The sequence below is a fragment of the Canis lupus genome, chromosome 10, assembly GCF_048164855.1.
Source record: "Canis lupus baileyi chromosome 10, mCanLup2.hap1, whole genome shotgun sequence".
NCBI classification, from domain to species: Eukaryota; Metazoa; Chordata; class Mammalia; order Carnivora; family Canidae; genus Canis; species Canis lupus.
In genome coordinates this window covers 69,569,187-69,850,770 of record NC_132847.1, presented here as the reverse complement: position 1 = coordinate 69,850,770, position 281,584 = coordinate 69,569,187, and the positions used below count along the sequence as shown (strand labels likewise).

At 52.3% G+C, this 281,584-nt stretch overlaps 6 protein-coding genes, 2 long non-coding RNA genes and 1 pseudogene across 37 annotated transcripts in view; 5 read left to right on the top strand and 4 right to left on the bottom strand.

Moving 5' to 3' along the window:
• Positions 1–67,035: 67,035 nt before the first annotated feature.
• LOC140641915 (uncharacterized) lies at positions 67,036–74,490 on the bottom strand. 2 transcript variants are annotated; one of them, XR_012038500.1, is made up of 3 exons: positions 74,309–74,490; positions 72,379–73,156; positions 67,036–71,875 (listed from the first exon to the last, which is right to left on the bottom strand). It is a non-coding gene; the product is annotated as an uncharacterized lncRNA (long non-coding RNA). The 2 variants fall into 2 exon arrangements; XR_012038499.1 differs by lacking the exon at positions 74,309–74,490 and adding an exon at positions 73,494–74,297.
• Positions 74,491–75,170: 680 nt separating this feature from the next.
• LOC140641917 (uncharacterized) lies at positions 75,171–76,647 on the top strand. The gene is made up of 2 exons (XR_012038501.1): positions 75,171–75,224; positions 75,777–76,647. It is a non-coding gene; the product is annotated as an uncharacterized lncRNA (long non-coding RNA).
• On the bottom strand, positions 76,265–214,128 carry RGS3 (regulator of G protein signaling 3). 13 transcript variants are annotated; one of them, XM_072842444.1, is made up of 25 exons: positions 213,929–214,118; positions 197,659–197,822; positions 181,884–181,934; positions 179,907–179,965; positions 178,777–178,871; positions 177,742–177,810; positions 168,410–168,470; positions 167,408–167,498; positions 166,718–166,773; positions 158,940–159,021; positions 158,445–158,550; positions 157,230–157,581; positions 156,327–156,366; positions 151,986–152,182; positions 149,549–149,632; positions 143,711–143,822; positions 137,695–137,738; positions 130,809–130,931; positions 112,857–113,015; positions 91,072–92,013; positions 82,912–82,976; positions 79,281–79,382; positions 78,930–78,991; positions 78,193–78,359; positions 76,265–77,241 (listed from the first exon to the last, which is right to left on the bottom strand). In XM_072842444.1, exons 2-25 carry the CDS (start codon positions 197,759–197,761, stop codon positions 77,056–77,058), a joined length of 3,408 nt encoding a protein of 1,135 aa, XP_072698545.1. In that variant the 5' UTR covers positions 197,762–197,822; positions 213,929–214,118; the 3' UTR covers positions 76,265–77,055. The 13 variants fall into 13 exon arrangements, 12 of the variants coding, with proteins under 12 accessions (XP_072698545.1, XP_072698547.1, XP_072698546.1 ...); XR_012038498.1 differs by lacking the exon at positions 82,912–82,976 and having other exon boundaries at positions 213,929–214,128; XM_072842446.1 differs by lacking the exon at positions 112,857–113,015 and having other exon boundaries at positions 213,929–214,127.
• Positions 211,984–212,446, top strand: LOC140641004 (cyclin-dependent kinases regulatory subunit 2 pseudogene; annotated as a pseudogene).
• A 3,152-nt stretch (positions 214,129–217,280) lies between the features above and the next one.
• On the bottom strand, positions 217,281–235,912 carry C10H9orf43 (chromosome 10 C9orf43 homolog). Of its 13 annotated transcripts, none has more exons than XR_012038496.1 (18): positions 235,807–235,912; positions 234,780–235,031; positions 233,278–233,385; positions 231,492–231,691; positions 231,239–231,389; positions 227,495–227,573; positions 226,140–226,240; positions 224,378–224,444; positions 223,461–223,624; positions 222,633–222,783; positions 221,972–222,032; positions 221,613–221,680; positions 221,472–221,498; positions 221,300–221,387; positions 221,097–221,200; positions 218,945–219,024; positions 217,974–218,040; positions 217,281–217,763 (listed from the first exon to the last, which is right to left on the bottom strand). XR_012038496.1 is itself a non-coding variant. In XM_072842431.1 (18 exons), the coding sequence occupies exons 4-18, from the start codon at positions 231,640–231,642 to the stop codon at positions 217,620–217,622; spliced, it is 1,527 nt and encodes a 508-aa protein (XP_072698532.1). In that variant the 5' UTR covers positions 231,643–231,691; positions 233,278–233,385; positions 234,780–235,031; positions 235,807–235,911; the 3' UTR covers positions 217,281–217,619. The 13 variants fall into 13 exon arrangements, 11 of the variants coding, with proteins under 11 accessions (XP_072698532.1, XP_072698534.1, XP_072698538.1 ...); XM_072842431.1 differs by lacking the exon at positions 221,097–221,200 and adding an exon at positions 218,541–218,668 and having other exon boundaries at positions 235,807–235,911; XM_072842433.1 differs by lacking the exon at positions 221,097–221,200 and adding an exon at positions 218,541–218,668 and having other exon boundaries at positions 234,804–235,031; positions 235,807–235,911.
• POLE3 (DNA polymerase epsilon 3, accessory subunit) lies at positions 235,259–238,195 on the top strand. The gene is made up of 4 exons (XM_072842443.1): positions 235,259–235,703; positions 235,824–235,909; positions 236,226–236,344; positions 236,628–238,195. The coding sequence occupies exons 1-4, from the start codon at positions 235,638–235,640 to the stop codon at positions 236,798–236,800; spliced, it is 444 nt and encodes a 147-aa protein (XP_072698544.1). The 5' UTR covers positions 235,259–235,637; the 3' UTR covers positions 236,801–238,195.
• Positions 238,196–243,578: 5,383 nt separating this feature from the next.
• On the top strand, positions 243,579–254,478 carry ALAD (aminolevulinate dehydratase). The gene is made up of 12 exons (XM_072842430.1): positions 243,579–243,705; positions 249,506–249,690; positions 250,589–250,639; positions 251,103–251,199; positions 251,535–251,670; positions 251,790–251,873; positions 251,957–252,045; positions 252,283–252,338; positions 252,428–252,515; positions 252,609–252,695; positions 253,562–253,691; positions 254,322–254,478. Exons 2-12 carry the CDS (start codon positions 249,578–249,580, stop codon positions 254,381–254,383), a joined length of 993 nt encoding a protein of 330 aa, XP_072698531.1. The 5' UTR covers positions 243,579–243,705; positions 249,506–249,577; the 3' UTR covers positions 254,384–254,478.
• A 9,351-nt stretch (positions 254,479–263,829) lies between these two features.
• Positions 263,830–266,489, top strand: HDHD3 (haloacid dehalogenase like hydrolase domain containing 3). Of its 4 annotated transcripts, none has more exons than XM_072842426.1 (2): positions 263,830–264,134; positions 265,463–266,489. In XM_072842426.1, exon 2 carries the CDS (start codon positions 265,592–265,594, stop codon positions 266,345–266,347), a length of 756 nt encoding a protein of 251 aa, XP_072698527.1. In that variant the 5' UTR covers positions 263,830–264,134; positions 265,463–265,591; the 3' UTR covers positions 266,348–266,489. The 4 variants fall into 4 exon arrangements, with proteins under 4 accessions (XP_072698527.1, XP_072698530.1, XP_072698529.1 ...); XM_072842429.1 differs by lacking the exon at positions 263,830–264,134 and adding an exon at positions 264,846–265,106; XM_072842428.1 differs by lacking the exon at positions 263,830–264,134 and adding an exon at positions 265,201–265,371.
• Positions 266,490–268,811: 2,322 nt separating this feature from the next.
• Positions 268,812–281,584, bottom strand: part of BSPRY (B-box and SPRY domain containing) — a 17,293-nt gene continuing 4,520 nt past the window's right edge. Inside the window, exons 3-6 of one of the 2 annotated variants that reach the window (XM_072842424.1) lie at positions 276,052–276,282; positions 274,887–274,912; positions 271,207–271,331; positions 268,812–269,996 (exon numbers count right to left, since the gene is read on the bottom strand). In XM_072842424.1, coding sequence (XP_072698525.1) covers positions 269,470–269,996; positions 271,207–271,331; positions 274,887–274,912; positions 276,052–276,282 — 909 coding nt within the window. In that variant the 3' untranslated portion in view covers positions 268,812–269,469. The remainder of the gene's footprint in view (positions 269,997–271,206; positions 271,332–274,886; positions 274,913–276,051; positions 276,283–281,584) is intronic. The other variant, XM_072842425.1, reaches the window with a different exon arrangement.

Genomic DNA, 281,584 nt, shown 5'->3' with positions numbered 1-281,584 from the left:
TGGGGTCCCGGGATCGAATCCCACGTCGGGCTCTCCACAGGGAGCCTGCATCTCCCTCTGCCTGTGTCTGTCTCTCTCTGTCTCTCTCATGAATAAATAAATACAATCTTTAAAAAAAATCTAGCTCCTACATGTCCCCAAAGAGCTGGAGAGGAGGAGAGGTGATGTTGGGCAGATGAATGAACGTCCCTGAGCCTCGGCATTTCCATCTGTAAAATGGGGATAGTGATACCCCCTCCCTCCCCGATGGTTGAGGGTTCTGAAAGAGAGACATCCATGAAGTGTTTCAGCCAGTGGGCTCCCTCCACAGCCCCCCCTCCTCAGGGTCAGAGAGAGGACGTGCTCCCCCATATCCCCCCAACCTCCTGTGACTCTCTTCTTGGGGAGAAATGGTGCATTGCTTTTCCCTCCCCTACTCGGAAAAACCAGGCTGGCTTTGCCAAGGTTGGTTCAAAAAAAAGAAAAAAAAAGTCTTTAATCTGGTCGTGGCAGACCCAGAGTTTTGCAAAAGGGGTGGTGGGAGTGCAGCATCTTCCTGAAAGCTCCCAGGTGCACAACCAGCTGTACAGCTTACAGCAGCCTGTGCGGGTCTCTGCTCACCCCCAAACACTCACACACTCACGTGCAGGCAAAGAGAACCACAAAGGCCCCCAGCAGTGGAAATGGCTGGGAGGATGAGATTCGAGAGGCTCCAATAACAAGGGGGAGAGAAAGAGGCTCCCGTCCAATGCAAGCTCCTGGGGGGGAGGGGGGGGCGGGACGCTCCCAGTTTTGCAGCCCGACGGCCCCGGGGCGCCCCCTCGCGGGCACCCGCGGTAGCAGCGGCCCAGCAGGGCTTCCTCTCCTTGCTAAAACTGGCTCTACTTCGACTTTGCTCCCCCCAACCCAACACTTTGCTGTTTTCCAGAGCACTGAACAGTGAAGATCCAATCTCGTTATTGATCCTACCTTTAAAAGAGATAAACATTTATTTTGCTTTTTAAAAATCCTCATAGGGGGACACCTGGGTGGCTCAGTCCTGTGAAGCCTCGGCCTTCGGCTCAGGTCGTGACCTCCAGGTTCTGGGATGGAGCCAGTGGGGGGGGGAGGGGTCCCTGCGCAGCTCCCTTCCCCCATGTGTGTGCACATATAATAATAATGATACAATCTTTATAGATAATAATATACAATCTTTATAGATAATAATAATAATAGATACAATCTTTATAGAAATAAAAAAAGAAGGGCAGCCCCAGGTGGCTCAGCTGTTTAGCGCTGCCTTCAGCCCAGGGTGTGATCCTGGAGACCCAGGATCGAGTCCCACGTCAGGCCCCCTGCATGGAGCCTGCTTCTCCCTCTGCCTGTGTCTCTGCCTCTCTCTCTCTCACCTCTGTGTATCTCTCTCTATGTGTATCTCTCATAAATAAATAAAATCTTAAAAAAAAAGAAAAGGGGGACACCTGGGTGGCTCTGTCAGTTAAGCATCTGCCTTTGGCTCAGGTCATGATCTCAGGGTCCTGGGATCCCCCCATGTCAGGCTCCATGCTCAGCGGGAGCCTGCTTTTCCCTCTCCCTCTGCCCTCTACCCCCACCCCTGCTTGTGCTCTTTCTCTTGTGTGCTCTCTGATAAATAAAATAAAAATCTTTATATAAAATTTTCAACATACAGAAAAGCACAAAAAAAAGAAAAGAAAAAGAAAAGCACAAAGAAAAAGGCAAAATTCAAAAGTAAGCTTTTCTGGGACGCCTGGGTGGCTCTGTGGTTGACCATCTGCTTCGGCTCAGGTCGTGATCCCAGGGTCCTAGGGATCCCACATCCAGCTCCTTGCAGGGAGCCTGCTTCTCCTTCCTCTGCCTATGTCTCTGGCTCTCTCTGGCTCTCATGAATAAATAAATAAAATCTTAAAAAAAAAAAAAAAAGAGTAAGCTTTTCTCACTACAACATAGTCAGCAGGAGCAAGGACTGAGGGTCCTGTCCTGGTTCAGCGGGGTTTCACCGAGAGCATTTTGATGAAACATTTTGCACCTTTGAGCTCAGTTCCCAGCTCTTGAAGGAGGGTGGGTGGGGAGGCGACTCAGTTCAAGCTGTTGATCCCATAACTGAAGTCTCTTTCTGAGTCCCTCTCCCAGACCCACTCTCTTGCTTCCCCCAGAGATCCCTGTGCAGTTAGCTCCCCGGAGAAATGCGCTCTGGAGTATTGGGCTGGTTCACTCATTCCATGCTGTTTACTGACCTTGTATTTAGGGCAACACTGTTTATGGACCATCTATTTTGGGCCAGACCCTTTGTTGGCTCCTACAGATATAGAGAACATGGTCCCTGACACTCAGAACTCATGGTCTAGACTGGACACAAATAATCCCGCCATCACAAAGGCACACTTGGGGGCAGCCCAGGTGGCTCAGTGGTTTAGCGCCGCCTGCATCAGGGTGTGATCCTGGAGACCCGAGATCGAGTCCCACATCAGGGTCCCTGCAGGCTCTCTGCATGGGGCCTGCTTCTCCCTCTGCCTGTGTCTCTGCCTCTCTCTCTCCTCTTTGTGTCTCTTCTCTCTCTCTCTCTCTCATAAATAAATAAATAAAAAATCTTAAAAAAAAAAAAAGCAAAGGTGCACTTGGATGGGGGGGGGCAGTGAGGAGCAAGGTACCACAAGGAAACTGGGGGCTAATCCTGGTTCCACCAGCCCCAGTGGTGTGACCCCATCCCCTCTCTGAACCTCAGTTGCCACATCTGTAAAATGGGGATGACAATAGCACCTACCTCATTAAATCATGGTGCAGACTGAACAAACATTAAGTACATGACACCCTTGCTAATTGCTACTTCTCTTCGTCTATAGGGTTGTCATTCTTTACAGGGGGGAGTGGGAGGGTGGGGGGGAGGTGGAGGCAACTTGACCACACTTCCTGGATGCCTGCTGGACTTTTGGGAGCATCACAACATTTTATCTGTGGTTGGTGTTGGAAAGGATTCTAGTCATCCTTAAGTTAAGCCCCCCTATTTCCGAGAAGAGGACCAGAGAGGGAGGGACTAGACCAAGGTGACACAGCAGATCTGGAGGTGTACTGTGCATGGTCCTCAAGATCCCAGACCTTGGGAGGGGAGGAACCTGTGCCTGAATCCAGGGCACCACTGCTTGCTGGCTTGGGCAATCAGGTCCACTCTCCGTGCCTCCATACCTTTGTCTGTAAAATGGGCATAACAACAACCTCCATCCCAGGGCCTGTGGGAGAACTACATTAATTGACACACACACACCCCCGCCCCCATCTAGTGCTCTGTCTCCTATTCCTAGAATGTACGTAGCTCAGAATTTTAAGAAAGCAAATTTTTAGCCTGACTTTGCACATCTTGCATCCAGAATTCATGGACCAGGGTCAGGACTTGGCTCAAAATCTTCCCTAAACGTAAAGGCCTCCGGGTGGGAGCCTTGGGAGAGGGGAAATAAGCTGCTATTCCAGGCAGCCTAGGGGGGAATTCTGATCAGAGCTCAGATCAAAGCAGCACCACCTCCCCACCCCCACCCCAGTTGACCTCACTCCATCAACCTCAGGGGCCTGGGTCATCATTTAAGAAAATAGGCAGCACCTTGGTCACTGATGGGCCATTGGCTTTCTCAGCATGCCCTGAATAAATCATACTGGTTTAAGGTCAAAAGCAAAATGCCAACAATTGCATCAAAACGTCAGATTAAGTAAAAATAAACGCAAGCAAACATTAGAATAAGTTAGCATCTGGGGGAACTATTGTTAATGGTGGTCAGCCCTCAGCCTTACCTCTTTTCTTTCAAAAATAGCTACGTGCCCAGAAGCCTTTCAGGGGTCACCCAAATAGAAAAGAAATCCCCGGAGATTGGTTGCAAATTCCAGTTTATCCATTTCTCCTTCTATATCACAATGGAAAATCACTGAGGCCGCATGGAGATCTGTAATGATTTTCCGTACATTCGTGTAAACAAAAGAACATACAATTTTCCTTTTCTTCCCAGTAGAGTGTTTTATTTCTTATTTTTCTAGTTCAGGTAAAATGTTAAGATCATTGAGGGGGGCTGTTGAAATGTCTTGAAAGCAAACACACAATATTAAAGAAATATTTGTTGAAGAAAGAAGTAAGTTGAAGGGGCTGTTATTTGTCATGAGGCCAGTTGTTTTATTTCATTATGAGCTTTTAGTGTTTTTGCCAAGCGAGGGCAAGAGAGGAGGGAAAGGTGGAAAATACTAGAAAGGGAAGGATACTAGGCTCTGGTGGATGGCTGGTGTGGTGAAGTTTTGGAACACAGGTGAGGTTTGGTGGGGTGAGGTCTGGAGCCAACGACCAGGAAGGAATTCTCGAGGTGTCTTGAGTGCAAATTGGTGGTTTTATTAAAGCCCGGGCCAGGACCCGTGGGCAGGGAGAGCTGCTGCCCCGGGCCTGTGACGGGAGGCTGATGACGTGCCTGGGAGTCGGGAGGGGTTTGGGGATAGCTGCTCTCTAAGGGATTCTGGAAGCAAGGTTTCCAGAACCTTCCAGAAGGTTTCCCCCCTGTAGGGGGCTGGCTATTGTTGGGAAAAGGTCACTTCCTACCTTCTAATAAAGCCTGAGTCATGAGCCCCTCAGATGTGTATCCGTGGGCCACGTGCTTGGGGGATGATCGCCCGCACGTGTCTTGGGGGGTTACAGATAGAGGAAATTTCTAAAGGAATTTTTTTATGTTAAAGTAGACTCACAGGGTCCTGGGGGTCGGGCTAAGATTGCCTTTTGTCCTGAGCAAAGTATGACCCTTGAGGCAGCTGAGTCTGTGGAGGAAGGTCCCTCTGCCTGTTTCAAGGGCTTGTCAACATGTCCCCCCAGGCTCCGGCTTTGTCCTCAGCCAGCCCTCATCAGGTGCACCCACTTTAGGTTGGTAAGGTGGTTTATATTCTTTTTTTTTTTTTAAGATTTTTATTTATTTATTCATGAGAGACACAGAGAGAGAGAGATTGAGAGAGAGAGAGGCAGAGACACAGGGAGAGGGAGAAGCAGGCTTCCTGCAGGGAACCTGAGGTGGGCCTCGATCCCAGGACCCTGGGATCACACCCTGAGCTGAAAGCAGGTGCTCAACCACTGAGCCACCCACCCAGGGGCCCCCAATGCCGTGTATATTCTTAAACGGTTAGCTGATAGACTTTTCTAGAACAGGGATTGCCCACACCCCAATCACTCTGTGCGGCGTGGCAGGTCACAGGTGGAAAGACTCAGCCTCTCAGCTCAAGCTGAGGTCTCACTCCGGCTCTGCCATTACTGACAGAGGACCCCGTGCCAGTGCTCTTAACCCCACGAGCCTCGGTTCCCTTGCCAGCCAAGTGTGATGTTTATAGGTTTATTATCATAATAATGTTTGAGAAGCCCCTAAAACCAGGCCTGAGACAAGCTACCACTGCACCTCCTCACTTGATTGCTGTCAACACCCTCTTACTCGCTCCTCCTAACCATCAAGGCCCTCTGGGCTGGAATCCTCGTTCCTACCTTCGATCCCCGATCCCCGGAAGACAGTGAGCTTCTTAAAGAGGGTAGGTGGGTGTTTTGAGGGACGCTGGGGTGGCTCAGTTGGTTGTGCGTCCTGCTCTTGATTTCAGCTCGGGTCATGATCTCAGTGTCGTGGGATCGACCCTGCTGAGCACGTCGCTGAGCACGTCGTTGGGCTCTGTGCTCAGCGAAGTCTGCTTGAGGATTCTCCTTCTCTCCCTCTCCCTCTGCTCCTCCCCGCCAGTCATGAGCTCTAAATAAAGAAATTAAATTTAAAAAACAACAACAACAAGAGCATGGGTGTCTTGAAAGGCAGGGAGACCTGGGTTCTAGTCCCAAGTCCACCAAGGGTATCCCTCACTTGCTGACATCCTGTGTGTGATTTTATGTCTGTGCACCTCAGTTTCCCCCGCTGTGCTCACCCAACTCCCGTGGTCACTGCATGAGCAACATCCTGGACACTGAAAGAACTGACCAGATTCTCCACACTAAGCATGGTCCCCGTCCTTCAAGGACCAGATTGGGGGCCGTAAGGGCAGCCAAGGATGTCCACAGAGGGCCTTCTGCCCAGGGAAGCAGGTAGCTTCCCCAAGGCCCAAGCAGTGGGCCATACGTTTGTAAGGTGGCTTTCCCCCTCATCCTCCTCATAGTCTCATTTATCTTCCCAGGGCCCAGTTTGCCTCTTTCCCCAGGGGACAGATCCAGCTGCTCACACCAGCAGGGCTGAGCTCAGGGAGAGGTCACACAACTTGACTGATGTGGCCGGAGGTGTGACGTCTGTGTGCGACTGGGGCAAGGAGGCCCCGTGGAGAGCATGGGAGCGCCCTGCTCCCTCCATCTCAGGCATCTGAGTTCGACTCAGCCTCCCAGATCTTGGGCTCAGCAGCCAGGGGTGCAAGAAAGAAAGAGAAGGAAGGAGGGAGGGACAGAGGGGCAAGGGAGGAGGGAAGGAGGGAGGGAAGAAGGGAAGGAAGGAGGGAGGGAAGGAAGGAGGGAGGGAAGGAAGGAGCAAGCAAGAGAGGAAGGAAGGAGGAAGGGAGAGAAGAAAGGGAAGGAAGGAAGGAAGGAAGGAAGGAAGGAAGGAAGGAAGGAAGGAAGGAGGGAGGGAAGGAAGGAGGGAAGGAAGGAAGGAGAGAGGGAGGCAAGAAATTGAAGATTGGGACCGGCTAGAGGCTGTGCCCTGAGCAAGGTGACCGTGGCTCGGTGCCCGCTCTGGCTGGGCGACCCTGACTGTGGCCTCGACGTCCCCATCTGTACAACAGGAGGTTGAGCCAAGTTGGCGTTTCTCAAAGTCTAGTCCAAAGACCATCAGTTCTTCTGCCCCTCCGCCTCCTCCGGAAACACTGCAAACCTTACCCCCTCGGGTGACGCCTATTAGCGTATTAAAGGCTCTGAGAAATCCTGCAGAACAGAAAACTCTCCGCCCTCCTTGCTGGACTGGACGCCCCAAGCAGGGTTTCTGTCTGTTTGGGGGTTGGCTTTGGATGGGCCCCGGGCTCTGGAGCACTGACTGGCCCACGAGACGTGCACTTCCCTAACCTATTTGCTCACGGCATCTTATTTGCTTTCTCAGCAAGCCCCTGCACCCCTGGAAGGTGGCCCTCCGAGGACCACGTGACTGGAGTCTCAGCCCGTGACTGTGCCCAGAACTTCCCGAGCCGCCCCGAGATTCACGAGCGGATGCGTGGTTGCTACTTTCAGTTGTTGCATGTTGGGGTGATTTGCCACAGGGCGAGAGGTAACAGGGGGATACAACCAGAACTCTGCTGTGGGCCTGCTTCCTTCCTCCCTCCCTTGCCCCTTCCCTCCTCCTTCCTTCCTTCCTTCCCTCCTCCCTCCCTCCACTTTCCTCCCTTGCCCCTTCTTCCTTCCTTCCTTCCTTCCTTCCCATTTCTGGTTTATCACCCCCTGTGGGTGCGACTGGGGGTCTCCAGCCACCTCGCAGCCCCAAGGCAGCGCCCAGGGATGGGGGGCCCAGTGGGAGGCGGCGCTGACGCTCTCCCTGGCCTGTCCACCTCCCAACATTCCATGTGACAAATGACACCCTTTCCTTATTCCAGCCTGAGACAGAGTTCCTAGTCTTTGTCAGCCACATACATTCCCGAGACTTCAGATCAATAAATTACCTTGCCTGCTGAAGCGAGGTCGAGTTGGATTTCTGATCTTAACCAAAACAACCCCCTTCTGGGTTCCTGTTCATTGATTCCTTTTTTGGTTTTGTAGCTTTATAAACATAGTTCTTATAAAATGGCAGGTTTATAAAAGGCATTTTTTTAAAAAAATATTTTATTTATTCATTTAAGAGAGCAGGAGCAAGAAGAGGGGCAGAGGGAGAAGCAGGTTCCCTTCGGGGAGCCAGATGTGGGGCCTGATCCCAGGACCCCGGGATCAGGACCTGAGCCGAAGGCAGACGCTTAACGCCCCCAGCCACCCAGGTGCACCTGAAATGCAATCTCTCATGGCTGCTCCTGGTCACCGCTCAGGCCACAGACATAAAGGGCCCCGCCGGTTTGGGCCATGGGGAGACAAGGCTGTGGTGTTTGCTATCCGGTAGCTGCACACTGTGGAATATTCTCAGGGAGGAGAAGGAACACATCGTCACAGAGACCGTGGAAGTGTCAGGAGGCAAGTCTAGGTCCCCTACTTCTCGAGTCTAAGGCGGGCCTCCTTGGGACCAGGCAGTGGAGCAGCCCTGCCCCGCAGAACAGGGCACTTCCCGCAAAGCCTGGGCTCTGCGAATCCCCTACCGTTGCTTCCAAAAGGCCAGGTTTTATTTTAAATTTCTGCTCTTTAGTTTAACTCTGGGAAATTTTCGCTGTATGCCCCTGAGTAGGGGCCGAGAGAATGAGAGAACATCTGTCGGGTGAAGGAAGGAACAGAAGAGACAGAAAAGCCCAGAAGGACTGTCCTCTCCTCTCCCCCTCCCCTCCCCTCCCTCCCCTTCCCTCCCACTCCCTCCCCATCCCCTCTCCTTCCCCCCCTTCTCCCTCCACCCCTCCTCCCCATCCCTCTCTCCCCTCACTATTTTGGACCCCGACACCTGACACCGCTCTCCTTACCATTCCCATCCTCCTCTCCCTCTCAGGAACACTGAGAAACAGGATGAGCCCCAGCCCGGGCTAGGTGATTGCCCCCTGCCTCCGAGAGCTAAATCTGACTCACCACAGACTCATCAGACCCCACCCTGTGCTGGGGTGAGTGAAGCCTGGGGGAGGGGACGTGGATTGGAGCAGGACGGCAGGAACGGAGTGTGGACAGCCCATGACAGCCCAGAGGTGAGGTCTTCAGTGAGCACACAGGACCGTGGCAGCCCGAGAGAGCAGCGCCAGACCCCGTCCCCAGCGGGGAGCCAGGAGGGCCCCCCAGAATAGATCATGAGTACCTGGTTCTTTTGGGGTAAGAAGGACTTGGTGAGAAAGAAGCCCTTCCCGGAGGAAGAGACCACCTGCAGGGGTGCATGTCCAGCTTGCAGCCCAGGGATGCGGAGAGCTACCTGTGGAGAGCCTGGAGAGCGTGGGGGAGAGGAGGAGCCAGGGAGGGTGGCTAGGGGCGCAGAGCAGACAGGCTGGCACCGTGCTAACGCCTTTGAAGAGAGACCTTCTTATATCTACAGTGCAATCCCAGGAAGGGATGCTGATCGGCCCACTTTGGTCCATCTGCCCACCCCAGGTCAGGGGAGGAAGCAGTGGTTTTCAAACTTGGATGCCTTCTAGAACCACCTGGAGCATTCTTCAAAATCCTGATGCTCAAGCCATACCCCAGACCCATTAAACCCTGGGGATGCCCCATCTGAGCCAGGAAGAGACAGCTCCCTGAGGACAAGGACCGCAGGCACCAGGCGAGGAAAGCGGGGTGGACCGGATGGCCCCTGTCACAAGGCCGGCCTGAGACACAGCAGTAGGACTGGGGCTGCGCAGCCCAGCGGGACTGGCCGCTCCTGGGCAGAGAGGGAACTGGCCTCTTTCCCATCCTGCCCGGAGGGCGTCTGCCCTTCTCCTCCCGCCCCCGGGGATGGCTGCGATGCAGTGTGGAGCCCTGGAGGCGCAGGGAGTAACCACAGGCCCAGACCTGGCTCTACCCCAAGGCAGTGCCATGCTGCCACTCCCTTGGCCTCAGTTTCCCTGAGGCCCCTGCAGGTTGGACCTGCTGCCCAGGGTCTGGAAGAAGGACATGCACACATCTCCCTGCAGTCCCCAGCCCCCAGCCCCCAGCCCAGACAGAGACCCAGCTGAAATCGCAGACGATGGATAGAGACAATGGGTAAGGACAGGAGGAAAATAATCTAGCAAATGCTTTGGGGGAGAAACTCAAATTCAGCATCATTGGAAAGTAATCCTTACGCCAATCACGATCTGAACAGCAGTGATAGGTCAGGGCACACACGTTTCCTTTAGCAGGGGTGCCAGGGGGATGAAACCAGTAAACTGGCGGACCTGGGGGGTCGGGGGTTGGCACTGAGGGCCCGTGTTAGATGCTGAGGCGCTGAGACGGTTAATCCGAAGGCCTACCGCGCTGGCATTTTGGGGAGTCCTGGTGGTGGGGCTGGGGGGTTGTTCTTGGCCCGGCCTTTTATAACCTTACTAGGCTGAGGGAACAGATCCCTTTGCTGAGGGGTTGGATTGCAGCTGGGATTGCAGCTGGCCCAGCTGCCACTATTTGTTATTCCAATGAACCGTCAGGCCTCTGGGTTCACTCCACCCGCAGGGGCACCTGGCTCACCCCTTAATTACCCACAGGGAACCCACAGAGCACCCGGGCGCCCGAAGCCCGAGCTGTTGGAGCCTTCGTCCTGTTTCTACCTAACAGGACCTAACAAGGTCATCTTCGTGTGGAAATCAAGAAACACAAATGGGCGCTTCAAGGGAAATTGCAGAGAAAACAATTGCCATGGAGATGAGTTTGTGTGTATGAAAAGGGCCACGGCTTTGCAGATTCACTCCGGAAAGCCACAGACCTTGTGCCATCACCCAGTGCATCAGAAGACAACTCTGTCATTCCTTTGAGAGACGTTCCTTCCAAGAAATACCCAAGTCTCCCCAGAATGATGCATTTGCAACAGTGCAACAGCATGTTGCACCTCCAACAGTGCAAGCCCATTGGCTCCCCTCATGATTTGTTCATCGATCGTTTGATGCATCTGCTCCACATCTGTGCAGGAGGACTGCCAGTGAGGCAGGGACAGGGTTGGGCCCTGTGGGGATCCCGCAAGAAGCCAGACAGGCTGGGTCCTTCGGCTGGGATGCCGACGTTCAGGTGGGGAGACTCAGCATGAGCAAGGAATCACACCAGGATTAGAAGGCGGCTGTGAACGAAAAGCAAGCACATGGATAGAGAGAAGGGGGTGGTCGGGATGCCCAGAACCCCAAGGGAAAGTGGTGTCTGCCAAGACACCCCTGCTGAGAAGGAAGGGATGGAAGGGGATGCTGGCCCAGCAAGCAGTGTGCCTAAAGGCTCTGAGTTTGGGGCGCTCCCTGAAACGTGAGGAGAATAAACCAGGGCCAGTTCTTGTAGGGCCTTGTAGGCATGAGCTCTCTGGCTTCTTCCTGAAAGCAACAGGGGATGATGAAAGCCTTTTTGAGGAAGAGACACCCGCAGTCTTGCTCTTTCTGAGCCATCCCTTTGGTTCTAGCTTACGTGGATTGTAGGCAGGAGATGCAGGGAGGACTCTGAATCTTTTGGGATACTCAACTGCTATTTCAGCTCTATTTAGCTACTTTTGAGTAGGATAAAGGAGTCAGATCACAAAACATCAACTGGAAAAATGGAGAAGTATTTTTCCACAAATTAAGGAATTCTCTGGTGACATCTGTCTTGAGTCAAAAGGAAATGGATCAGTCAGGAGGACGTGTGGTATAACAAATAGCCCCAATGTGTCAATGGCAAAAACACAATAAAAGCTTAATTTGGGGCATCTGGGTGGCTCAATTGGTTAAGTGTCTGCCTTCGGCTCAGGTCATGATCCTGAGGTCCTGAGATCAAGCTCTACGTCAGGCTCCCTGCTCAGTGGGGAGTCTGCTTCTCCCTCTCCCTCTGTTCTTCCCCCTGCTTGTCCTTGCTCTCTCTCTCTCTCTCATGCTTTCTGGGTCTCTCTCAAATAAATAAAATATTTTTTAAAAATTATTTTAAAATGCTTAATTTTGCTCATTCAACTGTCCAACAGGGGTTGGTTCTGGTTATAAAACTTTCCTGGGTGCCTCTCCACCTAGAGGTGACCTGGGGGACCCGATCTCCTCAACTGGGCTCTGTGAGATGTCCCGCAACCTGCCAGCAGATAGTGTAAAAACATGGGAAATCGCACAGGGAGGTCTTCATGGACCAGGCCTGGGAGTGAAAGATACCGCTTCCATCCACATTCTATTGGCCAGGACTCAATAGCTTGGCACCACTCACCTTTAAGGAAATGTGAGCAAACAGTGAGCCAGCAGGAAAAGGAAATCGTTTGAGGGAAATCCATCCCACATCTACTACTTAGGAGCCACCCTTGGGTAACCGAGACCCCAAAAGGAAAACGCATCTGCATATGGTCAGCCATCAGGTTGGTGATGGGAAGGAGACCAGAATTCAAAAATTCTGAGGTCACACCACCGGCCCCCTCGTGGCAGTTAACACATTTATCAGTGTAGGGTGGTGTCTTGCCACTCTGAAGTGCAAGGTAATAGGAAATCAATCCAGCAGCTTTTCTTGGGGCCTGCTGTTTGCGATCGGTAGAAAGATAGATGACAAATCAGTGATTTTCCACCTTCCAGCCAAGTGGAGCGTGTGCCAGGAGCGCTCGGAGGAGACAAGAAAAGGTGCCCAGTTCCTTGAAGGAGACAAGCGTGCGCTCAGCCGCAGAGGACAGGGAGGGTTTTCCTTCTGCTTCTGTTTTCTTGTCTTTTCACATTTACCAGCCTTGGGTGCGGCAGCAGGTACAGGCACCCACCTCCTCAGCTCCGGCGCGTTCTGGCCACAGACGACTCACTTGCCATGGGTTTGTGTTGGGTTTTTTAAATTTTTTTTTCTTCCTCATCCCTGCTTTCCCACCCCCCACCTTTCGCCTTCTCCCATACGCATCCTCGCTGATGTAGCTGATACATGTTCTTAAATGTTCCCGAGTCCTTAAAAACATGTCGTGCTGTTCTGTGTTTGTATACGCTTTTAATTAACATGACTAAAAAATAATAATAATAATTAACATGACTAATTCTGTGTTATAGCTCTCATCTGGTTCTTTTATTTCCCCCCCTGCCCCCTGCCCTGCCCAGCTCAGCACCAAGGTGCATTTAGTGATGTGTAACTGTTGCCCCAGCTGCACACAACATTCCACGGTGAGAACACACCACATTTTTCTCCTCTGTTTCCCCAAGGATGGACACCTGGGTGGCCTCCAAGCCCCTGGCCCTCCAAACTCTGCTGCGGTGGCAGCTTCATGAGGGTTCCCTTTGTCCTCTGAGTTGTCTCTGAGACAGACAGCCGGGAGTGGTCTTAGGGGTCATGGGGAATTACCGAATTGCGTTGACTCAGGTCAAAAGGCTTCTCAAAGGCCAGGGCTCCAGAGCCCAAATGGGGCCTCCGTGTGAACTAGCAAAGGCGCCCCTCCAGGTGCATGCAGCTCCACGCACCCCTGGCCAGTGGGCAGGTGGGGAGGTGTGTGAATGTGGGGGTTGGGGGGCTCCCCTTCTTTCTGGCCTAATCAGCCCTAGGCCAGAGGCTTGACGTTGGGGAGAGCCTGGCTTTCAGGATTCCCTCGGCCCCTCCACTCAGAGCCACTGTGCTTCATGCTCAGCGTTCCTGGGAACGGCCCCCAACTTCAGGGCACCAGCCAGCCTTCCTCGCTCTTGTCTGCCCAAGTGCCACCATTCTTAGGTGGAGGAGGGGGCTCCCGTGTGAAGTTTCCACCCACATATCTTGGATTTTAGCGCCTGTGTGCATCTCCTCATGAGCTGTTGGCCATTTGACTCTCTCCCTCTGGGAGCCCCCTGGTCTTAGCCTTCAGCATCCACCTGCCCCCTTTATCTCTGCCCCCCGCCCCGCCATGCTGGACAGAAATCCCTCATTTGATGGAGTCCAAACTAGCTGTGTTTTGCCCCATGACTTGTGAGTTTTGGGTCTTGGTTAGGAAGGCTCTTCCCACACTGCCTCCCAACCAGAAACCTAGGCTCCCCGATTTTCTCCCATTCCCTGTAGGATATTAACTTTCCATTCCAATACCTTGTAGGGCATTAACTTGATGTCTTTAACCCGTTTATGGAGTGGGAATGGCAGATGAGCTTTAGTCACCTCTCGCCTCTCCAGAGGAGGCTTTCTGACTGCTAAGGACCTGCCCCTCCCCACCGTCCCGTCCCGTGCACCTCCTTACTGTCAACTCCTATCGAGTCCGTGCCACTGTCTAGAGACTTTCCTATATCCTTCATCATCGTGGCCCTAAAGTTTGCCTCAACAGCTAACAGCAACAGGGAAGGGGATGACCCCGTGGAGTGTGGCACGCAAGCTATACCCACGAGGCCCGGAACATTCTCCCCCCCCCCCCCCCGCTCTTGACTTCACCAGCTCCTTCTCACCCTTCACCTCTTGAGCAAAATGTCACCTCCTCAGAAAAGTAGCCCGGCCGCCCTCACCAAAGAAGCCCCATCGCTCTGTATCCAATACCGTACTCACGTCCATATGTAACCCCCCAGTTTGTACCTTGGAGGGAGCTGGCTTATTTAGAGTGTTTCCCTCACCAGTCAGCCAACTCTTTCAGGGACAGAAGCTTGGTCCTGCTTCCGTGGTGCCCAGCACACCAGACCCACAGCTAGAGTTCTCATTTAGTGAGTGCTTAGGCGCTATGCTGAGTACTTCATCCGTATTGGCTTGTTCACCCCCTCCCCATCCATACCAACCCTATTGATAGGTACTGTTATTACCTCCATTTTATAGATAGGAAAACTGGGACACAGAGAGGTTAAGTGATTTGCCTAAGACCACACAGCTCCAAAGTAGATGAGTTTGACTTTGAACTCAATCTGGCCCTAGAGTTCACATTCGCTTCTCCCTATAGCCACCTCTCCAAACACCAGAGAGACAGTGAATGCATGGAAGACTTAATAAATGCAGAGGAGAGAGGGGAGGGGTGGGCCAAATGATTACAACAGCATTAGCAAACACACTTGGGTACAGCTTCTTTTTTCCAAGTTATTATGCTCCTAATGAGAGTTATTTTTCCTCTAAGATGATGATTTTCATAAATTATGGAAAATTCTTTGGCCATTGCTTTTTATGTTATGGCCTGGGGTGGAGCACAGGGGGGGGTGATGAATGACTTTTTCAATTCCTTCACATTGAATCTCTAAGACAAGACCGCATGTAGAATCTATAATTAATTATTATTCACACTTAATATAGTTAGATAATGTGAACACATACTTTCCATTAATTTATGGGGCTGATTCCTCATCATTCTCCCATAGGTATAGTTCCCTGATTTCTCAAGTTATTAAAAATTAAAATTTATATTAGGGGATTAGAGGAGCCTGGTGTCCCTATACCTATTTTTAGTCTAAAATCACAAGCTGGGTGGGGGGTTTATAGCAACTTCTTCCTTTGGACAATTTTACACTAAAATGGGTAGATGCATTTCTTCTTTGACTTGTTAATTCCTTAAATGTTAATTTTCCACTACTTTGGCAGTCCTGGGATGTGTACCTGGGCGGGGGTGGGGGGGCTTGTGTCTCTGTCCCCAGTAACCATGACAAGAATCCAACTCATAAGCGCTATCAAGAGAGCTGGGCATTGAGGGTGAGGGTGCCTGGGCTTGCCTGGGGTTGGAGGCAGGAGTAGGTAACATCTAAGCTGGCCTGGGAGAGGAGAGGAATTAGACAGAAGAGAGAGAAAAGGTGGCCGGGGCACAGAAACAGCAGGTGCAAAATATGGAAAGCAAGAAAAGGCAGGCAGACACCCTCCTGGTCGGGGGATGACAAACAAGCGGTGGTGGGAGTGAGTGCTGGAGAGGGGTAGAGGCCAGGGTCATCATAAGCAGAGTATTGGAGAAAAAAAGAGGATGGTATGTTCCAGATGCCTGAATATCGGATTCTGAAGACTCAGGTCATCAGAGGGCCTTAAGCTCATTCACCTATTTTTTTAATTTAAATTTAAAATCAATTTATTTTATTATTTTTTATAATATTTTGTTTATTTATTTGACAGAGTGTGGTAGCGAGCACAAGCAGGGAGAAGGGGCAGAGGCACACAGAGAAGCAGGCTCCCCACTGAGCAGGGAGCAGACTTGGGGCTCAATCCCAGGACCCCAGGATCATGACCTGAGCTGAAGGCAGACACTTAACTGCCTGAGCCACCCAGGCACCCCTATTTTATTATTATTTTTTAAGGAAGCTCTACGCCCAATGTGGGGCTCAAACTCACAACCCCAAGATCAAGAGTCATATGCTTGACTGAGCCCTCATTCGCCCATTTCGAAGATGAGAAAATGAAGCCCACCTATTTAAAAACAAACACAAAAGCTTTTCAAAGCAACCAAATTCATCTCCGCCCAGATACCTGGCACTCAGACTGTCCTATGGCGGGTGCGTTTACATTGCTTCCTGGACATACTTGGAGGGCACTTGCAAGCATGACTTGACTTTGTGCAAAGCCGCCCAGTACCCTTCCCACTGCCCACACCACCAGGAAGCTCTGCAGGTAGAACTCTTCAGATCAGAGAAACACAGGTGCTGTACTGGCCCAACCAGAGCCACCCCTGATTTGCATATTCTGTATAACTTTGCGTAAAGCATTGACAAGTCTCTGAGCCTATAAAATAAAACTAATTAGAGCGACATCTTGCCCTGGTATCCAGACTTCACATCTGGGGGAGGGGCGGGGGCATCTTTTTTCCCCAGCTGCTCACTCATGCATAGCTCTGGGGGCTGGTTTAGGATACTAGAGCGAGAAGCTGGGTTCAAATTCTAACTCTGCTACTTACTATCTGGATAGCCTTGGGCAAATCATCTCACCCTCTGAAACTCAGTAATTGGTGGCCACCAATCCTAAATACACAAAGAAGTGGGCAGAGTCATAAGCGTGTGTCCAACATGCCTGCCACAATGTCCAACACATATTCAACACTCAACAGATAGTTACAAACGTGGGTCTGACCCGGCTGCCACAAAATTTTCCACTAACATTCATTGCCAAAAATAATCTGATCTCACTTCTGAACTGATTCCTTTATACCTCCCAGCACCCAAAAACCTATCCCTAAAAGAGAAGGGAAACCCCAGGTCTCCAAGACATGACCTTCCACTGATGAGGTCGTGGTATCAGAACCTTTGCACTGAAAATCAAATCCAACCTGGTGAGAAAACGGAAGCCCAGAAGAGGGAAGTGAAAATCAGGGGCTAGAACCCCAATTTCCCAATTTCCGGCTGGAGTTCCCACAACTGCCCCACGTGCACATGGATTTAGGACATTTTTTTTTCCCTCGTCTGTCTGTCCTCAGGATTCCAGCCCCGTAGGGATAAATCTGGCTGGAGTTTCCAAAGATCAATGCTGCTTCCGATACTCTCCCTGCGGCAAGCTCACGACATATTTTTTCACAAGTAATAATTAGCGACAGAAATATCTGACCTACTTACAACTCCACAAATACACACATTTGGCGGCTTCCACATCAGCTCCGAGGCCGTCAGAAGGAGCCTGTTTGGGAATAGCTTTTTTTAACCTGGTTAAATGACAATTCCACAGCGGGCAGTTCAGGATGCTAATTTCTGCCCACCTTCACTCGTGAGGCTGGCACTGCCCCCTGCACCCCACCTCCTCCCCGTCAAGGCGACATTCAGACCCTAAAGCTGGTGATTATTTTTACATTCTGTTCCCAAGAGCAAAAGAGGATTGAGTTTCTGTCTTTGGAAAGACAGATTATGCGTAAGTCTTTTCAGATTCCTAAAGCAATTTAGGCAACGTGGTGGTTTTCTTTTTTTAAATGCTAAACAAAAAAGGATAGTTTAGTAAATGTCCGGTTATATGATGTTGGTTTTGCCCTTGTATTTTCTAAACACAGACTTTGAGGCTTCAGGCAGAGCCTTCTACTTGTTACCACTGTTTGCATGTGGTTCAGCCAAGAAGTCCCCTCTTTTTCCTTTGCCCTCACATGCTTTCCTGGATTCTAAAATATTCTTAATAAAATTAGACTACACAGGATGTGTGGTCCTGGGGCAGGCCAAGGGCTCAGCTGAAGGATTTTGTTCAGAAGACTGGGATATTCTAGAGCTGCTCTGCTGGAGGCAGTGGGCCCTTCTGACCGTGCTGCCCCGGAGCCTGGCACGTCCAGCCGTCAGGACCGGGGCTCAAGGGGACACGTGTATGGTGCTACCCTCTAGCAGAAGCTCGGCTCAGGTAGTGTGCAGCCCATCGTTCAGTTATGCCAGCGTTAACCGAATGACCTGCTACTGGGCCCTGGAGACGGTGCATAAGACCTGCCTCTCGGAGTCCGGGGCAAGAAGGGAAGCCAGAGTGTCTGAAATGAAACTGGATCCAGGAGACACGTAGGGAATGAACGGATGAATGAATGCAACACGGGGTTGGGGTGGAGGACCTCATCAGTCAGGGACATCAGAGATGGTTCCTGGAAGAGATGCACCTAGGCCTCCGCCACCTTCGTCCCCTCCAGATTAGAGATGGGGTGGGAAGGGCAAGGCCATTGAGCCCAAGGGAGCAGCTTGTGTGAAGGCACAGAGGTCTGCGGAGAGCGTGGCACATTCAGGAAGGCACACCAAGGCCAAGGGCAGCATGAGAAACTGAGTCTCAGAGGAGGCATGATGGGGTCAGAGAGAACTTTGGGAAGCATATGCAGGGACTCAGACCCGAACTTGAGGGCAATGGGGAGGGCATAAGTTGCTTTGAGAAGAGAGTCCCATGAATCAGCTTGGGTTTTTTGTTTTTTTTTAAAGACTATTTTTAAGTAATCTTGACACTCAACATGTGGCTCAGACTTACAACCCCAAGATCAAGTGTTGCTGTCCTACGGGCTGAGGGCTTTTTTCTTAGATTTTATTTATTTATTCATGAGAACACACGGAGAGAGGCAGAGACACAGGCAGAGGGAGAAGCAGGCTTCCTGCGGGAAGGCTGATGCGGGACTCGATCCCAGGACCCGGGGTCAGGCCCTGAGCCGAAGGCAGATGCTCAACTGCTGAGCCCCCCGTTGTCCCACAGCTTGAGTTTTTAAAAGAACACTTCATAGGTTCCCAATACAAAGAACCATCTGGAAGAGAGAAAAAAAAAAACAGGAAGATGCTTCACACTCGGCCTCCCTCACCATTTTCCCTGACCAGGACCTGTGCCACCAAGGACATGAGGAGCTGTCCTCTCTAACCTTAGCTGCAAGGAAGCAGCTCTTCTGAGACATTGAGTCCCATGTGGGGCGACAGGGGGAGGCATGAGAAAGTGTCCATGGCAGTGCCCTTAAAGGGGCCCTTATGCCATCCACCATCACCCAAGCGACAGAGAAGCAGATGATGGAGGTGACAGGCAAGTCACAAACAAACTACACGAAAATCTGCGAGAAACAGGAAATTGGACTGCCATGTGCAAACATCAACTTGCCTTCCTGCTGGAGGACCAGAGGTGCCGGTCACCAGCCCGGCAAAGAGAGAGCAGATCTGCGATCCCGCCACACTCAAGGATGAGGAAGGATGGAAAAGCCAACATGGAAGTTATGAAAAAGTTATGAAGACTGGGGCGCCTCGGTGGTGCAGCGGGTTAAGCATCGGACTCCTGGTTTCAGCTCAGGTGATGATCTCAGTGTCTGGGATTAAGCCCCGAGCTGGGCTCCGCACTCAGCGGAGAGTCTGCTTAAGATTCTCTCTCTCTCTCTGCCCACCCCCTTGCTCATGCTCTTTCTCTCTCTCTAAAATAAATAAATCTTTAAAAAAGAAAAAAAAAGCAACTATACTTTCTCTTGTGAGAAACAGAGTCATGTCCAGGAGGTGAGCAAACCTTGTCACCAGGAGATGAGCAAAAAAATGGCCCGCCAAAGGTCCTGTCGGGCATCGTCATGGAGCCCCAGAAGGCAGGGAGGCCCTGAAAAGTGACAAGATGAGATGCAAAAACAGGGGGTGCATGGGAAGTGGGTGGTCAAGGAAGCCGGGAGCACGATGGCAGGACCCAGGCCACACTGGTGGCAGGAAACAGCAGCACTGATGCTGCAGATTATGAATTGGTGGTTTGGAGGAAGAATGCAGAAGAAAAAGATAAATAAATAAAAATCGCATTTGAGGGGATCTCTGGGTGGCTCAGCAGCTTAGTGCTGCCTTCGGCCCAGGCCGTGATCCTGGGGTCCCGGGATCAAGTCCCACGTCGGGCTCCCTGGGTGCAGCCTGCTTCTTTCTCCACCTGTGTCTCTGTCTCTCTCTCTGTGTCTCTAATGAAAAAATAAATAAAATCTTTTTTAAAAGTCGCAATTGATAACATGATCGGTTCAGGAAAACGGGGATGGAGAGACAAGCAATGAATAAAAAAAATGATGTTCGTGTACGAGAACCCACAAACGAAACAAACTCTATAATTAAAGAGGCAACGTAAAGAACCTCGTGAGCTGCAAAGGCCACTGTGCGTACAGAGCCAAAGGCCCGGGACGTTCTAGGCGATGTCGTGGCAACATTTTCTAAGCAGAAAGAAAAGAGCAAATCCTAAGGAGGACCCGGGGAGCAAGGCAGCTGCACCCCGCGGGAGGGGCGCGGAGCCCAAACGGAATGGTCTATGCAGTTCCAAATGCCCACCACAGGAGCTGACGCTGGCGCAGGTGGTGCTGCGGTATAGACTTAACCCCGCTCTCAAGATCGGTTCCGAGGTGCCATCGGTACGTGCCGGGGAGCTGCTATTTACAAGTGGCGTCCCTCGTGGATGTGTCCTCCTGTCCTCCTCTGGGCTCACTGAGTCATCCCCCTGGTGGACACGCCTGGGGCGCCTCCCATTTCCCGTTCACCCCAAACACTCCTCCTCTAGGTGGGAATCTCTCCAGGTTGTCAGTGAAGGAGTGGGTTTGCTGGTTCTAGGTTGTTCTCCAGAATGGCCATACTGTTTGTGTGGGTATCTATAGCTGCCCCCACCCCACCCCCACCACGGGGCGGTGCGTAATGGCTGTTTCCCACAGTCGCTCCCACATTATACCATCCAACTTGCTACTTTGTTAATCTGCTGGGTGTTTTTTTGTTTTTGTTTTTAGGATTTTATTTATTTATTTGAGAGAGAGAGAGAGAGAGAGAGAGCGCCCAAACAGGAGGGGCAGAGGGAGAAGGAGGATCTCAAGCAGACTGCGCTAAGCACGGAGCCCGACGTGGGGCTCGATCTCACGACCCTGAGAGCATAACCTGAGCCAAAACCGAAAGTCAGATGCTCAACCAACCAAGTCACCCAGGTGCCCCTGGAGGGTGTTGTTTTAATGTTTTAATGCACTTCCTGAACATCACTTGAGCCCAAACACTGTCACGTATCTGCAAGGGACCCAGTTCCCATATCGGGAAACCGCCGGGTCATCTCTGGGTGATGATTCAAGCAGCCTCAACGCAGCCACCGCTTACATTTGGCGGGAATACAGGCCCATGGCCTGTGCCTGCTGCGGCCCTTACGCCCACTTCTAGTGGAGAGGCCTGCACCCTCCCGGGGTAGCAAACTGGGCATCCCAAGCTGCCAGGCAACATGACGGTGGGCGACAGGGCCCCCCAGGGTATGGTAGTCCCTGGGTTCAAAGACGACAATCATATGGTAGTTCCAGAGTATGTTTCCCACAGTTGGTGGGGGGGGGGGCCTCAGTCTTCAATCAGGTCACGTGTGAACACACCACGAGGAGCCCGCCCTCCATCCGGACCCTGTGGGCACCTGCACAAGAGGGATTGTGGGCACCTTTTTTTGTTTACTTGTACTTTCAAAATTGTCCACACTAACCCTACATTACTTGGGTGATTTTTAAGGATTAGACCAATGGGGACACCTGGGTGGCTCCAGTGGCTGAGCATCTGCCTCTGGCTCAGGGCGTGATCCCGGGGTCCTGGGATCGAGTCTCACATCGGGCTCCCCACAGGGAGCCTGCTTCTCCCTCTGCCTGTGTCTCTGCCTCTCTGTGTGTCTCTCATGAATAAATAAATAAAATCTTAATAAATAAATAGATAGATAGATAGATAGATAGATAGATAAATAAATAAATGTTTCAGCTGCAGAGATGGCCCCACCCCTGCTACAGGTTAGGCAGCCCCGAAGGGGGGAGGGATGCGCTCAGCCCTGGCCCGGCTCCACTACACATCCTGAGGAATAGGGGGACCTGTCCCCTCTTATACGGAGGTGACAACACACCCGCTCATAACTTTTGCCTTTCGGGAGCATTAGAGAGGAGGACTCCCTCTGTCTCCTAATAAAAATATTAGCAAGCAAGCAATAATTTAGAGCCAGATTAAAAGATTGTGAAAAAATCTCATGCTTTTGTTCTCTCTCTTCTGGTTAAACCTTTGATCTCTGGGGATGCAGGCAGGGCCCATGGCCCCCTGGTGACAGCTTACCAAGCCATCTTCCCCTCCTGCGGCCTGCCTTCTCCCCCTCCTCTCCCCTCTCCCCTTCCCCTTCTCCTCCTTCTCTCTCCTCCTCCCTTCCTCTCCCTCACTCCTCTACTCACTGAAGGCCAGTCTGTGCCAGAAGCCACATGGGGTTCCCGGATCCTGAGCTGAGCACAGTGAAGTTTCCCCCAAAGGGCTCATAGAGAAGGGGTTGGCAGGTGCTCCAAGCGGAAGAAAGAGCACATGAAAGCCCAGAGGTGAGAGGGGATAAGGAGTCAGGAGGTACTGGGGAGACTGGGGCCCTCCCCTGCTCCAGGCCCCACTAATCACCCACCCAGCATTTGGCAAAACCCAGCACTTGGGAGCGGGCAAGGCTCCCAAGGCTTTCCCAGAACCGAAACCAGGGAAAGACCTGGCCCCTACATGCTGCCATCTGGGAAGTGGCCACAAGGTGGCAGCAGAGGCTCAGTGGGGTCACCGACCAGGCCGGGGTCCCCAGATACCCAAGGAGCCTGGTGATGAGGCAGTGGCTGCACCTGTGCCAGCCCCCCTCACCCCAGCAACGCAGTCCCTGCCCCAGCAGGGGGTAGGGGCAGAGTCGAGGTGTCAGAAGTGCATGTGCGAGCGCGTATGTGCGGACACTGTGGTGTGCGCGTGTGTGGCGTCCGAATTTGTTTTTTTTTTTTAATTTTTAATTTTTATTTATTTATGATAGTCACAGAGAGAGAGAGAGAGGCAGAGACACAGGCAGAGGGAGAAGCAGGCTCCATGCACCAGGAGCCCGACGTGGGATTCGATCCGGGGTCTCCAGGATCGCGCCCTGGGCCAAAGGCCGTATTTGTATCGTATGCACAAGGACACATCCAGGTCCGTGCATGTACACGTGTGCACGGGGGCGTGGGGGGTGTGCATATGTAGGCGTGTGTGCACGCATGTACTCCTGCACCCATAGCTGGTCATGCACACGTGCATATGTTTTATTTTTTATTTTATTTTATTCTTTTTTTTTTTATTTTATTCTTAAACGATTTTGTATATTTATTTATGAGAGACACAGAGAGAGGAAGAGACACAGGCAGAGGGACAAGCAGGCTTCCTGCGGGGATCCCTATGTGGGACTCGATTCCCGGACCCCGGGGTCACGCCCTGAGCCAGAGGCAGATGCTCAACCGCTGAGCCCCCCAGGTGCCCCTGTGCCTACGTTTTAGCAAAGAACAGTGCTCAGCCCAGCAAGCTCCCCCCCCCCCACCGCCTGATATACTAGGGCGTCCGGCCTCGCAGGAATCCTGTCAGCGAGCACTCCCTGCCCTTCCTCCTCCGCCTCGCTTCCCATCCGCTCCTCCGATAAATCCCCCGCTGTCTTCGCTGTATTCAGAGTTAAGCTCAGCCTCTCTCCTCCGTTGCTCTAGTCTTAAATAAACTCTTTACTATTCTAGCAAGTGTCAGAAAAATTTGTTTAAAAAAGCAAGAGCAGAGAGGAGGGACTGAGGGGAAACTGGAGGAAAGGATGGGGTGAGGCGGGGGAGGCAGACACACGATTCCAAAATTCGCCTTTGGCTTCAGCCTCTGAGCCTTCATCCCTGGCCCCTGGCTGTCCCCGCCCCTCTCACCCTGTCGCCTGCAACAGCCCCAGACTCGTCACCCCCTCGCCCCCCTCCACTCTGCAGCCCGGGCCCCTTCCAAATCCCCGACCTGACCTGGTCCTACCCCAGCAAGGCCCCAGCCCACAGGCAGCGCAGCTCCTCAGCCTGTGGGGCAAGCCCTGAACCTCGGAGCCCGCGATGAGCTTTACTCCCCCAGCCTGCAGCAGCCGCGCACCCCGTCCCTCTGCTTCTGCCCCCCACCCACCCACGATTGCGCATCCGAGTCCTACTCATTCCTCTCGGCCTGCCCAGCCCTCACCTCCTCCGAGAAGCCTTCTCGGCATCCTCAGCCCCTCCCCGGCCTCCCTAGCAGGGTTGGCGCTCTCCGTCTCCTCCCCTGTCTCTCCCTCCCGGGCCTGGATGCTGCTCTTCGAACTCGGAAGGTTTGGAGGCGGGGGACTGGCCAGGGTGGGCTCCTCTGCTCCTTCTTGGCTGGGGAGGGAGCGGGGAGGTGGCCCTGGGTTTGCGGCCACCGTCACTGACGCCGAGGCTCTCCAAACTTCTAGTCTGTGTAGCTCCGTGCTAAGGAGGTTCTAGAGCTGAACCATCTTGGGTTTGAGTCCTGGTTCCACCATTTGGCAGCTAAAGGGGCTCGGGGCGAGTTTCCTAGCCCGTCTGCATCCCGTTTCCCCCTCTGCAATGTGGGATGACACTAGGGTTGGGGTCAGGACAAAACAAGTGGACACACGCGTAAGAAACACTGGGTTTGGTGCTTCTATCGCTCTCAGCTGGGATCATGACAGCAGGACTCAAATCTAGCGGCATCCTGGTGACCTTGGCCAGGTGGGTTAACATCTGGCCCATCCAGGTGCTGGCCACACGTGCACACACGTGTTCATGGCATTTACTGGCTCCCCACTTCCTGGAAGACCTGAATGTCGCAGGCTCCACGGGCCGAAAGTCCTCTAGGGAAGCCCCAGCTCCCAGCAAAGTGCTTGGCAATTAATAGATACGCGATGAATATTTTCCAGAAAGATGAACGGATGTGGGCTTTCTTCGTCGAGAGAATGGGTGATAACAGCCCCCATGTGGCGGGGGGGGGGGGGGGGGGCTGCTGTCTGGGGCAAGCCCGGCAGCTCCGGAGGCGCCCAGGGTGTCCTCCACGGAGCGCGGCCCCGGGCTGTTGTCTTCGGCGTGGGCAGCAGGGGGCAGCACAGGACCAGGTCACTTAGGCCCCCGGGAGCCCTGGCCCGGGAAGCTGGAAGACCAGAGGGGTGGGGGCAGCCGGGCACCTCTCAACTCCGCCCCCGACACCCAGGCTGTCAGGGAGCCTCTCCCGGGTCGGTTCACCCACATCCTCCTTCCTTCACCCAGCCTGGGTTGGGTCGCAGAAAGGTGCACAGACGGTCACTTCCAAGCTGCTCACAGCCTAAGAGGAGACGCTCCCTGAACAAGGAGTCCTTTAAGCAATGGCTTTAATTAAAGTGATGAAAGCAAACAAACGTCTGCTCTGAAGGCGGCAAGTGGGGGGCGCTTTGAACACAATGACCCTGTGCTTCCGGCTGAGATGTGCAGGCTGAGCGAGAGTTAAGCAGCCAAGGAGGGAAGATGGCGAGCAAGCGCTGGTGGGCAGGGATAGCCTGTGCAAAGGCCCTGGGGCAGGAAAAACAGAGCTCTTGAATCTTCGGTGGCAGAGAAAGGAAGAGACTCCCTGAGGTCACACAGTGAGAGGCAGAGCCAGGCCCCGAGCCCAGGCTTCCCGGCTCCCAGTCCAGGGCTCCTTCCCTCGCCCCTGGCTTCCCCTCCAACAAGCTTCATCTCTGATGCAGCAGCAGCTGTGCTGACGGCAGAGGAATTTTGGCCTTGATACGGCCCAACCCGACTTCCCTAGTATATGAGCTGATAAGAGATTTTCATTCTGATGTCTAGACTCAGACAAGGACCAAACGTCCTGCAGCAGATCGGCTGATAAGAGCCTGGCTTTGGGGAAAGGGGCGGCCCTCTCTGTGATCACGGTCAGGGGCCCTTGGGCCAGGGCCAGGGGACCGCTGGGGGCTGGGGACTGGGGGCGCAATGCTCAGAGGCTCCTAACAGGGCTCAGGGCATCGGCTCGGGGTCAGAGGCGCTTGGGAGGTGCCCGTGAAGCTGACCCTCCTGGAGATGAGCATTCCAGGGAGTCTCGGCCGGGGACAGGGCCCCCCTGGATAGGGAAGGTTGTGCTGGAAACAAAACGATTCCTAAAGCCAAGAGCTTACGGCCACAACGAAGTGTTTCTCACTCACACAGAGCCCAGCTCCGGGGGCGGCAGGATGCTGGGAGGCCCAGGTGGGGCCGGGCCCGGGCGCCCACCTGCCGTGGGCAGGCACCTGCTTTATCGAGCACCTACTGCAGCGCAGCGCCCCACGGGCATCGCGACGTGTCCTCCCCACAGCCACTGATACCGTTCAAATGGGGAAACTGAGGTGCTGAGCGCCGTAAGCACCGCTGAGGGCAGGGGTGCAAGCACGAAACGCTGCCCCCAGACATCGGGCTGCAAAGGGGCTTCTAGAAGGTTCGGTTTCCATCATCAATGAGACTCTGAGGGGAAGAGGGGTGGAGGGCATATTTAAATTCTTGTCTGTCTCTCTCAGATTTCGGTCAGGATTTACGGCTCCGCAGCACCAACACATGGAGGGGTTGAGGCAATGGCCTGCACCGAGGGCACCAACTGCCCACAGCCGCTCCCGCCCTGGGCGTGCTCTTGCATCTGTCTGTCTGTCTCTCCCTCTCCTCTCGCCAAACCACCCAACAGGAAGGTGGGCCGTCATGGGGATATCATGACACTCCATCCCCAAACGCCTCAGGGTGCGTGTCCCCCCCGGAAGGAGGGCATCCCCTTCCGCGACCCCAGAGCAGCGCCACCCCAGCGATAAGCGGCATGAACCAGGCAACGTCACTCAATGCAACGTCCACGCTCACGTTTCCCCGGTGGCCTCCCAGACGTGCTTGGTGGCTGGCTACGTTTCCTGGCCCAGGGCCCCATCAAGCACGGCGTACGGCGCTGGGCAGTTAGGCGTCCTCGACTCTGTTCCTCATGACACCAGGTCCTTGGAAGAACCCAGGCCAGGCGGCCTGCACAATGTCCCACGGGATCCCCACGCTACCCTGGGCCAAAGGTCTCCAGCAAGGGTGGCATCTCAGCAGGGCCAAGGGCCGGCCCGACGGCCCGTGTAGGTGGTCACTGCCAGGCCTCCGGGCACCAAAGTAACCTTTGGGGTGACACTTCAAGACTGGCGGTATCCCGTCACCCAACACCCCCACCCTGGGGCCTAGCGCGCACTGATGATCCTTGCCTGAGTCACTCATCGAGCCAGAGGTTACAATATGTTAATCTTCTAATTCCTCAGATGGATGGAGAAGCCCTGGTTTCTTGGGGACACAGCACCCCCGAGCCTGGTCTCAGGCTCTCAGTGCCTTCCAGGTCACAATGACGGCAGGTGCACGGAAGGTACGCAGGCTGCGGCAGCAGCCCCAGGTCCGTCATTAGATGGCTGTGGGGCCCAAGGGTGACCTCGAACCAGCAGCATCGGCTCCCCTGGGAGATGACTGGAAATGCTGGAACTGGTGTCCAGCAAGGTCCCCCCGGGAACCCGCGTGCCCGGGACTGTCTGAGCAGCGGCCGCAGGAACCCCCGAGCCTCTCTGAGCCCCAGCCCTCCCAGGTGAGACCATGGGTCTGGCTTTGTCAGAAAAGCAGTTCCTAACCCCGGCCCGTGGGAGATAAGGTGGTGACGGTGGCGAGGGCTACCGCTTCTAGGGATGCGAGGTGAGCTCAGACACTTCACCAAGGTTTCTGTGGGTGGCGTGTTTGTAATAAATAAGAGTGGAGTTTGCCGAAGGAAGGGTCTGGGGGCGGGGCGCCTTAATCAGAAATTTGATTTTATTGGGTGGACCTGTGCAGTCAAGGGGGCCGCGCCGGACAGGGCGAAGGCTGCCCTCGGCCTGGGGTCTCTCCAGCCTGGTGTTTTACCTTCCGTGTGTTTGCCACACTGTCCTTCTGTTCCAGAACACATCCACGTTCACTCCAATATGTTCAAAAATGTTTTGAGTTGCCATCAGAGGACAATAAGCTTCCTACCCTATCGGCCCCGTGTCCCTTGTCCCACGGCGCCGGCCCAGGACCCAGTGGTTCGTGGAGCGTCTGTGAAGCAGGTGCCCTGGGATCACCTGCACACCTTCCTGAGGACCCGCCCACAGTCCCGGGGGTGGGTGGGGCAGCTCAGATGCATCCGGAGTCACACCTGGAGGTGACTCCTCTCTGCACAATCCTCACCTGTGTCCAGTGCTTGACTTTGCAAAGGTCTCACTTCCAGCCGCCCCTCCCAGCAGGTTTTATACAAGCCACACGGGCCCTGCAGGGGTTATGAACATCCCCATCCTGCAGATGAGAAAACTAAAGCCAGGAGAAGCAAAACAACTCACCCAAGTTTCCGTAGCACGTCACCGGCAGACCCGAAGTGGCTCGGACTCAGGTGTTCTCATTCCCAGACCAACAAGTCTTCTGCTGGCCTGTCCCAGGACTCTCGTCCCTTCCCTCCTGCCAGGTCCAGGCAAAGGGCTCCAGGCTCCTCTCATGCCTCCAGGGGCCAGAGAGGCTGGTTCCCTGCTGCCTGCTGAGGGGCAGTCCCAGCCTCAGGGGCGGAGGCTCTGCGGCAGGGGGGCCCGGTGAGGGGGCCCTGGGACACCTGTCAGCTCTCAGAGCAGATGGGCCCATTGTCAGGAGGGATCTGGATAAGGAGTCGGGGACGAAGTTACCTTCTCATAGTCCGAGCTAACCTGCCCCAGGAGGTAGTGAGCTTCCTATCCGGGGGTGATCCAAGCAGAGGCTGGCTCACCTCCCTTTCCAGCAGGGATGCTGAAAAGGGTCTAGGGCCAAGCACTGTGTCGAACCCCTGAAGCCTCTTCTGTCAGGAAGACAAAGCAAGCCTCATGCTTTGTCCTTGCCGTCATTCTCAGCTCCCCCAAGAGGGGTGCTGGAGGACCTCGGAGCTGAAGGCCGTACCTGTTGTCCCCACACGGTCGGGCTCAGAAAGCAGTGGTCTCCTGGGGAGGAGGTGCTCACAGAGCTAGAAATCAAGAAACCTCCATCCAACCCCACAGCTCTGTGGATGCTGTGTGTCGTCGAGCAGGTCACTGCACCTCTCTGTGCTGCTAATCCCTCCCCGGTTGTGATAATACTGCTCTTCCTGTCTCAGGGGCCTGGCTTTGGAAGCTCTCAAGAAATGGACAAGGGACCAGGTCTTCAAAATACACTCTCTGCTGTCCAGAAGACCTTAGCATGCTATTACCCCATGTTTCAGATGGAAAAACTAAGGCCCAGAGAAAAGAAGCAGCTTGCCAAGCTCACACGGCACGTCAGAGACAGACTCAGGACTCGAACCCAGGGTTCCCAGTTGTAGTGCAGAGCTTTTCTGTGTCCAAAGACCAAGAGCAGGGTCAGTGAAGAAAGGCAAGCTCTCGTCTCCCCTGGGGACGTGTCCCTCTGCCAGCGAATGGTTTAGGAGCCCCCTGTGGCCTCGGAGCAGGAGGTGACCTCACTGAACAGGTGGGCACTGGCTATCTTTCCCCTTCCTAGAATGGCGGGGGTCTCTTCTGCACAACCTCGTGGCTCTGAGGCCCACACGCAGGCCAGACGAGAAAGGTGTCCCCAAGTACGTAGGCAGAGGAAGGCTGGGGACGCCAGTCCTCACCCTGATTTGTGTAGCGTGTCGTGGTTCACAGAGCGCCGGGTGACCCTGGGCCAGTCCCTGCCCCCGTAGGTTCTCCCCGTCTGTAAGTTGAACCAGACGCTGGGGTCCGTCTCTAACTACCTCTGGCTCAGAACCAGCTGTGGTGTATACAACAAAAATGAAGACTTGATTCCTCTCTTAAACCGGACAGATTAAAATATTTGGCTCTGAGGCGGCTTTGTTCCGGGTTCGGCCCCCTCTTGGCTCTAAGAGCCGAGCATCCTCCCAGGCCCGAGGGCTCCTCTGGCTCTCCCGGCACCCGGCCAGATACGGCCCCGGGCACATCTGCTTCCACTCAGCTCCTCCGCCGCCGCTCTGCCAAGGACTTGGCCCACAGCCGCCTCGGGTCTCAGGGGCCTGGAGAGACGGCTGGGTCCCAATTATGGGAGAGACAAAGGCCCCTGACAGGGCCGCACTTGCAGCTCTCCACGGCTCTCCACACCCTGAACAGCAGCCAGGCCTGCCCTCGGCTCAGGCCCAGGCCGTCGCTGGGGGCTGGGGGGCAGCTGGTGGGGACAAGGAGAGGCTAAGATAGGCCTTGAGGGGTTTCCTCAGACCCTGACCCCCCGGGGCCAAAGGGTCAGGGAAGGAGGGCAGGACCCGGAGTCTGCTCCAGGCCCTGGGCGCCGTGGGGAGGACCGAGGGGCACCCGGGCCTGCGGTGGATGAAGCTGTCGGCGTCAGCGTTACACAGACCTGAGTTCAAATCTCTGAAACCTCAGGTCTCAAATCTGAGATCTCAGGCACACTCTTCACCCTGCCTGGCTCCTCATCTGTAACCTGGGGATGGTGATGTCACCAAGTCACGCAGCCACTGTGAGCCATGAATAGGCCAAGATACACAAAATACATGGTCCGTGCCAAGTACATGGCAGTTGCCGTCGTTACTGCCAGTGCTAGTATCGACATTAATGTTGTAGAGGATGAAGAAGGTCCCGGTTCAACATCTCACTTCTGGGGGGCTCAGTGGTTGAATGTCTGCCTTTGGCCCAGGTTGTGATCCCGGGGTCCTGGGATCGTGTCCCGCATTGGGCTTCCTGCATGGAGCCTGCTTCTCCCTCTCCCTGTGTCTCTACCTCTCTCTGTGTGTCTCTCATGAATCAATAAATTAAAAAATCTTTAGAAAAATAGAAACAAAAACCATCTTGCTTCTAATATGCCGCCCCACATGGTGAGCTGGGCAGGCTGGGCCTGTGGGCCGCAACACAGGACTCGGTGGGGAGAATCCGCCTATTCCCCTGATGCCCCCCCAAGCGGCCTCCACCCACTTTAACCCCACAGGGATTCAGGACCCGCAGGCTCTGATCTTTCAGTTCTGAAACTCCAGAGGTCCAACCTCACACGGTGGCCTTAAATCTATTTTAAGAGTGGAGGACAGTGGAGCAAGGCCTGTGAGTCCCCTGGGGCCCAATGGCCTGACCCTCTGTGCCGGGGCGGTGTGACTCCCAGTGGGGGCGTGGCCACTGGGGCCGCAGGGGTCCAGCCTGTCCCCGGAACCTCATTCCTAAGGGCAAGGGCAGCTCTGGGGCTGCAGCTACGTGGGGGAGCTGCCTCCTGTAAGGCCCCCCGTCTTCTGCGGTGGGACAGCTCAGGGAAGTGGCCCGACCTCCCAGGGGCACAGCGTAAGGTGTTCTCCTTTCTCCAAGAACGCAGCCCTGGTGGGTCGTCAGTCGATGCACAAATACTTCTTGAGCAGTTCCCATGTGCCAAGCCCTGGGCTGAGCCTAGAGGCACGCAGGACGCACAGAAGTGGTCCCTGCCTCCCGCCCAGCCACGGGACCACACACACAAATAGGAGGATTTCAGGTTGCACCGGGGGCTGTGAAGAAAGCAGCCCAGGGTGTCCCCGAAAAGGACTGGGGGAGGACCGTTGCCCCCAGGATGGTCAGGGGAAGGTGTCTAAGAGCGTAGGAAAGTATGAGGCAGAAAGAAGGAGTAGGGATGAAGATGGACCCATTTTTTTCTCCTGTCCCGTGTCTAGACTTTGCCCTGAGACCTTACAGCTCTTCTCACCACAGAGACCGAGTCTATTTCCCCACCCTTGAATCTGGGCTCGGCCATGGACTTGCTTTAGCAATAGGCCATTAGGAGTCTTGACCGGAGCAGAGCCTTGAAAACACGCTCGCAGGAGTCTACCTTCCTTTGGGCTTCTGCCTTCACCCCCAGCAAGCCTGCTGGAGAGGTGGGAGAGGCACGTGGAAGAGAGCCGAGGTGTCTCAGCCACCCCCCCCCACCTCCGCCAGCGCCAGCCTAGACCAGCCCACAGCCCTTGGGTCACCAGTGTGAGGGAGCCCGACCAAGATCAGCAGAGCCACCTGCTGACCCACAGCTCCCCAGACGGCCTGCTCACCCAGGGTGCATGAGTGAGCCCAACCAGGATCAGCCAAATCCCGCCCAGGTCAGCAGAACCGTCTGGCTGGCCCACCGACTCCTAAGAGATCGTGAATGGTGGTTGTTTTCAGACACTGGGTTTGGCGGTGGTTTGTTACCCGGCAATAGTTCACTGATATGGGGGAGAGCGTTCTTGGCAGTGGCGAGAGAGAGCTTTACGGGTTGAGAGGAGCAGAAAGGGTCCGCGAGGCTGGAATGCACGGAGAAACCAGGAGGGAGAGAGAAAATGAGACCCAGGAGGTGGACAGGGCAGGGCTTTAAGGCGATGGTAGGTGCTTGCATGGTTTCTAAGCCCGGTGGGAGCCAGGGAAAGGTTTTCAGAACATGGGGGAGCAACAGCCAGGCAGACATCTGAGGCATTTACTAGAAAAACTCCCTCTGGCCATCCTGGGGAAATGAATTGGAAGGAGCATTTGAGGAAGTAGAGGGGCCATTTACATATACCTGTGTTGGGGATCCCTGGGTGGCTCAGCGGTTTAGCGCCTGCCTTTGGCCCAGGGTGAGATCCTGGAGTCCTGGGATCGAGTCCCGCATCGGGCTCCCGGCATGGAGCCTGCTTCTCCCTCCTCCTGTGTCTCTGCCTCTCTCTCTCTCTCTCTCTCTATCTATATATATATATATATATATATCATGAATAAATAAGTAAATAAATCTATACATGTGTCAAGACACACATTTAAGTGGATACTGTTTTATTGCAATGAAAGCTATATTTCAATACATTTGCCTTTGAAAAGCATTATTTTTTAAGATGTTATTTTATTTATTCATGAGAGACACAAAGAGAGAGGCAGAGACACAGGCAGAGGGAGAAGCAGGCTCCCTGCGGGGAGGACTGGATCCCTGAGCCAAAGGCAGACGCTCCACTGCTGAGCCACCCAGATACCCCAAAATGCATTCTTTAGATAAAATATTTGTGGAAGCTGGTAAAACAGAAGAATCAACAGCATTTACTAGTCATAACTCCAGCATTTACTGAGGACCCTCAATGTGCCAAAGTCCTGTGGGAAGAACTTTGGGGGGAAGGCGCTCTCAAGGTACTTGCAAAACTGTTACCAGGGAGGTTGGAAAACACTGGGTATCGTCAAAATGTGCCTTCAAAACCCATTACAGAGGTGCCAGGTTGGAGAACGGTATTCTAGAATCTCTCAGTATATCCAACACAGCCAGCTTCTCTCCAGTGTGGATCTGACTGCAGTTTCATGGGTTGAATGGGGAATTTCATGGGGAATGCAAGATGAGATAACTGGCAGGGGCTGTCTTGCACACATGTCTTTAAACACTAGATTCACACGCAGCCTGGAAAGATGCTCAAGCTTGTGCGAACTGATGCCTTCAGGGAGCACCAGGGACCAGGGCTGGGGAAGGGCGGGGGCATGGGCAGACACATAAACATCAATAATCCAGTGCTAAGTGCCTGTGAAGGATGAGTGCAGAACTTCAGGGGTGTGTGTGTGTGTGTGTGTGTGCGCGCGCGTGTGTTAGCAGAACTTGGAAGGTTGATTCTAAAATGCGTATGGAAATTCAAAGGGACAAGATTTTTTTTTAAAGATTTTATTTATTGGGATCCCTGGGTGGCGCAGTGGTTTAGCGCCTGCCTTTGGCCCAGGGTGTGATCCTGGAGACCCGGGATCAAATCCCACATCGGGCTCCTGGTGCATGGAGCCTGCTTCTCCCTCTGCCTGTGTCTCTGCCTCTCTCTCTCTGTGTATGACTATCATAAATAAATAAAAAATTTAAAAAAAAAAGATTTTATTTATTTTTACGTAATCTCTACACCCAACACAGGGCTTAAACTCACGATCCCAATGTCAAGGGACACATGCTCTTCCGACTGGTGCCCCAAGACATTCTCAGAGAAGAGTAACAAGATGGAAGACTTGCTCTACCAGTTGTCAAGACTTTGTCTAAGACTATAGCATAGGGACACCTGGGTGGTACAGTTGGCTAAGCATCTGACTCTTGGTTTCAGCCCAGGTAGTGATCTCAGGGTCATGAGATCAGGCCTCCCCATAGGACTCCCCTTTCAGTGCAGTGTCTGCTTGAGACTCTCTGCCCCTCCCCTGAGTGCTCTCCCTTTCTCTCTCTCTAAAATAAATAAATAAATCTTTTAAAAAGAAAAAAAAAGCTACAGCACAGTAAAGTAAAGCTATAGGAAGGCGTGATATTGGTACAAGAATGGAGACACAGTCCAACGAAACAGAATCTAAAAACAGACACAGGCCCAGGTGGACTCCTGATTTATGATAAAGCTGATGTAGTCGAGAAAGAACATTGTTTTCAACAAGTGATGCTGAGTCGACTGGATGTGTGGAAGGAAAAAAAAAATGAACCTTGATCTCTACCTCACACCATGCCGAAAAAATGCAAAAGGCAAAAAAACTCAAACCTGTGTAGATTGCAGATCTGAACATGAAAAGCAACTACAGAATTGTTTTTTTTTTAAGATGTCACGAACCCAAGGTAGGGAAGGATTTCTTAAAAGGCACTAAACATAAAGGAAAAGTTTGATACATCTTATTACGTTAAGATTTCCAATGTCCGGTCACCAAAACGTGCAGTTAAGGGAGTGAAAGGACAAAACTCAGGGTAGGAGAGGATATTCACAACACATATCTGACAAAGAACTTGTATCCAGAATAAATTCTGATAATCAATAAGAAAAAGAAACAACAAAAGTCTTGGAAAGACACTTCCCGAAAAGGAAATCCAAATGGCTAATAGCAATACGAAATGCTGGTAAAGCTTACTGGTCAGGAGGGAAATGCAAATTAAGATCGTGAGATGCAATAACATATCCACCAGATGGGCCAAAATTTTAAATCTGGCAATAGCAAGTGTTGGCAAGGCTGTGGAACAATGGAACTCGCATTCACAGCTAAGGGAGTGTAAATTGCTACAAACACTTTAGAAAATGGTTTGGCATTACTTAATAAAATCGGGGCTGTGTATATCCTCTGACTTAATGGTTCTACTCCTAGGTACGTCCCCTAAAATGTTGAAGGCCTTGTGCTTCAGGAGACATAAGAGAATGTTTATAGCAGCACAGTTGAACTCTAATGAATAAATATATGGTGCACACAATAGAATATTCCTTCTATAGCAAAGAAAACGCTATAGAATGAACTACAGTTATATGCCCCACACGCACGAGCCTCACAAACATAATGTTGAGCCAAAGAAGCCAAACACATATAAAAAAAATATGGGCCATATGATTCTGTGCACATAAATCTCCAAAAATGGGGAACATTAAACTCTGTGGTTTAGGAATGCCTATGCAGATAACAAGAACAATAAAATAAAGCAAGAAAATGATCAATAAAAGCAAGATCATAGCTAACTCTCGTGGGTAGAAAAAGGCACACTGGGGGTTCTAGTGGCAGAAACGTTCTTTATCTTGACCTGGGTGGTAGATAAGTGGATGTTTGCTTGAAAATTATTTTTTAGGGACGCCTGGGTGGCTCATTGGTTGAAGTGCTCAGGGTGTGATCCGGGGTCCTGGGATCGAGGTCCTCATCAGGCTCCCCACAGGGAGCCTGTTTCTCCCTCTGCCTGTGTCTCTGCCCCTCTCTGTGTCTCTCATGAGTAAATAAATAAAATCTTAAAAAAAAAAGGAAAACTATTTTTTAAACTGTACACATACTTTATGCACTTTTCTATATCCATAAAATATTCCAGAATAAAAATTCATAAACAAAATCAGATACGAAAGAAAGCAGTAAGAGATGTGCAGACAAGAGAGAAACTGTGCCTGAGGAAATCAGAGGAGACTTCGTGGAAGAGGGGGTTCATCCATTTTTTTCCTTACTAGACCCTGCAATGACAAAAGTGATCAACCACACAGGCCCTCCGTCCTTTGTAGAGTTTACCCTCCAGAGAGGGGGGCGGGTAGGAATCATACAAACCTCTATAAATGCTTAACTTACACACTCTGGTAATGACCTTGAGGTGAAGCCCTCACTCTGTGTGAGGTGCCATCTGAGCTGAGGCCTGAAGGGTGAGTATGGGTTGTTCAGGGACGGCGAGTGGGAGAATTTGCAGGGAATCCGTTCCACGGAAGGTCCTCAAGAGGCACGTTGGCCCCGAAGAGCTCCTGAAAAGCTCATGTGGCCACAATGCAGAGAACCAGTGAGGAAGAGGCATGAGATGAGTAGCCTGGAGAGGATCCTTGAGCCGGGCTGGGAAGGCTGAATAGGAGTTCATTGGGCAGAAACGAAAATCCTCGAGGGCTGGGATCCTATGTCTGGCTTACCTATGCCTGGCCCACCGTTGCACCCGGTAAATGCAGGATTTCTCTCGGAGAGCCAAAAGCCAGAGGACAGAAGAATTTATTTTTTTTTTAAGATTTTATTTATTTATTCATGAGAGACCCAGAGCGAGAGAGAGGCAGAGACACAGGCAGGCTCCATGCAGGGAGCCCGACGTGGGACTCGATCCCGGGTCTCCGGGGTCACACCCTGGGCCTAAGGCAGGCGCTGAACTGTTGAGCCACCCCGGCTGCCCAGGAGAAAAATTTAGAGGGGCTGACGCTGAGGCCATGGCGAAATGGGGGTGCGGCCCACTGGGGGGGCCGGGGGAGGGGGTTGCCTTAGCATCCCGGCTCCATCTCACGCTGCAGCAGCAGCCTTCCCGGGCCAGCGACGGAGGGAGGACGGAGCCGGAAAGTAAAACTGCAAGAGAAAAGCCATCTGGTCCTGGAGGCGGCCCACGCCCCGCCCGCCCCAAACCCCAGGGTCTCCGGAGAGCGACAGCAGCGGCCCGGGACCCTGGAGCCAGACGCTCGGGTGAGGGCCCGGCTGCGGCGGGGCGGCCGGGAATCTGGTTGTTAGCGGGCAGCTGAGGGAGCCGGGCTGTCTCCCCCGTGTTTACTTGGCTTCGCTGAGGGCCTGGAAATCCGATCTCCGAGGGCTCAGCCTGGTCGGCCCCTGCCCCGCGCCTCCCGCCAGAGCCCTGGCCTCACGGGGAGGACACGTCCCGGCGGCCTGTCCTGTCCTCTGCACACAGGGAGACCCGAGACCCAAGACCCGAGACCCGAGAGCGAGCAGAGGCAGGACTCGCCCGCCACGAACGGCGACAGCAGCCCCCCTTCGGTGGGCGCTGGGGCCCAGCACCGGGCCCGATGCTCTCCGGGCAGCACCCCTGCACAGAAGTGTGCCTGTGGGAGAAATGGCCCACTTGGGGGGCCGGGGGAGGGAGTTGCCTTAGCATCCCGGCTCCATCTCATCCTGCAGCAGCAGCCTTCCCGGGAGGGAAGCCTCCCGAGAGGGCGAGTAGCCTGTCCGAGGTCACACAGGGCTGGAGCTGGGTTCAAGTCCAGACACGCCCCATTCCAAAGCCTGTGCTCCTGCCCTGCCTACCCCCTGCTTCCAAGGGGCGGTCACTACACCCCTGGGACGGGGTCGCAGAAACAGGCACTCCGGCGAGGGGCCTCCGAGAACGTCTCCGTCCCCTGCCACCCTCCCCCTGTGACTGATCCTGGAGCTAGGGGCCATCTGTCCTCACCGAGCCTGCCCACTGTCCCACCTGGGGGGGCCCTCCCTCCTCCCTCCTCCCACCCTTCTCAAGCACCTGCATCCCTAGCAAGGCTGCCGGCTGCCCTGAATGCCTCTGGGATGGGCCTGTAGGCTCCACCTCTGGACCGGCCGCAGAGGGCACACCCGCGAGGACGGGGTCTGGCCTGCTGTCCCTGGAACCCCCGCTGTCCCTGGAACCCCCGCCGTGTGGCTCAGGGACTGGCAGAGGAGGGATGAGAAAGGCCGCAGTCTGGGCACCCGGAGCGGGTACCCTGGCGCGCTGGGGGAAAGCCGGGTGCACCCCTGACGGCTGGGCGGCCCGGCACGTGGGAAGCAGGCCCTCTGAGCCCCCCGCCTCTCCACGGATCAGGGACCCCGACACTGTTTCCTCCGCGTATTCCCTGATCTCTCGCATACCAAGTGCCTAAGCGCCCAGCGAACATCGTGTCCTGGGTTTGCACTTCGATTTTACTGGTTTCCAGGCCCCTTCCCGCGACGTGCTACAGGTTGCTGAGAAACAGACCGTGTACCTGTTGCCCAGACACCAGCAGGGTCCCAGGAGCGTGGCCCAGCCCAGGAACCCCACTGTCGGTTGGGAAGCTGCTCTTCCCCGTCCTTCCCCGTCCCTGCCCCTGCTCGGTTCCTGTGGGTTTCTGTAAGCCGCGCTGCACCTGTTTACAGCCTCCGCTGGATCCCCAGTGGGGTGAGATTCCAGCAAACGCCCTATTCTGTGGAAACGAGAGACTAACCTGAATCCCTCTTGCTGTAACCCCAGGCCATATTCTCACCCTCAGCCTCGAGGTGATGGGAACAGCTGTTCTTTTTCCTCTGTGAGGTCACCGCCCTCAGCAGGAAGACAGCACCCCCCACCCCCAGCCCACCTCAAGAATGTCCCCGGCTACCTTTCCTACCGGAAATTTCTGCACCACACTGCTTTCCTTTTCTTTGATGCAATACAGTTTCTTCGGGTCAGTCATTGACCCACCAGGCCTTTTAGGGGAATACTCCTGCGCTTTCCCAGCTTGGGGATTTCCGAGGAATTCCAGTCAGGCGTCCAGGACCCTGCCCACCCCCCAGGAGCCGAGCCCAGGCCACTTCCAGATGGAAAGGAAAGAAAAGATGACAGAGGAGAAGGTCACTCAATGAGGGAGTGGCATGGCAGGTTCCTGACTCACTGTGTCCTCCTCCCAGGCCACTGGACCCACCTGCGGGGCCCTCAGTGCCCCTGTCTCCGGAGGCCGGGTACCCCCCACCCCCTGGCAGCCCCAGGGAGCAGAAGTCAGGCTTGCCGCATAAAGAATGGCAGGGACACAGTGGTCACCAAGCCTCCGGCCCTCCCCTGGCAACTTCCTTCTGGAATTTCGTGCCTGTATCCGGTGTCAGCACCTGTGACCTTGAGTGCAGACTATTCCTTGTAAGGTGACCTCACCAGTAAGGCTGCGGCCCTCGGTGAGGGGAGTAAAGCAATGTTGATTCAGCCCACGGATGTGCACTTGCGTGAGCATACACCTGTGTGTGTGTTAAGGGCCGCGTGGCCCCCTGGGTCTGCAGACTCTCTCTCGGAGCACCCCCGTGGCCCTCAGACCTCACGACCCAGGCCTGGAACCTCACCACACTCCTGCCCCACTTCCCAAGGCCTGAAACTCCTCACAGAAAGGGATCCCAGAGCTGGGACCCATCGGCCCCCTGCCCAGCGCAGCAATCCCCTACCAGCCAGCCTAGGGATGGGGAGCTAGCTCATGACCTGCCCACGGCCACACAGCCCTGGAGGGCTGCCTGGAGGAGCAGCGGGAGCTGGGCTATGGGATCAGAGAGACCCGAGTCCGAACCCTGGCTCCAGGGCTTGCTGGCTGTGCGGCCTCCGGTGGGGTAGCTTTACCTCTCTGTGCTGCCCTTTCTCATCCGTACAGCAGGGAACTGGCGTGAGGATGAAATGAGAGAACATACGGGAGCCCAAATGTCAGCTGCAGTCTCCCGTCCCCGAGGGTGGTGACCGTCATCATGACAACCAGGGATACCTACTGAGAAATGTTTGCTGTGAACTGCGCTCGGTGCCTTATGTGGACCGTCCGGTTTAACCTTCCCTCCGAGCAGTTAGGGGAGCACTGACATTGCTCCCATTTTACAGATGCACAAACCAGCACTTAGGGAAGGGTTTGTGACCTGCCAGGGCCACACAGGGAGAGGGGCCAGGGCTGGGATCCCCACCCAGCTCACCCGATCCCGTCTGATGACCGGCTTGGTTGACCCCTGTTACATCCGACTCCCCAAACCCGCCCTGGGTAAGCGGTCAGGAAATGCTAGTCATCCTTGAGATTAGGATTACTGGATTGCCATGAGCCCCTCGCCCCTAGTCCGAAGCCCTCTCCAAGATTTCGACGTGAGGGGATTTCTTTCTCATGGTTCTCGTCTCCAACCTGCTCGGAGTCAAGTCAGGGGGGATGACTCAGCAGCCCCGGGGAGCACTGTCTCAGTTCCTTGGTGCATCTGCTGAGAGCAACACCCAGCCCCTTCCTCCATTACCAGGAAAAACCCATTCCCCCAGGGCATCTGTGGGTGTGCTCTAGATTTAGCAGAAGAAGGAATGTGGAAAAATGTTTACGCTGCACAATTCTGTATCGAATATTTGACATCCCTGTTTTAAAGCATCCTTTTCTCCCCAGCTCCACACTCTAAGAATTTTTTCTTGCTCAATTTGCCTCTTGGGGTCCCCCACCTCCCAAGGACCCAGCATCCTGCCCCCTGAGGGTCTCCACTCCCCTCCTCCCCATCCTACCTCTCCTCCAATGCCCTCCCCCACTCCCCTCTCTAGCCCGTTAGGGACCAGAATCCTGCTGCTTCCAGCCCTTAATCCCCAAATTTCCCACAGCAACACCCACCAAGGGACCTTCCAATTAACGAGAGCCACCCTCCTAGAGGGCAGTGCGGCCTTTGAGGGCCTCTTCATCACCTGGCACGGTGCCTGACGCCCGGTGAGCTCAGTGATGATAGCTACAATAGCACGAGAAAATTCTCCCTCAGATTAAGCAGCAACCCAGTTGGTTTTTTCCCTTTAATGATCCTAAAATATCAAAAGTCTCAAACCTTGAAAAGTTATCCAGAATTCCTCGATGAGACGTGACGGGCCAGCCCTCACTGTGGGGGACTGTCCTGTGCGTTGCAGGGCATCCAGAATGCCTGGCTGTCCCCCACTGCACCCCCACAGGACGCCGCCTCCATCTCTGCGACAACCTCAAATGCAACCCCACTTCCCAAGCTCCCATCTCTCCCTCACACACACCTGTACATACAAGCACGTGTGCACACACACACACACGCACACACACAGGGTGGAGAACTGCCCCTCTCATTTCATGTGAAGGGTAGCAGAAAGGCCACCCCACCATAGGCCGCTTTGGTCTATCGATTATTTTGGACTGTAGGCACTTGAAAAGCTGCAGATGCAGGAAACAGGATTTCTCTGAACTTCCCTCTTAGCCTAAAGACAGGTCCTCCTAAAGGAACTCAACTGTCGTAGGTGGGGGGTGTGGGGGGTGTTGACTCTGGACTCAGGAGAGGATCCTAGAAAGCGGATGCCACACGCAGACACACAGAAAGAGCCTGTTCATCTTTCCTAAGAACCACTGCCTCCCCCCAGAGGCCTCCATCCCCCTCTTTCCCTATTAAAATGGTGCTCAAGCCTTAATTCTAAGATGGGGGGTTACTCTTTCTGGAAATCTCCCCCATATCCACGAGGTATACGTGTTAATGAACTGCTGCTTGGTTTTCTCTTGTTACTCTTTCATCGCGGGGTCTCAGCTAAGAGCTCAGAAGGGAAGAGGGAAAATTCTTTGTCCTCCCTGCCCCACAGGGGCTCGGGAGGTCCAGAGGGACGGCGGCTATGTCTGAGGTCACAGGGAAACTGAGGCAGGGACGCAGGGGTCGGGGGTGGGGGGGCGGCCCAGGAGAACGGCCCCCATCACTCAGGCCTCATTTCCTCGTGCTCTGGTCTCTGGGCACCCAATCCCTTGGCCCTCCCTGCCAGGGCTGGGGGGTGGGGGCGGGGGTGCCAGGCGGACAGCAGCAGAAAAAAAACCTCAGCATCTCATATTTTGAGGACTCACGGGTTCTGCCCGGATCCCAGTAAACCAGAAACAACTACGTCAAGTGAGGTTAGCATGGAGCTCTGCCTGAAAAAGGCTGAGCCAGCCAGACCTCACCCTGGCAGCTCTCCGGAGAGGCAGCGCCTTCCCAGACCCTGGGCCCCTCCACCCGGCAGCGGGGTCCCGTCTGTCCGCTGCTCCGGGACGGACGGTGGGGGACAGAAGGGGGGATTTCCAGAATCTAAAAGTAGAACGTGCCAGCAAGCTGTGGTTTCCAGGCGCGAGGACCCACAGGCCAAGCACATAGCTCCAGGCCCGGCCAGAGACAGTGTTGGCGGGGGGGTGGCGAGGGCAGGCCCAAGGAGAACCACCAGACCTTGATGCACCCCTCACTGTGCACAGAGCACCTCTACGCACACTCTGAGTGCTCCGAATGAATCCTGATGGCGACCCTGCCAGGTAACCCCCCACATCCCCATTCCCCAGATGGGGGGATGGAGACTCGAAGGCAGGCCTGTCCCTCTCAGAGGCCCACAGATCTGCCACTTGCTGTCTGTGTGACCCACGACGACATGCACCCGAATGGCTCTGGGCTTCAGTTTCTCCTTCTGGATCATCGGGAGGACGATGCCTGCCTCCAGGAGCTCCGTGAGGCCAACTGAGGCACACGTTGGTTGCAGTAGGCCAAGGCCTGGCTCACGGCGGCTGCTGGGAAAAGAAAACCTAAAGCTATTGGAACCAGCAGGCTGAACGGGCTGGGCGGTGATGGAATCAAAAACACAACTCGAATTTTTGCGCCTCCCTCCCTCTTTAAGATGCCGTCCACGCGGGCGACGCCGGATCCGAACAGCTTCTCCGCTGGGCCCGAGGCAAGGGCCGCCCTTCCGAGATAATCACGAGAAATGAGAATGCCCAGACCAAAGGAGAATTTTCTGGGCCAGGAAGAGGGGCAGTAGTTAGCTTCTTCTCTCCCAACCGCCACATCCCAGGTCCAGGCTGCAGTTTCAACCCAGCCAGGGTCTGAGCCGCTGGGAAGGAAGAGTCAGAGGAAGGGACGGGCACTTGTCACCGGGCCGCCTCTGTGGGACGCTGTCCCTGGCCGCAGCTGCCCTTCTGGGAATCTCACCTGTTCTTCTGAGGCTCCCACTCGGGCCAGCATTCTCCCTCTGCCTTCCCACCCCCACCCCATGAAGGCTCCTCCCCATAAACTCTCCCCCATCCCCAAGACCCCTCCCCTTTCCAGAAGATTCTCTGGGGCAGGGAGTGGAAGGGCTGCAGGTGGGCTCTCCGGGCCCACAGAGGCTTCAGGAAACACCTTCTGGGAGGAGGGTCACTCATCCCTGACTCAGTGCCCCCCTTCTCTGACAGAGGCTCCTTTCTCCAGTTCCTGTGACCCCCAGCTTCAGGGACTGCATGCCAAGCCCTGTTCAGCCGGTTCACTAAGGTACAGGAGGTGGAGGCCCCCCGCTTATACCCCAGACCCCATAACGACAAAACCTTTCTTCAAAGATGTTTCTCACAAATCTTCTCTCCCTTTCTCTTTTCTCAATGTTTAATATTTAAGGGTCAGGGTGTTCTCTGCTAGTTTCTTTCTTTCTTTCTTTCTTTCTTTCTTTCTTTCTTTCTTTCTTTCTTTCTTTCTTCTCTTTCTTTCTTTCTTTCTTTCTTCTTTCTTTCTTTCTTCTTTCTTTTTTTAACATTTTATTTATTTATTTGAGAGAAAGAGAGAGTGAGAGGGCACGAGCAGGGGGGAGGGACAGAGGAAGAGAGAGAAGCAGACTCCCCACTGAGCAGGGAGGCTGATGCGATGCGGGACTCGAACCCAGGACCCCAGGATCATGACCTGAGCCCAAGGCAGACACTTAACCGACTGAGCCACCCGGGCACCCCTCTCTGCCAGTTTCGTGCAAATTCCATATTGAGGGACCTCACGCAGTCCTCCTGGGCTCCGATAGCTATTGTGGAAAGAGGCACGAGCAGTGCCACTCGAGCACCATTCGCTTCCACTCCGAGTAGAACTGGCCAGGGAAGGCGCAGGACTGAAGGGAACCCAGCACTGCGGGGAGGGAAAGTGTATCTCTCTTTTTTTTTTTTTTTTTTTTTTTTGTAGTAGCAGGTGGTAAGATTTTTAAATTCTATTTTATATGGATAAAGGAATATAATGTATGTTCATAGCAGAAAATTCAAACAAACTTAAAGAAAGATAATGAGAACCACCTACAAGTCCAGCCACAGGGACAAAGGCTATAAAAATATCAAGTCTTGTGCTAAAGGTCCCAGAGGGATAGGGGGAGAGGGCTGGGGCTGTAGGACCAGAGAGAAAGGAAGACAGGGAGGGGTGAGGAGGGGAAGGGAGGCTGAACCCCAAACACACTCCACTCCCTTATCACCTCCACCCCTCAGGGAAGCATCAGAGAGGCCACACTGAAGAGAACCTGAAAGGCCCACCTCCCCCGCCGGTGTGGACAGAGAGGAGAGGAGGGAGCCCCAGAATGACTGTTCCTGAATTTCCCACCGGTCCCAGTGGACCAGGGTCTGAGTCAGACCTAAGGTCATTGTAAACACTGAGACAGACGTGACATTACTTACACGTCTGAGTTTGTGGTTGCCTAGCTGTACCTCCGACTCTCTCTCTCTCTCTCTAATAATTTTTGGAAATTGTGGTCTGTGTGGATTATAGCACATACGGCAGCTAGACCATGTTCCTGGTGTTATCCCAGTAATGGATCATGAGCATGCTCTTCTGTCGCTGAAGACGCAATTAATTAATTTTCTGAGATATAATTTACATAACAAAAAGATCACCGTTTAACATAACATAAAATTCAAGGGGTGCCTGGCTGGCTCAGCAGGTAGGGCTTGTGACTCTTGATGCCGGGGTTGTGAGTTCGAGTCCCACATCAGGGGTAGAATTTACTTTAAAACATTTTTTCTTTAAATAATAAAGGGTACAGGGATGCCTGGGTGGCTCAGCGGTTGAGCATCTGCCTTTGGCCCAGGGCGTGATCCTGGAGACCCGGGATCGAGTCCCGCATCGGGGTCCCTCCATGGAGCCTGCTTCTCCCTCTGCCTGTGTCTCTGCCTCTCTCTCTCCTTGTGTCTCTCATAAATAAATAAATAAATAAATAAATAAATAAATAAATAAATAAACAAACAAATAAATAAATAAATAAATAAAATCTTTAATAATAATAATCATAATAATAAAGGGTACAATTCAGTGGCTTTTGGTATATTCACTAAGTTGGACAGCCAGCACTACCATCTAATTCTAAAACATGGCCATCTTTCCCCCCAAAAAAACCAGAAACTATAGCAGTCAGCCCCAATTCTTCGCTCTCCCTCCGTCCTGACCACCACCCATCTACTTTCCATCTGTGGATTGGCCATTCCGCTTAGGTCACATCAGTGGAGTCCTGCCTGGCTTCTTTCCCTTAGCATGTTTGCAAGGCTCGGCCACGTCACCGCATGTCTGTTGGCGGAGTATCGTTCCACTGTGTGGATTTACCATGTTCTGCTTTTTTTTTTTAAGATTTTATTTATTTATCTATTCATGAGAGACACAGAGAGAGAGAGAGAGGGAGAGACACAGGCAGAGGGAGAAGCAGGCTCCATGCAGGGAGCTTGACATGGGACTCGATCCTGGGTCTCCAGGATCATGCCCTGGGCCAAGGCGGCACTAAACCGCTGAGCCCCCCAGGCCTCCCACCATGTGCTGCTTATGGCCTCGTTAGCTGATCAACATTTGGGCTGGTCCCCCTTTCGCGATACTGTGAAGGATGCTGCTACGAACGTTCGCATGTGAGTGTTGGTGTGGACAAATGTTTTCGTTTCTCTTCGCCATATACCTAGGGTTGAACTGCTGGGTCATATGGTTATTCTATGTTTAGCTCTTTGAGAAGCTGCCACACTGGTTTCCACAAGCGGCCACACCAGGTTACGTTCCCATCAGCAATGTTTGAGAATTCCAATTTCTCCACATCCTCACCAACACTGCTTATTTCCCCTCACCCCCCCCCTTTTTTTAAAATTATAGCCATTCTAGTTGAGTGCGAAGTAGTATCTCATTATGGTTTTGATTTGTATTTCCCTAATGACTAACGATGTTGGGAACGAATATGCTTTAAAACAGTGATTTCAAAAATAAAAAAATAAAATAAAATAAAATAAAATAAAATAAAAAAATAAAAATAAAACAGTGATTTCAGTGACCATGTCGATGCCGTGGAAGATTCCTAAATGTATTTTTCACTGACTGTGCTTGAATATTCACGTTGTGAATATTCATTTTCCTAATTCACTCATACATATAAGCCTTCGTATACTGTAATGATCTCTGCTTCAACTTCATTCATTCATCATTCATTCCTTCATTCATTCAGCAGCTGTTACTAGGCCAGGTCTACTGCAGGTGCTCCTGCAGGGCGCCCGAACACAACAGGACCGATCCCTGCCTTCCTGGAGCTTAGGTCTAGTGATTTAGTAAACAGCCCTGCAGGAAGTCTATCATTAGGAAGCCTGAGGAGTATGATTAAGGAAAAAAACAGGGGGGCACATGCAAGAGGAGAGACAGGCCAGGCCAGGCCTGAGGAGGAGGATTTAGCCAGTGGCAGGGTGCAGGCAGAGAAGAGCATTCCACTTTTTAAAAGATTTATATATGTATTGGGGGGGGGGAGAGAGGGAGAGAGAGAGAGAGAGAGAGAGAGAGAGAGAGAGAGCATGCACAGCAGGGGGAGGGGCAGAGAGAGGGGGAAGCAGGCTCCCCGCTGCTGGGATCGTGACCCCAGCTGAAGGCAGATGGCCAAACAACTGAGCCACCAGGTGCCCCAGGGTTTTATTTTTTTAGAGATTTTATTCCTAAGTAATCTCCACGCCCAACACGGGACTCGAACTCATGACCCTGAGATCAAGATTCGGGCGCCCCACCAACTGAGCCAGCCGGGTGCCCCAAGAAGAGCATCTAGATAGAAAAGGCTCTGCTCATTTCAGGAACTAACAGAAGACCCGAGTGACCGGGTGGGCGTGAGGAGAGGGGGCTGGGGGGGCAGGTGGAGCCTGGAAGTGGAGGGAGAATGGGCCTCTGATGCACGGGCAGCTGCAGGATCGCTAGATCTGCAGACGATTGTTTCCTTTTGAATGGGTCATTTAAAAGAGCAAAGGCGAGGGGCACCTAGCTGGCTTGGTCAGGAGAGCATGCGGCTCTTGATCTCGGGATTGTGAGGCTGAACCCCATGTGGGGTGTGGGGATCACTTTAAAATAAAACCTTTAAATCTTTTTTTGAAAATAAAACACTGGGGGGCGCCTGGGTGGCTCAGTCAGTTAAGCATCTGACTCTTGATTTGGGCTCAGGTCGTGATCTCAGGGTCATGAGATCGAGCCCCGTGTCAGGCTCTCCTCTGGGCGAGGAGCTTGCTTAAAATTCTCTCTCTGCCTCTGCTCCGTCCATTCATGCACACGCTCTCTCTCTCTCTCAAAAAAAAAAAAAAAAAAAAAAAAAAGGAGAGGTGACAAGAAGGAAGGAGTAGGGGAGAAAGGATGATTTCGGAAGACCGCAGGGATTCTTGCGTGTGCGTGAGCAGCCACCAGGTACGCAGCCCCTTCCATCACCTGCCGGGTCCCATCTGAGGCCCTACACGGTTTGATCCTCCCACAGTGGCCAGAGCGGCCCGGACAAAGTGGGTGCTTGAAGTTGGCTGGTGGCCTGAGAAGTGGCCTGTATGATTTAATAAGAAATTAACATTTGCTCTTTGTTCCTGGTTCCTGGCAGGGAGGTCTGAATCCCTCGGAGTTTATTGTCTTTTGTATGCTAATGAGGTGACTTGGAGGGGCGGGGGCCCTGGGTAGGTTCAGGATGGGGCTGGCTGTTCCCACGGCCACTCCAACCCCCTGGGAGGGGACAGAGGCTGGAGGTGGAATTCAATCACCCATGGCCAGGGATTAAATCTGTTATGCCTACATAACGAAACTCCTATAACCGCCCCTAGCAGGGTTTGGAGATGTCTGGGTGGGTGAGTGTGAGCTCGCTGGGAGAGTGGCGGGCCTGGAGAGGGCAGGAAACTGTGCCACCCCCCCACCCCCATATTCCATCCTATGCATCTCTTCCCACTGCCCTGTGAGTTGCATCCTGTCTCATAAACCCCAATAATAAGTAGAGCATATTCCTGAGTTTTGTGAGTCATTTCGGCAAACAATGGAAACTGAAGGGGGGATAGTGGGAACCCCCGAATTCATAGCCAGTTGGTCAGGAGTACAGGTGGCTCGTGGGACTGGGGACTGTGGGGTCTGCACTATCTCCTGGGGTTAGCGTCACAACTGACTGAGGTGTCGGACACCCCGATGGTGACCCCAATGGTGTCAAAGATTCAGAGCCCATGGACAGGAGTTCATTCAGTCCATCCAATCCTGTCCTGGTCGGGGCCTTCCAAGCCTACCAAGCCCTCTCTTTGGGGAGCACTGAGTGTAAGTTGGGAGTGACTGCGGAGCTGAGAGATCTGGGAAGGGAGGCAGAGGGCTTGAGCTCACAGGAGCCCTGGGCTGCAGAAACCAGGGGGCCGGGGGTGCAGAGGCCACAAAGGAAGAGAAGCCCTGAGACAGACAGGCCAGACCAGGGGGCTGGGGCGACAGTGGCAGGTGGAGGACGCCGTAGAGGGACTGAGCAGCCTTCACGGTCTGATGCTACAGAAGGACCCTGGAGAAGACCAGTGCTCGGCTCTCCAGTTCTCCACGGCCCCAGCTGCAGGGGAGCGTCTGTTTTCCTGATTTCCCCACGCATCCCACTTGCTGGAAGTGACCTGGCTGTGTCGCTGCTCCTCACACGCATCTCGTGTTCCAGGCACAGGGGCCTGGGCCCGGCTCAAGAATCCAAGGCCCCATTTTGCAGAGGAGGAGCTTGGAAGTGGGAGAGAGCTCTGTAGAAAGGCACTGGAAATCCTCAGCCTGAATGATGGGGCAGCTATTGAGAACAGGGGTGCTGGGGGTGGGGGGGGAGGGGGGATGCATGGGGAAGGTAATGGGAGCCGCTCAGATCCAGCCAGAAAGCCCAGATCTGACTCTGAATCCCCGTAGGACCCTGAACAGATCCTGTGCCCTCTCCGTACAGTTTTCCACCTGTGAAAGTTGCTGACTTCTACATCCCGTCCCAGCGAGAATATATGGCGAATCCAGAACATGAGAGGTGAAAATCATTTTTAAAATAAAAACAACCCTGAGGGCACCTGGTGGCTCAGTCGGTTGAACATCCTCCTTCAGCTCAGATCATGATCCCAGGGTTCTGGGATCAAGCCCCACATGTAGCCCCCAGCTCAGAGGGGAGCCTGCTTCTCCCTCTCTCTGCCTGCCACTCCCACTCCCTTTGCTTGTGCTCTGTCAAATAAATAAATAAAATCTTTAAAACAAAAACAAAAACAAAAAAGCTCTGGAATCTTAAAAATCCAATAAGCCAACAAATATTGTCATGAATTATTTAAGGAACACAGCATCAAAAAATGTAAGACGATCACTACAATTTTATTTTTACAGCCTGAAAAAATTCTGCAACGAAAACCTGTGCAAGATCGGGGTATTTGAAAGACGGGCTCCAAGCGCTGGTGGGAGGGAGAGGCCATGTGTGCTGGTGAATGTCCGTGTCTACACCGAGAGGGCAATTCCACCCTAAGATGGCAAGAGCCCTCGGTTTAAATCCCTCAACGGGCCTCAACCCAGGATGTCAGAAGGCTCCAAGATCCTAAAAGCGCTCCAGATTTCAACATTCCAAAGATTAGAACGGTTCCAAGATTTCAAGATTTCTGAAGATCCTGAAAGCTCTAAGTTTTCCAAGATGCTCAAAGTTCCAAAGTCTTAACTTCCCAAATTCTAAAAGCTCCCCCCGAACGCACTTTGGGCCCACGTGGGATCTGGCCTGAGGACCTGGAGAGGAGTAGGGCCACCACCTTCACCTCCTGCTCCTTCTGCAGCCAGTGGCTGTGGCCACACCGCCTGGGCATGGGTATCCCTGAGGGTCAGAGGAGGGGCCGCGTTTTCCGAGCTCAGCGTGGTCTCCATCGTAAGTTGGACCTTGGTCCTTCTCCATGTCCCTCTGAGCCCTTGCTGGTCTTCATGCCTCTCGGGGTCTCTGATCCTTCCCTAGGAAAGGACAGCGTTGGCTGGGGCCCCGGGCCCCCAAGTCCCCTGCCCTCAGCTGCTCAAGCAGTAGGAACCCAAAACAAGGATTTTAGCAGGGCAGCGGCATGGCCTGGCCTGACTCCCTTTGGGGGTCTGAGGTCCCAGCCTAGCACTTACCGTCTCCCACCCTGCCAGCTGCACCCAGGTCACACCCCCAAGGATGTCAGTGCTTGGCTCCTGCCCTAGAGGGAAGATGCTTGGAGGGTCTCGTTGGCGGCAGGCTGGTGGGCACCCCAAGATTGTCACCCATCAGGTTTCCTGGTGGCTCGGACCTGCTGCTCTGCCTCTGCCTCGTGCCCTATTGGGGTGTCTCTGACCCAACTTCACCTCTGGTTCTGCTGCTCCCTGAACTGGACCCTCATTTCTGTCCCTGATCCTCAGGACATGCCCACACGTGTGGGTCTCAGGGAGAGAAGAAAAGCTCAGGCCAGCCTCTGGCTCCAGCCAGGACCCCTCCCCAGGGGGCTGTCGCTTGGCCACAGCAGGTGAAGGGAAGAGCTTGGGGAGAGGACACAGATCCAGAGCCCTGAGCTGATGATATCCCCCCTTACCTCCTCACCCCTCTCCCCCTCCCTCACCACCGCCCACCCTGTGATCTCTGGAAACTTAGATTTTCTCCACATAAAAGGGGGTTTTCAATCTTGCCTCACCTCATGAAGGGGTAGGGGAATTGGGCTCTGGGCCTGTTAAAGGACCCCTCCACGCACTCCACCCCTCCCCTCCGGCACCCAATCCACCACCACCCCCCCCCCCCCGGGGTGAGTCTCCCCTGAAGCAGCAGCACAGAAGGGCGGGCGCTGAGGCCCAGGGGTGCAGAGCCAGCGGCTCGGGTTTAACACAAACACTAATTGTGAGTCCTGAATGGCCCTCCCTGGCTCCATTCATGAAAGTGATTATTTTTAGCTCCGGACTGGCCTCCTGCTGTCCCAGTGGGGGCGGCCAGGCCGTGTGTCATGTCTGAGTGATCACGGACTCACTCTGCCCAGGAAACGGGCCCACGGGCCCAGCTGCGGGTGTCAGGGCAGCCACGGCATGGGCCGGCGGGACTGGGCGCGGGGGTGCAGGAGGGAAGCCCAGTGGGGATTTGCTAGCGTCAGGCCCGTTCTGACCGCACGTGCATCAGCTTATTGAATCCCCCCGACAAGAGAAGACGGCGTCATTATTTGTCCCCATTTTATAGGTGAGGAAATGAAGGCAGGAGCCGTTAGTGTAACAGACTTGAGCCCACGCGGTGCAGCAGGTGGAGCAGGGGGACCGAGCAGGTGGAGCAGGGGGACCGAAGCCGGGGAGTCAGCTCCGGAGTCCCTGCTCTGTCTGCTCACTGAGACTCTGGACCCCGGCGGGGGGTGGGGGGACAGTCAGCTGGGCCCTCCCCTTCTGGCTCCAGAACCCGGGCCCACTGTCGGCCCACAGAGTTCTCTGGGATCCGGGCCAAGCTTCCTTTGGACGTGAGGAAGTGGAGTCCAAGGTCATGGAGCCAGGTGGCCAGGATCCTCAGGCCGGGACTCTTCCCTCTGGATGATTCCGTGGGACCTGTTCATCTTGCAGCTGCAGCCTCCTCGGCCTCTCCCTGGCTCCAGAACTCAGCACTCACCGCTCCTGAGAGCAAGGAGCCTGGGTTCTGGAAGCAGATCCGAAGCCCTGCTCCTGCCTTGCTGTGTGACCTTGGGCAAGTCACCTCACCCCGTGAGCCTGTTTCCTCCCGTAAAATGGGAGTGACTGGGTTACCTCTGTAAGACTTCGTGGAGGGTATAAATTGCCTGGGGAGTCAATAAAGGTGGATTTCCTGATCTTGGGCTTTTCAAACCATTATTTAATCTTCTCTGTGAATGAGATGCAGAGTGTTCCCCTGCCCAGGGCTACTTCTGGAAATGGAAGACGGTGGAATTGTAGACACCGTGACCAGCTTCTGGGGGGACATTTGGAGCCAATTACGCCGTGCTCTGCTGGCGTCTGCTCTGTCCTCAGATTCCCAGCTGATGAGAATGTGTCCGAAGAGAGAGGAAGCCCGGCCTGCCAGGCTCTCAGCAGAAGAAGCCCCCAGAGCTCAGGTGCAGCTTAGCCACGTCCCCTCCGGGTGACCTTGGGTCAGCCTCGCCACCTCCGGGGGTCTCAGTCTGCCAAACGTAGAGAGAGGCCAGGGGCTCTTCCAGGGCTTTCATTGCCCTGATTTTCTGTGACTTGACTAGGGTAAGCCCCTTCCTCCGGGGCTTGGGACACTTGTGTCGCCACCACCCCCATCACCATCAGCACCACACACCCTGCCCTGCATCTCTGCTCAGGAGGCTCCCCGGCCTAGTTTCCGGGCTCGCTCTGGGCTTGCCCATGACCCCCTGAGGGCAGCAACTCATGGCAGTCTCAGCCTTTGAGTCACACGGCCTGCAAGTTAGCTCCCCACGGGTGACTTTTTCCAGTTTGGAGTCCCAGTTGCAAATTTCCTGGCCAGAAAAATCCAATTGGCCCACGTGAGATCTGGAGGCCAATGAGCTGGGTCCTGTGTCAGGGGCTGGAGGTGGAGCGGTTTCTGCAAGAACAGGGTGGGGAGGGGGAGGAAATGAGAGCATCTTAATTCAGGAGCAAAACGAATCCACCTGGGATGTAAATTAGTTATGTGGAAAATTGTATCTGCAAGAATTTCTCACTTATCCAGAAAATTATCAGGGGCCTTGGGGACTGGGCTTCAAATGAGACCAAAGCTACCCTCTATTCCTGGCTGCCAAGAGAAAAGCCAGAAGTCTATGCCCTTAACTCACGGGAGGATCTTCTCCTCTGTTGCTTATTAACTCCCAAGAGACAAATAATTCTAACACGCCTGGGTGACCGGTTTTCCACGAGAGGGCGTCATCGTGAGAGTGGTAAGAAGTCATTGCCCGTGTGCTGTGAGGCAGAAATAGTTCAAAACAAAATCATTAAAGCAAAACAAACCTTTTAAAAGCAAACACAGGGATGGAGCATCTTGGAGGGCATTCAGTGCCCGGGCACGGTGACCACGCAGCGTACTTGTCCCTGAAAGCATTGTGCCTACAAGAGGCGAAGCTCCCAGGGAGTAAAATTATGTTCCCTGACCCCCGTTTCGGGTGGTATAAATAGGTAGCACATAGTGAAAGACTTCCATTTCATATAAAAAGACTTTTTTTTTTTTTTTTTTTTTTTTTTTAGTTTTTCACAGAAGGAATCGACCTCATCTGGAAAATGCATTCTTGCGGAATAAAGCAGTTATAAATGATGTATGACTATACAAGGGTTTACAAGCCAATCCAACAAAAATAATAAATGGCACAATTTTGAAACCAAACTCTATAACTAGCAGCTAGAGTTTCATCGCTGTAGGACTCAAGTGCTTTACCAGTGACTTCAGCGGGATTGAGGACCATGGGGACCCTGCCAGGAGCTTGAAAGCAGATAATTGTCAGGAGCCGTGCCCAGTCCTGACCCACCGCCTAATCGGACCCCTCCCCTCCGCTGAGACCCTCACGCTTGCGGGTGGGGGTGGGTAGGGAGACCCCGCAGAACCCTAATGTGTTCAAACTTGAGACCAGGAGGGGAAATGTGGGCTTCCGAAGGCAGGGGGTCCCCAAGGCTAAGTACACTGAAATCACTGGGAAGCTCACTCAGGAGTCGGGGACATGCGTTTCAAGCGCTTTCCTGCAGGGATCCTGATCGTGCGGTCCGTGGGCCACGAGTGCAGACACGCTGCTCCTCCCGCTTCGCGGAGGGGAAATCGAGGCTCAGAAAGGCCGAGGGCCGTGGCTCCAAGTCACACAGCAAGTCAGGAGCTGAGCTGGCCTCTGGCCTGTCCAGGGCTTCTTGCCACCAAATTCCGCCTGCCCACGGACTGCCTCCCGGGGCCGCTGACATTCCAAGAAACCTTGTAACAGGAAAGGAAATGTCAGCCGAGCCTGTTCCGATGTTCGGGCTCCCATCGTGACTCCAGGTTCCGCCAGACACAGCCCTCGAGCCCGGGCCGCCAAGCTCTGTGAGCCTGGTTTTTCCAGATGGGCTCGGGATGGGATTACAAAAACCAGCATTTATTTTTATTTCCCCAAGAAAATAAAACAGCAGTTTTGCTCCAAGAAAAGTGGTCAGAGGAAGCAGTGTTCCCAGCCAGGAGGAGGTCCTGGCCCCCGGCCAGCCCCTCGCAGCCCCTCCAGGGTAGGGGGGGCTGACACGGAGTCGGGTCTCAGACCAAGCACCGTTGGGCGTTGGGTTCAGGAACCTTCTGCTGCCCACCGCGGTGGCTCCAGGGCTCGGGGGTTGGGGGGATACTTTCTTCCTGGGGACCTGAGGCCTAATTACCAGCCTCTTCTATGCACCCCCCCAAAAAAAAGTCTAAAAATTATGGAGGGTGGTGGGTAAAGCAAGTGCTGCCGGGGTCCAACCATGGCACTGGTTCTGCAGGGAGGGGGTTTTGCTCTCTCCTGGGGCAGGAAGGGACATCTGGCAATAGCTGGGCATGTTGTTTTTTTTTTGTTGTTGTTGTTGTTGGTTTTTTTTTCGAGCTGGGTATGTTTTTTGGTTGTCACAAATCAAGGGAAGTGCTGCTGTCACCTAGTGAGTAGACGCCACGGCCCTGCTGAACATTCCCCATGGCGCAGGACAGCCCCACAACAAAGCCCCCTCACCCCAAATGTCAATAGCGCTGAGGTTGGGAGACCCTGAACTATGGGCTGTGGGCCCGGGATGTTAGCAGTCGGGGTGTCGAGTCCAGCGTTTTTCCTCTAAATCCTGTACAAGCCTGGGTCAGGCCCTGCGCTCTCTGGGCCTCAGACTCCCATCCACCCCAAGAGGAGGAGGGGCTCCTCTCTGGGGCCCCCTCTGCACCTTAGATATGTCTGTCAGAGGGTTTGGGGGGCGGTGCCTACCCAGTCCCCCACGTCTAAGGAGGGATGGTCAGCTCTCGAGAACCCCTCCCCCACAGCGCAATATCTGGGACTCCTGCTCCACCAGGAACGGAAAAACCATTATCTGCAGATGACATCACTTTGCAAAAATGCAAGCGGGTGGTTGCTGAGCAGAACTCAGGGAAGGGGCGGGAAGGAAGGGCTCAGGGCGCACCAGGCGGGTCGGCGGCGTCCAGCACCTGTGGGCGCCTCAGGACAGCCCAGGACAAGCCACCCCGCTTCTCTGCGCTGCAGTGAGAGCCCAAGGCCACGGGACTCTTCCGGGTCACGTCTCAGAGGGCCCGGGCTGCAGGTGCACATGGGGAGGCCCTCCAGGCACAGGGGGTGCGGGGGTGGGGGCTGGAAGGAGGGGGGGGCCATTCCGCCCAACTGAGCCACACTGAGACCACTGGTGCCACCAAAGAGCCTGAAGACAGAGTCTCCATCCAGAGGGCTGGTCCCATGTCTCAGCCACCAACCCAGGGTTTTTTTTGGTCTGGAGTCTGGAGGAGCATCCTGAACCCGCAGAGACCGGGCGCCTGCTGTAATGGGTGCGTGAGAATGATCCCCGCCCCAGCATCTTTGGGCCTGTGCGCTCCCGGGAGGCGGGGGCCCGGTGAGTGACGGCGCAGGCTCGGCGACTGCGGGGTCCCCAGCAACCTGGGAGACGGGCCTCCATTTCTCCTTCTGAACAGTGAGAAGCTTGGGTCACAGGGCCTGCGGGGTCCCTCTCAGCTCTAGGGTCTGGTGGCCCCAGGAGCAGGTGACAATCAGCCAAGGAAGGTTGGAGCCTCAGGTAGGGGCAGAGCTCAGCAGAGCCTAGGGCTGGTTCCCTCCCCTGCCCCAAACCCCACCAAGAACAAAATCACCAGCGAACCTGGTTGCTTCCTCAGCGCAACAGGAAGGGGGAGAAGGAGGCAGATCAGCCTGGCCAAGTTCAAGGGAGGGCCTGGCATGGTGGCTGCAGGACCCCCTCCTGCGCTGCTCGAACACTGCCCGCCGCCAGGAGACGGTGCGGCCCGTGGTTAGAATATTCGGGCTGGCATCACCTAGGCCAGGGTTCAGATCGCAGTCCGGTGATCTTCAAGCTGTGTGGAATTTGACTCAGTTTCCTCAACTACAATATGGAGTTGGGGACAGACATCTCTCTTGCGGGATCTGTTTGCCCTGCACCTTCCCCCCCACAACCTGCCGATTCACCTCTCCCTGCCCCGCTGCCCAGGAGGCTGACCCCACCCAGGCTGGAGGTCCGAGGGTACCAGGAGGAGAGAGAGGTGAGGAGGCTCCCACATGCCCTCAGCCTGGCCATAGGTCTGGGGGTGGCGGGGTCACCACCCCTGTCAGGCAGCCCCTAGGCCACAGCTCCTGCTCCGGCGGGTTCTGGTAGCACGGTGCCCACCTTTCGCCCCCTTCCAGCTGACAAGTGCTTACAGCTGCCTGCTGTCACTCGCAGCAGAGTCATCACCCCCTATTGGGTCCTTAACCCCTCACCACGCTGGAGTGAAAAGTCCTCTCCACAATCTGCCAAGATGATACAGAGACGCCCAGCAAGAGCACAAAAAGGTGTTTCACGTCACTTCTCGTGAGAGAATGTGCATCGAAGCCACAGTCAGGTGCAGCTCATACCCGTTAGGAAGGCCAGGATCCAAAAAACAAAAAAAAAAACCCAAAAACAACAAAAAGCCCAGGAAATACCAAGTGCCGGCGAGGATGCAGAGAAACTGGAAGCCTTGTGCCCCGTCAGTGGGAGTGCAAGCTGGTGCAGCCCTTATGGAAAACAGTTTGGAGGGTCCTCAGAAAATTAAAAATAGAGCTACCCTGTGATCCAGCAGTCCCACCCCTGGGTACTGAAGGCAGGGTATCCGGGGGATATTCGTGCACCCCCGTTCACAGCAGCATTATTTGCAAAAGCCAGGACCACGTGGGAGCAGCCCGAGCATCCGTAAATGGAGGAACCAATAGGCACGACGCGGTGTCCGCATACAGTGGCATATTATCCAGTCTTAAAAAGGAAGGATGTTCCGACGCCTGCTATGTGAATCTCGAAATAAGCCAATCACAAGAAGACAGACAGGGTCTGGGCTCCACTTACCCGAGGCACCTAGGGTGGGCAAAGTCCTAGAGACGGAGCGACGGCTGCTGGGGAGGGAGGAGGGGGGACGGGGACTCTTTGCTTAATGGGCACACAGTTTCAATTTTGCAAGGTAGAAAGTTCTGGGTATCCATTGCACAACAGTGTGAATACACTTAACACTATTGAGCCATACACTTAAAAACTGATTACCGGGATGAGAAAAAAAGCCTCATCGAATTTAAGTAATTTAAGCCTCATCAAGTTTAAGTAAATGCAGTTGACTGTATGTTAACAATACCTCAAAAGAGCTATTTTTAAAAATCTCTTTATTACACTTTTCACAAAACCCTGTGGTGCCCAAACTTGTCAATACGCTAGGATCTTCTGGGATCTTTTAAAAATGTCAAAGCCCGGGACACCTGGGTGGCTCAGTGGGTCAAGCGTCTGCCTTCGGCTCAGGTTATGATCCCGGGGCCTTGGGATCGAGCCCTGCATCGGGCTCTCTGCTCGGCGGGGAACCTGCTCCTCCCTCTCCCTCTGCTGCTCCCCCTCCTTGCACTCTCTCTCAAATAAATTAAATCTTTAAATCAAAATTAAAAATTTCAGACGTTCAAGCCAACATCCCAGACCAATGAAATCACAAACACCAGAGCTGGGTGCCCCCAGGCACTCCTCGTGCCTGACACCCTCTGAATCCTTTGATTAAGCCCTGTGCTCGTCAGGAATCGGCATCATTAACTATTTCCCAGGTTTTTCGTGAAGACAGAAAGTGAGAATGAACGCAGAGCATTTAGCACAGCTACCAGTCCTTACTGCTTGATAAAGTGCACCGAAAGCATCACATCATCGGCTTTATTATTATTAGATTATTCTTTACATCATCATCATTACTCCTCTGATTGCCATGGATCTCCAAGAAGCTCCAGAGGAGGTGAGAGGGGTATCAGGACGAAATCTAAACACAGGAAGGCTCTCGACAGGTAGGAGGGGTCCAGGCAGAGGCAGAGAAAAGTGGGGATTTCGGGGTGGCTGGGAGGTTTGGGAACAAGACTATGTGGACCCCAGAGTCAAGAAGAGGGTATTGCCACAATGCCAGGAGGCACCTGCCTCTAGGGGCTGCTGCCGCCAGCAGCTGGCATCACTCAGGGGCTCCAAAAAATACTAGGGACATCTAGGGCCAATGGGAGAGTTGGCCCAGGAAGCAGCATCGCCTGTAGCGTGCGCACGCACACACACACACCCCATAAGGACTTTCAGCTCGTCTGCCACCGTGGGGCCCCTTCTAATTTTTCAGGGGTCCCAAACCACTCTTGGCAACCCCAACAGCCATAAGGTATCTCCTGACCATCACCTCATTGAGCTCCAGGAGTCCGCCCTGGTGTCCAATCACCTTGCTGGGCTGGGCAGGGGATGGGGAGCAGCCTGCGGGCGGCCAGGCCTCCCTTGGTGGCTGCATGGACCTGGAGAGGGTCGGCGGGCCACGGTGCTGGCATGGCCTGAAGAGGAGGCATCTCTCCAGGACAGGGAAGGACTTGGGCTGGGGAGGCTCTGGCCCATCCTGGATTTTTCTCCCCCCCGTCAGCCAGCCAGCCCACGGACACTTCCTGGCCCCCCACTGTGTGGCCCGAAGGACCTCAGATCCCATGATGGTTGGAGGGAGCAGGGGGTGACAGGAGGGAGAGGATCCTGTGGCACAGCGGCCCCAGGCAGGCAGACAGGGCTCAGACCCCAGCTCTCCCCTGTACCTGCCGTAGGTGTTGGGGAAAGTCGACTCCCCCCTCGGGCCTCGGTTTTGTCTTCTGTGAACGGGTGACAAACCCATCCTCACGGGTTCCTCGGGGGAATGAGACAGGACGACATGAGGGTCCCCATTAGCCATCCTGAAGACCCTTCCCCAGGAGGGAGGAACAGGCCTCACCTGCTTCTCACCTGCATCAGGGCTGAGGGCGGTGGCAGCTTGCTGGGGACAGAGCTGTGTCCGGAGGCCAGCCCCAGCGGGCTCTCCAAACCACAAATCCTCACCAGGAAGCCCTCCTCCAGAGCCTGGGTGCCCACCTGACTGGCTGTTGGCGGGCTGGGTGACAGAGGGTGGTCCCTTCCCCATCTGTCATCGGGGCCTCACGAGTCAGCCAGAACTGGACTAACAGAGAAAGGGAAAAACCTCATGGCTCCATTTTGCAGGTGGGAAAGTAGAGGCCTGGGAAGGCCAGTGATCCATTCGAGGACCCAGGGTTCCAGAGCAGGATCAGAACCAGAAGCCAGATCTTTGGACTCCAAATCCCTTCCTCTTCTCCACTGCCCTCCAGAGGGGCCTGTGCCAGGGTGAGGTCAGGATGCCAGAAGTCCAGTTAGAAGACGAGCCTCCTCTTTAAGGGCCTCCCTCATAAAAACCTAAGCTCCACCCAGACAACTAGACTTCCCTCCAAATACCCTCCAAGCAGCCCGCCTCTAGGCAAGTGGCCCCTCTGCTCAAGCCCCTCCCACGGCTCCCTGTCACGCAGAACATCACACCCGGCCTCCGGGGTCCCAGTCTACCTCCCCAAGCTGCTCTCTCTGCGTCCCCACACCTTGGCCTTGCATCCTGGTCATCACAGCAACCACTGTCCCCATCCCCAGGCCTCTGCTGCAGCTGGTCCCTCCTCCTGGATAGAACACCCCTCCGCGTCTCCTTCCTTTAAAGCAATCCAAAGGTCACCTGCTCCGGGAAGCCCTTCCGCTCCCCACATCGGACGGATGTGGCCTGTCCCTCCTCTGGGCCACCAGAGGACTCCCTTCTTTTGGCTCTGGGTACCTCGGGTGCCCGTCTGTGTCCCCCAGGGGGTGAGGAGCACCTGGGGGCAGGATCCAAGTCACAGACGACACCCGCCTCTGGTCACCTTGTCATTGTCACACCAAGGATTGAACAGGGGGCTAAGTGGCGCCCAGCCCGAGCCCACGCGGGGGGCGAATGGACCGGGGACTCCTCGGCACCCATCTGGGACACGGCCCCAGGGCGGAGGCGGCGGGAGGCTGGGCCCCGCGCCCGGACACAGGGCTCACCGCCTCCCGCGGCTGTTGCTGTTTTCCTTCTCTCCGGGCGCACGCTGCGGGGGCCTTCGGAGCCACAGCTGGTTTTTATTGCATCAAGGCTCAAAAAAGGTCCAGGCATATTTTTAGAGAGAAGGGGGAAAAAGAATATTTTCTTCCCTGACCCAACACGAGGGCTCGCTCCAATTTTCCATCTGCTCTGCCTTCTGGGTGGGGCTGACCGGGAAGTTTCTCTGCGGGGGGATCCTCGGGCCGTGGGCTCGGAGATAGGGCAGGGCCGAGGCTGCCCGGCCCGACGCCCGCGTCCCCCGACACGCGCCCCAACACAATTCCACACGCGCACGCACGCACCCTCGGGCCTGGGGAGTGGAGACGGGGGAGCCCACCCAGGCCCCCGGAGCTCTGGCGCGGGCAGCGTGCCCACTGGGGTGCCCGCATCCACGCGACCCGGCCGCTCTCTGGGACCGGAATAAAGAAGGTGGTGGGTGGTCTTCGATTATCCCAAGACACCGTGGGGCTGAATGAGAGGCCAAACCATTTCTGAGCATCACTGAACCCAGAGAGCTTTTGTTGAAATGTATTTTCTCAAACAAAAGATGCTACATGGGAGCACCTGGGTGGCTCAGGTCGTGATCTCAGCGTCCTGGGATCGAGTCCCGCATCGGGCTCCCTGCTCAGCAAGGAGTCTGCATCTCCTTCTCCCTCTGCCCTCCCCCCATCACGCTCGCTGGTTCACTCTCAAATAAATAATTTCTAAATATATGCTAAATATACTAGAGTTCTGCAGGTATGTGTATAAATCTGTGATATGTACGACTACGGCCTGTGCGCGTGACGGGCGCGGTGCGGTATGTGTATATATACTGTGTATGTGCACTGTGTGTGCTCGTGGGATGTGTTGTGGTGCGTCCGTGTGATATGCTTGATGCGTGCTCTGAATAGGGTGCGGGGGTGTGTGCGTTGTGTGTTTGATACACGTGTGTGTGTAGTGTGGGTATTTGACGTGTGCTGCGTGTGGATGCTGTAATCAGGCCAGAAGCATATCTGCAAGGGGACCTACGTTGGGGAGAGGGTCCCTGTTTCTCCCCCACCCGGCACACGATCCAAAACGACACCTCTAGAGACATTTCCAGGGCAGTTTGTTGGGGGGAAAACACAACAGGGGAGAGAGCCAGCTGCAGGGAAGGAGACCACTCGACAGAGCAGCACCCCGCCAGACCCTGCCCTGAGCGTCAGAACTGGGCTTTGCCTCTGGTGACCCCCAGTCTTAAAATCCCCCACCCAAAGGGTCACAGGCAGCGAAGCTGAAGTTCAGAGAAGCGTGTGGCCCAGTGTTACCCGCAGAGCAGGAGCCAGAGCCTAGCCCCGGCCCCTCCCCACAGTGGACGGGCCTTCAGTGCCGTGGAGCCAGCAAGCAAATCCCAGGGATGGCTCCCGGAGCTGGCACCCAGGGGCCTGCGCTCTCCACAAGTGTGGCCTCGCTCCTCTCTCACACCCACCCAGCGCTGGGGCATCACTGCCCCCCATTTTATCAGAGGAGAAACAGGTTCAGAGGGGAGATGGAGGTGAAGGCAGGCGCCTGGCAGCCACAAGGAGAGAAGTCTCTGGAGCCAGGAGGACAGCCCCTTGGCTTTGGGGATCAGGCCGGGAAGTGAGGGGGGCAGTTGCAGGCCTGCAGGGTTTAGCTCCATGACGGGCGCTGGCTCCTCTTCTCCATTAGAGACACAGGCCCAGAGGCAGCCAGCGGGGCAGGCGTGGAGGGAGTTGACCTAGCGCGTGGGCCTTCCTCCTGCCCAGCTCTCCATCCGTCCCCACGTCCCCACCCGGAGCCTCCGCCAGGCCGGGCGCCCTCTCACCCATGTTCCCCTCTATCCTCAGGCACAGAGGTGCTAGAGGCTCATCCCTACTTGCCCTACCCGGCGAGGGCTGGGCCGCAGGGATCTTCTTGGGAGCCGGGCTCTTGAGATAGAAGGACCCGGAGTCAAGGCCTTTCTAGTCCAGGGGCCTCGGGCAAGTCCTCCTCCCTCCCTGAGCCCCGGTTTCCTCGTGCGGTAAATGGGGTGCTTGGGGGACCACGGGTGGGTGTGGAGGCACCTGACCCAGGCAGGCGCGGGGCAGGCGCGGATGGCCGCGTGTCCTGGTCACATCCCCGGCTGCACTGGTCAGCGTGGGCTACCGGCAGGGCCGGACTGGCTCACAGGGCCCTCGTGGCCCAGCGGAAGCTGCAGGGGAGAAGAAACAGCAGCTCGTGGAAAGCCACCGTCAAGCCCTCCTTGGAGTACCCCGGCCATCCATCAAGATGCCAGCCCGGAACCACACCGACCGTCGAGGCTGGAGTGGCCCTGGGGGCGGTCCCCGCGACCTCTCGGCTGCCTCTCGCTGGTCCTGTTCACCACTCCACGTCCACCCCTCTCCAGGCCCCGGGGCCTCGTCAAAGGCCATCGGGCCCGTCCCTCCCTGGGGTCGTGTCACTTGACCACCGCCGCTCCAAGCCTCTCCTGTCTCCCTGCCGCCGTGACGTCTGTAGTCACGCCTTGGGCAGGCCAGCACCCCCTCTGCTCTCTCCTGCACCTTTTCGCCTGTCACACCAGCCAGTCCCACGTGGCCACCTATGGGAAGAACTTAGCTGGGGGCCTGGCAGCTGGGAGACAGCTCAGCAAGGGGGGTTCAGAGTCTGCAGCCCCCAGACGTAGGTCCTTGCAGGCTCCTTTACCTGGAAGGCCTTTGCCCCCCGCTGGCATCTCCGATGCACACCTAAAAGACGCGCCTTAGTCCTGGGGCGCCTGGGTGGCACGGTCGGTTAAGCGTCCAACTTTTGGTTTTGGCTGGAGCCGTGATCTCTCTCAGGGTTGTGAGATCAAGCCCCGTGCCGAGCTCCGCACTCAGCACAGAGTCTGCTTGGGATTCTCTGTCCCCGCTTTCGCTGCCCCCTCACTGTGCTTGCGCGCTCACGCTCTCTCCAATAAATAAATAAATCTTTAAAAAAAAGACCCACCTTAGTTTTCACTTCCTCCAGGAAGCCTTCCCTGATGCCCGCCCTGAGAGGCCAGCGCACGTGCCTCCTTCCCGAGGACAGCGGTCTGGCGTCCCCACAGCCTCCTGTTATTTCTGTCCTGTGTGATAAGATAGGACAGCCTGGCACGTCCTCCCCGTCCTCCCCGAGCGCAGGTGCACTTGGGCAGAGCTTCCGTCCTCAGGGGTCCTCCTTGCTCTCGGCCCTCACAGCCGCCCTCCTCCCCCGCTGCCCACCGGGCTCCAGCCCTGAAACACCCCGCCCCACCGCCCCCTTATCCCAAAGGCCTGGCGCTGCGGGGTTCTTTGAAGACGGGGTTTACTAGCGTCACGGAGATGGCCCGTGCGCCGAGGCCAGTGCACAGGACAAGTGGCCATTCGGAGGCAGCGCAACTCCTGCGACTTTGTCAACCATCCCTGACCCCAGAGCATCCCTAACCCGCTGGGGTAGGGGAGGGCCCTGACCGCTGAGAGCCTTCTGGAAACTCCTCCCTCTCTGAGCCCCTCCCCCTTCTCCTGCTCCTTGGAGACGTCAGTCTGGCCATCTGTCTGGCCGCTCCTTGGAGACTCCTGGAGGGGCCTCACCTGAGCCAGATTCACTCCGTGCTGTTACACGCAAAGCAGCTGCTGTCAGTTGTTTTAAAGAGCCATTGTTCTGGGCTGAATTGTGTCCCCCCCCCCGATGCTTTTCTTTTTTCTTTTCTTTTCTTTTCTTTTCTTTTCTTTTCTTTCTTTTCTTTTCTTTTTTTAAGATTTTATTTATTTATTTATTTTTAGATTTTATTTATTTATTTTAGAGAACGAGAGAAAGCGTGCACAAGCATGCAAGCATGCGGCGGGGAGTGAGGAGGGAGGAGCAGGCTCCCTGCCCTGCAGGACGGGGATCCCAGGACCCCAGGACCACAACCCAAGCTGAAGGCAGATGCTTACCCGGCTGAGCCACCCAGGTGTCCCCCACACCCCCAAATTCTTATATTGAAATCCTAACCCACAGGTCCCAGAATGGGAGTGTATGTGAGACAGGGCCTCTGAGGGGGCGTTTAAGTTAAAATGAAGTCATTAGGGTCATCCTAATCCAATGGGACCGGTGTCCCTATAGGAAGGGGAGACACGCACAGGAGGACGATGACGCGGGCCCCCAGGAGAAGGTGGCGCCTGCAACAGAGAGAGGGGGCTCAGGAGAAACCACGGAGCCTCATCTCGGACTTGCGGTCTCGGGACCAGCGCAGACAAGGTTTCCGGGTCTGCGGTGCTCAGGTCCTGCGGCCCGGGGAGGCGGCCCCGCTGCTGTCCTGCATGTCCCTCATTGCGCTGCCATCGCCCATTCATGGGCCTGCAGCTCCTTTCACACTGAACTCCCTGGAGGCGCTGGGCACCCTTCAGAGCTGCAAACCCACCCACCCCGAGAAGTTCGGAGAGCATTTCCTGGGTGAACAGCTTGCGGGGTGAACAGAACTTGGGTTCATGGCTCTCTAAATCATCCAAGGCTAGAAAGGAGGGAGGCCCGACCACGCATGACCCCTCTCCATCTGCGGAGCACCACCCCGCTTGGCCTCTGGTCCTACCCGGAGAGAAAGGCCGTCCCCATTGTACAGATGAGTAAACCGAGGCCCAGAGAAGGCAAGTGATGTGCCCGAGGTGGTTCACGGAGTCAGAGACATCAGGAAGCAGAGCGCAAAGCCCACGAGTCCCAGGGAGGACCTGCGAGGGGCTGGCGGGAGACCCGAAAGCTCTGCAGGGTCCTGCCCACTGGACGGAGACAGAGAGGACCTGGGTCCAAGTCCTGACTGCGCCTCTTGCTTGCCGTGTGAGCCGGGGCCTCAGTTTCCACATCTGTACAATGAGGCTGATAAATATGAGGCAGCACCTGTGGTGCTTAGCCCGGGGTCTGGCCCTGCAGAAGGGCCTGAGACGTGTTGAGCTGTGGCCGCTGAGAACAGTCTTCTGGAGCAGCTCAGCTGGCCCAGCACCTGGCCCCACAGGAAGTCTGACAAAGACCTCTCAATAGAATCCCTTCCTGCCTGGGGATCGTCAGCATGGGGGACTGGGGGTGGGGGGGCAGGCAACTTCTGTTCTCCCGGTCTGGAGCACTGCTCTGGTCCCCAACACACACACACACACACACACACACACACACACACACACAGGCTGTCACTTGCCCTCCACGGGGCCTCACAGGGCTCAGGGCTGGATAAGGCTCAATGGCCCATTGTTCTCCCTCCAGGCCCAAAGCAGGCCTGGCCTGCCGGGAACCAGCGGCTGAAAATAGTCCCACCGGAGTGTTGGGGTCCAGCTGCTTATCTCAGCCCAGGGCTCAGGAGCTGCCCCCCTCTTCCTGGCCACTACTCTGGGCCAAGTCCAGCTTGGCCAGCTCCCAGATACCCTCAAGGGAGAGTCCAAACTCACACCCGCAAACTATTTAGTGGAAAATTCGAGGCCAGTTATAATCCCCTGAGGGCAGGCCCTCGGTGCAGACTTTCAGACTTAGCCTGTGGCTGGTCCAGAGGAAAAATCCTGGAAGAACAGGCCATGACTCGCAAAGCAAGAAGAGACAGGGAAACGTAGTCCAGGTAGCAGGAACCACAAGAAGCAGAGGGATGAGGGATGAGGGATGAGGGATGAAGCTGAGCAAAACAATGAGAGGCTGGAGGAAGGGAACCTTCAAGGGAAGCAGGGTCGGGAATGCCAGGGCAGCTTTCCTGACCTTCAAGGCCACTGTTGCCTGGGGCAGGTCCACGGTTGCCCTCACTTCCAGGGCTTCCTCTGAGATCCCCTGAAGGAGTTGGAGCAGTCCTGAAGGAGGAGCTGGGGGCGCTTGGCACTCCCCTCCAGACCTGAGAAGGGGGCTGCTCATCGGAGACCCGAGGCAGACCCCAGGGGCTCTGGCCCCAGGGGCTCTGGCCGTGGGCTGTGTTGGCCACAGGCAGCCTACAGATATTCAGCTGTTGGCCTTCAAGTTGCTCCTCTGCATTGGACCCTGGGCCGGATGCTGGGGACCCAGACAGCTGCTCGGTTCCAGCCTTTGAGGGTCTCACAGTCCAGAAAAGACAAAGGGCAACTCTAGGACTGAGTCGCCTGAGCAGTGTGTGGGGACAGCTCAGGGGAGGGTTCTCCTCCCAGCTTGGGACATCAGCAAAGGGTGCCTGGAGGACGTACCCTCCCTCTGAGCTGAGTCTTGAAGGTTAAGGAGCCGGCCAGGTGAAGAGGTAGCAGGAAAGCCGTGAGAACAACCTGTACAAAGGCTCTGGGGTGCACCTGGGTGGGGGCGGGGGGCACAGGGCAGAGGCGGGTGGTGGGGACCAGAGTTCATCCTTCTCTGAATTCCCCGTGACACAGACGCAGTTCACACCAACAGAAAAGCTGGCGAAGGAAACATTTGGAAAAACGGGAATAAACCAAATTGAGTAGATTAAGTCCCATTTTTGGAGCTCACTTCTACAGTCTGGGAGTTTGATCACTGATTATTCTGTAAGGAAGGTCTTCTATCATTTCCACATTGAGGGTTTGATTTATAAGTTGTGCTTAAGGTGAGTGTACCCATATCACACGGACAGCATCCGAAAGCACCTGCTGGGAGGGTCCAGTCAGGCAGACGTAGGGTCCAGTCAGGCAGACGTGGATTCCAGAAAGGCCCCACCTGCCCGGGCCTGTGGGTGCTGACAGCCCAGAGTGAAGAACTTAGTTGGGTGAAATAGACCCCAAAGGTGAGCTCCCAAGGCCTCTGTGATAGCCCCACCGGTCCCCATTCTTCACCTCTCCCAGCACCCACTCCCTTTGCCATCTGAGTTTGCAGCTCTGCCTGCTGGAGGTAGACCATCCTTCCACGTGGGGCGCAGCCATGTGACTTATCTTGGCCAATGCGCTGCCATCACTTGTCCCTCGGTTCAAACGGAGGCTTAAAATACACTTACATCTAAAAGAAAAACACCTGGGTGAATCAGGTCATGATCCTGGGGTCCTGGGATGGAGCCCTGCTCTACTGGGAGCCTGCTTCTCCCTCCCCCTCTGTCTGCTGCTCTCCATGCTTGTGCTTGCATGCTCATGTGCATGTTCTCTCTCTCTCTGTCAAATAAATAAAATCCTTTAAAAAATAAAGGAAAAAAATAAAAGAAAAACACCAATTCTGGGGCACCTGGGTAGCTCAGGGGTTGAGCGTCTGCCTTTGACTCAGGTCATGATCCCGGGGTCCTGAGATCAAGTCCACGTGGGGCTCCCTGCAAGGAGCCTGCCTCTCCCTCTGCCTGTGTCTGCCTCTCTCTGTGTGTTTCTCATGAATAAATAAATAAAATCTGTAAAAAAAAAAAAAAAAAAAAGAAAGAAAAGAAAAACACCAATTCTATACAATCTGTCCCAGAAAATAGAAGAGGAGGGGGCACTTCCCAATTCATTTTAGCAAACCAGTATGACCTTGATAACAAAACCAAAGACAGTAGAAGAAAGAAAAACCACAGATAGTACTCATGTATATGAAACACAAATCCTTAACAGAATATTAGCAAAGAGAATTCAGCAACATATTAAAAAATTATATACCATTTTCAGATAAAGTTTATTTCAGGGATGCAAGATGGGTTTGATACTTGAAAATCAGTCCGTGTAATCCACCATATTCACAGGCTAATCAAGAAAAGTTGTATGGTCATACCCATTGAAGCAAACAAGTTTTTCTTTTTAATATTTTTAATTTTTTCATTCATGAGAGACACAGAGACATAGGCAGAGGAAGAAGCAGGGAGGCTCCTTCCTCATAGAGAGCCTGATGCAGACTCGATCCCAGGACCCCGGGATCACACCCTGACCAAAGGCAGATGCTCAACCACTGAGCCACCCAGGCATCACTGAAGCGAAAAAAAAGTTTTTAACAAAATTCAACACCCACCCATGGGAAAAACTTTCAGAAGATTAGGAATAGAGAGCAATTTGCGTGTAAATAAGCAAACTTCCTCTATAAACGTATGTAAATATATATATATATATTATGTAAATAAAATAGCTTAGTAAATAGCATTTACAAAACACTGACAGCTAATATCATTCTTTGTTTTTTTAAGATTTTATTTATTTATTCATGAGAGACACTGAGAGAGAGGGGCAGAGACACAGGCAGAGGGAGAAGCAGGCTCCATGCAGGAAGCCCGATGTGGGACTCGATCCTGGGACTCCAGGATCATGCCCCAGGCCGAAGGCAGCGCTAGACCGCTGAGCCACCCGGGCTGCCCTCATTCTTTAGTTTTTAGTGAAAGTCTTGCCCAGGAGCAAGACAAGAATGGTAAATAAATGACATTACAGATGAGAAAAAAAAAAAAAAAAAACCTGTACCTATTTGCGGATGACATGATTGTGCAGAAAATCCAAGGCATCTACAAAAAACCTCTCCAAACTATTGACTTCATCAAGGTCATAAGCTACAAGATCAACGTACAAGAATCCACTACATTCCAATGTGCATGCAATGAACATGGAAACTGAAACTTTTATTATTTAAAATCACTAAAAGAAGAATGAAATACTTGGGTTTAAATCTAATGAAATGGGTTTTATATGCTGGAAACTACAATATGCTAATGAAAGAAATCAAAGCAGATCTAAATAAATGGAGAGACATGGCAGGCTTGTGAATGGGAATAGTCCATGTTGTAAAGATCCCAGTTCCCCACAAATTGAAATATAAGCTTAATGCAATTACTATCAAGATCTCAGGAAGACTTTTTGTAGTCAAGGCAAGATTATCCTAAAATGTATATAGAAAGGCAAAGGAACTCGAAGAGGTATAACAATTTTGAATAAATAAATAAATAAAATGAGAAAATTGCTCCACTTATTTCAAGACTTGTTATATAGCTACAGTAATCAAGACCGTGTGGCATTGGTGGAGGGACAGGGACACAGATGAATGGAACAGAATAGAGAATCGAGAAATGGACCCATAGGGACGCCTGGGAGGCTCAGCGGTTGAGTGTCTGCCTTTGGCTCAGGGTATGATCCCAGAGTCCCGGAACCAAGTCCTGTGTCAGGCTCCTGGCATGGAGCCTGCTTCTCCCTCTGCCTGTGTCTCTGCCTCTCTCTGTGGGTCTCTAATGAATTAAGTAAATAAACTCTTTAAAAGAAAAAAAAAAAAAAAGGACGTATAGCCAACCTATTTTTTTTTAAGATTTTATTTATTTATTCATGAGAGACACACACACAGAGAGAGAGAGAGAGAGGCAGAGACACAGGCAGAGGGAGAAGCAGGCTCCATGCAGGGAGCCCGACGTGGGACTCGATCCCAGGTCTCCAGGATCATGCCCTTGGCCGAAGGCAGTGCTAAACCGCTAAGCCACCTGGGCTGCCCTAGCCAACCTATTTTTGCAAAAGCATGAAAGCAATTCAATGATAACACTTTACACCCATGGCTGAAATAAAAAAAGGCATTATAACAAGCGTTCAGTAAAAATGTGCAGAGATTAGAGCCCTCACTGCTGGTGGGAAAGTCAACGGTGCAGCTTGAAACGCAGTTCCTCGAAAGGTTAAGCATATAGGGTTTGTTTATGACTTGGCAATTTGTTTGCAACTCTACACCTAGGTGTACACCCAGGAGGACTGAAAACATATGTCCACACAAAAACTTGCACGTGGATGTTCATAGCAGCCCTATTCATAATCACCAAAAAGCAGAAACGACTCAAAGGCCCATCAACTGCTGAATGGATAAAGACCATGTGGTCTATTACGCGGTACACGGGATGGATACGATGGACTACTAGCAGGCAGTACAAAGAAAGGAAGGACCGAGGCTTCGCTATCACATGATGAACCTTGAAAATGTTATGCTAAGTGAAAGAAGCCACTTTTCTGTCTTTTCCAGACAGAAAAGATCACATGTTGTATGATTTCATTTACATGAAATGTCCAGAATACGCAAATTGTAGAGACAGAAAGTAGATTAGTGGTTGCCCAAAGCTGGGAAGGTAGGGATAGAGAGGGGGGCGGGTGACCACTAATAGGTAGGGAGACTTTTGAGGGGGTGATGAAAACGTTCTAAAATTGATTGTGGTGATGGTTGTACAGCTCCATGAAAATACTAAAAAAAACCATTGAGTTGTGCACTTTAAATAGGTAGATTAAACCATGTGTGGTTACATGTCAATAAAGCTGGGGTTTTTCAAAAACAATTCAGTAGATGAAGGATCGTCTTTTCGACAAATGGTGCTAAAGCAATGGACATCCTTGTGCCCAAACAAAAACAAAGACAAAAAAAACAAGCAAACAAACAAAAAGAAAACCCAAGAATCTCAATTTCAACCTCACATCTTCCACAAGAATTTAATGGGGGGATTAAGATATAAGACACTATAAAATGTGTAGGAGAAAATCTTTAGACCTAGGGATTGGTGAGAAGTTCTGAGACCTAACACCCAAAGCACCATCTAGAAGCAAAAAGAGGGAAACCACCACCCAAACAACAAAACGAAATAAAGAAAATGGGAAAAGGGGGTACTCGGAGGAGCAGGCAATGCTTGATCTCGGGGTTGTGAATTCAAGCCCCACAACAGGTGTAGAGATTATTTAAAAATTAAAAAACTCTAGGGCAACCTGGGTGGCTCAGCGGTTGAGCACCTCTTGCAGCCCAGGGCCTGATCCTGGAGACCCGGGATCGAGTCCCATGTCGGGCTCCCTGCATGGAGCCTGCTTCTCCCTCTGCCTGTGTCTCTGCCTCTCTCTCTCTGTGTCTCTCATAAATAAACAAATAAAATCTTTAAAAATAAAAATAGAACTTAAAAAAAATTTTTAAAAGTGATACATTGATCTTGATCAACATTTTTAAAAAAAAAAAGCCTTTGCTTTGCAAAAGATGCATTAGGAGCATGAAATGACAAGTTGCAGCCGCAGAGAAATGATCTGCAAACCACCTACGTGACCAAGGATGTCTTCATAGAGTGCATCAAGTGCTCTTGAACTCAAAACAGTAAAAAAGCAAATGCTCTAAGGAGAAAGTGAGCCAAAGGCAGGAAGCCACATTTCACCAGAGGGGGTATGCAGACGGAGGACGAGGACACGAGAGGATGCCCACTATCCCTACTCATTAGGGAGGCAGCACATGAAAACCTGGCGAGATCTCACCGCGCACCTATTGGAACAGCCACAGTGAAAAACGTGGGGGCGGCATTCAATGCTCCCAAGAGGCAGAGAAACTGGATCTCTCACCGGGTGGCAGTTTCTTACAAACGACACCTGCATTTACCGTACAACCCAGCACTTGCACTCCTGAACGCTTATCCCGGAGAAGTGAAAACCTGTGTCCACGCAAAACTCTCTACACGACGCCTGTAGCAGCTCTACACGGAACTGGAAACAACCGAAACGCCCGTCAACAAGTGAATGGGTAAACCAGCCGCGGCACGTCTATACCGCGGAACACCACTCCGCAAGAAACACGATCGAACTCTTGGCACACGCAGCAACTTGGATGGATCTCAAGGGCATTACGATGAGCAAAGAAAGACAATCTCGAAAGGTCACATAGTGCATGCTTCCATTTATACGACATTCTTAAAATGACAAAATTATAGAGCCGGAGAGCAGATTAGTGGTTGCTGGGGGTGAGGGTTGGGGGGGCGGGGGGGATGGGCGTGACGGTAGAAGAGGATCCGGGGAGATCTTTGTGGTGACACAGTTCTTTTGCCAGTTCCATAGCGGTTCCGTCATCTACACACGCGACAAAATAGCGCAGGAACACACAGTGTCCCAGTGTCACGTCCTGGCTTTGAGGCTGTACTCTCGACTGGGGAAGGTACAGCCACTGGGGGAAGTCCATGAAGGCTACGTGGGGGGCACCTCTTGGCTGTTTCCTGTGAACACCTAAATGTTGCAAAATGAAAAATTATTAAAAAGAAAACCCAAACCACTTGCATCTCAGTGAGACGCCTGCCCCAGAGGTGCTGACCCTTCCGGCCGGCGGATGTGGGCCCAGGCAGGGAGCTCGGGCAGGGAGGGCCTGGGCAGCTCGCAGCCTGCGCTCCTTCTCCCATGACCCCGGTCGCGGGCCCCGTTATGACCCCTTCTTTCTGGCTGAGGACCCGGTGGCTCCGAGACACGGACTCGTCCACCGTTGCACAGCAAGTCAGCATCGGAGCCAGAGCCCGGGCCTGCCAGCGTCTGGAGCCCGTGCTCCTCGTCACCATCCTCTGTGGCCTTGCGGTACAGATTCTGGGGATTGAGCCAGTTCCTGTGGCAGGAGCACTTCGGAGGGAGCAGCGAATACAACCTAAGGTGCGGGGCCCCTGGGGGCTCAGCGGTCCAGCGTCTGCCTTCGGCTCAGGGCGTGACCCCAGGGTCCTGGGATCAAGTCCCCCATCGGGCTCCTTGCATGGGGCCTGCTTCTCCCTCTGCCTGTGTCTCTGCTTCTCTCTGTGTCTCTCATGAATAAATAATTAAAATCTTAAAAAAAAAAAAAAAAGGTATCAGAGTCAGATGGCTCCTCTGACTTGGAATACCCTCCACCCATTTTTCAGATGGGCCAAGTGAGGCCCAGTGAGGGAAGGGTCTTGCCACAAAGTAGCAGCAGAAGCAGATCCTGGGGTTGAGTTTCCTTTCCCGCAAGTGCGGGGACCCTCAGCTCCGCCTTTGACCCGGAGCTCGGTGCCTAGAGGGGCTGCTCTGGCCTGTGTGTGTGTGTGTGTGTGTGTGTGTGTGTGTGTGTGTGTGGGAGGGGTGCGGACCTCAGGGGAACGAGTATGTGAATAACCAGCGCATCCTTCTGCACTTGGGCCTGGCAGGGGGACACGAAGAGCAGTGTCTGAGGGTCATGAACCCACGGGGACCCCGAGGCAGGTGGCAAGTAGACGGCTCCCTCCAGGCGGCCCCTCCAGGCATCTGGAGGAGTTGCTAAACCCTTTTTTTAGTCCTAACAACACACACACTCACACCCTATGCAGACACACCTGGCCTGGATCCAGCCTCTCACATCACACCAAGCACCATGCGCCCCTTCGGAAGGTCCTCAGACAGAAAGCAAGCTCGGTTCTCCTTGTTTTCCAGAAGAAACCAGCAAGAGAGCGGAGGGCCTCGTACCAAGTCACACGCAGGTTTGGGACCATCTGAGGGAAGGCAGCTGCCTGACAGCGTGGGTGCTATTCAGTTGCCCCGAAACAGCAAGCGGGCCTCTGCGGAGCCCACTCAGGCCCGGGGCCCAATCCCACCCTCTTGGGGTCCCGCCCCCCACCCTTGTCCTTGGGGCACTGGTGGCCTTGTCCTAGAGACTGGCCATGGGGCCGATGCGGGGGCGGCTTCCTCCTGCGCAGCTGCTTGCTTGGCCTGACCTCACCTCTTGGATGCTCAGTGGTAGCCCCGGGCCTCCCTCCGCCTGCGCCTCCGTGGGGCGCCCCCTCCATGGCTGGTCCTGTGCTGAGGGTTACACAGATTCGTTATCTCACCGAGTCCCCGTGAGACCCGGCAGGTGGGATTGTTATACCCATTGTATAGACAACACCACCGAGGTAAGGCAATTTATCGACAGCTCCACGGAGAACTGAGATTCAGCCCAGGGCCAGGTATCTCCACACGTGAGGCCCACGATCTTCGTGAGAAAAGCCCTATCTTGGGGCACCTGGGTGGCTCAGGTCGTCGTGGTCCCGGGTCCGGGTGAAGGAGCCTGCTTCTCCCTCTGCCTGTGTCTCTGCCTCTCTCTCTCTGTGTCTCTCATGGATCAATAAATAAAATCTTAAAAAAAAAAAAGAAAAGAAAAGCTGTGTCCTGGAGACAAGGAGAACCTGTGCTCCCCACTAACTCCCTCCAACCGGCTGGAGGTGATGCTGCCCGGACGTTAGGGATTCGGGACCCGGTCTGGGCTCGGCCACAACATACTCTCCCACTTTCCCTGACCGTGAACTTTCTCACTTATAAAAGGAAAACAGCACTGAGCACTGCCCAGGCCGGCGCGGGGACGTGGAGCTAAGGCACGGATGCCCCTGGCGCCGGCCCCCCAAGCCGTGGGCCCCCCAAGCCGCACTCTCCTCATGCTGAGCGGGCCTAGACCCGCCCTGAAGCTCTTCCTCACCCCCACTCTCTCCTGCGGCCCAAGGATCCCAAGGACGGGGCTACCCTGGCCGCAGGGGGCCCAGGTACCCCCTTCCCTCCTGCCTGGCCCTGCCGGGGAGAGGCGAGGCAGAGCCAGATGTTTCACAGATGTCAGCAACACAACAGCACGAGAGCACTTGTCGGAGGCCCAGGGTGTGTTGCCTGAGGGCGGGGAGCTGAGGGAGCGGCTGGGGCAGGGGGGTGAACCAGGGAGCCTGTCTAGAGTAGGATGGCAGTGAGAGGGACCTGGGCGGGGACAGGAGGGTAAGGACCAGAGGAGCAAAGCAGAGACATGGGGGTGGGGAGTGCCCAGGAGTTTGGGGAGGGTGGGGGGAGCAGAGAGGAGTGAAACCGGAGAACCAGGGAGCCTGTAGGGGGCCTATCTGGGCAGGGGGCCTGCTGACCTGCCCCCTTCATGCCACCCCACCCCGGGATCCTGACTACACAGGGCTCAAGAACTCTAGAACCCTCCGAGACTCCAAGGCCCTGCTCGGCTGCCATGGGAGATCTCGAGCTGCAAGAGATCTTGCAAGAGATGCAAGCAGGAACCCAAGCACGCAAGTCAGCAGCTTAGACCCCGTGGTCTCTTCCAGGCTGGAGGGTCCGGGGGGCCGTGTCCGCCCCAGGCCGGGCCAAGAGGCCGAGAGCGTGAGGGACCCACCCGACTGGCCCACAAGGAGGCGGATGAAGCTCTGCCGGGCGGGCCAAGGCCCAGCGCCCTCCCACTGGCATCCACCCGGGAGCCGCGGCCGTGCCCTCTCCCCTTCCCACCCTTCACTCTGTCTGCAGGCTGACCCCAGCTGCTCCGAGCCAGGCTGACCGGCAGCCGTGCGGCGCGGGCTGTGGCTGACGCTCCCTGGAACAGGCCGCCTTGCCCTCCAGCTCAACGTTCCTGGAAGGACAGTGATCCGGGGTCTGAGCCTGAAGGCTCCCTGGCCGCCCTGATCAGGGCAGGGCCCGGGCCTGACAAGCCGGAGGAGCTCTCACCTCCCTGTGACCCTCAATAACGATGTCACCAGCAGCAGCTTGCGACGAAGGAGCACATCCCTGCGCCAGGCACTGGGCTGACCTCACTTGGTCCCCCAAGCTCTTGGATAGGTGTCAATGAGCACGACTTACAGATGGTAAAACTGAGGCAAAGAGGATTTTTTTTTCAAAGACTGAGAGCTGGTAGTTAGCCATGGAGCCGGGGCCCGGGCCTTTCACCTCCCCGAAGGGCTGCTTGCCTCCCTACGCCTCAGTCTTCCCATCTGTAGGCTGGGAAGGGGCCTGGACACGACGACCTCGCAGCCCTCACATCCCACACTGACCAGCCTGGGACTGCCAGACTGACGGCAAGGGGTCTGCTCCCTCCTCGCATGTTAAACAACAACAAAATAAAGTCGGGAGCAGCCCAGACGCCGTATAGGTGACAGTAGTGAGGCCTGAGCGGGGAGGGCGCTACGCAAGGTCCCCGGGGAGCCCAGGCAGGGCCCAGGGCGAGGAGGATGCCGGCACCTTTCCAGTCTGCTCTCCAGCTGCTCGGCGTCGCCAAAGCCGCTCCGGGCCAAGGGACCCAGTGTGAGTAATGGAAACCAGGCAGTGGGGCCTTCCGAAATGGGAATTCCATCTGCCTGACTTTGCTCTGCGGGACTTTGGTTTCCGTGGCAACCGGGGGTGGGAAGGCCGAGGGCTTGGCCCCAGGCTATGTCCCTGGAACCTGAAGGGGAAGGTGAGCCTCTGGGGCCGGTGTCTCCTCCAAGTGGAAGACACCTCAGGGAGGCTGGGCCTCCAGTCCTGACCTCCGTCCGGCCCTGCCACTAGCCCTGTTTTGGGAGGAACAGGAGGGCTATTGTGCTCCCCTCAGGGTCTGTTTTCCCAGCTGTCAGGTTCCCAATCGCAGGCCTGGATGACACCCTTGCTCTGAATGGATGACCCCACTCCAGGCCATGCTCGAGCCCCAGCCCCCAGGCCGTGGCAGGCTGCAGGAGGGGGCACCGGGGGCCCCCACTCCAGGCCGTGCCAGAGCCTCAGCCCCCAGCAGGCTGTAGGGGGGGCACTGGGGGCCAGCCTTGGCATCAGCTTGGCTTGGGTTCCAGGCTCTTCTCTCATCGCCTCCGAGCAAGTGGTGCAAGGCCTCCAGTGAAATGCGGCTTTGGGACACACCTTGCCTAAATTTGCACCTCTTGTTAGGTGCAGAGTGGGAAGCCTTCCAGGGAGACGGAGGGATTCTCTGTAAGCCCCACGCCTTGCCACCTGCCCACATCTCCCTTCTGTCCTAAAGGTGTCCACGGACCTGTCCATCTGCATCTGTTGCCCTGCCTGAGACGCTGGCCTCCTCCACCTCGGCCAACCAGCCTTAGTTCCGCTAGAATCCCAGGGTATGGTGGCCAAGCTAGGCCTCCATCCTGTGGCAAGCAGAGGACAGCAATCCGGAGTACAGGCGCTATGGCTGGGCTTTGGCAGAACCCGGTCTCTGCCACTCGCCAGCCGTATGACATTGGACAAGTCACCTTACCTGCCCATGCTTCACTGTCCCCATCTGTGAACTGGGCCTAACCCCCACCTCCCAAGCTGTGGAGAAGGTGAGAAGGTAGTCGGACAAGGATGCCTAGCCCGGGGAAGCGGTCAGTGAGCCGTAAGCCCCAGGGCACCGTGTCTGTGGCTCTGGGGTGGGAGGCGGGTGATGCCGAGAGAGGAGAAGCCAGACTGACCCCAGCCCCCCGAGCCCCAGTCACCCTGGGAAAGCTCAAGACCCAGGAACACACGAACGAGAAATAACACAGGCCTTTTATTTGCTCCAGAACTTGGCTGCTGTGTGGTCCAAGGGTGCCATGCTTTCCCAGAGCCCCTGAGGGGCACTTCCCTCGGTGGGCGGGGGAGGGGGGTGCTGGATCTCTGTGCGAGCTCCCACGGAAGCACCCACCCCCACCAGGCCGCATGAGTCCAGAAGGCCCAGCTGCCCACCGCTGGTGCCTGGGACCAGCAACTCCCCTGAAACTGGAAAGTGGTGTCCACCTTCTCGGCGAGGTGGCTTTTCACAAGGCGTTGGTTAAAATATTGCACTTGTAAATTAGGAAAACCGATGAGGCAAAAATTTCCTATAACAGGACGACGTGCCAAGCATCCGACTACTATTTAAATAAATAAAACTCAAGGCGGGGTCGGAGTGGCGAGCCCCAGTGGCCTCCCCCGGGAGATCCCTGGAGCCCACAGCCAGGCCCCCTGCCCCATCAGCCAGTTCTTTAAGGAACTTGGTCAATGCTGAGTCTACGCAGCACAGAGCAGCAGCTCCAGGTCTGGCTCAGCCAGGGCCCCTGACCTGCCGGGGCCCTCGGGCCCCCTCGTACCGGGGCAGTGGGGACCCAACAGGGCCAGTCCTTCTGCTCCTCCGGTGGCCTGGGCCTCTCTCGGTCCAGGCCTCTCATCCGAATGTCCGTCTGTCCATCCGGAGACACAGCCTCCGGGGGCTTGCTTGCCCCCTCCGTCGCAGAGGGAGAGAGGCAGGTGGGAAGGGGGCCCAGCCCGCCTGGTATGAACACGGGGCTCGACCCTGGCAGCCCCTAAAGTGGGGGACTCATCTTCTTCTGGTTAATGAGGTCCAGGTAGAGGTCAGAGCGGAGGAAGCGTGGATACGAGTCTTTTTCCATGAGCCCGAAGATGCGCTTCTGCGCCAGATCGAAGCAGCCCCGGGTGACACTCTGCAGGTTGTCCTTGGTGTGCTCTCGGGTGTAGGAGTCCAGGTTTACCTGTGGGGGGGAGGGCAGCACAGTCAGGTCCACCTGCAGGGGGCCGACCCCGGGGCGGGGGCCCAGGTACGGGCCGTCCCCAGCCTGTCACCTCCGAGCCCCTCTGCTCCACGTCTTAAGTCTCAGAGTGGAGGCCCTCGGGTCAGTGACCCAAGTCCTGGCCGGGTCGCTCACTGTAGGGCTGGTAGCTTATAGGGCCTGAAAACACCTCTAAGGTCAGACTGCCTGGTTGGAATCCTGGCGGCGCCGTGCCTAGGCCCGGGACCCTGAGCACATCGCGCGAGTGCTCCGAGGCCCGCCTGTCCTGTCCGCGGGCTAGGAGGAGTGGTGTACCCCTCAGAGTGGCAGAGACGAAGCAAGGCCATCCACGGGAAACACAGACCGAGCAGATCAACAGATCACCCGCTGCGACTTTGCCCACAGTACCCGACACTCAGTAAGCACTCAATAGATGTTAGCTCCTCTGACTTCAGCAGACACTGTCGCCTCATTTTTTTTTAAAGATTTTATTTATTTATGCATGAGAGACACGGGGGGAGAGAGAGAGAGAGAGGCAGAGACACAGGCAGAGGGAGAAGCAGGCTCCATGCACCGGGAGCCCGACGTGGGACTCGATCCCGGGTCTCCAGGATCACGCCCTGGGCCGAAGGCGGGTGCTAAACCGCTGAGCCCCCCAGGGATCCTCCTGTCGCCTCGTTTTTAAAGTGAAGATAATATTGAACCCATTTTACAGGTCGTCATGAGGATCAAATAAAAGAGTTCACACATAAAGGGCTCAGCACGTGCCTGGCACAGAGCGCCCGCCAGCCGCCTTTCTGATTTGTTACCAATGGAGACGTGTCCTTCCCAGGGCCCCAGGCTTGCTCCTCTCCACCCTGGCCGCACCACGGTCCCCGAGCGTCCCTCTCGCCTCTCCCCTTCCTGAGCCCCTCGCGGCCACTGAGGCCTCACCTCCTTGCACGCCTGGATGGCGATGTACTCGGCGAAGATCTTCTTGGCCTTGGCCGCCATCTTGGACTGTGACTTGACCTTCTTGAAGTCCTCACACGCCAGCCAGAACTCCAGGTTCTCCTCACTAAACTCGGTGCGAAGGAAGGCCTGGAACACGGCTAACCCATCTGTGACGAGAAGCCCGGGCCCCGGGGTGAGGAGAAGCAGCCCCTCCTGCCCTCTGGGACCCCCCAGCCTCCCCTCGGGGGTCTCTTAGGGTGCGACGTCGGGAGCTCGGGAGGGTAACCAGGAGCCCCGGCCCTGCCGCTGCCCCTCCGTGGGCCTTGGCCACGTCTCTCCCGGTCTGGGCCTCAGTTCCCCCATCTGTAAAATGGGGCTCACGAGCCAGTTCCTGGAGCCCTGCGAGGATCGGAGGGGCCGTGCCCGTGAGCTGCGGGCACCCTCGGCCGTGGAAGCCGCGTCCCTGGAAAGGTTTATCGCTCTTCTGGGAACCGGGCGAGCGCGCAGGTCACAGGTCGCGGCGGCCTCCTGCGGGCCGGGCCAGCTCCCTGGACGGGGAGGGGCTGGCAGGACCGGCTCCGAGGCCAGCCCAAGGGCCCCGCGTCTCCCCACAGCGGGGGGCCCGGCCTGGCACCCAGGAGAGAGGGAAGGCCACTGTCCGCAGAGGCGGAAGGGGGAGCGGGAGGGGGATGACACCCGGAGGGGCGCGGGGAGCAGGCCGGCTGGGCCCCACTTACATTTGTGAAGCAGCAGCTTCTCCAAGGACTCGCCCCACTTGAGGGCTTCCTCTGAGGTGGGCCTGGGGGACGAGGGAAGGGGCGCAGTGAGGCACGGGGCTGGGGGGCCTGTTAGCTGCCCCTGGCCCTGGGCGGTGGCCGGGCCCAGCTGGGGAGCCCACCCCCCTTCCCTGGGCCCCCCCTGCCCCTGCCCGGCCGGCCTCCCCCCTGCCTGCCGCGTACCAGGCTCCCTCAGAGACAGCCTCCAGCCCACGGGAGCTGGATCCAGCCCAACGCCCCCCTCCACTTAGCCCCCACCAGCCCCGCTCCCCTGGGGACCCCTGGGGACCCCGGGGTGCAGACCCGACCTACTTGAATGACTTGACCATTTTGTCTGCCTTGCCCGCGGGCTGGGCCCCGGGAGACTCGTTCCTCCGCCTGAAGATGCCCAGCTTGTTCTTCATGTCCTTGGCCCTGGGGGCGGAAGCAGAGAAGGGGGTCAGCGGGCGGCCGGGCGCGGACCAGGGTGGCACCTACTGGGTGCCCGGGCGGGGCGCCGGGCGGGAGGCACCTACTCCTTCATCGTGTGCCGCCGCTGCAGGTTCCCGTTGCGGGTGAGGTACATGCCTCGGAGCATCTCCGCGGGGCCCGCCTCGGCCCCCAAGGCTCGGGCTCCCCACCCGCAGGCACGACGGTGCAGCGCTCGCTCGCGGGGATCCCAGCCGCCGACTGGGCTCCGGGCCGGGCTGGGACTCAGACAGGAGGAGCCAGGAAATGGGAGGGCCCAGGACGGGAGCGGAAAAAAAAATATCCCTCCTGGCCAACCCTGGGAGGGAGCCCGTGAAAGGGGCATGTGTCTGCAAGGGGCGGCCTCTGGGGCCCCCGGCAAAAAGCCAGACCCAGTTATTTGTGACCGGCCTCCCCGTTGCCATGGCAGCGCCGGGGGAAGGAGGAGAAAACAAGTCAGCAAATTGCTGGGAGGGAGGGAGGGAGTGGGGGGGACCCTGCCCACCAGGGTGGCAGGACTGGCTATTTTTAGCCAGGAATCATTTTTAGCCTTGCCACGCCCCCTAGGAGGCCCGATTCAGCCCCGGGCAAAGCTGCTGGCAAGGAAGGGGTTAAAGGCCCCAGGCTCCAGTTTGTGCGCCCCCCTCCTCCCCGGTCGCTAGACACCCCCCCGCCCTTCCAGGGGAACAGCCCAGGCTCCCCGGCCTCAGCCTCGGCCGCTGGCTTTCGGTACAAGCGTCGGTGAAGACGCAGGGTGTCCCCAAAGTCTGAGTACGGTTTCAAAGCTCAGACAACTTCAGAAGTACAAATCCTATAAACTTTCAAAAAACGTCGTTTGGAATTTTAATTATGGAAATTTTTTTTAAATGCACATGTAGTTTTGTGATTTTTGAACCATCATTTTTTTTTTTTAATTTTGATTTTTGGTTTCTGTTCTGATGAAAGATTAAAAATGCTGACCGGAACCAAGTCACGATAAAAAATGTATTGGCAAAATCATTTTTTGTGGGTTTTTCTTTAAGATTTATTTATTTATGATAGAGAGAGAGAGAGAGAGAGAGAGAGAGAGAGAGGCAGAGACACAGGAGGAGGGAGAAGCAGGCTCCATGCAGGAGCCTGACGCGGGACTCGATCCTGGGACTCCAGGATCATGCCCTGGGCCAAAGGCAGGCGCTAAACCGCTGAGCCACCCAGGGATTCCCCCCCCCTTTTTTTTTGCCAATTCGCAAAGCTAAGTAAGTGTAAAAGAAACATAAATAATGCAACTTGCAAGCAGGTGTTTGTAAGTTTGTGGTATTTGCCCTCCTGAAGTCATTCAAGCTGAAAGTGGCATTAAGACCTATGGGACACCCTGGGTAAGTAGGTAAGGGAGGTGGTGTCCCGTGGAGGTTAAGTGTGGGCTCCGGAGCCTCAGAGCCTCAGGGACAAATCCCAACCCCAGCAGGTACCAACTGTGTGCTCTTTGTCAAGTTACCTAACCTCTCAGCAGGTTTTCTCATTCATCAGCGATGGGGGAACCTGCTCTTGCAAGTCTAAGCCAATGAGCTAAGGCCAAGGAGTCCAGGGCCTGGCAGTCCTCTTGGTGAGGATGGGGGCCCTTAGAGCGCCCCGGGGTGACTAGAATGCCAGCATTCGACTTCCTGGAGCATAGTGGTCTGTCTGACGGGACAGCAGAGCTCAGAGCCTTCCCCCCCGCCCCCCCGCCCCCCCCCCCCGCGTTCCCACGTGGGTCCAGAAGCCAGAACAGGGACCCACAAGCAGAAGCTAAAGGAGCACTTTCCTCCAACCAGAGCCATGAAGAGATGGAATGAGTGGCCTCTGGGGAATGGACTCTCATCACTCAGAGGCCACCTGGCCGGGCTGCTGTGAACCTCCCTCAGAGTGCTTTGCACTGAACTTCAAATATAACGGCTCTGGGGAAAAATATATACACATGTATATCGATATTTCTAGAGCCAGCACGCCAGGTCTCAGATCCCCACTCCACCACGTACTTGCTGTATGACCCTCGGACAAGTAACTTCTTTTTGCTTCAATTTGCTCATTGGTCAAACAGAGTAAGTGAGAAAAAAAGGAAATATGAAATAGAAATAATGGTAAAGATTAAGTTAGATCATATAACAGTGCCTGGCACAATAAATATTAGTTATTTTTATTACCCTAGAGCCTAAGAGTCCTTGACAAAGTTTTTAAGAATGTGAGCCTCAGGGTGCCTGGGTGGCTCAGTAGCTTAAGTGTCTGCCTTCTGCTCAGGTCATGATCACGGGGTCCTGGGATGGAGCCCCGGCATCAGACTCCCTGCTCAGTGGGGAGTCTGCTTCTCCCTCTCCTGCTCCCCCTGCTTGTGTTCTCTCTCTCTCTCTCTGTCAAATAAATAAACTCTATAAAAACATTAAAAAAAAAAAAAAAAGGGTGAGCTTCAGGCCTTCAAAAGGCAGCACCCACCAGGAAGGGAGGCTAGAGTCAGTGGACCGGGCCGGGACAGCTCTGGCGCGGCAGATGCTCGCCCTCCACGGCCCTCCACCGCCCCACCCCTGGGAGCGGCACCCCCAGTGGCTTTGGTGACACCGGGACCCAACGGTTGGTACACAGAGCTATTTTTGGTGCATTTCACCTTCCCTAGAAGGGCGTGATTGCTCCTGGCTGCAGAGTGAGAGAAGTCTACCGTTGCCACAGGAAGCTGGAGAGGGCAAAGGAGCCGGGAAGAAAGTTTCTAGGGTAGTGGATGCCAGCCAAAGTAGAGGCCAGGGAAGTGGCTGCAGGAGGCATCTGGAAAGATGCCTGTCCTCCTCCCCCAGGCCCCACTGGTAGGTGATGATGAGCACTAGGGGACCCAGGGGGCACACCACCACATGCCCCAGGGCCTCCTCTCCATCCCCCTGGATGGCCTTGGGCCTTGGGCCTCGGTGTCCAAGGAGACCCAAGGAGAACCCACACACACACCCTGTTAATTTAATGGGTACGGCTCACAAACCTCCAAAACGGCAGTGTAAAGCCCAGGAGTGCGGCCTGCAGGCTGGGGAGCGAGGGCCAGGCTACCTGGACCAGCAGCGCCACCTCCTGGCAATGCCCCCGACGGGGAGAAGGGGGGAATCTCGAGGACTGCTGTCTGTCCTCTCTCAGAGGGAGCAAAGCACTTGTCAGGGTCACTCAGCCACTGCCCAGCTGGGCCGGGGCCAGGACGACCTGGCTGCCTGCCTCCGCGTGGTTCCCTGGGGCTTCCAGGTACTGAGTCAGCAGGCGGCCTCACTCTGCGTGCGTGCTGAGGCCAGAGCCGGACGCTCAGGACCCCAGTGCCCCCGCCCCCCCGGGGCCACTGGCCAGTCTTAAGGTCTTGCTGTGGACTGGCGTCTCTCTAGGGCAGGGCTGGGCACGGCCCCTTCTCCCCACCTGTACCCCCGGAAGAGAGACAAGCCCAGGGATGGAGGAGGGAGAGAGGCTTGGGAAGAAGTCTCCCTGACTGCAAGGTTGAGGATCATGGATCTTTGCAACGTACAGGTTTTTGCTCTTTCTCTTCCGAGAGGCTTCATCATCATCCCCAACTGTGTCAGCCCCGCTCATCTGTGGAAGGAAGATAGACACGTTACGGCCTGGGCAGCCGACGGCTGCTGGCTGAGCAGAGAGGCTCAGGGAGCCAAGGGCTCCTCCAACCGCCCCACTCCTCTCCTGCAAAGCTCCTACCCTCAGGTGAGGGACAGGGAGACCCATTTTTGGGAACAGTCTGTCCACCAGGTGTGGCTGACAGATGCTCCAGCTAGAGGGGTCTCCTCCTGATGCAACTCGGAGCCCAGTTTGCAAGGGAGAAGCCAGAGAGACAATCCTGATGGCAGGGCCGGAGTCACAGCCCTGATGGCAGGGTCAGAGTCACAGCCCTTAATCGTTGCAGGCAGTAAGGCAGACGGGAGAGCGGGGCTACAGGACGGGTTCCGCAGCGTGACTCGGCCAATCACTGTCCCTCTGTGAGCCTCCATTTCTTAATTTCAAAATCGAGATCATAATGGCCAACTCAGGCTTGTGAGGTTTGGCAGAGGCCTGGGATCAGTCAGCAGCTGGGCTTTCTGCCCAGTGCCCCCGGGGTAATATCTAAACCCCGTGACACGATACACAGGGTCTGCCATCGGATCTGGGCAGAAAATTGCTTTTTTTTTTTTTAAGATTTTATTTACTTATTCATGAGACACACACACACACACACACACACACACACACACAGGCAGAGGGAGAAGCAGGCTCCATGCACGGAGCCCGATGTGGGACTCGTTCCTGGGACGCCAGGATCACACCCTGGGCTGAAGGCCGCGCTAAACCACTGAGCCACCCTGGGCTGCCCAGAAAGTTGCATTTTAACATCAGTTACAACTCCTTTTGTTACCTCTCCAGCCTGACCCCTGCTGCAGCACCCTCCTGCCCCCCAGCCAAATGGGACGTCTTTGCCTGACCCCCCCCCTCACCTCAGGCCTTTCCAAGGGCTACACCTTCCACCATTGATGCTTTTGTTACCCTCCCATCTCCCTGGACTCCCAAGACCCAGCCTCAGGAAAGACCTAGCCCTTGGGTATGCCACCGAAATGCCTCATGGCCTAGGGAGCACTCCCAGAGCCCTAGGCCAAGGCTGTGCCCCTTCACCCCTCGTGAGGTCCCCACCACCTTTGAAAAGGCTTTTCCTCAATCTCTCCCCTGGGCTTGACTGAATTCTCAAGAGCAAGGCCTCTGTCTGCCTGGGTCACCTTCATGGGGCCTGACACATGTTAGAAGCTCAACAAATACTTGTCAAATGAAGAATGAATCAAAGAGGGAAAGCAGGGGACACCTGGGTGGCTCAGTGGTTGAGTGTCTGCCTTTGGCTTGGGTGGTGATCCCAGGGTCTTGGGATCAAGTCCTGCGTCAGGCTCCCCGCAGGAGAAGCAGGGAGCCTGCTTCTCCCTCTGCCTGTGATTCTGCCTCTCTCTCTGTGTCTCTCATGAATGAATAAATAAAATCTTAAAAAAAAAAAAAAAGAGAGGGAAAGCAGATGGGGAACAAGGCTTGAGGTCCTCACTGCCTGAATCTAGGCTTCAGCTCTATCCCCCTTGCTCTCCTGCGGCCACAGACTGCACCTCCCCACCTCCTTGGCCCTCCCCTTTGCCTGTGCCTCCTCCCCTTCCCTGGATGCCCTCTCTCCTCCTCCCCCCAGCCTGCCACACCTCTCCTCCAGGCGGCTCCAGATTCCCACCATCTCTACCAGAGCTGTCTGCGGTTTCCCTGCCCAGCTGGTGCTTGTCCATCTTTCTCCAGCCCAAACCCAAGGCCCCGCCAGGGCCACCCTAGAACAGGGGCCCAGGAAATGCCCCGAGATGGGGGAGGAACTAGAGCTCAGAGCAGGCTGGGCATGGACACTATGTCCCCAAACAAGACAAAATACCACCCCGTGTGGATCTCAGCTCAGACTCCCCATGAGCCCCACCCTGGGCCGTGGATTCCTCATTTGTAAAATAAAAATGGGCTCGTTCTTAAAGTGTTCGGAATTTGGGGAGAGAAGTGGCCTTACTGAAGTGATAGCCAGCGGGGGGGGGGACTAGCCAACGTGGAATGCCCACCGTGGATGGGCGGATGGATGGAGGGAGCGGGGAATTATACTTTCCTTTATGGAGCTCATACTATAGCCCAGACCCCGGAATGGGCACTATCCAGAGACTACCTCATTCATCTTCAGAATAAGTCCATAAAGCAAACGGAGGTTCAGAGAAGTCAAGTCACTTGCCCAAAGATACCCAGCGTTGAAGTGGCAGGTCGGTGTGCATCTAAGACCCGAGTTTCTCCACCAGAGGATGCTGCTACTCAAAGGTAAGGATGGCGCACACTTTGAATGTTTTCAGTAAAAGCCTCGGGGGAAGTGCCACCTCCTTCCTGAGGACTGCCCCGCCGGGGTTGTAAACACGCGTGTGTACGTGCACACACAGGCATACACCCATCCATGGTGTGTGATTCCAGAGCTCGGCTTTGCAGGAAGCAGGTACTGATCCTAGTTCCACTGGCTCTGGAGGGGCTTCTTGGCCTCTCAGCATCAGCTTCTTTAGCTACAGCAGAGCCGGGGTGACAGCCCCCTGGCTGTTGGAGGAGTCACCGCGCCCTCCGGAAGCAGGGCTGTTCACTGCCCGGGAGTCTTACTGCTGCGGCCTCCCGTGCACACGGGCTGCAGTCACGCTGGCCTGGCGAGGCCGTGCCCGGAGCCCCCACCCGTGGGAAAGGGCCACGGGCGCTGGGCTTCCTCCCATTCTAACCTTGGCTTCCGTACTTTATCGAGCCCACACAATGGGCCTGGGGGCCACTCCCGCCCCACCCGCACCCCCAGCCTCTGCACTGCGCTGCTGGGAAATGGGCTCTTCCTTCCACTGCTGGGGCAGGGGTGGGGGGGAGGGGGGTGTCATCTTCAGCAGGGACCAGCCCACAGCCACCAGCCTGCTAGCTCAGGCCCTGGGAGTTGACCCCAGAGCAGCTGGGGGAACCCAGACACTGGCGGGGGGGGGGGGGGGGGGGGGGGGAGGCGCTGCGGGCCAGACAGAGAGGAAACTGAGCCAGAGAGTCAGGGTCTGATTCCCAGCCACTGCACGGCAAGGCCTGCCCCGACCCAGCACACAAAAGGCCGCTCCCTCCCAGCTGCTCCCCGCTGCCTTGCTACTCTACAGGGCCCTCCCTGCTGAAAGGGAATCAAGGGGAGCCCGGAGCCACCAGCCCTCCCGTGGTCACTCCACGCAGGAATCCCTGGGGCCTGCCCAGCCCCCACCCGGCCGCTCCAGGCCTGGGAGCTCCCCGCCTCCTGGAATAATAACTATAATTCTTACTGCAATTATAACTATAATGATAGTTGTGGTTAAGAGTGGCAATTCCTCACTGCCCCGATTTGAATCCTACCTCGGTGACTTATTAGCTGATTGACTTCAGCCGGGTCACAACCTCTCCCCCTCTCTCTGCCTCGGTCTCTGTATCTGTAAAACTGGCATAATAACTGGACCGGCCTCACAGGGGCGGGGTGCGAATTAACTAAGCGAACACACGGGAAGTGCCTAGCACGGTGCCCGGTGCGTGCAAGCGCTACGGTGCATGGTGCCAGTGTTTACTGAGCTCTCGCTACGTGAAGGGCCTTAACCTACTTTACCTTGTTTATCTTCGCGACAGCCCTGAAAACGGTGTGTTGTCATTTGCCCCATTTACAGTGGGGGAAACCGAGGCCCAGAGCGGTTCCGTAGCTTGCCTGGGCTCCACAAGCTGGCAAGTGGCAGAGACTTTCAGGCCTGGCCCACCCATGACTGGGGGGTCTCAGGAGCAGGAGCCTTGCCTGGCTGCTCTCGCTGACCTGGCCCAGCCTGGTGGACCCCACAGAACCTTGTGGTGGTGTCACATCTTGGGGCCGGAAGGCATCTTTGGGGTGCTCTTGTCTGGACCTCCGGCCCGGCGGGCAGCTTGGTGTGTGGCACCCAGTCCCTGCCCATGCAGGTCCCCGCAGGAGGCGGGGAGAAGGAAGCATGGCCAGGGAGGGCCCCAGCCTCTGTCTCCTCGCTGTCAAAGAACGACCTACGACCCTGGGCCTGGCCAGGCCGGGCTGGGGTGGAACCAAGTGGCAGCAAGCTAGGCTCAGACCCAAACTCGCTGGGGGGAGCCCCCCAGGAAAGAGCAGATGCAAGGCTGCGGGGCCGCCAGGGGGCAGCCGGCGAGGCAGGGGTCGGGCAGCAGGGGGCACTGTGAGACAACGCAACTCGCAGGGAGTCCGGCCCAGGGGCCGCCCCAGCTTCACCTTGGGTGGGGGAGAAGGTCTTCTCTCTGGACCTCAGGCAGCCCATTTGTAAAAGGACCATGGCGAGTGGACCATCTCCCTGATCTGTCTGGCTCAGACACTCCTACTCCCAGGAGAACTCACTCTGCACACAGGAGAGCAGGGTGACAGGTCGCAGCCTGGTAACGTAGGGACAGTGGCCCCTGGGACTGTCTCAGCTTAGCCACGCAGCAGCACAGAGACCAGCCCAGGACCTCACCAGCTCTGTCCCGCCCTCCTGGGTTTCACCCCTGCCACCGACACAGAGCTTTCCCCACACTGCCACCTTCTCGAAACCCTGGGGCAACTCCAGGAAGACCTAGCACTCCCCCTTTATAAGAGAAAATGAAAGCTCAAAGAAAGACAGAACGTGGCCAAGGTCTCAGGACCAGGAAGGAGGAGGCAAAGCTGAGATCCAGTCAGGTCCGCCTGACTCCACCTGAAGACTTGGTCCCTCTCCTCTTCACCTCCTGCCTGGCACAGCCTGGAAACAGTGGCCGGTGGGTGGGCCCATGTTAGATGTTAGAAAGCCAGGCCCATGCCAGGCCCCGGGCAGGAAGATGGAAGTCACGGGGGAACCCGCTGCCTCCCCGCCAGCTGCCAGCCCCCCAGACCCTGTCCCTCACCAGTCTACAGTTGCAGGATCTGGGGTAGAGCCAGGGAGGACTGGGCAGGGTGAGGCCAGGCCTGGCTCCAGCATCACTTGCTGTGTGCGGAGGCTCAGGCTCCCCGCTGGAGGCCACGGTGTCCCCACCCTGCCCCAGCGCTGCACGGTCCAGAAAAGGGAGCTGGAGGCGCCGTGAATGTTGGCCTGCTACCACTCTGCTGCTCTCCTCGTCGTCAGCAACACGATTCCCATTTATAGAGCGAGCACCCACCGAGTGCTGAGTACCAGGCACTGCCCGAAACACCCCACCGGCGTCAGGCTATTTGGTTTTCCCCTACAGAGGAGGTATTATTACAATACCCCTTTCGCTGATGAAAAACTGAGGCTCAAGAAAGAGCAGGGACTTGCCCGAGGCCCCCTGCCAGGGAGGGATGGCACACGACCAGGGGCTCACCCAGCCTTGACCTCAAGGGCAGGGTTCTTAGTGAAGCCGGCTGGCTGGAGCGAGCAGGATATACACGATGATGGACTGGCAGCCGGGTAAGTGGAAACCGTGGACGCGCAGCCTCTGAGGCCCCTGCCAACTCTGTCGCTCAAGCCCAAGAAAGGAAACAAGAGGCCAAACAGGGAGGGGGGGATGCCAGCAAAAACCTCGGGCTCCCAGAGGAGGAGGCTGAAACAGGACAGAGCTGGTCCAGGCCTGCCGGACTCCAAAACAGAAGTATCTGCCCCCAATGGAAGCTCAGATCAGCTGGTCTGGGGGAACTAGAAGGGCTTGCATGAATATGCGTGAATTTATCTGTAAATAAATATTTGTATTTTTATTGGGATGGGGTGGGGTGTGGAATCGAAAGCAGGAGGCCCGGAGGGTGGTGAGGCCTGGGACCTGGGTGCCCTCCAGAGACGAGTGGCCAGGCTTGGTCTGAGTGAGCCTGAGGCCTCACCTGGGTAGAACAAAGTTCTGGACTCTCGCCTGTGGAAGCTGCATCAAGAAATGGCCCAAGACGGAGATAATCAAACTATGGGGAACAGCACAGCCCCCAGGGGGCTTGTTTAAGATGCAGGATCTGGGTACCACCTGCTGGCAATTCTGATTCTGGGAGCCTGGAGTTGGAGACTTAGAAATCTATATATTAGGGTCCCCTGGGTGGCTCAGCGGTTGAGCGTCTGCCTTGGGCTCAGGGAGGGACCCCGGGGTCCTGGGATGGAGTTTCGCGTCGGGCTCCCTGCATGGAGCCTGCTTCTCCCTCTGCCTGTGCCTCTGCCTCTCTCTCTGTCTGTGTCTCTCATGAATGAATAAAAAAGATCTTTAAAAGAAAAAGGAAATCTATATATTAACAACCTCCTCCTGGTGATTGTGGAGCACATCAAAGTTAGAACCACATGTGTTTGTGGACGGGGAAATGGAGATCCAGTCCTGGTTCCTTTGGGATTTAGTTCCGATTTCTGGGGCTGCAGTTTAAGACCCTTTCCTGGGGCTCCCGGCCTGGCCTTCCAGTCCAAACACCTTGCAGCAGCGTCCTCCCAAGTGCGAAGTCAGCCTCATTGCTAATGGCCGAGGCTAAGAGGCTTCTGAAGCCACGGCCCAGCTCAGTGGGGAGATGTGTTGGGATCTGCTGGTCATGTCTGCCGGGGGCGCGGAGGCAGGGGTGGCCGCATGAGTGCCGTGTGTCTGCCACCCTCGTGTCTCAGGAATCCCCTGCTCTAACCAAAGTGGCTTCTATGGAGAGTCTGTCCAGGCCACTTTCACAGAATGCCCGTCTCATCCTCTCTCTAGTCTAAACCCGCTCAACCATCGAGGCCAAGCCGAGGGGCATCTTGCTCTGGAAGCTTTACCCAATGGCCCAGGCCCTGACATCCTTCCTCCCTGAACTCCCAGGTCTCTGCCCTCCGTGGAGCCCCCCACCCCCACAGTGGAAAGAGTGCACGCTGGCCCTGAAGCCCATTAGCCAGCTTGAGCCTGGGCTCTTGTCCCCCACCCCCACCCACCTAGCCTCACAACATTGTCGTGACGCCCTGTGCCGTGCTGGCTGCTAGCACCTCAAAAGCATCCACCAGCACCTGCGCCAACATCACTGGGCAATGGGCTCTTCTGGCTCATCCTCAACCACCCTGGGACCTGAGTCTAATGAATCTCTGCTTTTCACAGAAGGACACTCAGGCTCAGGAGGTGAGTGACTCACCCAAGGCCACACAGTACGTGGGGGACAAGAGCCCAGGCTCAAGCTGGCTAATGGGCTTCAGGGCCAGCGTGCACTCTTTCCACTGTGGGGCCACCCTCCCGACCCAGGCAGATAACTCATCCCTCCTCACAAGCTGAGGTCGGCCTCACACATTCCTGCAGCCCTGCAGACGCAGAGCACAGGGCCTGGCACACGGCAGGAAATCAATAAACACTTATTCATCTATTTATAAATATTTGTTAGAGGCAAATAGCATGGTGGTGAAGAGCCCCAGCCCTGGAGCCAGAACCTAACTCTGGTGCAGACATTTATAAACTATGCGGCTTGGTGTAAGTGAGATAACCCTGGAGTGCCTCAGTTTCCTCATCTGTAGGGAGCAGCAATGGCATCCACTCCGTAGAGCTGTTGTAAGCATTAGTGAGGTCAGTGAAATTGCTTAGAATTGGGGCGCCTGGGTGGTGCTGTCGGTTGAGCGTCCGACTCTTTTGGTGTGGGCTCAGGTCAGGATCTTGGGGTCCTGAGATAGAGCTCTGCGCGGGGCATGGTGCCTGATAACAACTCTGCTCCTTCTCCCTCTGCTCCTCCTCCCCACCATTTGTGCACTCTTTCAAAAAATAATAATAATAAAATAAAATAAATTGCTTAGCATGCCAGCACAGGGTAAATGTGTGCTGGCATTGTTGGCTGACGGACTTCTGGTCCGATTAGGCCTGGGCCTGGTCTAATTGTTCTACTACAGGACACAGCTCTCCAGCCCACGACTCAGGCCGTTTGGATCCAAGCACATGACGTCCTGGGCAAGGCCACACCTGCTCTATTTTCGGTGGGGACGCCCGCCCCCGAGTCCCAAAGAGCCGTAAGAACACAGCACAGGGAGTCACGGAGTCATGGGCGTAGGTGCAGGTGCAGCCTCCTCGGTCCCTCTGTGCCTCAGTGGTATCCCCTGTCAAATGGGTAGAAGGCTCCGGGGAAGGCTGAGAGGCGCGCGGGGTGGGACGGTGGTGCGCCTCCCCCGCAGCTCCCTCCTCCCCACCTCCTCACTCAGGACCCACTCCCACCCACCCTCGGCCTTCTTACCTTCCTGTGTCCTGTGAAAAAGAGGGAGAGGTGGTGCATGGAGCCACCGTTGCGGCCCAGTTCCTTCTTGAGGGTGCGGGGCGAAGGCATGGCCCAGGTGGCCGCGGCGCCCTCCCCGTCCGAGCAGTGCAAGGTGGTGTCGGAGGCGAAGCAGGGCCCGCGGGCTTCCTGCAGGAGGCTGCCCTCGCTGTGCGTCCGGCGCCGCAGGGAGTTCTGCACCCGCAGGGAGAGGCCGCCCTCGGCCTGGCCGCCCTCGATCATGCTGCTGCGCTTGGCCTCGCGGCGCTCTCCGTAGTTGTCATCACTCGTGTCGTCCTCCTCCTCCTCCTCATCCCCCTCGTCCCCCTCCTCAGCCTCCTCGGCGTCCTCCTCCTCCTCGGCCGGGCTGCCCCCCTCCGCCCCGGCCTTCTGGCTGTAGGCGCTGTCCAGCCGGACCTCGGGGATCACGAAGGTTGGCCTGGGGGCCACAGGCGGGTCCCCGGAGGCTGCTGGTGGGTCCCCAGAGCTTGTGGTCTCCTCAGCCGGTGGGGGGACCTGGCTGGGGGGCACGTCTTGACTGGGTGCAGGCTCCTGAGCAGAGGCATCCTGGGTGACGGGGAGGTCTTGGCTGGGAGGGGGCTCTTGCCCAGCAGGAAGGTCCTGGCAGGGAGGGAGGGCCGGGGCTGCGGGGGGTTCCTGGCATGGTGGGGAGTCCTTGCTTGGCGAGGCCTCCTGGCCTGGAGGAGGTTCCTTGCAGGAAGGTGAGTCTTTGCTGGACAGTGATTCTTGGCCAGGAGAAGGCTCTTCACCGGAAGAGGAGTCCTTGTTGGGGGGTACGTCTTGTCCTGAAGGAGACTCCTGGCCAGGAGAGGGGTCCTTGCTGGGCGGGGGGTCCTCGGCACCCAGCCCCTTCCCCTCCTCCAAGGGCATCTCTCGCTTCTCATCTGCCTCTGGCTCAAACATCTGGGAAACAAGAGGCAAACAAGAAAGCTTCAGAACAGGAGGCTGCGAGATGCTAGGCGCGGTGCGTGAGCCGGCAGCACAGAGGCTGAACCCCACACCTGACTCCCCCCAGTCTGAAAGCTGAAGCACCAGATAGAAACAGAAAGCCCCTCTGGCTTAGCTGCCCACGGGTTCCCACCCTTATCTTCTCCCTTGAATTTTATGTCCGCTCCATCAAAAGCGTGGTTGGTCATTTAGGGGAAGAAGAAGTAACCGCTATTATCTGGCTCCTATTGCACGCCGGGGCCACGCCAAGTTAAACACTCCTCTTGTGTGATCTTCCCAGCAGCCCTCCAAGGGAGGTGTCGTGGTGTCTCTGCGAGTAAAAGGGGAGCCCGGCAGTCTCTGCCCTCATGAACCAGAACCAAACCGAGTCCCAAGCCAGAGCAGTCACAAAGTGATAGGACTTTGGACCTGGCCAAAGGGTAGCCTCTGTACCTGAACCAAAGTTTAAAAAAAAAAAAATCATATTAAACAAGAACTTGCTCTGAATATTTAAGTCTCTCTTTGAGGCTAGTAAAATGGAATGAAACCAGAACTTCGAAATATTGGCCACACTTGGACTACGCAGATGTCACAGGCACATGAGGGGACCTCACGGAGGGATCATCCACCCGGTGGTTCCTCTAAACTGAGTTTGGAGGAAACTCAGGAGTTCCACACAGTAAAGAAAGCATTTCCTGCCTGACACACAGCCCTCAGGACCCCTGGCGTTATTGCTGGATTCCTACAGGCCTCATTTGCAAAGGGGAAGATGGTGCTCTTGGTGGAGCCTGAAGGGCAGCTCGCTCAGAGAGACTCAGGAGCAATCAGCAGTGCTGAGCCGCATGGGGGGACAAGAGGGGACGTGGGGGGTATGTGTGAGAGACGTGGGGGACGTAGGTCTCATGCCTGCGCTGGGCCCCTCATCGCACCCAAGGTCTTGGAATGCTGGCGTGGAAACTATCTGGAGTCTGGGCTTCGCCCATCAGGAGGCCGTGGCCGTCTAGAACTAATGAAGGGGAAAGTGGCCACACATCCCTGGGGGCTGTACAGATCGATGGGAACGTGCACGTGCACAGGGACACACACGGACCCTGGCTGAGAATCTGAGAGGTAAGCAGTCCCAGAACATAGGTTACGAGCCCTTGATGTAGAGACCATGAAGTCCGTTTGATGGATGACAGCTGAGCGCAGAGCAGTGACTCTTCCACTACTGCCCCGCTGCCCGGCGCCGAAAGGCTAGGCCCAGAGCTGAGGGGTCTTTTCAGCGCTGGGGAGGCTGTGACGGTGAAGCCCCAGCCAGGCTCCTGTCTGGGAGTCAGGGCCCAGCCAGGGCTCCAGGCAGCCCGTGCATCAGCTCTGTCCCATCAGGTCTGTCCCACGTGCATCAGGGGCCCCCTGGCATCTGTGCGGTGTGGGGAACAGCCACCGCCTGGGAGCATGAGAGTGAAAGGGGAGCTCCCTCCCTGCACCCCCACCCCCCCAGAGGATGGCTGAGCCAGGCCAGGGGAGGGCCTCTGAGGACTCTGGGATGATCTCTCTGGCCAGTGCTTGGTTCTCAGGCACAGCCGAAGACAGGTGATCACCCACACGGACTCCCTGCCCTGTAGGTCGTACCCACAGGTGGGAGACGGCTCCACCCTGGGGACCCCTCACACCTCACAGCCTCAGCCCTTGAAATGCCCATGATCCCAAATCAGAGAGGGAGGCTGAGGCCCAGGGAGGGACAGGAGCCAAGGGCAATTCACACAGCGGGGGGCCGGGGCAAGCCAGTCACTGAACCCTCTGGGTCTCAAGGTCCCCACCCATTACATGAGACAACATGCACAAGTGACAGACCAGGAGAACACAGCATTGAAGTATAAGGCTCTCTTTTTTTTTTTTTAAAGTCGGCTCTATGCCCAAAGTGGGGCTTGGACCCATGATCCCAGGATGAAGAGTCCCACGGTCTACCGACCAGACCGAGCCAGCCAGGCTCCCCGAAAATCCAAAGCTCTTGAATGGGCTGCTGGTGGTGGTGGTGGCCGCTGTGGCGACTGGAACAATGGGTCCAGAGGGCACTGCTGAAGTCACAAGCCTCCAACCGCGGCACATCTTTCCCAGGGGCCCCTGGAGGCCAGCTCGGCCAAACACCCAGAGCCAAAGTTGGTGACTGGGATGGGGGGCCTCTCAATCCACAAATCCCATGTTGAAACTAAGGGCTGAGTCTTAGCCCCATTAGACTGTTCCCAGGGACAGAGAAAGCTCTCTCCAGAGAGGACGACAGGGCCCAGCCCGGACAGTGACCCAGTGACCGGGACACATGCCCCAGAGCACCAGCACCAATCTGGGCTGGGGACAGACTGGGGTGAGAGCGGGGCCTCTGGCTCCTTCCTCCCAGGCCTGCTTCTGATCTCATTCCGGAGCAGGAGCAGTGCAGGCCCAGACCTCCGCTGCTCACCCCACCCCACCCGCCAGGGAGCACCTCCTCTAGGAAAACAAACAGCCAGCTCCCCGCTGCCCCACATTCAGTCCCCTCCCCCGGGCCACCCCCTCCCCAACCTGGAAGGAAGGGGAGAAGGAAGCAGCAGAGAGAAGGAAGCAGCAGCGGTGCCCTCAGGGCCTGGCACCACCCACTGCGTGGCCCTGAGTGGGGGGAGCAGGCCTTGGTTCCCCTTTCCTGGGGGGTGGGGGTGGGGCCCGCCTGTCCCAGCGGTGACTGAGCCTGAGCCTGCCACCCCCCTCGCAAAAGCGCAGCCACAGACCCAAAACCAGAAATGCAAGTCAGTCAGCCTCCGCCAATCCTGCCCCAAACTGAGGCCAAACCAAACAAAGCCAGGGGGGGAAGTGCGCTGTCCCCAGAGGCCTTCCCCCCACCGCCTCCCCAGGCAGCAGGGAAACCACCCAGGACCCAAGGGCTCCCAGGGTGCCCAGGGATCAGGGGTGTCACTTTCCAGCTGTGCAACCCTGGCCAGCCTCCCAGCCTCTCCGTCCCCGTATCTCCTCACCTGGAGCAGGGCCATGATAGCACACTGATTCCCAGGACTCCCAGGACTATCCTGGGGGTTGGGGTTGGGGGGGTCCATGGGGCCTGGCCACGGGAGAAGCATTTACTAACGTGGTAGCTATCACTAGTCCAGTCTTATTTTACAGATGGGGAAACTGAGGTCCTGGAGCAAAGGGAGTCACCTACGAAACTGGAGGCTGATTGAGTATCCGCACTCATGCCTCCTGGCCAAGGGTGTCCCCTTGGCTTCGCTGGGCCCTGGCACGCAAGTAGGGTGGGCCCAGGAGCCTAGAAGGAAGGGCGGAGGCCACGCACGACCTGGGGCCCCTCACCTGGGCCCCATACATACCTGGGCAGATACTGGCAAAGAAGGACTAGCCAGTGCTCTTTGGCTCTTCCCCACGGGGTGGGGCTTGTGTGGGTGCCCAGATGGGTTCCAAGGGGCCCTGCTCCTGGGAGAGCTGGGGTTGGGAGTACCTTGGGGGGAGGGGGCTTCTGGAGCAAATCAGGAAACCTCAGAAATCTGGGGGGGAGCGGTGGCAAGGGAAGGAACGAGGACAGGAAAAGAGATAAAGATGAGAGTATGTCACAATGGATGCCAGGCGTGGGATTGTCCTGTGAGGAACAGCGTAACAGGAGCAGGGCCCTTCTGGGTCAAAGCTGCTCTGGGCAGTGTGAGCAGGATGTGGGGGTGGGGAAGGACCACAGTGACACGCACGCACACTGACATACACGCATTCGTTGGGTCTCCGGGTACCGAGTGAAACCCTGAACCTGTCACACACAATCCCTGCCCCTCCATTGAGCAGAAAAAAACCCAGGCTGGACCACTGGTCTTAACGCATGAGGTCTTAATGCTCAGACGGAGGAGGAGGTACAGGTGGCTGGTAACACCCAGTTAGCTTTGCAACAGGTTGGGGTGATAAGAATCCAGCCCCGGTGCCCCGGAGAGATGAGCCTGCTGGCCCAGGGCCTTGGGTCCGGAGAGCTCGGGCAGCCGCCCCCTTCCTGTGGGGAGTCTGTCTCTCTCCCATCCATCATTTCTTTGGCTTGGCTGGCGCAGTGTTAATTCTGTCCATGTCTTGCCTGCTAGAAGCACAGAGGAAATGAGCCAGGCCCTCTAAATGAAGCTGCTGTTTCAGATCTAATCAAATTCTGCCCCCAGTCCAATCCAGGGCTCAGACTAGGCCGGGAAGGGGTGGCAGGAAGGACTCCCAGATCATCTTCTGGGTCCCAGACTCCTCCCTCACTCCTACCAACCCGCTATTGGAGTTTGGGGTGGCAGTGGGCTGCTGGAAGTGACTGGCCCAATGTCACACAGCTACTAAATGTGGAACCAGGTCTCCTGACCCCCGAGTCAACCTGCAGCTCTCACCCTGAGATGACTCATCACATCCACCACAGATGCTGGGCTCTGCATCTGCCCTCAAAAACCACTTCCTGCATGGAGAGGGGGGAGGGGGTGTGAGCTGGGATTTGCCTTTGTCTCTGGGTGGCCCTTACACAGCTAGCATTTTACAGATCGAGCACGGGACCTAAAGCCAGAAGGCCTGCGCTGGAATCCGCGCTCCATCATTTGCTTGCTAGCTGTGTGTCAGGCTATCACTTCTGGTTTCCTCTGCCATGAAGTGAGGACACTTCCTACTTCCTGCTGCTGCCGCCACCACCCCCCAGCTTCCAGAGGGCCGAGGGGACCAAGTCTGAGGAAGGGCAGGAAAGCGCTCTGCAAACTGGAAAGTGGCTGGAGAAAGGGAGAGGCTGTTAGAATCCCTGCCCAGCGCCCGACCTCCAGGCTTGACTTCTGAGATGGGGTCACCCCTTCAAGTCTGGCGTGCTCTGGGTTCCCGAGCAGCTCCCTGGCCTCTGGGTCCCCAGGGTGATGCTGCCTGGCCCCAGGTTCCCCAGGAACCTCAGCTGCCTGGCCAACACTTAGCTCCCCCGGCGCAGCTTGGTCCAGTTCCTGGGCCTGATTTCTTGACCCCCAGGCTGGAGCTACCCCCTGCCTCTGCCTGCCAGCTCAGAGCCTCCGAGCCTCCTCCCGAGCCTCCTCCGGGCTGTTGTCCTCCTCTGCCCCCAACACGACAGGTCTGACCCAGAACACGGGGCGGGGACAGCACTTTACAGGGGGAGAGCTCTGGAGGCTGCCCCCTCCAACTGGCTAGGTGACCTGAGGTAGAGCCTTTATGAGCCCCTGTTCCATCAGCCATAACACGGGGTTCAGACCAGCCCCCCAGGGCGGTGGCAGGGTGCTGAGCTGACGTGCACCCAGAGCTCGGCACCACATGGGCACTCCAACGGCAGCCGGCACCACCGCAGCACCACCGCAGCACAGCCCACCTGGACCTCTCCCTCCCTGGATCTCCTCCCACCGGAAAGGTGACCCCTCTTCAGCAGGTCACCGGCCTCCAGGCCTGTCCCAGGTCCCCGCCTGTCTCGGTCCTCCGCACTCCCTTGGGCACCTGTCCACTCCCGGGGCTACAGTCACCATCTGCACTGTCTGGCCACCGCCCAGTCCACACTGCCAGCCCCGACCTGGCTCCTGAGTCTAGACCCCAGAGGCAAGTGTTCACCAAGTACTCAGAAGACGGCGCTGCCCCCAAATACTGTCCTTGGTTCTGTGGGTAAAACAGGAAACACGAAAGACACGATCCCTGTCCCGGTGGAGCTTCGAGGCCAGCGAGGAAGGTGGACACAAGCCACGACGTCGCCCACAGAAACACGTAATGGATACAAAGCACGGCTGGTGATGGGCAGGAAAACCATAAGGTGTGGCGGGAGAGAACACAGTGGCATGTGGGAAAGGCCACTCTGAGATGACACTGAGCCCCAGATCTGCTCGGTGGGCAGGGCAGCCAGCACACTGGTGGGACAGGGGGCATAGACAGGGACCCCGCTCTGCACATCCCGCCAGTGCCCTCAGCTCAACGTGCCCCAAGCTGAAAGCGAGCCCATCCATGATGCCACACCAGCTGCAAGGCAGGCAGCCGGGTATCATCCTCTCTCACTGTCCCTTCACTGCCACCAAGCCCCCCAACTCCAGCCGGTCACCAAAGCCTCCTGATTGTCCCTTGGAAAATCTGCAAAATCATTCCACTGGGGCAGGTGATGCCAAGTGTGGGGACTGGGGAACTCTACATACTTTCCTCTCGATCCCTAAAACTGCTCTAAAAACAAGGTTGATTAACTTAGAAATAAAACAATCTCTCCACTCCTTCCATCTCCACTCCTGCACCACCTCCCTCCAGACGCGGTCGTCATCTCCCATCAGTCGTCATCTCCCATCGGAATTGCCGCAGACTTCCCGGAGGCAGCTCAGGCCCCTCTGATGCCTTTTAGGCACATCTGACCCTGCCACTCCTCTGCCTCAAGCCCTGTCAAGACTCCCCAGTGCCCTCTCGGTGAAGTCCAAATTCTGTAGCCCTGAGAGGGTCTCTGTTCTGTCTCCCTTTGGCCTCACCTCTCAGCACTCCCCATCTTAAGTGTTTGATGTGGGATGAATGAATGAATGAATGAATGGGCAATCCAGTGACCACAGGACCCCCTAGGCGCTCAGTACCTAAAGGGTGGCCCCTGAACCAGCAGGCACAATAGCGTCTGGAAGCCCACACGAAATATAAAATCTTAGCCTGCAATCCACAGCTACTGGATCAGAGTCTGTACTTTACCAAGATTCCAAGAGATTAATTCGCACGTTAAAAATAGCACCGATCCAGACTATTGGTTCTCAAAAGAGAGGTACACTTTAGAATCACCGGTGGAGCATTTTAAAAATATCACTATCTGGGCCCAACTCCAGATCTTACTGGATAAGTTGCCCCAAGAGTAGGGCTGGCATCTCGGCTTTTTTCTGACTCCCCAGATAATTCTGGGGGGACAGCCCCAGTTAACGGATAAGGTGAGCGAGGCCCGGAGAGGGGAGGTGATGTGCCCAAGGTCATACAACAGAATCAGCACATGAATGCAGACCAGAACCTAGGGCAGCATGGATTGCAACACCCGGCACTCCCTCTCTAACAGGAAGCCCGTGCAGAAGAGACATGGCCTCAGCAGCCCCTGGTCCCCCACATAAGATGCTGGCAGGCTCGCTGCACTCCGCTACCTACACAGGCTTCCCATACACAGAGGCCCGAGGGCAGGAGAGACAGCAAGGAGCGATGTGAATGCAGATGGAAATTCTCCGTCCCTAAAGAATTCCACAACTACTCCGGGTCCATGGGGGACTCAGGAGGGCAACACATCACAGTGGGGAGCGTACCGTACCCATTGCCTGGAAGCAAGACCGAGGTGCAGAGGAGAGCAGCAGCTCTCCCAGTTCACAAACTGTGGGCACAAAGCCAAGGACAGCCTGTCCTAGACGCATGGAAGAGGAACCCACGAGGACTGAGAAGTGAGGAGATCCCTCTTCGAAGCTTCCCTACTCTTGGCACTGCCACCTGGGACAGCCAGAAGGACACGTCCTCAGGCCTGGCCTTGGGAGCTTCCCGGGCTGCCCCCCAACACCGTCCTGGATGCCCAACTTCTCGCCAGGCAGGGAAAGCAGCTCCCAAGGTGCGAGTTTCCAGGACCAAGCTCCCCTATGACCATCTTGCTAAGCTCCTTCTCTCGGGTCCCAGATGCCCCTGCTCCAGTGCACATGGGGGCCTGGACGGGGAGCCCCCACAACCCAAAGACCCCTTCCACTTCTCAGCTCTCTTCTCTTCTCTTCTCTTCTGCAAGGCACGGAGGTGGACGGCAGGGCTGCTGCTGTCCCCATTGGGACTGGAGCCTCAGTCAGGAGAGCACCAGGCCCCAGGGGCCTCTCCGGCCCCAGCTCTGGGCTCTCTGCTCTCCTGCCAATGTCCCGCCTGGCCTGCTCTCATGGCCCTGGGCAGGCCCTGCTTTGGCTTATCAGGATGGTGTCGCTGGCTCACTTACTGCCCCCACCAGCCCCCAGAGTTACTCAGCAAATACCTACAGAGCCTCAGCCACGCACCGGGGACTGTGCAGGGCAAACAGTGACAAGACACCTTCCCTTCCCTGAAGGTGCTGGGCTATGGGACAGAGAACCAGGTGAAGGGCCCATGGCACCCTCCCACTACGCTCCCCCTTCTCAGGCGCCTGCAGAAGCACAGAGGCAGCAGGAAAGACAGGGATGGCTCCTGGAGGAGCTAATGGGGACAGGGATGGGCGAGGACACCCAGCCCAAAGCCAGAGACTGCACAGAACATTCAAGGAAGTACAGGTGGTTCCATGGAGCTGAAGCACGGGTGTGCTAAGGAATGTGGACTTCCCCCTGAGAGCAGTGTTTACGTGATGCTGTAGAGATAGGGAAGGTGGAGCCAGAGACGATGGAAACAGAAAACACTGATAAAGATGGTGGGGGGAGAGGAAGAGAGAAACCGTGGATTGAGCGTCTCCCAGACACCAGGCACCGGGACAGATGGCCTCCACACACTCTCTCACCCCCAGTGACCCTGTATGGCCAGTACCACTGGCCCCCAGACTGGGACTGGGACTCAGAGGTAGAGCGACGTGCAAGATCACCAAGCAAGTGAGCCAAGGAGTCAAACTGAAACCACGGTTCAGCCGGGCTCTAAAGCCCTGCTCTTCCTGCGACCCTGTGGCCTCCTTTGCTGCCGCTGCAAGGCCTTTCCACACCCCCTCCCTCCCTCCCTTCAAAAGACCTCACCTGGCACCCCTCTGGGCGTGGTGAGCTGGACCAGACGTGGGGACCCCCTGGCTCAGACCCCAAACTGGTGGAGACGGAGGGGCAGGTGTCTGACTCACCCGGCGGGGGTGGGGGACAGTACGGAGTTGCATCCGGCTGGTGCCCTTCCCAAACCGACTGCCTCCAGGGACCCCTTCTCGTGGGAGAGAGCCAGAAGCGCGTGCCTTCTCTGTGACATTCAATGCTAGGTTGATCGAACAAACAAACAAAAAACCTCCGCCAAGCCAGGAGGACCCCCAGGCAAGGGCGCAAATAGTACTGCGGTCATGAGACCAGGATTCGGAATCAGGCAGGCCTGGGGTTCAATCCCCCTTCCTCACCCTGTGGCTGAGTCAGTGTGACGCCTCCTGTGGGCAGGAGGCAGGGCCTGGTGCACAGCAGTGCTCGGCCCACTGGGCTGCACCCCCCCCCCCCCCACCGCTTGGCGCTCTCTCCCGGCAGGACCCAGGGACGAACCCAAAATCAAAGGCCTCACTCCAAGCAACAGTTCGGGGAACAGAGAGAGCCTGTGGGGTCGAGGGTGGTGGAGGGAAGCCTCATGCTGGGGAAGAACAGAGGTCTGGAGATAGACAAGCCCGGGTTCGAATCCTGCCTGGGCCACTTCCTAGCTGGGTGCCCTTAACCTCTGGGCAGGCCGCTTACCCTGCCGAAGGTTCAATTTTTCTCATCTGTAAATGGTGGTGTCAGCAGCTAGCACGGACATCACAGCATTGCGGGGAGGCAACCCACTGAAGACGCCCGGCACATAGTAAGTGCTCAGTAAACATTTCCAGCTCCTGTAACCATGCTTACTACTGTCATCCGCGTCAACACCATCTGTCCCCTCCCCTGCATCGCACCCTGGGAGAGGACACTTGGCACATTCTGACAACAGCCCTCAGACAGGGGCTCTGCTATCTGTACATTTCAGGGGAAGAAACTGAGGCCCATACCAAAGGCCCTGGAGGCAGGAGAGGCAGCTGAGCCTGCGCTCAGTCTCCCCTAGGCTGGGTCAGTCTGGCTCCCTGGGCCTAATTACTCCTCTCTCTAGGCCACGTCTTCCGGAGGACGACTGTCTAGCTCTGAATCTCAGCCAGCCTGGAGGAATCAGAGCCCACGGTACGGCCAGGTCTCCTTGTGGATACATCGAGGGCAGGAAAAACAGAAAGCACTCCCTCTCCAGGGAGGGATCCCAGTCTTTGTCTGGGTGCCCCGGTTCCTAAAATATTCTTCTTTCAGGGCCTGCAGTGCTGGGAACTGGGTGGGGAGTCAAGGCGAAAGGCTCTTCCGTCCAGGACACTAGACTGGATATCTGGCCATTGGGCTCAGCCATAACCTTGAGGCCACAGGTCACCTCCGAGACCCCAGGCATGCCGCTACCTGCACCGCTGCCTCCCTGAAGCAGGCGCGCTCTCTGCTAAGGGGGTGATGTTGAGGCTGGGGTCGGCTGGGTTTGTAGTCAGTTCCACAACCATCCTCCTGTCATGGGACTTCCTCTCATCCTTTCTTCCTTTCTCACAAGAACTTGGTTGTGTTCTTCTCCCACTGAAAACCCTCCTATCCCTCTGGGATAGTCCCAGCTCATTACCCTGTGTGTTTTGCCCCCACCCACTGACCCCTTCACCCCCGACCCCAACATGCCATTTCTCTCCCTTCCCCACTCCCACCCCCAGCCAGTCTAAACTATTTGTAGTTCCCCAAACACACTCTACCCTCGGGCACCCCTAAACCTCCACTCACTGTACTTCCTACCTAGAACACCCTCCCCTCTCTTGTCCACCGGGCGAACTCCTACTCATCCTTCCAAATTCAACTCACCCCCACGTGCATGGCCAGGTGATTTCTAACAAAGACGATGATCCCCTACAGTGAGAAAGGATGGTTTTCTAATTAATTGGGTAACCACCCCCGAGGAAAAGGAGTCTTGACTTCTACATCCACCGTCCTTAAGAGTCTAGTTCAAGTGGATTTCTGACCTAAATATGAAATGTAAAAGAATGGACCTTCTGGAAGATGACGTAGGCACGCCCACAACTTTGTAAGAGGCAGGATTCCACCAGCACTCTCTGACAGGCTGGACTGTATCAAGAACTTGCACTCTTCAGAGGATAACCCTCCCCAAAAGGGTAGAAAGGCCAGACCCAGAGTGGGAGGAGATATTTGCAATGTGTATACCCCACAGTGGAAACATACTCGGAATATTTAAGCTCCCACAAACCCATAAGAAAAAGGCAGACAACCCCAGGGGAAAACTGGAGGGAGACGCTTGAACAGGCCCTTCACAGCGAGGTGGGAAACAGTCAACACAGGGGAAAGGTCTCGAACCTCCTTAGTCACCAAGGGAATGCAAATGAAACCCACATTTAGTTATCACAATATCTAACACCAGCAGCGCTGGTGAGGAGAGGGAGTAGCAGAAGCTCCCATACGCAGCTCGCAGGGAGGGTACTGGTGTCAGACTTGGGAAAATTAGATGATAGTATCTACTAAGGCTAATTATATACCACTTTATGACTCAGCAATTGTAAACCTTACGTATTTACCCACCAGCAAAGTACGTACAGCCCATCAAGAGACATCTATGAGACTATTCATAGCGGCGTGCTTCATTATAACCTCCAACTGGCAACAGCCCAAATGTTCAACAGCGGGATGGATGAACTGCGCCATATTCACACGACGAACCACCCCGGTGAGAACAAGCAAAACAAAACTTCCTACAATAATGTTGACAAATCTCATCATCAAAATGTGGGCCGGAAGAAGTCGGTGTGAAATGAGTACACGCTCAGTGATCCCGGGTACACCAAGTTCAAAATCAGGCAAGGCCGCCGATCAAGGAGAGCGGTCAGGACGGGGCCGGGGCGGTGGTGACTAAGAGGGTGTGTGGGGGTATTTCCGGGGGTAGGAGCATGTTCTACATCTTGACCTGGGGAGTTTGTCCACCTCGTGAAAACCCCTCAGCTGTATGGTTCTAACCTTTCTCTAAGTATGTTGCATTTCGCTGAGAAGTTTATGTAAAAGACAAACAAAAGCCCTCATCCCAGGGCCCACCCCCGCCTCCTTCCATCATGAGCCCCTCCCTGCGTGGCACACCTGCACATCTCTGATGGCACATGCCAACCCCCCCACCCCGCAAAAGCCGCTGCATCGCCTCCCATTTCCAGGACGACAACACCGTGTCAGACCCCGTGCTGAGTACTTGGCCTACATCGCCTCGTTCGGTAGCCACCGAGAGGTGAGGTGCTAGTTGGCACTCACGGCTGCCATGACTCAACGTCAATGCACCTGGAGCACTTCATGCACACACATCTCATTGAACCCGGTGAGGCTGGGCCATTGCTTCAAGAGAGGGAGGCAAGGGGAGGTTCAGTTCTTGCCCAAGGGCACACAGCTGTAGAGCGGGAGAGCCCGTTCTCCAGTCCAGAGCCCACGCACTCACCCAAAACACACCAGGGAGCCTTGCCTGGGATTAGAAAGAACAGTACCTGGACACACACAGGTGTTTTCTATGGCCAGGCAGGAATCATGTCTACACTACAGAAGGGTGGACAGACCGGGTCGGACAGTTGCTCCTTTGACGGACAGGCATCTGTGCACCCAGACTCGGCCTCACCTCCTGCAGGAAGCTTGGCTGAGGCTCCCAGGCTGGGTTGGAAGCTTCCCCAGGGTTCCCCCTCCCTGGGTCTCCTCATCAGAGCTGTGCTGTTACCAACCATCACATGCCCATCTTTACCCCTGGATTAAAGATCGGGCCCTTTGCGTCTATCTGTACCTCCAGGGCCTGGCCAGTGCATGGTACATGGCAGGTACTTAACACCTGCGGAAGGAAGGGAGGGAGGCAGGGAGCAGACTGAGAGGGCAAGTTTGGGGCCACTACTGAGGTAAACTGGGAACTCCATCAGTCAAGGTCTGAGCAGTGAAGACGTCAGTGTCCCAGATGGGCTGCGGGTGCGACCCCTACCTAGGGAGTCACACGGCCACGTGCCCACTTCCACTGCACGGCCCGTCCCCTGGCTGCCCTAGCCTTGGTCCTAGGTCATGGCTAGCTGTTTGGCTCACAGCAGCTCTGCCCGGCTCCTTCCGGGTCATGTGACCCCCAGGCCTCCGCAAACCCCAGGCCTCCGGCACCCTGCCCTGAGTGCCTGAGTTCTGCTAGTAGCCCGAGGAGGCGAACCCCACCAAGAGGTAATTGAGGACACCACAGAAAGCCCTGGCTACATGGGGAGAAGCCTGCCCAGTTCCAAATGACTTACTACCCCCCGGCCTTTCTAAGTTGGGAGCCGCTGACAGTTCTCCGGCAGCAGCCAGATCTGTGCAGTGCCAGGTGCAAGCAGGCCGGCCCATGGCAGGCAGGGAGAGGGGACAAGCCCTGGGCCATCTGGAACAGTGAGCAAACCTGGCAGTTCTCCATACATCTGGAGCAATGACCGAGCCCCACTGCCAGAGAAAGAGAATATCCTGGGACCACCCCCCTGCTCTCTCCTCTGTGCCTAGAGGCCCTGATCTCCCAAGTGGGTCATGGCCCCAGCACCCCTGTCCCCATTCCTGCCCTACTGCCACCTTGATCTCAGGTGCCTGGGCGCAGCTGGCTGAGCCGGGGAAGGTGGCAGCTCCCTGGGGCTGAGCCCAGCTGGCCTGCTGTGAGTGGCTCCAGCCTCTCTGGGCTTAGCAGGCTGAGCCATAAGCAGCATTGTTTATCCCTGGGAGGAATGACGGTTTTCCCTGAGCAATGACATCTTGGAAACAGCCTAGCTCCACAAACACCAACAAACCTCCCAGCCCTGGCCTGGGCCCCAGCGTGCAGGAGAAGGCCTCTGACCAAAAGTCCCTGAATAACAGGTTAGGGGCTGCTTCCCCGCTGGGCCAGCCTGGCCTTGGCCAGTGACTCGCAGAACCCGGGATGAGAAAAGGGTCTACAAAGAACTGGATCCCTGCAAGGGACCTGGTCCAGTTCCTGGTTGCTCCAAAGGGGAAACTGAGCCAGAAGAAGAGAAAAAAAAAAAAAAAAAAGCACATTTGCCTGAGATGATCCAGTGAGTAGGAGCTAGAATGTGCTTCAGTCTCTGGCCTGTTGGCCAAGCAAGCAAGGGCTTTCTCTACTGCACACGGTTTTTTAGAGGAGAGCCAGGCTCTAGCTGGTAAGCCAGGGGGCTCTAGAAAGCAATGTGTCACTGGGGAGTCCAGTAAAGGGGGAACACCAGAATGAAAGCCAGGTTCTCTGAGTCATCCAGTTGGTGTGACAAAGAGAGATTTGGGCTGGGAAACTGGAGAGCTGGGTTCTCGTCCCCACTTGGCTGCTGAGTTGAATGTAACTTCAGGCAAGTCCTTCCTCACCTATCTGTCCAGAAGGCAAATGGACTCAGCCATCTCCAGGGCCTTGGGTAGGTAAACGGGAAGAAGCTCTACGGGCCTCCAGGACCCCAGCTGAGCATAGGTACTCCCTCCTTGACCGTGCCTCTTCTGGGCAAGCGAGGCAGAGGAGAAGCAAGGGGCTGAGAAGCAGCCCCACACGAAAGCCCAGATCCACCTCTGTGGTTGGCAGCATCCCAAGGGGACCCCAGCTGGGCCCCAGGCCACTGTGGTCTGTGCAAAGGACCGTAGACATCACATTCAAAGCAGCCAGGGCTGCCCCTTCCGCCCGCCATGGCCCAGGCCATGGTGTGAACACCACCCAGCCCAGCATGACCCCCAACGAGGCCCTCCCATGACCTCAGACAGGTTGAGGCCAAGCTTCTCCCTGCTTCACCTCCTGTCAAATCCCACCCCTAACTTCTTGGCCTTACAAGAGCAAAATAGCCCCATGGCCCCACACAGAAACTAGGGCTCCTCCAAAGGGACGCCTAACCAGGCCCTCGTGTTGATAGAGCCCACTCTCTGCCACGCAGAGCTAGGACATGGGCAGAAAGAGCTGACTTGGACATCAGTGCTTGTGCTCAAGGAGAGCCCATCCTCGCCCTTTCCCATCATGTCCTGGGTCCCAGGTGAGGCCTCTGTGACCCAGAGACAAATGAGGCCTGGATCCCACGTAAATAAGACAGGAAGCAACCGCCCTGGGTGCCGCCTCCAATGGATAGAAAGGTTCCTGCAGGAGTATTTGCTCTAGTTGTGAAAGTCTGGGTTCTCCAGGATTAAGACCTGCAAAGAAATGGGCTTTCCAGGCAGCGGGAACATGTGCAAAGGCCAGCAAGCTGGGGCAGGGGCCAGGATTTCTGGTTCAAGACCCCGGAGGCTACCCAGCAGGGGGTCCCTTGCCTCAGCTGCCTCCATCCTCCCCATCCCCCCCCCCAGCTGCCACAGATGCCAGGCTGGGTCTGAAGCACGCCCTGTTGTGGAACTTGGCTCCCTGTAGGGCCCGCCCTGGGCTAAGCCATGCCACATGGTAGGGCTGGGGAAGAAGGGAGGTGCCCCTTGGCTGGGCATAAAGGACTCAAGGGGCCCTGGTGGAAACTTTGACGATGGCCTCAGGGCCCTGGCTGGGCTCTCCAGGCGCTGGTGGGCAGGCACTGCAGCTCCTTCCTTCCAAGAGATATGCCCCCTCCAGCCACCTCCACAGAGAAGCCAGATAGGCCCTGGCCATACCCCTGAGGGCAGCAGGGTGTGGAAAGTTTTCAGTGAGGGGCCCGGTGGCCCTGTACTTAAGTAGGCATCTCAAGCCAGGAGCACCTGATTCAGAGCCGAACTACGTTAGCTCAGGGCCCGTAATGGCACCCATGGGTCCCGTGCTCCCTGCTCCGGGAAGCAGAAGTCTTCCACCCTGGTCCCGGCCAGACACCTGCTCTGTGGACACGGCCCCTCCCAATCTGGACCACGGCTCTTCCCCAGCCCTGAGGTCCCTCGGACACCTCGGGACAAGAGTAGAGGCGTGGGGCTTCCTGGTAAAGGGAGTGACCTCTGTCCCCTCACAGTGGTTAGCTCTGCGGGGGTGAGCAGGTCCCTAACAATTACCCCCCTCCCTCCAGTTCTCAACCAGAGACAAGGGAGCAGGTGCAGGACCTCTCTCAAGGGGCTCAGGATGCTCCTGAGGCAGAGCATCCCTCTTGCACTTCCTGTGGACGTTTCAGCAGAAATCTCTCAAATCGGAGGCAGCCCCCCCACACTGAGGGCTGCCCCCCACCCCGTCCCGCCCCAGACCACCTCCTTCCCTGGCACAGAACCAGGCAAGATGGGCCAATCCCTGGTGCCTGGGCACAGTCAGCATCCCTGACGTGGTCACCAACGCGGCTGGCTGAAGGCTCCCTTCCCGTGCAGTGTCCCAACTTAGGGTCACCGAGCATTCCTTTCTCCCAGAAGGAAGACCCACCCGGCGGACCAGCCTAGGAGCGGGAAGCGGCACACAGCGGTGGCATGCCCCTAGCCCCGCGGGGTCCCCCACCCTGAGACAGCCGGACCAGCAGACAGACAGACAGACAGACACAGATGCACACACGCGGAGCTGCCTCAGAGCAGCACACACGCGGCCGAGCCGCTACATGCCTGTCCATGGCTGCCCTGGGAAGGAACAATAGCAACGGGGCACTGGCCTGGCCAAGAGCCCCCCCGCCTGCCGCGCCGTCCCGGCCCCGGCCCCGGCACCTACCCGCGCTCCTGCAGGGACCCGAGACCGCGGCCACCGCGCCGCTCCCGCCGCTCCCGCCGCCCGGGCTGCACCGGCTCCTGCACCGGCTCCTGCGCCGGCTCCTGCACCGGCTCCTCCCGCGGGCGGCGGGCGCGGGGCGGGCGGGGGCAGCTCCTGGCCGCCGGGCGAGGCAAGCGGCTCCTTCCCCAGACAGAGCTCCTTTGTGTCCGCAGAGCTATTTATGGACTTACCCAAGTTCCCCCGGGGAGCGGGACCTGCTGGGAGAAGCAGAACCAAATGACCAGGTTCCACCTCCCACATCTAGGTAGCGTTTTCAAAACCCTTGCATCACTCGCTCCTCCTCCTCCTCCTCCTCCTCCTCCTCCTCCTCCTCCTCCTCCTCCTCCTTCTCTCCAAACACACACCCTGTCCAGCAGGCTGCTGCCGCCGCTCGGGATTTCTTTCTTCCATTAAAGAAAACTCGGATTCCCCAAGCCACTTTCCCCCGAGGAGGAAGAGTGGGGTGTCTCAGGAAGTGTCCTGTCCTCAGGCAGCCGGTCCTTCAGCCTGCGACGAGCCCGGGCTCCGGGGCGCACGCTCACGCTCACATTCACACTCACACTCACACGCACGGGCCCTGGCTCCCCTGGACCCGCCCCCTGGGGCCTGGGCTGGCCCCTCGAGTGCCGCTTCGGGAGGGGAGAGGCACCCATCGCTGACGGTGGCAGCCGCTGACACTGGGATTCCCCCAGCCAGAGCACCCCACGGGCATGCTGAGGGGTCCCCGCCCCTCCCGCCGCTGGGGCGGTGCAAGGCCACTCCCAGCAGGATGGAGCCAATCGCCCGGGCTTCCCGGCACACCCCCACCCCCACCCCCAGCCGCTCACACCCCAGTAGGCGGCTGCAATTTAACGGAGGGTCCTGCAGCCAACGTGCCGCTGACTCGGAGAATGTCACCGCCTCGGGATGGGGGAGCAGCTGGCTGCTTCAGATCAGCGCCCAGCAGCACCGTCCAGCGTGGCCGGAGCTTAGCTTTGTGTGTCAAACTCTGGACAGAAGGCATGGGACTTCCTCCCCCACAATGTGACCACTGGGAGGAGCACATTACAACAGCTCAAGAGTTAGGGCGACAAGTGAAGGAGACATCCATGCCTCACAGAGGGACCATGGGGGGCAGAGGAGAGAGCCCCGAGCTAGGAGGCAAGAGCCCCCAGATCCCGTTCCAGCCCCAGCACTGATGGGCTGGGTATCACTGGTCAAGTCCCTGCCCACCCCTGAGCCTTGGTTCTCTCATCTGTAGAATGGGGCTGACGACTCTTGACCTGCCCACCTGTGGGATCCAGAGAGAATTCAAGGATCCCATGCCAGGCATTATTCCCAGGACTTGGCCTTCGTTAACTCGCGAGATCCTCACCAGCACCTTGTGAGGCAGGGGCTGTTCTTACCCTACTCGTAGATGGAGAATCTCAGGTACAGGATGATAGTGGAAGTTGCCCAAAGGCACACAGCCAGTTGGCTGTGAAGCCAGGAGTGGAGACCAGTCGGGCCAACTCTAGGGTGCCCGCCCCTAAGCCCTGCGTAGCCCACTGCTGCAGGAAGCTGCTTGGCCAGCACCAAGCTGTCTGATGTCGCGGCCAACCGCAGTTGGTTGTCTGATGTCAACAAATGCACTCGTGTTATGCCTGGGGCCCACGCTAGGGGTGACCCCCAAGGCAGCTCCAACCTGAAACTGCTTATGACCAGAGTAGCAGGCACACACGGGCTCCGTCGGCCTCTTTCCCACCTCACCCTGTGATGGCCCCCGGGACTGAATTGCTGTCCTGTGCCTCTTACTCCTGTGTTAGTCTCAGTGTCTCTGAATGTCTATCTCCGCCCATCTCCTTGCCCGTCTCTGGCTCTATTCCTGTCTTATCTCACACATACAAGCACACGCACGCGTGCAGGTAGAAGAAAACATCCCATAGCAGGGGCGACTTGGAACAGCCCTCATCTGAGCAGGTCATTTACAAATTCCAATCAATACTTTGTCTTGTCGCTGGGGGCAGAGCCAAGGCAGTCCTGGCAGGGCCCAAGAATCTTCCAGATTGGAAGAGTGTCATCCTGCAGGCTCCTGGGAAGCAGGAACCACCTCATCCTGGGAAGCTAAGAAGATGAGTCTCAAGGGAGTCCAGTATCAATGGGGCTGCCCAATTTCCACTAGGGCTGAATTCCCGGTGCTTGGGATAAGACTGCTTAGGGTGAAGAGCTTGAATGGGGGGTTCCTTAACACAGGAGGAGCCCCCGAGTTTCAGCTGGGTCTTCACCTCTCAATCAACAAATAGTTCTGGAGCACCAACCACACGCCAGGCTGTGTGCTGGGCCCTCGGGATGCAGTAGAGAATTGGCAGCCCCGAGCCCTGTACGCACAAAGTTTCGGAGGGACACACACCAGCCACACAGCCAGACTCGTGAGTGAGTCCGTAATTAGACACCGTGCCGTGATGGGCAGAGCCGCTCCGCCAACCCAGGGAGCGGGGTCCAGGACAGACGCAGAATGTGCTTGTCAATGCTCTGGACCACGAGGGTAATGAGGAAAGGGCCCAGCAGTCCCATGCCCAGAGACCCAGGAGCCTGCCAGACCAGGTAAGGGGGCCCACGCAGCCACTGCCCTCTGCCTCCCCGTAGCCGCAGACACAATCAGCCAAGCCGGGGGCCTCCCCGTGGGTAGCCTGGGGCAGGAGGGGGATTCACGGAGACTCAGGCTACCTCAGCCAGAAGGGCCCTGGGAGGCCTTCCACGGCTGTTTCCCATTTATAGACAGTAAAACTGAGGCTCAGAGACAGAGAGTGACTTTCCCAAGGAAACAGAGCAACAGAGTGGCAGGGCTGGGACCAGGGATTGCTCACTCCCGGTCCAGTGCTCCTTCCACTACACCTCAGTGCTCCTCAGACCTACCTACACGATGGTGCTGTTCAGCACAGGAGGACCTGGGATCCAGAGAACAGGGAGGTCTCGGTGGCCCACAGGCCATGGGGATCGGCACGTAGGCACTCAAGTCCTGCGCCCCATTTACTGATCCCCATATTTCATTTAAGAGACATTCATTTGACACTTCCCGTCAGAGCACTTCCCAATTATTGACTCATTAAACCCTCACATCCCTATTGGATATGATGTCTAATGTCCCCACTTGACAAATGAATAAACAGAAGCAGAGGGATTAGGATACTTCCTCAAGGTCACACACCAGCAAGTGCAGAGCTATGGGCCAAGCCCAGTCCACCCTGCACTGTGCCCTGCACCCCTGCGCAGGGCAGCCCCGTGCAACAGACGAGCCCCCCAGCTAGGTGCGAAGCTGGCTGGCTTTACTGCCCAATCAGGGAGGCAAATTTCTCACTGTTCGGATAGGCTGGAAGCTGCTCCCAGGGCTGGGACCTGTGAGGGTCAGCAGGAAGCCAGTGTGTATATGTACCTGCCGTTTCCGGGGGGCAGCACCCCTAGCCAAAGCCAAAGGCTCCAGAAAGGCCCTTAGGGCAATTCGGCAGCAGCAGGATGCAGGCCAGGCAGCTGGGCAGGCCAGTGCCCTGAAGCTGTACCATGGCAATGCATCCTCAAGGAAAGGAGGGCACTTGCCAAAGGCTACTTAATAAGTTTCCCCGTCCTGCCTTCCGATCCAAAGTCCACTGGGATTTTGTTCTGGGTTGGGGAGGAGGGAGATGCCGCTATGGCAGAAACTGGGCACAAGCCAGGGAGAGGTGTAGTCCCAGGAATTCCAGAGCATATGACAGACTAAGACCACCGCAGTCCCCACTAGCAGCTGCTCCGGCTTTCATTCTCCCTGGAACATTCCCCCTGGAGAATGAAAGAGTCAGGTCTGTGCTTGGGTGTCAGGGCAGTGAGAGCCTGGGCCAGGGTACGCTGGCTCGATCCTCTACAGAGCCCTGCTCCTGCCCCATCCTGCTAGAGAAGAGTATGACAAGCCTGGGCGGCCTCAGGAGACTATAGAATTATCTGCACACCCTCACCCCAGCCCGAGCTTTATTTTTTTTTTTTTTTTTTTTTTTTAATTTTTTATTTATTTATGATAGTCACAGAGAGAGAGAGAGAGAGGCAGAGACACAGGCAGAGGGAGAAGCAGGCTCCATGCACCGGGAGCCTGATGTGGGATTCGATCCTGGGTCTCCAGGATCGCGCCCTGGGCCAAAGGCAGGCGCCAAACCGCTGCGCCACCCAGGGATCCCTCAGCCCGAGCTTTAAATCTGCTAACCCACTTAGGAATTTCTGGGCCTTTACTCAGTGAGTATCATATCCCTGGTTTAGAGGTCTATGGGTTGTGTTCAGAAAGGCCTCGCCACAGAAGAGTCAGCCAAGACACATTTATCTGTTATTTCGATAAACACTGAACCCCTACATGTGCTGGAGCCTGTGCTTGGGGCTATGGACACAGGCAGGCAGGGAAGCAGCCCCCTCCCAGAGATCTGAGCTGGAGGGTGAGCATCGCTGACCCAGGCGCTGATGCTGCAGGCAGGAACTGTCCTGCCGTGTTCTGGCCTCTGTGACCCTGATGCCAGGGTAAGGGACTTGCTATCCCACTGCTTGCTAAGAGCACGTACCTGGCTCTTCCTGGTGGTACTAGCCTTGTTCTTGGGGTACGCGCTACAAGTGGTAAGGTGGGGCAGGTCACAGCAGGTACTCCTCAAGTTCAAGTTCATGGGGGATTCTGCAGAACCCAGGTGAGTTCCTTCCTCCTTAGTGGCTTCAGCTTTCCATCCCTAAAACGAGGCCAGAGAGGGGTGTCCAGGGGGCCCAGCCCAGCTCCCCTGCCCCTTTCAGAGACCAGTCCCAGGTCCCTCCGGGCTCTCTCACGGAAAGAATGAGTTCAGCCCGTGGAATTCAGAAAGAGCACAGACTTTGGAGTCAAATAAAAAAACAATCTGAATGTGAGTTACCTTGGGCAAGTTTTTAATATCTCTGAGTCTCAGCTTCCTCATCTGTAAAATAGGGCTATTACCATGTGTCTCACTGTGCCCAGTGGAGGACCAAATGAGGTGGTGCAGGCAAAGTACCCAGCACACAGCCAAGTGTGTGAGGACAAGTAAGTAGCAGCACCATGGCTACTGTGTCGTCATTGCTGTGGTCATCCTCTGAAAAGGACAGAATTCACCTGGAGAGGGCTGATGTGAAGAGTCAAATGTGAAAGTATCTGCTGAGCACAACAGAGGAGCAGGGCCTAACATGGTACCTGGCATGTACTCAGAGCTGACAGTCGTTCCCATTTATTGAGCAACAGGTCCACTTACAAAGGGGGAGACTAAGGTATGGAAAGGTCCCACGGCAGAAACAATGGCCCCAAGGCCGATGCTCTTCACCTGTGCGCTCTGCCCCCAAGTCCTTCTTGCCATCTTCCTCTGCCTCAGCAGCTTCAGGCATCAAGGGCAATTCCCAATCTGCTCCCGGGAGCTCGATCTCCCAACCATAGTGAGGAGAAGCCCACGTGTGGTGAAAGCCGGGAGACCAGATGTCCACCTGCAGAGCCGAGCCGGAGAACTCTCCCTGGCTGGCTTCTGCCTCCAACCTGGGCGGGCACACATCGCTGACGCCTCGGTAGCAGCAGCCTGACCTGAAGCAGCTGCAGAGGTACGGGGTGGCCAAGGGCCAAGACCATCTGCCTTCCTGGCTGCAGTTCACCCAGCCACATGCAGGCCAAAGATTTCAGGCTTTGGAGAGCAATCCTCAATTCACCGCGCTTGTGCCAGCTCTGGGGTCAGGCAGGGTCCCGACTTACCGAGTTCCTGGCTGGCATTCAGCACAGAGCCACCAACCCAGATATGTGGAGGCTGGCCCTGTGACCTTGGCTGCTAGATACAGCACCTCCTGAGTCTACTCACTGCTCGGACTGCTGGGCTTGGGCCACCACAAAAGAGGGTCAGCGGAGGAAAGATGGGACTGAGATGCTGGCTTTGCTGCTGTCTTCTCTGAGATCTAGGGCGAGGCCAATCTGCTCTCTGGGCCTCAACTTCCCTGTTTCTAAAATGGGCCCTGGGATCTGACTAGGTCAGTGCTATTCAACGTGGTCTGCAGAATCGCGCAGATCCGCAAACTTCTTGTTGCTGCTTTGCCACGCAGTGAGCATCAAAATCAAAAGTTTGGAAAGTTTTGTAGCCATTTGACATCTCCATGATACCCAAGCGCAAGACCAGTGGACTGCTCTTACTGAATAGGGCACAAGGCTGGTTCAGGTGTTAGCACACCAGATGAGAAATCACGGTAGTGTGAGTTTTATGAAAGCATAAGGCCCTTTACCACAGGTGGTTTAAGAAGCCCTGATCTGAAGTTTCTTGTTTCCATGAGAACCCACTAAGGAGGCCTCCATCACAGTACCTGCACCTGCAGTGGGATTCATGAACCTGTCACCCAAACTGTCCCCTCTCCACTGCTGCTGCCTTAGAAAATGTCACCACCATTCACCTGTTTGCCTGAGCCAATAGAAGCTGAAAGAGCTTATCTGGTCAGTACCAGGAAAAACCACCAAGGAGAACAAACAGCTAGAAATGATCTGGGGACATTTCTAAATTCCAAAGAATGGAAAGAGAAATCCTGCTTGTTTCCATAAAGAAACTTTAAAGGATCAACTGAGTACGGCACTTCTTACAACACTAAATGCTGGAATGCCAGAGCGTCGCTCTCAAGTTTCTGGAGGAAAAGGAGTGCTAGCCTAGAGTTCTCTACTTAGAGAAAGGATGACTCAAACATGAGGGCAAATATTTTCAGACTTAGAAAGACTAACTGTGCCACCCACAGACCCTTTCTGGAAAAATTATTCAAGAGAGCTCTCCAGAAAAAAAAATGAATCCAAGTCAAGGAGTCAAGAACGAGATGGTGTGGTATCTGTGAGATGGGAAAGCAATGAAGTCAGAAACATTTATACACTTAACCACTGATACCATAATTGAGGAGTTAAATGCAATTTAAATAAATGACTCTTAAAACATAACAGGACTAATGTCTGAAAACGATAATAATCAGAAACTAAAATTCCAGATGATTTCAACCATCCCTGGGAGGCACAGAGGAAAGCAAAGAGAAGTATAGGTTAGCTGACACATTCACTAATGGGTAGTCAGAGGTGAGGATAAACTATTCTAGATCTGGTGTCATGCCTGATATTGAAATATGTTTATGGAGAAGGTAAGGGTAAAACCTCTGGCAGACTAGAATTCAGGGGTAGAACTTCAGAGGAAATTTTGCGGAATAATGGGAAGGCAGCCTTGGGATGTATACTACTACTGCTACCATATAGCTGTAATTAATTAAGTCTTAACCTGCTGTAGGAATAGACATATTAATGAGGAGGAGGGGGTAAAACTTAAAAAATAAACCATATAGTTTTGGGGGGGGTGAATATTATATAATCCTGTGGTAAATACCACAACCCCAAAGGCAAAAAAAAAAAAAATTTAAAAATTTATAGATACCATTAGTCATCAGAAAAATGCAATTCAAAACCACAGCAAGATACTACTTCAAACCCACTAGGATGGTGTTGGGTTTTAAAATGGGAAAATAACAGTGTTATCCGAGAGGATGCGGAGAAATTGGAACCTTCATACACTGATGCTGGGGACATAAAACCATGTAGTCCCTTTGGGTAACGTCTAGCAGGTCCTCCGAAGGTTAAACATAAAGCTGCCATTTGATCCAGGGGTTCTAGTGCTAGGTGTATGTTCAAGAGAAGTGAATACATATGTCCACACAAAAACTTGCATGCAAGCATTTATGGCAGCATTATTCAAAGTAGCTAAAAGGCAGAAAGAACTCAAACGTTCATCAACAGATGACCAGACAAATAAAATGTGGTATATCCAGGGATCCATCCATGCATCCATGAAATATGATTCAGCCACAGAGAGAAATGAAGTACTGGCACATTCTATAACATGGATGGACCCTGAAAACATGACGCTGAGTGAAAGAAACAGCCACAAAGGCCAAATATTATAGGATTCCATCTATAGGAATTGTCCACAATAGGCAAACCTATAGAAGCAGAAAATGTCTCAGTGGTTGCCTTGGGTTGAAGGAGATGGGGGGTGGGGGTGACCGCTACAGGGTATGGTTTCTTTTGCAGATTCTAATATTGATTGTGGTGATTATTGCACAAGTCTGTGAATATATCACATTGAATTATATACTTTGAATAAATGCATTCTGTGGCACAAAAATAATATCTCAACAAGCTGCTACCAAAACAACTTACAGACAAGACTATCTATCAATCTGAGACATCTGTAGTTTTAAGCAATAATAAAAAATAAAAAATAAAAAATAAAATATCCTTATTAGGGGATCCCTGGGTGGCTCAGCAGTTTAGTGCCTGCCTTTAGCCCGGGGTGTAGGTCCTAGAGTCCCGGGGTCAAGTCCCGCATCAGGCTCCCTGTGTGGAGCCTACTCCTCCCTCTGCCTGTGTCTCTCTCTGTATCTTTCATGAATATATAAGTGAATAAAATCATTTTAAAAAATCCTTATTATATAAAGAGCTCTTGTCAACTAATAATTAAACTGTAAGTAGCCCAATTTTAAAAATGTACAAAAGACTGGAACAAACGACTCACAAAAGAGGCAATGTAAGTGACTAAAAGGCAAATAAGTAAATATTTAACATCTCTAGTAATCAGAGATGCCCGGGTGGCTCAGCGGTTGAGCGTCTGCCTGAGGCCCAGGGTGTGATCCTGGAGTCTTGGGATCGAGTCCCACGTCGGGCTCCCTGCAGCGAGGCTGCTTCTCCCTCTGCCTGTGTCTCTGCCTCACTCTCTGTGTCTCTCATGAATAAATTAATAAAATGGTAAAAAGAAAAAAAAGATCCTCTCTCTCCCTGCCTGTCCCTTTCCCTGCTCCTCTCTAAAAAAATTTAAAAATAATAAATAGAGGCACCTGGATGGCTCAGTTGGTTAAATGTCTGCCTTCAGCTCAAGTCATGGTCTCATGGGTCCTGGAATGGAGCCCCATGTTGGGCTCCCTGCTCAGTGGGGAGTCTGCTTCTCCCCATGCTCATGTTCTCTTTCTCAAATAAATAAATCTTTTTAAAATATAAATAAATAAATAAACAAACAAACAAACAAACCTTGGTTTCAGCTCAGGTCATGATCTCAGGGTCTGGAGATCAAGCTGTGCATCGGGCTCCATGCTTAGCGCAGAGCCTACTTGAGACTCTCTCTCTCCGTCTCCCTCTGCCCCTCCCCCTGCTTGTGCATGCATGTGCGCTCTCTGTCTCTCTCTCTCTCAAATAAATAAATAAAATCTTTAAAGTACTGACCATAAATCAGTACAACCATTCCAGGGAGTCATTTAACAATGGGTATCAGGAAGCTTTTTTACAAATACACACCTTCTGCTTGGAAATGCTACTACCTGGAATTTATTCTTTTTTTTTTTTTTTTTTAAGATTTTACTTATTTATTCATGAGAGACAGAGGCAGAGACACAGGCAGAGGGGGAAGCAGGCTCCATGCAGGGAGCCCAACATGGGACTTGATCCTGGGTCTCCAGGATCACACCCTGGGCTGAAGGCGGTGCCAAACCACTGAGCTACCGGGGCTGCCCCCCTGGAATTTATTCTAAAAAAAATATTCATTTATTCAACAAATACTTGTGGAGGGTCAAACATGTACACTGGATGATGCTGGGGATACCAAGATATGCCTATAAGGATTTTTATCTTAGGTTTTTGTAACAGTGAAAAATTGGAGAGGCACCTGGGTGGCTCAGTTGGGTGAGCCCCCGGGTCTTTGTTTCAGCTCAGGTCATGATCTTATGGGTCATGAGATTGAGCCTGTATAGGACCCCTTGCTCAGTGGGGAGTCTGCTTGAGATTCCCTCCCTGTGCTCCTCCCATTCATGCACACACGTTCTTTCTCTCTCTCTCTCTCTCAAATAAATAAATAAAATCTTTAAGAAAAAGAAAAGAAAAATTGGAAACAACACAAATGTCGAACTACTGGAGATTATTTAGATAAAACTATTTCGCCTACACAATGAAATACTCCCCAGATGCTGTAGAAGAATATTTATTGACATGGAAACATGGATACACTACATCGCTGAATGGAAAAAAACAAGTGAGAAAGTTGTGTGCATCAGTTGTGTGCACCAATTTGCAAAGTAGATATATGTGTGTATAAACAAATGCCTGACAGGATATACCCCAAAATGTTAACAGTGGTTATCTCTGGGTGTTGGGATTAAGAGTGAACTTCATGTCCTTCTTCTGGTTCAACCGTATTCAATGTTTTCTTCATAATAAAATACAAATCACTTTTGCAACAACATGACAAAAAGTCACCTGCCTTTAAAAAACAAACCAACAAACGTCTGCCACGCCTCCACTGGTAGAAGCCCCAAGAAGGGGGGTTGCAGGAAGTCAAGCCTGTGCTCATGCTTGATTTAGCGATGACAGCTAGCAGTGCTGAGTACCTCCTACATTCCAGGCACTTTGCACAGCCCAAGAATCCAGTGGGATAGGGGTCCTCATCTCATTTGACAGATGCTAGGTGGCCCACTACTAACAGCCCAGCTAGGGAGAAGCAGAGCTGGGGTTTGAACCCAGGCCCCTGCCTCTACCTTAGCTGGGTCTCCTTGTTCCTGAGAAGGGTAGAGAAAGGTCCTGAGCTAGTAGGCCCTCTGTCCTATAGGCCTTTGTCTGCCGTCCCTGCAGACAGTCCAGAAGGCGACAGAAGAGCAAGTTAGCAAGGGTGGGGACGCCAGCAAAGGGAAGGCGTGGCGCTGGAAGGCCCACTGGCAGAGGTCAGGGCTTGGGGCAGACTAGCCGGTGCTCCTCGCCTGCTGGGCGACTCTCAGGAAGCCCAACCACATCCGGCCCCAGGAGTTCCCAGGCCCTGTGCACGCCCAGAGGCAGTGAGAGAAAACCTCACAGACTGCAGCTGCCCTGCTGAGCAGCAGGGGGAAAAGAGTCTGCCAGCGGGGACCTCCTCCCTGGGCTCGGTGACTGCTCACCAGTCCTTTCCCCTCCTGGGGCCTAGTAGGGCCTCCTCTTCTGTGTGAGGACGGGGTGTGAGGGTTGATGGCTCCAGGACCCTCTCAGATCTCAATCCTCTCAACCTGCGGCTCTTCCTCACATAGGGCCTGGCAGGAAGAGGAAGGGGGTGAGGCGCCCCACCCAGCTCCCAAAGGAGCCCCCTCCTCTTCCCCTCAGCTCCATTCCCACCACTATTTTTAGAACAGAGCACAGGGAGCATCTCCACCATGCTCGGAGCTCCAGGTAAAACAGCAGCCCCATTCATTCTGCTCGGGCGGGAACACGGCAGGAATTTATAGACCAGCCAGCCGACTAGACGACCTCCCCCCCACGCCATTAGCCAGGCCATTTCTCACTAGTTCCATTACAGCCCCAAGTGGTGACTTAACTTTTCCTAATGACAACACAGTGAGCCGAGTGAGACAAGGAGAGCATCTCTAGGACATCTGTGCCCCTCCCTGCCCCCAACCTGGTCGACTCTTCAAAAGTCACTAAAGAGGAACACTGGCCTAGAAACGAAAGGCTTGGGCCCCACTTCCAGTTCTAGCACCAACTGCTTGGCTCTTGGCCAAGTTCTTGCCTCTCTTTTGGTCTTGGTTTCTATAAATTAGCTTGTTTGTCAACTGATCTTGGTGTGGGAAGAGGGAAGCTTTTCAGTTCCACATTCAAAGGTTCAATGGTTCTATCAAAATTCTAGTCATTCATAAAATATTCATCGGCTTTGGGGTATGTGTTGAGCTGTGTTCTCAAAGTCCATCTGAGAGTTGATTATGGACCTCAGAACGCATTCTCCCACTGAAAACTGTGTTATAAGTGGTGGTCGGCTTCTTAGGCTAGCCTACGTAACCCTTAATGTTCTTCCACAAGGAGCAACAGCCAAACACTATCAGAGGAAGCCACTCACATTTAAAAGACACTGTTGGTAGAAAATTTACCTGGAGCAGTGTTTGTATGAAAGAAGATGCACATTAAAGGCAATAAGAAGAAGTCAGTGGTGACTTCTGGGGCGGAATCTGAAAGAGATTTCTGATCACACGAGAATGAAAGGCCCCGCATTTTGGTTACCATAAATTCCACTTGAAAGTTAGCCTCAGGCCATGGGCCCTTTCCCAGTTGGAAAGGTTAAAAGAACGTAAGTGCCCACATATATATGTGAAGTTCAAACAAAACAGTCGGTGAGTAGAAAGGAGGAAAGAAGAGGGGAGGATTTGGGCTTGGAAAGCTCCTTGTACTAGCTTCCCAGGGCCCAGTCCAGAAGGAGGCACCTTGGGGTAGGGAGGAGTCAGGAGTGTGCTTATAATTTGTGTACCTATGACAGGGATCCCTTCCTGTACAAGATCCGTAAGTATCCTTATGTGTCTCGAGTACATGGTGAATACTAACCACATACAGCATTTGCATATATTCACAGCTCGTACATCTTGTTTCAAAGTGAAGACCAGAACGTCTGTTTTCTTTCTTCCTTTAACCTGCTTGCTATCAGGGTCCCGAGGCTTTGAAGATGATTCCTGGAGCTCATCTAGACTCAACTGCCTCATTTTTCTTGGTAAGGAAACCAATGATCAGAGAGATAAAGTAATTTGCCCAAAGTCACACAGTACGTTACCAATAACATCAGGATTCAAACCAAGATCCTCAGAATCCTACTCTGGTTTTCTCCGAGGGCAAGGGGTTCAGTGAGAGGGGAGCTCCACACACCTGGGGAAGTGAACCATGGGAGCAGCTCTGGTCAGTTCTCCTTTGCCTCTGAGGATGCCAGGAGTCAGCACGGAACACGGTCGTATCCGTGACCCTGAAATCAACCTGGCCAGATTGTTTACTAAACCAGGTGGGGTTCCGGGCTCTGGTCTCACCAAGTGGAGGCGCAAGAGACAAAGCTCTGAGCCAAGACAGTCAGGAGACTTAACTTGGCCACTAACAGTGTCCCATGACCATGGCCAGCTCACGTCCCTTGAGACTCAGTCTCCTCATTTAAATTCTAGAACACGAGAGGCTTGAACCGTCTGACCCAAATCAATTCCACGATATCCCCTGAGCATGTACGAAGGACGGGGCAGTAACAGAGTAAGAAATCGATAAGATATGACTGCCACTGGCTCCCAAAGAACTCACAGTCTTGCAGATGAGACATATCTGCTTAACACACCGTGCTAAGGATGAACAAAATACCACGGGAACAGAGAGAAGGAAGCGATGACTTCTGAGACATGCCCGAGATTGGTGTCTCAGGAGAGGGGCCAGGCTTTAAAGGTTGAGGATTGTGCCGGCAGGGACAGCAGAGGACGGCAGGCCACCTCTGGGAGGACGGCTAAAACATGAATGTGCACAGGGAGTCTGGAGAAGGGTTGAAATAATCCAGTGTGGCTGGGCTGCAGCCCCAAAGCAGGAGCATGGTGCACCCAGGGAGAGGCTTGAGAACCAAGAGGAGACCTGGGCTTTATTCTGACAATAGCCTCCCACGTGGTCTGGAAGCAGCTTGGACGATCTGTGATTGCCAGAAGGCAGTAGTACAGAGCAATCCAAAGCAGGTGCTCGGCAGCTGGGCCGCCAGGTTCCGATCCTAGTTACCGCAGCTGTGTGACCTTGGGCAAGTTTCTTAATTTCTCTAAGATGCAGTATCTTTGTCTAAGTTGACTGTAAGGAGAGTAGGTGTGTAATGGGGATAATGAACCTCATGAGGGCCGGAGTGAGGATTAAAGAGACAATAGATAGAGGTCACGGTGTAAGTGCTCATCGAACCACCTAGAGTTATTATGCTACCCTTAAAACCAAGGACCTGGGAACAACTGCAGGGTGGTGGCCTTGTTCAGAGGAAGGCTTGAGGGAAGATAAGGTCAAGACAGGACGGAGAGTAAGGTTGCCCTGTCTTCGTTAAGAGCTAAAACAAAAACAGCGCCATGGCTCAGGTGAAGAGCGAGGTGGCGACATGGGCTGTCTGTCCAGAGGCAGACGGGCAGCAAGCAGGGCTGGGGAGAAGGCTGGAGACACAGGAAGACAGGTGAGCCTCTTCGGGAAAAGCCTGCTTTCCGGGGGGATATCTGAAATCCAGCCCAGATGACTCCCAGTTACTTGGGGTTGAGAGTTGGAACTAGTCAATTAACAAAATCTGGGCCCAGAATGCAGTGTGGACTCTCTCCCTGCCCTTGATGGGGCTCGGGTCAAGGGCTCAGGTCCTAAACCTATAGCTGTCCCTTTCTGCCTCTGGCCACAGTCCCATTGCTGCTGGGTACCCAACTCTGTGTCTGCGGGCCAGTCCTCTGGAAGGCCAGACTCGAGAGGGGAAGGGGCATCAGCCCACCACCCTGGTGCCCCCTGAGAGCCAGTCTCCCTTGCCCTTCACATCAAATCTGGTGTGAAGCTCTTGAGCTTTTTGGGCTACCCCTCAGACATATGAACTCTGGAAGCTTTCTCCACTATGTGGAAAATTAGACATCTCATTCATTTGGAGGACAAAGCATCTCCTCTAGAGCTTAAAGGGCCACAGCTTCTACATGCAGGATATCATCCACCTGCTTCTTCCAGAAGGAGATTACTGACTTCTCGGCTTCCATCCCCTTTGCATCTGGGAAAAGCAGTGGGTCAGGTGGAAGGGTTTCAGCTTGAAGATTAGTTCAGCCTCTTACTAGCTGTGTGACCTTGGATAGGTCATTTCATTTCTCTGAGTCTCAGTCCCTTTCACCTGTACCCAGAGGCTGCTGAAGGTCTGGGGATCCTGACTGCCATCCCCGGAAGGCTCTGCTGTCCCTATGGGGAACCCTTGCCCAGACTGCCTCCGCCCTCACTCTGCAGACCCCACTGGGTGCCGTGTGTGAGAAGTGAGGGCTTTGGTCTCAGAACTTATGAAAACATTTTAAATAAAGAATTTAAATAAGCAAACAAACAAGACCTACATAAAGAAATGTCATTATTTCCAGCAGGTCCCAGCTCGCCAGCAGAGACCGGGCATGGCTACTTAAAGGAGAGAGAGAGTTTCAAAAGACCCAGCGCCTGAGACCTAAGAAAACACGGGATCAGAGGGTGTGAGGGGAACTGAAAGGATCACTTTGTATTCAAATCGCACAGATGGCCTTTTCAACAATCAGTGGTGTGCTCCCGTCCTCCTGGCTCCCAGGCCCCAGACACCAAACCAAGACAATCGGGCCATCAGGAAAGAGACCATTGTGTAAGGCTTCTTAGCATGATTTATGTGGAGGGCGGGGCCCAGCATGTTTCCCGTGATTATGACTCTCAGATGCAGCTTCCAGAGCGTGTCCATCATCCTGGAGGCACTGGGACCTGCAGAGCAGCGGCCACCCCATCATATTTCATCTCCTCGGGCCCGTGGAGCCAAATTAATTGTTTCATCGATTTGAGAGGCAGAGATGCAGCGGCACTGTGGCTCGCCACGGTCCCCAGTGAGATGGGCTCCCGGCGAGGAGATGCCCCAGAAGCCGATGTCTGCTCCTCCCGGCAGCCAGCCTAGGACCCCAGCAAGGAGCACCACTCAAGTGGGCAGCTTGTCAGGACGAGCTGGGAGGAACCCCTGTCCCCGGGGCCCGATGTCATGTTCTGATGCTCCATTTCCCTGTGGCCAGAGCTCCTGTCCTCCGCACCTGTCTGGTGGGCGGACGTGGGTCACCGCGTCCTGCAGAATCAAGCTTGCTGCCTTCCCAGACAGGCGATTCTCCTGGGCCCCACATCCCCCTTAATGTCATTTCATAAGGGAGTCCAGTGAAATCAAAGTGCAGCTTCCTGTCTGGGCAGACACGGCTGCTCCGCCCCTCGGAATGAACCCTGCGGGCTGAGTCCGGGCCCGCGGACACCGTGTAGCCCTCGCCCCCGCCGCAAGCGAGCAAGCAAGCTGCAGGCCGAGCCTGTCCCCCTGCTGGGCTGGGGCATCAGCTTGGTCACCGGCAGATACATTCCATCCCCTGTTCTGATCTTGCCTAAATGGGAGGTGAGGGACGTATTCTCTTCTGGGCCATCGTTCTTGGAGTTCAAGTGGCCACAGCAGGTGAGCAACCTCGTCAGACGTAAGAGCCCTCCCTAATGACATTGAGAAGGTTTTACAGGACACGATGCAGAGACCATCCAAGGTCCAGGGGCTTCTCTGGCCTGAGCCATCATCTCTCTAGCCTCTTGGACCCCCTTTTTCTACACAAGTGACCATGGTCCTACACATATCTTTTGTGTTCGAGCTCTATTACTCAGACCTGTGACCTCTGGCTTCCCTCCTTCTAGGTCTTGGCAGTTAGAGAAGAGTGTGAGAGCTGTCCAACCCCGGATTCCAGGTGGTGAGCAGGCTGGGCTCTCATCACTGTCTCCTAATAGGTCTTCCTTTAGCTGGGCCACACCTAGCCCCCACCCCTGAACCGTGGGAGCTCGGAAGCAAGCAGACCTAATCGGCTTCCAGAGAGCTGTGTCGCAGCTTCCTGTCCAGCCATTCAGCACAGGATGGAGACGGCACGGCAACCCCTGCCGAGGCCTGGGGGCTGTGAACTTTACCACCTGGGCCAGGTGAAAGCCCCGTGGCTCCCAACTTCTAGGGTCCTTCCTAGAACTCAGCCCTCGTGCCTACCCAGGCCTGGCTGGGAGGAGGCTCTGTAAAGAAGGCTCCAGTGCTCATGTGCATCACTGAGAGAACAAGACAGAGTGGAAGAGACACTGGGGCCGGGAGCTGCGGGGGGGGGAGGGGGGGTGTCAGGGAACTCTCTCTTCTCATCCCAGAGCCTCCACCGTATCCCAGGATCTGGAAATTCACATGTTTACCTCTCCAACCACTATCTGGGACGGGCCATCACTGGCCCTCACCTGGAAGACTGGAGGGACCCCCTCACTGATCTCTTCACACCCACTTGGGTGCCACCTTGGGCTCTCTGATCTTCTAGAAATGTACCTGAGACTGACTCCCTTTCTCAAAAGCCTTCAGTGGCTTCCCACTGTATCTAGAATGACACCAGCGAAACATTAACCACCGCGGCCCTGCATGATCTGGCCCCCACCCAGCTGGTCGGCCTCCTCACTCAGCTCTGGCCACACCGGCCTGGCTTCTGTCGGCCCCAGCATGGCAAGCTCTTTCCCATCTCAAGTTCTCTCCACAGGATGTTCTATTTGCCTGGAACGCTCCTTCCAAAATCCCTGACTGGCTCCTTTCTGGCCTGCAGGTCTTGACTTCAAAGGGATGATATTCCCTACCCAACCCCCTAGCCCCGCTCCCCACAGCAATCTAAATCATATTCTCTCTTAAAGGAATCCTTTTCTTCATCAGTTTGTAATCATGTGTGTGTACGTGTACGTGTTGCGTGTGTGTTGGTGTTGAGCTATTTAATGCTCACTCTCCTACTAGAACTGAAATCATGACAAGAGTGGAGGCCATATCCACCTCATTCTCCACAGAATCCCTAGCTCCTACCCCAGAGCCTGGCACAAAGTAGATGCCCCCCCGCCCCACCCCTTCAAAATATCTGCTGCATGAAGGAAGGAAGGAATGAGAACAGATGAAGAAGCAATTGAGTGGGGACATCCTCTGGCAGTGGAGGCCGAGGCCATGGTTCTCCGTCAGGGCTGACCTCTGCCAACCTCTCCCGCTGCCCCCAAGGCAGGCACTGGAGTCAAGGGAAGCCCAGATACTATTTCTTCTCCTTTTTCCTTGTAGGGAGAAAGTTTGAGTCTTCTCCATTTGGAACTTTCTGATGCCAGTCTGCACGTGCCCACAGGGCCGCTCATACCACTGTGGTCCTTCTGATGCCAGTCCACACACACCCGTGGGGCCACTGCCTTCAGGTGACCCTAGGCCCACCATCTTGGTCCTCCGCTTTGGGTCCAGTTGAGGTGAGGTTACTGTGTGGTAGGGGATGCCCAACAAAGGGTTAAGTTGCCAGAAGCAGAGTCCCGCCCTTGGGTTTGCTCAGCCAATCAGAGTCTGTCCTGATGAGGTAAAGCTTCTATCCTGGGTAGCATTGGTTGAGTTGGCCGGCCCCATCTCCTGCTGGAGAGAGCCATAAGGGTGGAGTTTCTGTGGAACCAGACAGAACTGGAATTAGCTCGCTGTCTACTCTGGCCGGGGCTGCCTGACTCCAGGACCTGTCCCTGTTCCTTTCTACGGAGCTCGGACAGACCCTGGCACCTCCGGGGCCCCGCCTCTAGCTGACCAGTGGAGATGACAAGGCGTCACTTGTGGGAGAAGTCTCAGAGCCAGAGCAGACACAGGAGGCCTCAGTTTCCCTGCCTGGGCCCCGCAATACAGCAGGTGGTTACCAGGCAGTGACATGGAGCGGTCATCACATGTGCTCAGAGCAGCAGCATTCAGCTTCAACAAGCAAGGCCACTAGATGAATCTTCCTATATAAACATAGCTTTGAAATGGTGACAAGAGCAGCTAGTTCATGGAGTTCTTCTTGTGCACACATGACCTGAGTTTAATCGTCAGGAGAACCCTGTCAATCCAGCCACTTTACTGATGAAAACACCTGAGCCTCAGCCAGGCTCGCTGCCTCACCTGAGCTCACAGAGTGCCAAGACTTTACACCCCCCATACCACTTGCCGTTTTACTTGTGAGCAATCTGTTGGCATATCTGTCTCACCACTGGACTGCGATCTCGCAAGGCAAGAGTGTGGCGGATCCATCTGTGCATTCCCACCGTGGAGTCCAGGGTGCACCCAGAGAACAGAGCAGTTACCTGCTGCCCTGCGTTTCCTCTCATATGCCTGGTGGCTGTCGGAAGCCTACTCTCCTCAGGCTTCCCGTGGCCCAGGCCAGCGCTGTGCATGTAGTGGGGGCTCAGGGGGTGGTTAGAGAGTGGACGATGAATGTGCAGCCCAGACCACTCTGGACCTCACTGGACCGCTCTTAGGACCCAACAGGCACAGCCTTTAAAGCATGGAGTGCCATTCCTAGTCACCTCTGCCCAATTAAAAGAGAGTTCCGGGATGCCTGGGTGGCTCAGCAGTTGAGCATCTGCCTTCAGCTCAGGGCGTGATCCCGGGGGTCCTGGGATCAAGTCCCGCATCCACCTCCCTGCGAGGAGCCTGCTTCTCCCTCTGCCTGTGTCTCTCATGAATAAATTAAATAAATAAATAAATAAATAAATAAATAAATAAATAAATAAATAAATAAATAAGAGTTCCATAGGACAGGTCTCATCCATCTCTGCGACCCCAAAGAACCTAACCTAGTGTCTGGCACAGAGCAGGCATTTATTATGTATATTTGAATAACCAAAATAACATGCAACCGTTTGTCCCTACTGACTTAGAATCTCAGCAGCCACAGGCGGGACTACCCGTGAGTTATTATTCTACAGTAGAAGTATGCCAGCACACCCCGTGGCCGGGAGTCGGGTAAAAGCTATCCCAGGCAGAAGAAAGGTAGGTTCCCTCCAGGAATAGATGCTGAAGCAATGGGCAGAGTTCTGATGAGAAAGAAGGGTGTGGTGAGTGGAAGGAAGCTGGTTCATTCACTCCTACAGAGAGAGGCAGAGCTTACACAGGCTGACTCAGGGCAGCTCAAAGTGAGCTGAAAAAGGCAACGGAGCTCCCAGAGAAGGGGTATGGGCTGGACGCTGCCTGCCTCGTTGTGTCTGCACTACCACAGCTGGAGCCCACCCCCGCCAGCAACCCCCAGGCACCTCAAGACAGCACCGAAAGCCTGTGACTGTCCCACCCCTGAGAGGGGACCCAAGGACCTGGCCCCTACAGGCCGTAGAGTTCACAGGCAACCAAGTCATGCGGAAATCATCCAGAGACTGCATGACCCCAGGCCCTCTGTGATAATCTTCCATGGTGAACTTTCAGGAAGATCTCAAAGTTCAAAAGCAAGAAAGGGCCAGCTGACCTATGCACGAGTGGGACTGCTGAGGAAGCAGCTGCCAGAGGTCACACGGCAGGTAGTGGCACACCCGCCTCTCTTGTTCTTCGAATCCATCTTCTCCGACTTCCCTCTACCTTTTCCAATAAGCATTTCATGTTCCCATTTATGTTTTGTAAATTTGGAAAGAACTTTGCAACCCTTGAGAGGTGTGAGGGTCCCCCATTCCAAGGTTATCGGCAGACGCTACTGAACAGGGTTGAGAAAGGGCAGCATGGGACTTTGGGGAGTAGCCTTGCAAGCCCCTCTTTCCCCAGAGAGGCATCTGAGTTAGGGCAGGGAACAGCCTGGGCAAAGGTTTCCCTCATGCAGCAGAAGGCGGAGCATTCTCAGAAAGAACAAAGAAAAGGCATTAAAAAAAAAAAAAAAAGGCATGCTACTCAGTCTGGACAAATCAATCAAGTGAGACTTTCTGCCTAAAGAACAAGACGCTGGGGCCTGAGCTTTGCCTGGCCTTCCCTCTTCTCTCTCCCTGGAAGTCAGCAACCTTAGCAGAATGGCTGTGGCCCCACCCTCGGCAAGGTCCTTCATGGTCACCTCTGAGGCTGCCAGGACCCGGAGGAGCTGAGGGCAGGTGTGGGTTGGCTGGATGGCCACCAGGCCAAGTTGCTAAGGATGCGAAAGCCCTCCTGGAGCTCCATGGGACTGGAGAAAGTCATAGTTACCAGAAAGTCTCTCGGGGAGCTTTTTGTAAATGACCAGGAGGACTAAGTCACTAAGACTCCTTAAGTGGGTACGGAGGGGGGTTAGGGGTGGGGGAGGTTGGGCTTGAGACCCCAAGGGGCCTCCAGGCCGAACAAAAGATGGTCACGTAACTGCCTTCTAAGGAAAGTGGGCCAGTGGGGTGTGCAGGACGGCAGCAGGGTCGGGTTCTCAGGCAAGGAGGCGGTTCTGAAGTTGTCCCCATGCTTTAACCTCCTCCACCCAACACACAGTTGCTCCATTAAAAACACACATGTAAAGCGTTTTGATTTGAAGAGGTGTCTAACTGTGGCCAGCCCAGGGTGCCCATGGGTCTTGGCATGGCCCTGAAGCCAGGCCCCAGCCGCTAGGGCCCTTCTGGTGTCAGCCAGCCACATCCACAGCCTGCAGGGCCCAGAGCCTATCTCAGAAACTCAGACCCTGTTCAGTCGCTCAAAGTGTCCTCCCAACTGAAGATGGAGAGATCGCCCGAGGCGCTGAGAGGATGTTGGCAGCACACTTCAGAGCCTGCAAACTCTGAAGTTGAAGCAGAAAGAATTCTTCCCCCCCAGACTAGAAGGAGCTAAGGCCAATAACATAAGAAAGCTGGGGTGGGGGTGGGGCATGAGTTCAGCCATGGATCCTCCCAGGGACTGGCCCAGCGAAGAGAATGGCCTGGTTTCTGACTGTGACCAAGCCAAGCAGCCTACAGCCTCCGCCACAGGTCTGTGTTCATAGAAGAACCCGGAGGTAGGAAGGTAGCGACAAGGAGCCAGGGCAGAGGTGGGGGCAGTGCACTCCCCACCACTGTGGTTGAGCGCCTGCTGCATACCAGGCACTGTGCCGTGAGCTGTGTATGCACCATCTCATTTGACTCTCCCGGCAGCCCTTTGGAGGAGGAACTGTTGTTCCCAGATGAGGACACCAAAGCACTGAGTAGTAGAGCGACTTGCCCAAGGTCACACCGCCAGTCAGCAGTAGAGTGTGATTCAAAGTCCATGCTCTTCCCACTATCCTCCCTCCACAAAGTTACTCTTGCCCCCTGCCAAGAATAAAACAAAATAATTTCCATGTCTGAGATTCCAGAATTCTCAGACCATCATTCCCTTCCTTAGGGGATAGCTGGGGAGCTGCTGTCCCCCACGGCCGCTCCAGAGGCTGCCAGAAACCTCCTGCCTTAGCAGGCCTGTCCCCGCAGCCCCCATATGCCCGCTGAACGCACAGGGGAGAAGAAATAGGGCAGCCAGTCTACCGACTGCCACGCAGTTTCATTCATCCTCTCCCCCTGAGCCAGCAGACCAACCACTCAGATCCTTACACAGCCAACCAGACCAAATCCCCAAATGGCCAACACTCTCACCAGAGAAGTCACCTGCGTGACTCACAAATGGGAACTACAACTGTGCCTTGTGGTTGGCATGGAGCCGACAAAGGGCAAGGCTGTGATCTGGCTCCCATCCCCTCCACAGGCACCGGGCCAGCTGAGGGGCGCCTATCCCAGGTCAGCCTCTGCTGGGAGGCCCTAATCTTCCCGGATGCTCTGCTGGCCAGCACCCAGGCCCCAGCAAACTCCACTTGGGTCCACTTGGCCGTGGCCTGCATCAAACTAGACAGCTTCTGACGCAGATACCTCCTCCCAAAGATGCCTGCCCTCGGCCAGTGTTAAACACCAGTGTGCTCCCCCTGGGCACGACATGCCAGGCAGCAGCAGGCCAACCCAAATGAGACCTGGCCATAGGCAAGCCATCGAACAGAGCCGAGAACGGATGGCCATGCCCCATCAGGCTCTGTCACTCCACCTGAGCAATGCAAAACCGACTCTGTAGACCCAGTGAGATGCCAAAGGGGAGAGACATTCAAGCACAGGCGTCCCTGCCGAGGGCTTGCTGCTCAGATCCAAGTCCTAAGCTGAAGCTGGTCCCAAGCTCAAATCGGAGCCATGAGGGTCGAGGCTGGCCGAGGGGAAGCCAGGCAGCCAGGGCTGTGGCCACCGGTGAGGCCCTTACCTTGCTCTCCAGGGGCGAAGCGGCCAGCTGTTGCTGCTTGGCGATGTTCTCCGACAGGCACCAGCACACTCTCTTCTTCTGCTCCTGCGAGTGCGCTTCCAAAGTGAATAAGCACTCTGCCTTCTGACGTCAGGGAAAACAGAGAAAAGGATGGTCAGGGCTGCTCCCTGGTTCAGGGGGCTCCCAGGCCCCAGCCCATCCCTGGGCTCCAGAGGGTGAGGCTGCAGCAGGGAGGGGAGGGCCCACTAAAAGCCACAAATGCACACTAATCCCCAGTGACATCGAGGCAGCCAGAGGAGCAGGGAAGCTGGTTCGGGGGCCAGCTGGCGAGGGAGCGGTGTGCCCGCGGGATGGGGGGAAGGGCGGGAGGCGTTGGTTCCCAACACAGTGGAGGCCTGTGGAGAGCCACAGGACAGAAATGGTGAGGTCACCCCCGGGGACAGGCAGCACAAGGCAGCAGTGGGGGAGCACAGGGGAACCCAGAGGGCCAAGGTCTCCAGGCCTCTGACGCTCTGTGGAGCCCAGACCCCGCTCCCGCTCACACGGCACCCCCTCCCCTACCTCGGTGCAAGATCTGATCACAAGGGCAAGGTTAGATGGGCAGGTGGACAGACGTACCAACAGAACTCAGACAGAAACTCAGGTCCCTTGAGAAAGTCTTTGGCAGGTGCAGTCATGTGGCCCCTACGGCCGTACTAGTGCCTGGCACGGGAGCCGGGGGCGCCCCAGGGCTCCTCAGCTCCATCAGGTGCAATGACAGACTCCAGCCCAAGCGCTGCTGTCATTCCAATCTCATCTTGCCATGTAACCTTGTTAAGTACAGTCTCGTCCCCCCAACTAGACTAGAAAGTCCTTCCAGAAAGGCCTTTTCCATCTGGGCCCAGCACGGTGCATGGCCAGTGATGGCCTCGGTAAGCTCTGGCTCCCGGAGGGACTTCAGGATGAGGTCAAAGGCAGGCCGGCTTTGGCACAAGCACCAGGGCGCTGCCTGCTGAGACCCAGGGAGGGGGGCCCCCCTGGGGCAGGGGTGGGGATGGGGGTAGCTGGACCATGCTGGGGGGAGGGGCGGGGGGGCAGTCCAGCACGCCCAGAGCGATCATCCACTCTAGAACACTCTGGTCAGGGGACTGCAGGCTCTTTCTGACTCCACTGGAATTTGATTATAACCTCACAGGGCTGCGATTACATGAGCTCTGCCGGGGAGCTGAGAGCATGGGCTGGATGGCTTGGAACAGAGAAAAGGGCAGTGTTTCTAGGCAGTCCTTGTTCCTCGGACTTCTATTGCAGTCGTTCTCGGAGGTCCACAGCTAGGAGGAAGTGGCAAGGATTGAATGAATCCCAGCCTTGCCACTTCCTAGCTGTGGACCTCAGGAAAGCCTGTCAGATGCCAATGGTAATGACATCACCCCCTCTTGGTGCTCGTGAGAGAGCAGGGAAGTCACGAGAACAGTCCGAGGCCTCGACAGAGAGCAGCTACTGTTGTTATTACTCAGTCCTTTGCTCACTTAATAAATATTTACTGAGCGCCTGCTACATGTCAGAGGCTGTACTAGGTCGTGGGGGGGTAAGAAGCAAGTAAGAGACACGGAGCCCTGGCCCTCAGGTTGGGGCAGAGACCATAAACCATTGAACAATGGAATAATATCATTACCAATTGTGAAAAGGCCAAAAGGGAGAGGTTCTGCTTGAGCCTGGTGGTCAGAGAAGGCCTCTCTGCAGGGGTGGCATTAGGGTGAAGGCCTGAACCATATAGGCCGGCGAGGCAACTGCTTGGGAGAAACTGTTCCAGGCAGAAGGAACAGCGCATGCAATGGCTCTGAGCTGGGATGGCTACCAGCATCTTCGACTAGCATGCAGGGACGTTCACCCAACCCTTCAGGGTGGGGTCGGCTCTCATGCTAAGTGTTCCCAGCATGCCAGCCGTTCCTTCCTGCCCCAAAGTGCTCAGGCGCTGGTCTTCCTAAAAGCATCAGAGAGGGAAGAAATCGCCACCCTTTGGCTTCAGAGAACTGGGCAGATGTGATGAGGCAATTGTCCCACTTAACAACAGATTCCCTCCACTTCTCAGAACCACCCCCCCGCCCCCAGTCTGCTGCAGGGGAAGGACAGGCCCAGCAACGAAGACCCCAGGATTCCCCAGAGGGAAGCCAGCTAGGGCAGGACGTGTCTCACCATGTTCCCCGGCCAGGTGAGGGGTGAGGCAAGGACCATGGTCCCTTCCAGCCTAGACCGGCCATCTCTCCACAAAGCTGGCCCTGCCTCGACCTAGCGTTTTGGGCTTCAGCACATCACTTAACCTCCCAGAGCCAAACCTCTTCTTCTCTTTCTGTTCCAAAGCAGGAACTCTGCCTTAATAACAATTCATTTTCTCTAATTATCAGTTTTAAAGAGCGCTTTCCTTTTTTTTTCTTTTCTTTTCTTTTCTTTTTTTTTTTTTTTTAAGAGCGCTTTCCTATCCATGCTCTCATTTTGATCTCGACAATCTCATGAAGAGGTAGGAAGGGCTTAGATGGTTGCTCCCAAAAGCAAGGGAGGGGAAAACCATGGCTCAGAGCATGCAATGAGAACTAAGGGCTCCTCCAACTCTTATTGCCAGCAAGTCCCAGAAGCAAGACTCAAAGCCTTGGAGAAACACCCGCTGAGATTTCATCCCCCAAACCTGAGAGGCCCCTAGGAGGCCTGCTGAGTCACTGCCCCCTGGCAGGAATGCTCCCCCTTGCAGACTGGGCCCAGAAGCAACCAGAGCACGAAAGCCTTCAAAGAGCCCTGCCAGCCAGTGGGTCTCAGAGCAGCTGCAGAGCTCACTGGTAACTTTTTGTACTACTCTACACTGCTCTGAGCTCCAGGATCGTGTGCCTTTCTACAGAAGTGCAGGAAAGCCTCCCCTCACAGTGAGAGGGCTGCCGGCAAACTCATCTTGAGTCACCACCACCCCCCACATGCCATACCCCACACAGTGCTAAGCACTTCGCCAGGGGGGTCTCAGTACTTCCAATAACCTTGCAAGGTAAAGGCTGTGATTATCTCCATTTTACTGACAACCACAAGAACCACTTCCTCTTCCTTGCCCTGTAGATAATCTCTTTTTAGAAAATCGTGTTTCTCCCTGCCTGGGATGGTGACCATATGACCTATCTCAATGTAGAGTTCAGGGCTGAGTCTCTGGCTCTGAGAGCTTGAAGCTGAAAGCCCCATAATGCTAGAGAATCCAGAAGCCTTCTGAGGCACCAAAGACCTAAACCCACGCCTGGCCCCAGGGGCCAGGGGTTGGCTGTCTTAGATGGGCAAACATGTTGGGGAGGCCCTTGCTCCCAAGGCTCCTTTCTAGGAGCTTTGGAGGCTGATCTAGTCAAGAGAGAAAGCTTAGAACCAACTTCCTCCAGGGTAGCTGAATTCCCATCTGTATATATCTGTCAAATCAAGGACCTATTGCCTGCCTGGCTGCCCTGCATATGAACAGTCTCTCTTAATCCCGAGTGATCTAACTCATTGGTTTCAATGCCGTTGCACACCATGCCCTCACATACCAGGACCCAGGGTCGAGGCCATAAGCAGCCTTAAAAGCATCCTCATGTAACTCACTCAGAGAAGGGGCCTCCTGATGGAGAACTGGGCCTGGATTTCTGCATTCAAACACGAGCATCCTCAAATCCAGCCAGAAACCTGGGTGCTCCCGGCCTCTGTAAAACCCGTCTTGGGCAGCCCGGGTGGCTCAGTGGTTTAGTGCCACCTTCGGCCCAGGGCCTGATCCTGGAGACCCGGGATCGAGTCCCATGTCAGGCTCCCTGCATGGAGCCTGCTTCTCCCTCTGCCTGTGTCTCTGCCTCTCTCTCTCTCTCTCTCTCTCCCCCCGTGTGTGCATGTATCTCTCATGAATGAATAAATAAAATCTTAAAAAAAAAACAACCTGTCTTGCCATATCTCCTTGTTCTTGAATTAGTATTATCTTCGTAGGAACTAAAACCCCTCCTGCTACTGTTTGTTCACTTGCCTTGACAAACATCCTCTCATTTAAGTCTAATGACTTTATGACACAGGTAGGAAGGAAAGGCACAGCCTTTCATTTTTCAGATGAGAACACTGAGGCTTGGAGAGGGTAAGTCAGTGGCCCCGGGAGACCTCAGGAAAGGAGATTCAGAGTCTGTCCCCTGCCCTAGAGCCTGCAGTCTTACCGCGTTTGTGTAACTCTGTATGTACATTACAAGGAACATGAGATATTCCTCTTAGCTTTCTTTTTAAAAGGTCAATAAATCATTGGTGATGTCTCTAATGGAGAATAAATGAATATGAAAAGCTCTCCCCCTGTTATGAAGCTGACAATAACAATAACTACCATTTATGGAGCACTCACCCTGTGCCAGGCTCTGTGCTAAGTGCCTTGACCAGGGTATCTTATTGAATCTCATTTAATCATTACAACAGCCCTGCCAGGTAGGCCCATCAGCCTTGTTTCAGAGAGGAGTACGTGACTGGCCCAGATCACTCAGTTAGGAAATGGCAGAGCCATGATTCAAGTCTAGGTCTTCCTAACCCCAAAGCACAGACTCTCAAATTAATGGAGCCAGGATCAGATCCCAAGAGAATGGTTCTTGACCGACATGCCGTTTGTCCCAGTGACCTTGGTGTTCCCAAGCCAGTAGGAGGCTGTGTCTGTCCCACAGGTTTGCAGGGGCTGAGGGATACCTGTCCAGGAAAATAGAGACTCCAGGGCCAAGGACTACTTAGGACAATGCCACCCAGCACCTACTGCTAGGAAACAACCAAAGCTGCTGCCCACCCACCCCCTCCCCAGGCAATTGAGGCTTTTGGAATGCAGTGGAAAACCTTTCAAACTCCTGACTCTCTTGCCCCAGTTTCTTTTCTGGGTGCTTCCTGCATGTTAGACAATGAAGATAAACCACTTGCCAGAAGGTCCAGTGACAATGTGAGTTTGGTGTTCCCCGTGGGATCCAAAAGCACCATGTCGAACCTATGTGGGGCTACAGAGCAAGCAGGCATCCTATCTTCCTGTTACAGATGTGCCTCTCACAACAGCCTCTTAGGAGAAAAGAGGCTTCTGGCTGCCTGTGAGCTCCAATCTCCAGCCCCTCTGGATCAGAACTCCTGGCACTTTAACTGAAATAAAAGGCCCTGAATCAATATCCCTTCATCAATCTTTGGAGAGCTAGGCGGTCACAGTTCCCTGGAAGCCAATAAGCAGAAGTGCTTTTCTCTGGACAAAACAAACCAGCCTGGCAGGAAGCTCTCCTAGCATTAAAGAACCTGGAGCTTCATTTCAGGCCCTGCCAGGGAGAGCTGGAATCCAGAGGGGTGAGGCTGAGGGGCCAGTGCTCTGACTTTTCCCAGCCTCGTTCACAGCTGCTAGGCTGGTGGCTGGGCTCTGTGGAATCGACTACCCATGGGCTCTGAAGCGCCTCTGCCAGCTACTTCCTGTGCCTGGTGGAGATGTGCCGACCAGGGGAAGACATCCAATGCCTTCCTGGGCCTTGGGTCGCCATTCTAGGCAGTCAAGGTCCTCAGTTCAGCTCCGACAATGTCCACTGCCCTTTAAAATGCTCTGCCCTCCCATGAAGCTAACTGGTCAACTCCGCCTTCTCTGCCAGGCATCTGTTCAGCCAAGGGGACTCTCTCGAAGGCCTGAACCCCTTTTCATAGCCAGGAACTAAAAGGATGATTTTTAATCGTAAGCGACATACACACTCCTTCTCCAAAGGGTACCTTCCTCTTGGCCAGCGAGTGTAGACCATGCCCTGCCCACAGCATCTTGTCCCACCAGACAGGCTGGTGTGTCCAGGACTTTTAGATGGAACAGACTTAAGTAGAAGCAGAGGCTGGGAACGGGTCTAACGAATCCTTGCTTAGAATGGATACTGCCCCTGCTCCTATCAGCAGAGACATGAGACTGGGAATAGAAATTTGGCTGAAAATTCAAGAGTTTCTATGGCTCCGTAGCAATCAACATTTTCATCACCACGGACTTCTGTGATTAAAGCCCTGGTCTGATAATATTTTATCTCCCAAAGTATATCAAGCAGTAAGTTGTCTGCCTGCTTTTGTTCAGCAAAGGCATAGCACCGCCCATACGTGCTTCTGAGCAGACTGAGATAACCAGGAATACCAATCACACGGAGTGGGCATCATTCCAGCCCCAAAGCGCAGACACTCAATGTTTCCTTTAGCCTGCATTAGCTGGCCCAGGTAAACGTGCAATTACATCCGTGCCCTTTAAAACGCTGACAAGATTCTGCAGGAGGGGTCATGGGTGGTACTTCCTGGAAAAAGAGGGAGAAGGAGGCAGGCACAAGAACCAGGGCAAATCTCCAGAAGCAAGGCTACCAACCAAGTAAAGAAAATGATGCATAGCTGTCAGGCCACAGCCTCACTCTGACCCCTGCAGGTGCTGGAGACCAGAGGGTCCTAATTGGGGGATCACAATGTCCTTCTGTCCCCTCGGGGCATTTCTTTTCTTTTTTTTTTTTTTTTTTTTTAAGATTTTCTATATTTATTGGACAGAGCAAGAGAGCACCAGCAGGGGGAACGGCAGAGGGAGAGGGAGAAGCAGGCTCCTCGCTAAGCAGGGAGCCCGATGTGGGGCTCGATCCCAGGACCCTGGGATCACGACTAGCAGATGAAAGATGCTTCACCGACTGAGCCACCCAGGTACCCCCCTTCTAGGCACTTCTGTGCCCACTGCTCTTCCACGCAGAGGTGAGAGACACTGAGGTAGGGACTCCTGACCCCATTCTAGGGCAGGAAACCCCCCAGGACCACGGTATGAGATGACATGGAGCCTGGCACTGGAACCCAGGACTAGACGCAGACCAATGTCTTCCCACTAGCACCAGGCCACAGAGCTCTCTCTTCAGATCCAGAGGCAAGGACTCACCTCTGCTAGGTACAGCACACAGAATTTCAGGTCTTCTGAAGAACCTTGGAGGAAAGAAAATATAAGACTTGCGTTAGAGTCGGCAACACAGTCTAAGCAGCTATAGTACTGCCAGCTGCCTCGCCCAGAAGCCCGTGTGCAGTACCTTCCAGAAAAAGAGGAAGAAGGAAGCAGGCACAGGGGACAGGGAAATCTCTGGAGGGAAACCCACTTAGGAACTAAGCAGATGGAGGCACAGCAGTAAGGGCTTTACCCACAGGTCTGCATCACCCCAGGGATGCTGCAGTCCCACTCCCTTGACAGGTAGCCAGGAACACCTCTGGGCACAGGTCCAGGGAGCTGTCACCTGCCTCAGAAGGCTTCGGTCTTTCCATGCTCCCTGCCATGAGGGACACGGAGGGACACAGAGGCAGCACACATTTGGGTTTTCCTTGAAATGCTCCCAAGGGTTCAACAAGGGGCCACTTAACTTGCTGGATGGACCTAGGAATGTGTGGGCTGTGCAGCGAGATCCCCAGTCGTGGGCTGGATGTCACCCGCAGATGGCCTCCCAGCCTGGGACCAGCCCCTCAGTGTGTTTTCCTAGAGCCCCGATTTCCAATCCCAAACTGCCCACCCTCCACCTCTCCACCTGGGAGGCAGCTGGGAGGGGTCGTCGGGCTCCCCGCACCTCCAGCAGAGGGGCTAAGGCAGAGAACCTACAGACGACCCATTTGGTCCCAGCACTTCAGAAACACAAAGACCAAGAGGTGATCCCTGGCTGCTGGGGAAGGCTCCTTGGAGGAGGATCCTCTTGAACTTCAATGCAAGATGGGAAGAAGGACACTCCGGGAGGTGGGAACAGCATTGGCAAAGGCACAGACGTGCAGAAGCACAAGCTGTGGTTCAAGGGATAGCAAGTGTGAGGAAGAAGCCCTGCCCCTTCCCTGACCATTGTGGGCTGCTCCTCGGAACCTGGCATCACTCCCCACCGGGGCATTCTTCGGGGCACAGACCAGGGATGGTTAGCAATTTCCTGAATTTCAAGCAATTGACTTCACTGGGCAGGTAGTCATTATTGAGAGAAACAACCATACCACACGTATAACAACACACACTTACAGGGCCATGTGCCGACCGCTGTGCCATCTGCTGTCCGTGCAGAAGCTCGACCCTTGCAACAACCCCCAGGACGCAGGGGCCACTAGCATCCATGATTCGTGTGGGGAAAACTGAGGCTCAACACACATTTGAATCGAAGAAATTGTCCGATAAACCAAAATGGGTTGCAAAGCAAAGCTAACCAGGTAACAGAGATAGTGGGGCAAGCCAACTCCTAAGAAAAGCAGTGAGTGAAGGCCCTCGTGTGGGTGAAGACCAGGCCCCCCTGCAGCAAGCATACGGGCAGTTCCCTAGGGCCAGGGGTGCCAGCAAGAGCCAGAGAAAAATAGTCCAATAGTCCAATGGGGGGGAGGGGGGATGGCGGGGGTGGCAGGGGAGTTCACTCTGGACTCAGAAGAAATCCTTCTACTTCTCCTCACCTAAAGGAGGGTCGGGACGGGGAGGGCCCCCCTAGGAAGCTCATCATGTTTAAGAAACCTCTCATTTGGAAACTTCCACCAACTATTTGCCTTGCTGAGGGTGGAGACAAGGGGAGGTGGTTTCTTTTGTTTAAGAAAACATTCTGGATGCCTCCTTGGCTTTCCAGAAGCAGATCTTAGTGCCAAGGGAGAAACAAAAAGATCTATGTAAGAAAATAACAGAAATGTGGGTTTTAGAAGCTGGCAGTGAGAGAAAAGAAGGCTCCAGATGGGAGGGGAAAGCCAAGGAGATGGGAGCCTCGGGGAGACAGGAGGCCGAGAGGTTGGGGGAGGCTCAGCCTACGACATATTCCCAATGGCAGGGGGTGGTTGACGGCTGCTTGACAACTTCCTGGGCTGTGACACCCCCTGCCACCACCCTCCTACATTACCCCAAACCTTCCCTGAAGTCTGTTCCACATCACAGCCTTGTGCTGGCAGCGCTTTGAGAGAAGGATGGAATGGGGGCAGCGCTCAGCATGGCTCAGAGCCTCAACAAGGGACAGCAAGCCCCCGGAACCCAGGGTGCCAGGAAGGAGGCGTAGCCGCGGAAAAGTGGTGGCTGACCCAGGAGAGCCACCTCACCCCGTCAGAAACCCTTCTGGGACATTAGACCGGGCCCTGGGCTTTCCAGAGTGTGGAGAAGTACAAAGAAAAGAGACCTGGAGGCAGCACACATTTGGGTTTTCCATCCAACACTCCAGCTACCTTCATCATTTTGAAATTCCACTGCAAGTCACTGGCTCCTGGGTGAACCCTGCTTCCCACCAAGGACTGTGGGCCGTGCAGAGAGAGGTCCAGAGGCCCAGAGATGGCTTCCTCACTCGAGTCTGATCCCTCTGTCATGTTCCCAGAGCCCTCTCAAGCCTGGTCTGAGATCCCAAACTCAGCCATTCGCCAAGCACTCCCTATGCTTGCGTGACAAAGCCAAGAGGGGTGTTGTTTCCATTTTCCAGTTGCAGAAACTGAGACCCAGGGAGAGAAAACAATTTGTATAGGCATGCAGTAAGTGACGGGTGGAGCTGAGATTCGAACCCAGGCCGGCTGCCTCTGAAGCCCGAGTTCCAACCAGTGCATCACATTTCTGCTCCCCCTGCCCCGCACCCCTTTACTTCTCTGCATCCCACCAGACTCTGCACTCCTACTCCAGAGGTGGGAATGTGTCTCTCCCCCTGCCATGGCCTTGGAGGCAGCTGGCACTGAGGTGAGCTTGGAGGATGTGCTCAGCAAATGTCAGCTGACTAAATTTAACTCCAAGCGTTCCAGCAGCTGGAACCCTAAGCAGCTGAGTTACCGAGACTGGGTACCTGGCTCCCTCGTGGTGGATGGAGAGCCCAAGAATCAGCTGGACATTTCCAGGCCATCCTAAGAGAACAGAGCAGGCCAGGAAGACACACTGTGGGCGGGATGCTGGCCCCTGGGAGAGAGAAATATAAAGACCAGCAAAGCCAGTGGGTGGCAGAGACAGGAAGAGGCCACAATGGGCCCTGGATGACCAGAGATGTCCCAATTGTTAGCACCAACTCTCCACCTGTCCCATTATGCTGCCATTCAGACCTGCTGTAGTTTGGGGATGCTAGGGAGGAGGGCAGGCGAAGTTTACGTGGCCACCACCAGCTGGGAGCCCTGGAGAAGTGTACCCCAGCCCCTGAGCTGCACAGCACTTCTAGTCTCCTAGTCGCTCATGCATTCATTCAGCCAACAGACATTCACTGGGCACTCAATGCTCTGTGCCTCGTGCTAGGCCCTGGGAGGATGCTTGGCCAGCAGAGCTAAGCTCCATTCGGGCAAGTCACACACGGCAGTCATTGTTCCCTGGGTGGCATAGGGTCCCCCCTGCTAGGAAAAGCCCTTGTCAGCCCCAGCCCGTAGGAAAGGCAGGGTGTGCTCCTTATTACCATCCTCTTTGCCCCAAACTGAACTTTCTATGCATGTTGACACACCTGGGAGGCATGAGCAACATTAATCAGAGGCCATTCTGTTAATAGAAGCTCCAGCCGAGGCCCCAGATGGATCTCTTAAAAGCCTCACCCAGGCCCTCGCTGCTGCAGTGGGAGATGGGCTGGAGGCCAGGTGCCAGGACTCAGGACCCTGGGTCCCACAGCTCCAACTCCAACTGCAGGAGAAGGGGACACTGGATTTCTGTGAGCCCTGGGAACCACAAGCCTGTCTCAGGGGAGTGGAGGCAGGGGGAGGAGGGAGGGGCTCCACCAACGTCTGGAGGAAAATCTAAGAGATGAGACATGCACCTGTGTGCTCAGTGTCACCGAGCCTTGTCCCTGGAGAGCCATGTTCACTGTTTGCTGGAGAAGGGGCTGGAGAAGGGCAAGACAACACGTCTACACCAAACCACCTGCACCAAACCGTCGCAGGAAGTCCAGAATACGTGAACACTCACACACACACACCTCGACACCCATGCCAAGCCAGCAGGCTCTGCTGGCCGTGGTCCTCTCTCCTGAGGGGTGCCAGCCTTGGCCACCCTCAGCCTACCATCTATCTGCAGGGAGAGGATGTGGGCTCTAGCTCAAGGAAGCCATGTCTGCACAAGGCTATTGCTCACAAGAGCTCAGCATCTGGAAGGTCTCTCTGCAACACCTGAGGCCCCACACCACCCACTCGGACCAGCCACCACCCAGTGGAAGACGGAGCTCACCCAGACTCTAACTTCAAGGCTTGGGTCTGAGGGCTCCAGGAGGGGAAGAGCCAACCAATCCCCAGCCGAGCACCCCCAGCCCACCCCAAGGGGTGGAGGCAGGATGTTTGGGCACCATCTACCATCTCACAGCAACCTCCTGTCAGGGCACGTCAGGGCTGGGAAAGACCATCAAGGATGGGTCCAACCCATCCTTCACAGTCTGAGACACCAGAGTCCAGAAAAGGGAGCCGGCCAGCTGAAGTCACAGAGCACGTTAGCAGCGAAGCAGAGCCCAGACCCCAAACTCCCAGCTCTGACCCTCTGCTCTTCCACGGCCTCTTCTCTCCCACTCCAGTCCCATCACAAAGCATGGCCAGTTTGAGCCTCTCTTCTTTCCCCTCCCCTCTTCTAGCAGGAGGCTGAGCAGATGAGCATCCTGGGCTCATGGCCCCAGACCTGGGTGAGGAGCATGATGAGCACAACTGAGTAAAGGTCTGGGTCTTATAATCAGCCTGTGCATCTTATCGGGCTCCCCATCCCTGACTGGGTCCTGATTGTCTGAGGCGGGGTATGCGTGCAGGGGGGTGGCAGGGATGGGAGAAGGGGGTGGAGGGGTGAGCAGGGGAAGCTGGGTCTGAGGGAAACAGGGCGGGGCAGGGAAGCCCTGGGCAGAGTCTGCCAGAGCTCTCACCTGCTGCCCCCCCCCCCCCCCCCCGCAGGCCCTGGGGAGCCAGGGTGGGAGCTGCTGCAGCGGAGCTTACTCAGAAGGCTGCCTGTGGCCACCCTGCAGGAGGGGCTGGCCCAGAGACAGGTGACCTGCTTCTCCCCACTCAGGGGCGGCCCTGCTCAGTGGGCAGGAGAAAGCTCAAGGCAGAGAAGGAGAAGTTGTAAGTGACTTCCTGTGGGGCGGCCCGAGGGGAGGTTCTCACACTCCCTGGGTTCCTGAGGAGGAGGAGGAACAGTGCACAGGAACACAGGACGGCTCTGCAAACATGCAGGAAGTTCTCCTGGAGCAAAACCCGTCAAAACAGAATTCTTTCGCAGGGTAATATTTTCCTCTCTGCCCCTGTCGCCCGTGCTCAAACAGGTCTGTTGTTGTTTTCATAATCTGGGAGAGGAAATCAAGCCCCTTTCAGCAGGGACTTTAGGCGCCAAACCAAACCGCTCAACAGATACTCCCAGCTGGCTTCCCGTTCCCGAGTGGAGGAGGCCCGATGGAAAGTTTGCAGGGGACCTTGGCTCCACGGTCCCCCGGGACCCCTGCTCCCCGGGCCCCAGCCTGGGCCATGTGGCTGGGTGCAGAAGGAGCAGTGCTCTCCTGTCCGGGATGTGCGTGGCGAGTGGGGCAGCAGGCAGTGAGCACCGGGCACCTGGTGTGGGCCGGGCCCCTGCATATGACCTTACTAAATCTGCACAACAACCTACCGGCAGCCCCACTTACACGTGAGCCCCCAGGCTCAAAGAGGTTGGAGTAGAACGTGCCCAAGATCACAGGCAGTGAGCGGCAGGGCCGAGATCTAAGCACAGGTCTGTGTGAGCCCAAAGCTCTTCCCACTCCACAGCCTCCCTGAAACGTGTCTGGACCAGAAACCTCCCAGCAGAGCTCAGGGCGTACGGCCTAGGATGAAATGCCAGTGTCGCGGAGCCTAGCGGCCCAGGGGCAGGACTGGCCCCAACCCCACGTGCTCAGATGCCCCACTGATGGCTGGCAGCCCGCCTGGCAGCCGGGTCAAATCCAAACTGTGCATCTGTACCGCCCAGAGTAGCGGGACTCAGGGCAAGCAGGAGGGAGTCCAGGGCACCTGGGGCACGCACTTACCTTCCTGCAGCTTCACGCTCTGGAGGTAGAGGGGGTTCCTCAGGACGTTGCAGCGTCCCGGCTCATCTTCCTTGGTGAAGAGCAGCAGGTCCGAGTAGGCAAACAGTGTCACCTGCATCCCAAGAGAGCAAACAGAACCGGCTGCTCTGCTGCCCCAGAGCCCGGGAGCCACGGTCTCCCTGGGAGGCCGGGGTAAGGAGTCTTGGTCATCTCGGGCAGAACTAGGATCAGACTCTCAGTGTGGCCTTGGCCAAGGACAGAGATGTGATCTACAATCAGGACTTCCCTTTGGTCTAGAGTTTTCTACACCTCTAACTCTTTATCATGGGGAGGGGGTAGGGAAATAGGATAAAACACGACCCTCACCTTCCACGGCAGGTGACCCCTGCAGGCCTCTCCACCTCCACAGCCCAACCCCCGCCAGGCCATCTTTCTGACTACAGGCCCCTGGAATCTTCAGCCCAGTGCTGCTGGCTTGGCGCCACTCGGGAGCTGCGGGATGTTGGCACAATTGCTTGTATTCTCCTCTAAATGTCTGGCTAAAAGAGCGCTGCACTTGGAGTCAGAAGTCACAAGGCTCTCCACTAAGGAGCCATGAAAACCTGGTTAGGGTCCCCAGAGCTGATGCTTCAGTTTTCTCATCTGTACAGACAGGGGAGTGTCCCTGCCCAGGTCCCTCACAGGCTTCTTTCACGAGCCCTGTGTAGACTGAATTGAAGCATCATGCAGTGTGAGGTCTTATGATCACATTCTTCGAGGATGATTTTAACTACATTAACACATAATCAGTTCAAGAGAAAGCCAGCTACTTACGCTCTAATACAGACATGTATGTGACTTTTATCTCTTTTATGCGCTAGCTGTTCCAAAAATAAAAGGAGAAAGCTATTTTTAGACATTATAGGTAAACCAACAGGCATGCTCAGCATAGTTTCGTGCTAAAAAAAACTACTTGATCCCCTAATGCCACTAAAGATTACACTGTTCTTTGCTTTGTAAGCCTTGCAGCAGCTCTTAGTTAAAAGCAATAAAATCCAATTTTAGATTCTCCAAAGAAAACAAAATGTTATTAATTATGTGAACTTCCCTTTGAGGTATCAAAACCTTGACACCTTATCTCTTCTGAGGTAGGAGGAGTTACCCAGAAGGCTTGGCGTGCACCCTCAAAGGCCACAGCGAGTATGCTCGGGGTGATTGCTGAAGTTTAAGAAAGTCAACATGTTGACATTTAGCTATCAGACTGTTAAAGATGACGGAATAACTACCTCTGATGCTCTAGCCTACAGAAATACCTACAAGGATATATTAATATGAAACTATAAGGATGTTCTCAACGGTATCTTCATAATAAAAAAAAGAACACAGATACCCAACAAGAGAGGATGGATAAAATAAATTATTCTAGGGGCACCTGGGTGGCTCAGGGGTCGAGCATCTGCTTTTGGCTCAGGTCGTGATCCCAGGGTCCTGAGATCGAGTCCCACATTGGGTTCCCTGCAGGGAGCCTGCTTCTCCCTCTGCCTATGTCTCTGCCTCTCTCTCTCTGTGTCTCTCATGAATAAATAAGTAAAACTCTTTAAAAAATAAATCTGCCTTCATATGGGAGAATTTTATGCAACTATCAAAAGAATAAAGTAAGGCTATGTGGACAGAAATGCAGGTAGAAATCTGTCCACATGGTGCCCACATTGCCCTAAAAAGCCAAGTAGCTCAATGTGCAAAAATGCCTAGATTTTAATCCAATTTTGTAACATAAAATTGTAGATTTATACATTTTTTAAATGTCTAAGATATCACACTCTTCCCTTTGGGAGCAGAATTTCACTTTATACATTTCTGTTTAATTTGCATTGTATGACAAGAGAGCCTATTACTTTCGTGATTTAAAAATACATAAATATTTTTCAAAGGACCACTTGGCTCCTTGAGCACAGCACAAGCACAGAGGTTTGGAGGAATCTGGGCCATAGGGGCAATGGGGGTGTCCCTGAGCAGGAGGCTCTCCTGGGCTCTAGCTTCTCCAATGGGCACCCAACACGAGAGCTCTGGAAATGTGGGCTGGGAGAGATTCTGGTATGACTCTCCAGACTTCTCCCAAACCACAGTCCTGACCCAACACAGCCCAAAAGAAGGCCCATCTGTTAAGTTCTTTCTTTCTGCTCAGTGGATTCTTACTTGTAAATAGCATCACTGCCTTCCTTCAAAGATGGGGACCATGCAGCTCAGAGAGCTGAAGTGACCTGTCCAAGGCCACACAGCCATGGACCATTGCCCAGATCTGTCTGACTCCAAAGCTCTTATAACATGGAGAGGTATCCATATGCCTACATCCATCCTCCCCCTGAATGCGAAAGGAGCCAAGCACGGACCAAAAGAGAAAAGCAAAGGAGACCAAAAATGAAGTTAAAGAAGGGGGAAAAAATGATCTAGGACCTGAGGGGTTGATTCTCTGAGCAAACTTGCAGGTTTTCCCACTAAAAAGAAATCTGGCAGTCATACCTCCAGACCCGTAGGGAAGCTGGCAGGGGAAGGGTCCGAGGGGGGGCAGTCTGTCAGGAATCTAAAATGTTAAAAAAAAAAAAAAAAAAAAAAAAGGTCCCAGGCTCTAAGAGAGCTAGGTGGATGGCAACTTGGGAAGAACCATGGGCAAGGTGAGAGGAGCTCCAGGCCACTACTCTGGCCCCAATTCCCAGTGCTGAGAATGTGGTCTAGACAGGAAGTGATTAAGGCATGAATGAAGAATTTCCCCAAAGGTCGGGTCAGGGAAAGGACAGAGCTGGCACACAGCTGGACACAGGGCAGAGGGGCAGGGGGATCCCTCTCCTGTGCCACCAGCACCCTGCCGGACTTCCTCCAGAAGGAGCCGTAGCGGCCCACAGTGGAGTGATGCCATCTCCACCGCCCAATTACCTGTTGCCTTCCACAACAGGCCATGGGGCCGCCGGGTGCCTTCCCCACATTTGCTCCAAGGACACATCTGCTTTCCCAAAGGGTCAAAGGTTGAGAGATCGCTTGGTTAGGAAATCCTTGCAACTTGGAGGTTCACTTCTCCCAAGGAGCCCTAAGCAAGCTCTCCCCAGAGATCTTGCCTAAAGGCAGAGTTTGCAGAAAAGACCTTGGTGCCTTGGTTAATGGTAAACTCAGTGAGTCAGTGCATGAAGTGAGGGTGTGTCTGTCTTGGGCCTCATAATTCCCCTGTGACCCTGAGCACAGGGCCTGGTAGATGCTCAACAGCTATTGTTTGAACGTGTAAGCGAGGCTACGCCATAGTGCTGATTTGATCTCAGGGCACGTTACTCAAGCGTGTGACTTCTGGGAGGGCGCATGATGTGGGGCAGCCCAATGTGAGACTCATCAGCTCCCAGACGTTAGCGACCTGGAGCATGCTCGGAGAAGAGACGGGAAGACGAACAAGCGGGAACATTCCAGGAAGAAAGATTTCTGTTATGGGTAAAAGGGAACTTTCTACAATTTAGCATTCTCCCGTAACAAAACCTGTGTGTGCCTGGAGGGGCTGCCTCTCCCAATCCAAAGCCATCTGGAAAACCATCAGCTGGAAAGTTACAGAGAAGCAGTCAGAATGGATGACTTCTGAGGGCCCAACCAACGCTGCAATTCTACAAACTTATCCAAGCCCCTCTTGAATTGGTTTGTATTTTTGACCTAAAGGTACCAAGATCCATGTATTGGCAGCCTAGCATGTTTCATGAAAAAGAAAGATATTTATTTGTCTTCAAGTCGTTTCTTTCAGTCTTCAAAAGGGATCTCTTAGTTCTAAGACTCTAAAGATCCACTAGACAAAGCTTTTTTGGACAGACTGTAAACATAATCAGGCTATGGCTCCAGCCTGTGCTTGTCAGTCTGTTTTTCAACAAACATGCCAGAGGCAGCATGGGATCGTGAAAGCACTGCTGAGCCAGAGATCCAACTGCTAATCCTGGCTCTATCCGTAATGCGCCTTGAGACCCCTGGGTTCCAGTTGATCTCACTGGGAGCCTCACCTTCTTCATCTGTAAAGTGGGGACAACTGGCCTCTCTCTCAAGGATGCTGCAGGAGCTAATTTAAGGTCTACTATGTTAAATGCATGTGCAGTGAGAAGTGTTTGAGCGCCCAGTGGTGAGAAGACAAACAAAAGAGCAGATTTAGACATAGGTATGTGTTTTAGGATGGCTGTCATTTCTGCCTTCATCTGAGTCTTGTGAATTTGTAGCCACACCTCACTTTCTGACACTTGGCCACCTGACTTAGCTCCACCACACACTTACTCATCAAGCACAGCTCCAAGCGATTTCTTGTTCCTAAAACTCAAATTTACTGGTGAAGTTTTACTCTCTCAGAGGTAACTCAGAAGATATGCCAAGGTTCTTAAGAAAGCTCCTCAAGAGGAAGTCCAGAAGTGTAGTGAGCTTGGCACCTGCGGGGCTCAGTCAGTTAAGGATCTGCCTTCAGCTCTGGTCATGATCTCAGGGTCCTGGGATCGAGCCACACGTCAGGCTCCCTGCTCAGCGGAGAGTCTGCTTCTCCCTCTCCCTCTGCCCCTACTCCTGCTCTCTTGCTTGCTTGCTTGCTTGCTCTCTCTCTGTCTCAAATAAATAAATATTTTTTAAAAGAAGAAGGGCAGCCCGGGTGGCTCAGAGGTTTAGCGCCACCTTCAGCCCAGGGCGTGATCCTGGAGACCCGGGATCGAGTCCCACATCGGGCTCCCTGCATGGAGCCTGCTTCTCCCTCTGCCTGTGTCTCTGCCTCTCTCTTTCTCTGTGTCTCATGAATAAATAAATAAAATATTTTTTAAAATAAAAAATAAAATAAAAAGAAGAAGTGTAGTGAGCAATGCCAGTGGGGTAGAAGTAAGCAGGGAGTTCCCTAGAAAAAGAAAATGCTCATTTGGAATAAACAAGTTCTGGTTCCCTAGCTGAGAAAAAACAAAATCAGCCTCCTACTTAGCCACAATTACACATAATGTCCCAGAATGCTGAGGCTGAACGGGCCCTTAGAGATCAGCTAACCTCAGCTGCCTCAAATACACACACCACCAGTGTTCAGAGGAGAACACTAAGGAAAGGACAGGGAAGTCAGGAGTGAGCCAGCCGCAGAGCAGGAGCTGGCTATAAGCTTCTAGCCTCCAGGCTTCCTGAACATTCCACTACCCCAAGCTGCTGCTCAGCTCCGCTGAGCCCCATTGCCGGCCCAATCGGCAGCAAGCCCTGCAGAGGGTCCAGTCAGATCCCAGGGCTCCAACTTCAGCGCCAAGTAGATTTCACTGGCCTGAGATGGCTCTGGGGACTGTGTGGGTGAGGGAAACTCCCCCAGGTAGAGATAAGAGATAAGAAACTCCCGGGCAGAACTGTGTAATCTCCACACCCAGGCCTCCATCGGCAGAGCTAGAGCCCAGAAGAAATCACAGATGTATCCTTCAGAAGAGGAGCTGGGATTTGGGGTAATACAGACCCAGAAAACCTGAGCAACTGATGCTCCTTCAAAAATTCTCTTTGGCTAATAGTTCCAATCTTCTCACCTACAAAGCCATTCATCACAGCCGGGGTGAAGGAAGTTGAGATAGACAATGGGAGGTCTTCAGGGGCTGGGAAAGCTTTCTAACCATCAAAGATGGACTACACAGCTTTGATAGGTAGTGAGTTCCCCATCATTGGAAAGGTACAAGAGCAAGCTAGGCAGCCATTTGATAAGGAGGGGGATGGGAAAGGGGACGGGGTGGAAGCTCTCAGGATTTTCCTGCCCTGAGACTGTACAATTCTAAGACCATCAGGAAGAGAAAAGTTAGGGGCCTGGAGGATGCTGGTGAAACCCTACCTGGGAAGCACACGTGTCAGCCTTACCTCCACAGCCTTGTTCCTCCCCTCGTACAGCAGCAGCTCCTCAGACAACAGGAGTGTCCGGGCAGGGTTACAGAGATCTAAAGGCTGAAAACAATGTGGGCAATTCAGAGAAGCCCAATGGAGACGGGGTGGGTGGAGGGGGAGGCAGCTTGCCAGAGCCAGCCACAGAGAACCCTGTCGGCTGCCGACCGAGAGAAGGCTCCAGGCTCCCCCCACCCCGTGAGCCCACACGCCCCCTCACACACAGGTGGAAACAGAAAGACAGATACTCTTGTCCTGGGCGGAACTGTTGCCACCACCTTCCCCACCAAGCTCCACTGTAAAAGCCATGCTCTGGCAGGAAGTCCAACCACATGTTTAGGTGCTCACCATTCTCCCCCGAGCTCCCCGACTAGATGGGCTCTGGGGGGCCCTCTCCACCCTCCCTCCATCTGACCCATGCAGGCCTCATGGAAAAGTCCCTCCTGCCAGGCCCAGGCTCTCAGAGATACCCTGAGAGCCTCATGCCAGATTTGGTCACTTAAGTCCCTTCAGAGCCAGCCCAGTCCCCACTCTACATTCATAACACCCTTGAGTAGAGGGCCTCCTGCTCAGCCATCAGTCCCCAGGGACCAGTTCTCACCCACACTCCTCAGCCACCCCATCATCCTGCCCCTTTCCCACTCAGGAACCCCTGCCACCTGCCCAGCCCAGAGAAAGCTCCCTAAATTCTGGATTACCCAGCAGGACTAATCCTTGGTGAATATGTATTTATAACATGGCTTCAGGTACCCAACACCAAGCAAGGTGCTAGAAGAAAGATAATGCAGCAGATGTCAACTGCACACAACCACCTGGATGGATCTCACAAAGACTGTGAGGCAAAAGAAGCAAGGTCCCAGAAGAGGCCAAACAAAATATGTTATCCAGGAAAGCACAGAGAGATGGTAAAAATAAAGGAAAGCAAGGAAATGACTCTTAAGGAGTCGGGCTCATGGGTAGGCCTGGCAGGGAGGAGGGTATGAGGATCTAGAGGAAACATACGGCCTTTGGAAAGGCAGCAATGGCCTACGGCTTTATCTTAGGGGACACCTGCTTCGTGATTATTCATTAAACTGCACACTTGTTATGCCGTTTTTGGTTTAAAAACTTTACAATTTAAAAGTTGCTATAACTCTCTGAAAACAAATTGTCATTTTTTGTAAAGATTTTAAAAGGAAAGGGGAAAATAATCCCAGTGGATGTACAGACCTCTGTGGTCTTGTCCTGAGAAAGAGAAGAGACCAAAAGAAAGGCAGGAGCCATCCGGGGAGAGGTGTGTCACCTGCCAGAGGTGCATGGAGAAGGAAGGCATGGTCAGAAATGAAGCCCCTGACTGTGTCACCTCTATGCTGCTGATGAGAGGACCAACGAACACAGTCTTTCTGGAAAGCCATTTGTAAATATATACAAAGAGCCTTTGACGTGTTTCTGGCCCATGACCCCGTCATTTCACTTCCAGGGCTCTCTTCCAAGGAAAATAATCAGAGGGGGCAATTCATGCGCAAGGATTTTCATCACAGAGTTGTTTGCAATAGCTAAGGAGGAGATAGAAGTATATCTGAACAGAGAGCTGGTTAAATAAATACATGTCCGTAAACTAGAGTAGTATGCAAGCACTGTAAAACAAAGGCTTGGAGAGTATTTAGTGACGTAGAAAATGTTCATGCTGCAACTTTCATTTAAAAAAGGCAAAATGATGGGGGTGCCTGGGTGGCCAGTCGGTGAAGCATCTGCCTTTGGCTCAGGTCATTATCCCGGGGTCCTGGGATGGAGCCCCGCATCAAGGCTCCTTGCTCAACAAAAGGCAAAGGGATAGAAAATGTACAATAAAAGTTGTTCGGTTTTCTTTCTGGAATGTGTACACACACACAGAAAAGACACCCGAATGTTCATGCTGATTCTGTCTGGGTGGTGGAAGACATAAAGGGAGGAAGGGATGGAAGAAGCAGAGGGAGCAGGAGGAGAGGGAGATGGGAGATGAATCTCAGGCCACCAGCTCATACTGGCCAGACACGTTTGCTAAGACCAAGGAGGCCAGACGCCAGAGCTCAAGGCTCACTTCCAAACAGCAAAGCACCTGATGAGCCAGAAAAGCAGAAGCCTCAGCAAGCCAGCCCCACGGCAATGCCAACAAGTAGCTGTAGTGTGCCTGCATGTCCCCAGAGAAAGGGAAAATTGGGAAAGGGGGCAGGGACAAGAGGCTTTCGTTGCTCAGCTTCCCGGCCCCCACTCTCCTGTTCCTCCTCCTGGAGACCTCTGCTCCCTCAGTATAACCCCCAGAATCCTGAGCACCTGAAGCCATTTCTTTCCCCAGAGGGATCCTTTCTGGAACAAGGCACCATCCCTGATGCTGGGGTGAAGGATCCTCCTCTTTCTCATCTCCCAAGGGAGCGCCTGGGGCCAGCCACTAGCTTACCTGAACAAAGACTGGAAACACGAGGACTTTGGGGGCCAGGGTGACGTAGGTGCCATAGCTTGAGTGTGGGGCATGCGGCCTCATGACCGGGCAGTTCTGGTAGTTCCCGTGGCCCTTCATGGTCTGCACTGTTTTCATCAGCCGGGACTTCTTCCCCAGGCCCGTGTAGGACTTCCCTTTACTGGGACTACCTGATTCTGCGGAACAGAAATGGGGGGACCATGAGGCATGTCCAGGCAAAGGCATCCCCTCTGCAGAAACAGGGAACACAGACTGGGCCAGCCAGTCACCACTTCCTGAGTATATGCTACCTGCCGGGCCCTGTGCAAGGTACTGAAAACACAGGGAGGCCCCTGAAGGGTCTTGAGCCTCAGGGATTCCCTCGCACTCTTCTCATGGGAGCTGGTGACACATAAATAAGCAGCTCCGGGGCTCAGAGGGAGGCAGCAATCCCCAACCAGTGTCCAAAGCTCGAATCAGACCCACCTATCATTTTGGCCTCGTGCTTTACAAAATCAGGAAATCTCTCATATTTGAGAAATCAGAAGATCTGACCTCCCAGGGCCCACAGTCCCACACAGAACAATGGGTCAGTTGGGCCGCCCTGGGTGTCAGTCACGCCCTCTCTCCGCCTCCCGTCTCTCCCAGCCCTGCGGCTCCCTCTATGCGCCCAGTGCAGTTCACATTGTTTCATCGCCTCCCAGTCCCATGGACAAAGGGACAGAAGATCCAGTGGGCTTTGCTAGGCTGTATCGGAGCCTTCCCTCTGTGAACCATGGGAGCTGGGGCAGCCTGGCTTGCCTACGTCAGTCTAAAATAAGGAGTGGCACCTGCTGGCCCAGTTCTTGAGGAAAGAACACCAGCTCTGAGGCCCTGTGGTTGTGCCCAAATCCTACTCCTCTACTTACTAGCTTGGTGGGTAGGTCAAGGGCAGAGCAAGCATTAGGGCTCAGCATATACCTGGGCCCCCTCCTGTATGGGCAACTGACCTGGATGTCTGGCCCATGTCCGAGGACCTAGGAGTCCTTTCGCACCCAACCCCAGTTCTGGCAGCCAAGGGGTGAAAAGGTGGTCTGAGCTAAGTCTCGGGGAAGCTCCCCGCCAACGCAAGGTCCGCAGCCTCAAAGGAAAGACTCAGCTCAGAAGATCTCACATTTACTTCCTCCGCCCACCACATGCCCCTTCTCACTAATCAGGGTGAGAAAAACAAGTCAGATCCCCATGACAAGTGACCACCGATCACAGCCACATCTTGGGGCAGGACTCAAACCATAATAACTTAAACCACTTCCTGCCTCTTCAAGGAGGCAAGAGAGTAGAAAGAGTGTGCGCCCAGGCTGGGGAGGGCGCGGGGACTGAGGGCGGGATGGGGGGCTCTCACAACAGGCCTGAAGGGAAACAGCTTAGTGATCGGTATAGGAGTGGAGCGCACGAGGGATTAGCACAAACCCAAGCTGACAGACAGTGCATCCACCAGGGCTGGTGTTAGGACAGGCCTGCCAGGCCCCAAACCATACTGTGAATGAGATATCACAGGGTCTACCTGAAACTAGACAAGACAGTCTAACAGAACATGACCAAGCCTAGACCAGAGAAGGCAAAACCACACGGGACTGACAAGTGGGGGACCGAGGCAAAACAGACCAAAATTAGAGGGTACCACTTGCAGAGGCCAAAACCTGGGCCCTGTGCGTCCCGTCTCAGGCTTGGAAAAGAATCTGTCTCTTCCCTTCCTTAGCCCAGCTGCACAGGGCTGTCACAGCATCTTCGCCTTGGGCCTACAGAGCCAGAAGTAAGCCGGGTGCCACACCTGTGCCTTTGGGTGGGGAAGGTGTGCTGAGCCCCGCTGTATAGACCAGGCAACTGAGTGAGGCCTAGAGTAGCTGGGAGACCTGCCCAAGGACACTTGACCAGTATAGGGTATAAAGCAACATCAACCCAACCTATCCAGCAGTCATGCCTGAGAGCCCCATCTCTACACACCCCTGGATAACACGTGGCAAGGGGGCATGGCTCCCCAAAAAGGATTTTCTGAACTATCTTTTTAAAAAAACAATCCAGGTTGCAACCCAGCTGCTCAGCTCTGTGAAGCCAAACTCCGTGATTTCCCACCTGCTACCTCTTAACATCCTCTGGTCTGAACTCCATGTCACCCCTTTTTGCTAGAACACCTGCTTCACTGACCAAACACAGTAATTATTCGGCTTTCCTCTGGCTTCCGAGGCGAGCCCTGGCAGCCATCCCACTCTGGCAGTGGGGAATCTGAGGCTGGGCCCCTTTGCAGGGCAGGGGACAATGCTGAGGGCACCAGGGCCCCAGGGAATATGCCAACTACAAGCAGCAAGTGCCCTAGGCCTCAGAAGGGCACCAGATCCCATTCAGCTCTGGATGACTCAACCCTCCTCCCGGAAAGGCCAGGTGGCCCAGCCAGAGAAGGAGACAGAGGTCGGCACCCTGCTGACAGCCCCGACCTCTGGAGAACCCCAAGTGTGTTTAAGGGAAGGTTCAGTGCCGCTCCTTCCTCTGAGCTCCAGGACGGGAAGCTATGAAGACTCAATTGCTGATAAAGAGCCAAGATGTCCTTGCATATCGAAAAACACTATTACCAGGAGGAATAAATGAAGGAAGGAAGATCAAAGTTCTCAATACAATGCCTTCAAAAAGCTACCACTGTTGGGGCGCCAGGGTGGCTCAGTCGGTGAAGCAACTGCCTTCAGCTCGGGTGATGATCCCAGGGGCCTGGGATCGAGCCCCACATCCTGCTCCCTGCTCAGCAGGGAGTCTGCTTCTCTCTCTGCCCCTCCCCTTGCTCGTGCTCACTCTCTTTCTAATAAAATAAATAAAATAAAATATTTTTTTAAAAAGCTACCACTGTTATTAACGCTGTCATCATCTCTGTACTTGTCCGTCTCTCTTCACAGCTTAGATGATTTCTTTTGAGTCACTAAATACCATATTCTCAGGGGGGAATCAAAACGTGGACCCAGGGTAGGAGGACTCCGTCCCACACGACTCGCCCACCGCAGGCAGCACACCTCTCCGGCTCCTGGGCTCCGTGGCCGGCCTCCAACCCTGGCAGCCACCAGCCATTCGCCTTCACTCAGTCCCTCGGCTGAAACTCTACTGAGCACCGGCTGCCTGCCACACCCCGGGTCTAGCACCGGATCCGCAGAAAGGAGCCAGCCAGGCCCTGCCTTAATGAAGTCACCATTTAGCGGTGACACCCCGCTCTAACCTAATGCGCTGACTAAAAGCTTTTTAAGAACTCAAGGTTGAATAACCATCAGACTCCTCCCCAGAAGGAACACAGATGCATTTCCAACAGACCAGGCTCATCCATCCAAATGGCCTGCCCTGGAGAGAATGAAGATGCCTTCCGTCAGCAGGTCTGAGCCTGATGGGAGCCCCCCCACCCCCGCCCCAAGGCACAGGCGCTCTTCCAAGTCCCTGCTATAAGCCAGCATCGAGTTCACACTACCGATGGGGAGGCTGCGAGGAAGTGAGTCCGCAAGGAGCTAGGAAAAGGCCCCTCTCCGGGAAGGAAGTCACCATGCGTTCTGTAGGCACTAGAGAAAGGGCTGGAGCACAGGGCCACCAGGCAAGGCTGGCCACTGCCTTCCAGACACCAGACAGACTCGAGGGGGCTGGACCCCAGCAGGCACGTGGAGGACCATCAGGAACACTACGCCAGCTCCAGCACCAAGACTGGTATCTCAGGTTTCCTGGGAGAAGGCCCGGGTCTTGAGCTCAGCTTCTCTCCCAGGCTCTTAAAACATAAGGCCTGGATTCAGAGGCCAGCAGAGAAGAACCAGGACAGAGACACCCTTGCAGCTCAAAGACAACTGTCCTGGGTGTCGCCTCCCTCAGGGGGCAGACCCTCACAGCCAGTCTCTCCTCTACCCCTCCCAACAACTCTCTGATGTGGGAAGTGTCAGCCCCATTTTATAGAAAAAGAAACTGGACTCCCTGAACTCACTGGACCGAGGCTCAGGGAGGGGACATGGGTCCGTTCAGTCAGGCAACTCCAATTCGAGCCCTCCATGCCCCCATCCTGGGCGGCCCCAGCATGTTGCTGGCGGCACCTAACGTATATTAGTTGCTCAGTAAAATGGAATGAATCCCAGTCAGATGCCCAGAATCCCAAACACCATCTCTTAGACTGCTGTGGGAAGATCCCTTCTTCCTTCTCAGTTCAGGTTCCAAGGAGGAAAGACACTGGTTCAGCGAGGGAGAACAGGTATGGTGGGAAGAGAGAGTCTGGGTCAACACGCTGGGGATCCTGACAGCTGACCCCACAGCTATCTGGGACGGGGAGGCCATAGCCGCCGGGGAAAGACCCACCTTCGGGGATGGCATCCTCTTGGTACACAGGTCGCAGCAGCTGCAAAAGAAGATAGAAGGATCACTTCCACCCCAGGAATGGGGAAGGACAACCAGGTGAGCAGCCTGCAGAAAGGAAGGGAGCACCTCAGGGCACCAAAACCCAGCAGCCCGGCTAAGGAGCAGTGGAGGCACTTGGAGGGATTACAGAATCCAGAATCCTCTAGAATGTTAGAGTTGAACAAAGCTTTATCTTTCATCCAGTGTAACCCGTTGGCTGAGTCCCCAGCTTTCCTGATGGCAGCTTGCTCCAGTGTGTTCCCGGGAACACTGGCACTGTAGGACACTAATGACCCTGCCACAGGGGGGACACCGTCAGGGGAATTGGGGAAAGCCTGGGTCAAACCAGCCTTGACTGCAGGATACCCTCAGAGCCTCGAGCAGGCTATTACACATTGGGAATCTCCCAGAAGAGGAGGAGAGTTTGGGGTATTTCTCAAACGTATTTGACCTCAGGACACTTTTTTTCCCAAAGTGTGCCCCAGGACTAACGTTTTGGTGCACCTACTCCTCGTCCCACCGTGCCATCATGCAGGGTCTGCTTTCCCACCTATTACAGGGGGCTCACCCCTCTCACGGCAGCCCGTTCCCCACTGTAGGAAAGCACAGACTGGCAGCAAGCTCCTCCTTCCTCTGAGGTGAAATCTTCCTCCCTGTGACGTTCCTCGGGCCTGGATCTGTGCCCAGGGATACAGAGATCCATCTGCTCCCTCTCTACCCAGAACAGCCCCGTGGTGGCGGAAGTGAACACGTACCCCTGCCTCCTGACCGAACACCTCCAGCCCCTTGCAGCTCCTCCCTACACAGTTTTGGGCGAGGCCAGGGACCCATACTCTTCACCTTCACCGGACCAGCTGTCCATACCTGGCTCCCGGGGTTCAATGGGGCCAAGATGATGTAGTTGGGGTCCGTGGAGGCCGTGGCCCGGGACAGCGCAGGCAGGGTATGCTGGCCCCCACGCTTGGCCACCTCGGTGTAGCGTTCCCAGCCGCCGAGCAGCAGCCCATCTGAGCTGTCACACACCAGGTGGCAGCTGTGGCGCTGCTCGGGCCGTGCCTGGGCCCCGTGGGTGCAATTCTTCTCCCGCTTATTGGGGGGTGACTGGAGGTCATGTGTCGACTTGCAGGAGGCCCGCCGCAGGACCCCGCCGTCCGGCCCTGGCTTGACCTGGGGGACCATGCGCCACACAAGCAGGATGATCTCACTGGGGCAGCTCCTACAGTTGGGTGGGGAGGGGAGGTTCACACAAAGAGGTTGAGTTTGGGGAAAGTCAGCCAGGGCGGGGCCTACAACAGAACAGGGCAGAGGACCAGGGTGGGGGTGGGGGAGAGAAAACCCCCAAACCCCAGGGGTAAGAGACCATCTTGAGCTGAGACAGCAAAAGTGTCCCTTCCACCAGTCAACTCTGGTTGACCTGCAGTGGCTGAGAAGGACCCTGAGGTCAAGGCCAGGTTAAACAAGAATACGCAAAAAAAATAAATAAATAAATAAATAAATAAATAAATAAATAAATAAATAAACAAACAAACAAGAATACGCAACTCCGCTAAGTGATGTCGGTCACGGTCACCGGTAAAGTGTAAGCAAGGAGGAGCAAGCGAGCCACCTCCCTGCAACTTCTCTATTCTAGAAGTATACCTAAAATGATCATGAGAGTTTCACCCTAGCGTGTCGAAACTAAGGGGGACCCCAATATCCTAAAGAATAATGTCTTAAGCATGCATTCGAAAAATTTGCGACATCTACACATTCCTTTAAAAACAACAGGCTTAGCTCCAAGGTCACAGCAATTAATGAGCTCAGACTAGAAAGTGACACCCTGGAGCAGTGACAGGAACCGCAGGGTCCGTTCGAGAGCTTCTTCCCTGCTATTTGCTGTGGGGAGGGGGCGGAGGGATTCAAAATTCCTCGGAGCCTGAACCTTCCATTTTCAGGCCAAGAAGCTGATTCCCTGAGGGGCAAAGTGAATTGCTCACAGCTGCACAGAGGAGGGGAGGAGGGCAGGCCTGGTTCCCTGGGGGCTGGGGGGGGGGTGCCATTAGCCCGAGGCCCAAAGCCCCCCCCCGCTGGCCCAGTCACCGGATCTCATGGGCCAGCTCCACGCATTTCCAGTGCTCCACGGGCCTCTCGTTCAGCTGCAGCACGGTGTCCAGCTGCTGCAGCCCTGCCCGCTCCGCTGGACCTCCTGCAGGGACAAAGAAAAGCCACCCAAGGGCTCCTGTGAAGCTCCTGACACTGTCAAAGGACCTCGAGTCACGGCTTCCACAGTGATTCTTATTTTCCTATGCGGCCCTTACTGAAAATAGAGGTTTCGTTCCTGTTTGACATGATTGGGAAGCAAAATACAAAAATCTATTTTCATTTTGATAAAAACAACCCAAAGAAAATGATGAATATATTTTCATAAACCTCAGCCTTCGACTGTGGTCATTTAAAAATATTATTCTTTTGTTTTGAAAAAGTGGGACACTGTTGTGGGCCCCCCGCCCCTTTCAGATCCCACATCTTGTGGGCGAAGCCAGGCACGTGGCCGGCAAGCGAGGCTGGCATCACCCGAGAAGCGTGCTCACTTACCAGAATCCACAGCCTGGACTCGAACCGGAGAGTCACAGCAGATGGTGAAGCCAAAGCCGTCCTTCCCCCTCGGGATGGTGATCTAGGACACAGCCCTGCATGGTTACTCCCAGGAGCCACAAGGCTGCTGCCTCTGCTCCAAGGTTGGGAAGCCCACAGACCCTGCTCCAGAACCACCCTCCTCTCCAAGGGAGCTGGGGCCAAGAAGGAGGCTGGCCAGCCCTTGCTGTCCCTACCTTGGCCCAGGCATCTTTAGTACTGGGTTGTGGGCCAAGCAGGAAGGCTGGGAGCTCAGGAGGTAAGTCCAGGCTGATGGGGAAGGGCCCAGGGTGGACAGAGTCGTGGAAGAGCAAGCCTTGCCTTCCTCAGGCCCCACAGACACATGGTCCAGTCCAGAGAGCCCACCAGACCTACACGCCTCCACTGCCTGTGATCCACTGCCTCCTCGGGCCCCTCTTCTTTTCCCTCAGGGGCTCACAGAGTATCAGCCCAGGGACAAAGCCCACCCACCCAGGTGGCCCAGAGCACAGAGGAAGGAAGATAGGGACATACACACTCACAACCTCAGGACAAGGGCCAGGGAACAAGGGCTAGGGGCTCAGGGAAGGCCATTGCTGGGGCTTGAGGCATCCAGTGAGGGCTCCCAGGTGAGGGGGCAGGTAAGGGCACAGACAGGCCTCCTGGTGAAACCTACACCAGCCACTGACCTCATAGTGCCTGCTGCATGGCAGGTCCACAACCGTCCTTCAGAAGTCCCCTGAAAAGGCCCTGCGCACCCTCTTTGCAAAGCAACACACAATTATGGAGCTCCTACTGCATGCATGCCAGGTTCTACCGAGGTCTTGAGGGCTGAAGTCTTTTTTTTTTTTTTAAGATTTTTATTTATTTATTCATAGACACACAGAGAGAGAGAGGCAGAGACACAGGGAGAGGGAGAAGCAGGCTCCATGCAGGGAGCCCGATGTGGGACTTGATCCCAGGTCTCCAGGATCACACCCCAGGCTGCAGGCAGCGCCAAACCACTGCGCCACCAGGGCTGCCCAGAGGGCTGAAGTCTTGACCTCTGGCTCCTCGAGGGCCCCAAGAATATGCAGATCTCTCCAAAGCAAAGGACTCAACATGCCATGGAGCAAAGTACGAGAACCAAGAACCGAGTTGGGAATAGTTCCTTGTGTTTGACTTTGGATGGCGGGCTGGTGCAAGGCAGGCTTGGTGCATGGCAGGAACTCGGCAACCGCTTAGTGAGGACAGCGCAGAGCGGTCCCAGGAGCAGCAGGAACTGTCAGGGTACACTGCTATCTGCTGGCTCAGTTCAGTTCAGCCTTGCTACACTTCCCTCCGTGCACTGCCAACGAGGCTGTGGGTGGGGTACAGCAGGCCTGGGCCCTGCTCGCCCAAGGAGTGAGTCCAGGCTGCTCAGAGCAGGTGTGAGAAAGTGACAGACCTAAGGGAGGAGAAGCCAGGAAAGGGGTTCCCTGGGGTCCCAAGAAACTTCCAAGGAGAAGTGGACATGGAGAGGTCCCTGGTGAGGCACGAGGGAGGGTGTCCCAGGCAGGTTGAAGGAGAAGCCAGCTCAGCACGCTAGAAAAGGTCAAGGGCCAGCGGCCTTGTCAGGAGACTCCTGTCCCCTTCCTCTAGGGGTTGTATCCTTGAGGCTGGGTGCCTGGCATTCACCTACCAGCTGTCCCACAGGCCAGGCGTGAGGAAGGGGAGGGCCGGGGGACCCAGGGTGACCAGGGGCCTTGGAGGCTGTCGGGGAGGCCCCGGAGGCTCTGCTTCCCACCAGCCCTGGGCCTGGATTCAAAGCGAGTTTGTAAAACAGGAAATCTGACAGACAAGGGGAAGGGGGAGGGGGGCAGGAAAATACTCTGTTCCCATAAGAATTCTGGGAAAACACGCAGCTAAGACAGGAAGAGGAAAAAAATGGAAAGAAAGAAAGAAAAACAAACTGTGGAGTGAGTGTGCAAAGCCCAGGCTGAGGCTAAGGGGAGATGTCAGGAGCCTGGTCCACTCCCTGCGAGCAGCAAGGACTTCACGGGGCCTCTCATCCTACCTTCAGCCCAGGCAGGAGCTGGCATTCCAGTCTTTCTAGACCTTTCCCCTTCTGACCCCAGTAAGGGCCACAACCCCTCCTGCCTGGGGTCCTGGCTCTACAAACAGGTAAACAGGCCCTGGCACCCATGGGCTCAGTGCTAGTAGTTTGGGGACTGGCCCCAGGGTTGAATCTGGAGAGAAGTATACTCCTGCAAAAGAGCCTCCCCCTTCCACATCCCGGTCCCCTCGTCCAGGAGGGACTGTAGACCTAGTCCCCTCTGCCTCTCAAGGCATCAGCCTAAGAAGAACCAGCCCAGACAACCATCCAAGTCAGCTGGGGGCTGGGAAGGAAGGGAAGAGGAAGGGGTGCCAGGAAGCAAGCTCCCCTCCTGGCCCCGAGTGAGGGGTGGGACTGCGTAAAGGAAGCAGAATTACACTCTGTCCATGATGAGCACTCACTACGGTGAGAGGACAGTCCCCAAAGAACTGGATCGTCGCTGCAGCCCCAGGGGGAATGCAGGACTGGTTTTCCTATCCCCACTTCACAGAAGAGGAAGCTGAGGCCTGAAGACAGCAAGTGGCAGCCCCCAGCGCTCAGCCCTCCTCTGGGACCTGGGGTTGCAGGGTCAGAAGATGTGGGGAGCAGGCCTGCCCAGGCTCGGGGACGTTGGCAGCTGGGAGTTTCCTGCGCCTTCCGGTCACTGCTCCCAGATCTCACCCAGGCCGGCACCTCACCTCGGCCCTCCTGCCTGCTTTCTGATCCTCTGCCCCACCTGGGCTTCCATCCCAATCCCTAACTGCCACTGTTTATTTCCTATATGTACTTCCCAGGCCCTGCCCCAGGCACTTTGCACACGACATTCCATCTACCCCATGGCACCATCACTGGATATTACCAACCCTCCTCCACTGGCGAGGATACTGAGGCTCAGAGAGGTCTAGAGACATGCACTTGAGCCTCGGGTAAAGAGGGTAAGAGCTGGGGATCCCTGGGTGGCTCAGCGGTTTAGCGCCTGCCTTTGGCCCAGGGCATGATCCTGGAGTCCCAGGATCAAGTCCTACATCGGGCTCCCTGCATGGAGCCTGCTTCTCCCTCTGCCTGTGTGTCTGTTTCTCTCTCTCTGTCTCTCTCATGAATAAATAAATAAAATCTTTAAAAAAAAAAAAAAAAGAGGGTAAGAGCTGGTGCTGGTTCCTAACATAGGATCCATCTTGGATGTCAGCGCCAGGCCCTGTCCGTACTCGTGCCTCGCTCCGCTATGACAGCCGGCGTGCCTGTCTTCTGGCCCACCGGCCCAGGTGGCCACAAACCTCCACTTCCCAAACAGCGTCCTCCACCCCGCCACCCTGCACCCAGCTACTGGGGTCGCTGGGGCTGTTCTGCGGGGCTCCAGCAGGACCGGGGGTATAGGCAGGGCCCTGAGAGCTGGGCAGGATGCTAGGGAGAACGGGTGGGTGGCAGCAAGCCGCGCACAGGAGGCCCCTCCGAGGACCGAAGGCTGTCTGTCTGCAGCAGTCGGGACCCACACTCCACTCTGGTCATTACAATACACAGAGGAGCTTTTTTTTTTTTTAAGATTTTATTTATTTATTCATGATAGATACACACAGAGAGACAGAGAGGCAGAGACACAGGCAGAGGGAGAAGCAGGCTCCATGTAGGGAGTCTGACGGGACTCGATCCCAGGTCTCTAGGATCACACCCCGGGCTGAAGGCGGCGCTAAACCGCTGGGCCACCGGGGCTGCCCCAGAGGAGCTTTTCTATACTTCTAAAATCAGACCCATTCCTGGGACGCCTGAGTGGCTCAGCGGTTGAGCTTTTGCCTTTGGCTCAGGGTGTGATCCTGGGGTCCTAGAATCAAGTCCCACATCGGGCTCCCTGCGTGGAGCCTTCTTCTCCCTCTGCCTGTGTCTCTCCCCTTCTCTCTGTGTCTCTCATGAATAAATAAAACTTAAAAAAAAAAAATCAGAACCACTCCTGAGCTTCCATCAGCTTGGCCATTCCCAAAATCTGGACGTCCCTTCCTTCACCTGCCCTGACCCCAGTCCTGGCTGTTAAAAGAAAACGTGAAAAAAAGAAAAAAAAAAAAAGAAAAGAAAAGAAAACATGTCCAACATGGTCCCAGAAAAGCCCTGAGGCCAAGAGATCATGACCCCCCACTCTGCCCCACATCCCAGAAGCGGCAGCTGAGAGGCCAAGCCCGTCTGTGAGGATGGGCTCTGGAGCCTGAGGACTCCAGAGCCACCTCAAGGCATCACAGCGACCAGGGGGCACATCGTGTGCACACACATACGCACGCAACATCCCAGCTCACGTGTAAGCGCACACCAACACACGTGAAAACACATGATCACACACATACAGTGGGGGATCCTGTCCCATCAGAGACGTAGGGCAAGTTCGAGGAAGTATGAAGTTAGGAAAAGCACAAAACCCAGCTGCTCGGCCATTTCCCATCTCAGGCTTGGGGTCCCTTTTTTAAACCCACACTGCCCCCAGGTAAAAACCGCAGCAAATCAACCAGATAATCTCGCCGAGGACACCACCGTGTCCGGGTTAGGATGATGCAGAGCTGGGCCCGGTCTGCCCCCAGAGAGGGGCCGCGGGTAAAGGGGGGACGTCGGGGCCCGCTCCGGCCTCCGGCCTGCCCCGGATTGAAGCCAACCTACAAGGGGCAGGAAGAAGCCAGGAAGGCCCCGGGGGAGGAGAAGTCCCGCTCAGGTGGGCCCCCGCCCCGGCCCCCGGCCACAGCCCGGCACCCCCGAGGGCCGAGCACCCACCTGGCGGTAGCGGCGCTCCGAGCACACCTTGCAGAGCCCATTGAAGCGGTTCATGGCTGCGGTCCCGTCTCGGCTGCCGCCCCATGAAATCCCAGCTCTCCCCCCAGCAGTGGGAGCCCGCACTGCGCCCCGTCAGCCTGGCATGACCGCCCTGGGAAGCCCGCCCCGCAGAAGAATGGCAGGAAATCACCTCTCACCTCCCCAAGCCCTGTCTGTGCTGTGTGCCTCGGCACGATAAGCCCGAAGGCTTCCTGAAACCTCCGAGTGACAAGGAAGAGGGAGAGTTTTATATTAAAATTCCTGTCAACTAGTTAGTATTCCCCGGGCCCGGGCGGGGAGAGGGCGCCTTTGTTCTGGCTGCATTCTCCGCCGTGGGCCACTTTGTGATTCCAATGTTCTCACAAACACCCCTGGCTGGAGGAGAACCCAGGCAGAAAACACGGCCCCTCTGTAACAAGGCCACCTCCCCCTGCAAGCCCCAGCTGTCCCCGGGAGCAAGTCCAGGGGACTAACACAATCGAAAGAATCCAAGGACGCCTGAGGGGGTTGCACTCACAGACATCCCAGGCAAGACCCAGAACCTGAAACGACGGGAGTCCCAGGAACAGGCTGCCGTTCACCAGCTACTTAAAAGTCCGTTTCCTTGGCCAACCAAGAGGGCGGCTCTAAGCATCTGATGACACCCCGGGCCCATGAAGGCAAATCAGGAAGGGAGTTCCAATCACCAAATGATCCGGCCTCCTCCTTTACCCACCAAGAAGCTGGGGATGACAGTGGTCAAGGTCACAGAACCCCAGTCTTGTTCTCCACCTCGTAGAGCAGTACCTGGTGAGCCCAGCGCCCCTTACACCCTCCTCACCGTCCCTAAGGAAACCCACCCGGCCACTCATGTCCTTAAGGCCAGGGAGTGTCCCTTGGTACAGCCCAGCTCTGGTGGCCATGACAGTGGGTAGATCACGCAGGTTTCTGGGTCTCCATCTCCCCATGTGCACAATGGGAGACTAGAGCGGGTGACCTCTGGGAGCCCTCCCCCAGCCCAACCAGGCCTCTAACAACCACCCCCTCGGTGCTGGGTCCCATGGGCCCCTCTGGGTGTGCAAGCCCAGGAAAATCAAGCGGGCTTCAGAACAATGTCCCCCTGGGTCAGGGCCTGTGTGCAGATCCAGAATGAAGCCACCTGGAAACGTGCAGCACTGCCGTCCATGTCGCATCATTCCCACAAACCACCAGTAGGGCTCCCTGGTCACTAATCTCTCTGTGCTTGGCAAGTACAGAGAGAGGAAGAAAGGTATTTGCAGCTCCGCCAGTGAAGCTAGGGTTTTTTGTTTTTTGTTTTTTTTTTAAGATTTATGTATTTATTTAAAAGAGAGAGAGAAAGAGAAAGAGAGAATCTCAACCAGGCTCCATGCTGAGGGTGGAGCCTGATGCAGGGCTTGATCCTATGATCCTGAGATCATGACCTGAGCCGAAATCAAGAGTTCCACACCTAACCGATCGGGCCACCCAGGTGCCCCTGAAGCTGGAAGGTTTTAAATTCTTAATGAAGCCACAGAATACAGTAGCCAGGAAGTTATTTGAATAACTTAATAACTGTGCTGTCCAATATGGTAGTGACAAGACACATGTGCAAGGTAAATCTGACTTAATTAAAGTTAAATAAAATGAAAAACTCCAGTCCCCAGTCATACTAACCGTGTTTCAACCACTCGTGTTTCAGCCTCAGGGGCTAGTGGCTACCATATTATTGCACAGGGCAGCTCTAAACTATACGCTGCATGAGGGCAGGCAGCTTTGACTTGCTCACAGCTCTGCCCCAGCACCCAGCACCCAGCACAGGGTCTGGCCCGTGAGAATGCTTAAACAATGAGTGAATGAGTGAGTGAATGGATGAACCGAGTAAATGAAAGGAAAAACGTTTTGTAGAATATAATACACCTCAGTGTAAGCTGTGATCAAGGGAAACCACGCCATCGTATCTTCCCAAGTAGGCCACGCACAGGAGGCAGTGTGGCACAGTGTACTCAGGTGGCCAGACCTTGCTTGGGGTCCTGCCTCCATCACTTGCTGGCTGCGTGATCGCAGAGAGTGACCGAACATCTCTGAACCTGGGTATCTGTGAGATGGGGAAGTCACGCCCGCCACAGAGGTGGCAGTGAGGGTTGAAGCAGGGAACAACAACATCTGGCACAGAGGGGCTTCTCAGTCACAGGGAGTTTGTTCTCCCTCTCCCAGTTGTTAGAGAAGACCATGTCCCGCGGAGAGATGGAATGAACTTGGGGGAAGGCCCTAAAATCCTGATGTGAAGGTTCCTCTCTCTCCATTCAAAGCCCTAGTGGAATAAGAAGTCTTTGGTCTCAGGTTTAGACTCACAGCTGCTCCCTGACAACAGGCTGAGGGTGATTCAGCCACAGTGCTGGGGAAAACCAGCCATCCGAGGGGACCTGGGGGATAGGGGAGACTCGGATTCAACAGCTCGAAAGTCAGGAAGATCCAGAGCCATCTCCATCTCCAGATGCCTCCATCTCCAGAGCCTGGGCCTGGCTCTCTCCCCACTGCTGCCCTAACCATGAGCAACTGGAGAAAAGCACAAGAAATAATCCCTTAAAAATGCATAACTTGGGATGCCTGAGTGGTTCAGTGGTTGAGCGTCTGCCTTTAGTTCAGGGAGTGATCCCCAGGTCCTGGGATCGAGTCCCGCATTGGCTTCCCTGCAGGGAGCCTGCTTCTCCCTCTGCCTGCGTCTCTGCCTCTCTCTGTGTGTCTCTCATGAATAAATAAATAAAATCCTTAGAAAAAAGTGCATGACTTGCTGAGTTTCCAAGCTTGAAGTGAACCTGAGTCTCGGGCACCAAATGCAGTCCTGCTTAGGGGTCTCCTGGGCCAAGGGACAGACCAGGACCACGTAAGAGCCCAGGGAGGGGCCCAGGCCCTGCCAGTCCTGCCCAGGCCCGTCCCCACCTACCTTGAGTTTCTCCCCGTTCTCAGCATCCCCACATCCTGGTGTTCTCAGCAGCGGGTCTGGAAGATGACAGAGCAGAGTCAGAACGCTTCTATTGGCACAGAGAGTCCATTCCAGAGACCACCCAGAGGGCGAGGCCAGGGTGCCAGGCCCAGGTGGCTGTCCAGATCACTGCCAGCCTCCAGGACATGGGGGTACCTGGGCTCAGGCTAAGCAGAGAATCAGAGCCAGGCCTGCATGTAAGAAGAACAGAACAGAAGGAACACAAAAGCTGGATCCTGAGCCTCAGGACTCACGGCAGGGCCCACTTGCCCTGCCTATCGAGGTGGACAGCCCTAAGGCCAGTAAGGCAACCTGGGAAGGATCCTTGCACCAAAGCCTGGGAAGGAGCGTAGCAGGAAGCTCCCGAAACCCAGCTCTCTATAAGGCAGAATGGAGGGAGCTGAACCACAGAGGGTCAGGCATATAATCCTCTCCCGGGGATGTCCAGCCCCAAAAATAAGGTGTTGTGGGCAAGTGCTACCTGCAGCCTGCATTCCAGCAGGTGCTCGTGAGAAGCCCCTGGACCCCTGACTTGATCGCAGCCAGGGGTGACAGATGCCACAAAACACAGGGGCAGGGAGGGAAGGGAGAAGCCCCAGGGGCGGGTGGAGCAGCGTGTCTGGGGGGAAGCTGAAGGTGGTGTGCACGTACCTCTCAGGGGCCGCAGCCGCCGCCTGGCCACCTTCAGGTGTTTAGTCCGGCCCAGGTCTTCCCCCAGAAGGTAGTACCAGCCACTGATTTCCTGTCACGAGAGAAGGCATGACACGCTCAGGCAGAGGAGGCAGGGGACACAGGTCGGGCAGCCACCAATTCCCCCTCAAACAGCAGCAGCTAGAGAGTCTCCCTCAGGAGCATCATCGCTGCAGAGACAGACACTCCAGCCGTCCTGCCCCGGAGGGAGCTGTGACGCCTACGCCTCCAGGAAGCTTTCCCTGATGCTCCGGGCAGAGCTGGTCTTCCTCTCTGCTGAATTCCCACAGCCTGTTGTCCCTGGAGAACAGCGGTCTACTCGCACGCCTGCCTCCCCACCAGGTGGTGCCTAGGCTCTTTGATGTGCCTAGCACTGTGCCTGGTATACAGTAGGAGCCCAATGAATGCTGACAGAACAGAAGGGAGGGAATGAGAGAGGGATGGAGAGGCCAGAAAGTAGGCACCTGAGGCTCCTGAGCAGTCCCCATGGAGCATCTCCCCAGAGGGAATAAAGCCAGTGCTGTGGTCAGAAGACCCTAAAGGAAAGCTCCACAGAGGCTAGTGTTGCTCACTCCACCCCACAAGCACTTGCTAGACCAACAACACGACACCTAATAGATAATGTCAGGAGGATGAGAACCACCTAGCCGTCCTCCTCCGGGGCAAGTCTAGGAGTGCTGGGAACTCCGAGGGACCTGCCAGGGTCCTGATGTGGCAGACGGCAGACCCAGAGCCCCCCCAGAGCCAGGCCTTGGGGCTGCCTGACAACCGATCTGTGACAAGAACCAACCAAGGAGACGACCCAAAGCCCTGGCCACTCAGATGATAAACCGTGGTGTGATTCAGGCCACAAAGCACTCAAGACAGAAGCCCCACCCAAGGGCTTCCAGACAAAGGCCTCTCTGCCTGCGCTAACCCTGGCCTTGGTGGGATGACCCTGCTGGACACTCCCCTGGGACCCACCTTGTCCGGAGTCAGGAGGGACTTCACCCCAAAGCTCATGCAGCCAATGAGTCCACTCTGCCTGGGGGAACAACAGAGGCTTGAGTCAGCACCCTCTCGCCGGGCTCTACGGGGTGCACCCCAGGTCTGCCCGATACGCTGTGGTTTACAAAGCACTGGTACCCGCGTCATCTCATTTGATCTTTCCAACTTTGTGAATTAGGGTGGAAAGGGCTTATTTTCTCCATTTCACAGAGGAAAAGGCCAAGGCTCAGAGCTGGTCCCCTTCCCAAGGTCCCAAAACTAGTCCCATGGGAAAGCTGTGCCCCCTACATCAGAAAGCAGTACTCCCTCCACCAACCATAGAAGCTCAGAGCCAACCATAGGCTTTGGGGATTTTTTTTCTTTTCTTATTTTAGTATAACTAACATACAGTTATATTAGTTTCAGGTGTACAGTATAATGATGCAACAATTCTATATTTCTCAGTGCTCATCCAGATAGGGCACCACCTCCCCTCCCCCCGCTCCCCCGGCCCACCTCTCTTCTGGCAACCAGTTTGTTCTATTTAAGAGTCCGGTTTTGGGATCCCTGGGTGGCGCAGCGTTTTAGCGCCTGCCTTTGGCTCAGGGCGCGATCCTGGAGACCCGGGATCGAATCCCACGTTGGGCTCCTGGTGCATGGAGCCTGCTTCTCCCTCTGCCTATGTCTCTGCTTCTCTCTCTCTCTCTCTCTCTCTCTCTCTGTGACTATCATAAATAAATAAAAATTAAAAAAAAAAAAGAGTCCGGTTTTTCTGTTTGTCTTTTTTCTTTATTTGCTCATTTGTATTGTCTCTTAATTCTACATAGGAGTGAAATCATATGGTATTTGTCTTTCTCTGCCTGACTTACTTCACTTAGCATTAACTGTTCTGGTACTGGAAGGATCAGAAGTCAGTCCCCACCAGGAATTTCAGCAACCATGTCAGTGGGTTGATGCTCAACTGAAAAGTTATGGGACCTCAACTTCAAGAAGCGTTTCTCAGGTACAGGTAGGACCTTAGCAGTTCCTGGACAGTTTCAGATCAAGGTCCAAATCAACACAAAAATTGTTGAGACGGACCTGACCCGCTTCCAGCTGGACAAATAGGCATGAGCCAGAGTCAGGCCTTGTGGGAGTGTCACACTGTGGCAAGGGGCTGAGTTCAGTCACGTCCTCCTTGGTTAAGAGTAATTCAAAGTCTGGGACCCCTGGGTGGCTCAGTGGTTGACCATCTGCCTTCGGCTCAGGCTGGGATCCTGGGGTCCTGGGATCAAGTCCCATATCGGGCTTCCTGCATGGAGCCTGCTTCTCCCTCTGCCTGTGTCTCTGCCTCTCTCTCTGTGTGTGTCTCTCATGAATAAATAAATAAAATCTTAAAAAAAAAAGTTCCGGAAGACTAATCACCATTGAGACCGAATGATACCTGGCAGCTTTCAGTAATGATGGCAAAGGTTAATATTAATGAAATTCAAAAAATTATCTTGTCACTGGGAGAGAAAAGGAAGTTTACAAATCAGTAATTTAATGAGAAAGATGCTCACAAAAATATTAAAAATGGTTGTACCCGGTAAATGGGATTAGAGGGGTTTTGATTTTCTTCTTTGGGTTTTCAGTGTTTTCAAATTTTCACAGGGAAAAAAAGTGTTACTTTTGTAATCAGAAAAGAAAAACAGTATATAAGTATTTGAAAATACTTCCATTCTAACATATCTTTCTCTATCCTAACAATAGAGCTGCTTTTTCATTTTTCTGTTCCCCTTTCTTAGAGCATCCCCAACTCAGACTGCTCCAGAGACTGGTTTAATAGCTATTGATTGAGAAACAATGTGAGTATTTAGATGGAAGCATTAATCCTTCAATATCTGAGGGACCCACACACAGAAGGGATTGAGCAAACACTGTGGAAGACACAAGCGAAAAGCCAAAGATGGACTGAGCCTCCCAGATGGGCAGTGAACTCCCTAGAGATGTGCCTCCCCAGAACCTGGCCTACAGCAGCCCGAGTGAGGCCAGTGGCTGTAACTAGGCGTGGACCACAGAACCCTCTGAAGAGCCCGTCCAAGGTCTGCACCCCAGAGCCAGCCTCCGGGGACCAGACACCATGAGTCCAAGGTGGGATCCAGACTGCAAGTCTAGAGAAAGCTGCCCTGAGAATACTGCAGGGCGCCGCCTGAGCCTGCCCCAGTCAAGGACCAGTGGACCAGGTCTCTATAAATACATACTGTTTGCATTCTCCGGAAAGGGTGGCAGCTTACCACCTGACAGTCCCAAGCAAAACAAAACAGCTTCTCACAGGCAGCCAAGTCAAGGGAGAGGTAGGGCTGCAGAACACTAGGGACTGATCCTCAGAACTGGTCACCTGCCCCACAGTTGCACACTCTGCACCTGGCTGTGCCTCCCCAGCTCCTGTCACTGGGCTACTTCCCCGGATCCCCCTCCCCGCCCTCACTTCCTGCAGCCTGGGCGCCACTGCCCCCCCTTCCTTGCCCCCTCCCTCATTCAAGGCCATGCTAATAATCTACCCAAGGAGGACAGTGTGCTCACCCCAGGAAAGCAACCCTTCCCACATCCATCTTCCCAGCCCAGTACCAGAAACAAGAACTCCTCCCTCCTGGGAAGAGGCCAAGTCAGCAACAACAGCCACAGTGGCCATCATGGGCGAGCGACAGACGCTCATCGGAGTTGCCATTCCAGAAAAGCCTTGTCAAGACCTTGCCAAAGTCCTCACCACTGATTTAATTTTGTCAACACGGTCAGGAGCAGGTATCTAGGTGCTCACACTTCCTTGTTGCACACTTCCCTTTCACACCGGCTATGGCTGTAACTTTCTAAATCTTCAAGCATGACGCTTTAGCTGTAATAAAGGCTTCCTCTGCCTGTTGCTCTTCAATAAGTGGAATTTTCATTCCCTGGTGCTTAGAGAATGCTAAATGGTTAATAGCCTCCCATGAGCTTTGCTTCCCTGCTAAGGGGCCTCCAATGATTTCATGCTAATTCAGGCCAAGTAAATTGTCACAATTAATGTCCATAAGCAGGAAACTCTAAGTGTTCTTCAATTAGCTACTCCTGAAGCCTGCTTTTGAAAAATCTTGGGAGGAAGAAAGACTTCTTTTACGTGTAATCTGAGTACACGGCTTTGTACTGGTCAGTTTATAATCTTGGGAACTAGTGCTTACCCTGGAGACTGCCTGAAAAGTGTATGGGCATACAGTACAGGGGCTGAGCCTTGGTTACTTCTGAATGCTAAGCCCTGAGCTCAGGGCTCGGTGCACTCAGTGAAGTCTTGACAAATGGACAAATCCATCATGCCTGTGGTTGGTTGGCAGGCACTGGGCAAAGAGCCGCGGCATTAAGGAAAGAAGACAAACATGCAGGAATTTAAATAGCAATTCAAGGCAGCAATACAAGGAATATCACTCAACAGGGTGAGATTGACAGATGGACAGTGTGGGCAACAAACGCTGAAAGCTCTGGGAGAGTGGAGATGCTGGAGGAGGCCTGAAGAGCTAAGTCAGGGACAGGAAGAGGAAGGGCATGTCAGGCAGAGGGAACAGCCAGTACAAAGGCTCAGAGGGAAGGCTTCATGGAACACTCATGACGAATAGTACTTGGCTCAGTTACCTTTTGAGTAAAGGGTAAGAGACCAACTACAAAACGAAAATGCAGGGGCACCTGGGGGGCTCAGTGGTTGAGCATCTGCCTTTGTCTCAGGTCATGATCCCGGGGTCCTGGGATCAAGTCCTGCATGGGGCTCTCCACAGGGAGTCTGCTTCTCCCTCTGCCTATGCCTCTGCCTCTCTCTCTGTGTCTCTCATGCATAGATAAATCTTTAAAAAAGAAACACACACACACAATGAAAATGCATTATTTTCAAGGAATGAATTTTAATTCTCTCTCTCTCTCTCTCGCAGGGGCCTTAAACTTTCTGTTGCAGGAGTACCGCATTTAATCTCAATTTATTTTTAATTTGATGGCTTAAATTGAACACATATTTTTCCATTCATTTCTCTTCTTTCCTTTTCTTTCCCTATGTCAGGTCACAACCTAACGTTATGGCACTGTGCTTGGCACTGAGGTCCCACTTGGAAAGTAGATTAAAAGAGAGAAAAGACTTAGAATGCCCAGGACAGGGTATGACACACAGCAAGCCGACTCTCCATAAATGAACATACTCTTTGTGTAAGAGACTGTGTTTTAAATGTATGTGTGTTTTGTTCTTTTTTTTTTTAATGTGGTGTGTGACATTACAATCCTAAGACTGTTCTCTGGCCACAGGTTCTGAAAAGTGCTACGACTGATATAGGAAGCTTCAGTTTGGCCTTCACCATCTCATCAAACAAAACTTTTAAATAGCTGAGTTGCATAGTCAACGATATTGAGAAGTTACTATTAATTGTCAAGCATGATGATGGCATTGTGGTTGTCTTTTTAAGACATCTTTTAGAGAAAGAGAGAGAGAGAGAGAGAGAGGTGAGAGGAGATGATATCTGGGATTTGCTTCAAAAGAATTCACTAGATGGGACACCTGGGTGGCTCAGTGGTGGAGTGTCTGCCTTCGGCTCAGGTCGTGATCCTGGGGTCCTGGGATCGAGTCCTGCATTAGGCTCCCCACAGGGAGCCTGCTGCTCCTTTTGCCTGTGTCTCTGCCCCTTTCTGTGTCTCTCATGAATAAAAATCTTTTTTAAAAAATAAAAATAAAAAAATAAAAGAATTCACTGGTGGAAGGGAGAATGCATGGGAGCGTGGAGGGAATAAGATTGGCCATATATTGATAACTGATGAGGCTGGACTATGAGTATATGAGGGCTAATTAGATGATATTTTCTACTTTTGCATAACTTTGAAAATGTCTATAATTTCTTGAAAATTCACACAACCGGGGATCCCTGGGTGGCTCAGAGGTTTAGCGCCTGCCTTCAGCCCACAGCATGATCCTGGAGTCCTGGGATCGAGTCCCACATCAGCTCCCTGCAGGGGAACCCTGCTTCTCCCTCTGCCTGTGTCTCTGCCTCTGTGTGTGTGTGTGTGTTTCTCATGAATAAATAAACAAAATCTTTAGAAAAAGAAAAAAGGGGATCTCTGGGTGGCTCAGCGATTTAGCACCTGCCTTTGGCCCAGGGCGCGATCCTGGAGTCCCGGGATGGAGTCCCACGCCGGGCTCCCAGCATGGAGCCTGCCTCTCCCTCTGCCTGTGTCTCTGCCTATGTCTCTCTCTCTCTCTCTCTCTATGTCTATCATAAATAAATAAAATCTTTAAAAAAAAAGAAAAGAAAAAAGAAAACTCACACAACGTAAAAGCTTAAAGAAATCTTTGAAAAGAAAAAAAAGAAACCTTTGTATCTTTCACTGCATTTCACAGTTGAAACTGAGGCTCGGAGTGGGGAAGGGACTTACCCAACGTCTCACAGTGATACTGGAGTTAAGCCAAATCTCCTGCCCTGAGGCCTGGTTCCCCTCAGCACCCACTGTGCCACCATGAGGGGATATCACCCAGCACTTCCTCAAGAATGTCTCTGTAGACCATCTTGTTCCCCTAATCCAAGTTTACAGCCATCACTGGAAGGATGGTGAGAAGTCATGAAACGCTTCCCTTTTATCTCCTATCAGTTTCAAAATGTAGCCGCCACATGTTCAGCTGGATGATTTCTGTAAAACCACATTATAAATGCCATGGGAAGGGACGCCTGGGTCGCCTAGTGGTTGAGGGTCTGTGTTTGGCTCAGGGTGTGATCCCTGGATCAAGTCCCACATCAGGCTCCCCTCAGGGAGCCTACTTCTCCCTCTGCCTATGTCTCTGCCTCTCTCTCTCATGAATAAATTAAATAGATGATAGATAGATAGATAGATAGATAGATAGATAGATAGATAGATAGATGCCATAGGAAGCAGCCCAGGCCCCGAGGAACAAGTGTACTGACACAGAAACAGCACAGCTTTAGAGTCATTTATCGCCTGCGTGAGACAGTCAAGCGAGCTATAGGTTTGGCGCCAGGCTGCCTGGATTTGAATTGTTTCCATCACCCCCTAGCTGCATTAGCTTAGGCAAGTTAGTTAACCTCTCTGCACCTCTGTGTCCTCACCTGTAAGAGAGCGACAGCAACATTACCTTATTTATAGACCATCGTGAGAATTGCATTAGACGATACATGGAATCTGCTATGCCATGTCCACACACAGTGGACACGGTAAGTGTTTAATAACCTCACGCAAGTGCTTTAACCTTAAGAAGCCTCGGTTTCTTCCTCTCTGAAGAGAGGGACAGTAATAGTTGCTCGCTCTCGGGGTTGCTAGGAGGATTAAATGAGATAATGTAGGTAAGGTGCCTGGCGCAGAGAAGCGCTCGGTAAATGGTCTTAGATGGTGCTAAGTTGCATGCCCGCGCTTTGGAGAAGCACAGTGTGATTTGAGAGCGTTCCGCAGGGCAGAAGTTTCCTGCAATTGCTGGGTCGGCCTCCTGGCTCAGAGGCGGATCAACACTCTGCCTCCCTGCAGCTGAGCAGGCCTCCGTGGTGCTGGCAGCTTCGGAGGGGCCATCTGTTCTGAAGTGGGCCTGCCTGGGCCTGCTCTGTCCCTCTCGAGCTTTGGGTTGGGACTGTGACCATGAGTTCCACGGTGTTTAGTTTAATAAGGAATCTCACTTTCCCAAAATAGGCAACAAGTGGAGACACTGCCTCTGTCACACTCCCCGCTGGGCGCTGACTCACTTTCCCCGCCGGCCTCACTTTATTTTCCAAAAAACATGAACTGCACCCTGCCCGGCTCGCTCTGGTCTCACAGGAGGGCAGACCTCCGTGGTGGATCCCAGTGTGGCACCTGCCTCCAGCACCTGCTCCCGACTTGCCTCCATCCCGTGGGCTCCTCAGACGTCCTCCAACTCTCTGACACCCTTCCTCTGTCTTCTTCGGGCTTTCCTGCCAAGACGGGATTCTGACCCTTGAGCCTTGTCACTCACTGTCACCCTGAGCAGTCCCACCAACTCACCACTTCAGCCATCGCCTTGGTGGGCACGGCCCCCACATCCGTACCTTGGCACGGACCTCTCTCTCCCTCTGGGCTGTGTCAGCAAGCCTCCCCCCTACACAGCTTTCACCGGGCTGCTCTCTGGCCCCTCCATCTCAGGGTACCCAAAGCTGGTTCCCTGCCTTTTCAGGGCATGCTGGTTTGGCTGGGGGACCCCGCCTGATGCTCAGGAATGATCCCTGACTTCACCTGCTGCTCTCACAGCCAAACCATCACTAAGTACCATTAATCTCACCTCCTAAGTCTGTCTCCCCTCCCCCATCCCTAAAGCATCTCTTTCACAGATCACGGCAAGGATCTCCTAGCTCCTCCTCAGCCTGCCAAAGCCCTACACACACATCTGCCTCTCCCCTGCTCACACCCCTCAGTATCTCTCTACTGCCAGCTTCCCAAACACCAAGCCCACGGGGCATGAGGTTCTCCCAAACTTGGGTAAATGTAGATCCCTCAGCCCTGCCCAGGAAGACCAGACTGAATCCATGTGATGTGGCACCTGGGAAGCTGTGTTCCTTGCAAGTATCCCACGGGACTCTGATGCAAATCCAGGGGGGGAACCACCAACCTTAGGAGGAAGCCCACTCCAAAGAACACCTACAGATGCATCTGGTTTGGCTTACACCAACCTCTTTATCTCATCTCTCCAGCTGGTCCCTACTTTGTACTTGACCCTCCTGCAACACCAGGGAGTTTTGAGATCGCTCCCCACTCCTGCCCTGCCATGCCCTGCCCTCTATATCCCGCCAGTTTTTCTTCCATCCTTTTGCTTGTACCCCAGGAGGCAATATAGTATTGAGAGTGAGACTCTGGGGTCTAACTCCCTGGGTCCCCATCCTGGCTCCACCACCTACTGGCCATGTGACCTTGGGCTCAGTCGGTTGGGCATCTGCCTTCGGCTCAGGTCCTGATCCCCCACATGGGGCTCCCTGGTCAGCGAGGAGTCTGCCTCTCCCTCTGCCTCCGCTTCTCCCTCTCTCTCTGCTGCTCCCCCTGCTTGTGTTCTCTCTCTCTCTCTCTCTTCCTCTGTCAAATGAATAAATAAAATCTTTAAAAAAAAAAAAAAAGGCATACCAGCTATAACATTTAAGATACTAAAAAACATTTAACTGCAAGTGGAGCAGAGCTGATCTGGTCACTACTTGGTTCTATGATTGCTCAACAAATGCATGGCCTCAGGGTCCCCCAGATTCCTTGGGCTGCACCAGGTGAATGAACCCTGGCTGCTCACAGTGGGGCCACGGTACTCAGTCCAGGTGCTCTTACCACCTCTGCTGGGCAGCTGATTCTCCCTCTCACCCAGCACCCCTCCCCTGTGCTGCACTAAACCCCCAGCTAATGACCACATCCGGCCTCCTATGTCCCAGGCAGCATGCAACATAGCTTGTTTGGCTTCTCCCACATAAAACCTCTGTACCTCCTACACCACCTCCTCATGGCAGCCCAAGCCTGGCATGCATGTTCCTGCCTCTTGCTTTGCTCATGCAAAACCTTCTCTCCTTGTCCTATTCTTTTTTTTTTTAGGATTTTATTTATTTATTCATGAGAGACAGAGAGAGAGAGAGAAAGAGAGAAGCAGAGACACAGGCAGAGGGAGAAGTAGGCTCCATGCAGGGACCCCAATGTGGGACTTGATCTTAGGTCTCTAGGATCACACCCTGGGCTGAAGGCGGTGCTAAACCGCTGAGCCACCCACCTGGACTGCCCCTCCTTGTCCTATTCTTGATCTCTACCCCATGTTCACAATCCCATTTCTTCCATGAAGTCTTCCTTGATCACCTTGGCCCACGATGAATTTCCTTCCCTCTTCCCATACCTACTTACTTACATACTTCTCTCCTTCCCATACTTACTGTCCTTATTACTCATTCAATCTTTTATTCATTCAAATAATATTTACAAAACATCTATGTGCTAGGCACCAGGTAGAGTGATGACTAAGAAAGAAATGGGCTTTTTTTTTCCCTTGGAGCTTCTACTCCTGTGGAACTGAGCCTGTGTATATTGTTACTGTAATCTGTGTCTACACAGCACCTGGTGTCCCTTCCTGCACATAGACACCTGAGAGCAGAATCCACGGGCAGGCTGGCTGGCATCCCCAGAGGCCAACATGGTGCCTTGTTGATACCAAGGGCGCAGCAGACACTCCTTGATAACTCAGTCCTTGCGACGGGGTGGCAGCATCTCAGATTTAATGTTGCCACTGCGACATTCATCCAACAAGCGTTAACTGAGTCCCTGCTGTCTGCTGGCTGCCTGGCTGCCACCAGGGGCCTAGAGCAGGCCTTCCCCTCCAGCTCAGCGCTTCCCCTCACCTGGAGTCACCTGCCCTATTCCACACAGTGACCAGAAGGCGCTTCTGTTCATCTTCCTCTTGGACAGGACTGCAAAGCAAACCAGACGGTTGGGGGGTTAGCAGGGCCGCACCTCAGTCCATCACAAACACAAAATTTAGAAATGACCTAAACAACCATAAGGAACTGGTTAGAGAGACTCAAGCACCAATAGGGCGGGGGCAGGGGGGTGAGTATTCACATACACAAAAGTCTGTATTACCTCATTTGAGACAAAAGGGAGGTTCCTGCACAATACTATAGAACAATTCCATTTTTGTAAACACCTGCACGTACACAGACAGGCATACACACCCACACAAATCCAAAGACCTGAGAAGAAATAAGCTGAGGCATGTCATAAGTAATACAGCTTGGGGGGTGCAGGGGGAGGTCTCCTTTCTTCTCTTTGCTGATCTATTTTTCTACAATAAGCAAAATTACCTTGTGCAGTTTGAAAAAAAGCCAAAGTGTTCTTAATTTTCACTAAAATTAGTGAATTTTAGTTCCCATCAGCCTCAGAGTTCAGGAAGGGGTGAAAAATCATCATCATCATCATCATCATCATCAATAGTGCATTACACTGTCTCATTACACATCAGCCCTCTGAGGCTACTACTCTCCTAAGCCCATTTTACAACTACGGAAGCTGAGGCTCAGGGAGGGTAGCAAGTTTTATAAGGGGGAGGGATCTCACAGCTTGGAAAATCTCTTCTACTGACAGAGAAGCCTTGGCCCGAGGCACAGTGGGAAAATCCCTACTGGTCAGGGGCCATCAGCCTCAGGCTGGGCACTTTGGTTGGGAGAACCAGCCAAGCGATATCTTATCACCACGGACCTCGCTGCTGGGCCCGGTGCCAGGGATGCAAGGACCCCAGTGAACGAGAAAACACAGACATCCTTTAGAAGTCACTGTTTTTCTGCTTAGATCTACTTCTAGATTTGGCAAACAGAGTTGTTTCCAGATAAACATTCCTTCCCTCTCCCCTGGAGGGCCTGGCTGCCCCAGACTCTTACAAAAAGAAGTGCTCGTGGAAGACTGGCTCTCTGCAGTCTGGGACCGTCTGCGTCTTCTGGCGACGTAGTCGATTATCTTCTGGGATCAAAGAAATCTTGAATTGGAGAAAAGTAAGCAAGAGATGATGACTCTCAGCTGCGGAATCCCCCAAGCCCAACAGCTGAAGCTGCCCATCCCCCAGGTCAAAGGCTTCCCGGGTGGCCTTCACACCGGCCTCCACAGAGGACAGAGTGCAGTCCTCAGACTCCAGAAACAAACAGAAGCCCGGGCCGAGGCACCGGAGTCAGATGCCCAGACAGGGCCCCGCAGCAGGCGACACCACCAAGGCAGCCACGGGCCCAGCTGTAGATGGGGTGCAGCTAAGCCACCTCTGCTCTTCCTCTCAGCACCCGCCTCTCCCCTCAGTTCCCCGCCACTGCTGGGTGCTTCCTTCACCAGAGGCTCAGGTCAGCCTCTGCTAAGGCCCCAAATCTGTGTCCTGGCCTGCAAGCTGCTCTTCCCAGGCCTCTGCTCCTGCCCTGCTCCTAACCAAGTCCTTGCCCACAGTGGCCTCTGACCAGCCTGAGGACTTTGGGGAGGGTAGAGAGGGGTGCATCAGGGCTTGCACCTGGCATCCCAGCTGCCACACTCTGGGAGGTACCAGGCCTTTGGTCGTGGCCAGAAGTAGGCCCTCTGCCCTGTGGGGCCTCTGTCTTCATAGCAGGGGCCCCCCCACTCTGATGGATCTTGCAGTCCTCAGAGACAGTCCCTCCCCTCTACCATCCAAAACTGGCCACCTTGCTTCTGGTTTTGCCAGGGAGAGGGGTGAAAATATTGCTTTTCAAGAGAGGGCTTGGGATTATCTGTGGGTTTCCATCACCCACACGTTCGCTATGCTCACCCATAAGATTCCAGCTCTTGCAAGAAGCCTTAGGGACCAAGCTGGGCTAAGGGAGGAGCCTGTCCTAGCTAGCACCTCATCACTGGACCTAAAAAATGCCTACTGACCAAATAATGAGGCAGTCCTTGCCACTTCGAATGGCCCCAGGCCCACAGATGTGCTGAGACCCTGGGGCACAGTCTTGTGCCATGGCCCCTCACTCCCCCCGATCCCAAGCATCCCCATCCCCACCTCCAGCCCATCATATACCTTCACGTAGGGATCACAGATGCCAGGCTCTCTGCTCATCAGGCCTTTGCCTTCTATGACTAAACAAAGAATGAAAATGTTGGGGTGGGTAGATGGGTGGGAAGGATTATCACTAGTCCCTAATGTGTCTAACAGCCATTGGCTATTAACCCCCCTCTGATCTAGTTCATTCCCACCATTTCCCACATGCAGGCAGCACCCTCACTGAGCCATTCTAGGGTACATTCGATTCCTTGAAACTTACAACTGAAAGAGAACAGCAAATTTATTAAGTTTAACCCCTCATTTAATGGGAAAGATGAGACTAATGGGGGACCCAGAGATAGTAAGAAATTTGCCCAAAGCCACAGAGCAATCAGACCAATGGGGATGACAGAGCTGGGTTTGGATCCCTATCTCCTGACTCCTAGTCCACTGTTCCTTCCTCCACATGAGGCTGCCTCCTGGGATGGAGAAGCCAGGCTAGAGAACTTACCCTGCCCTGTCAGCTGCGCTGTGGCTGGTGGACAGCAGAGCACAGCAGGTAAAAGCCTGGGTCCAGAGATGGCCTAGGGCCCCGGGTTCACAGACCAGCACACATGCCAGCTCCACCACTTACTAGACATGAGAGCTTGAGCAAGTGGTTTTGCTTCTCTGCAACTGAATTTGCTATTTTTTCAATGGAGAAGTGATAATAATGGGTTAGTGACCACAACATTCACTTCGCATGGTAGTTGTGCCGGTTAAATGAGATAATGTGTCTACAGTGCTGAGCAGAGTGCCTGGCAAGCAAGTAACTAACTGCTCAAGGAAGGCTGGCTAGACAAAAAATAATAATAAAAAAAAAAAAAAAAAAAAAAAGCAAGGGGTGGGTGGGAGGTGAGGTGCAAGCCTGTTCCTGAACGTGAGCACAGCCCATTTGCCTGAAGTCTGCAGGAATCAGACAGCAGGCCTGACAGAAGCAGAGCCTCTTTGCTATTTTCTTTTCTGTCCAGTTTGGATTGAGCCCTAGGGTTTGGCTTGGACCTGGCTTGGACGGGGCTCCCGTAGTCTGAGGCGTGAAGCCTATGAAAGCCAAAGGAGAGAGAGAACAGGCTGGAAGGGATGAAGAGCCCTAAGACTGGGGTGAAGCCAAAGCAAACTGTGCAGGACAAATGAAGTGGTGGAGGCCAAGATGCATTTTGCAAAATCTGTTTGCACAGCTGGAGTCAGGCTCTGGCTGGCAAAGAACCTCCCTCTGCTGGTCCTTGGGAACTTCACCTTGGGCCCCCCCAAGGCCAGGACCGGAGGACCCCAGGCGCCTGCTGGTCTACTCTGCCTGGTGTCCTAGCTACTGTTCCTGTGTGCATCCTTCCTCTCGAGGGCGTGGTCATGGGGGGCAGACTCCTGGCCTGAGGAAACCCTGGGTCTCCCTGGCCCCAGTGCAGGTGGAGCAGACATGGCTGCTGCCCCACTGCACTCCCTGTATAGACCAGAATGACACTGTGTAGTCAGGGCTGTGACAAGGACACAGAAAAGGACACAACGCACTTAGGTAGGTCAGGGGGTAATTCTTGGAGGGGGAAAAAATGAAGCCAAATGAGCCTTCCTTCCTGAGTCTTAATGATGATGAAGGCAGGCATGTTTCTTACAAAATCAGAGGGAGGGAGGGTTATTTTTCAAAAGGAATTCAAAAAGAAGACAGGTGACTCCAGACACAAGAAATAGCACGTGCAAAGGCACAGAGGCATGAGCAAGCATGATGCTCTCAAGGGGGTGCACATAACAGGACAGGAAAGAGGGCACAGGGAGACACCAACAGCAAGAACCACTCAGGCTGGAAAGCTGGGCAGGGCCTACAGGGCCAAACAGAAGGGTCCAGGCAGCGAAGGCCATGGCAGGAGCTCAGTAACTACTTTTGTGCTGGGTGAAAGGACAGACAAATGCATAAATGGACAGGTAAAGTGCAAAATCCTCTGAGTGGCACAGAGGACCTTCCTCGCCTGGCCTCATACTCACTGTGGAGCAGCAGAACCCGGTCCCGGGCATCGATCGACAGCTTCAGCTGACCTAAGGAAACAACAGAAACAACATCACCAGGCAGCCTGGGTGGCTTAGCGGTTGAGCACCGCCTTCAGCCCAGGGCCTGATCCTGGAGACCTGGGATCAAGTCCCACATCAGGCTCCCTACATGGAGCCTGCTTCTCCCTCTGCCTGTGTCTCTGCCTCTCTCTCTCTCTCTGTGTCTCTCATGAATAAATAAATAAAATCTTTAAAAAAAAAAAAAAAAAGAAACGTCAACTCATCTCCTTGTTGGGTGAAAGATGGGGTAGCAGCGATGAGAATGCTCTTCTGTTCATGGAAAGTGATTCAAAGATCCATCCAGTCTCTGGGCTGCAAGGCAGCTCAGAAGCCACTTAGCCTTGTCGCAACGAGAGTCCCTTCTGCAATACCTCCAGCAGTGGTTCTCCACCCTGGGCTTACACCCTCTCTGGTGATGGGGAGCTCATTACTTTATAAGGCAGCCTAGGTTAACGCTGGAGAGCTCTCTCTGTGGGACATCTGGAAAAGTTGTTGCAACCACATCACAACGAGCCCAGATGGGAGAGTCAAGGATCCTGGGCCTTGGTTGGGAGTCCACGGGGGCCCCAGGGGAGGTCAGGACAAGCCCTCCACTGTGACTGACAGCTAGCTGTGTTCTGGAAAGGCAGTCACAACACAAGGACAAAACGACAGATATTTGGGGGAAAACCAAAGGCAAAGAGATCAGGCGTGGCCAGAGAGCTCCTTCAGAGTCCGTGCTACCATCCCGGACCATCCCGCAGAATTCCAATGTCCCGAAAGAGAAACCAACCGTTGGCATAGAGCCACACTACCCAAGTGTGGTTCGAGAACCACCAGCATCAGAAGCATCTGGGTGACGCTCAGAAATGCAGAATCACAGGCCCCACCCCAGGCATACTGAACCAGAATCTGCAATTTGACTGGATCCCCAGGGAGGCACAGGTCCATTAAAGGTTGAGGAGCCCCGGACTAGAGCACGCTGAAAAGCCTCTGAGCATGTCTATAAGCTTGGAAAAAGGCCTTCTTAGCAAGACACAAAATGCAGAAGCACCAAGGGAAAAGATAGACAACTCTGACTCCATATGATTTTTAAATGTCCATTACAATGAAAGGTATCATAAAGTCATGAGACAACAAAATAGAAAAATAGACAAAGGTCATACATTGGAAATTCAGAGAAGCCAAAACAGCCAATAAATGTACAAGAAGAGGCTCGCCCTCAAAGAGATCTGGGACATGTAAGATAACATAAAATACCATTTTCTGGGATGTCTGGGTGGCTCAGTGGTTGAGGTCTGCCTTTGGCTCAAGGGTCCTGGGATCGAGTCCTACATCGGACTCCTCTCAAGGAGCCTGCTTCTCCCTCTGCCTGTGTCTCTCCCTCTCTCTCTCTCTCTCTCTCTCTCTCTCTCTGCGTCTCTCATGAATAAATAAATAAAATCTTTTTTAAAAAATACCATTTTCTATCAATGTGCTTGACAGATCATTTAAAAAACAGATAATGTTGGGCCTCCTGGCTGGCGCAGTTGGTAGAGCAGGCGACTCTTGGTCTCGTTTGTAAATTCAAGCCCCACGTTGGGTGCAGAGATTACTTAAAAATAAAATCTTTAGGGGCGCCTGGATGGCTCAGTCGGTTGGGCTTCTGACTCGTGATCTCAGTTCAGGTCTTGATCTCCAGAGACGGAGTTCAGGTCCTGCACTGGGCTCTACACTGGGCATGTATCCTACTTAAAAAACAATAATAATAATAAAATAAAATCTTTTTTTAAAAAAAGATAATGTCAAATGTTGGCTAAAAATGTAAGAAAACACATACTCTCAGACCCTGTGAGAAGTATAATGGAGGGTAAGTTCTGACAATATCTATTAGAATTTTTTTTTAAGATTTTATTTATTTATTCATGAGAGCCAGAGAGAGAGGCAGAGACCCAAGCAAAGGGAGAAGCAGGCTCCCTATGGGGAGCCCGATGTGGGGCTCGATCCCGGGACCCAGGGATCACGACCAGATGCTCAACCACTGAGCCACCCAGGTGCCCTAGCTATTAGAATTTAATTGTGCATGTCCTTCAACTTGGCAATTCTTCTCCCAGGTAACTATTATGGACAAAAACCACATAAGGCTGGTGCTCCAGTGCTGTTTAAAATAAGGACAAATTGGAAACACCTGAAATGTCCATCAATATAAAAATGGTTAAATGAGCCATCTCTGGCTGTGCTTGGAATAATAGGGGCTATTGCAAAAAAATGGGGGAGCTCTATATGTCCTGACAGGGGAAGATTGTTGCAATAAGTTTTTAAGAGAACCAAGCAAATTGCAGAACAATACACATATTATATATTTCTGTGTGCATGTGTGCGCGTGCGTGATGCCAAATGAAAAACAAAGATCACCTCTAGAATTGGAGGGAGGGAAGTCAAGAGGACTTTATCACTTGTTTCAACAACACAAATTTTATGAACTATAGCACTTCTATAATTAAAAATAAGAAGTGGGGGCACCTGGGTGGCTCATTTGGTTAAGCATCTGACTCTGGATTTTGGCTCAGGTCATGACCTCAGGGTCGTAAGATGGAGCCCCAAGTCAGGCTCCACGCTCAGTGGGGAGTCTGCTTGAGATTCTCTCTCCCTCTCCCTCTGCTCTCTCACTCTAGCTCCAAATTAATTAATTAAAAAATCTTTTTAAAAATAAAAATTAAAAATAAGAAGAGCAAATGAAAAAAGAACGGAAGGGCAGTGGGAGAGAGAAGGAAGAGACGAAAGGAGGAGTAAATGTAACCATAATGGAAGGGCCAGGGCTGGAAAGCAGGTGAAGAATGAGGAGTCAGTTTTCCCCCTGGGTTTTCTAATTTTTTTAAAGACAATATCAAAACAAAATAAAACATCAAGTCTTCCTCACAGATGCCCAGTGGGCCCTTCAGCATGGACAGAAGGATCATGCTTCTCTCCTTCACTGACATGTTGACAATTTTTCCTCAGTCCACTGGACTCTTCCTGGAACCTCAAGAAGCCAATGAACTCAATCCACCTGGTGAACACGTACTGGGGAGGCAAGGAGGACAGGGCAGGCCCTCTCAGCCTGCAGCAACTCCACACATCAACCGGAAAGCCCTTGCATCCATGACAACCCTGTCTTACAGTCCTCAGCCTCTGCTTGATCACCTCTGGTGACGGGGATCTCACTTCCTGTAATGGGAACGCTTTTTCTTTTGTGATAGCTCTGATTGTTCAATGTTCCATCTTATATTGAGCCAGAAGTGGCCTCTCAGTAACCTGTATTCCCCAGACATGGTTCTACTGTCAATCTCCAGGCTGTGTCCTCTTAGATCACCACTCCTCCTGGCAGGCACAGTGAGACATCTCCTCAACATCCCAAATGTTTATCTCTGGACATGCCCCATGAAACTGGGACTGGGGCTGGGGCTTGTGCTTCGCTGCTGGCTGGAGGAAGGCCAGGCAAGGTTTGGAGAACAGAAAGGAAGGAAATTCTGAGCAGTTCCCTAACCTCTGGGGCCTAGAAACCACTTGTCCCTCACATTTTGGGGGTGTTTAAACTGCAAACCCAAATAACCCAGATTCCAGCAAACCCTCGTTCATCAGAAACTCCTACTGCTCTCCTGCCCAGGACACAGATCTCAGAAGCCCAGAGGCCTGTTCTTGTTCCAGTACCAACTACTCTCCTCTCTCTCAGAGACACCTTGTCCCCAGCTGTGAGGTGGAGCTAATAACAGGGGTGTCTGCACTTGCCAAGTTGTGTGTGGATCAGATAACACTGCAGGGTGAGGAGGTCATTGGATGAAAGACACCAAGAGAATCCATGGTATTATTAGCTCAAGATCTGAGCGATTACCACTTTGGGGTTCCCTCAAGCTGAGAAATCTCCTACAAAAACTACGCTGGATCCAGTGTCGAGTAGGAAAAGGCTTTGAAACAGACAGAAGTGGCCAGCAGTCACAGATCCCATCTCATCAACCCAAAGGCCACTGTGTTTAACCCTAAACGTTTCTTCTGAAACTATCACCAGTGCAAAGGCAGCTTTGGCCTGAACATATCTGGCTTTCCGAAGCTGCGGGAGCCACTGTGCTGAGCAACACCATCACCTACCAACAACCCATTTACAGAAATCAGGATGGAGAAATCTCCCAGCACAAATGGCCGTTGGTTCCATTCGACAAACATTAGCCAGGTACCTGCATGGGGGGCGCTGAGTCAGAAAGGACAGATCTGAATGGCCCGGTGCCCACCCACAGGGAACTCACAGCCCAGTGTGACTTGGAGGGCCATGGCCAAGGCCAAAAGTGTAGCTGGAGCACAGGACAGGCCTGGAGTAAAGACTGACTCAGAAGTCAGAGGAGACTGCCCAGCACCCCTTGCAGGCCTCCTCAGGGATGGCAAGCGTGCCCTCTATCCTGTTACAGCAGAGAAACCAAGCCCCACAGCCGAGGTTCAGGCCCCCAGTGCAGCACACACCCTCCTCCAGCCCAACAGTGGGCTCACAGATAAGGGCAAAATGAAGAATTTTGCCCCTACTCACCCCTAGCCCACTCAGCCACACCTGTTCCTTCTGCCTCCCCCACTTAGCCCCTTCCATCAAATCAATGTGTCTCAAGGGCCCTGAAGTCATCTTGCCCAGCCTCCTCGACTGGGAGCCAGAACAGTCATGCCCAGATATGAAAGGTGACTTGCCCTGGACCCAGAATGACCCAAGTAAAGCAGGCTAGAATGGGAGACCAGATGCTGTCCCAACTCCAGCACTCTTGTGTGTACACCGACCCGGTCTTCTAGAGCCATTAATGGACACCACCGTACCTGCCGATGCAACCCTGGGGCTTGGAAGCAGAGGGAGCCATCAGGCACAGGACAAGGTGCCATAGCTTTGCTTCAGAACCCAAAAAGAGGGCAGGCTCAAAGAAACGTCCCAAGTCTCAAGAAATAAACCACGGGGTAGAGGGGAAGTCAGGCTGAAACCCTGGGGCCTTCAGCCAATCTGAAAAACCCATCCCTGGAATCTCTGATCTGGTCACTATCCCCGCTTTCTGCCCAGGTCCAGCAAGTGGCCTATGACAGTACCAGGAATGTCCAGGCCACAGGGCCTGAAGCCATTCTCACCAGGGTATTCAGGGGCCCTGGAGAGGGCACACCCATCCCCCCGCCAAGTCCCACTGAGCTGTGGTTGAGCACTCTGTCTGCACAGGGAGGTGGTGACGGGGACCCAGAGAGGCTGTAGAAGTGCATGGGAGCCAGGGCCCAGAGACAAAGGGAGAACAGACAGGGACACACGTGACAGGAAAAATCCTGGGTGACAGTGAGCCTCAGAAGGCACAGGGAAGGCACTGAATCCAGACTTTGCTGGCATGGGACCTAGGGGGGTTCAGACTCACTGGGTCCTGTAGATAAAAGGGCATGGAAACCAGCAAAAGAAATTCAAGCTGGCAGACCTTACTCTGTTTGTTATAAGAGGACCACAGGAAGACAAATTCTGACTCTCAGGACACAGCCAGGCAGAGACATACTCAGAAAATGAAGCAAGATGAGGGCCGGGCGGGCCAGGCAGCCCAGGTGGCTCAGCGGTTTAGCGTTGCCTTTAGCCCAGGGTGTGTGATCCTGGAGACCCAGGATTGAGTCCCGAGTCCCACGTCAGGCTCCCTGCATGGAGCCTGCTTCTCCCTCTGCCTGTGTCACTGCCTCTCTCTCTCTCTCTCTCTCTCTCTCTCTCTGTGTGTGTGTGTGTCTCTCATGAATAAATAAATAAATAAATCTTTAAAAAAAAAAAAAAAAGAGGGCAGCCCCAGTGGTGCAGCGGTTTAGCGCCGCCTGCAGCCCAGGGTGTGTGATCCTGGAGACCCAGGATCAAGTCCCGAGTCCCATGTTGGGTTCCCTGCATGGATCCTGCTTATCCCTCTGCCTATGTCTCTGCCTCTCTCTCTCTCTCTCTCTCTCTGTGTGTATCAATAAATAAAATAATAAAATAAATTTAAAAAAAGAAGATGAGGGCCCGCACACCACTGCTGGACTCGGGGATCAGCAGGAACATGTCCTAGAGGGAGCTCACGTCACCCTGGAGTATGCAGAGGATACATCTCTTGAGAGTCTCATGGCCTGGCTGCTATGAAGCAGCAGTCATCCCCAAACCCAGTTCACCTCAAAAGCAATTCCCCATTTAGGAGCTACCATGTGTTGAGAGCCACAGAAAGGGGGACGATGTCAGGACAAATGTACAAAGGAGGCTGGGTCTCCATGTAGCCTCACCAGCCACCAACACTCAACAGATTCCCCCTTGATTTGTGGAGATGGGTCTGTACCTCAAGCTGTGTGTGCAAGAGAGCGGGAAGGAGCCAACCGGCTGTCAGGCACCCCTCCCTCTGCGATCCTGGGCTGCCTGACCCACAGGGCAGCCTGAACACGGCTCAGAGAGGGGTTCACACATTTACAGATTTCACTTTCTGCCCTCTACAGGAGAAAGGGTATGCTGCAGGGGCGCTGGGGAGATGGGAACCATCCAGCTCTGGGGATGCAGCCCTGTGGAACCTTGCAAGTGTCTGTTCCTTTGAAGAAGGAGAATCTTGAGTTCCATTTGGAGAAACAGCCTGACTTATGCTGGTGCCTGCTGGCAGAAGGAGGCCTGCAGAGCCCAGGGGATCGGGGGCTACAGTGGTGGGAGAGAGATGATGACGGGTCAGTGCGACTCCTCTCTTCTGACTCTCTACTTCCTGTGAAACCTGATATTAATGTGGTTTCCCAAGCTGTTTTTTAGTTCCAGGAATAGATTGCTCTCGCCAGCTAACATCTTGGCAGCAGAAACCCCAAGCAAAAACCACCCAGCAAAGCCATTCCCAAATTCCTGACTCACAGAAACTGGGAGATAATGAATGTTTGGGCTTTTTAAGCCAATAGGTATTGGGGTACTTTGCTATGAAGCATCAGATAATGAATATGTCTCCAGATTGCCTCTGTAGTCAGGTAACATAAACCTGATATCAACTCCGAGGCAATTCTTCAATTTTTAAAACTGTTAAGAAAATATAATTCTAAGATAAATCAGTATATTATGACTAAGGAAACAAAAGACTTTCCATTTGTGAGATCCTTGATTTTCTCCACAAAGAATTCTGATAGATTGAAACTGTACTCATTACCAATTCAACTGCAAAATCTGGAATCGTCTCACGTTAACCCATGAACAGCCCAGCACATTCATGAAAAGGCTTCAACCTCAGAGCAAACGATTTTCTTTTATACCTATTCATGTACAAACACAACATACAGAAAATTCACATTATTCTGCCTTTTATGATTTTCTTTTAAATTTTACTATAACAACTTGAATTTTAAAATTGTCAGTTTTGCCGCAATTTAGAAATGACTCTTGCTACCTTTACCTATCTTATACTACAAACTTCTCCATAGTCAAATGTTATTTTACAATGATGAACACCTGTTACATCCTTGCTGATGGCTCCAAGCCACACTGTGAAGTCAATTATTTCTTTTCATTATGTTTTACAGTGTGTTATTTTTTCACTATCAAAGTTTTCCAGTAGAACAAGTCTAATTGGGAAAACACCAGGGAGGAAGCACGGAAGGAATTATTAGCAAACCGAGGGTTTTAGAGTCAGTATGACCTGGCTTGGATCCTGGTTCCACATTGATGATCCTGAATCACTACCCCTTTGTTTCCTCATCTGTACAATGGAAAGAAGAAGAACCATACAGTTCTGGCAGGCCTCTTATAAAACTGAGAATGAATACACGTGGAGCACCCAGCAAATGGAAGACATTCCCACTGATAGGACAAAAGGAAGGATGGAAGGAAGAAAAAGGAAGGATGGAAGGGTGGAAAGGTGGAGGGAAGGATGGAAAGATGAAAGGGGTAGAATGAAAGATGGAAGGATGGAGGGATGGAGGGAAGAAGGGAGGGGGGAAGGGTGGAAGGAAGGATGAAAGGGTGGAAAGAAGGATGGAAGGGTGGAAGAATGGAAGGATGGAAGGGAGGGGGGAAGTTTAGAAGGGTGGAAGGAAGTTCGGAAGAGTGGAAGGGTAGAAGGACGGGTGGAAGGGTGGAAAGATAGAAGGGAGGGAAGAAGTTTGGAAGGGTGAAAGGAAGGATGAAAGGGTAGAAGGAAGGATGGAAGGAAGATGGATGGAAGGATGGAAGGGTAGAAGGAAGGGGATCCCTGGATGGCTCAGCAGTTTAGCACCTGCTTTCAGTTCAGGGTGTGATCCTGGAGTCCCAGGATTGAGTCCCACATTGGGCTCCCTGCATGGAGCCTGCTTCTCCCTCTGCCTGTCTGTCTGTCTGTCTGTCTGTCTGTCTCTCTCTCATAAATAAATAAAATCTTTAAAAAAAAAAAAAAGGAAGTATGGATGGGTGGAAGGAAGGATGGAAGGGAGGAAGGACAGGTATAGCAGGGTGAAAGGGAGGAAGGACAGGTAGAAGGGTGGAAGGAAGGGTGGAAGGGTAGAAGGGAGGGAGGAAGTTTGGAAGGATGGAAGGATGGAAGGAAAGATGGAAGAGAGGAAGGACAGGTAGAAGGGTGGAAGGGTAGAAGGAAGGATAAACGGTTGGAAGGGTGGAAGGAAGAATGGAAGGCCAGAAGGGTAGAAGGAAGGATGGAAGAGTGGAAGGGTGGAAGGAAGGATGGAAGGGTGGAAGGGTAGAAGGATGGGTGGAGGGTGGAAGGGTGGAAGGAAGAATGGAAGCATGGAAGAGTGGAAGGATGGAAGGATGAAAGGGTAGAAGCAAGGATGGAAGGGTGGAAGAGTGTAGGGAAGGATGGAAGGAAGGATGGAATGATGGAAGGGTTGAAGGAAGGGTGGAAGAGTGGAAGGAAGGATGGAATGATGGAGGATTGGAAGGGTGCAAGGTGGATGGGTGGATGGAAGGATGGAAGGGAGGGAGGAAAGGAGAGGAGATGAAAAGAGAAAAAACGACTCAGAATAATTAGAAAACACCCATTAGGGAACCTCTATTTCTAGGATGACAGGTCCACTGAGGAAATCTAGAAGAGCCAGACAAAACATTTAGAAGTAGTTTCTTGGAGATACAACAGGACAGAGAGGAACTAGGGAGCAGGCTCTGGGAGGAGGGAATTCTGTGGAATGAAGTTTAATGTTTTCTGGACTAATTCTCTCCTTAGGGTGTTTTCAAATTCCAGAGAGATGACAGGGAGGCTGAGAAGCTGGGCGGAGTTTCTGTCTGTCTCACAGGGTGAGAGGAACGGGTGTTGGAGACCAGGGCCTGTCAAGAGTGGGGTCCTTTGGGGTTGGAACCTTCCAGGGCTGCTCTGCAGGGAATACGGCCCTCAAGGGACTGCAGCCTAACATCAGATGATCCCAATCCCTAACAGTACCATTATCCCGGATCACTAATGACCTCAAGCCCCTGACAGAAGCAAATATCTTTTCAAAGGAAGGTATCACCCTGGGTCTGCATCATGCAGCAAAAACACAACTCTGTGCCTGCCATTTGTAAGAGGCACAGCACACCTAGAACAGAAGGAAACAGGAAGACTGATGGAAATAAGACGAAAAAAGGTACACCAGGCAAATTCATTGTTAACCAAAAGGCTGGGAAGCTATTTTGACATCAGGAAAGGCCTACTTTTCTCCACTAGAAATAAAGAGAAGGCTTCATAGTAATAAAAGTTTCAGTTCTCTACTAAGATAGTAATTCTAAATCTGTACGCTCTATTGTTTCAAAATATATAAAAGAAAGACTGACAACTTGGGACCCCTGGGTGGCTCAGGTCATGATCCCAGGGTTCTGGGACCAAGTCTCGCATCAGGTTCCCCGCAGGGAGCCTGCTTCTCCCTCTGCCTGTATCTCTGCCTCTCTCTCTCTCTCTGTGTCTCTCATGAGAAAATAAATAAAATTCTTAAAAAAGAAAAGAAAATCTCCACTATTTGGAAATTAAGAAACACAATTCCAAATCACCTAAAGACTTGAGAAAGTATGGCTATAAAAATAAGAAACTATTTTGAGCTGAATGATAAAGAAGAAAACTGCAAACATCAAACATGAGGCTTCTGGATATTGGTCATCTTGACCGCCTCCCACTCCCCACCCCCACCCCCCGTACAAGTTGCATACGCAGGTATTTACTTTGTGATAAGTCACTGAACTGCATGTTATGGGGGGGGGAGGGACACTTTTCTGAATAAAAAGGATTTTTAAAAAATTGAGCAGAATGGGAAAAGAGAACAAAAGGGCTATTGACAGGCCAGAAACTGAGAATTTCTGAGAGCTCCCACGCAAACAGACCCCAAATGACAGGAATGACAATAAATACCGAGGGCCCCGACCAGCAAGTGATGGGTTCCTGAGAAGTCGCTGGACAGGCTTTCTGGCCAAGCCTGGGGACCAGCCCAGGCTCAGAGCAGCAAGGCCAGTCAGGGGCAGCCGGCAAGGCCAGATCGCAGCCTCCAGTTCAGGGCCCTGCTTCACGCTGCCCAACTTGCACAGCAGCCGGCTGGCATCTGTTCTACAGAAAACACGTTTGTCATCCCTGGAGGAGTTGGGTTCTAGGCCTGGTTTATAGACTCCCCTCTCCTGCAGCCAGAACACTTCCTTAGAAGGCAGTGTGTGGGGTAGCCCCGGTGGCCCAGCGGTTTAGCGCCGCCTTCAGCCCAGGGTGTGATCCTAGGGATCCAGGATCAAGTCCCACGTCAGGATCCCTGCATGGAGCCTGCTTCTCCCTCTGCCTGTGTCTCTGCCTCTTTCTCTCTGTGTCTCTCATGAATAAATAAATAAAATCTTTAAAAAAAAAAAAAAAAGAAGTCAGTGTGTGGCCAACTAATGTTACTTGAACATGCTTCTTACTAGGGGACAAGGCACTGGACCCCTGTACACACACACACACACACACACACACGCCCACATACATACACACACACTACATAAACCTCAACATATGCCTACAGTACTCTCTGTGGAAGGAAAACAATTTTGTTTCTTTATAATTCCAGAGATCCTGGAAATTTAACTCCCTTTAAACGTTTGTGCTTGGGGGAGCGCCTGGGTGGCTCAGTGGTTGAGCATCTGCTTTTGGCTCAGGGCGTTCTGGGATCAAGTCCCGCATTGGGCTCCCTGCATGGAGCCAGCTTCTCCCTCTGCCTGTGTCTCTGCCTCTCTCTGTGTGTCTCTCGTGAATAAACAAATAAAATCTTTAAAAATAATACATGCATAAATAAATAAATAAATAAATAAATAAATAAATAAATAAATAAATGTTACTGCTTGGTAAACCATCAGCTTGGCAACACTTTCATCTGGTCCTACCAGGGCAAAGCCAACTCCTAAAAACCAGGGACTACCTGCCGTGCTGGAAAAAAGCCAGCAAAGGGGTAAACTTAGCAAAGGCTTTCATGTTAAGAGAGTTCACACTGGCTACCAAAGCTAACTAAATCCATAGCTTCCAAACCTGGTTAATCATCAAAATACTTCTGTGGCTTCTTACAATTACAGATTCTCAGGCTCCACCCTAGACTTATGAAGATCCTAGGAATCTATGGGACATTTTTTTAAAGACTTATTTATTATTTTGAGAGACAGAGAGTGTGCAAGAGCAGGGGGGCAAAGGGAGAGAGAGTCATAAGCAGACTCCATGCTGAGCTCAGAGCCCCACACGGGGGCTTGATCCCACGACCCTGAGATCACAACCAAGACCAAAACCAAGAGTCGGATGCTCAACTGCTATGTCACCCAGGCGCCCCAGGAATCTGTTTTCAACAGACTTGCCAGGTGCTTCTGCAAAGTGACCAGGTCTGGTAACCACCAATACGAATCTTCATTCATGAGCAGACAAGAAAAGGCACACAATGTATGAAGAAAACCAACAGCCTCAAAGAAGGGCAGCATTTGTCAAGGAAATTAGAATTTAAGCAGGAAAAACAGGGCAGAACTGTCCGGTGTCAAGCTGTGTCCTCAGAGAGATCTGAGTGGAGACTGCATACATAAGAGCGGGAGGCTCCCCACCCTACAAGGCTCCTGCCTGCCTGCTGCACACTCAGGTCACAGTCACTGGTTCAAGCAGCAACCCTTTCCAGATAACCATCCGACCCAACCCTGAGGCCACGCCAGGGCGGGGAATCCACTCCCTGCTGTTCTGGACACTCCTCAACTTCCCAGATCTGGCAGGATGATTAATTCAATAGAAGACTATGAACTGATGCTAGGAAACAGTCACACTATACCAGTAAGGAAAAGAAATGGATTCTAAAACGGTATATACAATATGGCCTTGATTCTTTGCAAATTAAACACGCCCTTACACATACACTCACAAATAAGTCGGGAAGGGTATAAAAATGTTAACTGACAATGGTCTTTTCTGAGGAGTCAGAATACAGGTGATTCTTCGCTTTCTCCTTTCCACTAAGTTTTCAACAAGGAAGCCATCTGACAGTGATAACAAGGAGGAAAAAACAATGAGATATACTTTTACCTTTAAATCAGGACAGAGAGCAGCCCGGGTGACTCAGTGGTTTAGTGCCGCCTTCAGCCCAGGTTGTGATCCTGGAGACCCGGGATCCAGTCCCATGTCAGGCACCCTGCATCGAGCCTGCTTATCCCTCTGCCTGTGTGTGTGTGTTTCTCTCTCTCTGTGTGTGTCTCTCATGAATAAATAAATAAAATATTTTTAAAAAATAAAAATAAAAAATAAATAAATCAGGACAGAGCTAAGGTAATAGGGCCTCACAGCTCCTTGACACTCTTTCCTGACCACCCCAGCCCCACCAACTCAGACCACCCCAGAAACCTCCCTTGTCTGGTAGACTCCCATATCCCAGTGGGGATAACAGGAACTGCCTGCAAGGTTTGGGAGAGAGCAAACAAGAAAAAGTACTTGACACAAGGCATGGCACGTGGTAAGTAATCAACAAATGGTGGCTACTTCATCACTCCCTTCATCAGCGCCCACCAACTAGACGAGTGAATTCCAGGGTGCCAGACCGCAGGCCATTGCTAGGGGCCAAGCCACTGCTTTTCTATCACTCCCTCTGCTCCTAGAGAAAAAGGCTGTTTGTGAAGAAAAACCAAGCACGCTGATAGGGGTAAGCCTAAGACTAGGAGAGCCGGAACCCCAGGGAGGGCCTAACTCCTGGGCCGTTCTGCCTATGAACTCTGGCCAAAGTCCTGTATGTTGGTAACTACCCCAACCTTTATAAAGAAAATTGTATACAATCAAAAAAAAAAAAAAAAAGTGCTGGACAAGTCGTCTCGGAAGGTTTGAGCTCAGGTACGAAGTCTGCCACTGGGCGACCTTCCTCTCTCTGGATGTCAAGTCTCCACAGAGAAAATATTACCCGCTCTCCCCAGGTAGTTGCAGAACCAGTGAGGACACACATGAAGGGCTGTGCTCTGGACAGGGCTCTTATCTCTGTTAGGGCTACTTGAAAGGTTGGATTTGCCCAGACCCTTGGGGAAGCTGCTGCCCCACTGTTCTTTGGGGGACCCCAGGCGTGCTAGGTCGGGGTTTGGGAGCAGGGGCCCCCTGCCCATTTCTCTCTACCTCAAGCCCCCAGGGCAGCCCCTGTGACCCTCCTGAGGGTCTGGTCACTCCTGGAGAAGAGAATTCTCCTACATCTGCTGTGGGTCAGATAGCGCGGTCACAGCACAGCTTCCAAGGCGAGCCCACAGGAGCTGACCGACCTCCCGCCCCCCCGGGGCTGACTTGGCACCTGTTCTGTCCCTGAGCCAAAGGCCAGAGGAGGGAGGAAACCTTGAGATGTAGTAACAAGACCGCGATTTAACCCTGAGCTGCTTGCTCCTGGGACACTAGGGGTGCGCACCGGTCTCCCAAAGACCAAGCCGGCGCGATCACTGCGGCCAAGTGGGGCAGAACCAGTGCACCTGGCACCTGGCACCTGGCACCTGGCGCGACCGGCCGGGCAGCAGGGGTGCCCCGCGGACTGCCCAGCCGGCCGAGGGCCCCAGCCCCTCCCGGGCACCTGCCCCGGCACGGGGTGCGCGGCGGGCACTCACCGAAGGTGGCGAGGTAGAAGGACAGGCCGGGGCGGGCGCGCCGGCTCCCGAGGGCCACGCGGTGCAGGGAGCGCTGCATGGCGGCCGCGGACCCCGAGGCGGCGGTGTTGCTGCCCGTCGCCCTGGCAGCAGGTTCACCGCCCGCCCGGCCCGCGTCGGGAGGCGGAGGCGGAGGCGGAGGCGGAGCGGGGCCGCGGCGTTTGAACGGGCGGCGCGCCCAGCCCTCATTGGCCCGCGCCGTTTGAATGGGGAGGCTTCCACCGACGGCCGGAGACAGCCGGGAGGACAGCCGGGGGACAGCCGGGGGGACAGCCGGGAGACAGCCGGGGGGACAGCCGGGGGGACAGCCGGGGGGACAGCCGGGGGGACAGCCGGGGTGGACAGCCGGCAGCGCCCCACCTGCAGGCCCGGTGGCCCCTCCTCCGCGCTCCCCGCAGCCCGCAGCCCGCAGCCCGCAGCCCTCCCCGAGGGCCCGGGAGGACCCGGCGGCCGCACCGGGCTCCCGGCTCCAGGCTGGAAGTGCCCGCCCCATGCGAGGCCCGTGGCCCCTGGCGTGTCCACGCAGGCGGGCTTGGCCTGCTCGCCCAGCTCCCCCGAGCCAGCAATTAGCCAGGTTCCTAACATGCTTTGAAGCCCAGACCTGTAATCACCAGACCCAAGCAAGGGCAAAGGAGCATCCTCCCGGCCCAGTGTGGTGGGGTTTGGGAAAGTGTTCTCCATGCTTGGACCGGCTGCCCCCACCAGGCTGCAGCCCCCTTCCCAAACTCTGCCCTCTCCATCTGCCTCTTGAGCCTCCTCGTGGATGGGAGCAGCCCTCCCCGCACAGGTCCAGACCAGAGCAGCTTGCTCGGCCAACCTCACAGCCCCCTATCTGCAGCCTGCTGCCATGGAAAAGGAGCGAGGACAGAAACACACGGTTGGCAGGCAGGGTAGGCGGCTTTCGGTCTCCAGAGCCAGGTGTCAGGAGGCAGAGCTGGAAGGAAGGTCAGTCCCTGCACTGCTTTGTCAGCAAACATTTGTGGGACACCTCCTGGGAACAGTTTCACACCAAGACATCTGCTCTGCAAATCTCTGACTGTTGCTGCTGTGGGAGGGAAAGCTGCTGGTCTTATGTAAATCTAAAAATGGGAGGTGTTGGAAGTTGCCAGATGGATATCTGGCTGAGGGATCCACTCAAGACAAGGTTGGAAGATGCAAGAGAGAAAGTGGGGAGAAAGTTGAATGTTTTGTGTACCAGGTGCCAGGGGCTGAGCTGGGCAATTAACACACATCATCTCATTTAATCCTCATGGTGATCCTGAAAAGTATTAGCCCCAGTTTACCAGGGATAAATCTGAACCTCAGGCAGAGAGGGGAGGTGACTTGTCCAAGGCTGGCAGAGCTAAAATTTGAACCCAGGCCTGCCTGCCTGACATCCTCTGTCCATTCTTCTTTGGCCTCCACACCTGCCTCATGGACAACAGCAAAGCAAGTGCAGGTTGCAGACTTGCCTTCTTGAGGCAGGTAAGGAATCTTGAAGGCTCAGGGCCAGCTGGCTACCACAAGGAACGGACACTAGAGAAGGAGCCCTGGAATCAGCAAACTAATGGTCAAGTGCAAATGAGTCACATAAAGGCCAGCGGACTGTTTGAAACCTGGCACTCTATGAAGCCCTTGCTCTGCCCTTTGCCCAATCCACATACCACGAGCACTGCCCAGAGCAGAGGCAAGCCTACTCCTCTGGCCCCAACCAGTGACAGACAGACTTACCTGCACCCTGGACTTGAATGTGCCTGATTCTCCTCCTGGCTGGGGTAGTTTGCGTCCACGCATCCTTTCTCAGCACAGAGGTATGCTGGCCCTGCCACTCCATCCAGCATCGGGCTCAAGCCACAGGATGCAGAAAGGACACTAAGGCTGGTGGTGTTACAGACCTGCAAGAACAAGATAGGAGCTGGAGTTAGGCATGACGGAGGATGCCCCTGAGAGCAGTGTTTATTCCCAATATGAATTAGAAAGCATGGCATTGTGGAGCCAAGGCAAAGGAAGGTCCACACAGGAAGGGACAGTGATGTGCCCAAGGTAGCAGTGGCCCCTTCACAGCTCTGCCTGGGGCCACAGTGGAGCCTGTATCGGGGAAGACAATCTTGAGCTCAGGAAGCCATGAGCAAAGTACAGATGCACACTCAGGAGGGTGGGACCCAGAAGAGCAGGATAGAGCTGCATTCAAATAGTGTGGGCTAGTGGGGGTGGGGGGTGCGGAGACTGAAACTCACACTGACACTTCACCCCCACTCAGAGTAAAGGGCCACTCTGCAGCTAACCTACTCAGTTGGGAGAACCCAAAGCCACTCTGATCCTGATCTGACCCCTCTAATGCCACCATCTCCACCACTTTAACCAGCAATAGTAAGGCTCCTTTACTTAGTAGAACACTGGACACTCCCTTCTCTTAAAAAGAGAGGTCACTCTTCTCAGGAGAGGGAGGATAGAAATGAATGGGAACCTGGGCAGAGGCCCTACAGGAGAAACTGGGCCTATTCACGCACATTACTGTCCAAAGGGGCCATCCAGAAAGGGTTGCAGTCATGGCCCTGCTTTCCCTAAGGAGGCAGGGGAGTTTGCTAGCCAAGCCTGTCTTTCTGGCATGCCCTAAGCACTCTAGCACCCCCGGGGCTGTGGGCCTCAATGTCTCCCTTACACCTGATTCACACTCCACAGTGCATAGTATACTCCAGACACAACACAAACACATGTTGCACATACTCTACACATATACATATACATACCATATCACCATGTACACACATACACAAATACACCATATACAGGGGCGCCTGGGTGGCTTAGTGGGTAAGCACCTGCCTTCTGCTTGGGTCATGATCTCAGGGTCCTGAGATTGAGCCTCCTCACCACCCCCCGCCAGTGGCAGGCTCCCTGCTCAGCAGGGAGTCTGCTTCTTCTCCCTCTGCCCTTCCCCCCAACCTGCTTGTGTGCACACTCTCTCTTCTAAATAAATAAATAAAACCTTTTATAAATAAATTTAATGAATATATAAATAGTGATTTTGTATCTAGAAGAACCCCAAAGACAGTTTGGGTGGGAGGAAGGGACTAAAGGGTTTATCTGGCTACATCTTTGCATTAGCTATCAAAGAATCATAGTGCATTTGAGATATCGTCTAGCCTAATATCCAAAACATTTTTGAAAAAAAATAATAATAAAGGGGACTAGGACTACCATATATTAAATGAAATTATAATGATGTAGCACCAGACAGAAGACAAACAGATCAATAGAACAGAATAGAAAGTTCAATGAGGGAAAGTGTTTTTTTTAGAAAACAATAAATTTTTTAAAAATTTTTAACTAAAGATTCATTTCAAAAAGTTAGAAGAAGCTAATTTGATAAAAAATTTTTTAAAGAAACAAGTTAAATTTTATTTTTTAAAAAACTAGACTTGGGGCAGCCCAGGTGGCTCAGTAGTTTGGCACCTGCCTTCGGCCCAGAGCATAATCCTGGAGTCCCAGGATCGAGTCCCACGTCAGGCTCCCTGCATTGAGTCTGCTTCTCCCTCTGCCTGTGTCTCTGCCTCTCTATGTGTCTCTCATGAATAAATGAATAAAATCTTTAAAAATAAATAAATACATACATACATACAAAAAATAAATAAATAAATAAACTAGAATTGAAGAATGGAACCAGAACCTGATTCTTTGAAAAAACAAATAAATAGAACTCCAGCAAAACAGAAAAAAACTACAAATAAACAAGTTTAGGAAAGAGAAAGATGGCCATGCTACAAGGTAAAGGATCAAGGTAATTCTTTAAAGTATAAGAGAAAACCATCGCAACTTTATAATTTTGAAAATCTAGGGGGAAAATAGGTGATTTTCTAGAAAGTATTAATTACTAAAACTGAAACAAGAGTTTGAAATTTTTAGTAGATAGATGACTAACCATACATATAATACAAAAAGAAATCAAAACTCTACCTGACAAAATTATAGAAGACCCCAATAGTTTTAGAGGCCAATTCTATGAGACCTCGAAGAAACAGTCAATATCTATGTAATTTAAACTGTTTCAGGACTAGATGAAAAAACTGGAAGATTTCTCAGTGCTAGGTATAAAGTTAGGCAAAGACAAAAACCAGTTAAATTTAGCAACAGAAATTTATAAACCAAAGTTCAAAGAGAAAAATAAGGGACGCCTGGGTGGCTTAGCAGTGAGCCTTCGGCTCAGGGTGTGATCCCAGATTCCCAGGATCAAGACCCACATCGGGTTCCCTGCATGGAGCCTGCTTCTCCTCCCTCTGCCTGTGTCTCTGCCTCTCTTTCTGTGTCTCTCATGAGTAAATAAATAAAATCTTAAAAAAAAAAAGTAGAAATTAATGAAATACAAAACATACATAGAGGAGCTCTATTAAAAATGAGACAAGGGCAGCCCAGGTGGCTCAGCGGTTTAGCTCCACCTTCAGCCGAGGGTCTGATCCTGGAGACCTGGGATTGAGTCCCATATCAGGCTCCCTGCATGGAGCCTGCTTCTCCCTCTGCCTGTGTCTCTGACTCTCTCTCTGTCTCTCATGAATAAATAAATATTTTTTTAAAAAAGAGAGAAACAAAATTGAGCCCACATTCTCCCAGTCTGGCCACATTCCTTTTTTAAAGGAAAGCCAGAAATCTCAAATTTTTCATTTAATATCTCCCATTTTTTTAATATGGGCAATTCACTCAAAAAATTGTAAAATATTTTATAGGCCAAATAAAATCTATCTTTGCCTTATAACTAATTTGAAATCTCTACTAGACCAATCTGATTTATGAATGTAGACACAAAGTTCCTAACTAAAATATTAGCAAATCAAAGCTGGCAGGATTCATGATCAAGTGATATTTATTCTAGGAATATAAAGATCATTCAGATTTAATGAGCATATTAGTGCCGAGGTTGGCAAACTATGCTTACAAACCAAATCTGGCCCACCACCTATTTTTGTACAAGTGGACTAAGAATGGATTTTATGGGGCACCTGGGTGGCTCAGTGGTTGAGCATCTGCCTTTGGCTCAGGGCTTGATCCCAGAGTCCTGGGATCAAATCACACATCTGGCTCCCTGCAGGGAGCCTGCTTCTTCCTTTGCCTGTGTCTCTGCCTCTCTCTGTGTCTCTCATGAATAAACAAAATCTTTTTTAAAAAATGGATTTTACATTTTTAAATGGTTGAAAAAAATTAAAGCTTTTTTATGGCCATAAAAAATTTTTAAATTTTAAATTAAAAAATGAATTTAGGGGCAGCCCAGGTGGCTCAGCGGTTTAGCGCCGCCTTCAGCCCAGGGTGTGATCCTGGAGACCTGGGATTGAGTCCCACATCAGGCTCCCTGCATGGAGCCTGCTTCTCCCTTTGCCTGTGTCTCTGCCTCTCTCTCTCTGTGTGTCTCATGAATAAATAAATAAAAATCTTTAAAAAAAATTAAAATATATATAAAATATATGTATGTATGAATCAAGAAGACTTACAAATCAGTAAGAAAAATATAAATGTACAAAAAAAACAGAATAATCATTGCACAGGAGAGGCATAAAATACTGATAAATCAGAGAAATAAAAATGTTTTAAAAAGCATCTGCCTCCAGGAAGTTCAAGCATTTCTATTGATGAAGCAACTAAAGGTCAGAGCTGTTAACTGAATGGGGTTGCCAAAGCAGTAAATAAACATTGGATAAATCAGAATCCAGCCAAAGAATCATTATAGAATATCTTCCCTTCCCTACCAGTCCTCCTGCTCAGAATGACTAGGTTACACACAAGGGGACTGAAATCTCTGTGGCTACTGACATGTTAAAATTCAATTCAAGGAGCTCCTGGGTGGCTCAACTGGTTAAGCAGTTAAGCCTCTGACTTTGGCTCTCAGGGTCCTGGCCTCAGGCTCCCTGCTGCGGGGGGGCAGGTGGGGGGGGAGTCTGCTTCTCCCTCTGCCTCTCCCCCTCCCTCCATTCCATCCATTCGTGTTCTCTCTCTCTCTAATAAATAAAATCTTTTTTTTTTTTAAGATTTTATTTATTTATTCATGAGAGACACGAGAGAGAGAGAGAGAGAGGCAGAGACACAGGCAGAGGGAGAAGCAGGCTCCATGCAGGGAGCTTGACATGGGACTCGATTCTGGGTCTCCAGGATCATGCCCTGGGCCAAGGCGGCACTAAACCGCTGAGCCACCGGGCTGCCCTAAATAAAATCTTTTTTAAAAATAATAAAATTCAACAGATGTTTATGAAGCTAAACACTATTTTGTGCTGAACCTTACACTTTTCGCTGGGGTTCTAGAAGTGAACAAGATGGGGCATATGATTTAGTAAGAGACTGGATGGGTATTACAACAGAGGAACCATCATGTTGACCTGTGGCAGCACAGATTAACGTCTCATTCAGTCTGAGTCGCAGGCCAGGCTGAGGTCGTAAAAGAAGTCAGAGAGGACTTTTCAAAGAAAAACATCTGAAGGATGATGTAGCCAACAAAGGAAGTGAAGGAAGGGTTACCACAGGCAGAAAGAACAAAACACACCCAGCAAAAGGAGAGTGAAGCATTGTTCGTTTGGGGAACTCAATGATGGGAAGCCTCACATGGCAGGGAAGTTAAAAGTATGGGGGTGGAAGTAATATGCAAGAAGGTAAGCATCATACAGAGCTTCATTATTATTAAAAAGAGCTTGGTAGGTGGTTCCCCAGATGAAAATCTGAGGTCTGATCCCCCACCCCAAGAAAAGCAAAAAGGGTGCAGGGTGAGCAGAAACTCTAGACATCACCCAGAGGAACTATCAAAAATGTACCTCCTGGAAGTTTCAGAATTCTTATTTCCATAGAAAGGAAATGGGTTTGTTCTATGTAAGACTATGAAGCTTCATCCCTGGAGATTTTTTAAAGACTGGGTTAAACCCAGGCCCAAAAACATTATAGGTCTCTAGAGGAGTTTTCATCTTTTCCTTTTAACTTTAACCCATATTAGGAAATACATATTTATAATGTGAATCCAATGATGGGCTGGAGCCAATTCATACAGGCCCATGAGGGCAGATAGTGAAATGTGCAGGATTTTGCAAGGTGATTATTAAATGCAGCCATTATTAAATTTACATTATGCAGACTAACACACTCAAAATAAATTCTCCAAACTCATCATTTCCTAATTATTTTACCATTTTTTATTATTATCTATACTACTGTGCATAGACTGTTCCCAACTCCATGTGCAGTGATGTCACACTGGTTGCTCAAAACCAACCATGGTGGGAGTATTTGCACTAAAGAAATTGGCAAGTACTATAAATCAGGGCTTTATTTGGTTTGTTGATTGTCTAGATTAGGATGCAATTCTAGGGATCCCTGGGTGGCGCAGCAGTTTGGCGCCTGCCTTTGGCCTAGGGCGCGATCCTGGAGACCCAGGATCGATTCCCACGTCGGGTTCCCGGTGCATGGAGCCTGCTTCTCTCTGCCTGTGTCTCTGCCTCTCTCTCTCTGTGCTATCATAAATAAATAAAAATTAAAAAAAAAAAAAAGGATGCAATTCTATTTGTCAAAACACCATTTAATTAAAACTGTAGGTTGGCTATGGATATGAGAATTAGGAAAAAATCAGTGGAGGCATCCAATGAGAATCAGTTCGCTATATGGAATTCACAATAAGGAGTTTTTGTATATTTTAACCCAAAAGAAAGGAGATGGGGCTTTGTCCTAAGAGCACAGGATATTCGTCAAAAGATTTTAAACAACATTCCAAAAAAGGCTTTAATTCATGTTTTAGAAAGATCACTCTGGCCAGAGTGAGAAAAAATGGATGGGGGTAAGGGGTGGCCTTGGAAACATGGAAACAGAAAGTACTGTTAGGTGAAGTCTTTTCTAGGAGTCCAGAAGATGATAGTGGCTGGAAGGCATGGAAAGAGGTAGAGTCAATAGTACTTGATGACTGACTGGAAGATAAAATGCAAAAAGGAATCCTGGCTTGAGAAATTCAATGTTTAGAAGTGCCCTTTCAGTGTCTGGCTGGCTCTGTTGGGATAACCTATGACTCTTGATCTCCGGATCATGAGTTCGAGCCCTATGTCGGGTGTAGAGATTACTGAAAAAATAAATAAACTTAAAAAAAAAAAAAAGTGCCCTTTACAGAGATGGAGAACATGAGAGGAGGAGCTGAGTGACCCACATGCCATCCAAGTGGAGATGTCCAATGAACAGCTGAAGATACTAGACAAGAAGTTCAGGAAAAAAAGATTAGGCTAGAAATATGGATGTAGAAATTCCCAGGAAAGTCATGAGCATGGATAGGAGAGTCCAAGGAGCATGTTTAATGTGAAAAGAAGGCTCAGGAAAGAACCAAGGAGTGTACCAACTGAAAAGGCAGGCAGGGGAGAAAAGGCATGAGAGGGGGAAGGAAAGCCTGGGAGCGTGTTAAGGAGGAAATAATTGTCAACCGCGTCAAATACTGTTGAGAGGTCAAGTAGGTTAATAACTGAGAAGGGTCCATTGGATTTAGCAACAAGGCAGTCATTGTTGACCTTCCATCCCAGAATAAAATGCTGGGAGGCAACAGCTCCACATGAATGAAAATGTACCAAATTCACTCTAAAAGGAAAAATACCCTGGGCTCAAAGCCAGAGAATATCCTTGGGTCATGTTTTCTTCTCGTCCTAAATTTAACCAACTGGAATGCTTTGTAAAGTGGTATTTTATTCACCCTTGAAATGCAGGATTTGCTCTTTAAAAGTGTGTCTGCAATTCATCTTCAAGGTAGAACACAGTATCTCTGAATTAATGGTTCTCTATAAGAGCAGATGCTGGTTACAGTAAGTACCGCTGAGAAATTGTAATTTGCCTCATGTGGAGAAGCCTTTGGTGACCTAAATGCACAAACAGGGTCTAAATGGAAACCAAGTAAAAAACTCAAGATTCCAAGTGAGCCAAGAGACCAGGACCAATCTGGCTGTGACATCTGTCACCCCACTGATTGCCAAGGTCACTTCAGTTGATCTGGCTAGCCAGGCAGGTGTCCCCCTCCTTCCTCACTGCTCCATGTGCCATGTATGTCCCTCCCAAAGTAGCACACTTGGTCAAAGTGAATCACATTCCTCAATAGAGGAGGACCATTATTCAGTCAAGGGTATAAGAGTAGCTGTGCTCCCCTGCTAGAACCTCCAAATAAGTTCTCAACATACAAGAGACCAGTGCACCTGGGTGGCTCAGTGGTTGAGTGTCTGCCTTTGGCTCAGGTCATGATCCTGGGGTCCTGGGATCAAGTCCTGTATCAGGTTCCCTGCAGGGAGCCTGCTTCTCCCTCTATCTATGTCTCTGCTTCTGTGTCTCTCATGAGTAAATAAATAAAATCTTTAAAAAAAAAAAAAAAAAGTACGAGACCAAAGCCCTTACCACCAGAGAATTGTAAAATAGTTGCTGAATCCAAAGATAAAAGCCAGAGCCTTGACAAAAGCATAAGAAGAAAAGCAGAGTCCCCAGTCTCTCCTAGAATGGCTCAGTGTCCTTGTAGTTATGTTGAAAGCCTTTTTCAAAAGGTACCATTTTCTTGGCCTGACAACATTCAACTTGGTGTGGCATAGTCAAGAGGTTTCATAGGCCCTCAAAAAGTCTTCTGAACTTATATTTAACCTCTGCCTCCAGCCAAGATGGAGTAACATCTTGGCATTGGATCCAGTTCAAGGACTAGATTTTCCCTCTCACCTGAAACAACTAAAAGATTGGACAAAAAATATGAAACAATGATTTTCAAGATATTAGACCTCAAACAAAAAGGTCAGTGATCTCTAAGAAACAGAAAACCAACAAGGTGAGCCCGACAATTGCCCCAGTTTATTGCCCAGAGAGACTTGCTGAAAGGGAGAGGGAACCTGGACAAACTCCAAATCCCTGAATTGAGTTGTTCAGGAGGCCAAGGCAGCTAGAGTTCACAGGACAGAGTGTCAGAGAAAGAAAGTTGCACAAAGAGAGAGCCCAAGAGATCTGCAAAACCCTCAGATAAGTGCTTCTAAGCTGGGGGTTTGATAAATGTATCCCAAGGTTGGGGAAAGAACCATACAAGAGGGTTACAAGGAACTGTCTTTGAGGCTCACACAGGGCCAGAAATAGTTCCTCTATTCATCAGCCAGACTGGGAAGACCCCCTAATTCATGGGGCATGGAGTAGTGACTCAGAAAGATTTTGCTTCAGCTGTGGGGAATAATTAGCCCTGGACTAAATGACACTCTGATGCTATCCAAAAAAGCTTAAAAGTAAGACCCCAAAAGATCAAAATGTTTGTAAGTAATTTAACAAGCTGAAGAATATTTAGAGGAATGTGGGGATCTCTGGGTGGCTCAGCGGTTTGGCACCTGCCTTCTGCCCAGGGTGTGATCCTGGAGTCCCAGGATCAAGTCCCACATCGGGATCCCTTCATGGTGCCTGCTTCTCCCCCTGCCTGTGCCTCTGCCTCTCTATCTGGGTCTCTCATGAATCAATAAATAAAATCTTTTAAAAAAAATATTTAGAGGAATGCAAAAATACCCAACAACCAACAAGGTCAAATCCACAATGTCTAGTATCCAATAAAAATTTGTGAGGCATGCATGGAAGCAGGAAAATAGGGCCCACAGTACGGAGAAAAGTCAAGCAATAGAAACCAATCCAGAAATGACACAGGTGATAGGATTAGTAAACAAGTACATTATAATGGTTATTACAACTATATTTTTATGTTCAAGGAGCACTTTAAAAGCATGTTGAGATGTGGAAACTATAAAAAAGACCAAATCAAACATCTAGAGGTGAAAAATGTAATGTCTGAGATGCAAAAATACACAGGATGGGGTTAATAGCAGATTAGACACCATAGAAAAAAGAAAGATTAGTGAACATGAAAATATAGCAATAGAGGGACACCTAGTGTCTCAGCAGTTGAGCACCTGCCTTTGGCTCAGGGCATGATGGTCCAGGGATGGAGTCCTGCATTGGGCTTCCTGCAAGGAGCCTGCTCCTCCCTCTGCCTATGTCTCTGCCTCTCTTTCTGTGTCTATCATGAATAAATAAATAAAACCTTTTAAAGGAAATGAAAATATAGCAACAGAAGCCATCCAAAATAAAACATAGAAAAAAAGGACCCTCCCCCCGCAAAAAAAAAAAATAAACAAAAAGACCATTAGTGAGCTTCAGGACAACTTCCAGCACCTTAGTACATACATAATTGGAATCCCTGAAGGAGATGAGGGCCAGAAATATATTTGAGGAAATAATGTAAAAATTTTCCAAACCTGATGTAAATTTCAAACCCACAAATCCATGAAGCTCAATGAATCACAAGTGAAAGAAATATGAAGAAACCTACACCAAAGCACATCATGATCAAACTGTCTAAAACCAATAATAAAGTGAGTCTTGAGAGCAGTCAGAAAAGAAACCCAGATTACATACAGAAGAACAAAGATGGGATTAGCCAGGCAGCCCAGGTGGCTCAGAGGCTGCCTTCAGCTCAGGGCCTGCCTGATCCTGAAGACCTGGGATCGAGTCCCATGTTGGGCTTCCTGCATGGAGCCTGCTTCTCCCTCTGCCTGTGTCTCTGCCTCTCTGTGTGTGTGTCTCTCATGAATAAATAAATTAAAATCTTAAAAAAAAAAAGATGGTATTAGCCTTCTCATCAGAAACACACACCAGAAGACAATGAAGCTGCAACTTCATTGAAAGAAAAAAAAAACCTGCCAACTGAGAATTCTTTACCCAGCAAAAATACCCTTCAAAAATGACGGTGAAAATAAAGATCTTCTCAGACTTCCAAAAGCTGAATGAATTCATCATTGACAAAACCTGCACCACAAGGAATGTTAAAGTCTTCCAGGGATCCCTGGGTGGCGCAGCGGTTTGGCGCCTGCCTTTGGCCCAGGGCGCGATCCTGGAGACCCGGGATCGAATCCCACGTCGGGCTCCCGGTGCATGGAGCCCGCTTCTCCCTCTGCCTGTGTCTCTGCCTCTCTCTCTCTCTCTCTCTCTGTGACTATCATGAATAAATAAATAAAATCTTTAAAAATTAAAAAAAAAAAAAGTCTTCCAGGCAGCAGGAAAATGATACCATCTAGAAATTTTGATCTGCACAAAGGAATGCAGAGAACACCAGAAGTGGTAAACTACATGGATACATACATTTCCTACTATTTTAATCTCTTGGAAAGAACAATATAACTAGTAGAAGGAATTGTTGGCTTAAAAAACATCCAGAGCTCCCTGTATCCTCAACTAAATTATTCTATGTTGCCTTGTCTAAATCCTGACAAAGTAATTGCAAAGAAACAAACTCCAGGGGAACAATTAGCAAGTTAACATTTGCAGTCATGTGGGAGTGTGGATCCTACTTCGGGCGGAAAGTAGTTCAGATATGTTTTAGTTTAAAATGAGGCAAGCACAGCTGAGAGCTATGTCTCAGCTGGACTGCACTCAAGCTGGACCGTGAGGCTTATGTAGAGCAAAGCCTATCTCTAGGTGAGTGTCCTGTGGTGGTGAGTACTCTTTCAGTGGACAGTAGCAGAGCATATTGGGAAGAACCATGGGGATGGAGGTGATAGCATCCAGAGGACTCAAAGGTTCTCCCTATTCTCATGTGCCTATCCTCATCCCCTTGGCCAAAGTTCTCCTCCCACTTCCTGATAATTCCTCTGTTCTGTGGCTCTTCCTGCCTTCTAGTGAGGTGTGTTCTCCAGCCATGCCCTTAAATCCACCTTCCCGCCTCTAGATCCCCTTCCTCTGAGATCTCCTCTCTTGCTGCTACTCTGTGCTGTTCTGAGAAGGACCCATATCTCTCTCCAACCCCAGGCCCAGGGCCACCTCTGCTTTGATGCACTAACCAATGCTCTTCTTCCTCTCTGCACCCACTGCCTTCCTGACTGCTCACCTAGACTAGCCCTAATTGTCTGCTTCCAGATCTTCCTACCCACCTAGACTGTGTGCAACTCTACTGCAGTGACTGGGGTGTGTCTTCTCAGTAGCTGCCTACTGTCCACCCTGGCATCTGGCACACATTTTAAAAAGGCAAATCTTGCCAGGAAATTCAGATCTAAAGTCAGCATACAAGGCATAAATTGTGAATAACCAAATTACCTTCAAATAAGCCCTTCGTCATCCATTAAATACACATGGTATTGTAAATCAGAAGGGGAACAGCAAATTTGCCTTCTGCATTTCACACTCCCTCTGGACTGTATTTTCACTGAGTGGCAGAGCTGGAACAGCCCTGCCAAGTGCACTGTACTCCCCGTCACTCCTTCCTGCTTGTGCTTCATTTTTTGGCTCTGTACATTGATTGAACTTCCATAAATGAAAAGCATACAAAGCATAACTCCAGGGATGTCTGGGTGGTTCTGTTGGCTAAGCAGCTGCCTTCAGCTCAGGTCTTGATTACAGGGTCCTGGGATCGAGCCCTGCATCAGGTTCCCTTCTCAGTGGGGGTCTGCTTCTCCCTCTCTCTCTGCTGCTCCCCCTGCCTGTGCTTGCTCTCTCTCTCTCTCTCTCTCTCTGTCAAATAACAAATAAAATCTTTTTTAAAAGGATAATATAAAAATTTAAAATATTTCTTTAAAAGCCATAACTTCACTGTAAAAGTTTGATGGAGGAATTCTCTTATCTTTCCTTAAACTGGTTTTTCCTTGGGACCTCCTAGTTTCAAATAAATGACAGCACCTCACTGAATCAGTTTGAAAATTCTTTTGGCTCCTCCCTCTCCCTCACTCTTTCTAGTTTCTAGGTTTCTGCTAATTTTTCCTTTGTGCCAGGCCCCCTTCTTTCCATTCCACTGCTGCCTGCACACTCCAGGCCCTGGGCACATCCCACCTTGAGTTTGGTGATAACCTCCTAACTGATCTTGCTGGGCTTGCTGGTGTCTCTCCAATTCACGTTTTGTTGCCATTGGATTAGCAATTTCTTTTTTTTCTTTTTTTTTTTTAAAGATATATTTATTTATTTTAGAGAGAGAAAGCATACAAGCAGGAGGGGCAGAGGGAGAGGGAGAGAGAATCTGAAGCAGACTCTGTGCTGAGCATGGAGCATGATGCAGGGCTCCATCCCACAACCTCGAGATCATGACCCAAGCCAAAACCAAGAGTTGGACATCCAACCAACTGCACCATCCAGGTGCCCCAGATTAACAACATGTAAAGCACCACTTTAGTCCTATCACTACCTTAGTTAAAAGCCATTGATGGCTATCACATAGAGCCCACTCTCTCCAGCCCAGCATCTGAGGCCCTGAATGACAGGGACACAGGCTGTCTCCAGCCCTGCCTTCCACTTTTTTCAGGCCAGAATATGACACTCCTTGCTTATCCTCCCACTCTTTCTAATCTGCATCACTTCCCTCCACCTGCCTAATGGCCACCTCCATAGACATCTCCATTTGCCAAAACCTAGTAGCCTCAGATGGTAGCATCTAAAGTGCCCCTCTCTCTTCTTGTTACTAGAGCTCCTTCTCTGTACCACTCAGCTCACTATTGCCTTATATGAACCCTGAAGGAAAGAGATGTGTCATGCATGTTTTTCATTCATTTGCTCACTTCGCATATATTACTGAGCATTTCCAATGTGTCAAGCACTCAACTAGGTACTGAAGGTACATGCTGAAGACAAATGCCACTCAGAACTCATGGTCTGGCTGTGGAAGGTGGCATCAGACAAGCCATGAATTCCACAGAGGCCGGGAGAGGGAAAGTGAAAGAGGAGGACCTCATCCCTACCAGTGGTCAGAAAAAGCTTCCCCAAATACGTAACAGGTAAGCTGACATCTAACAAATGAGTAGAGGGACACCTGGGTGGCTCAGTGGTTGAGCGTCTGTCTTCAGCTCAGGGCATGATCCTGGGGTCCTGGGATGGAGTCCTACATCAGGCTTCCACAGAAAACCTGCTTCTCCCTCTGCCTGTGTCTCTGCTTCTCTCTCTGTGTGTCTCACGAATAAATAAAATCTTTTAAATAATAAAGAATGAGTAGAAAGTAGTCAGGCACAGAGGGAAGAAAAGAATTGTACAGGTTGAAGGAAAAGTATAGGGAAAAAAAGTTTTTTTTAAAAGCCCGAAGGTAAGAGAGGACATGACTCATTAGAACCAGATGATGGGCAGCCCAGGTGGCTCTGGGGGTTTAGCACCGCCTTCAGCCCAGGGTGTGATCCTGGAGACCGGGGATCAAGTCCCACATCAGGCTCCCTGCATGGAGCCTGCTTCTCCCTCTCCCTGTGTCTCTGTGTCTCTCACGAATAAATAAAATCTTAAAAAAAAAAAAAGAACCAGATGAAAAAAATCATGACTAGAGCACATAGTACCAGAGAGAAGAGGGGGGAATTGGGGCGAGGGAGACAAGCAGGGCCCTGCCAGGCCACAGACCTATCTTACAAGGCTTGTAAGACAAGCAAAGGGGTTGAGTTTGATCCAGAGGCCAAGAGAGAGTGTTGTTTTTGGAGATTCCTTCCAAAACCAGGCCATCCTTAGAAATAAAAGAGACTCAAAAAAAAAAAAATCTGAATTTATTGGTTTCATCCTCCCTGATTTTTTTTTTTTAAGATTTTATTTATTTGGGAGAGAGAGAGCACACAAGCAAGGGGAGCAGCAGAAGGAGGGGACAGAAGCGGAGAGAGAGGGGGAAGCAGACTCTCCACTAGGCAGGGAGCCCGATGTGGGGCTTGATCCCAGGACCTGGGGATTGTGACACAGAGCCAAAGGCAGATGCTTTAGCCATCTGAGCCACCCAGGCGCCCCTCCTCCCCGAATTTTTAAACAGGCAAAATCTGATCAAGATAGGGGTGCCTGAGTGGCTCAGTCATTTAAGTGGCTGCCTTTGGCTCAGGTCATGGTCCTGTGGTCCTGGGATAGAGTCCCCATATCGGGCTCCCTGCTCAGTTGGGAATCTGCTTCTCCCTCTCCCTCTGCCCCTCTCCCCAGCACATGCTTTCTCTCTCTCTCTCTCTCTAATAAATAAAATCTTTTCTTAAAAATTCTGATCAAGGCAGTCGAGTCGTTGCCTCGGCCTGACGTGGATATGTGGCCTGCTGTGCCCACTCTTCACACCCCATTGCTCTCGCTGCCTGCAGGATGGCCCACAAGTAGATCTACTACTCGGACAAGTACTTCTATGAGCACTATGAGTACCAGCATGTCATGTTACCCAGAGAACTTTCCAAACAAGTACTGAAAACCTATCTGATGTCTGAAGAAGAGTGGAGGAGACTTGGTGTCCAGCAGAGTCTAGGCTGGGTTCATTACATGATTCATGAGCCAGAACCGCATATTCTTCTCTTTAGATAACCTCTTCCAAAAGAGCAACAAAAATGAAGTCTTTCTGGGGATCGTCAATTAAATCTTTTTCAAATTTAACGTATATGTGTATGTAAGGTAGTATTGAAAAATGTGCAAATTGTTGATCCATACCTGGTCATGAGCTGTATTCTTCACAGCAACAGAGTTCAGTTAAATGCAACTGCAAGTAGGTTACTATAAGATGTTCAAGATAAATTTCTTCTAGTCAGTTTTTCTCTTAATATAAGTGCCTGTGTGACTTTGTTACTTTTGTTAAATAAAGTTTGTATGTTGTATTTTTAAAAAATAAAATAAATTAAAAAAATTAAAAATCTGATCAAAATAAATTTAGGAGCTGCAAATCAGCATAAGAGCCTCCAATAATTTTTGGTATTTCTACCTATCAAATGCTGCCTCCCTCAATTTCTGCCCAACTGATGACTGTCAGGACCATCAATAGCTCCCGATTTCCCCAAATCCTAGGACTGTGGGCACGTCCCAGGATTTATCCAGAACTCTTGAACGAGTTCTTCCAATGACATTCTAAATTGTTCAAAGATGAATTCATTCATCAGAGCATTTAAATTGGATCATCTATCTCATTGGTGAAATGTGGAGTTTTTTCCTCCATTTACTCACAAGGACATGTCTTTGGCTGTGTAAACTCTGGCCTCAGAAAAGAACCAGAGGCCACCAGGCTTCAGAGTATCATTTTCACAATGTAATATCACCACCTAGTGGTCCCAAACAGCTTTGCCAAGTGATCAAAAAAAATTTCTAGCTAGCTTCCAGGGAATGATTCTTCATCTCCCTAGAACTTTTCATATCTCTATCAAGACAAGCTAAGGGTCAATTAGAATTCAGTATTAGAATTATTATTAGTATTAGAATAGGTATTCAGTATTGGTTAGATAAACATATAAACAGAAGGACAAAATAATTTCATACCCTGGTACCTTCTGACAACCGAAAGAGACAATTTAGAAAATCTTCCCCAGACTTCTCTAGATTCCAAAGGACCTCTAATCATTCTTATCTAACAGTCAGAGGCATTTATGTCTTTAATTCAGCAAACAAGGGGCACCTGGGTGGCTCAGTCAGTCAGTAAGCCTCTGTCTTCAGCTCAGGTCATAATCTTGGAGTCCTGGGATCAAGCCCCATGTCAGGCTCCCTCAGTGGGGAGTCTGCTTCTCCCTCTCCCTCTGCCTGCCACTACCCTCTGCTGGTGCTCTCTCATGCTCTCTCTGTGTCAAATAAATAAATAAATAAAATCTTTTAAAAAAATAATTTAGCAAACAATTCCTTTAGGCATATTTGAATAAACAGATTTTCATTAAGGGTCACTGCTACCCTGGTTGAAACCCTGACTCTCTCCCATCAAAGGGAGCTTACTGTAACCCACAAACAATGAAGAACAGAGTCTGTTACCCCAGATGTCAGGACCAATACCAAAACAGGAAATTGCTGGCCCTGCAAGGAGGAAAGTGTAGACACAGACTGCCTGAAGACTCACTGACTGCTTTTAGGCACAGGTCAAACCAGGCTAGGTGTCATTGGAAATGTGCTCCTTTTATAAGGATCCTAGGACCATATTCCAACTAATTCTTAAGACCTCTTGTCTGCTTAAATGCATAAAGTAATCTCCAAGCAATTCTAGCTAGAGCTTCCTGGGCTGTTGGGCCTTCGTTCTCCTGATTCCTACGGCCCAGATAGTGGGGAAGTGGCAGTTAGCAACAGTTACCTGGCTCCTCTTCTCTCAGAACATGGAGAGGCTAACCCAAAGTGCTCGTGAGGGCTCTTTCCTCTCAGTCAATTCTTTTCTACGTGATCTCATCCTTCCTTTCTGATAAAGACTGTCCCAGGCTCTGCTGTGCATTAAAGAGAGGGAATTAGAGAAGCATCAGAGTTCAGTGGATGAGAAGAGCAAGGACCCAGATTCTAAGCCCAGCCCCCTTCCCTTGCTGGCCTTGGATTTCTATTAAATGACTTTATCTCTCCAGCAAGGCCACCAGGTCCTGGGATGAAGGTTTTGGGCCAACTCCAGAGATGCCACTCATATTGTAATCATTGTAGATCTGTATATTCATTGAGAGAATTTTCAACAGATCATAGCAAAGTGTCTTAAAGGATGCTTTTTTTTTTTTTTTTTTTTTTTTTTTGGTTCTCGAAGCCCCAAATGAGTTCTCATCAGCCCTGGATTCTGAGCCTGTTTTCTAATCTACAAAATGGAGACAATCCCCATCTATCTATAGATTTGGCCAGAGAACCAACCAAAATAGTGGGTATGAACTGCTTGAAAATTGTAATGTGGCGTGCAGATTATATTGCCCTAAATTCTTTTTTTTTTTAAGATTTTATTTATTTATTCATAGACACAGAGAGAGAGGCAGAGACACAGGCAGAGGGAGAGGGAGAAGCAGGCTCCATGCAGGGAGCTCTAAGTGGGACTCCATTCTGGGTCTCCAGGATCACACCCCAGGCTGCAGGCGGCGCCAAAAGGCTGCGCCACCCGGGCTGCCCTATATTGCCCTAAATTCTGTTTGTGATCTGAGGGATTGGTGTAACAAAGGTGAAACAAGTTTCAGCCTGCAAATAGTTTTTCCTCCCTTTGAAAACAGAAGCAAAGGCCAGTGTTCAAACAGCAAGCATCTTCTCATTCAAAATGTGTCATGATTCAAAGGTAACTTTATGCTCATCAACAAAACTGAAAAGAATCTGCCAATTTCTGAGAGTTGCTTGACTAATAGTTGTATTGGTTAATAGAATTTCTCTTCTGAGTCTTCAGATAAAATGACCAAATGAAAGCTCAGCCCTGCCCTGTCCTCAACCTCACTACTGACCACTGGAAATCGAGTTTGCTTGAGTGGACAGGTCTGAGGGAAGGCTTAGATGTTGAAAAAAGGTGTAATTTTCAAGTTAATCCACACAAGTCATTCTGCAATATAATGTACGTTTGAGAAATAATTATTTGCAGAAAAACAGCCCACATAACACCTCTTGGATTCTTGGACTCCTCTTATTATGAAGATTCAGCTAAGTATAGTTCAGTCTAGTAACACAAATGATGTCATATAATTTTGATTTGGCTTGGAAGAGAGGAATGAGTAGGCAGCAGTTTTAGCTTTCTAATTTGGTCTGTTTGGAGACAACGTTAAAAAAAGAGTTAACATTTAATGTCTTTCTTGTACGAACTGTACTTAGTGGAACCAAATAATTGATGAGGGATAGGTTTCTCTTATGAAAAGATCTCAGGGGGCGCCTGGGGGTCTCAGTCAGTTGAGTGACCGACACTTGATTTCGGCTCAGGTCATGAGCTCAGGGTCGTGGGATAGAGCCCCACTGGAGTGAGCAGACTGCTTGGGATTCTCTCCCTCTCCTTCTGCCCCTCCCCTTGCTTGCGTGCTCTCTCACTAAAACTAATTGATAAATCTTAAGGGGGGAAAAAAGATGTCAGACCCAGTCCTGAGTTCCACTTCCAACAAAAGTGTGAGACATTCACAGACTGTTGTCCAGTGACAATTATTTTTAAAAATGTTTATCGGGCAGCCCTGGTGGCTTAGTGGTTTAGCGCCGCCGTCGGCCAGCGGTGTGATCCTGGAAACCCGGGATCCAGTCCCACATCAGGCTCCCTGCATTGGAGCCTACTTCTCCCTCTGCCTGTGTCTCTGCCTCTCTCTCTCTCATGAATAAATAAATAAAATCTTTTTAAAAAAATGCTTATGTCTCAGCAGTTGAGCATCTGCCTTTGGCTCGAGTAGTGATCCCAGGGTCCTGGGATTGAGTTCCACATCAGGCTCCCCACAGGGAGCTTGCTTCTCCCTCCACCTATGTCTCTGTCTCTCTCATGAATAAATAAAATCTTTTTAAAAATGAAAAAATAAAAAAAAGTTATGTCTCTGAAAATGACCCTAACAGCATACAGCAAACTGTTTGAGCTCAGTAGGAACTGAGTCTGTGCTGTATGACTTTAGAGCTGTTTCTGCTTTTCCCACCCCAACTTCAACTACCCCAGATTGCTGCTGCCCAAAAACACAGGGCTCCCTCCCCCAGCTCCCAGACAGACAGCTGGTCAAGAGGGACAAGATGTCATCATTTCTTATCCTACCCCCAACTACTGGAGGCTGAGGCTGAGTGCTAATGAGTACCACCAACAGCCAGGGCTCTCTTCTTCCAGCCACCTCCCATGGATGGGAAGACTTGACCCTGGGTGCAGAGCTGGAGAGAATAACTGGCTCCAGCTGCCCTGACCACAGCTCACAGGCCAAGGGCACAGGGCAAGGGCTTTCACTGCCCGCATCTAACATTCTGCGTACTAAGAGTTCCATTATATTATTCTCTTGAATTTCAAAATTTTTGAAATTTTTCTCTATTAAAAACTTTAAGGACAGGGGATCCCTAGGTGGCTCAGCGGTTTAGTGCCTGCCTTCGGCCCAGGGCATGATCCTAGAGTCCCAGGATCGAGTCCCACGTCAGGCTCCCTGCATGAAGCCTACTTCTCCCTCTGCCTGTGTCTCTGCCTCTCTCTCTCTCTGTCTCTCATGAATAAATAAATAAAATATTTAAAAAAAAACAAAAAACTTTAAGGACAAAAACATTAAAAAAAAAAAATCCTTCCAAAAACCAAATTCAAGGTCCCCTGAGAGTCTGAAATTCTGAGTCTTTATGAGCATCACCAAAACATTCCCACAGACTCAGTCACTGAAAATCTGGAGCTTTAGACTCTCTTGGGTTAATTCAAATATTATTTGATAACGATCATTGGGTGACAACCCTAAAAGAAACCATTTCCAGGGAATGAGAGGAAAAGACAGACACATAGTAGGTGTTCCCACAGACCAAACTCATCTTCCCCCCTCCTTTATTTTTTATTTTTTATTTTTTTGGTAATTTTTATTCTGAATGTGAGGCTCGAATTCACAACCTTGAGATCAAGACTCACACGCTCTATAGAATGAGCTAGCCAGGTGCCCCAAAATACATCCTCCTGTAACTGGAAACCTTTTAGAGCTTCAGAGTGAGGATAAAAGTGACCCAGAAAGCAGATCTACAGAAACAACTCTCCCCTCCTCACAGAAACAGAATGAGGCTTTTCCTTAATTAGCAGTTTTGTTTAATTACTAAAATTATTCTGTCCCTAATGAAAGAGAAATAATCTACGTTTAAAAAGGGTGAGGCTTTTTCTCCCTCACTTATTTTAGAGGGAAGGAGAAGTGAATGAAGAAAGCCGAATCCCTGCAGTCAGGCCCTGGTAAAGGCTCCAGGGAGCAGAAGTCCTCTCTCTTTTCTGCTCTTATGTCCAAGGTTGGGGTCCTCAGGATTCTAAGCATCCTAATCTGGAGTCAGGCTGCCCTGTGAAGTCTTGAAAGACTCTGAGCTCTGTGACCCAGAGAGTTGGTCCTCCTCATCCTCATCATCAGTGGCCTGAAGAATCCTCAGCAGTTTGAGCTCAGGGCTCCACCTTCTTCTAGATGTGCTGTCTGAAAGGTCCTCTGGGCTCCTCCCTTGGGATGCCAGCACAACCGCCTTCTGAGCACTGATGTCCTTTTTAGAGGGTTCTGTCTTGGATAACTCAGGATCTAAAAGAAGACCCAGCCATTAACTGTACCTGTAACCTTCTGCCAACTGTGACAAATGAAAGACAGAAAAGGAAGGGCTAGGTGTCTTTAGGACCATTCTGAGGGATGAGGACTATGGCCTCCAGGGAGGTAAACCATCCTTGTCAACACAGGTTCAGTCCCCCCCTGGCCTAAGTGACTTACTAAGGTTCCTCCACCCTAGTAACTTACCATCCTTATCAGGAAAGGAATCCGGATAATTCTCAGAGTATTCCACCTGTGGTCTCCTTTTGGAATCCTGTAATTCATTAAAGTGTAAGGAAATTTGAATCAAAAAAAGGTTTTTCTAAAATATGCTTTTCTTGGAAAAAAATTAACATCGAGGACAGGACAAATTGCCACCTCCTGAGACTAAAGAGAGAAGCTTGTCTCACAAATTCTTTGCCCTCCAGGCTGACTGGATGAAGCCAGAACCCACTTTGTCCCATTGCCAGCTGTCTACTGGGGAAAGCCTAGCCTACAAGTGACTCCTCCAGGGGTGGTGGCCAACCTGGAAGGCGCATGCTGTTCCTCCCACCAAGAGATGGAGTCCATTTTCTCTCGAATCTGGGTTGGACTTGTGATTTTTTTTTTTTTTTTGGACCAATAAAATACAACAGAAGTGACACTGTTCCAGGTCCAGCCCCATCTCTCGAGAAAGTGCTTTTGAGATTACCATACTGTCAAGAAGCCCAAACAAACCACAATAAAGAGACCTCACAGTGGGATCCCTGGGTGGTGCAGCGGTTTAGCACTTGCCTTTGGCCCAGGGCGCAATCCTGGAGACCCAGGATCGAATCCCACGTCGGGTTCCCAGTGCATGGAGCCTGCTTCTCCCTCTGCCTATGTCTCTGCCTCTCTCTCTCATTCTCTCTCTCTCTGTGTGACTATCATAAATAGATAAAAATTTAAAAAAAAAAGAGAGAGAGAGAGAGAGAGACCTCACAGAAGAGAACTAAGGCAATCTGGCTAACAGCCCCACCCCAGCTGCCAGCTGAAGGTGCCTGCAGGAGTGACATCAAACAACGCCAGAAAAACTGTCCAATCAGCCCTCAGAATCCTGAGAAACAACCAACCACTGTGGTTTCAGCTTTGAGGTGGTGGGTTATACAGTAATAGATAACTGAAACAGGGCCCAGGCACAATGGTTCCAGTACTTCTACCTGTCTCGAGGTGGGTCCTTCTGACTTCATCCGCTGTGGCTGCTTTTTGTCACTTTTCCGACCCAGTAGAGTTCTGTGACCTAGTGACCACAAAGTCAATTCAATTATCTTCTTATCCGTATTTCATATCCTGTTGTTGGGTTTCTAGTTGACCCCCTAGCCTACAAGTGACTCCTCATCTAGGACAAGACAGGTTAGAGGAGGTGAGAAGGAGTTTGGCCTCTGAGTTCTATTTGTGACTCGGTTCACCTCGGACTGTGACCACATCTACTACAGAATTAGGGATTAAGGTCAAGTGTACAAAAACAACTTAGGGTTCCTCCAAGAAACCAAAGGGGCAGGTATCTGCACATCATCGCCGCAAAAGAAGCCTGACCCTATGTTTTCAGTTTATGAAGATTCCTCTGACCTTCTGGCACCAACCCTAGTCCCCATACTGGCTTCTGAAAATGGAACCCCTCTCTTCAAAAAGCTCTAGTTCTCGGATTCTTCTGCATCGGCTGTCTCCCCAACTAGTCCCTAAAAGCATTCATCCTCTAGCATTCATCCTCTCCTTTCTCAATTCCCTTTCTCTAAACGAACATCTCCCAAGCTGCCACCAGAGGAGTTATGCAAAAAAGCAAAGCCCACCGAGGAACTCCCTTGTTGAACACTTCCGTTGGCTCCCTACCAGCACTGGTTTTTACCTCAACTGCACACTCAAAGTACTGGAAGTTCTAGAAAACACTGAGGCCTGGGTCCCAACAATAGAACTTCTGATTTAATAGGCCTGGAGTACATCCTGGGTATCTGGGTTTTAAAAGCTCCTCAGTTAGGGCACCTGAGTGGCTCAGTCGGTTAAGCATCTGACTCTTGATTTGGGCTCAGGTCATAATCTCAGGGTCATGAGATCGAGCCCCATGTCAGGCTCTGCACTGGGGCATTGAACATGCTTAGGATTCTCTCTCCCTCTTCCTCTTGCCCCCACTCATGTGCGCACTCTCTCTCTCTCTCTCTCTCTCTCTCTGAAAAAAAAAAGAAAAGAAAAAAGAAAGAAGGAAAGCTCCTTAGTTGATTTCAATATGCAGTCACAGTAGAACACCATGACCATAGTCAAACGTCTTAGCAGCTATACAAGCTCCCGCCTACCTCTTCAGCCTGACCTTTTTACCATGGCCTCTTACATAATCCACGGCCACGAGGGACCACTGTGTTCCCTGCACAGCCCAGGTACATCTGCACAGTCTATTCCTACTTCTGGGATTCTCCTCTGTATCAGGAAGACTCTCACACATCCAAGATCCAATGCAAAAATCAACTCTTCCATACAGTTTTTCTCAACCAGGCCACTGCTCCAAGAACATAATTCAAAAAGGCACCCCAGTCACCCAAGCAAGTCTGCTCCTATTGGAGACATCAGGAAGAGGAAATGAAAGGCACCTGAATGAATTCAGGGATGTGCTGACCACCCGGGATAGGGTGCTAACCTTGGACCCGTCAGCCCCATCGTGGGCCACAGCTCTGGTTTTGTCTACCTCCCACATGAAGGTCAGGAAGCTTCTTGAATCTGAAGGTCAGGGGCCACTGTTGGCATCTGAGGGCCCAGTAGGATGGGAAACAAACTGAGAGAGGAACACCCTTCTGAGGGAACATCTTACTTGAGCCCTCCCACTGCCCCAGGGAGGTAGGGGAGAGCCAATTCTGACAAGGAAGTAGTCAGCAAGGTCCAATCTGAGCAAGGCTAAAGCAGCTCCTAAGGTTTAAGGGGATTCTCACTCCCTTTTTTTTTTCTGCACTCCAACTGAGCAACATCAGAGGGACCAGGGTAAGTATATCCTTCAGCTCAGACATGTGATAAGGATTCCAAAAAGGAGAGCTACCTATTCAGGTCTTCAGCAGAGGAAAAGGATCACCTGTCAAGAATTGGCCACCTGCCTCCTGGAAGGATCTAATGTGCTGATCTCAACCTGAGCCTCCAGGGACTGATTTGTGGCTGGGAAGAGGGTGCTGAGGCTGGATTCTGCTTCCTTAGAACCCTCTTGGGGCTAGTCAGGAGCCCTGGCTCTGTTCTGACTCATTGCTTGCTCTTCCTTCTCAAACCACTCTGCTTTTCCTAAAGACCTGAGAAAAAATGACTCTGACTCATGCTCATGGTCCTCTCTTGAATGCTCACACAAAGCAGACATCTGGCCCAGCTTGCTTCCTTAGTAAATATTTGATAGAAGGATGATGCACGGTAGCCCAGCCAAGCCAGAACGTTCCGAGAATTCTGAATACCTAACAAAGGCAGGTCCCAAAATAACAGACATGTTCAGCTTTTCCTGCCCTCAGCTACGTCCTGAGATTCCATCCCTCCCAAGCCCATATTCTCCTTACCATAGCGTGGGCCATAAGCCACGGCACCTGAACATTTGTGCAAAATGTCCTGGCTCCCGGGATCACTCTTGGGTTTCTTTTTGGCCTCCTGAAACCCATATGAGGAGGAACTGAATTAGGCCCTTCGGAAGTGAAGAAAACATTTCACAAAGAGTCTGAAAGAAGGAAATACCTGCAAGCTGACAGGAACTCTCTGTATCTAGAACCAGACAGAGAACAGGAGACTCACACCTCGTGCACCGCTTTCCAGTTCAGGCTGCTCCCCTCAGCCCAGTCCCAGCCAGTCCTAGGGCTTCCCTCACAGCCACTCTACCTGTCTCCTAGGTGGTGTTTTCAACTTCTGCTGCAGCTGCTTCTGCTGCCACTGCTGCTTCTTGTGACCTAGTGACCAGAGCCCCAGCTCAATCCTCTTCTCCCAGACAGCTCCCAGCTTTCCCGGGGGGCTGCTTGCTGGGCCCTGCTCCACAATGGGGACATCCTCTATCAGAACCGAGCCATTTGTAATGGGGAGGGTTGGGGGCTGCTTCCTGAATCCGCAGTTTCCTCAGTTCTACACATGATCCTATGTGACTATGGCCACAAACATATCAAATTGTGAGCAAGACCAAGTATGAGAACTGTGGGCTGAGGGGGGACAGGGCCGGAGGATCTGGTGGTACCAAGAAAACCTACCTTCTGTGTTTAGGTTATAATAGAATTTATTCAAATGTTTAGGATATCTCAATGCTGGTCTCTGGAGAGAAAAAAGAAGAAAAGCTCTACTGAAGGTGCTTCCTTTTCCCAAAACATACCCCTCACATGCAGGTACCCAGCCGACAAGCACTGTTTGAGAACCCAGTGCAACCAGCCTCGTACCTGGGCTCTGGCGAGAGGAAACGGGGCAGGGAACAAACTGCGGAAGAAACGGAACATTCCTCAAACCCCTCCCCATGCACTGGCTTTCACCTACATATAGCCCAGTCCTTCTGTGGGGCTTAGGTCCAGCGTGGAAAGGTGGAGAGAAATAAGAAGAAAGAGAAAGTCAACTCTTCCAGCCTTGGGATGCCTGGGTGGCTCAGCGGTTGAGCGTCTGCCTTCAGCTCAGGTCACGATCCCAGAAACTCGGGAACAAGTCCCACATCAAGCTCCCTGCATGGAGTCTGCTTCTCCTTCTGCCTCTATCTCTGTGTCTCTCATGAATGAATGAAAAAATAAATAAAATAAAATAAAATAAAATAAAATAAAATAAAATAAAATAAAATAAAATAAAATAACAAAAAACCTCTTCTAGCCTTGAAGACAAATGAGTTTGGATTTGGACCTAGACATTTCTTCAAGGCTCCCTAGCTCTCACCTGCAGGGTGAGACGGTGTACAGATAAAAACATCTTAGCAGAAATGGCACTGTCGGGTCGGCTCTTTTCCAGGGGTGGTTTCTTCTTCATCATGGCCAATTGTGTCTTCATCTCCAGAGAAGGCATGGTTTTCCCTTCATTGGGCAAGAGGCTGAAGGGGACAGAGACAGGCAGTCAGCAACAGTTCCTCTTGGTAAGCATGGCTGAGGAAAAAAGGGATGAAAAGGGCTCCAAATTTGAATAAATTTCTACTCTGGGCCTGAAAAAGCCTATGCCAACAGGCACTCATCAGGTAACACCTTCCAACTCATCAGGACAGGCCTTCTTATCCCCATTTTGCAAATGAGGGAACGAAGCATAAATATGCTCGATAAAGTATCAAAACCAGGATGTTTCAATATGAAATCCAAAGGCTGTCTCACTCCAAGCCACATTCCTCTCTGCCTCTCACTTATCCATAACTCATCCATGAAGAAGAGAGTGGAGGCACCTGGCCACCTCAGTCGGTGAAGCGTGCAACGCTTGATCTCAGAGTCGTGAGTTCGAGCCCCACGTTGAATGTACACCTTACTTTAAAAATAGGAAGAAAAAGAGAGTAATAGTGCCTCTTGGAGGTTCAGATAAGAGAACAGGCAGAGACTGACAAGTGCTAAGTACTTGATAATTGGCGGTGATTACTGTACATTCGTAAATCTCAGAACTCACTGAACAAGCAGGCAGGACAATTTTCTCCCTTCCCTCCTCAGAAAGAGCATGTTTCTTCATGCCTTTGCTGCTTCAGAGAGGAGCATGTACTCTGGCTCTCCCCCAGGCTTCAGAGATACTCACTCCTTCAGTAGATCCTGAGGGACCATGTCAAACTGGTTCCAGAAAGGTATGGACTCTGTACTTAGTTGCTCAAAAAAGTTTACTGGCGACGGAGGGGGCACAATCATCTCCGGAGGTCCCAGCTGTGTTTCTGTTTTCTGCTTTTCATTGAGAAAACTGTCTTTCTAGAAAAGCAAAAATGGAAATGAAGTACTCTCTTGAGTGCCACTCCTTCCGGTCAACATCCGGGCCTCCCAAACAAAACCCTGGCACACCAAGCTCCCTGTTTCCAGACCCGCTCCAGCAGCTCCCCATCCTCTGCACCATGAAGGCCACCGTATTTTTCCCTCTCTGGCTCCCCACCCGATTGTTGAATTCAGGTCACAAGGATTAATTGTTTCTGGTTTTCTCCCAAAAGCGTTATTAATTCATTCACTGAGCAAACTGAATAGATATTTATTGACCAACTATGTGCCAGGTACAGGACTGGCACTGGGGATTCAGCAATGAACAAAGTGGACCGAGACACTACGGTAGCAGATGTAGCAACCTTCTGGTTCTATGACTTACCCAAGGCTATATTTACCCATAATTGGTGGCATGAGATGAGAACCCCCAGGACATTGTAACCTCTAGTCCACTGAAGCTCTCCCTCTATCACACTGGGAATTTGTCTTTAGTTAGTCAAAAACTACCCCCGAATATCCAACACTTCCTCCTAACTTTTCTTCAAGATGCCTTTCACCTTCCTACAGGGAGGAGGTAGGGAAGAGAGTCTCTGAACAGAAAATGCTTTGATAATTATTCCTTAAAAGGGGTTTTCTTTGGCAACTTTTATTTAATAAGAATGGGGGAAAGGGGAAGGCACCAGAAAGGAAAAACAAAACAAAACTCTACAGTCTAGTCTCATAAAGGTTTGGCCAATATATCCAACTTACCACTGTAGATTTCATTCTTCCCTTCCTCCAGTCCTGGCTGGGAACAACATGCTTCTTCTCAGCTGGACTTGAAAGAATAACCACAGCTTATTCCCAGACCTCTCAAACAGAAGCACCAAGGATATTTGAAGATTTCTATCCTCTATTCAGTACCCAAAGATGGCTGGTTGGAAGCCTAGAGGAACCAACTGCCCAGAAGCTTTGGAAAAAGAAGACCTAATCTCACGTCTACATTAGGTGCCCTACTATTCTCTCATACAATCCAGTTATTTGCCTTCAAAGCATTAATCCAAATTAGTAATTATATACTTAAGTCTGGTGACATTTGTAAGGCCTGAGGACCCCCAACCCCACCCCCTACCACCATCACAAGACTCTAGGAGGATAGGGAGCAAGTCTATTTGTTTCTTCACTAGATTCTTTACTGCTTGGCACAGAGGAGGTGCTCAAGTATTTTTTGCTCTGTCATCTTCCACCTCCTTGCCTGGAACATGGATATGATGGCTGGAGCTCTAGCAGTCAACTTAGATCTTAAAAGACCCCATGAGATACCCCATGAGAAAATGAAAGTCATGGACGAAGGATGATGACCAGAGAGCCAGTTTCTGATGACCTCATGGAGCTAATGCACTAGACCTGGCCAACCCACCTCTGGGCTTTTTTTTACATGAAAGGAAATATACCATTAGGGGTATTTTTTGTTTGTTTGTTTACATCATATACATACACACACACAAATGCATATATGCAGAAGCACTGATAGGATCATTAAAAAATAAAATAAGAAATTCTTAAAACATGTCATATCTAGTCACTTAACAGAACCTGAAAGCCTCAGCATTTACGAGAGAAAAGCCAAACACTTTCTTCTAAAGATTATCAGTATTAGCAAGCCTTTGGGCCTTGGCCAAATCCTTCTGCTTTGTACACAAGTTCTACATGCTATTTCATTTTTTTTAAGATTTTATTTATTTATTCATGAAAGGCAGAGAAAGAGAAAGAGAGAGGCAGAGGGAGAAGCAGGATCCATGCAGGGAGCTCAACGTGAGACTTGATCCCGGGACTCCAGGATCATGCCCTGGGCTGAAGGCGGCACTAAACCACTGAGCCACCTAGGGATCCCAACATGCTATTTATTTTGTGCCACTGTGCCAGTTGTAGCTGAGACCAAAGAGTCACATGCTTCACTGAAAATGTTTTCACTAGCTGGAGATGGCTAATAAGAAAAACTGAGAAGGGCTGCCTGCATGGCTCAGTCAGTTAAGCATCTGCCTTCAGCTCAAGTTATGATCCCAGGTTCCAGGGATCAGCCCCATGTCAGGCTCCCTGCTCAGTGGGGAGTCTGCCAATCTCTCTCTCTCTCTCTCTCTCTGCCCCTCCCCCTTTGCTATCTCTCACTTTCTCAAATAAATAAATAAAATCTTTAAAAAAAAAAAAAAGAAAAGAAAAAAATAAATAAAATAAGAAAAGAAAAACTGATAGGAAGTATCTGTTTCTTAGACCTCACAATACACAGGCCCAGTCTTGCATGCTATTTACTGCCACGTAGGACTTGATGTAGAGAAGCCTCACCACAGGAAGTGGAAAGTGCATTAAATAGAACCACAGTGGAGCAAGAGGCAAGTACAAGAGACCATAACCTTCTCTAGTTGGCCTCCTGTCACTGGCAATGAGGTGGCTAAAAAGGAGATGACAGATAGGAGGCCTGCAAAGGGCAGAATAGAAGGCTGGAAGGCTCCCAAGTTCTGGACACAATACTCACCTCATCTGCTTCTCTGGTTGTTCTGGGATCCAGATTACAACCATATTTCTAACATCTTGAGGGCTGGGAAGTTGTGTCTCATTCAAATTCAGCACTGAAAGCTAAGAGAAAGATATAAAGCCTATGGATGGCTAGAAGGTGCCAGCTCCTGCTAGTATTCAGGACAGGCCTAAAAACTGAATTATCATGCTAATGAAAAGGGTCAGGTAGTGCATAAGACAATAAAAAGATATTTCTCTTCCCCATACTGTCTTCGTAACAATTCCTCGAGAAACCTGACAGCAGTACAGGTGTCTACAAGAGTGAACACTTTCAGTGAAGTCTTACCCCCCACCTCCCTGTGACATTAGGGTGGCACTGAGCAACTCCCCACCCCATACATCTAAGGGAGTAACTACTTGGGGCTTACCTGAGGGAACACTACTCGTTCCACCTACTCCACTCCAAACACTTAGATCCCTTTCAGATAACACAATACAATTTGAGAACAGGGAGGAAATTGGTAGAGACAGAAGCAAGTTTTCTGCTTTTATAGCCGGTCTATGATTAGAGACATCTACATAAAAGGTAAGGTCACAACACTTTTCACGTTCAGCCATTTAGGATATTAGAACAGTGGTGCTAAGGAAACCTTATAAACCATCTTGTCCATACCCCTGGTAGGATACAGGAAGGAGGGGAAAAAAACCTATTAAAAATAGGGTTGTGGAGTACCTCAGTAGCTCAGTTAAACAGCCAACTCTTGATTTCGGCTCAGGTCGTGATCCCTGGGTCACGGGATCAAGCCCCAAATCAGGCTCCATGCTGAACATGGAGCCTGCTTAAGATTCTCCCTCTCCCCTCCCCCTGTCCCTCCCCTCACTTGCACTTCTGCTCTCTCTCCCTCTCAAAAAAAAACGTAAAATAGGACAGAAAATAGCAGAGTAGATCACTCATAATTAGGGTAAGTATTGTTTTATGCTCTTTTGTTGCAAAATGTATTTCTTACTGTAGGTCATAGTTTAAAAAGTTTGACAGTTGTCAAAGTAGATGATCTGAAGGCCCATTTTAGGTGTGACATTCCAGCATTCTAATTTCCCCATATTATGAGATGATAGGGTTTACTTAGTAGCTGAACATGCTCTATGTAGGATACAGACAGGAAAGTCTTACCCATGCCAAACAGCCAAAAATCAATCCCACTGGTGTCTGGGATTTCTGGAAACTATATAGTACGTATAGGCATCTCTGCAGACCAGCACTTAAGGGCCCAATATTAGTTATCATTGCCATTATTTGGATTATAGTCACCCTCAATGTTAAACAGAGACAGATATTGTATTCCCACTAGTAAAGAGAAAATGCTGAGGAAGTACCTTTGTTAATCTGTGATTTACTTTAGGAGATCTATCAGTATTGCCGATTACATCTTTGTTAGGTAAATCCTTCTGAGGCCTAAAAAAATGAGTTTCCAAATATGATATAGGAACACAAAAGACTTACTGGGATGACAGTGCTATGAGGAAAAGCCTTCTGCTTATCCGCAGAAAACCTGAGAGTTAATACTTAAATGAATGTAGGGTCTCCTCATTTACTTAAGTTGTATGTGTTTGTTCTAGAACACCTCCAAAACAGACATTGTGATGTAGGCCATTGCTTTTTTTGTTGCTGTTATTTATTCATTTAAGGGACAGGGCCCAAGCAGGTGCAATGGCAGAGGGAGAGGGAGAAGTAGGCTCCCCACTTAGCGTAGAGCCCCATGCGGGGCTCAATCTCAGGATGCAGGGCTCAACCCAGGACCCGAGATCATGACCTGAACGGAAGGCAGACGCTTAACGGACAGAACCACCCAGGCACCCCTGAATACCACGCATCTTTAAAAAGGTTAAATTTAGTTCAATATTAGCAAGAGCAAAAGAGCAAGGTGGAAGCAATTACACTCAAGACAATGCTCCTCTAAAACAGGGTACTTCTGCTAAATCTTATCTTCCTTTAGAAGCAAGTTGTTAGCTTTTTAACACTTTATCTTATCAACACAGGAGGGTCTGATTGTCAGTTAAGTTTCTCTTTGAATATAAGAGCACTTTGGGAACAAAGAAACGACACTTGTTTTCTTTAGTAGTATAGGGGCATTGCAACAAGGTACATTGACACTGTGAGAAAAAAAGGAAAACAAAACACAAAAGAAGTATGCCAAGAGGATGCTCCCATTACAAATTGCTGTATAACAAACTACCAAAATCGTAGTGACTTAAAACCACAACCATTTAATTACATTTCACAATTGTGTGGGTCAGGAATTTGGTTCGGGCTCAGGTAGATGATTCTTCCCATGTGATCAGTAGTAGTTACTTGGTGGTGTTCAGCTGAAGGGAAAGGCTGGTCTAGTGAGTCCAAGATGGCTTTACTCTCAAATCTGGTTCTTTAGAGGAAAGGACTGGAAGGCTGGATCCAGGAGCATCAACTGGAGCATCTAACCATACACCCTCCAGTAGGGCAGGCTAAGGGTATTTGAACTTCCCCATGGCAGCTCAGGGCTACCAGAGTATTTTAAGAAACAGAAGAAACTGCCTGTTCCTTAAGGCCTGGGACTAGAAACTGGCCCAGCATCTCTTCTATCCTATCTATTGCTCAAAGCAGTCATGAAGCCTGCCAGATTCAAGTGGAGGAGACAGACCCCATTTCTCAAGGAGAGGAGTGTCAAGGAATTTGCACCGAGACATCTTAAATCTACCACAGAAAATGTTGCAGAAATGCATGTAAATATTTCTTTGCTAGCACATCAAGGGTAGCTGAACATGTGATCATTAATTCCTTTACTCCTACTCCCCAAGGTGAAAAAGTCTTCAAAGGACAGTGAAACTAACAGAATCAGGATGTGTATGATTCACTGTCTTAGGCCACTGCTTTCTACTCCAGCTCCCTTAGCTTCATCTCTGACCACTCTCCCATTCCTGCTCTGTTTCACATTCAGTGAGCTCTTCTCCTGATACCTGAAGAACTTCCTCTTGCCTCCAGGCCTTTGCATATGTTATTTCCATAGTCTAGAACTCTCTTCGTGGCCACCTCCCACCTGCAACCCCCACTTCACCAGACTGCTGGAATTTCAGGTACAGACACAAGTGCCATCTGCACAAACTATAGTGCCCTGGGTGAGGAACCCTTCCCATGTGCTTCCATGCACCTGGGAGTGCCCCTCTTTGCCTCCCCAGCTAGGCTGCAAGCCCTTTAGGGGTAAAGACTGTATCTTATTTGCCACTGAATCCCCAGAACCCAGCCAATGGTCCCCACCAAAATACATTTGTGAATTCAATGAGTGACTACACGAGTGATGTCATGATCTTTGCCTTCGTAGGCCCTGACTGGGAGAAGCCACCTTCTTCCCAAGGTTCAAGTCCTAGAGAACCAGAAAGTAGTCCTACCCTTTCTCATACTGTCTTTAGTCTAATGGAAACCACTAAGGGCTGCTTACATTAAACAGGAGAAAGGAACAAGGGGCCACTAGGTGTGCTTTGGTTCCAAACCACAGGGGTTCCAAATGTTGTAAGTCTCAGTTTTCTGCAGATCCCTGTCCCTTAGCTTCCCCTATCAATGAGCACTAACTAGGCACCTAGGCTTTGTAGATTCAAAAGGAGATCACTGCTTTTGCCTTCAAGAGCTTACAAATAGTTTCACGCCTAAAAATAAAAGATAAGAAAGACCGTGTGTGTAGACACAGTGTTCTGATAACCTGCAGAGGCTGATGAGATACCCCCTGCAGTGGACTGAGCTGTGCCCCCCAAATTCTTACTTTCAGTCCTAACCCTCAATACCTCACAATTTGAGCCCCTCAGTAGTTGGAGATAGGGTCTTTAAGAAGGTAATTAAGGTAAAATGAAGTCACACAGAGAGGTAGATAGGTCCTAATCCAATATGACTCATGCTGTTATTAAGAAGAGGAGGGATCCCTGGGTGGCGCAGCGGTTTGGTGCCTGCCTTTGGCCCAGGGCGCGATCCTGGAGGCCTGGGATCGAATCCCACGTCGGGCTCCCGGTGCATGGAGCCTGCTTCTCCCTCTGCCTATGTCTCTGCCCCTCTCTCTCTCTCTCTCTATCATAAATAAAAAAATTTAAAAAAAAATAAGAGGAAATTAGGGCAGCCCGGGTGGCTCAGCAGTTTAGCGCCACCTTCAGCCCAGGGCCTGATCCTGGAGACCCGGGATCGAGTCCCACATAGGGCTCCCTGCATGGGGCCTGCTTCTCCCTCTGCCTGTGTCTCTACCCCTTTCTCTGTGTGTCTTATGAATAAATTAAAAAAAAAAAAGGAGGAAGAGGAAATTAAGGGATTAAGAGTTCACTTATCATGACGAGCACTAAGTAACATAGAGAATGGTTGAATCACTATGTCCTACACCTGAAACTAATATAACACTGTGTAAATTATACTGGAATTAAAATTTAAAACTTAATTTAAAGTTTCACGCCTGTATGGCTCAGTCAGTTAAGCGTGGGCCTTCGGCTCAGGTCATGAACCCCAGGTCCTGGGCCCCATGTCCACTGGGCTCCCTGCTCGGTGGGGAGTCTGCTTCTCCCTCTGCCCCTCCCCTGGCCTGTGTTTTTCCTCTGGCACATGCACTCTGTCTCTCAAATAAATGGCACGGCTCTCTGGCACGGCTCTCTATCTCTCAAATAAATAAAATGAAAGAAAAGAAAAGAAAAGAGAAAAAAGAGAAAAAGAGAAAAAAAAAGAAAGAAAGGAAGAAAGGAAGGAAGGAAATTAGGACAAAGACACACAGAAGGAAAACCATGTTAAGACATAGGGAGAAAATGGTCACCTACAAGGCAAGGAGAAACAGTTCACCAGAAAACAACTATCAACACCTTAATCTTGGACTTCTAGCCGTTAGACTGTGAAAAACTAAATTTGTGTTGTTTAAGCCACACAGTCTAGGGTACTTTGTTAGGATGACCCTAGCAAAGTAACACACCCCTATTTTAACTCCTACAACACAAATAATGCTTTCCCACTACCTAATTCCATTTCTCTAACTGAACTGGTCAAGGTCTACTACATGGGTGAAGGAAGTCAAGCCAGAATTTTGAGATAGGAGGCTCATAAAAGAGGATTCCATGATAATTTACCTGCCTTGAAATTTGGAGTGAACCTTTGAACCAGGACACAATAAAGAGGGAGGTTTGGTAAAGGTAAATCCTGATAAATGATGATGAGCAAGTCTCTTGGCCCGTATGCAGGAATCTGACATGTTTACAATGGTGAGCATCGGGAGTTTGTCTGAGAAAATAGACCAGAAGAAAACATGTGGTATGTCAAAAGGGACCCAAACAGAAATAATTCAAGGATATTGTAAGGAAGAAGCAGGGCTGACTAATTCACCTTCATCATCGATAGTTGTTTTGCGGGGGGTGCCCAGGATTCGAGGGTGGCCCCTCTCAATCCGGCGGATCGTTGCCCAGCACTGTGGATGCTGACAAATAGCCAACTTGCAGGTGGTTTCATCCCACTGACTCTCGTCTGGCAAATGCATAGCTACAAATGGTTTGGGACAAAAGCCAATCTTGCAGCTTTCTAGCCCTCTAAAGAAACAACCACCACACAATTAGAGCATATAATACATTAGCCATGCAGTCCAGATCTTAATTTGGTCTCAAAGCATAAAATATTTCTATTGAACCTATACACATAAATGATGGTCACAGGATAATTAAGAATTGGGTAACAAGCTGGGGTGCCTGGGTGGCTCAGTTGGTTCAGTCGGTTACGTGCCTGTCAGTTAAGCTCAGGTCATGATCCCAGGGTCCTCAGATGGAGCTCCACATCGGGCTCCCTGCTCGCAGGGTGACCGCTTCTCCCTCTCCTCCCTGCTCGTGCTCTCTCTCACTACCTCTCTCTCAAATAAATAAAATCTTTAAAGAAAAAAAATTGGGTAACAAGCTACTCAGCCATTAAAAAGAATGAACTCTTGCCATTTGCAACAACATGAATGGAGCTAGAGGGTATAATGCTAAGTGAAATAAGTCAGACAGAGAGAAGACAAATATCATACGATCTCACTCATGTGGAATTTAAGATATAAAATGAGAGAGAGAGAAAAGACACAAGCCAGAAAACAGACTCTTAACTATACAGAACAAACTGGTCACCACAGGGGAGGTGAGGGGGTGGTAAGCGTGAAATAGGTGATAGGGACTAAGAGTATATTTATTGGGATGATTGCTGAGAAATATATAGAATTGTTGCATCACTATATTATAACACAATATTTGACTACATTATAATCAAAATTTTTAAAAGACTGGGTAACAAGGAAGTATGAAAACATCTCAGCATGAAGTAGAGTGGCAAGAGTTTTTGGAGCAGATTGACCTCATAAAGTCTCCCACTTGGCCAGTTAGCTGAGTAACCTGGGACTTAAGCAATCTGAGCTACAAGTTCCTCATCTGCAAAATGAGGATAAGCCTGTTTCACGGGGTCATTACAAAAATTAGTTAATGGATATTACAGGGTCTGGCACATAATTCAAAATAAGTATTGGCATCCTTCCCTTTTCCCCTTCATTAGCCATTGGGGAGAAGACACCACCCGTCTCCAAAAAGTCCTATCAAATCAGAATATAATCACAGAAATGCTTGAGATGGCTTTAGATGGGCTCATAACCTTTGGAAAACATGCTTCATTTTTCAATATGCTCCTTTTTCTTTTTTTTTTTTTAAAGATTTATTTATTTATTTATTCAGAGAGACCGAAAGAGAAGCAGACACAGGCAGTGAGAGAAGCAGGCTCCATGCAGTGAGCCCGACGTGGGACTCGATCCCGGGTCTCCAGGATCACACCCTGGGCTGCAGGCGGCGCTAAACCGCTGTACCACCGGGGCTGCCCAATATGCTCCTTTTTCATACAGGCAGCTAAAATACCCAGCAGAGGGCAGCCCTGGTGGCTCAGCGGTTTAGTGCCACCTACAGCCCAGGACCTGATCCTGGAGACCTGGGATCGAATCCCACGTCGGGCTCCCTGCATGGAGCCTGCTTCTCCCTCTGCCTGTGTCTCTGCCTCTCTCTCTCTCCTCTCTGTCTATTCTCATGAATAAATAAATAAAATCTTAAAAAAAAAATACCCAGCAGAAACCAATGGGTTTGCTCAAGCACCAAATCAGCAGACTCACAGTCACATCAGAGGCCTCTGGCTTTTCATTTACTGGCTGTATGGTCGTAGGCAAGTGACTTCAACTCTCTCAGCTTGTTTCCTCATATAAAGAGGGGAAGAAAAATCCCTAAAGCATTAAGAGAAATAATATATTTTTACGTATGATATATAATATAGGATCAACAAACAGTATCATCTTTCTCTCTCTAGAAATATTTTAGGCGATCACTACCACCTGATCCCTAATAACTTTTTTGTTCCTAATAACTTTTTACGGACAGTATCCATTTCTTCTTCCTTTTATCCAACACATTTACTGACTACCATATATGTGATGGGACCTGTAACAGGCATAGAGAACAGTAATGAACAAAATAAGTCCTTGTTCTCAAGAGCTTATAAATTAGACCAAAGAGAGCGCAGCATTGGCATGGCATCACAGCTGCCCTATGACTTGTTTTGCTTGGCCTGCACTTTGAATCTTTTTTTTTTTTTAAGTGGAGATAGTCCACGGTGTTCAGATTTCTGGTTCCTCTTAAAGATCAAAATATATGACATCACGGCTCACAGTTCCAACTATACAGCAATTGGAGCTGAGAGCCTCCTGGTATCTTTAAACCAGACCTGTTACATCCAAATGGAGAGTTTCCCCCACCAAACCCTATAATCTCTAACTAATCCAGTTCCAGTTGCTCTTTATCATCACGTTTGCTGGTGTTTTTCTCCTAATAGGGAAGTATTTCTCTGTACTTATGTCTCTGTCAAAAGCTGGAAAACTGGGATGCCCACCCAGTTGGCTCAGGAGGTAGAGCATGTGACTCTTGATCATGACTCTGTGGTCATGAGCTCCAGCCTGACGTTCCCGGTAGAAATTACTCAAAATAGGGATGCCTGAGGGGGCTCAGTGGTTGAGCATCAGCCTTTGGCTCAGATGGTGATCCCCCGGGGCCTGGGATGGAGTCCCACAGCACCAGCCTCTTGCAGGGAGCCTGTTTCTCCCTTTATGTCTCTGCCTCTCTGTGTCTCTCATGAATAAACAAGTAAAATCTTAAAAAAAAAAAAAAAGAAAGGAAGAAAGAAAGAAAAGAAAGAAAGAAAGAAAGAAAGAAAGAAAGAAAGAAAGAAAGAAAGAAAGAAAGAAAGAAAGAAATTACTCAAAAATAAGTAAATTAAAGACAGCCCAGGTGGCTCAGCGGTTTAGCCTGCCTTGGGCCCAGGGCGTGATCCTGGAGACCCTGGATCGAGTCCTGCATCGTGCTCCCTGCATGGAGCCTGCTTCTCCCTCGGCATGTGTCTCTGCCTGTCTCTCTCTCTCTCTGTTTCTCATGAATAAATTTAAAAATATATTTTAAAAAAAAAAAGGTAAATTAAGGGTGACATAAGACAGCACATTTTACGGGGGAAAAAAAAAGCATTCGAGCTCAGGGAGAATGAGAATAATTTCTATGCAATGATGCAACCTAAAAGCCAGTGCAACACCATGCTAATGATGCTTGCGACTGGGAAAGACGTATTATGCACAAGTCAACGAAGTAAAAGACACACAGAAGGCTGAGGGTTTGGCTCTGAGTGAACGCAAGGCCGCGCTCTCCTCCTGGGCGGCCCGAACCCAGGCCCGAGGCGAGCCCCGCCCGCGTCTATGTCCCCAGCCTTAGCGCTGCGCCCGCAAAGGAGTTTGCGTGCAGCACTTCCAGGCGACGGTTCTCCGTACTGCGCTTATGGCAAAGCTGGGAGGGGTGAAGAGCTCCAAGACGGACATCAGGTCCCGCAGAACTGAAAGAAAAAAAAAAAAAAATTTTTTTTTTTTTTTAAAGATACCCGCTTCGCTCCGGTACCGCAGAGCGGGACAGCGGGCCTCGGGCGGCCGGGAAGCCGAATCCGGCCGCAAAGCCCGACGCCCGCGCCGACGCCGAGACGCGGCGAGGCCCCGCCCCGCGTCGGAAGGAGCCCCGCCCACGCCTCCGTCGCCCACGCCCGCCGTTGCCAGGCAACGGCGCAGAGCACTGTGGGGAAGGGACGGAAGCTCCGGTGAGCCATACTTGAGCTGAAGGAGGAGTCTCTAGACGTGGCGGCGGCCAGCAGCAGGGGCACGAGCCTGGGAAGGGGCCGCTGGGTCCCCGGGGGGAGGCCGGACGAGAACCCGGGAAGGCCAACGCCGTAGCGGCGTGCAGAGTTCGGACGCTCGGGCGACTCGAGGCGGGGGCGGGGCCGGGTGCTGAGGGAGGCAATGGCGCGCGGGGCACTGTGGGACGCAGCGTGGGCCCCGGGGGGCGGGACGGAAGCCTCCTTGGGTCAGCGCGCGGCGACGCGGGAAGTCCGGACGCCGGAGCGGCCTGGAGGAGAGGCTCGAGGCGGAGGCGGGCCGCGGCGCCGGCGGCCATGGCGGAGAGGCCCGAGGACCTAAACCTGCCCAATGCTGTCATCACCAGGATCATCAAGGAAGCGGTGGGCAGCCCCGGCTGGCGGGTGGGCGCGGGGCGGACGAGCCGGCAGCGGGGGAGCGGGTCCGGGGTCCGGGTCCCGGGTCCCGGGCCGCAGCGTTACTCACCCGCGCTCTTCTCGCAGCTCCCGGACGGTGTCAACATCTCCAAGGAGGCCCGCAGCGCCATCTCCCGCGCCGCTAGCGTCTTCGTGCTGTACGCCACTTCCTGGTGAGCCGGGCCGGGCGGAGCCGGCGAGAGCTCCTCTGGGGCTGGGGCTGGGGCTGGGGCGGGAGGGAGGGAGGGAGGGAGCCGCACAGACCCCCCCCCCCCGTCCGGTCCCCACTCCGCACCCTGGAGTCGCGAACCCCCAACAGGTGGGCCCTCCCGCGGTGCGGCGGAGGTCGCGCCCTCGTCCAGGGCTCGCGAGGTCTGAAGCAAAATAAAACGACCCTTTTGTGCAGGGAAGGGGAGGGACGCATCCGAGCATCCCTGACCTAGGCTTTGCCCTGCCCCGTTTCACGCTCGAATCTCCCTTTTGTTTCAGTGCCAACAACTTCGCGATGAAGGGAAAACGCAAGACGTTGAACGCCAGTGACGTGCTCTCAGCCATGGAGGAGATGGAGTTCCAGCGGTTCGTCACCCCCCTGAAAGAAGCTCTGGAAGGTAACGTCCCTCTGCTCTGTGCGGCCAAGGAGATGTCCGTCCCGTGTGACCGGCTCACCTGGCCGCGCTGAGCCTTCGCAGCTGGGGTCTGCGTAGGAACAGGAACCGAGTATCTGGTTGCGACTCGGAATCCGTTCGATGGGCGCCGAATCTGATCTGATTTGTGATGCCGAGCAGATTCACTGTTCCTTCCCGGCCCCAGCTTCTCCGGTTGTGCAGCGGAGTTGGCTGCTTGCGGTGGGTTTGGTCCAGCCCTGCCTGCTAACCGCCTTCCTCCTCACAGCGTACAGGAGAGAGCAGAAAGGCAAGAAGGAAGCTTCCGAGCAGAAGAAGAAGGACAAAGACAAAAAAACCGATGCAGAGGAGCAAGACAAGGGCAGAGATGAGGACAACGATGAAGACGAAGAAAGGCTGGAAGAAGAAGAACAGAACGAAGAGGAGGAAGTAGACAACTAGTGGGACGGGAAGACGTTGGCACCTTGGCAGGTACCGCCCTGAAACGTGGTGCGGTCCTGAGAGGTTCTTTCCCTGCTGGGGAGAGTGGGCCTCGCCAGAAGAGCCTGAGAAGATCAAAATAAAAACTGACTAAAATGACCAAAACCAGCGCTTCCGTCAGAGCATCTGAATAGCAGAGTCCCATTTTGCTAAGTCAGTTCTGAAGGTAATGACTTTTTGACGAGAGGGATTCTGAGCGGCTAAATTTAATTAGTCGATTTGATCTCTTATTACTTATATATGTGGTCTGGCAGTTTTTTGGTCCCCATCCATCACCACCACCACCACCCCCCCCAAAAAAAAAAAGTAATAATGATTTCCATGCTGCCTGCTGTGTTCCAGGTCACAGAGGCAGTCAAAGCTCAGGAAAAATTGGGGCTTTTGAGCATGGTTGGTCTGTTTTGATTGTATAGGATTTGGCAGTACTAGCTTGTTATAAGTGGTTGGGATGGTTTAGCTTTAGGAAACTACTAAAAGGTTATGGGGGGGAAATGAAATCTGTTGTCTTTTCACTTGGCGTTAACATTGATTGAATTTTTATTTCTCCAGACCCACTAGGCGTGGAGCTCCTTTATGTTGCCTGGTAGGCATTTGACCTGCTGGGGTGCTGTCCTCTGGGTGCATATGCTTCTAAATCATTAGTGTAAAGTGGAACTCGTCAAGCACGTGTGCCAATATCTTACCCCTCCCCCCCCCAAAAAAAAAAACCAGACGGTTTAGTCTCAGATGCACCTCATTGCCTGCCACTCTATGGCTTTAGGATTTATGGTCACCTCCTGGAAGGTATAAAACCCCAGGCTTTTTCTTCTCATAGTCCATTTCCCAGGCTTGTGACTTTTGTTTTTCATTCTTTAATTCATGACGAATTCCAAACTTTATTTCTTTTAGGCACAACTTTCTCCCTCTTGCGTCTCCCTTCCCTGTCTCCCTTCTGCCTCTCCTCTGTTCCCCATTCCCACTTTCTCTCTTCCTCCTTTTGTCACATCTCCCAACCCAGGATCTTTGATAACCTGCTTAATGTCCCAAAGTGCAGAAATCTGATGGTGCTCAGGAATCTAATCCCTACTGCAAAAAAATCCATCCCCTTTAACTGCTTCTAAAGTAATTCTGTCGACCTTTCTCAGAGTTGTTTTTTTGTTGTTGTTGTTTTTTTCTCTTGATATTTGGTGCTCCAAGCACTTTTTTGTTTGTCTCTAAGTTGAGCGCTTGGAGGTTGACAGATAGTCAAATGTATGTAGTTTGACACTGTTAATTTGTTTAATGAATATAGTCAAGAGTTTGTTGACAAATAAATGAAGAATGTTGAGGAAAATTATAATGCTTTGTACAAATAAAGAACATTCTTGTTAACAGTGATGACTCCTGTTTCATCTTGCTTGTTTATACTATACTTTGGGGGAGGACCCTCACTGATCATCCCTATATGGTTTTTGGAAGGTAGACTGGGCCAGGTCTTTGTAAATCTGGGATCCTGCGTTGCCTTGGATGACCAGCAGATGCTGCTCTTCGACCATGACAAGAGCTTTTCTATGGCTCTGCTGGGCACCCTATGGTTACTAGTTGCTTAATGACTCCATATTTATCGAGTCCCTATTGTGTGTTTGGTACTGTCCTACATGCTTTCAAGTATGAACTCTGAAATCCTATAAAGGAGAACTTTTACCTTCATGATGTCAACCACAATGCTTTATTACCTCTAATCTACATAACTTTCAAGTCACGAGTTTATAAATAACATTCCTTAAACTTGCAACCCCAGGAGTCATTAGATCTGGTGGCTTTTTCCCTGTCCACAGCAGAAACATCCTTTCCTAATTCCCATGAGCATCACTCAGCTAAGTTCTCAAGTCCCTTCTGGACTCCTGTGGCTTCTTTGAACTGTGTCCTGCCACCTGTCTGCTGCCCCCCAACTTCCCCCAAGTACTGCTTGCCAAGTGGATCATCCTGGAACATTGCTATGTTCCAGGCCCTCACTGCTTCCATTTAATCCATACTTAAACCTGGTACACAAAACCTGCTTGAGGGCTTGCCTCACCATCTATTCCAATCTGTCTCTACTACCTTGTAAGTCTCCAGTTAATGCATCCCCCAGAAGAACTCTCCACATGGCTTTAGGTCTTCCCGAACTTTGACTACCTAAGAAAAAAAGCATATTTCCTGGGAATGGGAATTCTGACTTAAAACCACAGAATTTAAGAGGTGTCTGGGTTGCTCAGCTGGTAGAGCCTGAGTCTTGACCTCAGGGTAGTAAGTTTGAGCCCTGCACTGGGTGTAGAAATTTTTTAAAAATTTTATTTATTTATGAGAGACAGAGACACAGACAGGGAGAAGCAGGCTTCCCGCAAGGAGCGTGATGCGGGACTCAATCCTGGATTCTGGGATCATGACCTGAGCTGAAGGCGGATGCCCAACCACTGAATCACCCAGGCATCCCTAGAAATTACTTTTTAAAAAAAAAAAAAGGAAAAATCTGAGGTTATCAACTAGTTTTTTCCAAGCACACCTTTAACATTCCTGTGGTGGTATCTGAATTTTGAAGGTTGCTTAACTAAGGTAAGGCAAAAATCTCATCTTTTGTAAGCCACAACCCTTCATGCCTACAGATTCTGATCTAGATTTGGAGGGTGGAAAGGTTACCATTTTTACCAGTGCAAAATTACATTTTCAGGGGTATCTGAGGGGCTCAGTCAGCAAAGTGTGCAACTCAATGTCAGGGCTATAAATTTGAACCCTATATCGAGTATAGAGATTTTTTTTTTTTTTTAACTACTGGGGCCCCCATGTGGCCCAGTTAAGCATCCAACTTCAGGTTCACTTTATGATCCCAGGGTCCTGGGATCCAGCCCTGCATGGGGTTCCCCAACTCCATGGGGAGTCTGCATCTCTCTCTGCCCTTTCCCCCACTTGTGTGTGCGTGCTCTTTCTCTCTCAAGTAAATCTTTTTTAAAAAATTACTTTTAGGGCGGCTCCAGTGGCTCAGCTGTTTAGCGCCACCTTCAGCCCAGAGTATGATCCTGGAGATCCAGGATCAACTCCCACATCAGGCTCCCTGCATGGAGCCTGCTTCTTCCTCTGCCCGTGTCTCTGCGTCTCTGTGTGTGTCTCATGAATAAATAAATAAAATCTTTAAAAAAATAAGAAATTACTTTTGCAACCTAATCCGATTTTTGCCAATGAGAAATTGAGGCTCATCAGAGAGAAGTGACTTGCTCAAGATCTTACCACCAATTTATTTATGAAAGCTAGGATCCTATTCTAGCGGCCCTGTGTGTGACTTTGTTTCTCTTTCTTTCTCTTTTTTTTTCTTTAATGAACTTTTTTTACTTTGGAACAATCTTAGTTTTCAGAAAAGTTGCAGAGTGCAGAGTTCTCATGTAATCACCCAGCTTTCCCTCATGTTGACATCTTACATAACCAAGGTACATTTGTCAAAACTGAAGAAAAAACTACCAAATACCAAACTACTTGTATTTCACCAGTTTTTCCACTAGTGCCCTTTTTAAAAGAAAACAAAAAACAAAAACAAACAAACAAAAAAAACCTAATGCCCTTTTTTGTTCCAGGATCCATTCCAGAATACCACATTGCATTCAGTGAACCGATTTTATCTTTTTTTTTTTTTTAAGACCAGGGTTTTTTTTTTGTTTTTTTTTTGTTTTTAGATTTTACTTATATGAGAGTGAGTGAGCAGGGGGAGGGGCAGGGGGAGAGGGAGAGAAAATCTCCAGCAGAGTCCCTGCTGAGTGTGGAGCCTCCCCGCCAACACCAGGCTGAGCTACCACCCTGAGATCATGACCTGAGCCAAAACCAAGGGCTGCTGCCCAACTGACTGAGCCACCCAAGTGCCGCCCCCATTTTATCTTTTAATTGAGATGAAATTCACAGAACATAAAATTATATGACCAATGTGGGGCATTTAGCACATTCAAAATATTGCGCAACCATCACTTCTCTCTAGTTCCAAAATGTTTTCATCACCCCAGAAAAACCCTGTACCTGTCAAGCACTTAGACCCCATGCTTCCCTCCCTCCAGCCCCTGGCAACCACTAATCCCTATTGTTACTCACTTCAAAGCGTTTAGCACAAGGCCCTATACCTGCCTGGGAAGCACTCACAATAGTCCAGTGGGGGTTTTTGTTGTTGTTGTTACTTTTTTTTTATATTTTTTCTTTATTTATTTATGATAGTCATCACAGAGAGAGAGAGAGAGAGGCAGAGACACAGGCAGAGGGAGAGGCAGGCTCCATGCACCGGGAGCCCGACGTGGGACTCGATCCCGGGTCTCCAGGATCCCGCCCTGGGCCAAAGGCAGGCGCCAAACCACTGCGCCACCCAGGGATCCCTGTTGTTACTTTTTATTAAAGTATAACATACTGGGGCGCCTAGGTGGCTCAGCGGTCGAGGTTGAGTGTCTGCCTTTGGCTCAGGGCATTATCCTGGGGTCTGGGATCAAGTCCCACATCCGGCTCCCTGCATGGAGCCTGCTTCTGCCTCTGCCTGTTTCTGGGCCTCTCTCTCTGTGTGTCTCTCATGAATAAATAAATAAAATCTTTTAAAAATATTAAATAAAATAAAGTATAACATATTAAATGGTGCAGATAAATGTAAAGCTTGATGAATTTGCACAAACACATCCATGTAACTAACACTCAGATCAATAAACAGCATGACCAGCACCCTAGAAAGCCCCTATGGTCTCCCAGGCACTCCCTATCTTCCCCAACAGTAATCACTATCCTGACTTCCAACAGTACAAGTGAATTTTGCCTGGTTTGTATTTCTTATAAATGGAATCATACAATATGTATTCTTTAGTCTGACTCCTTTTGCTCAACATTATATTTAAGATTTATTCATATTGTTGCATTCACAATACTTTTTATGGGTAAGACTGAAAGATTAAGGGCACCTGGTCGGCTCACGTTTTGATCCCAAAGTCCTGGAATCAAGCCCCATCAGGCTCCCTGCTCAGCAGAGAGTCCGCTCCTCTCTCTCCCTTTCTCTTTCTCTCTCTCCCTCTTACTGCCCTCCCGCCACCCGCCACTCATGCAGGGTGGAGAATGGAAGCAGGTCTTTCTGCCAAGAATAAGAGACATGTGAAAAATAGATTACACCAAACAGCAGCATTCTTAAGTTTCTCACTCTTTGGGGGCTCTTTGAGGTAGATGGTCCTAATTACGCTTAATTATCAATAAACTCAGAGATGGAACAGGTGTCGTGAAAGAAATGCACAGGGAATATAAACTAATTACCCCTATGAGTTGAAGGAACCTAACTAGCAGGCATTGCAGAGAAAGTCAGTGTGACATAGGGCAAATTATTTAATCTCCCTGGAGATTGTCTTCCTAGTCTGTCAAATGAGGGTAGTAACATAGTTCTCATCAAAATTAGATAAGTGAATGCAAAACGCTAGGTACGGTCCCTGACTCATAAATGCACAAAAAAAATATGACTTCATTTCTACCACCTCCCTCATTTGGCCACAGATCAGAGCTCTAGTAGCTGGAAATTACGCAGGTCAAATTTCCCCAGCTTTAAGCCTCTCTACCTTTTAAAACAAGTTTGGAGGGGACACCTGGGAGGCTCAGAGGTTAACTGCCTGCCTTTGGCCCGGGGTGTGGTCCTGGGGTCCTGGGATCCAGTCCCACATCAGGCCCCCTGCATGGAGCCTGCTTCTCCCTGTGTCGCTGCTCTGTGTCTCTCATGAATAAATAAATAAAATCTTAAAAAAAAAAAAAACAGGTTTGGAGTACCGATTTTGAGAAAATCTGAAAGGAAGTGTAATACGATCAGCCCCCTGGCCTCCTTAGCAAGTCAAAGTCAGCTTTTCCAGAATCCCTGATGCACCTTTATGGAGGCATTCCTTTACTAAGGTCCTAATCTCCACCCCTACTTCACCCACCCAATCCTACTAGCTCCCCCAAGCCCCAAGCGTCACCGGTTCCCTCCTGCCTCTGCACATACTCTACCCAAACCCCCGCACAGACCTGCCGTCAAATCTCACACTGTACCCATCCCAGATCCGTTTGATGTCCCCATTAGACTTGGCGCTTTTCCGGAGCGCCCATACCTTTCACATCACATCACATCTCTCCATCCATGGTACCCCGAGCAGGCCCTGAGTAATTACGCTGGAATTAATTTTCTCTGAAAACCTGGAAGGCAGCCTGGTGCTGAACTCAACAGCTTTAAAATATTCAGTCTGCAAAAATGGACTTAGCTATTGTGTTGGGTATTAAGGTGTTGCTTTATTTTTGTTGTTGTTGCTTTATTTTTATTTTTTTTTAAGATGCATTTGACAGCACAAGCAGGGAGGAGCGAGAGAGGGAGAAGCCGACTTCACCCTGAGCAGGGGGCCCAACGGGGGGCTCGATTGCAGGACCCCGAGATCTAAGGTGTTGTTTTAATGTCCTTAACCCCCAAACCCCCAATTATTCTTTCAACAACGAAGCGGCGCCAAGTATGCGCCAGGCTGGGAAGGGGAGGACGGTAAGGGGAACCTCGGGGCTGCAACCGCCTCCCCTCCGCCAGGGCCCCGCCGCAGCGGCCCCGCGCCCCCACGTGGGCTCCGGCGGGCCTTCCGGCACCCGAGCTCGGGGCTCCGGGGGGCGGGGCGTGGGCCCGCCAGCCCTTCCGCGCACCCGATTGGCCAGGCCTCCCCGGGCGTGGGCGGGGCCTCCGCGCGAGCTGACCAGCCCGCTGGCGAAGCGGCCGCAGGGGGCGTGGCCTGCGCGCCGGCGGGGGCGGGGCGCGGCGAGGGGGAGCTGCTTCCGGGCGAGCCGCCCCGCCCCCGCACGGGCCCCGGGAGACTAGAAGGCGCTACGGCGGCGGCGGGAGCGGCGGCCCCGAGCCCTTGAGGAAGCAGGTGAGCGGGGGCCGGGCTCCGGGGGATGGCGCCCTTGGAGGTGGGGGCGGTGGCACCGAGAGCCCGGCGTCCCCGGGCCCCGAACCCCCGTCGCGGGTGCAGCCGAGGACACGGTCCTTGTGCAGCCCTTGTTCGGGCGTAGGTTGCTCCGCTGCAGCGGGCTTGGGTTGCAGCCGCGCGGGCTGGAGCGTGGCCGCAGCCCTGGGGGGCCCGGCTCCGACCGTCCCCTCCTCCCGGGATCCACTCCCTTGGCGGCCCGTGGACACTGCCCACCAGTACACAGCAGCCCGAAGTGCCCCGAAGGATGAGGCACGGAAGTGGAGGCAGGAACAGGCGCTTGGTGCTGCGCTTCTACAGAAGTCCCATGCATTGGCCCATTAAGGCAACGGGCCCATTAAGGCCCTTTGAGGTCAGTTGGAGAACGCGCCCATTTACCAGGTGCAGACACTGAACTCCCACAGCTAGGAAAGTGTCGGAATCAGGGTTTGAACCCACGTCTACAGACTCCAAAACCCACACACGTAACCATCAGGCTGCCAGCTGCAGGCGAGTCCAGGGTCCACATCCTCCCTCCTCCCTCCTCCTTCCCCCCTACACCCCCCCCTTCTCCACCAGCCCACCTCTGCTGGTAGCTGCTTTGAAGTCTGTACTTCAAGTATCGAGGGCTAATGGTGGGCTGAGAACTGGGCTGCTGAAGGCTTGGATTTTGACCCCGACATCTACCACTGACCCCTTGCCTGACCTTGAGCCAGTGTCCGTCTTTTCTCTGAGCCCAGTTTCACCATCATTTCAATGACGTAGTCAAAAGGCTTTAAGGAGCTTCCTAGCCAAGATGTTCTGGGAGTCTGTGGAACTGGCACATTGTCCCTGTAGCTCCAGATGGCTAAACCCAGAAGAGGTTGGGCTCGTCAAGGCCCGGGTCCCCAGTCTCATGCTTCTCTTTAATCCCTGTATCTAGCACTGGGGCAGGCCCAGGGTAGATATTCAGGAAATGCTGGTTGAATAAACAGGCAGGCAGTTGGGCCCTTCTCAGACCTGCCTGACAGCTGCTTTCCTGAGCCCTTCTGGGGCTTTGGATTTCTCAGCCCTTGGCCACCTTCTACCTTAGTTGGCCCTCCTGACTGCCTCCTCCCCAGCCAGCAGCAGGGCCTGCCAGAGTTGGCAGCAGCTCCCAACTTTCTCTCCAATAGCACAGCCTCTGAAATCCTCAGCAGAGCACAGCATGAGCCTGGGGCTGGGGTGGTGTGAAGGGGGTGTTCAGGCTCACAGCTCTTCTAACCCCCCTTCCCACAGTGGCAGCTCTTAGGGCCCAGATTGGGGAAGTTGCCATCTAAGGAGGAGATAGATGCCTTCACCATCAGTCTGCAAAACTGCCTCTTCCATGAAGCCATGCTTGACACCTGGAGACACAGGCCCCTCCCACAGATAACATCTAGTCCACCCCTCTCCTGTAGTGTCAGTGTGGTGATCATTTCTCCTCACCATAGAAGCTGCTGGAAGGCAGGGACCCCACTGGAGATATCTTGGAAGACCCTGCGGCCACACGGGTTTGCGTGAAAGTTCTCCCTTCTGGGGTGGTGTGATGGCACACCTGTGATGACTCCAGGGGGTCTATTTCCAGCTCACTTCTCCTAATGATGATAAAAGTAGCTTACACGTTTACTGGGCTGCTACCCAGTGCCAGGCACGTACCTCCTAACTATCTCTAATCTAATTTCCTCAGCTTTGCAAGCTTGATGGTATCAGTCCCATTTTATAGATTATGAAATAAGGACTCTGAAAGGCCAGCAACCTTGCCCAAAGTGACACACAGGGCACAGAGCAGATATGGGACCATGGGATCCTGAAACAAGGTTCTTTCTGCACCGCCCTGTACTGCCTTCCAGCTAAGCTAACCTAGTCTAATGTGGGTGAGCAGAGGTGCTGGGTGCCCTGGTGACTTGCTCTTGCTTCAGTGAAGTGTCATAGGATTTAAGCTGTGGCTTGGAGGCTCCCTTAATTTGGAAGAAGTGCCCTCCCAAATGTGTGGAAATCTCCCAATCCTGAGGGACTTTTTTTGCGAAGCAAAACCTTGGCATGGGTTTGGCTCTGCAAACAAGCAAGTCTGGCTCAAGGGCTGTTTTTCTCTTCGGTGGTATTTATTAAGTGCCTGTTGTAACAGAATGACCGCGTGTGGTTGAGGTGACAGGGCACGGGACTGGAAGCTGGGAGAGACTCCTGGTCAAATCCACCTCTGTACCTGACTCACCGTGGGATGTCAAGCAAATCCTGTACTTCTCCGCTCCTCATTTCCCGCTTCAGAATGTGCGAGATGAACAGGATTGGCGATTTTCCTGAGTTCAAATTTTCTCAGCACTGACACCTGTTTCTCAAAGCAAATTTCTCCCTAACCCAAACATTATTAAAGAAACAGAAACAAGAATTGCCCTAGTCAGACCTACCTCTTCCACCCTCACCCCACTCCCTTGCCCCTATCACCAACCCTCCCACCACCTCGTGGTAAAATTTGAGCTGCAAAGCCCCTAGGCAGCCGTGCTCTGCTGCTTCTGATAAGCAGAAGGCATTTGTTCACCCAGGCTTCTAAAACAGGTGGGTAGTTGAGGCCAGTAGAATGCAGTTTTGGATTCCAGAAGCCATAAAGGTGGTTCTCAGGATGCCTGGGTGGCTCAGTGATTGAGTGTGTCTGCCTTTGACTCGAGTAATGATCCCCGGGGTCCTGGGATCGAGTTCCGCATCGGGCTCCCTGCATGGAGCCTGCTTCTCCCTCTCCCTGTGTCTCTCATGAATAAATAAATAAAATGTTAAAAAATAAAATACAGGTAGTTCTCTGGGAAGTGGATCAGAGATGAGCTCAAAATCCGACTTGACTCTCTAGAACAACATGGAACAAGTCACTTAACCTCTCAGAGCCTCTGTCTCCTTATCACTAAGAGCCAGAATAATCTCTGCGGTGAAATGAGATACATGTGCACCTAGGCCCGTGCCCAGCACATAACACAAGGCTCGGGATGTTTTTCTCTTGTGCGTCCTCCACCTCGCTGACCCACGGGCAGATCGTATAGGCAGAGACCTGCTCGCTGAATCAAGTGTTCCTCAGTGTCGGGGGGGGTGGTAGATAAAACCGTGTACTCATTGTCCAGAACAGATTCAAATTCTGGCTCATTTACTGACCATCTGTGTGGTCTTGGGCGAGGGACTTAACCTCTCCGAGGTGAGCTGACCCCCAGCCGACCTGACAGCAAATGTTGCGCAAAATGGGCACGTGGGACTTTCTGTGTGCTGAATGACTGCTCGTTTGGGGGTCGGGATGACTTTGGGGGGCCTGGCTTGCCTCTGTGTCAGATGATAGGGCTGGCCTAGGGGTGTGGTAGTAGGTGGGTCTCTGTGTGGCTCCTGATAACCCCAGCCCGCCCTGCCAAGGAGGGGAACTGGATAAAATGGGCCCCTGAGCTGGTTGGGAGGGAGCGAAAGGGACCCCAGAGACTGGGGAGAGAGGCATTATCAGTGTCCTAGGGGACCCCCACCCCCCACCTGGAGGATGACACACGAGGTTTCTAGGCCTGCCCTTACAGCCTCGTAACTCACCAAGTGTGACCTTGAATGCGTCCTTGCCCTTCTCTGGACCCCTGGGTCCCATTCATACAAGGAACTATCTGGTAGCTTTTCCACCCCTTTACTGGGTATTTCCCCAGGCACCTCTGAAAGCTCAGCGCCCCGCCACCCTGTTCCTGCCTCGTCCCTGTCTCCATTGCCCTGTGGGTCCCACAAGCTCAGAGCATCCGCCCCAAGAGACTGGCTCTTGGCTGCCTCGCGACAGGCCTTCCCTGTCCTCCCCTCGGCTCCGCAGTGTGTGTGCCCCTCTGCTCCATCCACTCTGCTCCTGGTTCTGAGCCTCTCAGTAGGCCGCACCCCCACCCCTGCTCATCTTCCCTGCCCTCAGTGGTCCCCTCTTGTCCCCTCCCCTAAAGAGTTGCCTCTTCAGCCTCAGAAAAGCCCACAGCCAGTCCTCCTTCCCTACCCTGGCCTCTTTCTTCCCTTCCTAAGGGAACATCCTCCCCTTTCCCTCTGCCAAGCTGAACACACGCATCCTGAAAAACCAAGTTGAAGCCCCCCGACTATTTCCAGCAAGCTTCTTCCAGCCTCCAAACTCATGGTTCACTTAGGGCAGCTCCTCCCTGAGCCCTCCATCAGCCTGGACCGTAGTGCCACCTGAGTGAGAAATGGTGTGTGCAGGTGCCCAGAATGGCCTGGTGCTCAAGAAACAAGTGTTAATGCCCCAGCTTCCCTCTTTTTTGTTTTGTTTTTAAGATTTTATTTATTTAGGGACGCCTGGGTGGCTCAGTGGTTGAGCATCTGCCTTGGGCTTAGGGCGTGATCCCGGAGTCCCAGGATCGAGTCCTGCCTCGGGCTCCCTGCATGGAACCTGTTCCTCTTCCTCCCTGTGTCTCTGCCTCTCTGTGTGTCTCATGAATAAATAAATAAAATATTTTTAAAAAGATTTAAAGATATTTATTTTTTAAAAAGCAGGAGGAGAGGGAGAAGAAGGGTCCCCACTGAGCAGGGAGCTGGGATCCGAGGACCCTGGGATCATGACTCAAGCCAAAGGCAGATGCTTCACCCACTGAGCCACCCAGGCACTGCCCCCCACCCCCCCACCCCCGGCCTCAGCTTCCTTCTGTCTTATATCACTTACTGGATATTTAAGGCAATAAGTAGTTATGTTGTTAAATATTTACCGTGTGCCAGGGTGCTGGGCAGGGGTGGGGGGGGGGGAGGCAGAAATGAACTCACTGTGGATCCTGCCCTGCAGAAGCTCTGTCTACTGGAATGAGATAAAGTAGATCCAGAAAGAGCTGTTATGTAAGAGAGATTATGATCTGGGCGAGAGGAGCTTCAGTGGGGGAGGGAAGGTGGGCACACCGGGTAGGATCTGGGGGTGAGAGGTTGTGGAGAGCCCACAAACGTTTCAGGTAAAGGGAACGGGGTGAGCAGAATCAGAAATCAGCCAAGGGTGGTTTGTGCTGGGGAACAGCAGGAGGCTCTCAGGCTGGAAAAGACCACTTAGGCGGTCACCCTACGGAGGGTCTGTCTATCTGTCGGGCCTGTGCTGTTTAATCCTCTTAGTGTGGGTTGTGCCTGACAAGAAGTCTCTGTACCAAGGTGTGAACAGTGTTTTTCTCTAGAGGTTGAATTACAGGAGGCGGGACACATGGGTGGTTCAGAGGTTGAGCGCTGCCTTTGGCTCAGGTGGTGATCCCGGGCTCCTGGGATCAAGTCCCACATCAGATTCCTTGCAGGGAGCCTGCTTCTCTCTCTGCCTCTCTCTGCGTCTCTCATGAAGAAATAAATAAAAATCTTTTTAAAAATAAAATTTCTGCCAATCACAGCATTTTTCATGGAATAAACAAAGTGTAAATACTGGCTAGGTCAGTGCTTATCCTAATTTCCAATCCATTGCAGGTTTTTTTTTTCTATAAAATACAAAAAAAAAAATTGTATCGAATTGCTAGAGAAAGGTTATTTTAGAAAAAGAGACCGAAAAAGAAAAAGAGACCGTATAAAATACAAGCCCAGATCTGAGATTATTAGAGTCCCACAGCTCAGGAAGTTTCCAAAGGGCCTACTTCCCTTCCTCTGCCTAACCCTGCCTCAGAGCCGCAGGGATTGGTGAGCCACACTAGGAGGAGCGCTGGCCAGAGAGCAGAAGAGGCAGGAATCCAGGAGTGGGGGGGTTGACCATCTCCTGGGGACAGGGACCGAGTCTCATGTGCTTCCTGTTGCCCCCCCACTCCCACCCCAGAGCTGAGTGTGCAGCCACCGCTCAGGAGCCTGCGGTTCCCACCAGCCAGGTGCCGTGATCCCGCTGCCCACCATGCAGCCCCAGTCGGTCCTGCACAGCGGCTACTTCCACCCGCTGCTCCGCACCTGGCAGACAGCCGCCACGACCCTCAGTGCCTCCAACCTCATCTACCCCATCTTTGTCACGTGAGTCCCCAGGAACGGTGCACGCCTCTGATCTGCAGGGTGTGTGTGTGTGTGAGAGAAAGAGTGTATATGTGTGTGAAAGAGAGTGGGTTAAGGACAACAGTCTTAGGAATCGAACAAACCTTGAAAAGAACTGTCTTCCCATTTGAAAACTAAGAATAGTATTTCCCTGGTCCGCTATCCTAAGCTCTGCAATAAGCCAGAAGCTGAGAAGGCTTGTCCTGTAGATTGTAAAGATCTATATGTCTGTGTGAGAGGTGGCAGTCATGATTATTCATGACAGCAATGGCTGACATTTATTGAGCGCTTACTGTGTACCGGGTACTCTGCTGAGCAAGCTTACGTGGATTATCTCCTTCAGCCCTGACAGTTTTCATAGGAGCACAGTATGGATATTAGCCCCTACCGTGTCCTCTCCACGCGGGCAGGGATTTGTGTTTGTTTCGTTCACTTTGTATCTCCAGAGAGTGAATGGTACCTGGTGTGTGATAAGCGCTCGGTATTAGTCGAATGAATGAACAAATCCACCCAAATACAGATGAAGGGCCAAGGCTCAAAGAATGGTTCCACTTGGCATGGTCACCTAGCCAGGTGGCTGGGATCACAGGCAAGGGCCTTCTGCCTTCAGAATCCCAAGTTCATAGCCGCTTGACTCCTTCGTATGATTAAGTGTTCTTTTAGTCCATTTGCTTCTGTTGTCACTGTCACTCTTGTTCCTGTTATTATTTCAGGCCCTGGGCTTGGCCAGGCAGGGAACCAGACACTGGACCCCAACCTCCCCCCTCCATCCCCACTTCCATGCTCCTTCCCATCTCCCCAGCCACCCCTCCCAGGCCCTCCCTCACCAATGGCCCTTCCCACAGCTACCAGTCCTTAGCCCAGCCCCCCACTCTTGCAGGGACGTTCCTGATGACGTACAGCCCATCAGCAGCCTCCCAGGAGTGGCCAGGTAGGAGATGTGGTGGGGAGGGCCCGGGGAGGATGGAGGGAGAGATTTCCCAGCTGGAGGTGCCTGGAAGCAGACCCAGAGGTAGAAGACCCGGAGAAGCTCACTTTAGCTCAGTAGAGAGATGGGTTTTTCTCAGGGACAAGGTTGTTCCAGAACAGAAGAGGCAGCCTCAGAAAGGGATGAGCTACCCATTCATGACCGGAAACATCATAGCAGAGGCCATTGCAAAGGAGAGCTGAGCTGCAAATGGGAGTTCAGTGAGAACCTTGGGGGGCTTTCCACAGCTGCTTCCAGGGAGGCCTCAGTTTTTCCATCTGTTTGGTGGGAGCATTCCCACCCCTCCCTGTGCTGTGTGGCTTGAGCCCCCCTGGTACCGGCTGCAGCGTGGCTCTTAAAGGGGGGCGAGGGAGACCCTTGCCTGCCTCCTACCTTCTTTCAGCCCCTCTGCCCCACCTCCACGCAGGTATGGTGTAAACCGGCTGGAAGAGATGCTGAAGCCCCTGGTGGAAGAGGGCCTGCGCTGTGTCCTGGTCTTTGGAGTCCCCAGCAGAGTCCCCAAGGTGGAGAAGCAGAAGTAGCTTCAAGGGGAGGACAGTGGAGGGTCACAGGAGGGTCGGGTGAGGGTGAGCTGAGCTCCCGCACTGATCACGTCCTCGTTATGGCCTTAGGCTGCTCTGGGGGAGGGCCAGGGGCACGCCCCCCCATGACAGCACCCACGTAGGGACAGGAAGCTAATAAGTAGGGCCGTGACACCCTGACTGGGCAGGCCTGTGCAAAATGGGGACTGTCCTGCCTGCGTTCCCATGCAGGGAGCTTCACCCTGTGAGGTCTGGCCATCCTGGTTCTTGGGGGCCTCACGGAGCACGTGTTCCCTGTGTCCCCCCGCCACCGCTAGGATGAGCGGGGTTCAGCAGCCGACTCCGAGGACTCCCCGGCTATCGAGGCCATCCGCCTGTTGCGCAAGACGTTCCCCAGCCTTCTGGTGGCCTGCGACGTCTGCCTGTGCCCTTACACCTCCCATGGTCACTGTGGTGAGCTCCCGCCCTCCACCAGCCCTGCTGCCACCTGCATTTCCACTACCTAGTCCCCCTTTGGGTGGGTGGGCCAGGGGTCAAGATGCTCCCCCAAACCCAGCTGCCTGTCCCTGCAGGGCTCCTGAGCAAGAATGGGGCCTTCCTGGCTGAGGAGAGCCGCCAGCGGCTAGCAGAAGTGGCACTGGCCTATGCCAAGGCAGGTGAGTGAGCAGCTCCGGGGCAGGGAGGTAGCAGAGTGGACAGGCAGGTCCCAGAGTTCTGAAGGCCACCCTCTGCCCCTCAGGATGTCAGGTGGTAGCCCCTTCGGACATGATGGATGGACGCGTCGAGGCCATCAAGGAGGCTCTGATGGCACATGGACTTGGCAACAGGGTAGGGGCGGGGAGCGTGGCGGGGGGTGTGGGGAAGGTAAGGAGAAAGCCTGGGCCAGCCCTGCCCCCGTATCTGCTAAGCATCACAGAAGTGCAGACAGCCCTGGTGAGGCCTTTGGGATCCCGCTCAATGGAGACTCAGAGCTTTACTGGGACTAGACCAAAGCCTACATCCTGTCTCTCCTTGTCACTTCACCCGGGGACATCTGAAACCTCCACCCTCGTTGTCTGCCCGCAGGTGTCAGTGATGAGCTATAGTGCCAAATTTGCATCCTGTTTCTATGGACCTTTCCGGTGAGTGAGGATTAGCAGAGGTCTGCTCTCAAACCCCTGGCCCGTTAGCCCAAAGCTGGAGCACCCCCACTGACGCCTCTGCTTCCCAGGGACGCAGCGCAGTCCAGCCCGGCTTTTGGAGACCGCCGCTGCTACCAGCTGCCACCGGGAGCGCGGGGCCTGGCCCTCCGAGCAGTGGTGAGTGACCCTGACCGGTGCAGGAGCCCCACCGGCCTGTCCCCCTCCCGGCTCACCTCCTGTGCGTGCCCCACATGGTACTTCCTCCCGTAGGCCCGGGACGTACGGGAAGGAGCCGACATGCTCATGGTGAAGCCGGGAATGCCCTACCTGGACGTTGTGCGGGAGGTCAAGGACAAGGTGAGCAGGAGAGCGGAGACAAGCGGGGGCCCAGGGAGACGAGGGAGCTTGTCCGCCGGCTCTGGGATCTCAGACTGACAGACTCTCTGAGTTCGGAGCCACCTGCCCCAGGGCGCGCAGGGCCTTTGAGCTGCTGTGCTTTCACCATTCAAGAATGAGCCAGGCTGGGGCGCCCGGGTGGTTCAGTCGGTTGAGTGTCCAACTCTCAAGTCAGGGTCATGGGGCCAAGTGTCATCAAGTGTCATCGGACTCTGGCTCAGCGGGGAGCCTGCTTAGGCTTCTCTCTCTCTCTCTGCCCCACCCCCTCCCTCTCTAAAATAAATAAGTTGGTTTTTTTTCTAAGATTTTATTTAGGGATCCCTGGGTGGCGCAGCGGTTTGGCGCCTGCCTTTGGCCCAGGGCGCGATCCTGGAGACCCTGGATCGAATCCCACGTCAGGCTCCCGGTGCATGGAGCCTGCTTCTCCCTCTGCCTGTGTCTCTGCCTCTCTCTCTCTCTCTGTGACTATCATAAATAAATAAAAATTAAAAAATAAAATCTTAAAAAAAAAGATTTTATTTATTCATGAGAGACAGAGAGTGAGGCAGAGACACAGGCATAGGGAAAAGCAGGCTTCTCACAGGGAGCCCAATGCGAGACTCGATCCCTGGACCCGGGGATCACGCCCTGAATCGAAGGCAGATGCTCAACCACTGAGCCACCCAGACGTCCTAATAAATAAGTCTTTTAAAAAAAAAAAAAATGTGTCAGGCTGCCAGCAGTAGTGACACAGGGCATGGGGCTCAAGATGCTCACCGGTTGGGAGGAAGGGACACTCCCAGAGGTTCCGCCCTTGCACCTGTCCGCCTCCCACTGCTTTTCCGCAGCACCCTGAGCTCCCTCTTGCCGTGTACCACGTTTCCGGAGAGTTTGCCATGCTGTGGCACGGAGCCCGGGCCGGGGCGTTTGATCTCAAGGCTGCTGTTCTGGAGGCCATGACCGCCTTCCGCCGCGCAGGTGAACAGGCGGGGCTGGGGTTTTTTTGACCTGGGCTACAGGGCTGATGGGCACTTTGCCCAGAGAGGGAAATAAAGTTGAGACGTCGCATGCCTGGAAATAGCAGCGATCTAAAGAGGAGGGGACATGGAACTGCAGAACACAGCATGCAGCAGTGAAGGAAGAACCCTCTGTCACTTTTTGGTTTTGAGACCTTAGCTGAGCCATGTCCGTGAACCTCAGAGTCCTTATCTGCAAACGGGGGATAAAACACCCGACATTGGTTGTCCGGAGAATTGAGTGAGGATGATATATGTCATTGGCATATGCTCTCCACTCTGCAAATGGGAGCTGGTTTTGTTGGTGTGCATACAGCCTGAGGAGGGCCCTCACAGCTTACTCATTTCCCCACCTTGCACCTTATACGTTGGCAAACAGGCCCAGCAAGCGAAAATGACTTGCCCAGGGTCGCACGGTGTGCAGAGCTGTAACTGCCCGGAGCTTGGCTTGATCTTATGTCATAATGCCCACGAGCTGTGCCCCTTCATGGTAGCAGCCTTCCACCCCCTCTGCTCTTGGCCCTCGTCTCCCCAAAGGGGTGCCCAGAGCTGATGCCAGGCTTCTCCCCCTTCCTGCATCTGTCCCCCACAGGTGCCGACATCATCATCACCTACTACACACCTCAGCTATTGCAGTGGCTGAAGGAGGAGTGATGGAGACCGAGCACAAGACCAACAGCTAGAACTTTTAAAAGGTCCCAGGGCCTTAGAGAAGTGAAAACCAAAGTAAATACTACTTTAGAACTGTGCCCTCGTGCCCTCTTCCTATTCACACGCTGGCAGGTATCCAGCAGCCCCGGGTACTTTCTGCCAGCCTGCCACATTTTAACCACTCAAGCCTCCCAGGCTTCCCCATTCCTCCCCTGGGTCAGCACTGAGGCTCACCTCCGCCACCCCAGCTCCTCCTCCTGGCATGGCCTCAGCTTGAAAGCCACTAGGAGGTCAGGGTGCAAGCTTGGTGAGGCCTAGGAGAGGGGCTTGGAGCATTAGGGTAGAGGAGGGCAAGTTGCATCTTGTATCATGAGAAGCTCTGGAAAGCCCGAGGCCTTTGGCAGTGGAGCTGGGCAGTGGCCCACAGACCTAGAGTGACATCTTCAGGTTTAGAGTTAAGGTTTGCTTTAATTCCACTGGAAGATGATTCGCCCGCGCAGACCCACGCTGCCAGGCCGCCTGAGATCCTCTGTTCTGCTGTCAGCCATATACCCAGAGAAGAATTACTGGTTAATGAGCAGAAACACTGCCTGAGGATCAAAATTCAGAAGCAAATAGAGAGTTCCTGACGATTGGAGGTGCTATCACCAAAAAGGCTTTTCTGTTGAAGAGAGAATTTTTGAGAACATCTGCTTTGTGTCCAGGCATGGTGCTGGGTACTGGGCATATAGCAGGACAGGTCTCAGCTTGTCTTCTGTGTGGAATCTGTGAAGGAGAATAGGCAGCCAGATGTTCATCAAGAAAACAAACCAATTACAAATTGTAATTAGGACTTTGAAGGAAAGGGTCTGAGACAGAATAACGGACCAAGGGTGTCTCTTGAGAGGGTGGTTAAGAAGCCCTCCATGAGGTCAAGGGACCAGAAAAGATCCTCCAGAAAGCAGAGCAAAGTGCATCAGAAGCCACAAGAATGGCACAAAATGTGCAAAGGTCCTGCAGTGGAAGGAGGTGGGAGGGCTGCTAAAAGCAGGGTACAGAAACACAGGGTGGCGACGGGACCAGAGGTTGGAAGGGTAGGCTCTGTACCTGGTAGGAAGCTCGGTCTCATTTTGCATTGGATAGAAAGCCACCTGGAGGATCTCAACCAGTAGTTACGTGTGTTCCCCTTTCCTACACGGCTGCCATGAGAACAGGGAAGGGGGAACGAGAAAGAGGCCGGTGGGGAGGCCCTTGCAGAGCCCTGACAGTGGCCTGGACCAGGGTGGTGGCAGTGGAGAACTGAGGGAGTAGACCTATTCAGGATACATTCTGGAGGCAGAATTAGCAGATTTTACCTAAGCTTTAAGTCCAGGGGATGAGAGGAAACGAGGGTGCCCTCATGGGTTTCTGGCTTGAACTCCCGAAAGTGTGCTTTCTTCTGAGACTCACGACCTCCTATCTCTCCACTTAAAAGTTAAGGCCCAGCCAAGGGCTTTTGCAAAGTCTACCTGCCTGCCTGCAAGATGACAAGGATTCCCAAATCTAGGGCCAAAGCAAGCCCAATTCAGATCTTAAAGCAATACAGTCCATTTGAAAATTTAGAATCAGAAACTCCCAGCAGCTCCTGTAGGCGGACCAGCCTCCTCTGACTCCCAGTTATCTTCCCCAGAGCTGCAGCTGGCCTGAGGACCTGATCTCACCAGGCTCAGGTCCAAGGAGCCTGAGCCTGGGACTCCCACCTAGATGCTATTGGAGATGAGCTATTGATGTGCCTCAGGGCTCTGACCAGACCAGAACCTTTGGCTCGGTTAGCTTTTTAGCTTCTTGGCATCTTGTCTCCTGGCCCCTCGGCCCCTGATCCCTGAGCTCAGGAATGAGGGAAAGGGGGGTTCTTCAGGGACATCCCAGACTCATCACTGCCAAGCTAATACAAGGCCTGCTTCTTCTAGGCATAGGGAGACGGGAGACAGACCTGGCTCTTTAGATACAAATTCCACAAGAAGCAAACACCTCTGTATGTGTCCAGGCCCCTCAGAAGCAAATGTTAAGTGGACTGAGGAGGAGTTTCCTTGAGGGGAACCAGGGGGCAGATGTGTCACCAGTTATGTGGCAGGGGCTGTGAAGGAGGTCACCAGGACCTGACTGGGTCTGAAGTATCAAACATACTTCCCCGACAAGCTGACACATAAGGCTGCACCTGAAGGATGAGCAAGCAAGCTAAGAGCATTCCTGACAGAGGGAACTCTGCGTCTAGAATGAGCTAGGAGAACACGCACAGTGGAGGGTGAAGGAAGAGATGGCCTGACCTGGAAAGGGAGAGAGACCAGGCCCAAAGTATGCAGGGCTCAAAAGCATATAAGGAAGATGGGGGAGGCTTTTCAGACTTTATTCCAAGAGAAAGCAAAGCCATTCGAAGGATTTTTAAGCAACAGAACAACTTGCTCCGAGTTTGCATCTTGTGAAAATGTTTGACAGCACTGGCAAAGTGCAGATGAGAAAATGCGTAGCCTGGGCTGGAGTGGTGACCGTGGGGGTGAAGGAGGTACATTAGATGGGAAGGAGGAACTTGTCTTGAGCTCCTGATGGCTGATGGGCCATTTACTAAGATAGGAAGCTTGGAAGAGACAGTAGAGCGGGGGAGTCCTAAATTTAGCGTGGGTTTGCAGTGAGGGAGCTCTATCTAGAGAGCTTGTGACTCACCTAAGGCCTTTCAACTAGTATGTGAGACAACTGGGGCTAGAGCCCCATCACTGAAGCCGTCAGAGCTGGGATTTGAACCCACATAGTTGAACTCCAAGGCCTCTGCCCTTAACCACTGTGCCACACCATCTCCCAATAAACAGTAGCCAAATTCAGGATCTAACGGGATGCTGTTATAACGGGGTGTACCGACGGCCAGCGTGCCTCAGGCATCATGGTCTAAGCGAAGTGCCCTCTGGAGTCAGGATAGGTCACCAGAGGTGCCTGCTCAGTGTCTGTTCCAGCCCAGCTAGGTTTTGTGTCCAGAGGCAATAGCCAGGCAGGCAAGCTGGAGGGGTTTGGGTGGTCCCGGGGGATCTAGCTCCTCCACCATCCCAGTCTCCTGCTGTGCGCCCTCCCCTTGCTGGTGGTAATTTTATCCTTGCACAGAGAGAACTCAGCTGCTCCCACCATTAGCCTGGCATATTTTCAGAGTTCCAAGCATCACAGCCTGTTGGTGAGCATTCGGGCCCTTTCTTAACGAGACTTGACTTTATTTCCTTCTGAGATGCCTGCTTAGACGACAGCTTGTCTTTCTTGTAGGACCTTCCCAAAGGCCACAACAGCCAATACTTTTGACCATTCTCACTTTGTTACTACGATCCCTAAAACTACAACCTCACTGGGCATATGGCGGAGGGTCCCAACAAACCACGGGCATTTTAATCAGCCACTTTCCAATTTCCCAATTAGGAAAGGAGGAATTCTGACCAACCCCACACCTCACATGAACTCCACCAGTTCCACATATTAGGGCCTGTGATCTGCAGCACCCCATATTTTATTGTTTCAGGTATTTTTGGTTGCGAGTGACAAATCCAGTAGCAAAAAAGGAAATGATAAAAAAAAAATGATTAGTTTTCATAACTTGACTTTAGTAAGGTCAAGTGTGGTGGGGTCTAGGGTTAAAGGCTGTCATGGAGGCCACGTCCCTTCCTAGTTCTTGTAGGTTTGCCTCAGCTTGGCTTTATTCAGAGATGGGCTTTTGCCATTTGACAGCCACATGGTCCTTATGACTTAGGCTCCCCCAGAAAGATCTTTTCCCACCATGCAGGACATTTCCAGAGGTCTCTGATTGGCCCTGCTCAGGTCACATGACCAGCCTCCAGTCAGTAAACCCTGGCAAGGGAGATGTGGCACCATGATTGACCAGGTCTGCCTCACTCTACGGAAGTCTAGTGGAGTCTCAGAGCTTTGCCGCTGTTGTCCCCTTTGCATGGAATGCTTTCCCCCAAATCCGTGTGTCTGTCTATTGCTAAGATCTTGGTTCCCTTGTCACTTCCTAAAAAAAAAAACAAAAACAAAAAAGAACCCCTGCCCTGATAACCGATTCAAAGTCATACCCCAGTGACTATTAGGATTCAAGCTCAGTGGTCATAAGAAGCCAAAGTAATGATAGTTAGATGGAAGTGTTGCTCCCCACGCAGTCCAGTCCATGATGTGGTGGGTTCTGGTTCCTGACTTGTTCTAACTCAGCAAATCTCGGCTTCCATCACATGGTCAAAGATGACAAGTCCAGTCCTCACCATTAGCTCCTCTCTTTGGTCACCAAAAAGAGAAGGGAAATTGGGGGGCATGATGCTTCTTTATAAGGGCGCAACTCGGGAGTTCAGCATGTCACTTCTGTCCATATGCTCTTGTCTGAGCTTAGTCACGTGGCCACACCTAGTTGTGTAAGGGATGTTGAAAGATAGACTCTAGTGGGGCAGGCATGAGCCCAGCTAAACCTCAAGGGTTCTGTTAACTAAGGAAAACGGATAGGGTGGTTAGAGGGCCAAACGGCCACCCCCACCACATGAAGTTTCTTATAATCACAGAAACAGTGATCAGAACATCAAAGAGGTCTTTAGAGACCATCTAGTTCACTAATTGTGCAGATGGAAGACAGACCCAGAAATGGGACTTGTTCAAATTCACACAAGCTGGTGACAGACCAAGGCTGCAATTCTGGTCTCCAAACTCCAAGCCCAGTGCTCAAACCTGGGAAGGGTATTGGTTTTAGGGGAACTTAAGCTTTTTTATGTGTTATCTAAGCATCAGATGCATTTTTATATTCATGTATTATATCTAACAAGGATATATTCATGTGATTTGTGTAAATAAAAATGAAAACCACCAATGCATATATGAAAATGTGTTCATTAGTCAACAGAGAAATTCTAATTAAAACCACAACGAGGGGGGCAGCCCCGGTGGCTCAGCGGTTTAGCGCCACCTTCAGTCTGGGGTGTGATCTTGGAGACCAAGGATCGAGTCCCACATCGGGTTCCCTGCATGGAGCCTGCTTCTCTCTCTCTCTCTGCCATGAATAAATAAATAAAATCTTTTTAAAAAATAAAATAAAATAATAAAATCACAACGAGGGGCACCTGAGTGGCACAGTCGACTAAGCATCTAACTCTCGGTTTTGGCTCAGGTCATGATCTCAGGGTTGTGGGATTGACCCCTAGGTCAGGTTCCATGCTCAGCAGGGTGTCTACTTGAGATTTTCCCTCTCTCTCTCTCTCTCTCTCTCTCTCCCTCTCCCTCCCTCTCCCGCTGCCCTTCCATCTCTCTCCCCTCTCAAAAAAGAAATAAATCTTAAAAAGAAAAAAAAAAAAACAACCCACAGTGAGATACCACCATACACCTATCAGAGTCCCTAAAATTTTAAAAAGAGACAATGCCAATGGTTGAGAATGGGTAGCAAGGGAACTCTAAAGACATTTACTAGCACAACCACTTCAGAAAATTGGCCCTATCCACTAAAGCTGAAAATATGTATAGTTCATTCCACATCTAGGTATTTACCTAACAAATGTGTGCCTTTATTCCCCCAAAGATATACATACTCAAGAATGCTCCTGTCAACATTTTCTAATATTTGCAGTAACCCCAAACTGGATAACCCAAATGCCCATCAACAGTAAAATGTGGTGGGGTGCCTGTCTGGTTAAGTCAGCAGAGCATGCAACTCTTGATTTCAGGGTCATGAGTTCAAGTGCCATGTTGGATGTAGAGCTTACTTAAAACATACACACACACAAGGGGCACCTGGGTGGTGCATTCAGATGGGTGTCTCTTGGATTTAGCTCAGGTCATGATCTTAGGGTTGTGGGATTGAGCCTGGCATCAGCTCCATGCTCAGCATAGAGTCTGGTTAGGATTCTCTCTCCCTCTCCTACTCATGTTTCTCTCTCTCAAACTAGTAAATATTTTTAAAAACACACACACTCACAATATGAGATGCCTTGGTGGCTTAGTCAGTTGAGCATCTGGCTCTTGATTTCTGTTTGGGTCATGATCTCAGGATCCTGGGATCAGGCCTGTGTGGGCGTTCCTCAAAGAGAAATGGACCAAAGGCAGTGTTCAGTATAATGACATGCCAGGAGTCTCCAGGAGTGGTCATGAGGTCGGAGTCTACCCAGGCTAGATCAAGGAATGAAAACCTCCAAGGAGGATTTCTGTCATTTGACTTGGGGAGGAAACTATAACTACTGAGTATATCATTAAAAAAATTATTTATTCATGAGAGACACAGAGACAGCCACAGAGACACTGACAGAGGGAGAAGCAGGCTCCCTGCAGGGAGCCTGATATGGACTCAATCCCAGGACCCCGGGATCACGCCCTGGGCTGAAGGCAGATGCTCTCCCACTGAACCACCCAGGCTTCCGGAGTGTACCTTTTTTTTTTTTTTTTTTTTTAAGTGAGCTCTACACCCAGTGAGCAGCTTGAATTCATGACCCTGAGATCCACAGTCACTTGCTCTACCAACTGAGCCAGCCAGGTGCCCCAAGGGTATATCCATTTTTGAAATGGGAAATCAGAAAGAAGCTTATTGCAGAATAGTGGGGACCTGTCATTGGCTTTCCTGTGACATGCAAGTCTCCTTTATCTCTGCTGAAAAGTTATTCAGGGAAACGGAAAGACAGAACCTAAAGGGCAAACAGTAAAGTCAGGGTTGCAAGTCCAGAGGGCACACTCACGTAGATGATAATGGATTTACCTGCCGTGTGCAACAGGTGCCCGGGCTTGAAATAGTTATGTGACCAAACAGAAGCCTTACCCTCTCAGGAGACGCAATTATCTGAAAGGAATCATCTTCTAGGGGACGGATGGGCAAAATAGATGAAGGGGAGTGGGAGATACAGGCTTCCAGTTATGGAATGAATAAGTCATGGGGATGAAAAGTACAGCACCGGGAATACAGTCAATGCTGTTGTAATAGTGTGTATGCGGACGGATGGTGGCTGCACTTGGCATAGCATAATGTATACAGAGCTTCTCTCTCTAATATAAACAAACAAACAAACAAATAAATAAATAAATAAATAAATAAATAAATTCTTTTAAAAAATGTATACAGAGGTTGAATCAGTATGTTGTACACCTGAAACTATGAAACTAATGTAATACTGTGTGTCAACTATAAACACAAAATTATTAAAAATTATATAAAAATTATAATTTTTTATTTTTTTAAAGATTTTTTATTTATTTATTCATGAGAGACACAGAAAGAGAAGCAGAGACACAGGCAGAGGGAGAAGCAGGCTCCCTGCAGGGAGCCAGATGCCAGACTTGATCCCTGGATCCCTGGGATCACTCCCTGAGCAAAGACAAACGTTTAACCACTGAGTCACCCAGGCATCCCTTTTTGTTTTATTACTGCTATTTTTTAAGTAGTCTCTATGCCCAGTGTGGAGCTTGACTTCATGACCCAGTGATCAAGAGTCCTATGCTCTACCCACTGAACCAGCCAGGTGCCCCTAAAGATAATTTTTTTGAAAAAAGAATCATCTGGGGATCCCTGGGTGGCTAGGCAGTTTAGCGCCTGCCTTCGGCCCAGGTGTGATCCTGGAGTCCTGGAATCGAGTCCCAGTCCCACATCGGGCTCCCTGCATGGAGCCTGCTTCTCCCTCTGCCTGTGTCTCTGCCTCTCTCTCTCTCTGTGTGTCTCTCATGAATAAATGAATTAAAAAAAAAAGTCATCTACTTCTCAAAGAGCTTTTTCATGTGCTGTCATTTCATCTTGAAGTAAGCATGCTCTATTTATATATGGAGGAACTGAGGTTCCATGGACAAAGTTAATTACCTTGGAAATTGATTTACAAGCTGATCTGGACCTCAGTTGAAAGTTATTTTGTCCAATCCCCCCATTTTGGATATTGGAGACTGAGGCCCAGCAAAGAAGAGAATTCAATGAAGGGTTCACAGAGTCAGGTGACGGAGATGGGACCAGAACCTAAGGAGATGGCTTTCAGGCGACCCTGGAACCTGGAACAAAGTCAACCCTTCTGGGCTTCTGTGAAATGCAGCTGGACCTCTGACCTCCCACTCACCCTTTCCACTCCCACTTGTAGGAATCCGCTTGTGACAATGAGTTTTGGAGTCAAGCTCTCCCTTGATGGCCTAAGCTCTGTGACTCTGCCCTTGGTATTTTCTCCCAGGACTGGGCCCCACGAGGATGAGGGGGCCCTGAATGAAATGAACAGGCCGGTTTTAAGACTACAGGAGGAGGTTTTGTTTAAAAAGAAGGGGGCGGGGAGGGGGAGAAGGAAGAAAGAAAATATATGCATATTTGTGATGGTCCCAGGAAAATGAGAGCATAACGAGCACAAGTGCCGTTGCAGCAAGCCCTGGGCAGCGACTGGGGGGCCGAAGGTCCTCGGCGGGGCTTTGCCCTTGGTTCCCACCCCACCCCCCCACCGCGCACCTTTGCTGGGGCCGGGGGCTCACCTGCAGGACACGCCCCTTAATCTTCACCTGGCCGCCCTTCGGAACCCCCACCCCGCGCCGCTCACGCCGCCGCCCTTTGCCTGCCTTTCTAGCGCTCATCACTATCTGAAATCTTGTGTATTTACTTGCCCTGTGTCTGCCCCTCAGTGAGCAGTGAGATCAGGCTTTCGCCTTTTACTTTGTACACTTTGTATTTTTAAACATTTTTGGGGTGATTACTTTTATATCAGAAGAAAACAAAAAACCCAGCTAGGTTACTGCCGAGAACTCTACTCAGCAAAATGTCTTGGATTAGACAAGTTTCCAAAGGAAAGCCATTCCTAGAGCCGACTGGCTGGAGGCCAAACCAGAGGGGGGCAGGCCTTGCCCCAGGGCACACGGCACCCAGCAGGCCAGGCCGGGACCCAGGTCCCCCTCTTCTCAACTCAGCCTGGGGACCTCCTGGGGGTGTGCGGATCCGAGCAAGGCGGAGGGGCCTGGGGAGGAGAGGGGGAGGGAGGGCAGTGGGAGGAGCTCGAGGAGAGCGTGCAAGGTGACCCAGGGTGAGGGTGCGGGTGTGGGGTTCACGAACGGGCCGAGAGGGAGGCGGAAAGGGCCGGGAAGGCGGGTGACCTAGGGCGCCGCGGGGAGGGAGGAGAGGGCGCGGCAGGCGGGAACGGAGAGGACTCCGCGCAGGGGAGCTGCGGGTGGGGGAGACCCGAGGGCGGGGGGTCAGGGGCGGGGCTCGGATGAGGGCGGGGCTCGGGGAGGGGGCGGGGCTCGGGGAGGGGGCGGGGCTAGGATGGGGGCGGGGCGCAGAGGGGCGTGGCTAGGGGAGGGCGGGGAGCGGGAGGGGCGGGACTATGATGGGGGCGGGGCTCAGGGAGGGGCGGGGTGCCGGGAGCGGGGCTAGGATGAGGGCGAGGCTCCGGGGAGGGGCGGGGCTATGGTGGGGGCGGGGCGCAGAGGGGCGTGGCTAGGGGAGGGCGTGGCCCCCGGGAGGGGCGGGGCCCCGGGAGGGGCGGGGCCCCGGGAGGGGCGGGGCGAGGGTGAGGGCGGGGCGCCGGCTCCGCGGGCGGCTGAGCGCCTGCGCGCCTCTCCGGAGCGGGTGTGCGGCTCCCGCGGCTTCCTCTGAGCCGCTGGGCTGCAGGTCAGCTGGGTCCGGACCCAGGGGTCGGCGCCCGGCGGTCGGAGCCCCCTGGAGCTGGGAAGGGGCCCCCGGAGGCCGGCCACAGCCACGTGACGCCCACAGCCACGTGACGCTGCAGACCGCAGCTGCACAGGTTTCGCTCTAACGCCGGCTACCTGGACCTTGTCGCCATATCGAGCCCTGCAGGTGAGGAGGCGGCCCGAGAAATTCCGGCCTGCAGCCCAGAGGCCTCAGCCCAGGCTTCCAGACATGGAGATCGCTGTGGGTCGGGAGCCAGAGCTCCCTGCTGTATTTTAGCTGTGCCAGGCAGTTGACTCCCTTGCGTGGCTTTGGGCGAGTTCCCGCCCCTCACTGGGCCTCGCTCTGCCCACCAGGAAGGGGGGAGGGTCTTTGGATGGCTCCTTGACAGGCTTCCCCTGCGGCTTGCCCCCAGATTCACCAGCCACTTCTCAGCAACACCTTGGCTGTCCTCTGCATTCTGGGTTTCAGCTAGACAGCCTTGGATAGTCTGGAATCAACCGTGGGGGGCAAGAAGCTGGACAACAGGCTCAGGACTTGTTTCCTGTGCATTGAGTCAGTAGCAGTCCTTTCATTGGCTCTGCACCTAGGCAGACCTTGTTACCTCCAGTAAAGATGAAAATGGGGCTCAGAGAGGCTTAGAGACAGGACCTGGCCGCTCTGTCTGCCTTTGGCCCTGTGCTGTTCCAATTCACCGAAATTAGATGGTTTTAAAGTCCAAATTCGCCTGAGCATGATGCAGTGGAAGGGAGCACTGACCAGTCTGGAAGTTTGGGTTCTGGTGCTGGCTGTGCCACTGACTCACCTTAGGCAGGTATCTGCACCCCCTGGCTCCGTCTTCCCTGATGAACCAGAGGTCTGTGACGTGGCCTGCAAGGACCCTGTGTCTTTGGCATTGCTAACAATAGTAATAGCCATCATAATTGTTTCCTTACCTTGACCTACAGGGCCCTGGTTTACCCAAAGCAGCCAACTTGCCATTGACCTACCTCTGGGCCATTGCACTTGCTGTTTCCAGTGCCAACAACATCTAACCACCACCATTTCCCACATAGTCATTCTTCAGATCCCCACTGAAACTTGACTTACTTAGGAAGTTCAGCACAAATTAGATGGGATTCCTGGGTTTATATCCTTATGGTACATGCTGACTTTGTTATACTTCAGTGTTTGTATAGTTCTTTGTCTAATATCTGTGTCTCCTCTTCTTTAATGCCTGTAAATGCCAGGAGGGCTGGAAATCTTTCCTATTCCCTAGCATCTAGCACACAGGAGGGGCCCAGTAATTTGTGGAATGAACGGATGATCTCATTTGCTGTAACAATCTTGTGAGGTTGGGACGCTGTGCTCCTCTTCCATTAGGAGACAGAGATTCAGAGAGTTTCACTCCGAGGGTCACACAGTAGTAAGTAGTAAGTGGGCAGTGCCAGATTTTAAACCTAATCTATCTTTGAGTCCAAGGCCTAAACTTCAACCTCACTGCCGTCTCGTTCCAGGATCTTCTGCTGTGACCCACGAGGCCTGGAAAGAGAAGACCTTCAGGTTGTGGAGGGGGTCTTGTCCAGCTCAGTTTCTCTTTAACCTCCGGCAGACTTGGGGTGGACTTGCCTCCATCCTACAGGCCTATGGGGCGTTGGCTACCAATACGACTGCTGACGTGGGACGTGAAAGACACACTGCTCAGGCTCCGCCACCCCGTGGGAGAGGAATATGCCGCCAAGGCTCGGGCCCACGGGCTGGAGGTGGAGGCCGCCACTCTGGGACAAGCCTTCAGGCAGGCATACAGGACTCAGAGCCACAGCTTCCCGAACTACGGCCTGAGCCAAGGCCTCACCTCCCGCCGGTGGTGGCTGGATGTGGTCTTACAGACCTTCTACCTAGCGGGTGTTCGAGATGCCCAGGCTGTGGCCCCCATCGCTGACCAGCTGTATGAAGACTTCAGTAAGCCCTGCACATGGCAGGTGTTGGAGGGGGCCACGGCCACCCTGAGAGGGTGCCGGAAGCGAGGTTTGAGGCTGGCAGTGGTCTCTAATTTCGACCGGCGACTAGAGGACATCCTGACGGGTCTTGGTCTGCGGGAACACTTTGACTTTGTTCTGACCTCTGAGGCTGCTGGCTGGCCCAAGCCTGACCCCCGTATTTTCCATGAGGCCTTGCGGCTTGCTCAAGTGGAACCGGCAGGAGCAGCCCATATTGGGGACAGTTATCTCTGTGATTATAAGGGGGCACAGGGTGTAGGTATGCACAGCTTCCTGGTGTTTGGCCCAGAGCCTTTGGACTCTGAAGTCAAGTGTTCTGTACCCCAAGAACGCCTCCTCCCCTCACTGTCCCATCTCCTGCCTGCCCTTGACCGCCTAGAGGGCTCAGCTCTGGAACTTTGAGTCTGATGAGGGAAGGGCCCCAGCAAATGCTGGAGATAAGAGAGCCCCTTCCTTCCTGAGATCTGGCCTTTGCCCCCTTTCTCTGCAGCGTCCAAATGCATTGTGACTATAAAACAGTAAAATGCAGGGCTTTGAGACTTGTGCCATGTCTCTGAGGTGGTTTGTTCACACCTGTGTCTTTCCCACCCCCCCTCACCTACAAGAATCACTGAGGGCCCAACTAGCTTCAAACCCAGGCACTTTCAAACTTTATTACTTTTTTTTGAAGATTTTATTTATTTGAGACAGTGTGAGAGAGCAAGCATGAGCCAGGGGAGAGGGAGAAGCCAACTGCCTGCTGAGCAGGGAGCCTGACTCAGGGCCCTAACCCAGGAAACCAGGATCATGGCTTGAGCTGAAGGCAGACAGACGCTTAACCAGCTGAGCCACCCAGATGACCCGACTTCAAACTTTGTTTTAGCACAGGGCCCTTTTGTTGGAGATCTTACTGGAACCCCAACATGCAAAACAGCAAAAGCAAGAAACTGCTAGGGTTGAAACAGGTTGTAGAGCCCCTCAGTCAGGCTCTGAAGCCTCTCAACTCTCTCTGGGAAGCAGGAGATCGGATGAGCTTAGTTTGGAAAATTAGGGTGCTAAGCTGTGCTGTAGGGACATGTCCTCTAGGACTATACAGTATAAACAGGATTTTAGGCAAGGAGCACCATAATTACATCATGAGAAGGAACTGTGCATTCATGCTTGCCATGCCTTAGTCCCTCGTATGCCCATATAACCCTCAAAGCTACCTAATGGGCGGAGGTAGTGGGACCGCCACTTTACCAATGAGAGACTAAGAAGTTAAGCAGCCTGACTGAGGTCACAGCTAGTACATGAGAGAGCCAGGGTTCCTATTGAGGTTGCCTGACTCCAAAGCCTTTGGCTTGACCACGAAGTGGCAGGGAGAGAGCTGTGTCCCTTGGGACATAGTGCAGTGGTGATCCTGGGAAAACAAGGGAGGTGTTCTAAAAGGAGGCCAGTTTTGAAAGGCACCCCGGTCAGAGGTGTTAGCATGGAGGTAGCACAGGGACCAGAGCTTGCGGTGGCAGGAGGGTAACAAACGTGGTGGGAATCACTGGAGAGTGAAGTAGCCTGGGTTTTTAAAAATTCCATGTCCCAGGATGCCTGGGTGGCTCAGGGGATGAGCAGCTGACTTCGGCTCAGGGCGTGATCCCAGGGTCCTGGGATCGAGTCCCGCATCGGGCTCCCTGCATGGAGCCTACTTCTCCCACTGCCTGTGTCTGCCTGTGTCTTCTGAATAAATAAATCTTAAAAAAAAAAAAAAAAATCCACGTCCCTCCCTGCCTCTCCTCCTTCCCACTCCTGTCTTCTCACACCTGCTTGGTATTTACCAGACATTTTGATTCCTTGCCCACTGCCAGGCATAGGGGATGGATTCCTCCGGCAAAAAGCACATAGATGGGTGTTCGGTTCTGGTGTCAACAGTCACGGATGGCTCTGGAGTGGCCCTGAACTGTGGTGACATTTAGGTGGGTAGAGGAATAAGACATGCATTCCTGGCAAGAGGCCCATGAACTATGGACTGAGGGCTGCCATGGGAGTTAAAGAGTGGGAGTTGGACTGGGAGTTGGGGAGCATGGCGTGGGGAGGGGAGGGGGTGCTTCAGGTGCCATGTAGAAAAGGTTGGCTTTGATTCAGGTTTCTGGGCAGAGATGGTGCCCATATGAGGCGAGGGAGGCTCTTCTCACCTTGGCCAAGCCTCTCCCCGGTCTGTCTTCCTTGGGCTTGGTGCCAAGGCCGGGTGATATTATGACATTAATTCCCGAGTATCAGACAGTGAGGATTTGGGCTGTGAGCTGTGGTCTCAGAGCTGCAAAAGGCCCTAGAAGTCACCTCAACCAAAAAGGCTGCCATTCGATCTGTGGACTGGATTTGATCAACCCAGTGTTTCTTTTTCTTAGTTTTTTTAAAAATAGATTTTATTTATTCACGAGAGTCACACAGAGAGAGGCAGAGACACAGGCAGAGGGAGAAGCAGGCTCCCTGCAGGAAGTCTGGTGCAGGACTCGATCCCCGGACCCCAGGATCACACCCTGAGCCGAAGGCAGACGCTCAACCGCTGAGCCACTCAGGCGTCCCCAACCCGGTGTTTCAAGTAAATAAGCATATGAGTGGGGACGGCTTTGGCCACCATCTTTGAGCCCGGGGCCTGAGGTTATAGGTAAGATTGCCTTTGAACTGTGTTCCTAAATAACAGAAATGGGAGGACCACTGTTCTGATGGGACCTGGAGCAGGAAGGGATTGTCCTTGGTTCCAGCAGGCAGGGCTCTCTTAGCTGTGTGTGCTGAGCTCGGCATGCTGAGGGGGGTGAGGAAGGCCTCTACGTCCTAGCAAGGGCACCTCTTCAGACGTGAGCTGGCACTTGGGGAGATTTGCCCAATTAGCCACAAAGAACATGGAAGAAACTTCTCAGTCTTTGAAAACCTTTAATAACATACCTGTTCCCCAAACCTGACCCTCTTACTGCCTCTGTCCTCTCGGGCTTGAAGCCCTCCCTCCGGGTCCCCACAATATGTCAGGGGGGCCACGAGTTGCAGGTGGGGGGGGGTTGTCCCTGTTCCCACGGAGGGGTGCACAGCTGAGCCCAGCCACCCACCCCGAGGCAGGTGTTGCAGTCCGGTTCCCTGTGGACAGGATGCCCTCAGTCTTCCGAGCCCCCTAGGCCAGAGTCCTGTGGCCAACAGCGGCCTAGCAGGACTCCTGAATCCCTTTAAGGTTCTCGAGAAGAGCCTCCCACACACACCCGGGCACCCTTCCATCCATCCACGCGCTTGCGAAATATTTATTGCACAATCAGTAGGCACCAGGCACCGCGCTGGATGCCAGCCGTGACTGGTAAACAAGACACCCTCAGAGGGGCAGATGCGCGGCGGGTTTGGGAGGCTGAGGCCCAGGGAGCGGCAGGCTCCCCACGGACGCCGAGCCCGGACGCAGGCCCGAAGCGGGTCCCCACCCCTCCTAAAAGCTGCCCACTGGGCAGAGGCAACATTTGGGGGAAAAGACGCTGGAGAGGAACGTGGCCTGGAGGCGCGGGGGGTAGCCCCGGGCTCCCTGTGGCCCCAGGTCAGCGGACGATGGAAATGGTCTGGTCGGCCACGGCGAAGACGGGGAAGAGGGGCCCCGGGAAGGGCGCGTGGTGGGTGTGGAGCACCGTGCCCGAGGCGGGCTCGTAGAAGAGCAGCTCCTGCGCCTGCAAGTCCAGGAGCACGCCCAGCTGCGAGGGGCAACGCAGCAGCCCCAGCGGCTCGTGCTGCCCGTCGTGCGAGAAACAGAACTCCTGGTCATAGCGGGAGAAGACCCACGAGAAGGTGTTGTGGCCCAGCCGGGAGTCGCTGCCAGAGCCCTTGCGGGGCAGCTGGCCCAGGGCCACGCCCACTTTATAGGCACAACTGTTCTGGACGTGCACCAGCCAGGTGTGCAGCCCAGCCTGGAAAGAGGTGGCAGCGAGGGCATTGGGCCAGTGGTCAAAGCGCTCGGGGACATTGGCACAGGCCTTGGACTTCTTGGCATTGAAGGTCAGGGTCCTTCGATCATCTGACAGCTGCAGCAAGGGGCTGACAGTCCTCTCGTCGATACGCACGTCCTCCATGCCTGCCAGAAGGAATTCTCAGAGTTGCCCAACGGCCCACCCTCAGCCCTAACCTGGTCCTGTTCAGCAGCAAAGGGCTTCCTCCCCACTCACTGGCAGTGTGACCTCAGACAAGCCACTTACTGTCTCTGAGCCTCGGTATCCTCATCTGTAAAATGGGGACTAACAGGGCTTATAGGGCGAACATGAGGACCAAATGAGATGATACATATCAAGTGCCTACCATTAAAACGCTCGATAAATTGTGGTCATGGTAACAATAGTTATCATTAGTCCAAGACCCCCATCTAGAAATAAGGCCCAGAGAGGACAAGCAAGTTGCCCAAAGTCACACACCTAGTTGGTGGCGGGGCAAAATGAAGATCCAGCATCCAGCACTGATCAGAGTGTACTCCAGTTGGGCCTATCTGTGGCCTCCAGATCAGATATGTCCTAGAAGCATGGTCCCTGGGAGCTAGGAAGCATCAGATGCATCCTTCCAACAAGGAACTAAACGGGACTGCTGGCACTCTCCGATAATAGAATCTAGAGCAGACAAGCTATAGCTTGTACTAAAAATTTAAGGCTAACACGCAAGGGAGGAGAGTTAAAATTGAGGAAAACTTCAATCCATTAACCTCTCTGTGAATTGTGCAAAAGCGTCACAACTAGGAAGACAGAAGCTTCCACCTAGCTTGGGGGATCTGGCTTGGAGAACTTCTGCACTAAGTGGGAATTCCTGCAGGGCAAAGACTGTGTCCCATTCACCTCTGTGGCCTTAGCGTGCAGCACTAGACTGGATGCCAGTCTAGAGGTAAATCTCTAGACACTAGAGTCGCCTGAGTCAATGTTAAGTAAGTGAGGCAAATCCAAGCAGCTCAATTCTCGCTCCAGATACTCTCCAGTTGGCCATCAATTATATCTTCTTAAAGAGAAACTAGGTTTCCAAGATATAATACTAAGCTGTGACTCACAGAGATGTGACTTACGGGAACCAGATTTTTCTTAGACCCAACAGAGCAGGTTGGTCTGGAAATGAGAAGGATCTGACCCAGCCACCCCAAGCCTGTCCAGAACCTTGGCCTCATTGACAAGCCCACATCTAGCATCACTCATTGCTTAAGCTACCATGCCAGATGCTCTGGTTCCCAGTGTGACCCCAGCAGCAAACCCCAGCCAGCCAGCCAACAGCCCAGTTGTCCCAACTGGTGCTAGGCTCTAACAGCTCCTAACCTGAGAGGGACCCGAGAACTGCTGTCAGCCAGAGTTGGGTAAGTAGTGGGCTCCGAATGCACTTCTCATTAAAGTTTAACTTGTCCGACTCCTGAGGATCCAGAATGCCCTCTGCCTCCTCGGTCCTTGTGGAAAAAAAAAACAAAAACAAAATAAAACAGAAATTCAGGAAGGTTCTGGACATGGATCTGGGTCAAACATCAGATGCAACCAAAACCCCACTAAGATGGGACACCTGGGTGGCTCAGAGGTTGAGCGTCCGGCTTTCACTCAGGGTGGGGTCCCAGGGTCCCAGGGTCCTGAGATGGAGTCCCACATCAGGCTCCCTGCGTGGAGCCTACTTCTTCCTCTGCCTGTGTCTCTGCCTCTCTGTGTCTCTCATGAATAAATAACATCTTTAAAAACAAACAAAACTTACTACAGCAAAACCTATTGCTTTGGTCAGAAGGTACAGCCACTCCCCTGCTCTTAAAATGCAACACCCTTGAGGGATCCCACAAGAAGGGACTATCGGTTATCACCCCCAACCATAAATTAGTTCTAGTGCTTTGCTCCCAATAGTTACCTCTCCACAGGGGCACTGGGTTTGGCTGGAGGGAATATGGGAATAGAGCATGCCCAGGAGGGGAGAATTACTATTTATTAAGAATGTAGGTTATGGGGCTCCCAGTTTTCTGTATAGAATCTCATGTCATCTTTGCTCTAACCTGGGACATAGCTGTTATCCCATTTGACAGGAAAAAAGAGAAATTCAGAGAAAGCACTCAGCAAAAAAGAGGAGCTGGGTTCAAGTGCTGCCTCCATGCAAAAACAGAACAAATCCAGTCTGGAGTCCAGGCACTATTCAACATAAGTTTGCCCTTGACCTAACATGAAAATAATCAAGAGGGTGTAGGGCAAAGTAAGGGTTCGCTAAGGAACTAGTGGGCCTCTGAACTAGTTTCTGAGAAAGAGCTCTCCCACCACCTCTGACCCTGAAGATGGCTTTGAGATCTAGGCAGCAGTTCTGAGAGCACATTCTCTTCCCCAAATCTCCTGGCTCTGCCCATAATGAAGGAGCAGAGAGTGGGGCACAGCTCATGGTTGCGAGCTCCTTTGCAAGACTGTCAGTATCCTGGCTTGGGAAGAGCAAGGTGAACAGAGCCCTAGAAAAGCTGAAAACAGGCTCTGCTAACAAAGGCTCTTTGTGCTCAGGACAAGAGAGGGTCTGTTGCATCTTCTCCAAGCACCGAAGGTGGGGCTGGAGGAGCCCCAGCCATCAGGTGGGGAGGAAAGAGGAGCCCATGTCAGCAGCGCTGAGCCAACCCAAGGCAAATCGGAGGCCAGACATAGACACTAGAGTCTAGACAGCCAGCTGGTCCAGTGCCTCATGGTTCCAAGGGGAAAACTCGTGATCCCAAAGGAGTGGCAGTGCAATGGGGCTGGGGTAAGCGGGCCCTGGCTGGGATCAGAATGTCCACTCCGGGCAGCAGGACCTGTTGCCGTGGCAGCCAGAGCTGAGCCCGGCCGTGGATGTGGGCACAGCAGATAAATCCAAACTGAGGGATAGTCTCTAAAACTGGCCTATACTCTTCAAAAGTATTTTGTTGTTATGGTTGTTTTAAAAGGCTAAGGAACAATTCCAGATTAAAAGACCAGATGAATCAGGAAACACAAAACACAGCAAACCCTGTTAAAAAATGTTTGGGGCAGGGACATCTGGGTGGCTCAGTGGTTGAGCATCTGCCTTCGGCTCGGGACGTGATCCCAGAGTTCCGGGATCGAGTCCCGCGTCGGGATCCTGCATGGGGCCTGCTTATCTCTCTGCCTCTCTCTGTGCCTCTCATTAATAAATAAATAAAATCTTAAAAAAAAAAAAAAAGAATGTTTGGGGCACAATTAGCAACATTTGAATATAGACTGTATATTAGATAATAGTATTATACCAGCATTAAATTTCCAGAGCTTAATAGTGACACTGTAGTTATGGAAGAGATGGTCTTTGTTCTTGAGAGAAAGATGCTGAAGCATTTAGACATACAAGGTCTCACTTTCTGCAACTTGGTCTCAAAGAGGTCAGTAAAAAATAAGTGCCATATATTCACTTGTTAGACAGAAAGGAAGAGACAAACAAACCAAGAAAGAGAGCAGATGTGGCAAATTACTACCAGTTAGGATTTTCAGGCAAAGCACCTTATACTATTTCACAACTTTTCCCTATATTTGAAATGTTACAAAGAAAAAAAAAATTAAAGATCAACTTTTTTCCTTCAAAAATCTGAGCAGCTTGAAATTGAAGACAGGATGGTTTTAGAGAAAGATGAAGAAGGTAAAAGAGAAAGAGGAAAGGAGACTGGAAAATAAAGTTGGGGGCATCCATACTGGGGGAGCCTTTACAGACTTGCCGGAGAGTGAGGTAAATCTATACATACTGACAGGGAGAGATTCCAAGAGACCTTGAAAAGTTATAGAACAGCAAGTTTTAAAACAATCCCAACTGTGTTAAAAAAAAAAAAAAACAAACAAAAAAAACGTATCTTTAGAGGTAGACAAGCCCAGATGTACTCTCCTAGGACTTTACAGAGGAAAGTCCACAGGATACACATCTGACTGTTAAAACTGATCACCTCCAAGAATAGTGTTAGGAAGGTGTGATGGAGAAACTAAAAAAAAAAAAAAAAAAAGTAATCTCTATGCCCAATGTGGGGCTCAAATTCACAATCCTGATATCAAGTTACACATGCTCTACTAAATGAGCCAGCCAGGCACCCCAAGACATTCTAAATTTTAAATGGTTTTATATAGGTGGCATTTTTTTCTCTTTCTCTCATACACGTGTATTACTGTTGAAATTTAAATATAAAAAATAGGTAAGAAGAATGGGTTGTGCTCCTCAGGTACAGCTCTGAAATCTCTCACAGAAGATATAAGAATGTAATTTCTTTGCCTGGCAAATCACATCCTCTTGGCCACTTCCTAGGGCTCTTGGCTCTCAGCCCTTCAGGACCCAGGGAGAGCCTGGTTAAATGCTTTTATTATTGCTTCATTAAAATGCAAATTTTGAGTGGTAACTAGACTTAAGTTTCCAAGATTCTTTCATCCGAGAAAGGGGGAACTGAGGCAGAGGAGACAGTGGTGGGACAGGTGTCGGGTGTGGGTCCATGCCCCAACTCTGGGGCATAGGCAAGTCCCCACCCCTCTTTGAGCCTCAGTATTTTCTTTCTTTCATAGATTTTGTTTATTTATTTGACAGAATGAGAGAGAGCACAGGCAGGGGGAGTGGGAGAGCCCTGATGCAGGGGCTCGATCCCACGACCCTAAGATCATGACCTGAGCGGGAGGCAGATGCTTAACCAGCTGAGCCACCCAGGTGCCCCTGAGCCTCAGTATTTTCATCCTTAGATGGGGGATATAAAACACTCCAACAGGATAACATTCTAGAAAGCCCTTGGCCAGCCTCTGGTTGCTAAGTGTTGATTTCACTCCCCTTCCGCACCATTTAAGCAGTTCTCCAAGTCTGGTGCGGGAAGACCCAGTCCAGGGAGCATGGCTCCAGGGTAGCCACTCAGCCACATGCCTTGGGCTTCCTCCCGGGAGCAGCAAGGCCTCAAGGCAACGGACTAGTTACACGCCGGACTAGTTACACGCCGGCGGGCAATGGTTTCCATGACTGCCCAGGGAAATGACGGGGCCATACTCACCTTTCAAAAATCTCCTGCTCCTTCTGCTGTGAGAAAAGAAAACAGAGTCAGGCTTGGTACCAGGAACTCAGCAGGTGGTCAAGACTTGGATATTTTCAACTGGCATGGAGGGTGCTACGTGGACAGACTCTAAAATAAAGCATCCTATTCCTGCTTTAAGATCCAAAATGAAAAAAAAAAAAAATTCCAAAACGAAGCTACTATCTGGGTTCTTCTTCACACACAGTCCCCACCACGCATTTGGCATGAATCACTGTCTCCTGTGCCCTGGGGCATCCTCTGTTTCCTTAAACTGCACTTTAGGACAAGTACACATCTACCAACACTTCACTGCCCCCACCCCAAAGCTGCCAGCTCCTGGATGGCTGGGACTCTTCCTGAATCTTCTCTTGTGACCGTCCCAGTGTTTGGGACACAATGTGCTCTGTCCGTGGAAACTGTGACTAAATGAATGCATAATTTAGGGCAGCGAAGGAAACTGCCCTACTTGAACTACAGGGGAACAGCTGGGTTGTTCCACATTCTGATTTCTCTGCTTGGCATATTTACTCCAACATCAGACTGTCCCGTTAAACTGCACGTATCTGTAGCTCTATATAAAGTACTCTGCAGGGATATGTACCAAAATATTACCCATGGTGGTTTCTGGGTGGTAAGAATAAGGACCCCTGGTCAGTGTCCTCCGTCTGCACGCTTCTGCAACCTCTCTCTGCCTCTCCACTTCATTTAATGAGCTGTTCCTCTTTATCTTTCAGGCACCAGCTTCGAAGTTACTTCATCCAGGACGCCCACCCTGACCACTGCCACCCACAAGCCTGGATTGTGGGGTCTCTAGCTCCCCAGTGATGTCCTCGACCAGAGGATGTAACCTTCCATTATTAGATTATGTATTCATCTCCTTCATAAGATATTAACAGCTATGCCCTGTAACTCCACCCCATGGCACAACAGCACATAGTAGACACTCAGTAAATATTTGCTCACTATTAAAAGAATACTTATCAGGATTCTGATAAAAAAAATTACATATGATTTTATTTCCTTGCTTCATTCCTGCTCCAGATTATCCATATCCACCCAACTCTTACCAAGAATCATTCTCGGTGTTTTAGATTTTGGGTGTATCTGGGTCCACTGGGTGTGTCCTCACCCCTGCCCGACTTACAATCAGCTGGAGGTCATCCAGATGGGTGAGCATGTCCACCAGGCTGGTCCGAATGGTGTCAAGCTTCTGCAGCGCCTCAGTCCAGTGTACTCGCTGTGTCAGGATACTCTGGTGGGCCCGCTCCTCTTCACCATGCACCTGTTCCAGCAAACGCTGCTCCTCACTCTCACACAGACTCCTCACCACACCTAGCCTCTGGATGACCAGTTCCCGTGCTGCGCTGGCTGTGCTCTGATGAGGGATAACACAAGGAATCGGGTTCTAGCAAAGTCCCAGTCAAGATTAAGAGGATTCAGGCTCCGTGGGAAAGAGTGCTGGGATTGATTGGTAATGTCTGCCATGGGCACAGTAATGGAAGAAACAGTGCTTGCCCTTAGAGTTCCCAAATATGGTTTAGGGTAAAGAAATATGAGATCCAGACATCTAGGTCATATCCCATAGAGGTAGGATCACAGAATGGAAGAGCGGGGCATGGTCTAGAGATCAACTAGAATCAATCATTTCACAGTGGAGAATTCCAAGGCCAAGGGACCGAGGTCAGAGAACTATAGAATTGTAGAGCAAAAGAGCCCACGAGGGCATCCCCATCAACAGGATCCATACCAACAGTAGTAGCCCAGTTGATATTTTGACTCTGAGTAAAAAAAAACTCATTTTTCCCTAAATCTTTCCATTCCAATGGCTTCTGTGGTAGGATTCTTATTCATGCCAGGAGGAATTAAATCAATTCTCTGATGAAGCTAATATGGATCTCCTAGTAATTAGCAAGGGTCTGACACACAGTAGGTACTCAAATATTTGCTGAATGACTGAGGGAAAAGTCTCTTCTGACTAAGTCCGAAATCTCTTGGTAGCACTCACAGGCCAAGTCAGTGACAGAGCTGGGACTAGAACCCAGTTCTCTTGACTCTCAGTTCAATACTATTCCCTTTCCACCAATGCCACCGGACAATCAATCATCCCCAAAGGTTGCATGAAACACCTGCACTCTTGCCAGACAAGTGAGAAGAAGCAGAACAGTCTCCTTCATGCCAGAAAGTCATGGATAGCCAGCAGTTTTCTCTATGTCCTGCCGTGCAGACCTGTTCTGCATCGTGCATGGGGATAATGACTCCTGCTTCACAGGAACAACTGAGACCCACAATTTGCCCAGTGCAGAGGAAGAGAGTGAATGGCCTAAGTGAACCTAGGAGTTCTGGCTCCATCTTCAGTTTTCCCTGAGCCAGCATAACACACTAGTTAGGGAATGAGGCTTTATAGAGACAGTGCCTAGGTTTAAATCTTAGCCAATCCACTTACTATCTGCAGGATGTTGAGCACATTACTGATCTTCCCTATGCCTCAGTGTTCTAATCTGTTTTTGTTTTGTTTTGTTTTTAGATTTATGTATTTATAAGAGAGAGAGAGAGCACAAGCAGGGAGAGAGGCAGGCAGAGCGAGAGGGAGAGCAGACTCCCTGCTGAGCAAGGGGCCTGACGTGGGGTTCAATCCCAGGACTTTGGGATCATGACCTGAGCTGAAGGGAGACGCTTAACTGACTGAGCCACGCCGGTGCCCCAGTTTTCTAATATGTTAAATGAGGATAATAAAGTACCTATCTCGTGAGGTTACTGTGGAAGATTAAATGAGTTAATACATACAAAGCAAACAGAACAAAGCCTAGCACGTTAAGTGTTCAGCAGCATTAGCTATTGTTCTATCGCCCCTTGCTGCCTTGCCCACAGGGGGAGCCACGTGTGTACCGTGTATGCCATCAGGACCAAGAACAGACCCTGGCCCAAGATACAACACATAGTCAGTCTCTCGCTAGAAGACTGTAATCAATTTTAACACAATTCTTTTTTTTTTAATTTTTTTTTACTTATTAATGATAGGCACACAGTGAGAGAGAGAGAGGCAGAGACACAGGCAGAGGGAGAAGCAGGCTCCATGCACTGGGAGCCCAATGTGGGATTCGATCCCGGGTCTCCAGGATCGCGCCCTGGGCCAAAGGCAGGCGCTAAACTGCTGCGCCACCCAGGGATCCCCAATTTCAACACATTTCTTGACTCATTCCCAGAAAATAGCAGAGAAAAAAAAATTTCCCTTCCCAAAGATATGCCAGAAAAAACTAAATGCTGTCCTAAGACAAAACCCAGAAGTGCTGGAAAAATAGCCCAAAGCATCCTTTTAAAAGTGAAGCTGCTCTGGCAGCTAAGTAAAGGAAATCCCCTGGGGTCCAAAAGTAGAAAAGAAACAGTGTGATTGAGAGCTGAGACTCTATTGCCCTGAAAGTGGCTTGTGGTTTATTTTAGAATTTTCTACTCCTCTAAACCTAAGAGCCCAGTAAAGACAGAATTATACAGAAAAACAGACAAATCCACAGCATGATATAAAACTATAAATGCCCCTTGCCAGCAGTCAGTAAATCTGGCAGATAAAAAAATAGTAACTATAGAGAAGATTTGAATGTGAAACATTTACCAAAGTGACCATGTTTTAGGGCATAGAGCAAGTCTCAACAAATTTTTAACAACTGATAGGCAGACTACAATGAAGTTAAGTTAGAAATTAGTGGAAAAAAAAAAACAATGATAATTTTAAAAGTAAAACCATACAGCCTTCCCCGTTACTGTGAACGCTCATGCTCTTACCTATGGCTAAGTCTCCATTTGTTTACTAGATCCCATCCCCCGCTGCTGGCCTGTCTCTCCCCCTTTCTCCTGCACCATTAATTTCTCCCTCTCTACCAGACAATCCCTATCAGCAGAGTAATTTCTCCCATCTTCAAAATAAAATACCATCTTGATCCCATATCCCTCTCCACTATCATCCCATTTCTCAGCCCCCTTCTTACAGCAAAGCTCCTCAAGTGTTGTGTGTGCCCAAATTACAATTCTGTTCTCTCTGAAACCCGCTCCCATCAGGCTTCTACTCCACCACTCTACAAAACACCTCTTGTCACGAACTCCAGTGATGAACCTGTTACTAAATCCAATGGCCCACTCTTGTTTCTGACCTTACTTGACCCCTCTCCAACACGTGACATCCCACCTCCTGGAAACCTATTGTGTGGACACAACACTCTTAGTTTGACTCCTATCTCATTCATTGCTCCTTCTTGGTTGACTTTCCTGATTCTATCTTCATTTTCCTCTTCCTTCTCTTCCTACTCTTCCCCCATCTTCTTCTTCTCCCTAATTTTATTTATGTAATCGCTAAACCCAACATGGGGTTCCAACTCATGACCCTGAGATCAAGAGTCACATGCTCCTCCAACTGAGCCAGCCAGGTACCACTCTCTCTTCTATCTTCTTAACGGTTAACTGTTGAGGTGCCCTAGAGCTTGGTCCTTGGATCCCTGCATTTTCCTAATCTTTACTTATTCACTTAGTGATCTCATCTCTTCCTGTGGCTTCCAATTTTTACCACTCATTTATAGTCTCATGAAATTTATGTCTCTAGCCTGGTCTTCTCCCAACTTACACACATTCGGGACCTACTCAATATCTTCCCTTGGATGTCTAACATGCATCTCAAATTTAACATGTCCACAACTGAATTCCTAATCTCCCTCCCTGCCAACCATCACTCCACACGTGGTCCTTCCCCACCTTGGTAAATGGCTGCCTCATCCTTCCAGCTCTCAAATCAAAATATTTAAGAAAGAAAAATGGTTAAGAGTTATTCCTCCCCACTCCTACCTTTCTCTCTTGCCTACATCCAGTCCATCCGCATATCCTAGTGTCTCTCCCTTCATAATAGACATAGAATCCAGACACTTTTCAGCATCACTCATGTCCAAACCACTCTTGTCTTTCACCTGGATTATTATGCCAGCTTCCTAATTGGTCTCCCTGCTTTTGCCTTTGTGACCTATGGTCACTTCTCAAACAGTAACCGGTGTTCTTTTTAATCTTAGGTCATATCATCTTAGTCTGCTCAGAAATTTCTAGAGACTTCCCACCTCACCCAAACAAAAGGCAAAGTCCCCATGCGTCCAGTGATGATGCTATCTAGCTTCCCCGCCCCCCTGCCTCTCTGACTTCACTTCCTATTGCTTTCTCACCTGTTTACTCTGCTTCAGCCTCATAGGCCTCCTTGCTGCTCCTCCAACGTGTCAGGTATGCTTCCACTTTAGGGCCTTTGCACTTGCCATTCCCTCTTCCTAGAACTCTTCCCCCACATTCCCTCACCTTCTGTAAATGTTGTGCAAATATCAATACTTAATTAGGTCATTTCTGATCAGAGCATATGAAATTGCAACCCCCGTTCTCAACAAGGAAGGTCCTCCTTTCTGTGTTAAACATCTCCATAGCACTTCTCACCTTTTGACATAGCATGTATTTAATTGTTATTGTCCTACCCCCTGACTACCACATAAGTTTCAAGAAAACAGGAATTTTCATATGTTTTGTTTACTGTGGAATCTCTAGTATATAAAACAATGGTACTTGGGCAGGTGGTGGGTGCTCCATAGATTTGTTAAATAAATACAGAAATGGTTAAATGTTGTGAGTATACCCCTTGAAGTCAGTATCTGCTACATGAGCTTCTATTCAACATTGTACTGAGGTCCTGGCCAGTGCGGTCAAGACAAGAAAATAAAAAGGATGAAGAAAATGGGTGAGAGAGAGAAGAACCATCATGCTAAGAGAAGCAGAACTGGACACAGAATAGCTGCCTGGCCTCCTAGCAGCTTCTTCTTTCCTGGTTCTCATCCCTTTTAGGTTCTGAGAGGCTTCTGTATCCCGCCAGGAAATGCCCTGTTTTGCTCAAACTAGTTCAACTGAGTTTCCTTTTACACAATCAAAAGAATCTTGACTGGGGCACCTCGGTGGCTCAGTGGTTGAGTGCCTGCCTTTGGCTCGGGGCGTGATCCTGGGGTCCTGGGATCGAGTCCCGCATCGGGCTCCCTGCGAGGAGTCTGCTTCTCCCTCTGCCTGTGTCTCTTTTTCTCTGTCTCTCATGAATAAAAATAAATAAATAAAATAAATAAAAAAGAACCTTGACTAAGACCATGCCAAGCCTGCTCCACTGCACATGTTGAGGAACGAAGGAGGGGATGTACAGAAAGAAATTCAAAGCCCTTACCCATGAGGGGCATACTTAAAGGTGACAATGTAGCAGTGACTATGGGGGCAAGTGAATAAAGGCTCAGCAGTGGGGAGTAGCAGTAGGAGCACTGGCCTGGGAGTCAGAAGATCCAGGTCCTGGAACTGCCTCTGGCAGGAGGCTGTGGACCGTGGGCAGGTCAATTAACCTCTAGGTGACCCATTTCCTGTATGTAAACAGGTATGTTACCGCCACCTACTGCATAAGATGGTCATAAAGGACACTCCATGTAAAAGTCCATAGGTTACCTTATTTATTTATTTTTTAAATATTTATTTATTCAGAGAGAGCGAGAGAGAGGCAGAGACACAGGCAGAGGGAGAGCAGGCTCCATGCAGGAAGCCCGACATGGGACTTGACCCCGGGTCTCCAGGATCACACCCCAGGCTGCAGGCGGCGCTAAACCGCTGCGCCACCAGGGCTGCCCCATAGGTTACTT

Coding starts and splice junctions, on each gene's coding strand:
- RGS3 (XM_072842444.1), bottom strand. CDS start 197,761: ATGGAGTGGCAGGGCCAGCATACCTCTGTGCTGAGAAAGGATGCGTGG. Junction 177,811..178,776: donor TTCCACGAGCACTTCTTTTT/GTAAGAGTCTGG, acceptor TTTGCTTTGCAG/TCCTGTCCAAGAGGAAGATG. Junction 130,932..137,694: donor GTGTGCTGTACCTAGCAGAG/GTGAGTCCTTGC, acceptor CCCTGACGTCAG/AAGGCAGAGTGCTTATTCAC.
- C10H9orf43 (XM_072842431.1), bottom strand. CDS start 231,642: ATGCATTTGCCAGACGAGAGTCAGTGGGATGAAACCACCTGCAAGTTG. Junction 221,681..221,971: donor TTATAACCTAAACACAGAAG/GTAGGTTTTCTT, acceptor TCTGGTCACTAG/GTCACAAGAAGCAGCAGTGG. Junction 218,041..218,540: donor GATTGCGCCCTGGGCCAAAG/GCAAGTGCTAAA, acceptor AATGAATTACAG/GATTCCAAAAGGAGACCACA.
- POLE3 (XM_072842443.1), top strand. CDS start 235,638: ATGGCGGAGAGGCCCGAGGACCTAAACCTGCCCAATGCTGTCATCACC. Junction 235,704..235,823: donor CCAGGATCATCAAGGAAGCG/GTGGGCAGCCCC, acceptor CTCTTCTCGCAG/CTCCCGGACGGTGTCAACAT. Junction 235,910..236,225: donor GTGCTGTACGCCACTTCCTG/GTGAGCCGGGCC, acceptor CTTTTGTTTCAG/TGCCAACAACTTCGCGATGA.
- ALAD (XM_072842430.1), top strand. CDS start 249,578: ATGCAGCCCCAGTCGGTCCTGCACAGCGGCTACTTCCACCCGCTGCTC. Junction 251,200..251,534: donor TCCCCAGCAGAGTCCCCAAG/GTGGAGAAGCAG, acceptor CGCCACCGCTAG/GATGAGCGGGGTTCAGCAGC. Junction 252,046..252,282: donor CACATGGACTTGGCAACAGG/GTAGGGGCGGGG, acceptor GTCTGCCCGCAG/GTGTCAGTGATGAGCTATAG.
- HDHD3 (XM_072842426.1), top strand. CDS start 265,592: ATGGGGCGTTGGCTACCAATACGACTGCTGACGTGGGACGTGAAAGAC.